The 288,358-nt window shown below is 33.2% G+C and overlaps 6 protein-coding genes across 6 annotated transcripts; all 6 read left to right on the top strand.

Annotated features, from left to right (window-relative positions):
• Positions 1–87,880: 87,880 nt before the first annotated feature.
• LOC149373978 (uncharacterized) lies at positions 87,881–89,624 on the top strand. The gene is made up of 3 exons (XM_089595109.1): positions 87,881–88,081; positions 88,530–88,583; positions 89,406–89,624. Exons 1-3 carry the CDS (start codon positions 87,881–87,883, stop codon positions 89,622–89,624), a joined length of 474 nt encoding a protein of 157 aa, XP_089451235.1.
• A 28,498-nt stretch (positions 89,625–118,122) lies between these two features.
• LOC149373977 (IQ motif and ubiquitin-like domain-containing protein) lies at positions 118,123–121,774 on the top strand. The gene is made up of 5 exons (XM_089595512.1): positions 118,123–118,307; positions 119,089–119,420; positions 120,026–120,396; positions 121,165–121,358; positions 121,432–121,774. Exons 1-5 carry the CDS (start codon positions 118,123–118,125, stop codon positions 121,772–121,774), a joined length of 1,425 nt encoding a protein of 474 aa, XP_089451638.1.
• A 7,903-nt stretch (positions 121,775–129,677) lies between these two features.
• LOC149373976 (IQ motif and ubiquitin-like domain-containing protein) lies at positions 129,678–161,688 on the top strand. Its single transcript, XM_089595511.1, has 8 exons — positions 129,678–129,878; positions 130,607–130,660; positions 131,483–131,687; positions 158,068–158,221; positions 159,003–159,334; positions 159,940–160,310; positions 161,079–161,272; positions 161,346–161,688. The coding sequence occupies exons 1-8, from the start codon at positions 129,678–129,680 to the stop codon at positions 161,686–161,688; spliced, it is 1,854 nt and encodes a 617-aa protein (XP_089451637.1).
• Positions 161,689–169,591: 7,903 nt separating this feature from the next.
• Positions 169,592–202,241, top strand: LOC111642810 (IQ motif and ubiquitin-like domain-containing protein). Its single transcript, XM_089595510.1, has 8 exons — positions 169,592–169,792; positions 170,521–170,574; positions 171,397–171,601; positions 198,621–198,774; positions 199,556–199,887; positions 200,493–200,863; positions 201,632–201,825; positions 201,899–202,241. Exons 1-8 carry the CDS (start codon positions 169,592–169,594, stop codon positions 202,239–202,241), a joined length of 1,854 nt encoding a protein of 617 aa, XP_089451636.1.
• Positions 202,242–210,147: 7,906 nt separating this feature from the next.
• On the top strand, positions 210,148–242,797 carry LOC106642829 (IQ motif and ubiquitin-like domain-containing protein). Its single transcript, XM_089595508.1, has 8 exons — positions 210,148–210,348; positions 211,077–211,130; positions 211,953–212,157; positions 239,177–239,330; positions 240,112–240,443; positions 241,049–241,419; positions 242,188–242,381; positions 242,455–242,797. The coding sequence occupies exons 1-8, from the start codon at positions 210,148–210,150 to the stop codon at positions 242,795–242,797; spliced, it is 1,854 nt and encodes a 617-aa protein (XP_089451634.1).
• A 7,906-nt stretch (positions 242,798–250,703) lies between these two features.
• LOC111642809 (IQ motif and ubiquitin-like domain-containing protein) lies at positions 250,704–283,356 on the top strand. Its single transcript, XM_089595507.1, has 8 exons — positions 250,704–250,904; positions 251,633–251,686; positions 252,509–252,713; positions 279,736–279,889; positions 280,671–281,002; positions 281,608–281,978; positions 282,747–282,940; positions 283,014–283,356. Exons 1-8 carry the CDS (start codon positions 250,704–250,706, stop codon positions 283,354–283,356), a joined length of 1,854 nt encoding a protein of 617 aa, XP_089451633.1.
• The last annotated feature ends 5,002 nt before the right edge of the window (positions 283,357–288,358 follow it).

Genomic DNA, 288,358 nt, shown 5'->3' with positions numbered 1-288,358 from the left:
ATACCGTCCTTTTGGCCGTATCTGCGTTATTTACGGAGATATGGCGATTTTAAAATTTCGATGATTTCTGACTTGAATATTTCGCAATTAAGAGCAAGCCACTAATTTCTTTAGATCCTAGAAGGTACAACAAGCTTGTTCAAGTTAAATTGCAGCGTCCAGAGCAATCATTCAACTTTGCAAATAGTCAGAGTCCCGCTTTTTAAAAAATTAATTTTTTTAATTTTGAGTGATTCCAAAATACCGTCCTTTTGGCCGTATCTGCGTTATTTACGGAGATATGGCAATTTTTAAATTTCGATGATTTCTGACGTGAATATTTCGCAATTAAAAGCAAGCCACTAATTTTTTTAGATCCTAGAAGGTACAACAAGCTTGTTCAAGTTAAATTGCAGCGTCCAGAGCAATCATTCAACTTTGCAAATAGTCAGAGTCCCGCTTTTTAAAAAATTAATTTTTTTAATTTTGAGTGATTCCAAAATACCGTCCTTTTGGCCGTATCTGCGTTATTTACGGAGATATGGCAATTTTTAAATTTCGATGATTTCTGACGTGAATTTTTCGCAATTAAAATTAAGCCACTAATTTTTTTAGGTCCTAGAAGGTACAACAAGCTTGTACGAAAGATTTTACAGCGTCCAGAGCAATCATTCAACTTTGCAAATAGTCAGAGTCCCGCTTTTTTAAAAATAAATTTTTTCAAATTTGAGTGATTCCAAAATACCGTCCTTTTGGCCGTATCTGCGTTATTTACGGAGATATGGCGATTTTAAGATTTAAATGATTTCTGACTTAAATATTTTGCATTTAAAAGCAAGCCACTAATTTTATCAGCTCCTACAAGGTACAACAAGCTTGTACGAAAGATTTTACAGCGTCCAGAGCAATTATTTAATTGTATGAACAGATAAAGACCCGCTTCTTAAAAATCAATTATTTTAATTTTGAGTGATTCCAAAATATCGTCCTTTTGGCTGTATCTAAGTTATTTACGGAGATATGGCAATTTTTAAATTTCAATGATTTCTGACTTAAATATTTTGCATTTAAAAGCAAGCCACTAATTTTATCAGCTCCTACAAGGTACAACAAGCTTGTACGAAAGATTTTACAGCGTCCAGAGCAATTATTTAATTGTATGAACAGATAAAGACCCGCTTCTTAAAAATCAATTATTTCAATTTTGAGTGATTCCAAAATATCGTCCTTTTGGCCGTATCTGCGTTATTTACGGAGATATGGCGATTTTAAGATTTCTGACTTAAATATTTTGCATTTAAAAGCAAGCCACTAATTTTATCAGCTCCTACAAGGTACAACAAGCTTGTACGAAAGATTTTACAGCGTCCAGAGCAATTATTTAATTGTATGAACAGATAAAGACCCGCTTCTTAAAAATCAATTATTTCAATTTTGAGTGATTCCAAAATATCGTCCTTTTGGCCGTATCTGCGTTATTTACGGAGATATGGCGATTTTAAGATTTCTGACTTAAATATTTTGCATTTAAAAGCAAGCCACTAATTTTATCAGCTCCTACAAGGTACAACAAGCTTGTACGAAAGATTTTACAGCGTCCAGAGCGATTATTTAATTGTATGAACAGATGAAGACCCGCTTCTTAAAAATTAATTATTTCAATTTTGAGTGATTCCAAAATACTGTCCTTTTGGCCGTATCTGCGTTATTTACGGAGATATGGCAATTTTTAAATTTTAATGATTTCTGACGTGAATATTTTGCAATTAAAAGCAAGCCACTAATTTTTTTAGGTCCTAGAAGGTACAACAAGCTTGTACGAAAGATTTTACAGCGTCCAGAGCAATCATTCAACTTTGCAAATAGTCAGAGTCCCGCTTTTTTAAAAATAAATTTTTTCAAATTTGAGTGATTCCAAAATACCGTCCTTTTTGCCGTATCTGCGTTATTCACGGAGATAAGGCGATTTTAAGATTTCAATGATTTCTGACTTAAATATTTCTCAATTAAGAGCAAGCCACTAATTTTTTTAAGGTCCTAGAAGGTACAACAAGCTTGTACAAGTTAAATTGCAGTGTCCAGCGCAATCATTTAATTTGGCAAATAGCCAGAGTCCCGCTTTTTTAAAAATAAATTTTTTTAATTTTGAGTGATTTCAAAATACCGTCCTTTTGGCCGTATCTGCGTTATTTACGGAGATATGGCAAATTTAAGATTTCAATGATTTCTGACTTAAATATTTTGCATTTAAAAGCAAGCCACTAATTTTATCAGCTCCTACAAGGTACAACAAGCTTGTACGAAAGATTTTACAGCGTCCAGAGCAATTATTTAATTGTATGAACAGATAAAGACCCGCTTCTTAAAAATCAATTATTTCAATTTTGAGTGATTCCAAAATATCGTCCTTTTGGCCGTATCTGCGTTATTTACGGAGATATGGCGATTTTAAAATTTCGATGATTTCTGACGTGAATATTTCGCAATTAAGAGCAAGCCACTAATTTTTTTAGGTCCTAGAAGGTACAACAAGCTTGTACAAGTTAAATTGCAGTGTCCAGAGCAATCATTTAATTTTGCAAATAGCCAGAGTCCCGCTTTTTTAAATATAAATTTTTTCAAATTTAAGTGATTTCAAAATACCGTCCTTTTGGCCGTATCTGCGTTATTTACGGAGATATGGCGATTTTAAGATTTCAGACTTAAATATTTGCAATTAAAAGCAAGCCACTAATTTTATCAGCTCCTACAAGGTACAACAAGCTTGTACGAAAGATTTTACAGCGTCCAGAGCGATTATTTAATTGTATGAACAGATAAGACCCGCTTCTTAAAAATTAATTATTTCAATTTTGAGTGATTCCAAAATACTGTCCTTTTGGCCGTATCTGCGTTATTTACGGAGATATGGCAATTTTTAAATTTTAATGATTTCTGACGTGAATATTTCGCAATTAAAAGCAAGCCACTAATTTTTTTAGATCCTAGAAGGTACAACAAGCTTGTTCAAGTTAAATTGCAGCGTCCAGAGCAATCATTCAACTTTGCAAATAGTCAGAGTCCCGCTTTTTAAAAAATTAATTTTTTTAATTTTGAGTGATTTCAAAATACCGTCCTTTTGGCCGTATCTGCGTTATTTACGGAGATATGGCAATTTTAAAATTTCGATGATTTCTGACTTGAATATTTCGCAATTAAGAGCAAGCCACTAATTTCTTTAGATCCTAGAAGGTACAACAAGCTTGTTCAAGTTAAATTGCAGCGTCCAGAGCAATCATTCAACTTTGCAAATAGTCAGAGTCCCGCTTTTTAAAAAATTAATTTTTTTAATTTTGAGTGATTCCAAAATACCGTCCTTTTGGCCGTATCTGCGTTATTTACGGAGATATGGCAATTTTTAAATTTCGATGATTTCTGACGTGAATTTTTCGCAATTAAAATTAAGCCACTAATTTTTTTAGGTCCTAGAAGGTACAACAAGCTTGTACGAAAGATTTTACAGCGTCCAGAGCAATCATTCAACTTTGCAAATAGTCAGAGTCCCGCTTTTTTAAAAATAAATTTTTTCAAATTTGAGTGATTCCAAAATACCGTCCTTTTGGCCGTATCTGCGTTATTTACGGAGATATGGCGATTTTAAGATTTAAATGATTTCTGACTTAAATATTTTGCATTTAAAAGCAAGCCACTAATTTTATCAGCTCCTACAAGGTACAACAAGCTTGTACGAAAGATTTTACAGCGTCCAGAGCAATTATTTAATTGTATGAACAGATAAAGACCCGCTTCTTAAAAATCAATTATTTTAATTTTGAGTGATTCCAAAATATCGTCCTTTTGGCTGTATCTAAGTTATTTACGGAGATATGGCAATTTTTAAATTTCAATGATTTCTGACTTAAATATTTTGCATTTAAAAGCAAGCCACTAATTTTATCAGCTCCTACAAGGTACAACAAGCTTGTACGAAAGATTTTACAGCGTCCAGAGCAATTATTTAATTGTATGAACAGATAAAGACCCGCTTCTTAAAAATCAATTATTTCAATTTTGAGTGATTCCAAAATATCGTCCTTTTGGCCGTATCTGCGTTATTTACGGAGATATGGCGATTTTAAGATTTCAGACTTAAATATTTTGCAATTAAAAGCAAGCCACTAATTTTATCAGCTCCTACAAGGTACAACAAGCTTGTACGAAAGATTTTACAGCGTCCAGAGCGATTATTTAATTGTATGAACAGATGAAGACCCGCTTCTTAAAAATTAATTATTTCAATTTTGAGTGATTCCAAAATACTGTCCTTTTGGCCGTATCTGCGTTATTTACGGAGATATGGCAATTCTTAAATTTTAATGATTTCTGACGTGAATATTTTGCAATTAAAAGCAAGCCACTAATTTTTTTAGGTCCTAGAAGGTACAACAAGCTTGTACGAAAGATTTTACAGCGTCCAGAGCAATCATTCAACTTTGCAAATAGTCAGAGTCCCGCTTTTTTAAAAATAAATTTTTTCAAATTTGAGTGATTCCAAAATACCGTCCTTTTTGCCGTATCTGCGTTATTCACGGAGATAAGGCGATTTTAAGATTTCAATGATTTCTGACTTAAATATTTCTCAATTAAGAGCAAGCCACTAATTTTTTTAAGGTCCTAGAAGGTACAACAAGCTTGTACAAGTTAAATTGCAGTGTCCAGCGCAATCATTTAATTTGGCAAATAGCCAGAGTCCCGCTTTTTTAAAAATAAATTTTTTTAATTTTGAGTGATTTCAAAATACCGTCCTTTTGGCCGTATCTGCGTTATTTACGGAGATATGGCAAATTTAAGATTTCAATGATTTCTGACTTAAATATTTTGCATTTAAAAGCAAGCCACTAATTTTATCAGCTCCTACAAGGTACAACAAGCTTGTACGAAAGATTTTACAGCGTCCAGAGCAATTATTTAATTGTATGAACAGATAAAGACCCGCTTCTTAAAAATCAATTATTTCAATTTTGAGTGATTCCAAAATATCGTCCTTTTGGCCGTATCTGCGTTATTTACGGAGATATGGCGATTTTAAAATTTCGATGATTTCTGACGTGAATATTTCGCAATTAAGAGCAAGCCACTAATTTTTTTAGGTCCTAGAAGGTACAACAAGCTTGTACAAGTTAAATTGCAGTGTCCAGAGCAATCATTTAATTTTGCAAATAGCCAGAGTCCCGCTTTTTTAAAAATAAATTTTTTTTAAATTTGAGTGATTCCAAAATACCGTCCTTTTGGCCGTATCTGCGTTATTTACGGAGACATGGCGATTTTAAGATTTCAGACTTAAATATTTTGCAATTTAAAGCAAGCCACTATTTTTATCAGCTCCTACAAGGTACAACAAGCTCGTACGGAAGATTTTACAGCGTCCAGAGCAATTATTTAATTGTATAAACAGATAAAGACCCTCTTCTTAAAAATCAATTATTTCAATTTTAAGTGATTCCAAAATACCGTCCTTTTGGCCGTATCTGCGTTATTTACGGAGATATGGCAATTTTTAAATTTCGATGATTTCTGACGTGAATTTTTCGCAATTAAAATTAAGCCACTAATTTTTTTAGGTCCTAGAAGGTACAACAAGCTTGTACGAAAGATTTTACAGCGTCCAGAGCAATTATTTAATTGTATAAACAGTTAAGACCCGCTTATTAAAAATCAATTATTTCAATTTTGAGTGATTCCAAAATACCGTCCTTTTGGCCGTATCTGCGTTATTTACGGAGATATGGCGATTTTAAGATTTCAATGATTTCTGACTTAAATATTTTGCATTTAAAAGCAAGCCACTAATTTTATCAGCTCCTACAAGGTACAACAAGCTTGTACGAAAGATTTTACAGCGTCCAGAGCAATTATTTAATTGTATGAACAGATAAAGACCCGCTTCTTAAAAATCAATTATTTCAATTTTGAGTGATTCCAAAATATCGTCCTTTTGGCCGTATCTGCGTTATTTACGGAGATATGGCGATTTTAAAATTTCGATGATTTCTGACGTGAATTTTTCGCAATTAAAATTAAGCCACTAATTTTTTTAGGTCCTAGAAGAAACAACAAGCTTGTACGAAAGATTTTACAGCGTCCAGAGCAATCATTCAACTTTGCAAATAGTCAGAGTCCCGCTTTTTTAAAAATTAATTTTTTTAATTTTGAGTGATTTCAAAATACCGTCCTTTTGGCCGTATCTGCGTTATTTACGGAGATATGGCGATTTTAAAATTTCGATGATTTCTGACTTGAATATTTCGCAATTAAGAGCAAGCCACTAATTTCTTTAGATCCTAGAAGGTACAACAAGCTTGTTCAAGTTAAATTGCAAAGTCCAGAGCAATCATTTAATTTTGCAAATAGCCAGAGTCCCGCTTTTTAAAAAATAAATTTTTTCAAATTTAAGTGATTTCAAAATACCGTCCTTTTGGCCGTATCTGCGTTATTTACGGAGATATGGCGATTTTAAGATTTCAGACTCAAATATTGTGCAATTAAAAGCAAGCCACTAATTTTATCAGCTCCTACAAGGTACAACAAGCTCGTACGGAAGATTTTACAGCGTCCAGAGCAATTATTTAATTGTATGAACAGATAAAGACCCGCTTCTTAAAAATCTATTATTTCAATTTTGAGTGATTCTAAAATATCGTCCTTTTGGCCGTATCTGCGTTATTTACGGAGATATGGCAATTTTTAAATTTCGATGATTTCTGACGTGAATTTTTCGCAATTAAAATTAAGCCACTAATTTTTTTAGGTCCTAGAAGGTACAACAAGCTTGTACGAAAGATTTTACAGCGTCCAGAGCAATTATTTAATTGTATAAACAGATAAAGACCCGCTTCTTAAAAATCAATTATTTCAATTTTGAGTGATTCCAAAATACCGTCCTTTTGGCCGTATCTGCGTTATTTACGGAGATATGGCGATTTTAAAATTTCGATGATTTCTGACGTGAATGTTTCGCAATTAAGAGCAAGCCACTAATTTTTTTAGGTCCTAGAAGGTACAACAAGCTTGTAAAAGTTAAATTCCAGTGTCCAGAGCAATCATTCAACTTTGCAAATAGTCAGAGGCCCGCTTTTTTAAAAATTAATTTTTTTAATTTTGAGTGATTTCAAAATACCGTCCTTTTGGCCGTATTTGCGTTATTTACGGAGATATGGCGATTTTAAAATTTCGATGATTTCTGACTTGAATATTTCGCAATTAAGAGCAAGCCACTAATTTCTTTAGATCCTAGAAGGTACAACAAGCTTGTTCAAGTTAAATTGCAGTGTCCAGAGCAATCATTAAATTTTGCAAATAGCCAGAGTCCCGCTTTTTAAAAAATAAATTTTTTCAAATTTAAGTGATTTCAAAATACCGTCCTTTTGGCCGTATCTGCGTTATTTACGGAGATATGGCAATTTTTAAATTTTAATGATTTCTGACGTGAATATTTCGCAATTAAAAGCAAGCCACTAATTTTTTTAGGTCCTAGAAGGTACAACAAGCTTGTACAAGTTAAATTCCAGTGTCCAGAGCAATCATTCAACTTTGCAAATAGTCAGAGTCCCGCTTTATTAAAAATAAATTTTTTCAAATTTGAGTGATTCCAAAATACCGTCCTTTTTGCCGTATCTGCGTTATTCACGGAGATATGGCGATTTTAAGATTTCAATGATTTCTGACTTAAATATTTCTCAATTAAGAGCAAGCCACTAATTTTTTTAAGGTCCTAGAAGGTACAACAAGCTTGTACAAGTTAAATTGCAGTGTCCAGCGCAATCATTTAATTTGGCAAATAGCCATAGTCCCGCTTTTTTAAAAATAAATTTTTTTAATTTTGAGTGATTTCAAAATACCGTCCTTTTGGCCGTATCTGCGTTATTTACGGAGATATGGCAAATTTAAAATTTCAATGATTTCTGACTTAAATATTTTGCATTTAAAAGCAAGCCACTAATTTTATCAGCTCCTACAAGGTACAACAAGCTTGTACGAAAGATTTTACAGCGTCCAGAGCAATTATTTAATTGTATGAACAGATAAAGACCCGCTTCTTAAAAATCAATTATTTTAATTTTGAGTGATTCCAAAATATCGTCCTTTTGGCCGTATCTGCGTTATTTACGGAGATATGGCGATTTTAAAATTTCGATGATTTCTGACGTGAATATTTCGCAATTAAGAGCAAGCCACTAATTTTTTTAGGTCCTAGAAGGTACAACAAGCTTGTACAAAATAAATTGCAGTGTCCAGAGCAATCATTTAATTTTGCAAATAGCCAGAGTCCCGCTTTTTTAAAAATAAATTTTTTTTAAATTTGAGTGATTCCAAAATACCGTCCTTTTTGCTGTATCTGCGTTATTTACGGAGATATGGCGATTTTAAGATTTCAATGATATGTGACTTAAATATTTTGCATTTAAAAGCAAGCCACTAATTTTATCAGCTCCTACAAGGTACAACAAGCTTGTACGAAAGATTTTACAGCGCCCAGAGCAATTATTCAATTGTATGAACAGATAAAGACCTGCTTCTTAAAAATCAATTATTTCAATTTTGAGTGATTCCAAAATATCGTCCTTTTGGCCGTATCTGCGTTATTTACGGAGATATGGCGATTTTAAAATTTCGATAATTTCTGAAGTGAATATTTCGCAATTAAGAGCAAGCCACTAATTTTTTTAGGTCCTAGAAGGTACAACAAGCTTGTACAAGTTAAATTGCAGTGTCCAGAGCAATCATTCAACTTTGCAAATAGTCAGAGTCCCGCTTTTTTAAAAATTAATTTTTTTAATTTTGAGTGATTTCAAAATACCGTCCATTTGGCCGTATCTGCGTTATTTACGGAGATATGGCGATTTTTAAATTTCGATGATTTCTGACTTGAATATTTCGCAATTAAGAGCAAGCCACTAATTTTTTTAGGTCCTAGAAGGTACAACAAGCTTGTACAAAATAAATTGCAGTGTCCAGAGCAATCATTTAATTTTGCAAATAGTCAGAGTCCCGCTTTTTTAAAAATAAATTTTTTCAAATTTAAGTGATTTTAAAATACCATCCTTTTGGCCGTATCTGCGTTATTTACGGAGATATGGCGATTTTAAGATTTCAGACTTAAATATTTTGCAATTAAAAGCAAGCCACTAATTTTATCAGCTCCTACAAGGTACAACAAGCTTGTACGAAAGATTTTACAGCGTCCAGAGCGATTATTTAATTGTATGAACAGATAAAGACCCGCTTCTTAAAAATTAATTATTTCAATTTTGAGTGATTCCAAAATACTGTCCTTTTGGCCGTATCTGCGTTATTTACGGAGATATGGCAATTTTTAAATTTAAATGATTTCTGACGTGAATATTTCGCAATTAAAAGCAAGCCACTAATTTTTTTAGGTCCTAGAAGGTACAACAAGCTTGTACGAAAGATTTTACAGCGTCCAGAGCAATCATTCAACTTTGAAAATAGTCAGAGTCCCGCTTTTTTAAAAATAAATTTTTTCAAATTTGAGTGATTCCAAAATACCGTCCTTTTGGCAGTATCTGCGTTATTTACGGAGATATGGCGATTTTAAGATTTCAATGATTTCTGACTTAAATATTTTGCTTTTAAAAGCAAGCCACTAATTTTATCAGCTCCTACAAGGTACAACAAGCTTGTACGAAAGATTTTACAGCGCCCAGAGCAATTATTTAATTGTATGAACAGATAAAGACCCGCTTCTTAAAAATTAACTATTTCCATTTTGAGTGATTCCAAAATACTGTCCTTTTGGCCGTATCTGCGTTATTTACGGAGATATGGCAATTTTTAAATTTTAATGATTTCTGACGTGAATATTTCGCAATTAAAAGCAAGCCACTAATTTTTTTAGGTCCTAGAAGGTACAACAAGCTTGTACGAAAGATTTTACAGCGTCCAGAGCAATTATTTACTTGTATGAACAGATAAAGACCCGCTTCTTAAAAATCAATTATTTTAATTTTGAGTGATTCCAAAATATCGTCCTTTTGGCCGTATCTAAGTTATTTACGGAGATATGGCGATTTTAAAATTTCGATGATTTCTGACGTGAATATTTCGCAATTAAGAGCAAGCCACTAATTTTTTTAGGTCCTAGAAGGTACAACAAGCTTGTACAAGTTAAATTCCAGTGTCCAGAGCAATCATTCAACTTTGCAAATAGTCAGAGTCCCGCTTTTTTAAAAATAAATTTTTTCAAATTTGAGTGATTCCAAAATACTGTCCTTTTTGCCGTATCTGCGTTATTTACGGAGATATGGCGATTTTAAAATTTCGATGATTTCTGACGTGAATATTTCGCAATTAAGAGCAAGCCACTAATTTTTTTAGGTCCTAGAAGGTACAACAAGCTTGTACAAAATAAATTGCAGTGTCCAGAGCAATCATTTAATTTTGCAAATAGCCAGAGTCCCGCTTTTTTAAAAATAAATTTTTTTTAAATTTGAGTGATTCCAAAATACCGTCCTTTTTGCTGTATCTGCGTTATTTACGGAGATATGGCGATTTTAAGATTTCAATGATATGTGACTTAAATATTTTGCATTTAAAAGCAAGCCACTAATTTTATCAGCTCCTACAAGGTACAACAAGCTTGTACGAAAGATTTTACAGCGCCCAGAGCAATTATTCAATTGTATGAACAGATAAAGACCTGCTTCTTAAAAATCAATTATTTCAATTTTGAGTGATTCCAAAATATCGTCCTTTTGGCCGTATCTGCGTTATTTACGGAGATATGGCGATTTTAAAATTTCAATGATTTCTGACGTGAATATTTCGCAATTAAGAGCAAGCCACTAATTTTTTTAGGTCCTAGAAGGTACAACAAGCTTGTACAAGTTAAATTGCAGTGTCCAGAGCAATCATTTAATTTTGCAAATAGCCAGAGTCCCGCTTTTTTAAAAATAAATTTTTTTTAAATTTGAGTGATTCCAAAATACCGTCCTTTTGGCCGTATCTGCGTTATTTACGGAGACATGGCGATTTTAAGATTTCAGACTTAAATATTTTGCAATTTAAAGCAAGCCACTATTTTTATCAGCTCCTACAAGGTACAACAAGCTCGTACGGAAGATTTTACAGCGTCCAGAGCAATTATTTAATTGTATGAACAGATAAAGACCCGCTTCTTAAAAATCAATTATTTCAATTTTGAGTGATTCCAAAATATCGTCCTTTTGGCCGTATCTGCGTTATTTACGGAGATATGGCAATTTTAAAATTTCGATGATTTCTGACAAGAATTTTTCGCAATTAAAATTAAGCCACTAATTTTTTTAGGTCCTAGAAGGTACAACAAGCTTGTTCAAGTTAAATTGCAGTGTCCAGAGCAATCATTTAATTTTGCAAATAGCCAAAGTCCCGCTTTTTTAAAAATAATTTTTTTTTAAATTTGAGTGATTCCAAAATACCGTCCTTTTTGCCGTATCTGCGTTATTTACGGAGATATGGCGATTTTAAGATTTCAATGATATCTGACTTAAATATTTTGCATTTAAAAGCAAGCCACTAATTTTATCAGCTCCTACAAGGTACAACAAGCTTGTACGAAAGATTTTACAGCGTCCAGAGCAATCATTCAACTTTGCAAATAGTCAGAGTCCCGCTTTTTTAAAAATTAATTTTTTTAATTTTGAGTGATTTCAAAATACCGTCCATTTGGCCGTATCTGCGTTATTTACGAAGATATGGCGATTTTAAAATTTCGATGATTTCTGACTTAAATATTTCGCAATTAAGAGCAAGCCACTAATTTTATTAGATCCTAGAAGGTACAACAAGCTTGTTCAAGTTAAATTGCAGTGTCCAGAGCAATCATTTAATTTTGCAAATAGCCAGAGTCCCGCTTTTTTAAAAATAAATTTTTTCAAATTTGAGTGATTCCAAAATACCGTCCTTTTGGCCGTATCTGCGTTATTTACGGAGATATGGCGATTTTAAGATTTCAATGATTTCTGACTTAAATATTTTGCTTTTAAAAGCAAGCCACTAATTTTATCAGCTCCTACAAGGTACAACAAGCTTGTACGAAAGATTTTACAGCGTCCAGAGCAATTATTTAATTGTATGAACAGATAAAGACCCGCTTCTTAAAAATTAATTATTTCCATTTTGAGTGATTCCAAAATACTGTTCTTTTGGCCGTATCTGCGTTATTTACGGAGATATGGCAATTTTTAAATTTTAATGATTTTTGACGTGAATATTTCGCAATTAAAAGCAAGCCACTAATTTTTTTAGGTCCTAGAAGGTACAACAAGCTTGTTCGAAAGATTTTACAGCGTCCAGAGCAATTATTTACTTGTATGAACAGATAAAGACCCGCTTCTTAAAAATCAATTATTTTAATTTTGAGTGATTCCAAAATATCGTCCTTTTGGCCGTATCTAAGTTATTTACGGAGATATGGCGATTTTAAAATTTCGATGATTTCTGACGTGAATATTTCGCAATTAAGAGCAAGTCACTAATTTTTTTAGGTCCTAGAAGTTAAACAAGCTTGTACAAGTTAAATTGCAGTGTCCAGAGCAATCATTTAATTTTGCAAATAGCCAGAGTCCCGCTTTTTTAAAAATAAATTTTTTCAAATTTAAGTGATTTTAAAATACCGTCCTTTTGGCCGTATCTGCGTTATTTACGGAGATATGGCGATTTTAAGATTTCAGACTTAAATATTTTGCAATTAAAAGCAAGCCACTAATTTTATCAGCTCCTACAAGGTACAACAAGCTTGTACGAAAGATTTTACAGCGTCCAGAGCGATTATTTAATTGTATGAACAGATAAAGACCCGCTTCTTAAAAATTAATTATTTCAATTTTGAGTGATTCCAAAATACTGTCCTTTTGGCCGTATCTGCGTTATTTACGGAGATATGGCAATTTTTAAATTTTAATGATTTCTGACGTGAATATTTCGCAATTAAAAGCAAGCCACTAATTTTTTTAGGTCCTAGAAGGTACAACAAGCTTGTACAAGTTAAATTCCAGTGTCCAGAGCAATCATTCAACTTTGCAAATAGTCAGAGTCCCGCTTTTTTAAAAATAAATTTTTTCAAATTTGAGTAATTCCAAAATACCGTCCTTTTTGCCGTATCTGCGTTATTCACGGAGATATGGCGATTTTAAGATTTCAATGATTTCTGACTTAAATATTTCTCAATTAAGAGCAAGCCACTAATTTTTTTAAGGTCCTAGAAGGTACAACAAGCTTGTACAAGTTAAATTGCAGTGTCTAGCGCAATCATTTAATTTGGCAAATAGCCAGAGTCCCGCTTTTTTAAAAATAAATTTTTTTAATTTTGAGTGATTTCAAAATACCGTCCTTTTGGCCGTATCTGCGTTATTTACGGAGATATGGCAAATTTAAAATTTCAATGATTTCTGACTTAAATATTTTGCATTTAAAAGCAAGCCACTAATTTTATCAGCTCCTACAAGGTACAACAAGCTTGTACGAAAGATTTTACAGCGTCCAGAGCAATTATTTAATTGTATTAACAGATAAAGACCCGCTTCTTAAAAATCAATTATTTCAATTTTGAGTGATTCCAAAATATCGTCCTTTTGGCCGTATCTGCGTTATTTACGGAGATATGGCGATTTTAAAATTTCGATGATTTCTGACGTGAATATTTCGCAATTAAGAGCAAGCCACTAATTTTTTTAGGTCCTAGAAGGTACAACAAGCTTGTACAAAATAAATTGCAGTGTCCAGAGCAATCATTTAATTTTGCAAATAGCCAGAGTCCCGCTTTTTTAAAAATAAATTTTTTTTAAATTTGAGTGATTCCAAAATACCGTCCTTTTTGCTGTATCTGCGTTATTTACGGAGATATGGCGATTTTAAGATTTCAATGATATGTGACTTAAATATTTTGCATTTAAAAGCAAGCCACTAATTTTATCAGCTCCTACAAGGTACAACAAGCTTGTACGAAAGATTTTACAGCGCCCAGAGCAATTATTCAATTGTATGAACAGATAAAGACCTGCTTCTTAAAAATCAATTATTTCAATTTTGAGTGATTCCAAAATATCGTCCTTTTGACCGTATCTGCGTTATTTACGGAGATATGGCGATTTTAAAATTTCGATGATTTCTGACGTGAATATTTCGCAATTAAGAGCAAGCCACTAATTTTTTTAGGTCCTAGAAGGTACAACAAGCTTGTACAAGTTAAATTGCAGTGTCCAGAGCAATCATTTAATTTTGCAAATAGCCAGAGTCCCGCTTTTTTAAAAATAAATTTTTTTTAAATTTGAGTGATTCCAAAATACCGTCCTTTTGGCCGTATCTGCGTTATTTACGGAGACATGGCGATTTTAAGATTTCAGACTCAAATATTTTGCAATTTAAAGCAAGCCACTATTTTTATCAGCTCCTACAAGGTACAACAAGCTCGTACGGAAGATTTTACAGCGTCCAGAGCAATTATTTAATTGTATGAACAGATAAAGACCCGCTTCTTAAAAATCAATTATTTCAATTTTGAGTGATTCCAAAATATCGTCCTTTTGGCCGTATCTGCGTTATTTACGGAGATATGGCAATTTTTAAATTTCGATGATTTCTGACGTGAATTTTTCGCAATTAAAATTAAGCCACTAATTTTTTTAGGTCCTAGAAGGTACAACAAGCTTGTTCAAGTTAAATTGCAGTGTCCAGAGCAATCATTTAATTTTGCAAATAGCCAAAGTCCCGCTTTTTTAAAAATAATTTTTTTTTAAATTTGAGTGATTCCAAAATACCGTCCTTTTTGCCGTATCTGCGTTATTTACGGAGATATGGCGATTTTAAGATTTCAATGATATCTGACTTAAATATTTTGCATTTAAAAGCAAGCCACTAATTTTATCAGCTCCTACAAGGTACAACAAGCTTGTACGAAAGATTTTACAGCGTCCAGAGCAATCATTCAACTTTGCAAATAGTCAGAGTCCCGCTTTTTTAAAAATTAATTTTTTTAAATTTGAGTGATTCCAAAATACCGTCCTTTTGGCCGTATCTGCGTTATTTACGGAGACATGGCGATTTTAAGATTTCAGACTCAAATATTTTGCAATTTAAAGCAAGCCACTATTTTTATCAGCTCCTACAAGGTACAACAAGCTCGTACGGAAGATTTTACAGCGTCCAGAGCAATTATTTAATTGTATGAACAGATAAAGACCCGCTTCTTAAAAATCAATTATTTCAATTTTGAGTGATTCCAAAATATCGTCCTTTTGGCCGTATCTGCGTTATTTACGGAGATATGGCAATTTTTAAATTTCGATGATTTCTGACGTGAATTTTTCGCAATTAAAATTAAGCCACTAATTTTTTTAGATCCTAGAAGGTACAACAAGCTTGTTCAAGTTAAATTGCAGTGTCCAGAGCAATCATTTAATTTTGCAAATAGCCAGAGTCCCGCTTTTTTAAAAATAAATTTTTTCAAATTTAAGTGATTTTAAAATACCGTCCTTTTGGCCGTATCTGCGTTATTTACGGAGATATGGCGATTTTAAGATTTCAGACTTAAATATTTTGCAATTAAGAGCAAGCCACTAATTTTTTTAGATCCTAGAAGGTACAACAAGCTTGTTCAAGTTAAATTGCAGTGTCCAGAGCAATCATTTAATTTTGCAAATAGCCAGAGTCCCGCTTTTTTAAAAATAAATTTTTTCAAATTTAAGTGATTTTAAAATACCGTCCTTTTTGCCGTATCTGCGTTATTTACGGAGATATGCCGATTTTAAGATTTCAATGATATGTGACTTAAATATTTTGCATTTAAAAGCAAGCCACTAATTTTTTTTAGCTCCTACAAGGTACAACAAGCTTGTACGAAAGATTTTACAGCGCCCAGAGCAATTATTCAATTGTATGAACAGATAAAGACCCGCTTCTTAAAAATCAATTATTTCAATTTTTAGTGATTCTAAAATACCGTCCTTTTGGCCGTATCTGCGTTATTTACGGACATATAGCAATTATAAGATTTTAATGATTTCTGACTTAAATATTTCGCAATAAAGAGCAAGCCACTAATTTTTTTAGATCCTAGAAGGTACAACAAGCTTGTACAAGTTAAATTGCAGTGTCCAGCGCAATCATTTAATTTGGCACATAGCCAGAGTCCCGCTTTTTTAAAAATAAATTTTTTTAATTTTGAGTGATTTCAAAATACCGTCCTTTTGGCCGTATCTGCGTTATTTACGGAGATATGGCAAATTTAAGATTTCAATGATTTCTGACTTAAATATTTTGCATTTTAAAGCAAGCCACTAATTTTATCAGCTCCTACAAGGTACAACAAGCTTGTACGAAAGATTTTACAGCGTCCAGAGCAATTATTTAATTGTATGAACAGATAAAGACCCGCTTCTTAAAAATCAATTATTTCAATTTTGAGTGATTCCAAAATATCGTCCTTTTGGCCGTATCTGCGTTATATACGGAGATATGGCGATTTTAAAATTTCGATGATTTCTGACGTGAATGTTTCGCAATTAAGAGCAAGCCACTAATTTTTTTAGGTCCTAGAAGGTACAACAAGCTTGTACAAGTTAAATTGCAGTGTCCAGAGCAATCATTTAATTTTGCAAATAGCCAGAGTCCCGCTTTTTTAAAAATAAATTTTTTTTAAATTTGAGTGATTCCAAAATACCGTCCTTCTTGCCGTATCTGCGTTATTTACGGAGATATGGCGATTTTAAGATTTCAATGATATGTGACTTAAATATTTTGCATTTAAAAGCAAGCCACTAATTTTTTTTAGCTCCTACAAGGTACAACAAGCTTGTACGAAAGATTTTACAGCGCCCAGAGCAATTATTCAATTGTATGAACAGATAAAGACCCGCTTTTTAAAAATTAATTATTTCAATTTTGAGTGATTCCAAAATACTGTCCTTTTGGCCGTATCTGCGTTATTTACGGAGATATGGCAATTTTTAAATTTTAATGATTTCTGACGTGAATATTTCGCAATTAAAAGCAAGCCACTAATTTTTTTAGGTCCTAGAAGGTACAACAAGCTTGTACGAAAGATTTTACAGCGTCCAGAGCAATTATTTACTTGTATGAACAGATAAAGACCCTTTTCTTAAAAATCAATTATTTTAATTTTGAGTGATTCCAAAATATCGTCCTTTTGGCCGTATCTAAGTTATTTACGGAGATATGGCAATTTTAAAATTTCGATGATTTCTGACGTGAATATTTCGCAATTAACAGCAAGCCACTAATTTTTTTAGGTCCTAGAAGTTAAACAAGCTTGTACAAGTTAAATTGCAGTGTCCAGAGCAATCATTTAATTTTGCAAATAGCCAGAGTCCCGCTTTTTTAAAAATAAATTTTTTCAAATTTAAGTGATTTTAAAATACCGTCCTTTCGGCCGTATCTGCGTTATTTACGGAGATATGGCGATTTTAAGATTTCAGACTTAAATATTTTGCAATTAAAAGCAAGCCACTAATTTTATCAGCTCCTACAAGGTACAACAAGCTTGTACGAAAGATTTTACAGCGTCCAGAGCGATTATTTAATTGTATGAACAGATAAAGACCCGCTTCTTAAAAATTAATTATTTCAATTTTGAGTGATTCCAAAATACTGTCCTTTTGGCCGTATCTGCGTTATTTACGGAGATATGGCGATTTTAAGATTTCAATGATTTCTGACTTAAATATTTTGCATTTAAAAGCAAGCCACTAATTTTATCAGCTCCTACAAGGTACAACAAGCTTGTACGAAAGATTTTACAGCGTCCAGAGCAATTATTTAATTGTATGAACAGATAAAGACCCGCTTCTTAAAAATTAATTATTTCCATTTTTAGTGATTCCAAAATACTGTCCTTTTGGCCGTATCTGCGTTATTTACGGAGATATGGCAATTTTTAAATTTTAATGATTTCTGACGTGAATATTTCGCAATTAAAAGCAAGCCACTAATTTTTTTAGGTCCTAGAAGGTACAACAAGCTTGTACGAAAGATTTTACAGCGTCCAGAGCAATTATTTAATTGTATGAACAGATAAAGACCCGCTTCTTAAAAATCAATTATTTTAATTTTGAGTGATTCCAAATTATCGTCCTTTTGGCCGTATCTAAGTTATTTACGGAGATATGGCGATTTTAAAATTTCGATGATTTCTGACGTGAATATTTCGCAATTAAGAGCAAGCCACTAATTTTTTTAGGTCCTAGAAGTTAAACAAGCTTGTACAAGTTAAATTGCAGTGTCCAGAGCAATCATTTAATTTTGCAAATAGCCATAGTCCCGCTTTTTTAAAAATAAATTTTTTTAATTTTGAGTGATTTCAAAATACCGTCCTTTTGGCCGTATCTGCGTTATTTACGGAGATATGGCAATTTTTAAATTTCGATGATTTCTGACGTGAATTTTTCGCAATTAAAATTAAGCCACTAATTTTTTTAGGTCCTAGAAGGTACAACAAGCTTGTACGAAAGATTTTACAGCGTCCAGAGCAATTATTTAATTGTATAAACAGATAAAGACCCGCTTCTTAAAAATCAATTATTTCAATTTTGAGTGATTCCAAAATACCGTCCTTTTGGCCGTATCTGCGTTATTTACGGAGATATGGCGATTTTAAAATTTCGATGATTTCTGACGTGAATGTTTCGCAATTAAGAGCAAGCCACTAATTTTTTTAGGTCCTAGAAGGTACAACAAGCTTGTAAAAGTTAAATTCCAGTGTCCAGAGCAATCATTCAACTTTGCAAATAGTCAGAGTCCCGCTTTTTTAAAAATTAATTTTTTTAATTTTGAGTGATTTCAAAATACCGTCCTTTTGGCCGTATTTGCGTTATTTACGGAGATATGGCGATTTTAAAATTTCGATGATTTCTGACTTGAATATTTCGCAATTAAGAGCAAGCCACTAATTTCTTTAGATCCTAGAAGGTACAACAAGCTTGTTCAAGTTAAATTGCAGTGTCCAGAGCAATCATTAAATTTTGCAAATAGCCAGAGTCCCGCTTTTTAAAAAATAAATTTTTTCAAATTTAAGTGATTTCAAAATACCGTCCTTTTGGCCGTATCTGCGTTATTTACGGAGATATGGCAATTTTTAAATTTTAATGATTTCTGACGTGAATATTTCGCAATTAAAAGCAAGCCACTAATTTTTTTAGGTCCTAGAAGGTACAACAAGCTTGTACAAGTTAAATTCCAGTGTCCAGAGCAATCATTCAACTTTGCAAATAGTCAGAGTCCCGCTTTATTAAAAATAAATTTTTTCAAATTTGAGTGATTCCAAAATACCGTCCTTTTTGCCGTATCTGCGTTATTCACGGAGATATGGCGATTTTAAGATTTCAATGATTTCTGACTTAAATATTTCTCAATTAAGAGCAAGCCACTAATTTTTTTAAGGTCCTAGAAGGTACAACAAGCTTGTACAAGTTAAATTGCAGTGTCCAGCGCAATCATTTAATTTGGCAAATAGCCATAGTCCCGCTTTTTTAAAAATAAATTTTTTTAATTTTGAGTGATTTCAAAATACCGTCCTTTTGGCCGTATCTGCGTTATTTACGGAGATATGGCAAATTTAAAATTTCAATGATTTCTGACTTAAATATTTTGCATTTAAAAGCAAGCCACTAATTTTATCAGCTCCTACAAGGTACAACAAGCTTGTACGAAAGATTTTACAGCGTCCAGAGCAATTATTTAATTGTATGAACAGATAAAGACCCGCTTCTTAAAAATCAATTATTTTAATTTTGAGTGATTCCAAAATATCGTCCTTTTGGCCGTATCTGCGTTATTTACGGAGATATGGCGATTTTAAAATTTCGATGATTTCTGACGTGAATATTTCGCAATTAAGAGCAAGCCACTAATTTTTTTAGGTCCTAGAAGGTACAACAAGCTTGTACAAAATAAATTGCAGTGTCCAGAGCAATCATTTAATTTTGCAAATAGCCAGAGTCCCGCTTTTTTAAAAATAAATTTTTTTTAAATTTGAGTGATTCCAAAATACCGTCCTTTTTGCTGTATCTGCGTTATTTACGGAGATATGGCGATTTTAAGATTTCAATGATATGTGACTTAAATATTTTGCATTTAAAAGCAAGCCACTAATTTTATCAGCTCCTACAAGGTACAACAAGCTTGTACGAAAGATTTTACAGCGCCCAGAGCAATTATTCAATTGTATGAACAGATAAAGACCTGCTTCTTAAAAATCAATTATTTCAATTTTGAGTGATTCCAAAATATCGTCCTTTTGGCCGTATCTGCGTTATTTACGGAGATATGGCGATTTTAAAATTTCGATAATTTCTGAAGTGAATATTTCGCAATTAAGAGCAAGCCACTAATTTTTTTAGGTCCTAGAAGGTACAACAAGCTTGTACAAGTTAAATTGCAGTGTCCAGAGCAATCATTCAACTTTGCAAATAGTCAGAGTCCCGCTTTTTTAAAAATTAATTTTTTTAATTTTGAGTGATTTCAAAATACCGTCCATTTGGCCGTATCTGCGTTATTTACGGAGATATGGCGATTTTTAAATTTCGATGATTTCTGACTTGAATATTTCGCAATTAAGAGCAAGCCACTAATTTTTTTAGGTCCTAGAAGGTACAACAAGCTTGTACAAAATAAATTGCAGTGTCCAGAGCAATCATTTAATTTTGCAAATAGTCAGAGTCCCGCTTTTTTAAAAATAAATTTTTTCAAATTTAAGTGATTTTAAAATACCATCCTTTTGGCCGTATCTGCGTTATTTACGGAGATATGGCGATTTTAAGATTTCAGACTTAAATATTTTGCAATTAAAAGCAAGCCACTAATTTTATCAGCTCCTACAAGGTACAACAAGCTTGTACGAAAGATTTTACAGCGTCCAGAGCGATTATTTAATTGTATGAACAGATAAAGACCCGCTTCTTAAAAATTAATTATTTCAATTTTGAGTGATTCCAAAATACTGTCCTTTTGGCCGTATCTGCGTTATTTACGGAGATATGGCAATTTTTAAATTTTAATGATTTCTGACGTGAATATTTCGCAATTAAAAGCAAGCCACTAATTTTTTTAGGTCCTAGAAGGTACAACAAGCTTGTACGAAAGATTTTACAGCGTCCAGAGCAATCATTCAACTTTGAAAATAGTCAGAGTCCCGCTTTTTTAAAAATAAATTTTTTCAAATTTGAGTGATTCCAAAATACCGTCCTTTTGGCAGTATCTGCGTTATTTACGGAGATATGGCGATTTTAAGATTTCAATGATTTCTGACTTAAATATTTTGCTTTTAAAAGCAAGCCACTAATTTTATCAGCTCCTACAAGGTACAACAAGCTTGTACGAAAGATTTTACAGCGCCCAGAGCAATTATTTAATTGTATGAACAGATAAAGACCCGCTTCTTAAAAATTAATTATTTCCATTTTGAGTGATTCCAAAATACTGTCCTTTTGGCCGTATCTGCGTTATTTACGGAGATATGGCAATTTTTAAATTTTAATGATTTCTGACGTGAATATTTCGCAATTAAAAGCAAGCCACTAATTTTTTTAGGTCCTAGAAGGTACAACAAGCTTGTACGAAAGATTTTACAGCGTCCAGAGCAATTATTTACTTGTATGAACAGATAAAGACCCGCTTCTTAAAAATCAATTATTTTAATTTTGAGTGATTCCAAAATATCGTCCTTTTGGCCGTATCTAAGTTATTTACGGAGATATGGCGATTTTAAAATTTCGATGATTTCTGACGTGAATATTTCGCAATTAAGAGCAAGCCACTAATTTTTTTAGGTCCTAGAAGGTACAACAAGCTTGTACAAGTTAAATTCCAGTGTCCAGAGCAATCATTCAACTTTGCAAATAGTCAGAGTCCCGCTTTTTTAAAAATAAATTTTTTCAAATTTGAGTGATTCCAAAATACTGTCCTTTTTGCCGTATCTGCGTTATTTACGGAGATATGGCGATTTTAAAATTTCGATGATTTCTGACGTGAATATTTCGCAATTAAGAGCAAGCCACTAATTTTTTTAGGTCCTAGAAGGTACAACAAGCTTGTACAAAATAAATTGCAGTGTCCAGAGCAATCATTTAATTTTGCAAATAGCCAGAGTCCCGCTTTTTTAAAAATAAATTTTTTTTAAATTTGAGTGATTCCAAAATACCGTCCTTTTTGCTGTATCTGCGTTATTTACGGAGATATGGCGATTTTAAGATTTCAATGATATGTGACTTAAATATTTTGCATTTAAAAGCAAGCCACTAATTTTATCAGCTCCTACAAGGTACAACAAGCTTGTACGAAAGATTTTACAGCGCCCAGAGCAATTATTCAATTGTATGAACAGATAAAGACCTGCTTCTTAAAAATCAATTATTTCAATTTTGAGTGATTCCAAAATATCGTCCTTTTGGCCGTATCTGCGTTATTTACGGAGATATGGCGATTTTAAAATTTCAATGATTTCTGACGTGAATATTTCGCAATTAAGAGCAAGCCACTAATTTTTTTAGGTCCTAGAAGGTACAACAAGCTTGTACAAGTTAAATTGCAGTGTCCAGAGCAATCATTTAATTTTGCAAATAGCCAGAGTCCCGCTTTTTTAAAAATAAATTTTTTTTAAATTTGAGTGATTCCAAAATACCGTCCTTTTGGCCGTATCTGCGTTATTTACGGAGACATGGCGATTTTAAGATTTCAGACTTAAATATTTTGCAATTTAAAGCAAGCCACTATTTTTATCAGCTCCTACAAGGTACAACAAGCTCGTACGGAAGATTTTACAGCGTCCAGAGCAATTATTTAATTGTATGAACAGATAAAGACCCGCTTCTTAAAAATCAATTATTTCAATTTTGAGTGATTCCAAAATATCGTCCTTTTGGCCGTATCTGCGTTATTTACGGAGATATGGCAATTTTTAAATTTCGATGATTTCTGACAAGAATTTTTCGCAATTAAAATTAAGCCACTAAATTTTTTAGGTCCTAGAAGGTACAACAAGCTTGTTCAAGTTAAATTGCAGTGTCCAGAGCAATCATTTAATTTTGCAAATAGCCAAAGTCCCGCTTTTTTAAAAATAATTTTTTTTTAAATTTGAGTGATTCCAAAATACCGTCCTTTTTGCCGTATCTGCGTTATTTACGGAGATATGGCGATTTTAAGATTTCAATGATATCTGACTTAAATATTTTGCATTTAAAAGCAAGCCACTAATTTTATCAGCTCCTACAAGGTACAACAAGCTTGTACGAAAGATTTTACAGCGTCCAGAGCAATCATTCAACTTTGCAAATAGTCAGAGTCCCGCTTTTTTAAAAATTAATTTTTTTAATTTTGAGTGATTTCAAAATACCGTCCATTTGGCCGTATCTGCGTTATTTACGAAGATATGGCGATTTTAAAATTTCGATGATTTCTGACTTAAATATTTCGCAATTAAGAGCAAGCCACTAATTTTATTAGATCCTAGAAGGTACAACAAGCTTGTTCAAGTTAAATTGCAGTGTCCAGAGCAATCATTTAATTTTGCAAATAGCCAGAGTCCCGCTTTTTTAAAAATAAATTTTTTCAAATTTGAGTGATTCCAAAATACCGTCCTTTTGGCCGTATCTGCGTTATTTACGGAGATATGGCGATTTTAAGATTTCAATGATTTCTGACTTAAATATTTTGCTTTTAAAAGCAAGCCACTAATTTTATCAGCTCCTACAAGGTACAACAAGCTTGTACGAAAGATTTTACAGCGTCCAGAGCAATTATTTAATTGTATGAACAGATAAAGACCCGCTTCTTAAAAATTAATTATTTCCATTTTGAGTGATTCCAAAATACTGTTCTTTTGGCCGTATCTGCGTTATTTACGGAGATATGGCAATTTTTAAATTTTAATGATTTTTGACGTGAATATTTCGCAATTAAAAGCAAGCCACTAATTTTTTTAGGTCCTAGAAGGTACAACAAGCTTGTTCGAAAGATTTTACAGCGTCCAGAGCAATTATTTACTTGTATGAACAGATAAAGACCCGCTTCTTAAAAATCAATTATTTTAATTTTGAGTGATTCCAAAATATCGTCCTTTTGGCCGTATCTAAGTTATTTACGGAGATATGGCGATTTTAAAATTTCGATGATTTCTGACGTGAATATTTCGCAATTAAGAGCAAGTCACTAATTTTTTTAGGTCCTAGAAGTTAAACAAGCTTGTACAAGTTAAATTGCAGTGTCCAGAGCAATCATTTAATTTTGCAAATAGCCAGAGTCCCGCTTTTTTAAAAATAAATTTTTTCAAATTTAAGTGATTTTAAAATACCGTCCTTTTGGCCGTATCTGCGTTATTTACGGAGATATGGCGATTTTAAGATTTCAGACTTAAATATTTTGCAATTAAAAGCAAGCCACTAATTTTATCAGCTCCTACAAGGTACAACAAGCTTGTACGAAAGATTTTACAGCGTCCAGAGCGATTATTTAATTGTATGAACAGATAAAGACCCGCTTCTTAAAAATTAATTATTTCAATTTTGAGTGATTCCAAAATACTGTCCTTTTGGCCGTATCTGCGTTATTTACGGAGATATGGCAATTTTTAAATTTTAATGATTTCTGACGTGAATATTTCGCAATTAAAAGCAAGCCACTAATTTTTTTAGGTCCTAGAAGGTACAACAAGCTTGTACAAGTTAAATTCCAGTGTCCAGAGCAATCATTCAACTTTGCAAATAGTCAGAGTCCCGCTTTTTTAAAAATAAATTTTTTCAAATTTGAGTAATTCCAAAATACCGTCCTTTTTGCCGTATCTGCGTTATTCACGGAGATATGGCGATTTTAAGATTTCAATGATTTCTGACTTAAATATTTCTCAATTAAGAGCAAGCCACTAATTTTTTTAAGGTCCTAGAAGGTACAACAAGCTTGTACAAGTTAAATTGCAGTGTCCAGCGCAATCATTTAATTTGGCAAATAGCCAGAGTCCCGCTTTTTTAAAAATAAATTTTTTTAATTTTGAGTGATTTCAAAATACCGTCCTTTTGGCCGTATCTGCGTTATTTACGGAGATATGGCAAATTTAAAATTTCAATGATTTCTGACTTAAATATTTTGCATTTAAAAGCAAGCCACTAATTTTATCAGCTCCTACAAGGTACAACAAGCTTGTACGAAAGATTTTACAGCGTCCAGAGCAATTATTTAATTGTATTAACAGATAAAGACCCGCTTCTTAAAAATCAATTATTTCAATTTTGAGTGATTCCAAAATATCGTCCTTTTGGCCGTATCTGCGTTATTTACGGAGATATGGCGATTTTAAAATTTCGATGATTTCTGACGTGAATATTTCGCAATTAAGAGCAAGCCACTAATTTTTTTAGGTCCTAGAAGGTACAACAAGCTTGTACAAAATAAATTGCAGTGTCCAGAGCAATCATTTAATTTTGCAAATAGCCAGAGTCCCGCTTTTTTAAAAATAAATTTTTTTTAAATTTGAGTGATTCCAAAATACCGTCCTTTTTGCTGTATCTGCGTTATTTACGGAGATATGGCGATTTTAAGATTTCAATGATATGTGACTTAAATATTTTGCATTTAAAAGCAAGCCACTAATTTTATCAGCTCCTACAAGGTACAACAAGCTTGTACGAAAGATTTTACAGCGCCCAGAGCAATTATTCAATTGTATGAACAGATAAAGACCTGCTTCTTAAAAATCAATTATTTCAATTTTGAGTGATTCCAAAATATCGTCCTTTTGACCGTATCTGCGTTATTTACGGAGATATGGCGATTTTAAAATTTCGATGATTTCTGACGTGAATATTTCGCAATTAAGAGCAAGCCACTAATTTTTTTAGGTCCTAGAAGGTACAACAAGCTTGTACAAGTTAAATTGCAGTGTCCAGAGCAATCATTTAATTTTGCAAATAGCCAGAGTCCCGCTTTTTTAAAAATAAATTTTTTTTAAATTTGAGTGATTCCAAAATACCGTCCTTTTGGCCGTATCTGCGTTATTTACGGAGACATGGCGATTTTAAGATTTCAGACTCAAATATTTTGCAATTTAAAGCAAGCCACTATTTTTATCAGCTCCTACAAGGTACAACAAGCTCGTACGGAAGATTTTACAGCGTCCAGAGCAATTATTTAATTGTATGAACAGATAAAGACCCGCTTCTTAAAAATCAATTATTTCAATTTTGAGTGATTCCAAAATATCGTCCTTTTGGCCGTATCTGCGTTATTTACGGAGATATGGCAATTTTTAAATTTCGATGATTTCTGACGTGAATTTTTCGCAATTAAAATTAAGCCACTAATTTTTTTAGGTCCTAGAAGGTACAACAAGCTTGTTCAAGTTAAATTGCAGTGTCCAGAGCAATCATTTAATTTTGCAAATAGCCAAAGTCCCGCTTTTTTAAAAATAATTTTTTTTTAAATTTGAGTGATTCCAAAATACCGTCCTTTTTGCCGTATCTGCGTTATTTACGGAGATATGGCGATTTTAAGATTTCAATGATATCTGACTTAAATATTTTGCATTTAAAAGCAAGCCACTAATTTTATCAGCTCCTACAAGGTACAACAAGCTTGTACGAAAGATTTTACAGCGTCCAGAGCAATCATTCAACTTTGCAAATAGTCAGAGTCCCGCTTTTTTAAAAATTAATTTTTTTAAATTTGAGTGATTCCAAAATACCGTCCTTTTGGCCGTATCTGCGTTATTTACGGAGACATGGCGATTTTAAGATTTCAGACTCAAATATTTTGCAATTTAAAGCAAGCCACTATTTTTATCAGCTCCTACAAGGTACAACAAGCTCGTACGGAAGATTTTACAGCGTCCAGAGCAATTATTTAATTAAATGAACAGATAAAGACCCGCTTCTTAAAAATCAATTATTTCAATTTTGAGTGATTCCAAAATATCGTCCTTTTGGCCGTATCTGCGTTATTTACGGAGATATGGCAATTTTTAAATTTCGATGATTTCTGACGTGAATTTTTCGCAATTAAAATTAAGCCACTAATTTTTTTAGATCCTAGAAGGTACAACAAGCTTGTTCAAGTTAAATTGCAGTGTCCAGACCAATCATTTAATTTTGCAAATAGCCAGAGTCCCGCTTTTTTAAAAATAAATTTTTTCAAATTTAAGTGATTTTAAAATACCGTCCTTTTGGCCGTATCTGCGTTATTTACGGAGATATGGCGATTTTAAGATTTCAGACTTAAATATTTTGCAATTAAGAGCAAGCCACTAATTTTTTTAGATCCTAGAAGGTACAACAAGCTTGTTCAAGTTAAATTGCAGTGTCCAGAGCAATCATTTAATTTTGCAAATAGCCAGAGTCCCGCTTTTTTAAAAATAAATTTTTTCAAATTTAAGTGATTTTAAAATACCGTCCTTTTTGCCGTATCTGCGTTATTTACGGAGATATGCCGATTTTAAGATTTCAATGATATGTGACTTAAATATTTTGCATTTAAAAGCAAGCCACTAATTTTTTTTAGCTCCTACAAGGTACAACAAGCTTGTACGAAAGATTTTACAGCGCCCAGAGCAATTATTCAATTGTATGAACAGATAAAGACCCGCTTCTTAAAAATCAATTATTTCAATTTTTAGTGATTCTAAAATACCGTCCTTTTGGCCGTATCTGCGTTATTTACGGACATATAGCAATTATAAGATTTTAATGATTTCTGACTTAAATATTTCGCAATAAAGAGCAAGCCACTAATTTTTTTAGATCCTAGAAGGTACAACAAGCTTGTACAAGTTAAATTGCAGTGTCCAGCGCAATCATTTAATTTGGCAAATAGCCAGAGTCCCGCTTTTTTAAAAATAAATTTTTTTAATTTTGAGTGATTTCAAAATACCGTCCTTTTGGCCGTATCTGCGTTATTTACGGAGATATGGCAAATTTAAGATTTCAATGATTTCTGACTTAAATATTTTGCATTTTAAAGCAAGCCACTAATTTTATCAGCTCCTACAAGGTACAACAAGCTTGTACGAAAGATTTTACAGCGTCCAGAGCAATTATTTAATTGTATGAACAGATAAAGACCCGCTTCTTAAAAATCAATTATTTCAATTTTGAGTGATTCCAAAATATCGTCCTTTTGGCCGTATCTGCGTTATTTACGGAGATATGGCGATTTTAAAATTTCGATGATTTCTGACGTGAATGTTTCGCAATTAAGAGCAAGCCACTAATTTTTTTAGGTCCTAGAAGGTACAACAAGCTTGTACAAGTTAAATTGCAGTGTCCAGAGCAATCATTTAATTTTGCAAATAGCCAGAGTCCCGCTTTTTTAAAAATAAATTTTTTTTAAATTTGAGTGATTCCAAAATACCGTCCTTCTTGCCGTATCTGCGTTATTTACGGAGATATGGCGATTTTAAGATTTCAATGATATGTGACTTAAATATTTTGCATTTAAAAGCAAGCCACTAATTTTTTTTAGCTCCTACAAGGTACAACAAGCTTGTACGAAAGATTTTACAGCGCCCAGAGCAATTATTCAATTGTATGAACAGATAAAGACCCGCTTTTTAAAAATTAATTATTTCAATTTTGAGTGATTCCAAAATACTGTCCTTTCGGCCGTATCTGCGTTATTTACGGAGATATGGCAATTTTTAAATTTTAATGATTTCTGACGTGAATATTTCGCAATTAAAAGCAAGCCACTAATTTTTTTAGGTCCTAGAAGGTACAACAAGCTTGTACGAAAGATTTTACAGCGTCCAGAGCAATTATTTACTTGTATGAACAGATAAAGACCCTTTTCTTAAAAATCAATTATTTTAATTTTGAGTGATTCCAAAATATCGTCCTTTTGGCCGTATCTAAGTTATTTACGGAGATATGGCAATTTTAAAATTTCGATGATTTCTGACGTGAATATTTCGCAATTAACAGCAAGCCACTAATTTTTTTAGGTCCTAGAAGTTAAACAAGCTTGTACAAGTTAAATTGCAGTGTCCAGAGCAATCATTTAATTTTGCAAATAGCCAGAGTCCCGCTTTTTTAAAAATAAATTTTTTCAAATTTAAGTGATTTTAAAATACCGTCCTTTCGGCCGTATCTGCGTTATTTACGGAGATATGGCGATTTTAAGATTTCAGACTTAAATATTTTGCAATTAAAAGCAAGCCACTAATTTTATCAGCTCCTACAAGGTACAACAAGCTTGTACGAAAGATTTTACAGCGTCCAGAGCGATTATTTAATTGTATGAACAGATAAAGACCCGCTTCTTAAAAATTAATTATTTCAATTTTGAGTGATTCCAAAATACTGTCCTTTTGGCCGTATCTGCGTTATTTACGGAGATATGGCGATTTTAAGATTTCAATGATTTCTGACTTAAATATTTTGCATTTAAAAGCAAGCCACTAATTTTATCAGCTCCTACAAGGTACAACAAGCTTGTACGAAAGATTTTACAGCGTCCAGAGCAATTATTTAATTGTATGAACAGATAAAGACCCGCTTCTTAAAAATTAATTATTTCCATTTTTAGTGATTCCAAAATACTGTCCTTTTGGCCGTATCTGCGTTATTTACGGAGATATGGCAATTTTTAAATTTTAATGATTTCTGACGTGAATATTTCGCAATTAAAAGCAAGCCACTAATTTTTTTAGGTCCTAGAAGGTACAACAAGCTTGTACGAAAGATTTTACAGCGTCCAGAGCAATTATTTAATTGTATGAACAGATAAAGACCCGCTTCTTAAAAATCAATTATTTTAATTTTGAGTGATTCCAAAATATCGTCCTTTTGGCCGTATCTAAGTTATTTACGGAGATATGGCGATTTTAAAATTTCGATGATTTCTGACGTGAATATTTCGCAATTAAGAGCAAGCCACTAATTTTTTTAGGTCCTAGAAGTTAAACAAGCTTGTACAAGTTAAATTGCAGTGTCCAGAGCAATCATTTAATTTTGCAAATAGCCAGAGTCCCGCTTTTTTAAAAATAAATTTTTTTTAAATTTGAGTGATTCCAAAATACCGTCCTTTTTGCCGTATCTGCGTTATTTACGGAGATATGCCGATTTTAAGATTTCAATGATATGTGACTTAAATATTTTGCATTTAAAAGCAAGCCACTAATTTTTTTTAGCTCCTACAAGGTAAAACAAGCTTGTACGAAAGATTTTACAGCGCCCAGAGCAATTATTCAATTGTATGAATAGATAAAGACCCGCTTCTTAAAAATTAATTATTTCCTATTTGAGTGATTCCAAAATACTGTCCTTTTGGCCGTATCTGCGTTATTTACGGAGATATGGCAATTTTTAAATTTTAATGATTTCTGACGTGAATATTTCGCAATTAAAAGCAAGCCACTAATTTTTTTAGGTCCTAGAAGGTACAACAAGCTTGTACGAAAGATTTTACAGCGTCCAGAGCAATTATTTAATTGTATGAACAGATAAAGACCCGCTTCTTAAAAATCAATTATTTTAATTTTGAGTGATTCCAAAATATCGTCCTTTTGGCCGTATCTAAGTTATTTACGGAGATATGGCGATTTTAAAATTTCGATGATTTCTGACGTGAATATTTCGCAATTAAGAGCAAGCCACTAATTTTTTTAGGTCCTAGAAGTTAAACAAGCTTGTACAAGTTAAATTGCAGTGTCCAGAGCAATCATTTAATTTTGCAAATAGCCAGAGTCCCGCTTTTTTAAAAATAAATTTTTTTAAATTTAAGTGATTTTAAAATACCGTCCTTTTTGCCGTATCTGCGTTATTTACGGAGATATGCCGATTTTAGGATTTCAATGATATGTGACTTAAATATTTTGCATTTAAAAGCAAGCCACTAATTTTTTTTAGCTCCTACAAGGTACAACAAGCTTGTACGAAAGATTTTACAGCGCCCAGAGCAATTATTCAATTGTATGAACAGATAAAGACCCGCTTCTTAAAAATCAATTATTTCAATTTTGAGTGATTCTAAAATACCGTCCTTTTGGCCGTATCTGCGTTATTTACGGACATATAGCAATTATAAGATTTTAATGATTTCTGACTTAAATATTTCGCAATAAAGAGCAAGCCACTAATTTTTTTAGGTCCTAGAAGGTACAACAAGCTTGTACAAGTTAAATTGCAGTGTCCAGAGCAATCATTTAATTTTGCAAATAGCCAGAGTCCCGCTTTTTCAAAAATAAATTTTTTTTAAATTTGAGTGATTCCAAATCACCGTCCTTTTTGCCGTATCTGCGTTATTCACGGAGATATGACGATTTTAAGATTTCAATGATTTCTGACTTAAATATTTCTCAATTAAGAGCAAGCCACTAATTTTTTTAAGGTCCTAGAAGGTACAACAAGCTTGTACAAGTTAAATTGCAGTGTCCAGCGCAATCATTTAATTTGGCAAATAGCCAGAGTCCCGCTTTTTCAAAAATAAATTTTTTTAATTTTGAGTGATTTCAAAATACCGTCCTTTTGGCCGTATCTGCGTTATTTACGGAGATATGGCAAATTTAAGATTTCAATGATTTCTGACTTAAATATTTTGCATTTTAAAGCAAGCCACTAATTTTATCAGCTCCTACAAGGTACAACAAGCTTGTACGAAAGATTTTACAGCGTCCAGAGCAATTATTAAATTGTATGAACAGATAAAGACCCGCTTCTTAAAAATCAATTATTTCAATTTTGAGTGATTCCAAAATATCGTCCTTTTGGCCGTATCTGCGTTATTTACGGAGATATGGCGATTTTAAAATTTCGATGATTTCTGACGTGAATGTTTCGCAATTAAGAGCAAGCCACTAATTTTTTTAGGTCCTAGAAGGTACAACAAGCTTGTACAAGTTAAATTGCAGTGTCCAGAGCAATCATTTAATTTTGCAAATAGCCAGAGTCCCGCTTTTTTAAAAATAAATTTTTTTTAAATTTGAGTGATTCCAAAATACCGTCCTTTTTGCCGTATCTGCGTTATTTACGGAGATATGGCGATTTTAAGATTTCAATGATATGTGACTTAAATATTTTGCATTTAAAAGCAAGCCACTAATTTTTTTTAGCTCCTACAAGGTACAACAAGCTTGTACGAAAGATTTTACAGCGCCCAGAGCAATTATTCAATTGTATGAACAGATAAAGACCCGCTTCTTAAAAATTAATTATTTCAATTTTGAGTGATTCCAAAATACTGTCCTTTTGGCCGTTTCTGCGTTATTTACGGAGATATGGCAATTTTTAAATTTTAATGATTTCTGACGTGAATATTTCGCAATTAAAAGCAAGCCACTAATTTTTTTAGGTCCTAGAAGGTACAACAAGCTTGTACGAAAGATTTTACAGCGTCCAGAGCAATTATTTACTTGTATGAACAGATAAAGACCCTTTTCTCAAAAATCAATTATTTTAATTTTGAGTGATTCTAAAATATCGTCCTTTTGGCCGTATCTATGTTATTTACGGAGATATGGCGATTTTAAAATTTCGATGATTTCTGACGTGAATATTTCGCAATTAACAGCAAGCCACTAATTTTTTTAGGTCCTAGAAGTTAAACAAGCTTGTACAAGTTAAATTGCAGTGTCCAGAGCAATCATTTAATTTTGCAAATAGCCAGAGTCCCGCTTTTTTAAAAATAAATGTTTTCAAATTTAAGTGATTTTAAAATACCGTCCTTTCGGCCGTATCTGCGTTATTTACGGAGATATGGCGATTTTAAGATTTCAGACTTAAATATTTTGCAATTAAAAGCAAGCCACTAATTTTATCAGCTCCTACAAGGTACAACAAGCTTGTACGAAAGATTTTACAGCGTCCAGAGCGATTATTTAATTGTATGAACAGATAAAGACCCGCTTCTTAAAAATTAATTATTTCAATTTTGAGTGATTCCAAAATACTGTCCTTTTGGCCGTATCTGCGTTATTTACGGAGATATGGCAATTTTTAAATTTTAATGATTTCTGACGTGAATATTTCGCAATTAAAAGCAAGCCACTAATTTTTTTAGGTCCTAAAAGGTACAACAAGCTTGTACGAAAGATTTTACAGCGTCCAGAGCAATCATTCAACTTTGCAAATAGTCAGAGTCCCGCTTTTTTAAAAATAAATTTTTTCAAATTTGAGTGATTCCAAAATACCGTCCTTTTGGCCGTATCTGCGTTATTTACGGAGATATGGCGATTTTAAGATTTCAATGATTTCTGACTTAAATATTTTGCATTTAAAAGCAAGCCACTAATTTTATCAGCTCCTACAAGGTACAACAAGCTTGTACGAAAGATTTTACAGCGTCCAGAGCAATTATTTAATTGTATGAACAGATAAAGACCCGCTTCTAAAAAATTAATTATTTCCATTTTTAGTGATTCCAAAATACTGTCCTTTTGGCCGTATCTGCGTTATTTACGGAGATATGGCAATTTTTAAATTTTTTATGATTTCTGACGTGAATATTTCGCAATTAAAAGCAAGCCACTAATTTTTTTAGGTCCTAGAAGGTACAACAAGCTTGTACGAAAGATTTTACAGCGTCCAGAGCAATTATTTAATTGTATGAACAGATAAAGACCCGCTTCTTAAAAATCAATTATTTTAATTTTAAGTGATTCCAAAATATCGTCCTTTTGGCCGTATCTAAGTTATTTACGGAGATATGGCGATTTTAAAATTTCGATGATTTCTGACGTGAATATTTCGCAATTAAGAGCAAGCCACTAATTTTTTTAGGTCCTAGAAGTTAAACAAGCTTGTACAAGTTAAATTGCAGTGTCCAGAGCAATCATTTAATTTTGCAAATAGCCAGAGTCCCGCTTTTTTAAAAATAAATTTTTTTTAAATTTGAGTGATTCCAAAATACCGTCCTTTTTGCCGTATCTGCGTTATTTACGGAGATATGCCGATTTTAAGATTTCAATGATATGTGACTTAAATATTTTGCATTTAAAAGCAAGCCACTAATTTTTTTTAGCTCCTACAAGGTACAACAAGCTTGTACGAAAGATTTTACAGCGCCCAGAGCAATTATTCAATTGTATGAACAGATAAAGACCCGCTTCTTAAAAATCAATTATTTCAATTTTTAATGATTCTAAAATACCGTCCTTTTGGCCGTATCTGCGTTATTTACGGACATATAGCAATTATAAGATTTTAATGATTTCTGACTTAAATATTTCGCAATAAAGAGCAAGCCACTAATTTTTTTAGGTCCTAGAAGGTACAACAAGCTTGTACAAGTTAAATTGCAGTGTCCAGAGCAATCATTTAATTTTGCAAATAGCCAGAGTCCCGCTTTTTTAAAAATAAATTTTTTTTAAATTTGAGTGATTCCAAAATACCGTCCTTTTTGCCGTATCTGCGTTATTCACGGAGATATGACGATTTTAAGATTTCAATGATTTCTGACTTAAATATTTCTCAATTAAGAGCAAGCCACTAATTTTTTTAAGGTCCTAGAAGGTACAACAAGCTTGTACAAGTTAAATTGCAGTGTCCAGCGCAATCATTTAATTTGGCAAATAGCCAGAAACCCGCTTTTTTAAAAATAAATTTTTTTAATTTTGAGTGATTTCAAAATACCGTCCTTTTGGCCGTATCTGCGTTATTTACGGAGATATGGCAAATTTAAGATTTCAATAATTTCTGACTTAAATATTTTGCATTTAAAAGCAAGCCACTAATTTTATCAGCTCCTACAAGGTACAACAAGCTTGTACGAAAGATTTTACAGCGTCCAGAGCAATTATTTAATTGTATGAACAGATAAAGACCCGCTTCTTAAAAATCAATTATTTCAATTTTGAGTGATTCCAAAATATCGTCCTTTTGGCCGTATCTGCGTTATTTACGGAGATATGGCGATTTTAAAATTTCGATGATTTCTGACGTGAATATTTCGCAATTAAGAGCAAGCCACTAATTTTTTTAGGTCCTAGAAGTTAAACAAGCTTGTACAAGTTAAATTGCAGTGTCCAGAGCAAACATTTAATTTTGCAAATAGCCAGAGTCCCGCTTTTTTGAAAATAAATTTTTTTTAAATTTGAGTGATTCCAAAATACCGTCCTTTTTGCCGTATCTGCGTTATTTACGGAGATATGCCGATTTTAAGATTTCAATGATATGTGACTTAAATATTTTGCATTTAAAAGCAAGCCACTAATTTTTTTTAGCTCCTACAAGGTACAACAAGCTTGTACGAAAGATTTTACAGCGCCCAGAGCAATTATTCAATTGTATGAACAGATAAAGACCCGCTTCTTAAAAATCAATTATTTCAATTTTGAGTGATTCCAAAATACCGTCCTTTTGGCCGTATCTGCGTTATTTACGGAGATATGGCGATTTTAAGATTTCAATGATTTCTGACTTAAATATTTTGCATTTAAAAGCAAGCCACTAATTTTATCAGCTCCTACAAGGTACAACAAGCTTGTACGAAAGATTTTACAGCGTCCAGAGCAATTATTTAATTGTATAAACAGATAAAGACCCGCTTCTTAAAAATCAATTATTTTAATTTTGAGTGATTCCAAAATATCGTCCTTTTGGCCGTATCTAAGTTATTTACGGAGATATGGCAATTTTTAAATTTCGATGACTTCTGACGTGAATATTTCGCAATTAAAAGCAAGCCACTAATTTTTTTAGGTCCTAGAAGGTACAACAAGCTTGTACGAAAGATTTTACAGCGTCCAGAGAAATTATTTAATTGTATAAACAGATAAAGACCCGCTTCTTAAAAATCAATTATTTCAAGTTTGAGTGATTCCAAAATACCGTCCTTTTGGCCGTATCTGCGTTATTTACGGAGATATAGCAAATTTAAGATTTCAATGATTTCTGACTTAAATATTTTGCATTTAAAAGCAAGCCACTAATTTTATCAGCTTCTACAAGGTACAACAAGCTTGTACGAAAGATTTTACAGCGTCCAGAGCAATTATTTAATTGTATGAACAGATAAAGACCCGCTTCTTAAAAATCAATTATTTCAATTTTGAGTGATTCCAAAATATCGTCCTTTTGGCCGTATCTGCGTTATTTACGGAGATATGGCGATTTTAAAATTTCGATGATTTCTGACGTGAATTTTTCGCAATTAAAATTAAGCCACTAATTTTTTTAGGTCCTAGAAGAAACAACAAGCTTGTACGAAAGATTTTACAGCGTCCAGAGCAATCATTCAACTTTGCAAATAGTCAGAGTCCCGCTTTTTTAAAAATTAATTTTTTTAATTTTGAGTGATTTCAAAATACGGTCCTTTTGGCCGTATCTGCGTTATTTACGGAGATATGGCGATTTTAAAATTTCGATGATTTCTGACTTGAATATTTCGCAATTAAGAGCAAGCCACTAATTTCTTTAGATCCTAGAAGGTACAACAAGCTTGTTCAAGTTAAATTGCAGTGTCCAGAGCAATCATTTAATTTTGCAAATAGCCAGAGTCCCGCTTTTTTAAAAATAAATTTTTTCAAATTTAAGTGATTTCAAAATACCGTCCTTTTGGCCGTATCTGCGTTATTTACGGAGATATTGCGATTTTAAGATTTCAGACTTAAATATTTTGCAATTAAAAGCAAGCCACTAATTTTATCAGCTCCTACAAGGTACAACAAGCTTGTACGAAAGATTTTACAGCGTCCAGAGCGATTATTTAATTGTATGAACAGATGAAGACCCGCTTCTTAAAAATTAATTATTTCCATTTTGAGTGATTCCAAAATACTGTCCTTTTGGCCGTATCTGCGTTATTTACGGAGATATGGCAATTTTTAAATTTAAATGATTTCTGACGTGAATATTTCGCAATTAAAAGCAAGCCACTAATTTTTTTAGGTCCTAGAAGGTACAACAAGCTTGTACGAAAGATTTTACAGCGTCCTGAGCAATTATTTAATTGTATGAACAGATAAAGACCCGCTTCTTAAAAATCAATTATTTTAATTTTGAGTGATTCCAAAATATCGTCCTTTTGGCCGTATCTAAGTTATTTACGGAGATATGGCGATTTTAAAATTTCAATGATTTCTGACGTGAATATTTCGCAATTAAGAGCAAGCCACTAATTTTTTTAGGGTCCTAGAAGGTACAACAAGCTTGTACAAGTTAAATTGCAGTGTCCAGAGCAATCATTTAATTTTGCAAATAGCCAGAGTCCCGCTTTTTTAAAAATAAATTTTTTTTAAATTTGAGTGATTCCAAAATACCGTCCTTTTTGCCGTATCTGCGTTATTCACGGAGATATGACGATTTTAAGATTTCAATAATTTCTGACTTAAATATTTTGCATTTAAAAGCAAGCCACTAATTTTATCAGCTCCTACAAGGTACAACAAGCTTGTACGAAAGATTTTACAGCGTCCAGAGCAATTATTTAATTGTATGAACAGATAAAGACCCGCTTCTTAAAAATTAATTATTTCCATTTTGAGTGATTCCAAAATACTGTCCTTTTGGCCGTATCTGCGTTATTTACGGAGATATGGCAATTTTTAAATTTTAATGATTTCTGACGTGAATATTTCGCAATTAAAAGCAAGCCACTAATTTTTTTAGGTCCTAGAAGGTACAACAAGCTTGTACGAAAGATTTTACAGCGTCCAGAGCAATTATTTAATTGTATGAACAGATAAAGACCCGCTTCTTAAAAATCAATTATTTTAATTTTGAGTGATTCCAAAATATCGTCCTTTTGGCCGTATCTAAGTTATTTACGGAGATATGGCGATTTTAAAATTTCGATGATTTCTGACGTGAATATTTCGCAATTAAGAGCAAGCCACTAATTTTTTTAGGTCCTAGAAGTTAAACAAGCTTGTACAAGTTAAATTGCAGTGTCCAGAGCAATCATTTAATTTTGCAAATAGCCAGAGTCCCGCTTTTTTAAAAATAAATTTTTTTTAAATTTGAGTGATTCCAAAATACCGTCCTTTTTGCCGTATCTGCGTTATTTACGGAGATATGCCGATTTTAAGATTTCAATGATATGTGACTTAAATATTTTGCATTTAAAAGCAAGCCACTAATTTTTTTTAGCTCCTACAAGGTACAACAAGCTTGTACGAAAGATTTTACAGCGCCCAGAGCAATTATTCAATTGTATGAACAGATAAAGACCCGCTCCTTAAAAATCAATTATTTCAATTTTGAGTGATTCTAAAATACCGTCCTTTTGGCCGTATCTGCGTTATTCACGGACATATAGCAATTATAAGATTTTAATGATTTCTGACTTAAATATTTCGCAATAAAGAGCAAGCCACTAATTTTTTTAGGTCCTAGAAGGTACAACAAGCTTGTACAAGTTAAATTGCAGTGTCCAGAGCAATCATTTAATTTTGCAAATAGCCAGAGTCCCGCTTTTTCAAAAATAAATTTTTTTTAAATTTGAGTGATTCCAAAATACCGTCCTTTTTGCCGTATCTGCGTTATTCACGGAGATATGACGATTTTAAGATTTCAATGATTTCTGACTTAAATATTTCTCAATTAAGAGCAAGCCACTAGTTTTTTTAAGGTCCTAGAAGGTACAACAAGCTTGTACAAGTTAAATTGCAGTGTCCAGCGCAATCATTTAATTTGGCAAATAGCCAGAGTCCCGCTTTTTTAAAAATAAATTTTTTTAATTTTGAGTGATTTCAAAATACCGTCCTTTTGGCCGTATCTGCGTTATTTACGGAGATATGGCAAATTTAAGATTTCAATGATTTCTGACTTAAATATTTTGCATTTAAAAGCAAGCCACTAATTTTATCAGCTCCTACAAGGTACAACAAGCTTGTACGAAAGATTTTACAGCGTCCAGAGCAATTATTTAATTGTATGAACAGATAAAGACCCGCTTCTTGAAAATCAATTATTTCAATTTTGAGTGATTCCAAAATATCGTCCTTTTGGCCGTATCTGCGTTATTTACGGAGATATGGCGATTTTAAAATTTCGATGATTTCTGACGTGAATGTTTCGCAATTAAGAGCAAGCCACTAATTTTTTCAGGTCCTAGAAGGTACAACAAGCTTGTACAAGTTAAATTGCAGTGTCCAGAGCAATCATTTAATTTTGCAAATAGCCAGAGTCCCGCTTTTTTAAAAATAAATTTTTTTTAAATTTGAGTGATTCCAAAATACCGTCCTTTTTGCCGTATCTGCGTTATTTACGGAGATATGGCGATTTTAAGATTTCAATGATATGTGACTTAAATATTTTGCATTTAAAAGCAAGCCACTAATTTTTTTTAGCTCCTACAAGGTACAACAAGCTTGTACGGAAGATTTTACAGCGCCCAGAGCAATTATTCAATTGTATGAACAGATAAAGACCCGCTTCTTAAAAATTAATTATTTCAATTTTGAGTGATTCCAAAATACTGTCCTTTTGGCCGTATCTGCGTTATTTACGGAGATATGGCAATTTTTAAATTTTAATGATTTCTGACGTGAATATTTCGCAATTAAAAGCAAGCCACTAATTTTTTTAGGTCCTATAAGGTACAACAAGCTTGTACGAAAGATTTTACAGCGTCCAGAGCAATTATTTACTTGTATGAACAGATAAAGACCCTTTTCTTAAAAATCAATTATTTTAATTTTGAGTGATTCCAAAATATCGTCCTTTTGGCCGTATCTAAGTTATTTACGGAGATATGGCGATTTTAAAATTTCGATGATTTCTGACGTGAATATTTCGCAATTAACAGCAAGCCACTAATTTTTTTAGGTCCTAGAAGTTAAACAAGCTTGTACAAGTTAAATTGCAGTGTCCAAAGCAATCATTTAATTTTGCAAATAGCCAGAGTCCCGCTTTTTTAAAAATAAATTTTTTCAAATTTAAGTGATTTTAAAATACCGTCCTTTCGGCCGTATCTGCGTTATTTACGGAGATATGGCGATTTTAAGATTTCAGACTTAAATATTTTGCAATTAAAAGCAAGCCACTAATTTTATCAGCTCCTACAAGGTACAACAAGCTTGTTCGAAAGATTTTACAGCGTCCAGAGCGATTATTTAATTGTATGAACAGATAAAGACCCGCTTCTTAAAAATTAATTATTTCAATTTTGAGTGATTCCAAAATACTGTCCTTTTGGCCGTATCTTGCGTTATTTACGGAGATATGGCAATTTTTAAATTTTAATGATTTCTGACGTGAATATTTCGCAATTAAAAGCAAGCCACTAATTTTTTTAGGTCCTAAAAGGTACAACAAGCTTGTACGAAAGATTTTACAGCGTCCAGAGCAATCATTCAACTTTGCAAATAGTCAGAGTCCCGCTTTTTTAAAAATAAATTTTTTCAAATTTGAGTGATTCCAAAATACCGTCCTTTTGGCCGTATCTGCGTTATTTACGGAGATATGGCGATTTTAAGATTTCAATGATTTCTGACTTAAATATTTTGCATTTAAAAGCAAGCCACTAATTTTATCAGCTCCTACAAGGTACAACAAGCTTGTACGAAAGATTTTACAGCGTCCAGAGCAATTATTTAATTGTATGAACAGATAAGACCCGCTTCTTAAAAATTAATTATTTCAAATTTGAGTGATTCCAAAATACCGTCCTTTTGGCCGTATCTGCGTTATTTACGGAGATATGGCGATTTTAAGATTTCAATGATTTCTGACTTAAATATTTTGCAATTAAAAGCAAGCCACTAATTTTTTTAGGTCCTAAAAGGTACAACAAGCTTGTACGAAAGATTTTACAGCGTCCAGAGCAATCATTCAACTTTGCAAATAGTCAGAGTCCCGCTTCTTAAAAATTAATTATTTCCATTTTGAGTGATTCCAAAATACTGTCCTTTTGGCCGTATCTGCGTTATTTACGGAGATATGGCAATTTTTAAATTTTAATGATTTCTGACGTGAATATTTCGCAATTAAAAGCAAGCTACTAATTTTTTTAGGTCCTAGAAGGTACAACAAGCTTGTACGAAAGATTTTACAGCGTCCAGAGCAATTATTTAATTGTATGAACAGATAAAGACCCGCTTCTTAAAAATCAATTATTTTAATTTTGAGTGATTCCAAAATATCGTCCTTTTGGCCGTATCTAAGTTATTTACGGAGATATGGCGATTTTAAAATTTCGATGATTTCTGACGTGAATATTTCGCAATTAAGAGCAAGCCACTAATTTTTTTAGGTCCTAGAAGTTAAACAAGCTTGTACAAGTTAAATTGCAGTGTCCAGAGCAATCATTTAATTTTGCAAATAGCCAGAGTCCCGCTTTTTTAAAAATAAATTTTTTTTAAATTTGAGTGATTCCAAAATACCGTCCTTTTTGCCGTATCTGCGTTATTTACGGAGATATGGCGATTTTAAGATTTCAATGATTTCTGACTTAAATATTTTGCATTTAAAAGCAAGCCACTAATTTTATCAGCTCCTACAAGGTACAACAAGCTTGTACGAAAGATTTTACAGCGTCCAGAGCAATTATTTAATTGTATGAACAGATAAAGACCCGCTTCTTAAAAATCAATTATTTTAATTTTGAGTGATTCCAAAATATCGTCCTTTTGGCCGTATCTGCGTTATTTACGGACATATAGCAATTATAAGATTTTAATGATTTCTGACTTAAATATTTCGCAATAAAGAGCAAGCCACTAATTTTTTTAGGTCCTAGAAGGTACAACAAGCTTGTACGAAAGATTTTACAGCGCCCAGAGCAATTATTTAATTGTATAAACAGATAAAGACCCGCTTCTTAAAAATCAATTATTTCAATTTTGAGTGATTCCAAAATACCGTCCTTCTGGCCGTATCTGCGTTATTTACGGAGATATGGCGATTTTAAGATTTCAATGATTTCTGACTTAAATATTTTGCATTTAAATGCAAGCCACTAATTTTATCAGCTCCTACAAGGTACAACAAGCTTGTACGAAAGATTTTACAGCGTCCAGAGCAATTATTTAATTGTATGAACAGATAAAGACCCGCTTCTTAAAAATCAATTATTTTAATTTTGAGTGATTCCAAAATATCGTCCTCTTGGCCGTATCTGCGTTATTTACGGAGATATGGCGATTTTAAAATTTCGATGATTTCTGACGTGAATTTTTCGCAATTAAAATTAAGCCACTAATTTTTTTAGGTCCTAGAAGAAACAACAAGCTTGTACGAAAGATTTTACAGCGTCCAGAGCAATCATTTAATTTTGCAAATAGCCAGAGTCCCGCTTTTTTAAAAATAAATTTTTTTTAAATTTGAGTGATTCCAAAATACCGTCCTTTTTGCCGTATCTGCGTTATTTACGGAGATATGGCGATTTTAAGATTTCAATGATATGTGACTTAAATATTTTGCATTTAAAAGCAAGCCACTAATTTTTTTTAGCTCCTACAAGGTACAACATGCTTGTACGAAAGATTTTACAGCGCCCAGAGCAATTATTCAATTGTATGAACAGATAAAGACGCGCTTCTTAAAAATCAATTATTTCAATTTTGAGTGATTCTAAAATACCGTCCTTTTGGCCGTATCTGCGTTATTTACGGACATATAGCAATTATAAGATTTTAATGATTTCTGACTTAAATATTTCGCAATAAAGAGCAAGCCACTAATTTTTTTAGGTCCTAGAAGGTACAACAAGCTTGTACAAGTTAAATTGCAGTGTCCAGAGCAATCATTTAATTTTGCAAATAGCCAGAGTCCCGCTTTTTTAAAAATAAATTTTTTTTAAATTTGAGTGATTCCAAAATACCGTCCTTTTTGCCGTATCTGCGTTATTCACGGAGATATGACGATTTTAAGATTTCAATGATTTCTGACTTAAATATTTCTCAATTAAGAGCAAGCCACTAATTTTTTTAAGGTCCTAGAAGGTACAACAAGCTTGTACAAGTTAAATTGCAGTGTCCAGCGCAATCATTTAATTTGGCAAATAGCCAGAGTCCCGCTTTTTTAAAAATAAATTTTTTTAATTTTGAGTGATTTCAAAATACCGTCCTTTTGGCCGTATCTGCGTTATTTACGGAGATATGGCAAATTTAAGATTTCAATGATTTCTGACTTAAATATTTTGCATTTAAAAGCAAGCCACTAATTTTATCAGCTCCTACAAGGTACAACAAGCTTGTACGAAAGATTTTACAGCGTCCAGAGCAATTATTTAATTGTATGAACAGATAAAGACCCGCTTCTTAAAAATCAATTATTTCAATTTTGAGTGATTCCAAAATATCGTCCTTTTGGCCGTATCTGCGTTATTTACGGAGATATGGCGATTTTAAAATTTCGATGATTTCTGACGTGAATGTTTCGCAATTAAGAGCAAGCCACTAATTTTTTTAGGTCCTAGAAGGTACAACAAGCTTGTACAAGTTATATTGCAGTGTCCAGAGCAATCATTTAATTTTGCAAATAGCCAGAGTCCCGCTTTTTTAAAAATAAATTTTTTTTAAATTTGAGTGATTCCAAAATACCGTCCTTTTTGCCGTATCTGCGTTATTTACGGAGATATGGCGATTTTAAGATTTCAATGATATGTGACTTAAATATTTTGCATTTAAAAGCAAGCCACTAATTTTTTTTAGCTCCTACAAGGTACAACAAGCTTGTACGAAAGATTTTACAGCGCCCAGAGCAATTATTCAATTGTATGAACAGATAAAGACCCGCTTCTTAAAAATCAATTATTTCAATTTTGAGTGATTCTAAAATACCGTCCTTTTGGCCGTATCTGCGTTATTTACGGACATATAGCAATTATAAGTTTTAATGATTTCTGACTTAAATATTTCGCAATAAAGAGCAAGCCACTAATTTTTTTAGGTCCTAGAAGGTACAACAAGCTTGTACAAGTTAAATTGCAGTGTCCAGAGCAATCATTTAATTTTGCAAATAGCCAGAGTCCCGCTTTTTTAAAAATAAATTTTTTTTAAATTTGAGTGATTCCAAAATACCGTCCTTTTTGCCGTATCTGCGTTATTCACGGAGATATGGCGATTTTAAGATTTCAATGATTTTTGACTTAAATATTTCTCAATTAAGAGCAAGCCACTAATTTTTTTAAGGTCCTAGAAGGTACAACAAGCTTGTACAAGTTAAATTGCAGTGTCCAGCGCAATCATTTAATTTGGCAAATAGCCAGAGTCCCGCTTTTTTAAAAATAAATTTTTTTAATTTTGAGTGATTTCAAAATACCGTCCTTTTGGCTGTATCTGCGTTATTTACGGAGATATGGCAAATTTAAGATTTCAATGATTTCTGACTTAAATATTTTGCATTTAAAAGCAAGCCACTAATTCTATCAGCTCCTACAAGGTACAACAAGCTTGTACGAAAGATTTTACAGCGTCCAGAGCAATTATTTAATTGTATGAACAGATAAAGACCCGCTTCTTAAAAATCAATTATTTCAATTTTGAGTGATTCCAAAATATCGTCCTTTTGGCCGTATCTAAGTTATTTACGGAGATATGGCGATTTTAAAATTTCGATGATTTCTGACGTGAATATTTCGCAATTAAGAGCAAGCCACTAATTTTTTTAGGTCCTAGAAGGTACAACAAGCTTGTACAAGTTAAATTGCAGTGTCCAGAGCAATCATTTAATTTTGCAAATAGCCAGAGTCCCGCTTTTTTAAAAATAGATTTTTTTTAAATTTGAGTGATTCCAAAATACCGTCCTTTTTGCCGTATCTGCGTTATTTACGAAGATATGCCGATTTTAAGATTTCAATGATATGTGACTTAAATATTTTGCATTTAAAAGCAAGCCACTAATTTTTTTTAGCTCCTACAAGGTACAACAAGCTTGTACGAAAGATTTTACAGCGCCCAGAGCAATTATTCAATTGTATGAACAGATAAAGACCCGCTTCTTAAAAATCAATTATTTCAATTTTGAGTGATTCTAAAATACCGTCCTTTTGGCCGTATCTGCGTTATTTACGGACATATAGCAATTATAAGATTTTAATGATTTCTGACTTAAATATTTCGCAATAAAGAGCAAGCCACTAATTTTTTTAGGTCCTAGAAGGTACAACAAGCTTGTACAAGTTAAATTGCAGTGTTCAGAGCAATCATTTAATTTTGCAAATAGCCAGAGTCCCGCTTTTTTAAAAATAAATTCTTTTTAAATTTGAGTGATTCCAAAATACCGTCCTCTTTGCCGTATCTGCGTTATTCACGGAGATATGACGATTTTAAGATTTCAATGATTTCTGACTTAAATATTTCTCAATTAAGAGCAAGCCACTAATTTTTTTAAGGTCCTAGAAGGTACAACAAGCTTGTACAAGTTAAATTGCAGTGTCCAGCGCAATCATTTAATTTGGCACATAGCCAGAGTCCCGCTTTTTTAAAAATAAATTTTTTTAATTTTGAGTGATTTCAAAATACCGTCCTTTTGGCCGTATCTGCGTTATTTACGGAGATATGGCAAATTTAAGATTTCAATGATTTTTGACTTAAATATTTTGCATTTAAAAGCAAGCCACTAATTTTATCAGCTCCTACAAGGTACAACAAGCTTGTACGAAAGATTTTACAGCGTCCAGAGCAATTATTTAATTGTATGAACAGATAAAGACCCGCTTCTTAAAAATCAATTATTTCAATTTTGAGTGATTCCAAAATATCGTCCTTTTGGCCGTATCTGCGTTATTTACGGAGATACGGCGATTTTAAAATTTCGATGATTTCTGACTTAAATATTTCTCAATTAAGAGCAAGCCACTAATTTTTTTAAGGTCCTAGAAGGTACAACAAGCTTGTACAAGTTAAATTGCAGTGTCCAGCGCAATCATTTAATTTGGCACATAGCCAGAGTCCCGCTTTTTTAAAAATAAATTTTTTTTAAATTTGAGTGATTCCAAAATACCGTCCTTTTTGCCGTATCTGCGTTATTTACGGAGATATGGCGATTTTAAGATTTCAATGATATGTGACTTAAATATTTTGCATTTAAAAGCAAGCCACTAATTTTTTTTAGCTCCTACAAGGTACAACAAGCTTGTACGAAAGATTTTACAGCGCCCAGAGCAATTATTCAATTGTATGAACAGATAAAGACCCGCTTCTTAAAAATCAATTATTTCAATTTTGAGTGATTCTAAAATACCGTCCTTTTGGCCGTATCTGCGTTATTTACGGACATATAGCAATTATAAGATTTTAATGATTTCTGACTTAAATATTTCGCAATAAAGAGCAAGCCACTAATTTTTTTAGGTCCTAGAAGGTACAACAAGCTTGTACAAGTTAAATTGCAGTGTCCAGAGCAATCATTTAATTTTGCAAATAGCCAGAGTCCCGCTTTTTTAAAAATAAATTTTTTTTAAATTTGAGTGATTCCAAAATACCGTCCTTTTTGCCGTATCTGCGTTATTCACGGAGATATGGCGATTTTAAGATTTCAATGATTTCTGACTTAAATATTTCTCAATTAAGAGCAAGCCACTAATTTTTTTAGGTCCTAGAAGGTACAACAAGCTTGTACAAGTTAAATTGCAGTGTCCAGAGCAATCATTCAATTTTGCAAATAGCCAGAGTCCCGCTTTTTAAAAAATAAATTTTTTTTAAATTTGAGTGATTCCAAAATACCGTCCTTTTTGCCGTATCTGCGTTATTCACGGAGATATGGCGATTTTAAGATTTTAATGATTTCTGACTTAAATATTTCGCAATAAAGAGCAAGCCACTAATTTTTTTAGGTCCTAGAAGGTACAACAAGCTTGTACAAGTTAAATTGCAGTGTCCAGAGCAATCATTTAATTTTGCAAATAGCCAGAGTCCCGCTTTTTTAAAAATAAATTTTTTTTAAATTTGAGTGATTCCAAAATACCTTCCTTTTTGCCGTATCTGCGTTATTCACGGAGATATGACGATTTTAAGATTTCAATGATTTCTGACTTAAATATTTCTCAATTAAGAGCAAGCCACTAATTTTTTTAAGGTCCTAGAAGGTACAACAAGCTTGTACAAGTTAAATTGCAGTGTCCAGCGCAATCATTTAATTTTGCAAATAGCCAGAGTCCCGCTTTTTTAAAAATAAATTTTTTTTAAATTTGAGTGATTCCAAAATACCGTCCTTTTGGCCGTATCTGCGTTATTTACGGAGACATGGCGATTTTAAGATTTCAGACTTAAATATTTCGCAATTTAAAGCAAGCCACTATTTTTATCAGCTCCTACAAGGTACAACAAGCTCGTACGGAAGATTTTACAGCGTCCAGAGCAATTATTTAATTGTATGAACAGATAAAGACCCGCTTCTTAAAAATCAATTATTTCAATTTTGAGTGATTTCAAAATATCGTCCTTTTGGCCGTATCTGCGTTATTTACGGAGATATAGCAATTTTTAAATTTCGATGATTTCTGACGTGAATTTTCCGCAATTAAAATTAAGCCACTAATTTTTTTAGGTCCTAGAAGGTACAACAAGCTTGTTCAAGTTAAATTGCAGTGTCCAGAGCAATCATTTAATTTTGCAAATAGCCAGAGTCCCGCTTTTTTAGAAATAAATTTTTTTTAAATTTGAGTGATTTCAAAATACCGTCCTTTTTGCCGTATCTGCGTTATTTACGGAGATATGGCGATTTTAAGATTTCAATGATATGTGACTTAAATATTTTGCATTTAAAAGCAAGCCACTAATTTTTTTTAGCTCCTACAAGGTACAACAAGCTTGTACGAAAGATTTTACAGCGCCCAGAGCAATTATTCAATTGTATGAACAGATAAAGACCCGCTTCTTAAAAATCAATTATTTCAATTTTGAGTGATTCTAAAATACCGTCCTTTTGGCCGTATCTGCGTTATTTACGGACATATAGCAATTATAAGATTTTAATGATTTCTGACTTAAATATTTCGCAATAAAGAGCAAGCCACTAATTTTTTTAGGTCCTAGAAGGTACAACAAGCTTGTACAAGTTAAATTGCAGTGTCCAGAGCAATCATTTAATTTTGCAAATAGCCAGAGTCCCGCTTTTTTAAAAATAAATTTTTTTTAAATTTGAGTGATTCCAAAATACCGTCCTTTTTGCCGTATCTGCGTTATTCACGGAGATATGGCGATTTTAAGATTTCAATGATTTCTGACTTAAATATTTCTCAATTAAGAGCAAGCCACTAATTTTTTTAGGTCCTAGAAGGTACAACAAGCTTGTACAAGTTAAATTGCAGTGTCCAGAGCAATCATTCAATTTTGCAAATAGCCAGAGTCCCGCTTTTTAAAAAATAAATTTTTTTTAAATTTGAGTGATTCCAAAATACCGTCCTTTTTGCCGTATCTGCGTTATTCACGGAGATATGGCGATTTTAAGATTTTAATGATTTCTGACTTAAATATTTCGCAATAAAGAGCAAGCCACTAATTTTTTTAGGTCCTAGAAGGTACAACAAGCTTGTACAAGTTAAATTGCAGTGTCCAGAGCAATCATTTAATTTTGCAAATAGCCAGAGTCCCGCTTTTTTAAAAATAAATTTTTTTTAAATTTGAGTGATTCCAAAATACCTTCCTTTTTGCCGTATCTGCGTTATTCACGGAGATATGACGATTTTAAGATTTCAATGATTTCTGACTTAAATATTTCTCAATTAAGAGCAAGCCACTAATTTTTTTAAGGTCCTAGAAGGTACAACAAGCTTGTTAAAGTTAAATTGCAGTGTCCAGCGCAATCATTTAATTTTGCAAATAGCCAGAGTCCCGCTTTTTTAAAAATAAATTTTTTTTAAATTTGAGTGATTCCAAAATACCGTCCTTTTGGCCGTATCTGCGTTATTTACGGAGACATGGCGATTTTAAGATTTCAGACTTAAATATTTTGCAATTTAAAGCAAGCCACTATTTTTATCAGCTCCTACAAGGTACAACAAGCTCGTACGGAAGATTTTACAGCGTCCAGAGCAATTATTTAATTGTATGAACAGATAAAGACCCGCTTCTTAAAAATCAATTATTTCAATTTTGAGTGATTCCAAAATATCGTCCTTTTGGCCGTATCTGCGTTATTTACGGAGATATAGCAATTTTTAAATTTCGATGATTTCTGACGTGAATTTTCCGCAATTAAAATTAAGCCACTAATTTTTTTAGGTCCTAGAAGGTACAACAAGCTTGTTCAAGTTAAATTGCAGTGTCCAGAGCAATCATTTAATTTTGCAAATAGCCAGAGTCCCGCTTTTTTAAAAATAAATTTTTTTTAAATTTGAGTGATTTCAAAATACCGTCCTTTTTGCCGTATCTGCGTTATTTACGGAGATATGGCGATTTTAAGATTTCAATGATATGTGACTTAAATATTTTGCATTTAAAAGCAAGCCACTAATTTTTTTTAGCTCCTACAAGGTACAACAAGCTTGTACGAAAGATTTTACAGCGCCCAGAGCAATTATTCAATTGTATGAACAGATAAAGACCCGCTTCTTAAAAATCAATTATTTCAATTTTGAGTGATTCTAAAATACCGTCCTTTTGGCCGTATCTGCGTTATTTACGGACATATAGCAATTATAAGATTTTAATGATTTCTGACTTAAATATTTCGCAATTAAGAACAAGCCACTAATTTTTTTAGGTCCTAGAAGGTACAACAAGCTTGTACAAGTTAAATTGCAGTATCCAGAGCAATCACTCAATTTTGAAAATAGCCAAATTCCCGCTTTTTTAAAAATAAATTTTTTCAAATTTGAGTGATTCCAAAATACCGTCCTTTTGGCCATATCTGCGTTATTTACGGAGATATGGTGATTTTAAGATTTCAATGATTTCTGACTTAAATATTTTGCATTTAAAAGCAAGCCACTAATTTTATCAGCTCCTACAAGGTATAACAAGCTTGTACGAAAGATTTTACAGCGTCCAGAGCAATCATTTAATTGTATGAACAGATAGAGACCCGCTTCTTGAAAATCAATTATTTCAATTTCGAGTGATTCCAAAATATCGTCTTTTTGGCCGTATCTGCGTTATTTACGAAGATATGGCGATTTTAAGATTTCAATGATTTCTGACTTAAATATTTTGCAATTGAAAGCAAGCCACTAGATTTATCAGCTCCTACAAGGTACAACAAGCTTGTACGAAAGATTTTACAGCGTCCAGAGCAATCATTCAACTTTGCAAATAGCCAAAGTCCCGCTTTTTCAAAAATTAATTTTTTCAATTTTGAGTGATTCTAAAATACCGTCCTTTTGGCCGTATCTGCGTTATTTACGGAGATATGGCGATTATAAGATTTCAATGATTTCTGACTTAAATATTTCGCAATTAAGAGCAAGCCACTAATTTTTTTAGGTCCTAGAAGGAACAACAAGCTTGTACAAGTTAAATTGCAGTGTCCAGCGCAATCATTTAATTTGGCAAATAGCCAGAGTCCCGCTTTTTTAAAAATAAATTTTTTCAAATTTGAGTGATTCCAAAATACCGTCCTTTTGGCCGTATCTGCGTTATTTACGGAGATTTGGCGATTTTAAGATTTCAGACTTAAATATTTTGCAATTTAAAGCAAGCCACTAATTTTATCAGCTCCTACAATATACAACAAGCTTGTACGAAAGATTTTACAGCGCCCAGAGCAATTATTCAATTGTATGAACAGATAAAGACCCGCTTCTTAAAAATCAATTATTTCAATTTTGAGTGATTCCAAAATATCGTCCTTTTGGCCGTATCTGCGTTATTTACGGAGATATGGCAATTTTTAAATTTCGATGATTTCTGACGTGAATTTTTCGCAATTAAAATTAAGCCACTAATTTTTTTAGGTCCTAAAAGGTACAACAAGCTTGTACGAAAGATTTTACAGCGTCCAGAGCAATCATTCAACTTTGCAAATAGTCAGAGTCCCGCTTTTTTAAAAATAAATTTTTTCAAATTTGAGTGATTCCAAAATACCGTCCTTTTTGCCGTATCTGCGTTATTCACGGAGATATGGCAATTTTAAGATTTTAATGATTCTGACTTAAAAATTTCTCAATTAAGAGCAACCCACTAATTTTTTTAAGGTCCTAGAAGGTACAACAAGCTTGTACGAAAAATTTTACAGCGTCTAGAGCAATCATTCAACATTGCAAATAGCCAAAGTCCCGCTTTTTTAAAAATAAATTTTTTCAAATTTGAGTGATTCCAAAATACAGTCCTTTTGGCCGTATCTGCGTTATTTACGGAGATATGGCAATTTTTAAATTTCGATGATTTCTGACTTTAACATTTCGCAATTAAGAGCAAGCCAGTAATTTTTTTAGGTCCTAGAAGGTACAACAAGCTTGTACAAGTTAAATTGCAGTGTCCAGAGCAATCATTCAATTTTGCAACGAGCCAAAGTCCCGCTTTTCTAAAAATAAATTTCTTCAAATTTGAGTGATTCCAAAATATTGTCCTTTTGGCCGTATCTGCGTTATTTACAGAGATATGGCACTTTTAAGATTTCAGACTTAAATATTTTGCATTTAAAAACAAGCCACTAATTTTATCAGCTCCTACAAGGTACAACAAGCTTGTACGAAAGATTTTAAAGTGCCCAGAGCAATTATTTAATTGATGAACAGATAAAGACCCGCTTCTTAAAAATCAATTATTTCAATTTTGAGTGATTCCAAAATACCGTCCTTTTGGCCGTATTTGCGTTATTTACGGAGATATGGCGATTTTAAGATTTCAGACTTAAATATTTTGCAATTTAAAGCAAGCCACTATGTTTATCAGCTCCTACAAGGTACAACAAGCTTGTACAAAAGATTTTACAGCGTCCAGAGCAATTATTTAATTGTATGAACAGATAAAGACCCGCTTCTTAAAAATCAATTATTTCAATTTTGAGTGATTCAAAAATATCGATCTTCTGGCCGTATTTGCGTTATTTACGGAGATATGGCAATTTTTAAATTTCGATGATTTCTGACGTGAATATTTCGCAATTAAGAGCAAGCCACTAATTTTTTTAGATCCTAGAAGGTACAACAAGCTTGTTCAAGTTAAATTGCAGCGTCCAGAGCAATCATTTAACTTTGCAAATAGTCAGAGTCCCACTTTTTTAAAAATAAATTTTTTCAAATTTGAGTGATTCCAAAATACCGTCCTTTTTGCCGTATCTGCGTTATTCACGGAGATATGGCAATTTTAAGATTTTAATGATTCTGACTTAAAAATTTCTCAATTAAGAGCAACCCACTAATTTTTTTAAGGTCCTAGAAGGTACAACAAGCTTGTACGAAAAATTTTACAGCGTCTAGATCGATCATTCAACATTGCAAATAGCCAAAGTCCCGCTCTTCTAAAAATAAATTTCTTCAAATTTGAGTGATTCCAAAATATTGTCCTTTTGGCCGTATCTGCGTTATTTACAGAGATATGGCACTTTTAAGATTTCAGACTTAAATATTTTGCAATTAAAAGCAAGCCGCTAATTTTGTTAGTTTCTACGTGGTACAATAAGCTTGTACGAAAGATTTTACAGCGTCCAGAGCAATTATTTAATTGTATAAACAGATAAAAAACCCGCTTTTTTAAAAATGGAATTTTTCAATTTTGAGTGATTCCAAAATACCGTCCTTTTGGCCATATCTGCGTTATTTACGGAGATATGGCGATTTTAAGATTTCAATGATATCTGACTTAAATATTTTGCATTTAAAAACAAGCCACTAATTTAATCAGCTCCTACAAGGTACAACAAGCTTGTACGAAAGATTTTAAAGTGCCCAGAGCAATTATTTAATTGTATGAACAGATAAAGACCCGCTTCTTAAAAATCAATTATTTCAATTTTGAGTGATTCCAAAATACCGTCCTTTTGGCCGTATCTGCGTTATTTACGGAGATATGGCGATTTTAAGATTTCAGACTCAAATATTTTGCAATTTAAAGCAAGCCACTATGTTTATCAGCTCCTACAAGGTACAACAAGCTTGTACGGAAGATTTTACGTCGTCCAGAGCAATTATTTAATTGTATGAACAGATAAAGACCCGCTTTTTAAAAATCAATTATTTCAATTTTGAGTGATTCCAAAATATCGATCTTTTGGCCGTATTTGCGTTATTTACGGAGATATGGCAATTTTTAAATTTCGATGATAGCTGACTTAAATATTTTGCATTTAAAAGCAAGCCACTAATTTTATCAGCTCCTACAATATACAACAAGCTTGTACGAAAGATTTTCCAGCGCCCAGAGCAATTATACAATTGTATGAACAGATAAAGACCCGCTCCTAAAAAATCAATTATTTCAATTTTGAGTGATTCTAAAATATCGTCCTTTTGGCCGTATCTGCGTTATTTACGGAGATATGGCAATTTTTAAATTTCGATGATTTCTGACGTGAATTTTTCGCAATTAAAATTAAGCCACTAATTTTTTTAGGTCCTAAAAGGTACAACAAGCTTGTACGAAAGATTTTACAGCGTCCAGAGCAATCATTCAACTTTGCAAATAGTCAGAGTCCCGCTTTTTTAAAAATAAATTTTTTCAAATTTGAGTGATTCCAAAATACCGTCCTTTTTGCCGTATCTGCGTTATTCACGGAGATATGGCGATTTTAAGATTTTAATGATTCTGACTTAAAAATTTCTCAATTAAGAGCATCCCACTAATTTTTTTAAGGTCCTAGAAGGTACAACAAGCTTGTACGAAAAATTTTACAGCGTCTAGAGCAATCATTCAACATTGCAAATAGCCAAAGTCCCGCTTTTTTAGAAATAAATTTTTTTTTAATTTGAGTGATTCCAAAGTACAGTCCTTTTTGCCGTATCTGCGTTATTTACGGAGATATGGCGATTTTAAGATTTCAATGATATCTGACTTAAATATTTTGCATTTAAAAGCAAGCCACTAATTTTATCAGCTCCTACAAGGTACAACAAGCTTGTACGAAAGATTTTACAGTGCCCAGAGCAATTATTCAATTGTATGAACAGATAAAGACCCGCTTCTTAAAAATCAATTATTTCAATTTTGAGTGATTCCAAAATACCGTCCTTTTGGCCGTATCTGCGTTATTTACGGAGATATGGCGATTTTAAGATTTCAGACTTAAATATTTTGCAATTTAAAGCAAGCCACTATGTTTATCAGCTCCTACAAGGTACAACAAGCTTGTACGGAAGATTTTACGTCGTCCAGAGCCATTATTTAATTGTATGAACAGATAAAGACCCGCTTTTTAAAAATCAATTATTTCAATTTTGAGTGATTCCAAAATATCGATCTTCTGGCCGTATTTGCGTTATTTACGGAGATATGGCAATTTTTAAATTTCGATGATATCTGACTTAAATATTTTGCATTTAAAAGCAAGCCACTAATTTTATCAGCTCCTACAATATACAACAAGCTTGTACAAAAGATTTTCCAGCGCCCAGAGCAATTATACAATTGTATGAACAGATAAAGACCCGCTCTTTAAAAATCAATTATTTCAATTTTGAGTGATTCTAAAATATCGTCCTTTTGGCCGTATCTGCGTTATTTACGGAGATATGGCAATTTTTAAATTTCGATGATTTCTGACGTGAATTTTTCGCAATTAAAATTAAGCCACTAATTTTTTTAGGTCCTAAAAGGTACAACAAGCTTGTACGAAAGATTTTACAGCGTCCAGAGCAATCATTCAACTTTGCAAATAGTCAGAGTCCCGCTTTTTTAAAAATAAATTTTTTCAAATTTGAGTGATTCCAAAATACCGTCCTTTTTGCCGTATCTGCGTTATTCACGGAGATATGGCGATTTTAAGATTTTAATGATTCTGACTTAAAAATTTCTCAATTAAGAGCATCCCACTAATTTTTTTAAGGTCCTAGAAGGTACAACAAGCTTGTACGAAAAATTTTACAGCGTCTAGAGCAATCATTCAACATTGCAAATAGCCAAAGTCCCGCTTTTTTAGAAATAAATTTTTTTTTAATTTGAGTGATTCCAAAGTACAGTCCTTTTTGCCGTATCTGCGTTATTTACGGAGATATGGCGATTTTAAGATTTCAATGATATCTGACTTAAATATTTTGCATTTAAAAGCAAGCCACTAATTTTATCAGCTCCTACAAGGTACAACAAGCTTGTACGAAAGATTTTACAGCGCCCAGAGCAATTATTCAATTGTATGAACAGATAAAGACCCGCTTCTTAAAAATCAATTATTTCAATTTTGAGTGATTCCAAAATACCGTCCTTTTGGCCGTATCTGCGTTATTTACGGAGATATGGCGATTTTAAGATTTCAATGATATCTGACTTAAATATTTTGCATTTAAAAGCAAGCCACTAATTTTATCAGCTCCTACAATATACAACAAGCTTGTACGAAAGATTTTACAGCGCCCAAAAAAATTATTTAATTGTATGAACAGATAAAGACCCGCTTCTTAAAAATCAATTATTTTAATTTTGAGTGATTCCAAAATATCGTCCTTTTGGCCGTATCTGCGTTATTTACGGAGATATGGCAATTTTTAAATTTCGATGATTTCTGACGTGAATTTTTCGCAATTAAAATTAAGCCACTAATTTTTTTAGGTCTTAAAAGGTACAACAAGCTTGTACGAAAGATTTTACAGCGTCCAGAGCAATCATTTAATTGTATGAACAGATAGAGACCCGCTTCTTGAAAATCAATTATTTCAATTTCGAGTGATTCCAAAATATCGTCTTTTTGGCCGTATCTGCGTTATTTACGAAGATATGGCGATTTTAAGATTTCAATGATTTCTGACTTAAATATTTTGCAATTAAAAGCAAGCCACTAGATTTATCAGCTCCTACAAGGTACAACAAGCTTGTACGAAAGATTTTACAGCGTCTAGAGCAATCATTCAATTTTGAAAATAGCCAAAGTCCCGCTTTTTTAAAAATAAATTTTTTTTAAATTTGAGTGATTCCAAAATACCGTCCTTTTTGCCGTATCTGCGTTATTTACGGAGATATGGCGATTTTAAGATTTCAATGATATCTGACTTAAATATTTTGCATTTAAAAGCAAGCCACTAATTTTATCAGCTCCTACAAGGTACAACAAGCTTGTACGAAAGATTTTACAGCGCCCAGAGCAATTATTCAATTGTATGAACAGATAGAGACCCGCTTCTTGAAAATCAATTATTTCAATTTCGAGTGATTCCAAAATATCGTCTTTTTGGCCGTATCTGCGTTATTTACGAAGATATGGCGATTTTAAGATTTCAATGATTTCTGACCTAAATATTTTGCAATTAAAAGCAAGCCACTAGATTTATCAGCTCCTACAAGGTACAACAAGCTTGTACGAAAGATTTTACAGCGTCTAGAGCAATCATTCAATTGTATGAACAGATAGAGACCCGCTTCTTGAAAATCAATTATTTCAATTTTGAGTGATTCCAAAATACCGTCCTTTTGGCCGTATCTGCGTTATTTACGGAGATATGGCGATTATAAGATTTTAATGATTTCTGACTTAAATATTTCGCAATAAAGAACAAGCCACTAATTTTTCTAGGTCCTAGAAGGTACAACAAGCTTGTACAAGTGATATTGAAGTGTCTAGAGCAATCATTTTATTTTGCAAATAGCCAAAGTCCCGCTTTCTTAAAAATTAATTTTTTCAATTTTGAGTGATCCAAAATATCGTCCTTTTGGCCGTATCTGCGTTATTTACGGAGATATGGCAATTTTAAAATTTCGATGATTTCTGACTTGAATAATTCGCAATTGAGAGCAAGCCACTAATTTTTTAGGTCCTAGAAGGTACAACAAGCTTGTACGAAAGATTTTACAGAGTCCAGAGCAATCATTCAACTTTGCAAATAGCCAAAGTCCCGCCATTTTGAAAATTAATTTTTTTAATTTTGAGTGATTTTAAAATACCGTCCTTTTGGCCGTATCTGCGTTATTTACGGAGATATGGCGATTTTAAAATTTCGATGATTTCTGACTTGAATAATTCGCAATTAAGAGCAAGCCACTAATTTTATCAGCTCCTACAAGGTACAACAAGCTTGAACGAAAAATTTTACAGCGTCCAGAGCAATCATTTAATTGTATGAACAGATAAAGACCCGCTTTTTAAAAATTAAATATTTCAATTTCGAGTTATTCCAAAATACCGTCCTTTTGGCTGTATCTGCGTTATTAACAGAGATATAGCGATTCTAAAATTTCGATTATTTCTGACTCGAATATTTAAGAATTAAAAGCAAGCCACTGATTTTTTTAGGTCCTAGAAGGTACAACAAGATTGTACAAGTAATATTGCAGTGACCAGAGCAATCATTTAAATTTGAAAATAGCTAACGTTCTGCTTTTTCACAAAATTAATTTTTTCAACTTTGAGTGATTCCAAAATATCGTCCTTTTGGCCGTATCTGCGTTATTTACGGAGATATGGCGATTTTAAAATTTCGATGATTTCTGACTTGAATAATTCGCAATTAAGAGCAAGCCACTAATTTTATCAGCTCCTACAAGGTACAACAAGCTTGAACGAAAAAATTTTACAGCGTCCAGAGCAATCATTTAATTGTATGAACAGATAAAGACCCGCTTTTTAAAAATTAAATATTTCAATTTCGAGTTATTCCAAAATACCGTCCTTTTGACCGTATCTGCGTTATTTACGGAGATATGGTGATTTTAAAATTTCGATGATTTCTGACGTGAATATTTCGCAATTAAAAGCAAGCCACTAATTTTTTTAGGTCCTAGAAGGTACAACAAGCTCGTACGAAAGATTTTACAGCGTCCAGAGCAATTATTTAATTGTATGAACAGATAAAGACCCGCTTTTTAAAAATCAATTATTTCAATTCTAAAGGATTCCAAAATACCGTCCTTTTGGCCGTATGTGCGTTATTTACGGAGAAATGGCGATTTTAAGGATTCAATGATTTTTGACTTAAAAATTTCACAATTAAAAGCAAGCCACTAATTTTTTCAGGTCCTAGAAGGTACAACAAGATTGTACAAGTGATATTGCAGTATCCAGAGCCATAATTTAAATTTGCAAATAGCCAACGTCCTGCTTTTTTAAAAATTAATTTTTTCAACTTTTAGTGATTCCAAAATACTGTCCTTTAAGCCGTATCTGCGTTATTTACGAAGATATGGCGATTTTTAAAAATTTCAATGATTTCTGACTTAAATATTTCGCAAATGATAGCAAGCCACTAATTTTTTTAGGTCCTAGAAGGTACAACAAGCTTGTACAAGTTAAATTGCAGTGTCCAGAGCAATCATTCAATTTTGAAAATAGCCAAAGTCCCGCTTTTTTAAAAATAAATTTTTTCAAATTTAAGTGATTCCAAAATACCGTCCTTTTGGCCGTATCTGCGTTATTTACGGAGATATGGCGATTTTAAGATTCCAGACTTAAATATTTTGAAATTAAAAGCAAGCCACTGATTTTATCAGCTCCTACAAGGTACAACAAGCTTGTACGAAAGATTTTACAGCGTCCAGAGAAATTATTTAATTGTATGAACAGATAAAGACCCGCTTCTTAAAAATCAATTATTTCAATTTTGAGTGATTCCAAAATATCGTCCTTTTGGCCGTATCTGCGTTATTTACGGAGATATGGCAGTTTTTAAATTTTGATGATGTCTGACGTGAATATTTCGCAATTAGAAGCAAGCCACTAATTTTTTTAGGTCCTACAAGGTACAAAAAGCTTGAACGAAAGATTTTACAGCGTCCAGAGCAATTATTAAACTTTGCAAATAGCTAAAGTCCCGCTTTCTTGAAAATTAATTTTTTCAATTTTGAGTGATTCCAAAATACTGTCCCTCTGGCCGTATCTGCGTTATTTACGAAGATATGGCGATTATAAGATTTTAATGATTTATGACTTAAATATTTCGCAATTAAAAGCAAGCCACTAATTTTTTTAGGTCCTAGAAGGTACAACAAGCTTGTACAAGTTAAATTGCAGTGTCCAGAGCAATCATTCATTTTTTCAAATAGCCAAAGTCCCGCTTTTTTAAAAATAAATTTTTCAAATTTAAGTGATTCCAAAATACCGTCCTTTTGGCCGTATCTGAGTTATTCACGGAGATATGGCGATTTTAAGATTTCAATGATTTCTGACTTAAATATTTCGCAATTAAGAGCAAGCCACTAATTTTTTTAGGTCCTAGAGTGTACAACAAGCTTGTACAAGTTGAATTGCAGTGTCCAGAGCAATCATTTAATTTTGCAAATAGCCAAAGTCCCGCTTTTTTGAAACCAAATATTTTCAAATTTGAGTGATTACAAAATACCGTCCTTTTGGCCGTATCTGCGTTATTTACGGAGATATGGCAATTTTTAAATTTCGATGATTTCTGACGTGAAGATTTCACCATTAAAAGCAAGCCACTAATTTTTTTAGGTCCTAGAAGGTACAACAAGCTTGTACGAAAGATTTTACAGCGTCCAGAGAAATTATTCAACTTTGCAAATAGCCAAAGTCCCGCTTTTTTAAAAATAAATTTTTTTAATTTTGAGTGATTTTAAAATACCGTCCTTTTGCCCGTATCTGCGTTATTTACGGAGATATGGCGATTTTAAGATTTCGATGATTTCTGACTTGAATATTTCGCATTTAAGAGCAAGCCACTAATTTTTTTAGGTCCTAGAAGGTACAACAAGCTTGTACAAGTTAAATTGCAGTGTCAAGAGCAATCATTTAATTTTGCAAATATCCAAAGTCCCGCTTTTTTAAAAATAAATTTTTTTAATTTTGAGTGATTTTAAAATACCGTCCTTTTGGCCGTATCTCTGTTATTTACGGAAATATGGCGATTTTAAAATTTCGATGATTTCTGACGTGAATATTTTGCAATTAAAAGCAAGCCACTAATTTTTTTAGGTCCTAGAAGGTACAACAAGCTTGTTTGAAAGATTTTACAGTGTCCAGAGCAATCATTCAACTTTGCAAATAGCCAAAGTCCCGCTTTTTTAAAAATTAATTTTTTCAATTTTGAGTGATTCCAAAATACCGTCCTTTTGGCCGTATCTGCGTTATTTACGGAGATATGGCGATTTTAAGATTTCGATGATTTCTGACTTGAATATTTCGCATTTAAGAGCAAGCCACTAATTTTTTTAGGTCCTAGAAGGTACAAGAAGCTTGTACAAGTTAAAATGCAGTGTCCAGAGCAATCATTTAATTTTGCAAATAGCCAAAGTCCCGCTTTTTTGAAACCAAATATTTTCAAATTTGAGTGATTACAAAATACCGTCCTTTTGGCCGTATCTGCGTTATTTACGGAGATATGGCAATTTTTAAATTTCGATGATTTCTGACGTGAAGATTTCACCATTAAAAGCAAGCCACTAATTTTTTTAGGTCCTAGAAGGTACAACAAGCTTGTACGAAAGATTTTACAGCGTCCAGAGAAATTATTCAACTTTGCAAATAGCCAAAGTCCCGCTTTTTTAAAAATAAATTTTTTTAATTTTGAGTGATTTTAAAATACCGTCCTTTTGCCCGTATCTGCGTTATTTACGGAGATATGGCGATTTTCAAATTTCGATGATTTCTGACGTGAATATTTTGCAATTAAAAGCAAGCCACTAATTTTTTTAGGTCCTAGAAGGTACAACAATCTTGTACGAAAGTTATTACAGCGTCCAGAGCAATCATCCAACTTTGCAAATAGCCAAAGTCCCGCTTTTTTAAAAATAAATTTTTTCAAATTTGAGTGATTCCAAAATACCGTCCTTTTGGCCGTATCTGCGTTGTTTACGGAGATATGGCGATTTTAAGATTTCGATGATTTCTGACTTGAATATTTCGCATTTAAGAGCAAGCCACTAATTTTTTTAGGTCCTAGAAGGTACAACAAGCTTGTACAAGTTAAATTGCAGTGTCAAGAGCAATCATTTAATTTTGCAAATATCCAAAGTCCCGCTTTTTTAAAAATAAATTTTTTTAATTTTGAGTGATTTTAAAATACCGTCCTTTTGGCCGTATCTCTGTTATTTACGGAAATATGGCGATTTTAAAATTTCGATGATTTCTGACGTGAATATTTTGCAATTAAAAGCAAGCCACTAATTTTTTTAGGTCCTAGAAGGTACAACAATCTTGTACGAAAGTTATTACAGCGTCCAGAGCAATCATCCAACTTTGCAAATAGCCAAAGTCCCGCTTTTTCAAAAATTAATTTTTTCAATTTAAAGTGATTCCAAAATACTGTCCTTTTGGCCGTATCTGCGTTATTTACGGAGATATGGCGATTATAAGATTTCAATGATTTCTGACTTAAATATTTCGCAATTAAGAGCAAGCCACTAATTTTTTTAGGTCCTAGAGTGTACAACAAGCTTGTACAAGTTGAATTGCAGTGTCCAGAGCAATCATTTAATTTTGCAAATAGCCAAAGTCCCGCTTCTTTGAAAATAAATATTTTCAAATTTGAGTGATTCCAAAATACCGTCCTTTTGGCCGTATCTGCGTTATTTACGGAGATATGGCAATTTTTAAATTTCGATGATTTCTGACGTGAATATTTCACCATTAAAAGCAAGCCACTAATTTTTTTAGGATCTAGAAGGTACAAGAAGCTTGTACGAAAGATTTTACAGCGTCCAGAGCAATCATTTAACTTTGCAAATAGCCAGAGTCCCGCTTTTTTACAAATTAATTTTTTTAATTTTGAGTGATTCCAAAATACTGTCCTTTTGGCCGTATCTGCGTTATTTACGGAGATATGGCGATTATAAGATTTCAAAGATTTATGACTTAAATATTTCGCAATTAAGAGCAAGCCACTTATTTTTTTAGGTCCTAGAAGGTACAACAAGCTTGTACAAGTTAAATTGCAGTGTCCAGAGCAATCATTCAATTTTTCAAATAGCCAAAGTCCCGCTTTTTTAAAAATAAATTTTTCAAATTTAAGTGATTCCAAAATACCGTCCTTTTGGCCGTATCTGAGTTATTCACGAAGATATGGCGATTTTAAAGTTTCAATGATTTCTGCCTTAAATATTTCGCAATTAAGAGCAAGCCACTAATTTTTTTAGGTCCTAGAGTGTACAACAAGCTTGTACAAGTTGAATTGCAGTGTCCAGAGCAATCATTTAATTTTGCAAATAGCCAAAGTCCCGCTTTTTTGAAACCAAATATTTTCAAATTTGAGTGATTACAAAATACCGTCCTTTTGGCCGTATCTGCGTTATTTACGGAGATATGGCAATTTTTAAATTTCGATGATTTCTGACGTGAAGATTTCACCATTAAAAGCAAGCCACTAATTTTTTTAGGTCCTAGAAGGTACAACAAGCTTGTACGAAAGATTTTACAGCGTCCAGAGAAATTATTCAACTTTGCAAATAGCCAAAGTCCCGCTTTTTTAAAAATAAATTTTTTTAATTTTGAGTGATTTTAAAATACCGTCCTTTTGCCCGTATCTGCGTTATTTACGGAGATATGGCGATTTTAAAATTTCGATGATTTCTGACGTGAATATTTCGCAATTAAAAGCAAGCCACTAATTTTTTTAGGTTCTAAAAGGTACAACAAGCTTGTACAAGTTAAATTGCAGTGTCCAGAGCAATCATTCAATTTTGCAAGTAGCCAAAGTCCCGCTTTTTTAAAAATCAATTATTTCAATTTTGAGTGATTCCAAAATATCGTCCTTTTGGCCGTATCTGCGTTATTTACGAAGATATGGCGATTTTAATATTTCGATGATTTCTGACGTGAATATTTCGCAATTAAAAGCAAGCCAATAATTTTTTTAGGTCCTAGAAGGTACAACAAGCTTGTACAAGTTAAATTGCAGTGTCCAGAGCAATCATTTAATTTTGCAAGTAGCCAGAGTCCCGTTTTTTTAAAAATGAATTTTTGAATTTTGAGTGATTTCAAAATACCGTCCATTTGGCCGTATCTGCGTTATTTACGGAGATATGGCAATTTTAAAATTTCGATGATTTCTGACTTGAATATTTCGCAATTAAGAGCAAGCCACTAATTTTTTTAGGTCCTAGAAGGTACAACAAGCTTGTACAAGTTAAACTGCAGTGTCCAAAGCAATCATTTAATTTTGCAAATAGCCAAAGTCCTGCTTTTTTAAAAATAAATTTTTTCAAATTTAAGTGATTCCAAAATACCGTCCTTTTGGCCGTATCTGCGTTATTTACGGAGATATGGCGATTTTAAGATTTCAATGATTTCTGACTTAAATATTTTGCAATTAAAAGCAAGCCACTAATTTTATCAGCTCCTACAAGGTACAACAAGCTTGTACGAAAGATTTTACAGCGTCCAGAGCAATCATTTAACTTTGCAAATAGCCAGAGTCCCGCTTTTTTACAAATTAATTTTTTTAATTTTGAGTGATTCCAAAATACTGTCCTTTTGGCCGTATCTGCGTTATTTACGGAGATATGGCGATTATAAGATTTCAATGATTTATGACTTAAATATTTCGCAATTAAGAGCAAGCCACTTATTTTTTTAGGTCCTAGAAGGTACAACAAGCTTGTACAAGTTAAATTGCAGTGTCCAGAGCAATCATTCAATTTTTCAAATAGCCAAAGTCCCGCTTTTTTAAAAATAAATTTTTCAAATTTAAGTGATTCCAAAATACCGTCCTTTTGGCCGTATCTGAGTTATTCACGGAGATATGGCGATTTTAAGATTTCAATGATTTCTGACTTAGATATTTCGCAATTAAGAGCAAGCCACTAATTTTTTTAGGTCCTAGAGTGTACAACAAGCTTGTACAAGTTGAATTGCAGTGTCCAGAGCAATCATTTAATTTTGCAAATAGCCAAAGTCCCGCTTTTTTGAAACCAAATATTTTCAAATTTGAGTGATTACAAAATACCGTCCTTTTGGCCGTATCTGCGTTATTTACGGAGATATGGCAATTTTTAAATTTCGATGATTTCTGACGTGAAGATTTCACCATTAAAAGCAAGCCACTAATTTTTTTAGGTCCTAGAAGGTACAACAAGCTTGTACGAAAGATTTTACAGCGTCCAGAGAAATTATTCAACTTTGCAAATAGCCAAAGTCCCGCTTTTTTAAAAATAAATTTTTTTAATTTTGAGTGATTTTAAAATACCGTCCTTTTGCCCGTATCTGCGTTATTTACGGAGATATGGCGATTTTAAAATTTCGATGATTTCTGACGTGAATATTTTGCAATTAAAAGCAAGCCACTAATTTTTTTAGGTCCTAGAAGGTACAACAATCTTGTACGAAAGTTATTACAGCGTCCAGAGCAATCATCCAACTTTGCAAATAGCCAAAGTCCCGCTTTTTTAAAAATAAATTTTTTCAAATTTGAGTGATTCCAAAATACCGTCCTTTTGGCCGTATCTGCGTTATTTACGGAGATATGGCGATTTTAAGATTTCGATGATTTCTGACTTGAATATTTCGCATTTAAGAGCAAGCCACTAATTTTTTTAGGTCCTAGAAGGTACAACAAGCTTGTACAAGTTAAATTGCAGTGTCAAGAGCAATCATTTAATTTTGCAAATATCCAAAGTCCCGCTTTTTTAAAAATAAATTTTTTTAATTTTGAGTGATTTTAAAATACCGTCCTTTTGGCCGTATCTCTGTTATTTACGGAAATATGGCGATTTTAAAATTTCGATGATTTCTGACGTGAATATTTTGCAATTAAAAGCAAGCCACTAATTTTTTTAGGTCCTAGAAGGTACAACAATCTTGTACGAAAGTTATTACAGCGTCCAGAGCAATCATCCAACTTTGCAAATAGCTAAAGTCCCGCTTTTTCAAAAATTAATTTTTTCAATTTTAAGTGATTCCAAAATACTGTCCTTTTGGCCGTATCTGCGTTATTTACGGAGATATGGCGATTATAAGATTTCAATGATTTCTGACTTAAATATTTCGCAATTAAGAGCAAGCCACTAATTTTTTTAGGTCCTAGAGTGTACAACAAGCTTGTACAAGTTAAATTGCAGTGTCCAGAGCAATCATTCAATTTTTCAAATAGCCAGAGTCCCGCTTTTTTACAAATTAATTTTTTTAATTTTGAGTGATTCCAAAATACTGTCCTTTTGGCCGTATCTGCGTTATTTACGGAGATATGGCGATTATAAGATTTCAAAGATTTATGACTTAAATATTTTGCAATTAAGAGCAAGCCACTTATTTTTTTAGGTCCTAGAAGGTACAACAAGCTTGTACAAGTTAAATTGCAGTGTCCAGAGCAATCATTCAATTTTTCAAATAGCCAAAGTCCCGCTTTTTTAAAAATAAATTTTTCAAATTTAAGTGATTCCAAAATACCGTCCTTTTGGCCGTATCTGAGTTATTCACGAAGATATGGCGAGTTTAAAGTTTCAATGATTTCTGACTTAAATATTTCGCAATTAAGAGCAAGCCACTAATTTTTTTAGGTCCTAGAGTGTACAACAAGCTTGTACAAGTTGAATTGCAGTGTCCAGAGCAATCATTTAATTTTGCAAATAGCCAAAGTCCCGCTTTTTTGAAACCAAATATTTTCAAATTTGAGTGATTACAAAATACCGTCCTTTTGGCCGTATCTGCGTTATTTACGGAGATATGGCAATTTTTAAATTTCGATGATTTCTGACGTGAAGATTTCACCATTAAAAGCAAGCCACTAATTTTTTTAGGTCCTAGAAGGTACAACAAGCTTGTACGAAAGATTTTACAGCGTCCAGAGAAATTATTCAACTTTGCAAATAGCCAAAGTCCCGCTTTTTTAAAAATAAATTTTTTTAATTTTGAGTGATTTTAAAATACCGTCCTTCTGCCCGTATCTGCGTTATTTACGGAGATATGGCGATTTTAAAATTTCGATGATTTCTGACGTGAATATTTCGCAATTAAAAGCAAGCCACTAATTTTTTTAGGTTCTAAAAGGTACAACAAGCTTGTACAAGTTAAATTGCAGTGTCCAGAGCAATCATTCAATTTTGCAAATAGCCAAAGTCCCGCTTTTTTGAAAATAAATTTTTTCAAATTTGAGTGATTCCAAAATACCGTCCTTTTGACCGTATCTGCGTTATTTACGGAGATATGGTGATTTTAAAATTTCGATGATTTCTGACGTGAATTTTTCGCAATTAAAAGCAAGCCACTAATTTTTTTAGGTCCTAGAAGGTACAACAAGCTTGTACGAAAGATTTTACAGCGTCCAGAGCAATCATTTAACTTTGCAAATAGCCAGAGTCCCGCTTTTTTACAAATTAATTTTTTTAATTTTGAGTGATTCCAAAATACTGTCCTTTTGGCCGTATCTGCGTTATTTACGGAGATATGGCGATTATAAGATTTCAATGATTTATGACTTAAATATTTCGCAATTAAGAGCAAGCCACTTATTTTTTTAGGTCCTAGAAGGTACAACAAGCTTGTACAAGTTAAATTGCAGTGTCCAGAGCAATCATTCAATTTTTCAAATAGCCAAAGTCCCGCTTTTTTAAAAATAAATTTTTCAAATTTAAGTGATTCCAAAATACTGTCCTTTTGGCCGTATCTGAGTTATTCACGGAGATATGGCGATTTTAAGATTTCAATGATTTCTGACTTAGATATTTCGCAATTAAGAGCAAGCCACTAATTTTTTTAGGTCCTAGAGTGTACAACAAGCTTGTACAAGTTGAATTGCAGTGTCCAGAGCAATCATTTAATTTTGCAAATAGCCAAAGTCCCGCTTTTTTGAAACCAAATATTTTCAAATTTGAGTGATTACAAAATACCGTCCTTTTGGCCGTATCTGCGTTATTTACGGAGATATGGCAATTTTTAAATTTCGATGATTTCTGACGTGAAGATTTCACCATTAAAAGCTAGCCACTAATTTTTTTAGGTCCTAGAAGGTACAACAAGCTTGTACGAAAGATTTTACAGCGTCCAGAGAAATTATTCAACTTTGCAAATAGCCTAAGTCCCGCTTTTTTAAAAATAAATTTTTTTAATTTTGAGTGATTTTAAAATACCGTCCTTTTGCCCGTATCTGCGTTATTTACGGAGATATGGCGATTTTAAAATTTCGATGATTTCTGACGTGAATATTTCGCAATTAAAAGCAAGCCACTAATTTTTTTAGGTTCTTAAATGTACAACAAGCTTGTACAAGTTAAATTGCAGTGTCAAGAGCAATCATTTAATTTTGCAAATATCCAAAGTCCCGCTTTTTTAAAAATAAATTTTTTTAATTTTGAGTGATTTTAAAATACCGTCCTCTTGGCCGTATCTCTGTTATTTACGGAAATATGGCGATTTTAAAATTTCGATGATTTCTGACGTGAATATTTTGCAATTAAAAGCAAGCCACTAATTTTTTTAGGTCCTAGAAGGTACAACAATCTTGTACGAAAGTTATTACAGCGTCCAGAGCAATCTTCCAACTTTGCAAATAGCCAAAGTCCCGCTTTTTCAAAAATTAATTTTTTCAATTTTAAGTGATTCCAAAATACTGTACTTTTGGCCGTATCTGCGTTATTTACGGAGATATGGCGATTATAAGATTTCAATGATTTCTGACTTAAATATTTCGAAATTAAGAGCAAGCCACTAATTTTTTTAGGTCCTAGAGTGTACAACAAGCTTGTACAAGTTGAATTGCAGTGTCCAGAGCAATCATTTAATTTTGCAAATAGCCAAAGTCCCGCTTCTTTGAAAATAAATATTTTCAAATTTGAGTGATTCCAAAATACCGTCCTTTTGGCCGTATCTGCGTTATTTACGGAGATATGGCAATTTTTAAATTTCGATGATTTCTGACGTGAATATTTCACCATTAAAAGCAAGCCACTAATTTTTTTAGGTTCTAGAAGGTACAACAAGCTTGTACGAAAGATTTTACAGCGTCCAGAGCAATTATTCAACTTTGCAAATAGCCAAAGTCCCGCTATTTTAAAAATAAATTTTTTTAATTTTGAGTGATTTCAAAATACCGTCCTTTTGACCGTATCTGCGTTATTTACGGAGATATGGTGATTTTAAAATTTCGATGATTTCTGACGTGAATATTTCGCAATTAAAAGCAAGCCACTAATTTTTTTAGGTCCTAGAAGGTACAACAAGCTTGTACGAAAGATTTTACAGCGTCCAAAGCAATCATTTAACTTTGCAAATAGCCAGAGTCCCGCTTTTTTACAAATTAATTTTTTTAATTTTGAGTGATTCCAAAATACTGTCCTTTTGGCCGTATCTGCGTTATTTACGGAGATATGGCGATTATAAGATTTCAATGATTTATGACTTAAATATTTCGCAATTAAGAGCAAGCCACTTATTTTTTTAGGTCCTAGAAGGTACAACAAGCTTGTACAAGTTAAATTGCAGTGTCCAGAGCAATCATTCAATTTTTCAAATAGCCAAAGTCCCGCTTTTTTAAAAATAAATTTTTCAAATTTAAGTGATTCCAAAATACCGTCCTTTTGGCCGTATCTGAGTTATTCACGGAGATATGGCGATTTTAAGATTTCAATGATTTCTGACTTAAATATTTCGCAATTAAGAGCAAGCCACTAATTTTTTTAGGTCCTAGAGTGTACAACAAGCTTGTACAAGTTGAATTGCAGTGTCCAGAGCAATCATTTAATTTTGCAAATAGCCAAAGTCCCGCTTTTTTGAAACCAAATATTTTCAAATTTGAGTGATTACAAAATACCGTCCTTTTGGCCGTATCTGCGTTATTTACGGAGATATGGCAATTTTTAAATTTCGATGATTTCTGACGTGAAGATTTCACCATTAAAAGCAAGCCACTAATTTTTTTAGGTCCTAGAAGGTACAACAAGCTTGTACGAAAGATTTTACAGCGTCCAGAGAAATTATTCAACTTTGCAAATAGCCAAAGTCCCGCTTTTTTAAAAATAAATTTTTTTAATTTTGAGTGATTTTAAAATACCGTCCTTTTGCCCGTATCTGCGTTATTTACGGAGATATGGCGATTTTAAAATTTCGATGATTTCTGACGTGAATATTTCGCAATTAAAAGCAAGCCACTAATTTTTTTAGGTTCTAAAAGGTACAACAAGCTTGTACAAGTTAAATTGCAGTGTCCAGAGCAATCATTCAATTTTGCAAATAGCCAAAGTCCCGCTTTTTTAAAAATAAATTTTTTCAAATTTGAGTGATTCCAAAATACCGTCCTTTTGGCCGTATCTGCGTTATTTACGGAGATATGGCGATTTTAAGATTTCGATGATTTCTGACTTGAATATTTCGCATTTAAGAGCAAGCCACTAATTTTTTTAGGTCCTAGAAGGTACAACAAGCTTGTACAAGTTAAATTGCAGTGTCAAGAGCAATCATTTAATTTTGCAAATATCCAAAGTCCCGCTTTTTTAAAAATAAATTTTTTTAATTTTGAGTGATTTTAAAATACCGTCCTTTTGGCCGTATCTCTGTTATTTACGGAAATATGGCGATTTTAAAATTTCGATGATTTCTGACGTGAATATTTTGCAATTAAAAGCAAGCCACTAATTTTTTTAGGTCCTAGAAGGTACAACAAGCTTGTTTGAAAGATTTTACAGTGTCCAGAGCAATTATTCAACTTTGCAAATAGCCAAAGTCCCGCTTTTTTAAAAATTAATTTTTTCAATTTTGAGTGATTCCAAAATACCGTCCTTTTGGCCGTATCTGCGTTATTTACGGAGATATGGCGATTATAAGATTTCAATGATTTATGACTTAAATCTTCCGCAATTAAAAGCAAGCCACTAATTTTTTTAGGTCCTGAAAGGTACAACAAGCTTGTACGAAAGATTTTACAGCATCCAGAGCAATCATTTAATTGTATGAACAGCCAAAGTTCCGCTTTTTTAAAAATTAATTTTTTTAATTTTGAGTGATTCCAAAATATCGTCCTTTTGGCCGTATCTGCGTTATTTACGAAGATATGGCGATTTTAATATTTCGATGATTTCTGACGTGAATATTTCGCAATTAAAAGCAAGCCAATAATTTTTTTAGGTCCTAGAAGGTACAACAAGCTTGTACGAAAGATTTTACAGCGTCCAGAGCAATCATTCAACTTTGCAAATAGCCAAAGTCCCGCTTTTTTAAAAATAAATTTTTTCAAATTTGAGTGATTCCAAAATACCGTCCTTTTGGCCGTATCTGCGTTATTTACGGAGATATGGCGATTTTAAGATTTCGATGATTTCTGACTTGAATATTTCGCATTTAAGAGCAAGCCACTAATTTTTTTAGGTCCTAGAAGGTACAACAAGCTTGTACAAGTTAAATTGCAGTGTCAAGAGCAATCATTTAATTTTGCAAATATCCAAAGTCCCGCTTTTTTAAAAATAAATTTTTTTAATTTTGAGTGATTTTAAAATACCGTCCTTTCGGCCGTATCTCTGTTATTTACGGAAATATGGCGATTTTAAAATTTCGATGATTTCTGACGTGAATATTTTGCAATTAAAAGCAAGCCACTAATTTTTTTAGGTCCTAGAAGGTACAACAAGCTTGTTTGAAAGATTTTACAGTGTCCAGAGCAATCATTCAACTTTGCAAATAGCCAAAGTCCCGCTTTTTTAAAAATTAATTTTTTCAATTTTGAGTGATTCCAAAATACCGTCCTTTTGGCCGTATCTGCGTTATTTACGGAGATATGGCGATTATAAGATTTCAATGATTTATGACTTAAATATTTCGCAATTAAGAGCAAGCCACTAATTTTTTTAGGTCCTAGAAGGTACAACAAGCTTTTACAGGTGATATTGCAGTGTCCAGAGCAATCATTTAATTTTGCAAATAGCCAAAGTTCCACTTTTTAAAAAATTAATTTTTTTAATTTTGAGTGATTCCAAAATACTGTCCTTTTAGCCGTATCTGCGTTATTTACGGAAATATTGCGATTTTTAAATTTCGATGATTTCTGACTTGAATCTTTCGCAATTAAAAGCAAGCCACTAATTTTTTTAGGTCCTGAAAGGTACAACAAGCTTGTACGAAAGATTTTACAGCATCCAGAGCAATCATTTAATTGTATAAACAGCCAAAGTTCCGCTTTTTTAAAAATTAATTTTTTTAATTTTGAGTGATTTCAAAATACTGTCCTTTTAGCCGTATCTGCATTATTTACGGAAATATGGCGATTTTAAAATTTCGATGATTTCTGACTTGAATCTTTCGCAATTAAAAGCAAGCCACTAGGTTTTTTAGGTTCCAGAAGGTACAACAAGCTTGTACAAGTGATATTGCAGTATCCAGAGCAATCATTTAATTTTGCGAATAGCCAAAGTCCCGCTTTTTCAAAAATTAAATTTTTTAATTTTAAGTGATTTCAAAATACCGTCCTTTTGGCCGTATGTGCGTTATTTACGAAGATATGGCGATTTTAAGGATTCAATGATTTCTGACTTAAAAATTTCGCAAATAAAAGCAAGCCACTAATTTTTTTTGGTCCTAGAAGGTACAACAAACTTTACGAAAGATTTTACAGCATCCAGAGCAATAATTTAATTGTTTAAACAGATAAAGACTCGCTTTTTAAAAATTAATTATTTCAATTTTGAGTGATTCCAAAATACCGTCCTTTTGGCCGTATGTGCGTTATTTACGGAGATATGGCGATTTTAAGGATTCAATGATTTCTGACTTAAAAATTTCGCAATTAAAAGCAAGCCACTAATTTTTTCAGGTCCTAGAAGGTACAACAAGATTGTACAAGTGATATTGCAGTATCCAGAGCCATAATTTAAATTTGCAAATAGCCAACGTCCTGCTTTTTTAAAAATTAATTTTTTCAACTTTTAGTGATTCCAAAATACTGTCCTTTAAGCCGTATCTGCGTTATTTACGAAGATATGGCGATTTTAAAATTTCAATGATTTCTGACTTAAATATTTCGCAAATGATAGCAAGCCACTAATTTTTTTAGAGCCTAGAAGGTACAACAAGCTTGTACGAAAGATTTTACAGCGTCCAGAGCAATCATTCAACTTTGCAAATAGCCAGAGTCCCGCTTTTTTAAAAATGAATTTTTTTAATTTTGAGTGATTTCAAAATACCGTCCATTTGGCCGTATCTGCGTTATTTACGAAGATATGGCGATTTTAAAATTTCGATGATTTCTGACTTGAATATTTCGCAATTAGAAGCAAGCCACTAATTTTTTTAGGTCCTAGAAGGTACAACAAGCTTGTACGAAAGATTTTACAGCGTCCAGAGCAATCATTTAACTTTGCAAATAGTTAAAGTCCCGCTTTTTAAAAAATTAATTTTTTCAATTTTGAGTTATTCCAAAATACTGTTCTTTTGGCCGTATCTGCGTTATTTACGGAGATATGGCGATTTTAATATTTCGATGATTTCTGACGTGAATATTTCGCAATTAAAAGCAAGCCAATAATTTTTTTAGGTCCTAGAAGGTACAACAAGCTTGTACAAGTTAAATTGCAGTGTCCAGAGCAATCATTTAATTTTGCAAGTAGCCAAAGTCCCGCTTTTTTAAAAATCAATTATTTTAATTTTGAGTGATTCCAAAATATCGTCCTTTTGGCCGTATCTGCGTTATTTACGAAGATATGGCGATTTTAATATTTCGATGATTTCTGACGTGAATATTTCGCAATTAAAAGCAAGCCAATAATTTTTTTAGGTCCTAGAAGGTACAACAAGCTTGTACAAGTTAAATTGCAGTGTCCAGAGCAATCATTTAATTTTGCAAGTAGCCAGAGTCCCGCTTTTTTAAAAATGAATTTTTTTAATTTTGAGTGATTTCAAAATACCGTCCATTTGGCCGTATCTGCGTTATTTACGGAGATATGGCAATTTTAAAATTTCGATGATTTCTGACTTGAATATTTCGCAATTAAGAGCAAGCCACTAATTTTTTTAGGTCCTAGAAGGTACAACAAGCTTGTACAAGTTAAACTGCAGTGTCCAAAGCAATCATTTTATTTTGCAAATAGCCAAAGTCCTGCTTTTTTAAAAATAAATTTTTTCAAATTTGAGTGATTCCAAAATACCGTCCTTTTGGCCGTATCTGCGTTATTTACGGAGATATGGCGATTTTAAGATTTCAATGATTTCTGACTTAAATATTTTGCAATTAAAAGCAAGCCACTAATTTTATCAGCTCCTACAAGGTACAACAAGCTTGTACGAAAGATTTTACAGCGTCCAGAGCAATTATTCAACTTTGCAAATAGCCAAAGTCCCGCTTTTTTAAAAATAAATTTTTTTAATTTTGAGTGATTTTAAAATACCGTCCTTTTGCCCGTATCTGCGTTATTTACGGAGATATGGCGATTTTAAAATTTCGATGATTTCTGACGTGAATATTTCGCAATTAAAAGCAAGCCACTAATTTTTTTAGGTTCTCAAATGTACAACAAGCTTGTACAAGTTAAATTGCAGTGTCAAGAGCAATCATTTAATTTTGCAAATATCCAAAGTCCCGCTTTTTTAAAAATAAATTTTTTTAATTTTGAGTGATTTTAAAATACCGTCCTCTTGGCCGTATCTCTGTTATTTACGGAAATATGGCGATTTTAAAATTTCGATGATTTCTGACGTGAATATTTTGCAATTAAAAGCAAGCCACTAATTTTTTTAGGTCCTAGAAGGTACAACAATCTTGTACGAAAGTTATTACAGCGTCCAGAGCAATCATCCAACTTTGCAAATAGCCAAAGTCCCGCTTTTTCAAAAATTAATTTTTTCAATTTTAAGTGATTCCAAAATACTGTACTTTTGGCCGTATCTGCGTTATTTACGGAGATATGGCGATTATAAGATTTCAATGATTTCTGACTTAAATATTTCGAAATTAAGAGCAAGCCACTAATTTTTTTAGGTCCTAGAGTGTACAACAAGCTTGTACAAGTTGAATTGCAGTGTCCAGAGCAATCATTTAATTTTGCAAATAGCCAAAGTCCCGCTTCTTTGAAAATAAATATTTTCAAATTTGAGTGATTCCAAAATACCGTCCTTTTGGCCGTATCTGCGTTATTTACGGAGATATGGCAATTTTTAAATTTCGATGATTTCTGACGTGAATATTTCACCATTAAAAGCAAGCCACTAATTTTTTTAGGTTCTAGAAGGTACAACAAGCTTGTACGAAAGATTTTACAGCGTCCAGAGCAATTATTCAACTTTGCAAATAGCCAAAGTCCCGCTATTTTAAAAATAAATTTTTTTAATTTTGAGTGATTTCAAAATACCGTCCTTTTGACCGTATCTGCGTTATTTACGGAGATATGGTGATTTTAAAATTTCGATGATTTCTGACGTGAATATTTCGCAATTAAAAGCAAGCCACTAATTTTTTTAGGTCCTAGAAGGTACAACAAGCTTGTACGAAAGATTTTACAGCGTCCAAAGCAATCATTTAACTTTGCAAATAGCCAGAGTCCCGCTTTTTTACAAATTAATTTTTTTAATTTTGAGTGATTCCAAAATACTGTCCTTTTGGCCGTATCTGCGTTATTTACGGAGATATGGCGATTATAAGATTTCAATGATTTATGACTTAAATATTTCGCAATTAAGAGCAAGCCACTTATTTTTTTAGGTCCTAGAAGGTACAACAAGCTTGTACAAGTTAAATTGCAGTGTCCAGAGCAATCATTCAATTTTTCAAATAGCCAAAGTCCCGCTTTTTTAAAAATAAATTTTTCAAATTTAAGTGATTCCAAAATACCGTCCTTTTGGCCGTATCTGAGTTATTCACGGAGATATGGCGATTTTAAGATTTCAATGATTTCTGACTTAAATATTTCGCAATTAAGAGCAAGCCACTAATTTTTTTAGGTCCTAGAGTGTACAACAAGCTTGTACAAGTTGAATTGCAGTGTCCAGAGCAATCATTTAATTTTGCAAATAGCCAAAGTCCCGCTTTTTTGAAACCAAATATTTTCAAATTTGAGTGATTACAAAATACCGTCCTTTTGGCCGTATCTGCGTTATTTACGGAGATATGGCAATTTTTAAATTTCGATGATTTCTGACGTGAAGATTTCACCATTAAAAGCAAGCCACTAATTTTTTTAGGTCCTAGAAGGTACAACAAGCTTGTACGAAAGATTTTACAGCGTCCAGAGAAATTATTCAACTTTGCAAATAGCCAAAGTCCCGCTTTTTTAAAAATAAATTTTTTTAATTTTGAGTGATTTTAAAATACCGTCCTTTTGCCCGTATCTGCGTTATTTACGGAGATATGGCGATTTTAAAATTTCGATGATTTCTGACGTGAATATTTCGCAATTAAAAGCAAGCCACTAATTTTTTTAGGTTCTAAAAGGTACAACAAGCTTGTACAAGTTAAATTGCAGTGTCCAGAGCAATCATTCAATTTTGCAAATAGCCAAAGTCCCGCTTTTTTAAAAATAAATTTTTTCAAATTTGAGTGATTCCAAAATACCGTCCTTTTGGCCGTATCTGCGTTATTTACGGAGATATGGCGATTTTAAGATTTCGATGATTTCTGACTTGAATATTTCGCATTTAAGAGCAAGCCACTAATTTTTTTAGGTCCTAGAAGGTACAACAAGCTTGTACAAGTTAAATTGCAGTGTCAAGAGCAATCATTTAATTTTGCAAATATCCAAAGTCCCGCTTTTTTAAAAATAAATTTTTTTAATTTTGAGTGATTTTAAAATACCGTCCTTTTGGCCGTATCTCTGTTATTTACGGAAATATGGCGATTTTAAAATTTCGATGATTTCTGACGTGAATATTTTGCAATTAAAAGCAAGCCACTAATTTTTTTAGGTCCTAGAAGGTACAACAAGCTTGTTTGAAAGATTTTACAGTGTCCAGAGCAATTATTCAACTTTGCAAATAGCCAAAGTCCCGCTTTTTTAAAAATTAATTTTTTCAATTTTGAGTGATTCCAAAATACCGTCCTTTTGGCCGTATCTGCGTTATTTACGGAGATATGGCGATTATAAGATTTCAATGATTTATGACTTAAATCTTCCGCAATTAAAAGCAAGCCACTAATTTTTTTAGGTCCTGAAAGGTACAACAAGCTTGTACGAAAGATTTTACAGCATCCAGAGCAATCATTTAATTGTATGAACAGCCAAAGTTCCGCTTTTTTAAAAATTAATTTTTTTAATTTTGAGTGATTCCAAAATATCGTCCTTTTGGCCGTATCTGCGTTATTTACGAAGATATGGCGATTTTAATATTTCGATGATTTCTGACGTGAATATTTCGCAATTAAAAGCAAGCCAATAATTTTTTTAGGTCCTAGAAGGTACAACAAGCTTGTACGAAAGATTTTACAGCGTCCAGAGCAATCATTCAACTTTGCAAATAGCCAAAGTCCCGCTTTTTTAAAAATAAATTTTTTCAAATTTGAGTGATTCCAAAATACCGTCCTTTTGGCCGTATCTGCGTTATTTACGGAGATATGGCGATTTTAAGATTTCGATGATTTCTGACTTGAATATTTCGCATTTAAGAGCAAGCCACTAATTTTTTTAGGTCCTAGAAGGTACAACAAGCTTGTACAAGTTAAATTGCAGTGTCAAGAGCAATCATTTAATTTTGCAAATATCCAAAGTCCCGCTTTTTTAAAAATAAATTTTTTTAATTTTGAGTGATTTTAAAATACCGTCCTTTCGGCCGTATCTCTGTTATTTACGGAAATATGGCGATTTTAAAATTTCGATGATTTCTGACGTGAATATTTTGCAATTAAAAGCAAGCCACTAATTTTTTTAGGTCCTAGAAGGTACAACAAGCTTGTTTGAAAGATTTTACAGTGTCCAGAGCAATCATTCAACTTTGCAAATAGCCAAAGTCCCGCTTTTTTAAAAATTAATTTTTTCAATTTTGAGTGATTCCAAAATACCGTCCTTTTGGCCGTATCTGCGTTATTTACGGAGATATGGCGATTATAAGATTTCAATGATTTATGACTTAAATATTTCGCAATTAAGAGCAAGCCACTAATTTTTTTAGGTCCTAGAAGGTACAACAAGCTTTTACAGGTGATATTGCAGTGTCCAGAGCAATCATTTAATTTTGCAAATAGCCAAAGTTCCACTTTTTAAAAAATTAATTTTTTTAATTTTGAGTGATTCCAAAATACTGTCCTTTTAGCCGTATCTGCGTTATTTACGGAAATATTGCGATTTTTAAATTTCGATGATTTCTGACTTGAATCTTTCGCAATTAAAAGCAAGCCACTAATTTTTTTAGGTCCTGAAAGGTACAACAAGCTTGTACGAAAGATTTTACAGCATCCAGAGCAATCATTTAATTGTATGAACAGCCAAAGTTCCGCTTTTTTAAAAATTAATTTTTTTAATTTTGAGTGATTTCAAAATACTGTCCTTTTAGCCGTATCTGCATTATTTACGGAAATATGGCGATTTTAAAATTTCGATGATTTCTGACTTGAATCTTTCGCAATTAAAAGCAAGCCACTAGGTTTTTTAGGTTCCAGAAGGTACAACAAGCTTGTACAAGTGATATTGCAGTATCCAGAGCAATCATTTAATTTTGCGAATAGCCAAAGTCCCGCTTTTTCAAAAATTAAATTTTTTAATTTTAAGTGATTTCAAAATACCGTCCTTTTGGCCGTATGTGCGTTATTTACGAAGATATGGCGATTTTAAGGATTCAATGATTTCTGACTTAAAAATTTCGCAAATAAAAGCAAGCCACTAATTTTTTTTGGTCCTAGAAGGTACAACAAACTTTACGAAAGATTTTACAGCATCCAGAGCAATAATTTAATTGTTTAAACAGATAAAGACCCGCTTTTTAAAAATTAATTATTTCAATTTTGAGTGATTCCAAAATACCGTCCTTTTGGCCGTATGTGCGTTATTTACGGAGATATGGCGATTTTAAGGATTCAATGATTTCTGACTTAAAAATTTCGCAATTAAAAGCAAGCCACTAATTTTTTCAGGTCCTAGAAGGTACAACAAGATTGTACAAGTGATATTGCAGTATCCAGAGCCATAATTTAAATTTGCAAATAGCCAACGTCCTGCTTTTTTAAAAATTAATTTTTTCAACTTTTAGTGATTCCAAAATACTGTCCTTTAAGCCGTATCTGCGTTATTTACGAAGATATGGCGATTTTAAAATTTCAATGATTTCTGACTTAAATATTTCGCAAATGATAGCAAGCCACTAATTTTTTTAGAGCCTAGAAGGTACAACAAGCTTGTACGAAAGATTTTACAGCGTCCAGAGCAATCATTCAACTTTGCAAATAGCCAGAGTCCCGCTTTTTTAAAAATGAATTTTTTTAATTTTGAGTGATTTCAAAATACCGTCCATTTGGCCGTATCTGCGTTATTTACGAAGATATGGCGATTTTAAAATTTCGATGATTTCTGACTTGAATATTTCGCAATTAGAAGCAAGCCACTAATTTTTTTAGGTCCTAGAAGGTACAACAAGCTTGTACGAAAGATTTTACAGCGTCCAGAGCAATCATTTAACTTTGCAAATAGTTAAAGTCCCGCTTTTTAAAAAATTAATTTTTTCAATTTTGAGTTATTCCAAAATACTGTTCTTTTGGCCGTATCTGCGTTATTTACGGAGATATGGCGATTTTAATATTTCGATGATTTCTGACGTGAATATTTCGCAATTAAAAGCAAGCCAATAATTTTTTTAGGTCCTAGAAGGTACAACAAGCTTGTACAAGTTAAATTGCAGTGTCCAGAGCAATCATTTAATTTTGCAAGTAGCCAAAGTCCCGCTTTTTTAAAAATCAATTATTTCAATTTTGAGTGATTCCAAAATATCGTCCTTTTGGCCGTATCTGCGTTATTTACGAAGATATGGCGATTTTAATATTTCGATGATTTCTGACGTGAATATTTCGCAATTAAAAGCAAGCCAATAATTTTTTTAGGTCCTAGAAGGTACAACAAGCTTGTACAAGTTAAATTGCAGTGTCCAGAGCAATCATTTAATTTTGCAAGTAGCCAGAGTCCCGCTTTTTTAAAAATGAATTTTTTTAATTTTGAGTGATTTCAAAATACCGTCCATTTGGCCGTATCTGCGTTATTTACGGAGATATGGCAATTTTAAAATTTCGATGATTTCTGACTTGAATATTTCGCAATTAAGAGCAAGCCACTAATTTTTTTAGGTCCTAGAAGGTACAACAAGCTTGTACAAGTTAAACTGCAGTGTCCAAAGCAATCATTTTATTTTGCAAATAGCCAAAGTCCTGCTTTTTTAAAAATAAATTTTTTCAAATTTGAGTGATTCCAAAATACCGTCCTTTTGGCCGTATCTGCGTTATTTACGGAGATATGGCGATTTTAAGATTTCAATGATTTCTGACTTAAATATTTTGCAATTAAAAGCAAGCCACTAATTTTATCAGCTCCTACAAGGTACAACAAGCTTGTACGAAAGATTTTACAGCGTCCAGAGCAATTATTTAAGTGTATGAACAGATAAAGACCCGCTTTTTAAAAATCAATTATTTCAATTTTGAAAGATTCCAAAATATCGTCCTTCTGGCCGTATCTGCGTTATTTACGGAGATATGGCATTTTTCAAATTTCGATGATTTCTGACGTGAATATTTCGCAATTAAAAGCAAGCCACTAATTTTTTTAGGTCCTAGAAGGTACAACAATCTTGTACGAAAGTTATTACAGCGTCCAGAGCAATCATCCAACTTTGCAAATAGCCAAAGTCCCGCTTTTTCAAAAATTAATTTTTTCAATTTTAAGTGATTCCAAAATACTGTCCTTTTGGCCGTATCTGCGTTATTTACGGAGATATGGCGATTATAAGATTTCAATGATTTTTGACTTAAATATTTCGCAATTAAGAGCAAGCCACTAATTTTTTTAGGTCCTAGAGTGTACAACAAGCTTGTACAAGTTGAATTGCAGTGTCCAGAGCAATCATTTAATTTTGCAAATAGCCAAAGTCCCGCTTCTTTGAAAATAAATATTTTCAAATTTGAGTGATTCCAAAATACCGTCCTTTTGGCCGTATCTGCGTTATTTACGGAGATATGGCAATTTTTAAATTTCGATGATTTCTGACGTGAATATTTCACCATTAAAAGCAAGCCACTAATTTTTTTAGGTTCTAGAAGGTACAACAAGCTTGTACGAAAGATTTTACAGCGTCCAGAGCAATTATTCAACTTTGCAAATAGCCAAAGTCCCGCTTTTTTAAAAATAAATTTTTTTAATTTTGAGTGATTTCAAAATACCGTCCTTCTGACCGTATCTGCGTTATTTACGGAGATATGGTGATTTTAAAATTTCGATGATTTCTGACGTGAATATTTCGCAATTAAAAGCAAGCCACTAATTTTTTTAGGTCCTAGAAGGTACAACAAGCTTGTACGAAAGATTTTACAGCGTCCAGAGCAATCATTTAACTTTGCAAATAGCCAGAGTCCCGCTTTTTTACAAATTAATTTTTTTAATTTTGAGTGATTCCAAAATACTGTCCTTTTGGCCGTATCTGCGTTATTTACGGAGATATGGCGATTATAAGATTTCAATGATTTATGACTTAAATATTTCGCAATTAAGAGCAAGCCACTTATTTTTTTAGGTCCTAGAAGGTACAACAAGCTTGTACAAGTGATATTGCAGTATCTAGAGCAATCATTCAATTTTATTTACTTTTTAAAGCTTGTTGTACCTTTAAAGACCTGAAAAAATTAGTAGCTTGCTATTATTTGCAAAGTATTCAATTTAGCATTAATTAAAATCTTAAAATTGCCATATCTTCGTAAAAGACGCAAATACGTTTAAAAGGACGTTATTTTAGGATTACTCAAAATTAATAAAATTAATTTCAAAAAAGCGGGACTTTGGCTATTCATAGAATTAAGTTATTGCTTTGGACACTGTGTTATCACTTGTTTAAGCTTGTTGTACCTTTAAAGACCTGATAAAATTAGTAGCTTGCTATTATTTGCAAAATATTCAATTTAGCAATAATCAAAATCTGAAAATCGCCATATCTCTGTAAATATTGCAGATAGAGCCAAAAGGACGGTATTTTAGACTCACTCAAAATTGAAAAAATTTAATTTTAAAAAAGCGGGACTTTGGCTGTTTATACAATTAAATGATTGCTCTGGACACTGTGATATCACTCTTACAAGCTTGTTGTACCTTCGAAGACCTGATAAAATTAGTGGCTGGTTTTTATTTGCGAAATATTCGAGTCAGAAATTATTGAAATTTTAAAATCGCCATATCTTCGTAAATAACGCAGATAGAGGCAAAAGGACGGTATTTCGGAATCACTCAAGATTTGAAATATTTAATCGTTATAACAGCTCGTCTTTGGCCATTCATACAATTAAATGATTGCTCTGGACACTGTGATATCACTCGTACAAGCTTGTTGTACCTTTGAGGACCTGAAAAAATAATTGGCTTGCTATTATTTGCAAAATATCAAATTTAGCGATAATCGAAATCTTAAAATTGCCATATCTGTGTAAATAACGCAGATACGGCCCAAAGGACGTTATTTTGGGATTACTTAAAATTGAAAAAGTTAATTTCTAAAAAAGCAGGACTTTGGCTATTTATACAATTAAATTGGTGCTCTGGACACTGTGATATAACTCGTACAAGCTTATTATACCTTCGAGGACCTGAAAAAATTTGTGGCTTGCTTTTATTTGCGAAATATTCAATTCAGAAATTGTTAAATTTCTAAAATTGCCATATATACGTAAATTACGCAGATACGCCCTAAAGGACGGTATTTTGGAATCACTTAAAATTGAAAAAATTTAATTTTTAAAAAAGCTTGACTTTGGCTCTTTATACAATTAAATAATTGCTCTGAACACTGTGATCTCACTCGTACAAGCTTTTTGTACATTCGAGGACCTGAAAAAATTTGTGGCTTTATTTTATTTGCGAAACATTCAAGTCAGAAATTATGGAAATTTTAAAATCGCCATATTTCCGTAATAATCACTTTGTAATTTTATTCTAATAAATTTTTTTTTTTCTAATTAATACATTTAAATCTTTAATTTACACTGAGTTTTTATCATGCTCCAAAATGTTAATATATTAATTTAAAAGTTTTTATGAATTAATTTTTAAGTAACAATATAATTTTTTGGACCTTTATTTTCTACTAGCTCTATATGTACTCGGTATATAAGTAATATCAAGTGTATTCTATTTTTTTTTTTTTTTTTAATAGGAATGCCTTTCGAAACATATGAGTATTATACCAAATTAACTTTCTTATTGATATTTAGAATCTTCAATTTTGAGATTTTTTTTTGTTTTATTATTGTTTAATAATCCTTTTTTTTAAGGGGGCAGAAGATGACCAAAGCGTTATTATTAACGACTTTGATAGGTTTTTTTCTCTAGATTTTATTTTTTTTTACTGATATAACAACATTTAATATATATATAATATAGCCCAACCATCAGGTCGAAAAGAAGTTTCTCACTTGACGTAGAAACAAGCCAAATTATGGCAGCGATAATTAGTTTCTGTAAGGTCACCCTTTTTATTTATTCATCGATATTATTTATTTGGTAATAGTATAATTGTTTACGAAATGTTTTCTTTTAATTTCTAAATATATTTTTTATTTTCAACCCAGCATATTATTTTTAAAAAATTATTTTTTAATTCTTTTTCGATCGTATTTAGGAGAAAACAGTTCAAGTATTTGGAGCGCAGGTGGGTACTATCTTCATTAAACAAAAGATGTGTTTATAACGTGTGGTCAGAGAAAAAAATCCGTACTGTTACTATTTTGAATAGGTAAAATATCATTGACAGTAACTGAAAAAAATGAAGACCAATAAAATATTGCTTTTTATGTTTTGGGGTGGTGTGTTAAAACCTGAAAATCGGTATCGATAAGGGGCCGACGTCTTCTTTGCAAGACGGAGAACAATTGAAGTTGCGTTAAAAAAAATTTTTTTCCTTATGGTTGAGCTTATTGGCTCTGATGCGTAGTTGTGAGAGCCTTTTAAAGGGTTTGGAGAATTTGTTTACATAATAAAACCCGTGACGCAAAAAAAAGACGTTTGATTTTAACTAATGAAAAAAAAAGCTGTACGTCATTCACATACTGTTAAAAATATTGATCTGCTTGTACAAACAAAAAACAAAGAATGCTACGTAAAAAAAACATCTGAGAGCAAAATTTACAGTGATTCCTTGAAAAAAAGTGATGTCCACCTCGACCTTCTTAAGAGATCGTCGCGAAGCCGAGTGCCGTGCCTTGAACGACCCGAGCACCCCTTTGGGACTAAGCCATCTAATGCATCGTTCAACAAATGCTTTGGTAATTATGGAAATACCAGTACGAAATTGTATTCATCGGCAAGTAGTGGCTGAACCTCCTTAATCTGAAATTTTTAGCTATGAAAATTAGGTTTAATTTTTAGCTATAATACGGTACATAATAATGGGCAATGATTCCCTGAAAAGTAGCTATAAATTACTGGTATTTTTATAGCTTAAAAAAAGAAAGAGAAAAATTTCGAAAAAACAAATTGTGTTCAGGTACATGAGCAATAAATATACCCATCTATCTAATGACAATAGAGTTTTGCTTCCGTTTGGATACCTTTTTTTTTGCTAATACTACTGTATCTTTATAATGTCACTAATTACGTATGTTTTTGAAAGATAACTTTTAGTGTAAAAATGACACAATGTAAGCAAGTAAATAATTTGAAACACTTGTTTTATAACTAAATAACGTTTTCATGGTATTTTAGGAACATTGTAAAATAAAATATAATCAGACGTTATGTATAAGTTTATTGTATAGTAAAAAAAAACACAGATTGCTTCTTTTAAGACTATATTAACAAATCAAAAATAAATAATTCTATAGTACATTTTCAGGGTATATGGCTACAACTCGTCACATTCGATATTATGAAAACACCGTACATCAAACTTTAAGATCTGCGTGAACCTGCAAATACACAGCGGACAAAAAAATTTTCATAACTATTTATTATTATATGTTAATGTTATTGTCATGTTGCAACTTTTTACTTTTCAGAAGGACAGAAATATCAAATGCAGTCAAGACATATTACAGCAAATAGTTTTCCTACTTCAAGTTACGCAACTTATTTCGGCTGAATCTAGACACACTCAATTTTAAGTTGGCAATGATAAAAAAAAAAAAAATAAATAAATTGAAAAAAAAAAAAAAAATATTCAGGCTGCGTGCGACTGCGGGACAACTCGAGTATGCCTCTGGACATGGGCCCTTTCGCGAGGCTTCTACGCACAATTCGTACAGATAAGCCCGAAGGCTTGGCCGATGCAGTTTCGGTGCCAGATCTGCGACACTTGATGCTTACCATCTGGCACGGGCACTCGGTGCTGAGCGAAAGCTCGCAGCTGGGAGATTTGCGTTTCCCGCGTTACGAGCTCGACCAGCCCTGGAGTTCTTGAAACTGTGTGCTGCTCACAGAGGACGAAGCTGAGGCCCACTGTTGCGTTGGGGGTGGCGGGGGGGTACTACTCGGACCATCTTAAACGGAAGATAGGCTCAGCTTTTTGGGTCACGAGGATGGACTTTAAGTAAAAGTCTTTTTTATTCTTTCTTTTTGTTATGATTTTGAAATTAAGGTACGATTTAATACATATTAACATAGAGCAGGCAATGATCACTAAAAGAACAACAATAATAATAATAATACCAGTAACAATAACATTTTTTTGCAAGTTGAAGATATTAAGTTAACGTAACATAAAAATCCCATTGACATTTTTTTGCTTACTCAGATTTTTATTATTAATATTAATATTATATTTGATATAAACTTAATAGTACTTCTTAAAAAAACTTATGAATTGAAACTTATGAAAACCGACAAAATAGTCGTATTTTATGGCAAATGTGATATTATTTATTTTCTTTTTAAATCTCTATCTCCTTTTTACTTATATGGATGTATATTTCATAAAATTAAATTGTTTTTTTCTAACGAACAGAGGCTTCATTGTATTTGAAGGACGCGTTGATTTAAAGAAAAAGAATGATGGACCGTGACGAGCAGAGAAGACGTCTCTACTACAGCAGAATCGGCCAAAACAACGTCAAATACAATAAATTCGTGAAATATCAGCCAGTCAATTTACTTTTTTTTATAGTGTGTCCGTTTATTTATTACCGAGAACAGTGCCAATAGAATTGACTGGAAAGCCATGCACATGGACTTTTGAATCTTGGGATAATATTCTTGAATATTTATCATAAATCAATTCAGATTCTCAAGGGGAATTAAGTAACAATACAATAATTTACAATATTTACTATGATGGATTCGTAAAGAAAAATTAAGTTTATTCAGTAGTTCTTCAGTTCTCATACCGGAAATACACGCAATTGAAGTAACCATTAGTGATTCCTCTGCCAGATTAAAAGCTGATTAAATAACTCTAAGTACATTCGAGAATCAATAAAGTAAAATAGCTAATTTATAAAATTGAACATTAAATTTAGGGAAAAAGAGTAGTGACAAGCAGATGTACTTTGAGATTTAAGACCTAGAAAAACGTCTTTTAAACTTGAGAATATCACAAAATAAAGATGCCGACCACAGAGAAATATTATTAAAGGGTACTCAACAAATAATATCGAGAGTAGATTAATCTGCAGTAGAAGTCAAAATAATATCACTAGTCTTAACTGACGAGAGACTGGCGTACGTGCACAAGAAAAAAAACATGCAAATAGAGGTTAAAACATCGAGCACGCTATTCGTAAACGGGAGTACAGCAAAGGAAATAAAACACAGAAGCTATAAACGTCAATTACACACGCTTGATAGGAAGATCTCTGAGTTTTCTAACGCCGTCGAGCAATTGGTCAGTTTAAAAGAGATTATTGTAACGTATTGTGACTCATCAGCAGCAACGCACAAGATTGGGGATTCCATCTAGTCAAAGCGAGTGCGGCAAACGAAGCTATGATCACGGAAACAATAAAAATTAATCCAAGTGCAGAAATGCACTGGGGTTGGGAACCGCATTCTAGAAGATACTGTAGGAAAAACGAACGTAGGTGCAGGTTTACCGAGCAAAAACGAAAATAAGAGGAAGGAAGAGAGTGACCGAGAGGTTCACCAATTATTTATTGTGAAAAAAATATATTGAAAAAAATGTAATGAAAAATAAATAAGTAAAAGCAATTCAACAATATATTTATACATACGGCTTCACCTCCCTGGTATATATATTTATTCAACCCTCTAGAAATGGAATATGACTTAATTTTTTGGATTTTAATTACTTTACCATTATTATTCTGGTGTTGTCACAATTATTATACATCATAAAAACTGTATTAGGATAATATTTTCCAGATCTTTATTATTCTTTATTATATAAAACCTTATAATTATATTATCCTGTAACTTTAAAGTTAATGTCTTAAAATAGTAAGTCATTCTGTTGTGACGGTGAGATACTGTCGAGCCATCATCGGTAGGCTAGGACCGATAGGGAAAAAAGGAAAATGGAAAACGGAGAGGACAGTTAGGAAAAGAGGGGAAAGGAAGAAAAAGGCGAAAAAGGATGAGATTAGCTTGGGCCAGCAAACGCGCGTGAAGCAAGTTTTTCCGTGATGCCGTCTCCTGTTGTTCTTTTCGTTTTTTTTGGTGTGTAAAGTTGTGGTTTTAAGTCGACGCCACGGAAAGTGTTGGTGCCGTGATTTGGCTCTGGAACCTGACGGCAAGGTCAGACCAAGTCCAGGTCTGACGACCTTGATCTCCACACGCAGCCAGTAGGGACGCCTACTAGCCTCTGCGAGCTTACGCACACTGCGTCTAGCTCGGCCTATCTCAGGCAGCTACGAGGAGCGATCTCCCCGCCCCGCGTAGTTACCTGCCAACAGGCAGTCTGTTGTAAAGGGCAGCGGCCCTAGATTAGCCCGCGTAGGTCTGTCCAGTTCGCGTTTTCGCGCCGCGAGCACGTCGAGCAAGCGCGCTCGACGTTCGAGAATCACACACACACCCGCGAGTAATATTTTGTATTTTATTTTATATTACTTAGTTGAATATACTTCTTATTTTAAATTTACTCGTGAGTGCTTCCTTCCAGTGTGTGCCCAATTTCCCTTTTGTGTCGTGTTAAAGACGTCGCGAGAGGCGACGACGTTCAAGGTCACCGCTATATTTGGCCCCTGCGGTGTCTCGGAGAGCGAGACCCGCGTATAAAGATTAGTGGAGGTGTTGCCGGGGGTACCCGGGCAACACAGGCCCGGTCGAGGTTGCCAGTTCTGCCTCGGTACTCCACATCGGCTGCACCCCGTAACACTGTACATCTTAAAAAAAAGCAAAAATTACTGTGACAAAAAAATTAAATGAAAAACAAGATTAAAAAATGTCAGACTTCCTTAACACTTATGAAATTAACGCAAAATTTAGACAAAAAATGGTGTTAAAATAATCTTCAGTCATAAAAAAAGGAAAATTGTGGGAAAATATGATATAGCAATAACAGATCCTCAGGTTTATTAACAATTTCTAAAAGTTATTATTAAAAAAAAATTAGTGGGTAAAACATTAATCAATGATAAAAAAAGTTCGTAAAAATAGTGAGTCTGCAACATTTAAAGATACTGCAATTGTCCTACAGGTTTAATCAATCATATCACTGAAATTGATGTAAGTTTTAATCAAACCAGCACACTTATAATTCCTTTTCGATAACGGCAATTTTTTGCGTCGTTATTAATTTCAGAAATCATTTATGGCGATGATATACGGAAAAAAGCGTGCTCTCTTCTACACAGTTATCAAGTTTTTAAATCTAAAGACAAATCAAACTTCTTGTTTTATTAACTTATTTCAAAAAATATCATATATACATCGATTAGTGTTAACTAGTTCTTCCTTGTTTGTGGGCTCTATACCGTTGCACGTATCTTGCTAAATACGGCAGTGATGTCACGCACGCAACACGTAGTAACACTAGAATCGACTTTGGTTTTTGTCAGTGACTCTTCAGACTTTTTCAAACAAGCATTTGCGCTGTTATATTCTAGTAGTTTTATAAAAATGAATTATTGGGAAGATCCGATTACTGGTGTAGATAGACCGGTATCGGAAAATACTACAGATACATCTTATACGGATATGATAACTATACGCAATTCCTATTTGAAGAGCATGGGTCATCAGATCACGTCTCCTAGCAACATATCAAGAAAACTGGATGTTGAACTCAGCGTGGATTTGTCATCAAAGTACAATGCTAAAGTAAGGCCATGAGCTAGATACTCAAATATAAATTTATTATACCCTCCTCCAAAAGACAACATTTCGTCTCTGTTTTCAGGAACGAAAGCGCAACATTCTTTTCCGGTGAAACTTGCGTTCTCTGCTCATACGAAAGTTTTTTGTTACTATTGCATATTTATTACCTGTGCCCACGGCTCGGAATAAAATTTATACGCAGATTTAGCCAAAATACTTTCATAAAAGGCATATAATGCAAATTTTACTTGAAAAGTTGCTACGCTCTCTATCTTAAAAATTTTATTGAAGGGAAGTAAAAAATTTAGTACGCTTCGCGGAATAAAAGTGCGGTATCAAATTCGGGGTGTTCACACGACCCGATGGAACTATACCGTACTATTGTCCCTTGGGGCGTATAACTATTATTTTTTTTATTCCTTGAATACTTAATAAAGTGGTATATTTGTAGGCCGTGAAAAAAATTGATTGCACGGAATTTATCATGGATTCAGTTAACGTTGTCGTAAGTATGAAGTTTTTTGTTTATATCTTTTTCTCGTTTTTGTTTTTTTTTTAAATTTTCAATTATATAAAATCCTGCAATGAAGATCGAAAACTTTTCGATATGGCAATATTTCTCTTAATTGAGTAAGTATTTCCGTAAATGAGAGAGTATAAAAAATTGGCCGCTAACGATCAGGCTTATGAGCAGCTTGCCTCGCACGATTTTAAGGTATTGTAATATTTACTAAGGTGGCTTTCTCGAACACAATTGCCTATCTTCCCCTAATCCTCCTCCCAGTAACCGAAGGCCACCCATCATCCCTTCCCTCATCTTTTTTCAAAGTGTTGAGTGCCTATCTTAAGTAGAGGACCATTGTGTAGTGATATGCAAAAAATACATATGTGCGTGTGAATCTGCGTTTTTCTTTTCACTGCTTTTTTCATCTATGCGGTCCCGCGAATGGCGTCTTTAGCTACACTCCGATACTCTAGAAAAGGTGATCACAAGCCTACCCTTTAACTGCCAATTTTTTGATTTCTTCCAATTGACCAACTGATGAAACGTTACACATCACAACATTGGGAATTTGCAATAAATATTCTGCTAAGATTGTAAAAGACTGGAGCCGTAATATTTACAATTTGAAGAACATACACTCATAGTACATTACGCAGTTTGCGAGTGAGTTGAAAATGCTTCAGGCTTCATATAAATAAATAGTTAATATGAAATCTAGGGCACTTTTTAATCTCCAAACGTAGTGCGTATACGATTTTACGTTTCCTGATGCTTGGAAGTAAAAACTTCCAAGTGTTAATAAAAAAATATGTTGAATTTTAGGTCACTGATGAATCCATTTCAGTAACGGGCATTAGAAAAAATGAACAAGACGACGACTCTGTAAATGCTTTCCCACATCTCATTATAAAATATAATATCCCAGATGAGTGCGATGTGGATAGCATTGAGGCAAGACTTTGCTCTGACGAAGTTCTATGTATCCGGATTCCTGTAAAAATTGAGTCAGTTGTCGATGTACCAGATTGTAACAAAAATTAAAAATATCGAATGATTCATTGTTACAGGCAATAAAAGAAAATGTAGCAAGAAAAAAAATAAATAATGACGTTTTATTATATAATCTATATTATTTACAAATAATTAGCTATAACAGTTTTATTTATCTTATAGTTTGAATCATATCAACTTCAAGTTAAAAACACAATTCAATCTTTTTATAATATAAAATAATTGATCCACTTTTTACAGTCGTCCATTTACTGTCCAATAATGTTAAGATCAATTTTGTTGTCCAACACTCATTTCAGATACTTATAACTTGAGAGTCTACTGTAAAAATACCTGTTATGTAGTAGGCTTTGTAGAAAAATGTCCTATAAAATTTTCCCTTGTTTTGCTGTTAAACATTTTTTTGAAAGAAGAGAAGCTATAGGAGAAGAAGAGCGAAGACGGGACAGTAAAGGGAGAGTAGCTAGAGAAATTTTATACTTAACGTCGTAATTCCTAGTGAAAGAAAAAAAAAATTTTGTTTTAAGCACTTATATAAGTAAGTATTATAATGATCTGACCAACAAACAAAATTTTAATACACTTTGTTAGCGTTCATCAGCAGTATAAATTTTTAGTTCTCAGATTACATCTGTTATCATGTCATTGATTTTTATTCGCAATTGTCTGATAAGTTTCATTATATTTTATGTATTAATAAAAAACATCTTAATAAAAGTTTATGGTTACAGTTCCGTATTTTTTTAGAATAAATTTTGAGAATGTTATCGTAATGATTCACTTTTTTTACGAAATTATTTATAAAAACTTTTTCATTCTTACAAAACAAGGAGTAGAATTTTAGGAGGTCCAACTTTATTTTCTCCCTTTTTTGACCAAACATAGGTTTACACAGACGGCTCATTATGGATCATTTGCGAACAGTGAATTAGGAAACACTGTTAATTTCTTTCACAATCGCTTAAAAAAGTTCGTGCGAGAATTCTCTTATTAAAATCATATAATCTGAAAATTAATTTTTGTGGTTTGCTGTATCGATTTAACCGTCTTATGGGGTATACGGCCACAAAGGACGTGGCTGCATTTCCCTGTACTAAGAGTAAACTGAAAATGGCTTTTCATCATTGTACAAACGGTTGGTTTTTTTTGGTTTCCTTATTTTCTTGATTTTCTTACATGGTTTTCTCACTAAATACAATATTAACAGCTTGTGATACTTTTCAAATAAAAATATGATGAAGCTGAGGACAAATCCACTTAGTAAAAATACAAACAGTGGAGCGAGCTCAGTAATATTAAATGATGTAAATGAAACTTCTTTTTGAACAAGATTTATTCTGCGACGAAGAGCCTTTATCTTTCGAGACATTATTTCATTCTCCCTGTTCTTTTGCAGGCTGAAAAAAAAATTAAAATTCTTACAAAATAATTTTTTACTCACAAATACTTACAAATGACTCAAAAATTCATGGATTGGATCTTCTTTTTTTAAAGCAAGGCCTCTTTTTCTAGAACTACCTAGTGGAACAGCATAGACTTTGCAACGTGAATTTAAAGTAACAGAGCTTGATATTATATCAGCAGAATAATAAGCCACCTTCTCGTTGCATATCTAAAATTTTAAAAAAACTTTAAATGATTCATACACTGAAAAATAATCTGTTTTAATTTATTATATCTTTGTAGCTTTCAAAAACTTTCGGGAATCGCTCTGATGTGTATTAGCCTGTAACTAGTGTACCAGCTTGTAATTAGTACGTTGAAATATTTAACAATGTCTTTGTATTACTATTTTTTAAGTAAAATTCTTTGGATATTTATAATAATTTTTTTCAAATAGATCTTGGGGACAAAAATCATTCTTTGTAATAGAATGTAAGAAGTCTATTCTTAGAAAAATACTTTTACCGCTATTTTAATAAAAATTACAAAATGTTATAAAAAGAGTATTATAAACAATTTTTGAATACTTTTTTGAAAGATAATGCATCGCCAAATACTAAAAAAAATTAATTAACACTCAAATTCAATATTTCAAATTACCTGATCCATGACTTTATCCATGTTTGAAGGCATACTATCCATATCCTTTAACAATAAGCTCAATTTTTCATTGACATCGTCCTTGGAGCTCTAATGATGTCATAAAATAAGTTTCTTAATATAATGTTCAGAATTTAAATTTATTTCAAGTTTAATTACCGAAAAAATTTTTAAATTTTGGGAGCCTTTCAAAACGATCAATTTGTATGTGCCATTCTCCAGAAATTCCTGAACATTTCTAAATGGTACGTGTGGTATTTCAACCGTCACGAAACTTGTGAAACAGCCTGAGTACATGGAAATAATTATTGATGCTGTCAGATACAGCGATATTTTTGCTATTTTCGATGACAAGGAACTGAATTGCACATCTGTAAATTTTAAAAGAATGTTAGTATAGTCAAGCAATCTTATAATATTTGATCTTCAATTTCTAGGACTCCTGGACTATATTTAACAGTTTGTAATGGCTTAACAAGTACGTAGTCTGAAATTTTGCAACGTTAAGTAATTATTTATAATTTCTAATTTTTGAAGTTCAAGTTCCCAGAAATGATGTAAAATCTAAATGCATGTATAAACAGAAGTATCCTGTACATACAACGTACAGATAAGTTATTTCACTTAGTTGGTGTGAGAATGACCTCTCCTAGCTCTTTAAAAAATGGTTGCACAATGATTTTATACGAAAATTTTTAATTTTTTCTAACTCTCTTATCGCCCCTTTTTTTCAAAAGCGTTCCTCTCCAAGCTGTAGGTCTTCGGTGGGGAGGTTAGTGTTTTTTGGCTTACAATTTATTAGTGTAGTTAAATCAATCAAATAAAAAAGGCTAAATAGTAGTTCTTGTATCATCGGTATACAGTAAAAAAATTTGAGCAAAAAGTCAAGGTTTATGTATGTTTGTGCCCAAGAAGCAAACGTTATTTTTTTTTTTTTTAATGAGGGCACAGAGAGTTTGCACGTATGTTGTGAAAATAGTAATTTTAAATTTGGTGGTGTATGTCTTCATGGCAAGCACCAGGCTCTGGTCAGATGCACACCAAATGCGATCTTTATTTTTCACTCAGGCGTAGTAAAAGTCCTAGGGTTAGAAAAAACATCTAAAAGAGAAAAAATAGCTTTCGCTACACAATCGAGATCAAACCGGGATATCCCTACGGTCCCTCGCAAGCCCCTGGCCCTTTGAATATTTGAACATAAAATATACTAAAATTTGTATTTTAATTTTATAGTTTTTAAAAAATTAACAATTTACTTTTTGAGAGGGAAGGGGGTGAAGATTATTACTATATTTTTCGAGAATAATGTGTTTTTGTAATAAGTATTTTTAACATAAAAACTTTTTTTTTCGTTTGATAAACATACTGACTCTCAAATACAATGTCGCCTGAAAGTATAAAAAACTATGATTATTTGTGATATTTAATCAGAAGAACTAAATATAAAGAGCCCAAACTATTCTGGTAAGTATAATTTGATTGATTCTTGATAAAGAAGAAAATTGACAAAACTTATAGGTTTATTTATTTGTGTAACCTTGTAATCTAAATTGCATGCACCAGCATACAAAGGTCCCACCTTTTAAATAAGATTTTTTCACTTTACACCCACGCTACAAGAATTTCTTTTTTTTTCTCAAAATAGGCTGGAATGAGCCCTCGGGACCCAGTTATAACGTGGATTTTTCCTTCCCCAAGGTGACTTACCGTTGGAGAGAAAATACCGTTATTATTCTCTCTCGTGCGTCTCTGCTCGGAAACACTCTCCTTCTTCGCCCCTTTACTGGACCTGTCTCAAAAGGGGATTCGCGTCTGGGCAAATGAACACAAGGCAATGTTGACTTTATCTTTATAGATTTATTCAAAATAACCACAACCGCTATCTACAATCACTTCTCGTACCTCCTTTCGGTCCCGATGCTATAGCGCAGGCCCTCGATCGCCACCACACGCCAGAGGTGCGCTCGGAGAGCCACGCTAGTCCGCTCACACGCACACACAATCACGCGCCTTTACACCCACTTCCCCTCTTACACTACTCTCGATATGGAATCAGGTCCCCTCGGCGTGGTAGCCTGTCCGTACCTACACACCCCCACACTCACCCTCGGCGTAACCTATAGGTCCCGGGCGTGGATTGCCGTCGCAACCGGAGACGGTCACAAACACGCCTTACAACTCACAGCGTCCCGACGCCGGCTCTCGATCCGTCCCGCCCGTACACCACGACTACGCGACTACTCACTCGCTCTCGGTCTCACGCGCCCTTTTCTTCCTCTCTCTCTCTCTCTCTCTCTCTCTCTCTCGTCTATCGCTATAGCCGACGATCTCACCCGCGTCCCCGCGTAACCCACACACTGTACCTTGGCGAATCCCGTGCTTCCTTACAGTAAGACCAGTCCACCATGAGCGTCGAGGGTCGCAGTCCAGGAAGTCGACGCTGTGTGATACCTGGGCCTCTCTTGCTTGCTGTCCGGTACACCTCTCACCTCGGGCTCGGCTCGGGTCGTCACGGGAGGACGCTTCGTCTCAAGATGGCCGCCGTTCAGGGTCGGATGGGTCGGGATCAGGCTTATTTTTCCGGGTCCTTCTTCCCTCTCACTCTCTCACTCGCTCTCTTTCTCTCACACACTTAATACTCGCTGTACACGCAGCTCTCTTGCTCCACGTACTCTCTCCTACCTTCGCGCTCGGTGGTCTCACACCCACTGAACTCATCAGTCGCGTTCGTCCCCAACTCGTCGCTCGGTAGGTCAACTGACTATCCTTTGACCTACCTACCCAGTCCCTACCTTATCCACCGATCTCTCTCATTCGTGTCGCCGCCGCGGCACTCACAAAAATCTCCATACGCACTCTTCATACTACCTTGACCCATTGGCCCTTCGCGCCTTGTCCTTTCTTCTCCTTATGGAAAATTCGCTACAACAGAGCACACGGAAAAGGCTGTATACATCAGCATGGTTATCTAGCTTCAGAGCAGGGGCGTCAACTGTGGCGTGGCAAACAAAATTGCGAAGCAAATTTTTGCCACGTCACACAGTACTCTTTTGCCCTAGGGTGCAATGGAATGAGTGGGCACAATATGTGTCCACGGGCACTACGTAAGACTTTGCTCCTTCGGAAAGAATAATGGCATAAAGAGCTTGGGCACAAGCATACGAAGACCGCACGCTTTGAACAAGATGAATCTGTCTTTTAAGCCCTTAGTACAGAAACTATTATTATCTATCCTTTCACTGTTTTTTCGTCACTTGAGAGAAGCTACCCCCTGATTGTCACCAGAAACATGAAAAGGATAAAAAGTGATTTAAAAAATACCTATCTTACTAATATATAAAGCAAGAACGCTAAAACCGTTGTAATCGCTAACCGCGAAAACTATACTGAACCGTTTTTGTTGAAATTTTGCACACTGATTCATGATACTTCCTAGATGGTTTGAGTATAGTTTTTATCGTAAAAAATTTACTAACAATAGCAATAAATGAGCTCAAAGTTTTGCAAAAATACGCCAGCTTCTCACTTTAGTTCAGTAAAATCCGCTAGGTGGCATCGACATAAAATCGAGGCTACCTGCAACAGAATTAAATAAGTGTGGTTATAATAGGCCGAAGCGTCTCGAAAGAGATGTAGTTGAGCTTCGAAAGTTCAACGAGCTGTATAGAGAATGCTGATGACAGTCTTGCAGCTGGGTATCCCGGTTACGGACGACACTCTTATCCAAAGAGGAAGGGACCTAGGTGTCTATTCACCATGAATCTCGACGAGTGCGATCAAAAAAAAAGAGTTACTCCAACCGATGCCGTCTCTGCCACAATAGCAGGAGACATATCTAGCCAGAGCACAATCTGCACCAACTCTTCAGAGTTGTGTGGCAGTCCCACCATCCCGCCTGGTACAGTGAGAGAATTTTTGGCTACAAATGCGTAAGCCAGGGAAAACAGCTCTGAGGGGCACGGGCAGCCAAAACCGCTACCTTCTTAGTCTTCGCGTCCCCAACGCGCCTACCCACATGTTCCCGTCTAACTATGAGCGGTTGGTTATTCAGAGAACGACCCGAGACGAGATATTATTTGGTCAGCGGCGTACCTCCTTTCATCACAGTCTCCGTAAATCGAGACTCTCAGGGTAAGAATCAAGCAACCCGTAGCCAGCTCTTCATCATCAGAAATAATAATAAAGAATGGCCTGGAAGTTTCACCACTGGCGCTTTTTAGGGCCATTATAAGTATTGGCGTTCCCTACTTAACCATCAATTTCATCCGTTCTTTTTAGGATCCACCTAAGTGTAAACTACCTTGCCAACGAATACATTTTTATTACCATTTCCGGAAGCGATTCGTCGACTAAAAGACTGTATTAACTAAAGACGGGCACTATTAAACCAAGTCAGCTATTCACTGGCGGACGTCACCTGCGGAGTTGTTCTTCGCAAGGCTGGAAAACCCGGTGACCGACGACCCTATATTACCATCTCAACTCTAAGCATTTAACCAGAAATCACTGATCCTCTCCGAGGTCTGCGCTGGGCAAACCTATAACAGCTATGAAGGAAAAAAAAACTTGAGCCAACGGGACAGCCTCCACTGGACAAGTATCACTAACCAATCTCCCCATCTAAGATCACCAAAACAACTGAATCTGCAAAATAAAAAAGGTGCACAAGTATCACTAACCAATCTCCCCATCTGAGATCACCAAAAAACTGAATCTGCAATGCCTCGCACGATTTTACGGTATAATAATATTTTCCAAAGTGGCTTTTTCGAACACAATTGCCTATTTTCCCTCTATTCCCCTCCCTGTACCCGAAGGCCAGCCATCATCCCTTCCCTCGTCCCTTTTTAAAGTGTTGAGTGCCTATCTTAAGTAGAAGACCGTTGGGTAGTAATATGCAAAAAAAAGTTGTACATATGTGCGTGTGAATCTGTGTTTTTCTTTCCACTGCTTCTCTCATCTATGCAGTCCCACAAATGGCGTTTTTAGCTACACTCCAATACTCTAGGCAAGGTGATCACAAGCCTACCCTTCGACTGCCAATTTTTTGATTCCTTCTAATTGACCAACTGATGAAACGTTACACATCACAACATTTAGAATTTGTACTAAATATTCTGTTAAGATTGTATTATACTGGATCCGTAATATTTCAAATTTTATCAACATACAGTCATAGTACATTACGCACTTTGTGAGTGAGATTAAAAATGCTTAAGGCTTCATATAAATAAATAGTAAATATGAAATCTAGGGCCTTTTCTAATCTCTGAACGTGGTGCGTAAACAATTCTACGTCTCCTGATGCTTGGGAGTGAAAATTTCCAAGTGTTAATAAAAAAATATGTTGAATTTTAGGTCACTGATGAATCCATTTTAGTAACTGGTATTAAAAAAAGTAAACAAGACAACGACTCTGTTAATGCTTTCCCACAACTTATTATAAAATATAACATCCGAGGTGAGTATGTTGTGGATAGCATTGAGGCAAGACTTTGCTCTGACAAAGTTCTGTGTATCCGGATTCCTGTAAAAAACAAGTGATTTCTCGACTGTAACCAAAATTAAAAATATCGAATGATTCACGAATATAGGCAATAAAAGAAAATGTAGAAAGAGAAGAAACACAAAAATTATGTCATTTCATTCCTTAAAAAACTGTATTCTTTAATTATTAACTAAAATAATTATAGATCATACAGTTTCAACAATATCCATACAAAGTAAAATTTTTTTTCCAATACTCAATACAGATACTTATAGTTTGAGAGTCTACAGCAAAATTGCCTGTAATGTAGTAAAGTTCGTAGAAAAATGTCTTATTAAATTTGCCCTTGATTCTGTTGTTAAACATTTTTTCACTGGCTTTAAATTCCTTGACATGGCCAAAATATTATTGCTAATAAAAAATCAATAAAGATCTATACGTAAAACTCTACATATTAATTTTTTTCGACTGTTTCTATTTACTTTTGCTATAAATTTCATAACCAAGTAAAACAACTGGAGTACTCACGAAAAATATTATTAATTACAGTTTAAATATTCAGACTAGAATTTTATTCAGAGAATATTTTAGTTTCTTTTCATTCATCTCTCTTTGCTTCTTATCGCGTGTAGTTGACAATAACAGAAGCGTACATTGCCATAATTTTCCATCGATAAAACTTCTCTAAATTACATCTGTAAAACTATAAGAATCTAAAAACCGAAGTATATAGTTTCTTCTCTTATTTATGTATTGTCACGTCAAATCGTCAACACCCAGAGGGATTAAAGCCTTACAGGGAAACAGAAGCATCAAGTTAAAGTGAGCACGATGAATGATAATGAAGAGCTCGTCGTTGGCTCAGTTGGTTGGTGTCCTAGCCATTGAAACAAAACAGCTCAGGGGGTCAATACCAGTGCTGTGCTGCATGTGAACAGGGTACAAAGATGTGATTCAGCTCTACGCGTTGCTTTACTCTAATCGGGTATCATTTTACCGTGCCACGCTGATTCCTACTCCATGTGTCCGCAGCTTTAGGATTTTTTTAATTATAAAAATATAATAATTTTGTTTAGAGGAATCCACGATTCTCGTTTACATAGGACTTGAAAGCTAGATTTTGATGGACTTGGAATTTTTAACAGCACTTTACAATAAACGGCGAGGAATAATAGATAACATATTTTGCATACGCAAGTGGTTAATTTCTAATTGGCGATAAGTGCAATGAGTGCTCGATTCTCTCGCATCGTTTATCTGCCGCATTTGTGACCTGGTGACTGTTTTTTGCTAGTCCATTCGCAAAGCATATTCTTTAATAACTGGAGATAAAGCAGGTCCAAGATGATATACGACGGACAATTCGACACGACGTTGTACTACTTCAGGCTCTAAACGCCCTTATAGCTCTTAACAGTATCGGGCCGCAATCACGTTAGTTCGACACTTCCACCTTGGTCGAACAATACTTATAAGATTAAAAAAAAAATATCTTACAGTCATTACTAAAAACTGTGCCTAGTAGGCTTTACGATTTTGTGTTAATGTGTATATATTCTAATACATACTGTCATCATTGGCATATCGAGAACAACCGCGCCTGATTTAATTGAGATATCAATCAGTAGCACATAAAAGGAGACTTTATTCCAACATGGCTTTCGAACAATCTGAACTGTTGGATTACAGTTGGAATACACACACGAAAGATATCAAAGGTGTAAGCAGAGTGAGTAAAGGCCGAGTCTTGAATTGCTGAGCATGTGTTACGAAGCCCCCGAGCCAAACCGTAGCCTACACCTCTGTGCTGCCGTGGCCGCTTAATAATTACAAGTATATGGTTAACGTTGATTTAAATTGAACTTATTGATAATATGATGATTCAATTTCTGTAGAAGTTGGAAATTCTAATTTTTAAAAAACTTTAAACTATAATTTTAAAATACCTTACAAAAAATACCTTGTTAATGTATCATCACGAACAAATTAGGCCAAATCTGAAATATTATATTATGAAGTAATGTTCAAAATTAAGTTTAGAAAAGTCATGGCATAGTTAAAATATGAAAGAAGAAATAAGAAGTTTTACTTGCAACATAAAGTAACGAAAAATATAGTAATGTCTATGTAATGTACAACTAAGAGTTTTTTGATTTAGTGTTTTATAATGAGCAAACATCTTGTACGGCGTCTACGCAATTCTTTTGAAGGAGTAAAAAATTTAATTTTGTCATATGTACTTGTTAAAACTGTACACTTTTTTAGTTATTTTTTTATCGACCTCAAATTGAAAATATTGTTTTAGTATTTTTTCAAGAAGAATGAGCACACATAGCCTTTCTTTAACATGTTCGAGGGTAAATAAGCAAATTTAAATCGAAAAAGTATAGAGGACAAATAAATATAAAACAAATAAATAAACCCACATGATATTTATTTCAATTCTTTTAAATATATACACTGATACACTGAAAATATCAAAAACTTGAATAAAACATTCAATTTATCATTCACTTTTAAAAAGTTGTTTAATACTAAAGTATTAAACAACTTTTAAACTAGTATTAAACAATGCTAACAACACATATCGTAATGTATTAAGTGAGAAAAACTTATGATTATTATTTTTTTTCAATTATTGAAAGTTAATACCTCTCGTTTGGTTTTAACATTACATTAAATACTACGGTTTAGTTTCGTTGTGAGTATAATGTCCCTGTTCTACAGTGGCCAAGAAATGAGACATTTGACCAACTAAAATAATTAAGAAAAACTTTTTCCCTGTGTTTGCAAAAAATTATTTTTTCTGGATATAGCTTAAAATAGTGTTATAACTATCAATTTATACACATTAAGACTTGAAGTTTTACTTTTTTTCAATGTTTATGGAGTATTTTCGAAATTGGCCTACTACGATGGCCAATCATTGTAATATTTACCTTATAGACTACAATAGTCAATACAAAAAAGCTTATTTTTATAGCACAGAATATTAAATACAATTTTCTGTTTAAACATTTGACCACAAATGTACTGTAAAAAGGTTGAACGCTATAACGATTATTTTCGCATCTAGAGGCGTATGTCATCAGAATCAGCATTAGGCTCGTGGAACTTCTTGTGCTTGCCTTGGTTGGATGCACACCATTGTAATTTCCTTGTTTTAGTATCGATACGTACAATAGCAATAGCTATGCGTCCGTGCACCTTTTCTGGCCTGGGCCTTATAATTTAGGGAATAGAGAAGAGAAGCCAAATGAGAGGAAGAACGAAGCAAGGGACAGTAAAGGGAGGTAAGCTAAACAAATTAAAAATGTGGTTTAATGCTTAACCTCGTAATTTCTAGTACAAGACAAAAAAAATTTTACTTTAAACACTAATATTACTATGTAATATGATGATTTGACCAACAACCAAAATTTTAGTACACTTTGTTACCGTTCACTAGCAGTATAAATTTTTAGTTCTCAGATTACATTTGTTATCATATCATTGATATTTTATTTGCAACTGTCTCATTAGTTTAATTATATTTAATGCACTAATGAAAGGCATCCTATTGAAAGTTAAAGAGTACAGTCCCGAATTTTCAAAATAAATTTTAACAATTTTATCGTAATGTTTCTTTTTTTTTTTTTTTTTAATTTTTTAAAAAACTCTGCTGTTTATAAAAAAAAGTATTAAAATTTAGGAAACTCAACGTCATGTTTTCCCAGACATTTAGAAATTAAATCAGAAACATTTTTGATTAAATATAGGTCCAATCAGAGGGCTTATTCTGGTTTAATTGTTAATAGTAAATTGAGAAACACGGTCGATTTCTTTCACAATCGCTTAAAAAACAAGATTTTTTACACTTGCAAACATGGTCCGAAAACTACTATTCCCTACTGCCTGGTATGACGTTATTCCACTAGAAATTACACAGTAAGTTATTTGCGTAATCTCACGAAAAAACTCATGTGTAAAGCCATGTGGTATTCCATGCAGGTAATTGGTTGGTAAATTTCATGTATAATGCTTGATGGCGTTTCACATGGCATTACACATGGCATTACACATGGCATTACACATGGCATGCCACGTGTAATTACGTTAATGAAATAAAAAAAATATTACTACATACATTAATAAATACCAAATGTAAATTTTACTTATTTAAATACACGATAATGCACCCCCAGTTTTATCAGTTAATGAACAAAGTAAGGTCTGTATTGAATGGCCATAAAGAAATCGTATGTAAAATTATAATAGTAATGAAGCTTGTGTGTGGATTTCCGGCTATGAACAGGTTATGCAAACGATATTTTGGCTGAAAATAAACCCGCAAATCAAATTATATTCTTTAAAATCAGCTTTTCAGTTTGGGGACCAATTATACGTTAATAATTTTTGTGACAGAGTAATCTCACGCGAGTAGCCACGATGCCTATGAAGTAAGTTTTGCTAAAATTACTAAAAAATGTCTACGTTTCACATACTTTGAATCTTTAATGTTTTACTTGTTGAAATAGTGAAATAAGTATTTTATCATCATATAATTACGCACAAAGGGCTTGCATATAACTTGTCTGTATGATACATTTGAGATAAAGCATTGGAAATTTAAGGATTTAGGTATTACAATAAATTATTAACGTTAAACAAACACATTTTTTAAATTTATTTTCGTAAAATAATAAATGTTTGTGGCATTTTCATTCTAAGAATATAATAATAAAAAAATAGTGGCCTTTTGCCAGTACATTTTTTGATTTGATGCTGGTAGACACATAAGAACAAAGGCATGTTTTGGGCAATCTATGCTATCTAAATAGTTATTTTTATAAATTATGGCATTTTTGAATAACTTCTCACTATTCATATACCTCTTTATATAACTTATTTCTTACTTCTTTAATCTTATGATCTATGCTCCGATTCATCTTCGCAAAATGTTTTGCTTGTGTTTCATTAGACATAAATCTGTTTTTCAAGTATACTTTGTACATTTCTATAATGTACAAGTTTTTTTGTTCAGTGAATATAATTGTTAATATTAAAAAAAAAGCAATAAGTATTTACTTACTCTTGAGATCCTTATATTTCTTAGGTGTTAAAGTTTTTCTTGGGCTTCTGTTCTTCAACCGAATTATTATTTTCTCTTTAGATATGCAGCGATTGGCTATTGCTTCAGTACTCCAGTATATGACAAAAATTTCTCGCAAAAAACATTCGGGCTCTCTTTTACATAAAAAATCGTAAAAATCTTTGTCCACATATTTATTTGCTCCTACGTACTCATAAATCTGTTTTTCAAGTATACTTTGTACATTTCTATAATGTACAAATTTTTTTGTTCAGTGAATATAATTGTTAATATTAAAAAAAAAAGCAATAAGTATTTACTTACTCTTGAGATCCTTATATTTCTTAGGTGTTAAAGTTTTTCTTGGGCTTCTGTTCTTCAACCGAATTATTATCTTCTCTTTAGATATGCAGCGATTGGCTATTGCTTCAGTACTCCAGTATATGACAAAAATTTCTCGCAAGAAACATTCGGGCTCTCTTTTACATAAAAAATCGTAAAAATCTTTGTCCACATATTTATTTGCTCCTACGTACACCTATGAAAAATTTGCAGTGTGCTATCAACAATAAAACGGCATAGAATTTTATTTACAAAATAAGTGTAGAAAAATGAACACCTCACCTCATAGTTCTCAATGCTTTTAATTTCTACTTCGTGATTTCCATCTACAACTCTTGTATTCGGTTTCGGTTTTAAATTAAAAACGTTCTCATTATCCTCATCAGAGTCATGACTTGAATGTTCTGGAAGGTTATATCGTTTCTTGAAAAACCTGTAAGTTCTTCGAGGTGCCCTTCCTAGTATTTCCCCATTTGAGATGTATAAATTATATGACAATGCAATTAATTGTAACTGTACCATATACAGTTGAAATGTATAAGAATTTTCAGTCGCACAATGTGTTCCATACATACGATCAGATAATAGCTATGCTCAACTATCAGATGGGACAATTATCAGAATAGTTTATTTCGTAGTGGATATGGATACAAAGAAAGAATTAATACTTTGCTATATAATAAACGCATCTAGTAGGATAACATGCTCAACTCAATCAATATTGGCTCCATTGGTGCTGAATTAGTTATGTTTGAGACTGACAGCTTAAGTTTTGTTTGTGTAGAGATTGAAGATAAAAAGTACATTGCCTAGATGCCCAACATCTACCACTACTAAATTATGTCTAACAGCATCGAATCAAAAAATGTACTATAAAAAGGCCACTATTTTTTTATTATTACATTCTTAGAATGAAAATGACACAAACATTTATTATTTCACGAAAATAAATTGAAAAAATGTGTTTGTTTAAGGTTAATAATTTATTGTAATACCTAAATCCTTAAATTTCCAATGCTTTATCTCAAATGTATCATACAGACAAGTTATATGCAAGCCCTTTGTGCGTAATTATATGATGATAAAATACTTATTTCACTATTTCAACAAGTAAAACATTAAAGATTCAAAGTATGTGAAACGTAGACATTTTTTAGTAATTTTAGCAAAACTTACTTCATAGGCATCGTGGCTACTCGCGTGAGATTACTCTGTCACAAAAATTATTAACGTATAATTGGTCCCCAAACTGAAAAGCTGATTTTAAAGAATATAATTTGATTTGCGGGTTTATTTTCAGCCAAAATATCGTTTGCATAACCTGTTCATAGCCGGAAATCCACACACAAGCTTCATTACTATTATAATTATACATACGATTTCTTTATGGCCATTCAATACAGACCTTACTTTGTTCATTAACTGATAAAACTGGGGGTGTATTATCGTGTATTTAAATAAGTAAAATTTACATTTGGTATTTATTAATGTATGTAGTAATATTTTTTTTATTTCATTAACGTAATTACACGTGGCATGCCATGTGTAATGCCATGTGTAATGCCATGTGTAATGCCATGTGAAACGCCATCAAGCATTATACATGAAATTTACCAACCAATTGATTGCATGGAATACCACATGGCTTTACACATGAGTTTTTTCGTGAGATTACACAAATCACTTACAGTGTAATTTCTAGTGGAATAACGTAATACCAGGCAGTAGGGTTGTCTACGTGTGATAACTTTTTTTATTAATTTTTGTTTGCTTATGTTTAACTAATAGTTTTTAAATTGTTTTGTGCGATAATTCTCGTATTAAAAACATGATCTCAAAATTCATTTTTGTGATTTGCTGTATCGGTACTACCGTCTTATGGGGTATAAGGCCACAAAGGACGTGGCTGCGTGTCCCTGTACTGAGAGTAAACTGAAAATGGTTTCCCATCATTGTACAATCGGTTGGTTTTTTTTGGTTTCCTAATTTTCTTGATTTTCTTACATTGTTTTCTCACTAAATACAATATTAACAGCTTGTGATACTTTTCAAATAAAAATATGATTAAGCTAAGGACAAATCCACTTGCTAAAAATATAAATAGCGGGGCAAGCTCAGTAATACCAAATGATGTGAATGAAACTTCTTTTACAACGAGATTTCTGGAATGAAGAGCTTTTTTTTCTCGAGAAATTATTCCATTCTCTCTGTTTTTCTGCAAACTGAAAAAAACGTTGTTAAAATTCTTCGAAAATAATTTTTTACTCGCAAATACTTACTAATGATTTAAAAATCTAATAATTGGGTCTTCTTTTCTCACAGCAATACCTTTTTTCCTAGAATTACCTAGTGTAATAGCATGGACTTTGCAACGTGACTGTAAAATTAATGAATTTGGTACTACGTCAGCTGAGTAATAAGCAACCTTCTCATTGCATATCTAAAATTAAAAAAACTTTAAATCACTCATGCACAAAAAAATAATCTTTTTCAATTTATTATTTCTCTGTAGCTTTCAAAAACTTTTGGGAATCGCTCTGATGTTAAATGTATCAGCTTGTAACTAGCACATTGTAATATTTGATAATGTCCTTATAATGCTATTTTTCGAGTGAAATGTTTCAGATATTTTTGATAATTTTTTTCAAATTGATCTTGGTGAAAAAAATCATTTTCCATAATAGATTGTAAAAAATCTTTTCTTTAAGAATTACTTTTACCACTATTTTAAGAAAAATTATAAAATGTTGAAAAAAAAGTGTCGAAAACGATTTTTGAGCACGATTGTGAAAAATGATGCATCATTAAATATTATAAGAAATTAATAAAAACAAAAATTGAGTGTTTAAAATTACCTGATCCAAGATTTCGTCTATGTTTGTAGGCAAACTTTCCACATCCTTCAACAATAAGCTCAATTTTTCGTTTGTATCGTTCTTGGAGCTCTAATAAATTGTCATAAAATAAGTTTTTCAATATAATGTTAATTATTTACATTAGGTTTCAACTTTCTAAGATTACCGAAAAAATTTTTAAATCGGGAGAGCCTTTTAAAACGATCAGTTTATATGTACCATCCTCCAGAAATTCCTGAACATTTTTAAATGGCACGTATGGTATTACAACCGTCACAAAACTTGTGAAACAGCCTGAATACATCGATATAATTATGAATGCTGTCAGATACAGCGATATTTTTGCTATTTTCGATGACAAGGAACTGAATTGCACATCTGTAAATTTTGAAAAGTGTTAGTGCAGTCAAGCAATCTTATAATATTTGATCTTTAGTTTGCTAGGATTGCTAGATTATATTCAACAGTTTATGATGACTTCACAAGTACAAGTCTTAAATTTTTTAATCTTAAATAATTATTCGCAATTTTTTATTTTTTTCATTTGACTCTCTAAAAATTATGTAAAATTTAAATGTATGCATAAACAGAACCATCCCGTAAATACAACGTGCAGATAATTTTCGTTTCGCTTAGCAGGTGCGAGAATGCCCTCTCCTAGCTCTTCAAAAGATGGTTGCACAATGGTTTTATTCGAAAATTTTTAATTATTTGTAACTCTTGTTGCACACATTTTTTTTTTTCATAAGAGCGTTTCTCTTCAGGCTCCGTGCATTCTGGAAATCTTTGCGAGGGACAGTTTCTCCCACTCAACGCTGCCATCTGACATAGGCGCATAGCGAATAGGTATTCAGTGGGGAAAGTAATATTTTGAGCCTCACATGTTATAAGCGTAGTTTAACCAAATTAATAAAAAAAAAGAAAATAGTCGTTTTGGTACGATGGCTGTACAATAAAAAAAACTTCCAAAAGTTGAAGTTTTTGTATATTTGGGTCCAAAACACGAATATCGTTTCCTTTACGAAGGCGCAAAGAGTTTGCGTGTATGGTAAGAAAATAGTAATTTTAAATTTGGTGGTGCATGTTTTCACGGCAAGCACTAGGCTCTGGTCAGATGCACGCCAGATGCGATTTTCATTTTTCCTACTCAGGCGTAGTAAAAGTCCGAAAGTTAGAAAAACGTCTAAAAGAGAAAAAATAGCTTTTGCTACACAATCAGAATTTAACCAGGGTTTCCCTACGGTCCCTCGTAAGCCCCAGGTCTTTTGGATATTTGAACAAAAAATGTACTGGAATTTGTACTTCAATTTTATAATTTTCAAAAAATTAACAATTTAATTTGCGAGAGGGGAGGGAGTGAAGATTATTACTTTATTTTTCAAGATTGATGGGTTTTTTAAATAAGTATTTCTAACTTGAAAACTTTTTTTTGCGTTTGATAAACATACTGACTTTTAAATAACACGTAGCCTGAAAGTATAATAAGAATGATTATTTGTCATATTAAATCAGAAAAACTAATTATAAAGAGCCCAAACTATTCAGGTAAATATAATTTGATTGGTTCTTGATGAAGAATGAAATTAACAAAACTTGTAGGTTTATTTATTTTTGTAACCTTGTATTCTCAATTTAAAAAAATTTGTTTTTTCACTATTGGCTGGAATAAGCCCCCAGGACTTAGTACTTTCTCGCCCTAGGGTGCAACGTGATAAGTAAGCACATTGTGTGTCCACGAGCACAACGTACGACTTTGTTCCCTCGGAAAGAATAATAGCATTTAGAGAAGCTATACGTGAAGTACGACTGTACCATTTAATTCCCTTCATAAACTTTGATTTAACTTTTGATTACACTTTTTCGAAATCGTCGTGCCCTCTGATTCTGTCACCATTCCTTGTTTTTATGTAACTGAACCTACATATGATTGAATCAATAAAAAGAGATCCCAAATTTATCCTTCATTAAAACAAAATTTTTTTTGAAGTCTCTCTCGATATGGAGCTTATTTTGCTTACAACAGCACGAACTATGTGGAAAAAAATCGTGAACGCAAGTTTTTTCATAACTCCATTACTATTTATCTATTCTAATTTTAATCATTTTGTTTTATATTTAACATAATGCTTATAGTAGTGACGGAAAAAGATGTATCAGCCACATAAACAACTAATTTATTATAAGTAATTCAAATCGTATTTTACAGACTGTTTTATACCTTTGCCCTAACTTATTCAAGTATATTAAAGTATTAAAAGCAATAAAATAGAAGGTAATATATGGAACATCGTATAATATAGTATAAACAATCAAACAAAAGTTGAAATATATGAAAAAATTCACAAATAATATCCTTTTTTATTCCTTTATTTTTATTTCCTTATTTTATTGATTTATTCGCAATGTCATGTACTATGTGACACAAGATTTTAACACAGAATTCAGTGAAGGTGACAACCTTTTTTCACGATGTACATATTTAAACTTTATCTACATAGATGACATATTTAGATATGATAATAGCATATAAATAACGAAAAAAGGATTTACCACCACTTAAACCTGTGTTCAAACTTTTTTTCTTATATACACGACATCGTCAATAAAATAAGGTCTGCTTCAAAGGTGTATCACAAATTTTTTTTTTTTTTTTTTTTTTTTTTTTTTCAATAGGGGAAAATTGGGAAAGACAAAGAGCATCATTGGATGCAGAATATCACAAAAGTAAAAAGAATAAAAATGTAAATATTAATATCAGTTACTAGAAAAATTAAAAAAGGTCCGCGTACACTCACCCTTGAATGGGTTGATAGTAAACATTAAGTCAACTACCTCGCATTAGTAAGTTTTTCCGCATGAGTATATTAAATTTTATAGAAGTATTGTTAAAATTTTTTATTGTTTATTTTAAACAGTTAGGAATTTATTAATAATCCATCAAATTGGTGTTACCTCGTTGAAAATCCATAGTGAAAAAGTGATGATGAAAACAAAAATTTGATTGATTTTTACACATATTTATTTATTTCGAAGGAATACGTTACAGATATTTTGGTACACTATATCTTCCTCAGATGAATAGCTTACAGCCACTGTGTGTATGTGTTGTAGTAGCTATGCGCTATTTGTCTGATAAGGGGACAGTGTACCGAAATAACCGTAACGTATTGCTTTAGAATAAATAAATACATGTAAATTCAATTATAACTAACTTTGTCCTCGTTATAACCTTTTTTTCAAATGAAATAATACTTTTGTTTAAAAAACGTCAGAGAAAAAATTAACACGATAAGGACCGCTCGAAATGACCCAATTTTTGCTAAAGTTAATTGTACCTAATGATTTTCATAAAAAACGTGCACGATATGGTATCAATAAGGCTGTGTCAATTTTTTTGTTTTAGTTTTGTCAGAAATCCCGTATCATTTTACCTGTATATTCCTGGTGGACGAACACTCGCCATACGTTTAAAAAGCCATCCGACAGTTTATAGATAAATCCTCTTCTATCATTATATAATACTAAAATTAAACTAAATAATATTGACGAAATAACTATAAGTATTACCAAGAAGTACCAGATACACTTGCTGAAAACCTTTTCAACAAAAATTAAATTAAACGTTACAAAGAAATAAAGTCGTGATTACTTCATACTATAAATTTTTATACCTCAAAATATGCTGTCCATGGAATTTCCTTGGAATCAGGTAATTTATAATACAAAAAATCTTGAAGATCTGTGATTTCAATCGTTACCTTAGCTTTATCTTCATTTTCATTTATAAAATATACTCCAGGCACAATAATACTTTCATTCAATAATTTTGTGGAATTAATTGACGTATTTTTAACACTTGAATTCGATTTTTTTTTCTTGTAGGTCAAGTTTTTATACTCAAATGCTAATCCAGAGTCCGATGCAAAATCTTCAACTACTTTAGAATAAAAAGTAGAAGGCTGAAAAATTTGCCAAAAATTAATTAATTTTTTTATATGCAATAATTGTTGTTTCAAAACAAACCGACGTTCTACTTAATAAATTCGTTACCTCCCCAAAAATTTTAGCCGATGCTCCGGTCAAATTCTTCCGTCTCTCAGTTAAAACTCGATTGTCTTTGACAATTAGTTGTTTCTCCTTGCTCCATTCGAATAATTTGTTAACTTGTAATTCATTCCCAGAGACGAGGGTAAACCATTCATTAATGTCTTGATTATCTCCACATTTTATTAAAATCTCGCTTAATGCGTTTAGGTGGAAATAATTTTTTTTAGGACATCGACATATGTTGAAAATTTGTCCAGTGGTAGCTGACTCAAATAGTAATAGCCAAATATGTGGCGATAGGTTATGATCCTTGGAGAAAAGTGAAAATTTTTTGAAATCATTGTCGCTGTTTAAAAATACAACGAAGAGTGTTTTTGAGTAATTTTTTATTTTGGGGTATTTCACGGGAAGATCCGCTATGGTCACTGCGACCGAGTAAACCTGTTTTTTCGAAAATGCCTTCACCATGTTAACTACTGAATGAATTTCTGTAATATTGGGAAAAAAATTAATAATTTCAGGTATTTATCTCTTTAATTAACACTTTATTTTTGCTCACCTTCGTTGCTTCTATATACGATGCCTATGCTAGTCGTTTTATAAAAATTTTGTACCCCCAAAATTAATGGGATGTCACCTTCCATGTTATCGCTTGCATGACATGGCACCAATGGCATAGTGGTTAAAATAATAATAATACCCGTAAGCATCATCATTTTCATCTAAAAATAGATTAAGAGAATATAAGCGTTTGCGCACAGAATTAAATAAATCTTTGAAACGAGGTACTTTATACGACTTAGCAAAAACGATACTATTTACCGAGAGCATAACTTTTAATGCATAGTAAAGCAAATATTGAATTGAAAGAAAATATAAAATTTGTTCAACTATACTATTTTTATTGCATGGTCCCAAGTTAATTAGGCATGAAAATTGTAAAATACGCATTTGTATATTCTTGCTTTCAATGTATGTTAGGCTAGTATTTAATTATTTCAGACAAACATTTTTTTTTAATCATGGATAAATTATACAATTTACTCAGCTTTTTACAAAATAGTGGATGATGTAGTTAGAGTTCTGTAGAATCTTTTGATTAAACAAAAGTTTTGTAATGCGTGTTAAGAACAGTTTTTGCTAACATCAAGTACTACTGTTATTTATAGGAAAAAAATTGCTCTACAACCATTTACGTCTTTATATAACCTTAAAGATAGCTTTAAGATACAAATTGTGCTGTATTACACTAGTTTTAAAGTTTATTTATAGTAAAAAACAACAACATGATTTCGCTAATGACGAGATCATTATATTTCTGCAACAGAGAGAACTTGAGCATGTACTTACGTAATAGTTTGACTTTGGTAATGCTAACAATGACTTTCAAGAATTCCTTAGATTGAGCCAGGCACGATTGGAACAGACTCTCTTTCGATGCTGGAAGTTTTGTTGTCTCGAGCTTCGCAAGACACTTCTCGCCAATGACTATGGAGTTGAAAGTTAGGCTCCTCCGTCAAACTGAAATGGAAATATCGTACCAGGTGATATACACACATACGTACACACACACACACGACAATACAATTTTACACTTGATTTAAAGTTGAATTTAAAAACTTTTTTTAGCCTTTTTACTATATTTTTGCCTTAGTATGATGTAAGAGTTTGAATTGTAGCAAGAGTGTTGCTGCCCTGTTGGCTGCGTCTATTTCGACGAAGTCAACTTATTTGTTACTTGAAATTTAGGAGGGATTGCGGCACAAAAAAAACTACTCAATTTACAAATGATTAATTAAAATCCACCTAAAAAAAGACAATTTTGCTAAATTTATCGAAACGGAGGATGGAAATCAACTAGGTGAAATAAATTTAAAATGCACTGATTATGAGCCACGAACAAAGATATATTTCGTGGCTCAAGGGAAAAACTCCGAAAAGAAAAACCCAAGAGAAGAAAAATCAATGAAAATACAAACGAGTGAGGTTGAACAATAAATTTTAAAATAAAATTCCTGCAATGAAGAGTGTGTACTTGTGTATTGTGTGTAGAAAACGTATACGTGCGCGTCTGCACGTGTCTCGAAAAAACTCATGAATTGACAAACGTCGCACGGTCCGTGAAGCGGATTTTCGCCGTGCTTTACTCGCAGCACGCCGAGCTTCTCGAAGATGATGAAGATGACGATGATGATAAAAAAAGGAAAGCGTAAGAGAAATAAACCCCAAAAAGGTGACTCCCAGATACTCGTGTGCGTGATGATGATGAGAAAAGATGTAAAAACCAGTAGGACGAATATAAAACCCAACTATGCCAGATACTCGAGATCGCAGTTGACAACTGTAGACCACTCTGTATAGACAGATAGTTCGGAACTGACCCAGCGCGCTCACTCAAAGTAGTCGCAAGACCCTCCTTCCCTTTTTAATTCTCCCACCCGCTGCAGTCGTCAGGACCCATCAATCCCTTACACCTTATGTGAAAAGCCAGGAAAAGAGAGAGAGAGAACGATGTAAGCAATCAAGAGAGGGGGAGAGACCTATGACCCGAGGACACTTCATGGGAGCAAAGAAGATGGACATGTAGGTGCAGGATAGAGAAGGAGAGAAATGTTTAGCTAATGAGAGTATAGAGAGAGACTTAATGAGTTAGCGCGAGAGCGATTAATTGTACCGACTGAAACAAAAGGAGAAAAAGGAAGAAGGTAAGAAAAATATTGACTGGCGGTTGCATATGTGGATATGCGATGAATTTTGTGTGAACTCGGTGTGCTGCCACCTTCAGCGTGCTGCGAGGTTGATCCTCCACCGCTCACAAGGCGGTCTACGAATTTTAGTCGTTTCGACTAAACATGCTCCCCCCGTTGCGAGAGAAGGTTAGCAAATTAAAAACATCGTATATGTAGCGAATTCAAAAAAGTGCTTACTGTGCGAATCGTACAATGGTGTGAGAGTGTAGTGGTGTGAAAGCGTGTTTACAATTCGAGCGATGTTTACACAAATTGGTTTAATATAAGATAGACAACATGATCGAAAAACAGACTTATTTACAGAGACAATGACATTTTTTTAAATGCTTGACTTCATTTTATTAAGAATATCAAAAAAGTCTGTGTATTGACAGTTAGATGCACCCAAAATTAGAGCAAAGCAAAATTGTTACGTATATCATCGAAATTTTAATCTGATACAGGCATTTTAAGATAAACAATTCATAATATACTAGAAAAGATAAATTTTGCATTTTCTTCGAAAGTCAATTTTCGTAAGTTTGATTAATTACTTTCATCGTCAGTTGTATCATTCTTCACATTTTAACTTTATCGTAAATCTATGATGAAAAATTAAAGAAACAAAAAAGTGGATTGAAATTAAATACTCAGGATGCAAAAAATAAGATAACGGGCTTGCCGAAATCTGCTTAGCTTTTGGTAATTTTTTTATCGAATGTAATCTCTTGCTAAAAAAAAAATTGGTTAAGCGTGTAAACTTACATCAAGAAAAATTAAGCAAATTTAGCGCCAATTTGCAAAGATTAAGCACCAGTGTTATTAAAAGAAAATAAATTTTTTAAGGATGACTTAATATGCATTAAGTACGTTAATGTGTAAAAAATTGCATGTATCGTACATAACAAAATTCAAGCTTTTCTATGCTAATACTGCATTTTTATAGTTTGAATTGGCGCCAAATAAACTTTTTTTTGACATATGCTTATGGTGAAGAAAGAGAAAATTTTATGTTTGTTTCCGCCAAGGCACACTTTAAATTATAATAATAATAATAATAATAATAATAATAATAATAATAATAATAATAATAATAATGATAATGATAATAATGATATAAATTATAATAATAAAAAAGAAAATCGCAATAGTAATAATGATAAATAATGTGAGTAGTAATTATAATGGTATTAATAATAGAAATAATAAGCAAAAACAATAACATGAAAATTAAACATTTACTCTTTTATATAATCTCAAAGATATTATAGCTTTTAATGAATTGAGAAGTATTCCGCTGCTTTTGTTTTAAAACGATATATCAGTTAATAGAAAACAATATAATTTCGCTAATGACGAGATGAATATAGTTCTGTAGAGAGAAGACTTCAACATGCACTTACTTGATAACTTGACACTCGTGACGCAAATAATGATTCCCCGGAACTCCTTGGACCAAGTTGGGCACGGCTGGAATAGACTCTCTTTCGATGCTGGGAGTTTTGATATTTTGAGCTTTGCAAGACACTTCTCGCCAATGACTATGAAGTTAAAAGCTAGGCTTCTTCGTTAAACTGAATCGGAAATATTGTATGCGGTAATCACTTTATGTTGAAGTGTTGTCTAGCTGGCGCACTGACAGACAGTGTCGTTTTAGGGTTGTGCCTTGAAGGGTATGGTATTCTATTTCCCACTACCAAAATTTACTGGACATCAAGTGGGAGTAATGTCACGCCCATCAACATACTTTATCCCTTCCACACTTCCCCTCTTTTTTTTGTATTTTTGGGAACAAACAAATAAGAAGCCAATCCATGTAGGACGGGTTACAATGAAACTAATGAATGACAAATTTTTTAATCCCCTTAATACAGATTCGGTATTCTTAACGATGAACTTTTTAATAACTTTGTTATTTTATAAAACATTTAATTATTAAAATATGTTTATAAAAGTTTATTTGGTACATTTAAAAAAGTTTGATGTTGCTAATTTTTAAAAACTTTAGTTGGTTTTTAGCGTGCCAAATTTATTAAATGACCGAAATTTCTAGGACCAATTTGCGTACGAATCATGATTTCTCCATTTTTTATGCAATTTAGAAATTTGATGTTCAATTACTGCTGCAAGTACGAATATGTTTTTTAGTTTTCTTTTATGAAATATTATTGGGTAGTTGAGAGAATAAGCGTATTTTACTTGGTTTCCGGTAAAAATTGCAAAAAGTGAGAGATACTTTTCTTCAGATTGTGAAGAAGCAGTTCAGTGCACAGTCGCTAATCTTCATATGGCAAGGAGAAAATTGATTAGTACAATAAAATCAGAAAATAAGAAATATAATTAAATACCTTTTAAGTATTAATGACTTTCTATTTTCATTTTTATAAATTAATTTTATAAATTAATAATTTAAAAGAATAAACCACGCTGAGTTTACTTTAAGCTTGAAAATTGTAATATGGTTAGTTTGTATTGTCTTAATTGTAAGAAATTCAGTATTATCTCCTTATAGAAAAAACTTCGGATGAAAACATTAATACTTATAAATATTGAAAGGAAACTAAAAATAATAACTTCGTCTTGAGTAGATTGAGCCAAGTGAGTAGTTTTTTTTTCTTTTTTTTTTTTTAATTTTTATTTCCTAAAGTTAAAACATCGAGGAAACGTATTTTCTGTGCTAATTTTTATCTGCGTGCTATAAGTGTATATACAAGCAAGATTATTTGAAGACAGGGATTAAATCAAATGTTGCATTAGTATTTGAGGCATTATTTTCTATTTCAGCTATTCCTCCATGAATCGCTTAACTGATCTAAATAAAAATAGAAAAAGAATGAAAGTAAAAATAAGGCTTTATTCCGAACACATACGTATACAAAACTCTCTCAACGCACCCCATACTCCAGCGGTTAAGGACATATAATTATAGGCTTTTATAAAAGTTTCTCCGAGCTTTTCCTTACCAAGGCCATAATTTCCGATGGCTCATCTTTACTTTCTGGCATAAAATGAACTAGTGACTGTGTAGAATTGAGCCAAGGAAGAATACTTAATTTCCTAGTATAGCGCGTGTCCGTACTGATGCGTTCAATGTGCATGACAACAAAATTTTACTACCTTCTACTACGCAGCCATGCTTATAATATATTTACAATTATTCGTGTGTGTCCTGCGCGTGTTTTTTCTTTTCGTTTATTTTTCCTCTAATCTGTTTCTCTTCCAGCACTGATTCACTGGTAAATATTTTATGTCATCGATCCAGTGCCCGTTTTTGGATGTTGGTAGAAAAAAACAAGCTAGTTGTTTCTTGGTGTGTATGTATTTTTATATTTAACGTCAATGTAGTAATGTTTCAATGGGCACGTTGTTGTTTTTTTGGTAAGGAAAAAGTAAAAAAAATCAATATTTGTTATCGACTAGAAACTGGAAAAAATAAACAATAAAACACACCTAAACATTTTGTTCAGCACATGTTGAATAAAGTTGGATGAAATATTCTCGTTTTGATTTTGACGCTTGAAAAAATATTTATGCATTCATCTCTATCGTAGTTTTATTTTTCAGTGAACTGTATCTCAAAAAGTAAGTAAAAATTTCGGATGCAACCAATGAGTGTTTTTTTTTCCTATGGTTCCAGATTTCTTATTTTTATTTCGAATATGAAAAAAATTAGGTGATCCAGATGTGGATTTTTAGGGATCAATTTAGAAATTTCAACCATAGCATCCTATCAATTTTAGAGTACACAAATTTTTGACCTTTTGCATATGGTTAAAACAAAAATAAAGAAAATCGTATTTTTTTTATTTTTTATACCTTTACTTCTTTCTTTGGTCTCTGCTTACAACGGGAAATATTCCATCGAGTAAACCAACGTGTGCGTCAGTGATTTTCAATGTCAATGACATAGTTTTCAGTAAATAATATATTGAGCCACCCCTAACATCATGACTACCACCACCAAACTAGGCCGATGGAACATGAAATTTATTGCTCCAACCAATTACAATGCAAAGTAATGCCACGTACCTACTCGCAGCAAATAAGAGCTACTGTTGCTCCTACCCTTAAACTACGACAGCCAATCTACTCAAACTCGACAGCTTTTTTCTCCTACACTACCTGCGCCAACGAAGGTAGGGTCGACCAAGCGCCTCTTTTCCCCTGCCACCACAAGATTTGGATATTTTTGGCCTCTTCTGCTACTTATTCATGAGTGTACAAACACTGTATTGATCTTTGGCGTTTAGTACGTAAAATAGTTTACAATAAAGAGATTTTGTTGCAGATGGTTTATGGAATCGAAAATTTAGAAGACGTGCAGACATTTTTACCCGTAATGGAATCTCCTATTTTGTGTGCAGTATTAGGTATGACTTTAAATAGGAAAGGAAAATTCTTATTTGAAATGGTCAATAATTTTATCTTGTAAACTTTTACAAACTTCAACTTCTAGATGATACGAATACTCAAATGTTAGTCCGAAGTTCCGAATTTTTAAAAACTAAAGTCATTTGGGATTTTAAGATTCTACGTAATGACCACGGATGACCATAGCGTTTCTAATGAGAATGATGTCAATCGATAAATTTTTACTATTTAGTTAGTAAAAAAAATTGAATTGCTTGACCTTAACTTGTGATTACATCGTGTTACCACATAAATAGTGCTCTCCGCAAGTTATTGTTGCAAAACAGATGAAATGTTCAATAATCTTATTCTGCAAATTTTTATAAACTTTAACCTCTAGATGATACACATGTTTCGAAAAGAGCTAGAAGTTCCAAATTTTTATTAAAACTAAAGTCGTTTATGATTTCAAGATATCACCACCAGATTCAAAGTACCAAATAGGAAATACTACTAAACACTGGTATAACTAAGTAATTTATTCTCTTTTTAGGAAAACTCATAGGTGCAATCAATTTCATGCAGCGTTAAAATTTTTTGAAGAAAAAAAAAAAAAAAAAAAAAAAAAAAAAAATGGAACGAAGGACAAAAGTATTATAATTTTGGATTAAATGTAAAGTTAATTTTAAATAATCTCAAGTTCGTTAAAGTAAGTTTATATTACAAAACAATCGCATCGACAGTATATTACTTTTGCTTAAATTTTTAAACCTTCATTTCTTCGACGCTCGAGATGTGCCCGATATCTGTGAAATGTAATATAGTGTATATTCTATTTTTGCTTTTTTGAAAATAGGAATGCCCTTCAAAAGTTTTTAATATCATACGATTTTATGTACCGTGAGAATTTTCAATTTTAAGATTTTATTTCATTTTATCATTTTTTAAGGGGTCAGAGATACCCAAATTGTTATTGTTAACGACTTTGATGTAATACTTGTTTTTTTATTTAATCTATTTTTACTGATGTGGAAACATTTTATTGAACCAAATTAAATTTGCACTATGTAGAGTTCTCGGTTGAATTTAAAAACAGACATGATGATTAAAAAAAAAAAAAAATTGACTGACCATTATGGCCGAAAGAATAAGTATCTCAATGGACATCAAAATTATCCAAACTATGGCAGCGAAAATTTATTTGTGAAAGGTCAGCTGGCAAACTTACTCTTTCTTTAAAAAAATGGTTAAATCATTTTGGTTGAAGTAACAAATGATCCCCTTTTTATTTGATCGATATTACACCAGTATGTAGGTACTAAGACATCGGATCTCACGTTGTAGTCTATAATGGATTCTGTTTGGTTCGTTTCGTCGATATCAAAGTTAAAGGGAGATGCGCAACTATTTCATTGCTCCATATACGTACGCGTGTACTTCAATTTTTTTCGTAATACACCTATCCATTGATGGATGTCTGCATCCTCACGACTCGTTCCACAGCATCCATCTCTTTTCTGCCCTGCAGAAATTAATAACACGATGGGTCCCTAGACATAAAATAAGTGCACTCACGGAAGAGAGGAGGAGTAGGAAAAAAGGGATGAATAATAATAATAAAAATATTTACAAAGTTTATCAAGGTCGTCGGCAGCGTATCGAGGACAAGAATGGTGACGGCTCGAATTGTTTACCTGAAAAACTCGACGCGGATGATGTGAACGAGGATCTTACGGCCAACAATCGATCGTCCCTTTCTACCCTCGAGTCATTGGAGGATTATTATCGGTGGTCTCGATATTTTTTTAATCCGTCCCTCTCGAGGATGTGTTTCGATTTTTGTTGTTTCAGTTAAGTCTTTCACGATGAGTTTTACAATTTTTTAAAATATATTACACATTTTTACGGTAGTTTTTAAAGATTTTTAATGCTTTTTTTTATATCTTTTGAAATTAATTTAAAGTGGTGATCGTAACTCTTTTTTAATCGTAAAACTAATAATTTCAAGATTGCTCAGTTATAATTTTGATATCTTTAATTTTTCTTCCAATGATTATTTTTTATTGCAATGTATTTTTCAATTTGTCAAAACAATGAGCACTTATAATTAAAAAATGTTACGACAACATACATGTCTTATTTTAAAAATATTTTTAAGGTTCCTTTGTTTATTTTTATACGAACGTGACTACTTCAACAAAAATGCACGTGTATACGAGTGTAAAGAGCACACTTAAAAAAAAAAAAGTTTAAAGTCAGAACTTTTAACAATCGTCTTCATACAAGTTATGTTTATATTAATAAAAACGAAGATCCTTATAGTGTTTCTTTTACGCCTTGAAAATACATAAGTCAATAAAAATCATGCAACGACAAAGGCTTGGAGACATTAAAAAAAAAAACAATTTTTTCGAACCATCTTGAATGGTCGAGAAAAGATGTCTTAAAGGGATCTTGGAAGGATGAAAATAAATCGTCCTAACGAGACAGATGTTATGATTTTTCATTTGTCCAATCAATAGTCCAAATAGTTTGAGCAAAAGTAATTGAATTTCTCGATGCACTGCAGCACCAAACACGCCATTCCGTCGACCCAAGAAATCAGCAGCCAACTCCACTTGATGAATAATCCAGCGGCAACCAATAATGGGGTCAACAAGCTCTTGGATCTCGCGGTTTTGCGGAGCTTAGTGGAGCACTGGAGCGTCACCGAGGAAGCGAGAATCCGCGAGTCCTACAACGAAGCTGAGTCGAGGATTGCGGCACGAGCGAGGAAGCTGGAGCAGGAGGTCGAGGCTTTTCGGGCGATAAAAAACTCGAGAAGCAGCATCGCTAGGAGAAGAGCCGAGCGTGCAAGGGCCAACTTTCTCCACGTGCTCGCGAGGCCTGTTCTGCTCAGAGGTGATTATTGATTGCATTGGACCTTAGACAACAAAGTATAGTACACCTTTTATCATGTTTGGAATTGATTTGCTCCGTGAACTGACAGGATAGAGTCTCTTTAAACACAGGTAACAGTGAAAAAAGAGTACTACTTCTGAGACAATAGCATCAAAATCGAGATACAATCTTTTGATAAATAAATGAGATACCAAACCAACTTTTCACCCATCTTTGACATTTGCAAACATGTATTTTCGTATTACGTATCTACGTGGAATATCTCAAGACGAAATATTTTTCCACCATATCTTTTATTCCCCTTTTATTATCTATACCGGCTTTAAACTCTCGCACGGTAGCCCTGAAGTGTGAAATTAAATAACTTCTACGTTGGACGCATACAATAGACATATACGCTGACGCACGTTGACAAAGAAAAAAACTGTACAAATGCAACACATTAAAGGTGTTGATCTGCTCTCAACTCAATATTTATCAACACTATTGAGTTTCAATAAATAAAGCTTGTTAATTCTCAGAATGACGTTTCCGTGTATTTATAGCGTAGCGACAAATTTAACAAAAAAGTCCCTTTTTACGAGCACTAAAGTACAATCCCGTAGGTAACAACGCAGGAAAGCAGCCAGTAAGCATCGACACATTGAGCGTCCAGCGAGCCCGCGAATTCAAGGACGTGTACGATGCCCTGCGGACTCCGGACGACTACGACGACAACAACAAGCAACAGTGCGACCCGAGCAACCGCGTTGAGCTCCCGTACTTGGTCAAAAGAATCGCGTCCCAGCATACATGTGCAGCATCGACGAGCCTCGAGAACTCGATAGACCAGGAACTGTATCTGCTGGAGCAGGCTGCCTCGCCGTCCTCGAGACTCGAGCCGCGGCGTCTATTGAGACACCTGAGGAGCCGCGTGAGGCTCGCCTTTCTCAACCTAGCTAGAAACACCTTAGCTCACCACGACAATCGAGCCAAGGTAAGGGAACTCCCGAAAATTTACCTAGTGTGCAGTATACACGGTAATTTGTCTGGAATCAGAAAACCGTGAGCAATCCGATTTTTAGTAGTATGAGTCCAAGTTTGGTCAGACAGGAAATATTTTTAAATCAGTTGTCCTGTTTATCCGATTTTAAGTAGTGCGAGTCTAAGTAAGATCAGCCAGGGGAATATTTTCAAATCAGTATTCCTATTAATCTGATTCTAAGTAGTACGAGTCTAAGTTTGGCCAGACAGAAGAATATTTTAAAATCAGTTTTCCCATCGATTCGATTTTAAGTAGTACGAGCCCAAGTTCAGTCAAACATGATAAAAATTTTTAATCAGTATTTCTATCAAACCTATTTCAAGTAGTACGAATCCAAGTTTGGTCAGACATGAGGAAATTTTTTAATCAGTATTCCTATAAATTCAATTTTAAGTAGTACTAGTCCCAGTTTGGTAAGATAAAAGAATATTTTTCAATCAGTTTTCCTGTTAGTCCGATTTTTAGTAGTGCGAGTCCAAGTAAGATTAGGCAGGAAAATAATTTCAAATCAGTTTTCACATCAAACCGATTTTAAGTAGTACGAGTCCAAGTTTTGCCAGACATCAGGATATTTTTTAATCAGTATTCCTATAAATTCAGTTTCAAGTAGTGCGAGTACAAGTTTGGTCAGATATAGACAGATTTTTTTTAAATATAGATACACGTTTCTTAGAAATGTATCATTAATACAGGGGAAAACAATTTTTAATGAATTCGCAGGAATCAACGCGGACGCGACTGTGCCCGTCATGCGGGCATCTCAGGGGACTCGAGGCTTTTGAGACCGATCACCGCGAGCGGGTCTCGAGAACGTGTGTCGACTGCACGATTCTCAGGCCAAGGCGCCGACCTGGCCACTACCCAGATATCCACGAGAGGTTGCTCAGGGAGCTGCGAAGGCACGAAGCTGTTAGGTAGCCCCACCCTTTAGATCATCCCAAATTATTTATTTTTTCCTTACTTTAATTCCCTTTTCGTTTACCGCAGACGAGACGGTGCCAGCAGCCTTGCGTTTGTCGTGGGTCCAAAGGCAGTTGGTTACCTGGTGAATGACATATGGCACGGGCGCTCGATCTTTTCGGGGTGTGACGAGCTCGAGCGACTGCGGCTCGCGAGGCTTGACCCTCGCAAGCCCTGGACGCCCTGGAATAACCTGTTGGCGACGAGACGCGAGACTCGGATGCACGAGGTGCTCGCGAGCGATTCCTCGGGCCCACCGGATGCGTACGACGGAGAGCTGGTTCGCAAACTCAGGAGGATGAATGCACTGGCGAGACTTTACTTCAAGTCAATGGTCAGGTACCACTCAGACCCGGGAATGTCTCTGTGAGGTAGGATTTTTGTACATAAGTGTTACGACCGTAACTGCTATTTTTTCAATAATGCAAATGAAGCATTGTTTCTTTGTTACGACATATTTTCGTATGATCACGCATTTGATGCTGAACCATGATGATACATTAAAAAAATTAACAGTAAAGACTATGATTATGTAGTCAGGTAAATGAAAAATATAAATATTAAAATGAACAATTCAAGACTATTAAACTTCATTTAATTATAAGTCGACGTATGGTATGCAATGTTTCACTAAATTAGTTTTATTTCAGCAGAGCAGTTGCATCGCGGATAATGAAATAACAGTTGGTATTTATTTTAAATCCAACTCTGTTATAAATAGAAAAAATTTTTTTGAAACGAAATAAAACATAATGCATTTTGGCACATGTTTTTAACTTCTGATTATATCGTGCTACTAAGGTAAAAGCACCAGTACGTGAACACTTCCTCAAATTGCACCAGTAGATTGAACAGCTTGAATAAACTATTTTCAATTTAAGTGGATAAAAAAAAAAAAATGTTTCTAACATCCTTTGATCGTTCTTTAGATAAAACGAAATTTAAATTTCAGTAAGTCTTTATACTCAACGAAAAAAAAATTATTTATTCGTGCAACTTGTATGAGGTTGCTTGTGAGACTGTTCAGGTACTGGTACCATTAGGTTTTACCTATGCCCAGTACTTGAACACATAAAAACGATTGAAATCACTGTTAATCAATAATAATAGTATGTCAAGCCAGTCGTTATAGTTTTCATAATTTGTTACCAATGAAACTAAAAAGAAATTTTTTGATTTGGTTATTTGCAATACATAATAAAAATAGAAATCAGTAGAAGGCAGCTAACATAACCTCTCTCCCATTTAATTAACATAGGATGTTCAAGTACTCGGTCAAAAATACGTATTGGTACCAATACCGGAACACACTGTTCATCTACTGGGTCATTGGCAAAAAAACTTTAAAATTAATTTATTAGTTGTACACATGACTTAGAAAAATTTTTTTGTTTTTTTTTTTAAAGGAAAAAATATAAACTTACTGGCGCAATGACTGTTTTGTTGTTATGCAAATCAGAAATTCAATAAAAATGAGAAAAAAAAGACTTTATGGAAAAAGTGTTCACGTACTGGTGCTTTTACCTTACATGAATCGTGTTCTCCGCAAGTTTTTGTTGCAGAGCAGAGATTTCTACGTAGCCTAAAAAAAATTTTTTTTGTTAAAATTTAATACCTTTATAGGAATGTGACTCTAATGCTTGTCGGTAAATGAGAATTCAAATACGTCCAATAGGTATACAAGCGAACGTCGGTACACTTTAATCATTGTATCTATAGGCGCATATGTATAGATGGCGGTACTTTTCATACAAGCACTCTCTATTACCATCCATACATGCTCTTTCTCAATATATAAGGTACTAGCAGCCCCCCGTCTCGGCTTCGCCCGAGACTTGCTAAATAAAACACCGTAGTGTGTTGACATATAATGTGAAACATTTTAAGTTCGAAAATTTACACATATTCTTGATACATCGCAAAACAAAAATCTTCTTATTGAAAACTTATTTTTTCGGAATCCATATAGTTTATTTGGTCAAATAATAAGGTGTAAAAATTAAAAAAAATAATTATGCTGAAAAGTACCGTGCGTTCTTTATGCCATAAAATAATCGGTGGCCATAAGAAGCCGTTGATTTACAGTTTCTCCCGTGTAATTCACGAAAACGGCTATTTTTTAAAGCTGTTAAGATTTTAAACCCCCAAAAAATTTATGTTAAAAAAAAATTTTTTTTCTCATATCTCACAACTTTATTACCAGAGCAACAAAGTCCTGGACCTTGAACCCTACATTTTCATTGCCACAAAAACACAAATACCTTTTCTACTTATTTAAAAATCTGAAGTAGGATCTTTAAAGATTTCAGAGATTGCTGTGAGGGTACAATGAAATGCTGATCTCCCACGTAATGGACTCTTTAGTTGTCGATTTTGACGCTGCTGTTCTAATCTCGATGAATTTTCTGCGTCAGTTTCGTGACGCCTAAGTAAAATTGTATTTATTAGATACACTTGAAGTTTTTCTTCCAATTCACCCTCTTGCGACTTTTGGCATGCTTAAAATTTGTGTGACCCCTAAAGGCTGTTTTCTGTCAACTTTGTTAAGTTCTAATATATTTGTTGGCAAAGTAGTTCAACGTCCGATGGCCCTAAAAAAGACCGGTGAGCTTCTTAAGTTAACTCTTTCTTGACTGCAGTTAACAGCAATTGTGACTGCCTGGATACCTCAGGGTGATCTTCTCTGGCTTGCTGTTGAAGACCCAGACTGATTGGGAGAAAATTTACAAAGTCCGAAGCTTTGGGGCTAGTTGTAGTGCTCTTTCCCAACGTCTCCCGGTATAACGTCGAAGATGTTGGTGTCTAAAGCACCTTTTTTATTTGCAGATTCAGTTGTTTTGGTGATCTTAGATGGGGAGATTGGTTAGTGATACTTGTCCAGTGGAGGCTGTCCCGTTGGCTCAAGTTTTTTTTCCTTCATAGCTGTTATAGGTTTGCCCAACGCAGACCTTGGAGAGGATCAGTGATTCCTGGTTGAATGCTTAGAGTCGAGAGGGTAGTATAGGGTCGTCGGTCACCGGGTTTTCCAGCCTTGCGAAGAACAACTCCGCAGGTGACGTCTGCCAGTGAATAGCTGACTTGGTTTAATAGTGCCCGTCTTTAGTTAATATAGTCTTTTAGTCGACGAATCGCTTCCGGAAATGGTAATAAAAATGTATTTGTTGGCAAGGTAGTTTACACTTAGGTGGATCCTAAAAAGAACCGATGAAATTGATGGTTAAGTAGGGAACGTAAATACTTATAATGGCCCTAAAAAGCGCCAGTGGTGAAACTTCCAGGCTATTCTTTATTATTATTCCTGATGATAAAGAGCTGGCTACGGGTTGCTTGATTCTTACCCTGGGAGTCTCGATGTACGGAGACTGTAATGGAGGGAGGTACGCCGCTGACCAAAGAATATCTCGTCTCGGGTCGTTCCCCGGATAACCAACCGCTCATCGTTAGACGGGAACATGTGGGTAAGCGCGTTGGGGACCCGACTACCAAGAAGGTAGCCGTTGTGGCTCCCCGTGCCCCTCAGAGCTGTTTTCCCTTGCTTACATTTGTAGCCACAAATTTTCTAACTATACCGGGTGGGATGGTGGGACTGCCACACAACTCTGAAGAGTTGGTGCAGAATGTGCTCTGGCTAGATATGTCTCCTGGTATTCTGGCAGACGGCATCGGTTGGATATAATTTTTTTTTTTTGATCGCACTCGTCGAAATTCAGGGTGAAGGGACACTTAGGTCCCTTCCCCTTAGAGAAAAGTGTTGTCCGTAACCGGGATACCCAGCTGCAGGACTATCACCAGCATTCTCTGTACAGCTTATTGAGCTGCCGAAGCTCGACTGTACAAGTATCGACACGCTCCGGCCTATTATAACCACAATTATTTAATTATATTGCAGGTAGCTTCGATTTTATGTCGACGCCACCTAGCGGATTTTACTGAACTAAAGTGAAAAGCTGGCGTATTTTTGCAAAACTTTGAGCTCATTACAACGGTTTTAGCGCTTCTGCTTTATATATTAGTAAGATATAAAATACTGATAATACAAATCTACATAACTTCTTTTTCAAGAAATTTTTCTTTGGAGAAATAATTAAGAACGAGAAAAAATCCTCCCCGGGTGCGGATCGAACACACAACCCCCCCCCCCCCGTTTACTAGACAGTTGCTCCACCAGTTAAGCTACCGAGGAGCTGTGCATTCACTCGCACCGTAAGTTTAGATAAGTTCTCGTTCTCAATTCTTAAGCTGTCTTTCACCTAAGCTCGATATTATAGGAATGCGACTCTAATGCTTGTCGGTAAATTAGAATTCAAATATGTCCAATAGGTATACAAGCGAACGTCGATACACTTTCTCGTTCTTAATTATTTCTCCAAAGAAAAATTTCTTGAAAAAGAAGTTATGTGAATTTGTATTATCAGTATTTTATATACCTTATATATTACAAAAGAGCATGTATGGATGGTTATAGAGAGTGCTTGTATGAAAAGTACCACCATCTATACATATGCGCCTATAGATACAATGATTAAAGTGTATCGACGTTCGCTTGTGTACCTATTGGACGTATTTAAATTTTAATACCTTTATGTTCATAAAGAAGTCTAAATGAGTCTTATATATTCATATTTTTTCTGTGAACTATTATATGATTAAAAGCAAGAAATAAAAGTTATCTCCTCCACCCTTAAATACCTGTCCTGTACATTCAACAAGTTGAATTGGCATTATTTGTGTGGCTGTAGTGTACAAACAAAACAAACTTTCAATCTTGTATAGCAAAGAATCTTATACAATCTGATAATTGGACCACAAGGATAGACTTAAAAAATAATTGAGATGTGTTTTGGAGAATAATTGTATTTTACCCAGTTTTTTGTTAAAAATTTCAAAAATTGAGTAATAATTTGCCGCGGATAGTGTGGGAGCTGTTCAGTGTGCGGTTGTTAGTCTCTACATGGCAAAGAAAAAATTTAGTTGTACAATAAATCCTCAAAATAAGAAATGTTACTTTATACACTGGACGTAAAAATCACTTTGTAGTTTTATTTTAATAAATTATTTATTCTTAATCAATGCATTAAAAGGTTAATTCACGCTAAATACTCATCATACCTAAAAATATTAATATCATATTTGTTATTTTTTAGACCGTTATTTTCTACCGGCTCTATGAGTGCTCGATAATCTATTTTGAGATTTTATTTTGTTTTATTATCGTTTATTAATTTTTTTTTAAGGGGGCAGAAGAAAAAAAAAATCTAATAAAAAGTGAATTAAATATTCAGGCTGCGTGCGACTGCGGGACAACTCGAGTATGCCTCTGGACATGGGCCCTTTCGCGAGGCTTCTACGCACAATTCGTACAGATAAGCCCGAAGGCTTGGCCGATGCAGTTTCGGTGCCAGATCTGCGACACTTGATGCTTACCATCTGGCACGGGCACTCGGTGCTGAGCGAAAGCTCGCAGCTGGGAGATTTGCGTTTCCCGCGTTACGAGCTCGACCAGCCCTGGAGTTCTTGAAACTGTGTGCTGCTCACAGAGGACGAAGCTGAGGCCCACTGTTGCGTTGGGGGTGGCGTGGGGGTACTACTCGGACCATCTTAAACGGAAGATAGGCTCAGCATTTTGGGTCACGAGGATGGACTTTAAGTAAAAGTCTTTTTTATTCTTTCTTTTTGTTATGATTTTGAAATTAAGGTATGATTTAATACATATCAACATAGAGCAGGCAATGATCATTAAAAGAACAACAATAATAATAATAATAATACCAGTAACAATAACATTTCTTTGCAAGTTAAAGATATTAAGTTAACGTAACATAAAAAACCCATTGACATTTTTTTGCTTACTCAGATTTTTATTATTAATATTAATATTATATTTCATATAAACTTAATAGTACTTCTTAAAAAAGTTTATGAATTGAAACTTATGAAAACCGACAAAATAGTCGTATTTTATGGCAAATGTGATATTATTTATTTTCTTTTTAAATCTCTATCTCCTTTTTACTTATAAGGATGTATATTTCATAAAATTACATCGTTTTTTTCTAACGAACAGAGGCCTCATTGTATTTGAAGGACGCATTGATTTAAAGAAAAAGAATAATGGACCGTGACGAGCAGAGAAGACGTCTCTACTACGGCAGAATCGGCCAAAACAACGTCAAATACAATAAATTCGTGAAATATCAGCCAGTCAATTTACTTTTTTTTATAGTGTGTCCGTTTATTTATTACCGAGAACAGTGCCAATAGAATTGACTGGAAAGCCATGCACATGGACTTTTGAATCTTGGGATAATATTCTTGAATATTTATCATAAATCAATTCAGATTCTCAAGGGGCATTAAGTAACAATACAATAATTTACAATATTTACTATGATGGATTCGTAAAGAAAAATTAAGTTTATTCAGTAGTTTTTCAGTTCTGATACCGGAAATACACGCAATTGGAGTAACCATTAGTGATTCCTCTGTCAGATTATAAGCTGATTAAATAACTCTAAGTACATTCGAGAATCAATAAAGTAAAATAGCTAATTTATAAAATTGAACATTAAATTTGGGGAAAAAGAGTAGTGACAAGCAGATGTACTTTGAGATTTAAGACCTAGAAAAACGTCTTTTAAACTTGAGAATATCACAAAATAAAGATGCCGACCACAGAGAAATATTATTAAAGGGTACTCAACAAATAATATCAAGAGTAGATTAATCTGCAGTAGAAGTCAAAATAATATCACTAGTCTTAACTGACGAGAGACTGGCGTACGTGCACAAAAAAAAAAAAAACATGCAAATAGAGGTTAAAACATCGAGCACGCTATTCGTAAACGGGAGTACAGCAAAGGAAATAAAACACAGGACCTATAAACGTCGATTATACACGCTTGATAGGAAGATCTCTGAGTTTTCTAACGCCGTCGAGCAATTGGTCAGTTTAAAAGAGATTATTGTAACGTATTGTGACTCATCAGCAGCAACGCACAAGATTAGGAATTCCATCTAGTCGAAGCGAGTGCGGCAAACGAAGCTATGATCACGGAAACTATAAAAATGAATCCAAGGGCAGAAATAAACTGGAGTTGGGAACCGCATTCTAGAAGATACTGTAGGAAAAACTAACGTAGGTGCAGGTTTACCGAGCAAAAACGAAAATAAGAGGAAGGAAGAGAGTGACCGAGAGGTTCACCAATTATTTATTGTGAAAAAAATATATTGAAAAAAATATAATAAAAAATAAATAAGTAAAAGCAATTCAACAATATATTCATACGTACGGCTTCACCTCCCTGGTATATATATTTATTCAACCTTCTAGTAATAGAATATGACTTAATTTTTTGGATTTTAATTTCCTTTCTATCTATTATTCTAGTGTTGTCACAATTATTATACATTATAAAAACTGTATAAGAATAATATTTTCCAGATCTTTATTTTTCTTTATAATATAAAACCTTATCATTATATAATCCTGTAACTTTCAAGTTAATGTCTTAAAATAGTAAGTCTTTCTGTACATCTTAAAAACAAGCAAAAATTACTGTTACAAAAAAATTAAATGAAAAACAAGATTAAAAAATGTCAGACTTCCTTAACACTTATGAAATTAATGCAAAATTTAGGAAAAAATTGTTGTTAAAATAATCTTCAGACATAAAAAAAGGAAAATTGTAGGAAAATATAATATAGCAATAATAGATCCTGAGGTTCATTAACAATTTCTGAAAGTTATTATTAAAAAAAAAATTGTTGGGTAAAAAACATTAATCAATGATAAAAAAAATTCGTAAAAATAGTAAGTCTGCAACATTTAAAGGTACTACAATTGTCCTACAGGTTCAATCGATCATATCACTAAAATTGATGTAAGTTTTGATCAAATCAGCACAATTATAATTCCTTTTCGATAACGGCAATTTTTTGCGTCGTTATTAATTTCAGAAATCATTTATGGCGATGATATACGAAAAAAAGCGTGCTCTCTTCTACACATTAATAAAGTTTTTAAATCTAAAGACAAATCAAACTTATTGTTTGATTAACTTATCCCAAAAAATATCATATATACATGGAATAGTGTTGACTAGTTCTTCTTTGTTTGTGGGCTCTATACCGATGCACGTATCTTGCTAAATACGGCAGTGATGTCACGCACGCGACACTTAGTAACACTAGAATCTACTTTGGTTTTCGTCAGTGACTCTTCAGACTTTTTCAAACAAGCATTTGCGCTGTTATATTCTAGTAGTTTTATAAAAATGAGTGATTGGGAAGATCCGATTACTGGTGCAACTAGACCGGCATCAGAAAATACTATGTATTCATGTCATCTGGATATGATAACTATACGCAATTCCTATTTGAAGAGCATGGGTCATCAGATCACGTCTCCTAGCAACATATCAAGAAAACTGGATGTTGAACTCAGCGTGGATTTGTCATCAAAGTACAATGCTAAAGTAAGGCCATGAGCTAGATACTCAAATATAAATTTATTAATCAAAATGTATATTAATAAGTAAAAACTTAAAAGTTGGCTTTGTTTCACAATGTTTTACAGACAGCAGTTTCGGCAGTTACGCCATTGTCAGATGCTCGACACACACGATGTGTATGTCGAGCATCTGACAATGGCGTAACTGCCGAAACAGCTGTCTGCGAATAATAAAACATTGTGAAACAAAGCCAACTTTTAAGTTTTTACTTATTAATATACATTTTGATTCGAAATGTTTCACCAACCCCCAAGCGAGAAATCAATTAATAATAAATTTATTGTACCCTCCTCCAAAAGACGACATTTCGTCTCTGTTTTCAGGAACGAAAGCGCAACATTCTTTTCCGGTGAAACTTGCGTTCTATGCTCATACGAAAGTGTTTTGTTACTATTGCATATTCATTACCTGTGCCCACGGCTCGGGATAAAATTTATACGCAGATTTAGCCAAAATACTTTCATAAAAGGCATATGATGCAAATTTTACTTGAAAGGTTGCTACGCTCTCTATCTTAAAAATTTTGTTGAAGGGAGGTAAAAAATTTAGTACGCTACACGGAATAAAAGTGCGGTATCAAATTTGGGGTGTTCGAACGACCCGATGGAACTATACCGTACTATTGTCCCTTGGGGCGTATAACTTTTATTTTTTTTATTCCTTGAATACTTAATAAAGTGGTATATTTGTAGGCCGTGAAAAAAATTGATTGCACGGAATTTATCATGGATTCAGTTAACGTTGTCGTAAGTATGAAGTTCTTTGTTTGTATCTTTTTCTCGTTTTTTTTTTTTTTTAAATTTTCAATTATATAAAATCCTGCAATGATGATCGAAAACTTTTCGATATGGCAATATTTCTCTTAATTGAGTAAGTATTTCCGTAAATAAGAGAGTATAAAAAATTGGCCGCCAACGATCAGGCTTATGAGCAGCTTGCCTCGCACGATTTTAAGGTATAGTAATATTTACTAAGGTGGCTTTCTCGAACACAATTGCCTATCTTCCCCTTATCCTCCTCCCAGTAACCGAAGGCCACCCATCATCCCTTCCCTCGTCCCTTTTTAAAGTGTTGAGTGCCTATCTTAAGTAGAGGACCATTGTGTAGTAATATGCAAAAAATACATATGTGCGTGTGAATCTGCGTTTTTCTTTCCACTGCTTTTTTCATCTATGCGGTCCCGCAAATGGCGTCTTTAGCTACACTCCGATACTCTAGGCAAGGTGATCACAAGCCTACCCTTTGACTGCCAATTTTTTGATTCCTTCTAATTGACCAACTGATGAAACGTTACACATCACAACATTGGGAATTTGCAATAAATATTCTGCTAAGATTGTAAAAGACTGGAGCCGTAATATTTACAATTTTAAGAACATACAGTCATAGTACATTACGCAGTTTGCGAGTGAATTAAAAATGCTTCAGGCTTCATATAAATAAATAGTAAATATAAAATCTAGGGCACTTTTTAATCTCCAAACGTAGTGCGTATACGATTTTACGTTTCCCTATGCTCGGAAGTAAAAACTTCTAAGTGTTAATAAAAAAAGTATGTTGAATTTTAGGTCACTGATGAATCCATTTCAGTATCGGGCATTAGAAAAAATAAACAAGACGACGACTCTGTAAATGCTTTCCCACAACTCATTATAAAATATAACATCCCAGATGAGTGCGATGTGGATAGCATTGAGGCAAGACTTTGCTCTGACGAAGTTCTATGTATCCGGATTCCTGTAAAAATTGAGTCAGTTGTCGATGTACCAGATTGTAACAAAAATTAAAAATATCGAATGATTCATTGTTACAGGCAATAAAAGAAAATGTAGCAAGAAAAAAAATAAATAATGACGTTTTATTATATAATCTATATTATTTACAAATAATTAGCTAAAACGATTTTATTTATCTTATAGTTTTAATCACATCAACTTAAAGTTAAAAACACAATTCAATCTTTTTATAATATAAAATAATTGATCCACTTTTTACAGTCGTCCATTTACTGTCCAATAATGTTAAGATCAATTTTGTTGTCCAACACTCATTTCAGATACTTATAACTTGAGAGTCTACTGTAAAAATACCTGTTATGTAGTAAGCTTTGTAGAAAAAATTTTGTTTTAAGCACTTATATCAGTAAGTATTATAATGATCTGACCAACAAACAAAATTTTAATACACTTTGTTAGCGTTCATCAGCAGTATAAATTTTTAGTTCTCAGATTACATCTGTTATCAAGTCATTGATTTTTACTCGCAATTGTCTGATAAGTTTAATTATATTTTATGTATTAATAAAAGGCATCTCATTAAAAGTTTATGGTTACAGTTCCGTATTTTTTTAGAATAAATTTTAAGAATGTTATCGTAATGTTTCATTTCTTTTCGAAATTATTTATAAAAACTTTTTCATTTTTACAAAAAAAGGAGTAGAATTTTAGGAGGAAAGAGGAGGAGCAAGGCCTCTTTTTCTAGAATTACCTAGTGGAATAGCATAGACTTTGCAACGTGAATTTAAAGTAACAGAGCTTGATATTATATCAGCAGAATAATAAGCCACCTTCTCGTTGCATATCTAAAATTTTAAAAAAACTTTAAATGATTAATACACTGAAAAATAATCTGTTTTAATTTATTATATCTTTGTAGCTTTCAAAAACTTTCGGGAATCGCTCTGATGTGTATTAGCCTGTAACTAGTGTACCAGCTTGTAATTAGTACGTTGCAATATTTAACAATGTCTTTGTATTACTATTTTTTAAGTAAAATTCTTTGGATATTTATAATAATTTTTTTCAAATAGATCTTGGGGACAAAAATCATTCTTTGTAATAGAATGTAAGAAGTCTATTCTTAGAGAAATACTTTTACCGCTATTTTAATAAAAATTACAAAATGTTATGAAAAGAGTATTATAAACAATTTTTGAATACTTTTTCGAAAGATAATGCATCGCCAAATACTAAAAAAAATTAATTAACACTCAAATTCAATATTTCAAATTACCTGATCCATGACTTTATCCATGTTTGAAGGCATACTATCCATATCCTTTAACAATAAGCTCAATTTTTCATTGACATCGTCCTTGGAGCTCTAATGATGTCATAAAATAAGTTTCTTAATATAATGTTCAGAATTTAAATTAAATTCAAGTTTGATTACTGAAAAAATTTTTAAATTTTGAGAGCCTTTCAAAACGATCAATTTGTATGTGCCATCCTCCAGAAATTCCTGAACATTTCTAAATGGTACGTGTGGTATTTCAACCGTCACGAAACTTGTGAAACAGCCTGAGTACATGGAAATAATTATGGATGCTGTCAAATACAGCGATATTTTTGCCATTTTCGATGACAAGGAACTAAATTGCACATCTGTAAATTTTAAAAGAATGTTAGTATAGTCAAGCAATCTTATAATATTTGATCTTCAATTTCTAGGACTCCTGGACTATATTTAACAGTTTGTAATGGCTTAACAAGTACGTAGTCTGAAATTTTGCAACGTTAAGTAATTATTTATAATTTCCAGTTTTTGAAGTTCAAGTTCCCAGAAATGATGTTAAATCTAAATGCATGTATAAACAGAAGTATCCTGTACATACAACGTACAGATAAGTTATTTCACTTAGTTGGTGTGAGAATGACCTCTCCTAGCTCTTTAAAAAATGGTTGCACAATGATTTTATACGATAATTTTTAGTTTTTTCTAACTCTCTTATCGCCCCTTTTTTTCAAAAGCGTTCCACTCCAAGCTGTAGGTCTTCGGTGGGGAGGTTAGTGTTTTTTGGCTTACAATTTATTAGTGTAGTTAAATCAATCAAATAAAAAAGGCTAAATAGTAGTTCTTGTACCATCGGTATACAGTAAAAAAATTTGAGCAAAAAGTCAAGGTTTATGTATGTTTGTGCCCAAGAAGCAAACGTTATTTTTTTTTTTTTAATGAGGGCACAGAGAGTTTGCACGTATGTTGTGAAAATAGTAATTTTAAATTTGGTGGTGTATGTCTTCATGGCAAGCACCAGGCTCTGGTCAGATGCACACCAAATGCGATCTTCATTTTTCACTCAGGCGTAGTAAAAGTCCTAGGGTTAGAAAAAACATCTAAAAGAGAAAAAATAGCTTTCGCTACACAATCGAGATCAAACCGGGATATCCCTACGGTCCCTCGCAAGCCCCTGGCCCTTTGAATATTTGAACATAAAATATACTAAAATTTGTATTTTAATTTTATAGTTTTTAAAAAATTAACAATTTACTTTTTGAGAGGGAAGGGGGTGAAGATTATTACTATATTTTTCGAGAATAATGTGTTTTTGTAATAAGTATTTTTAACATAAAAACTTTTTTTTTCGTTTGATAAACATACTGACTCTCAAATACAATGTCGCCTGAAAGTATAAAAAACTATGATTATTTGTGATATTTAATTAGAAGAACTAAATATAAAGAGCCCAAACTATTCTGGTAAGTATAATTTGATTGATTCTTGATAAAGAAGAAAATTGACAAAACTTATAGGTTTATTTATTTGTGTAACCTTGTAATCTAAATTGCATGCACCAGCATACAAAGGTCCCACCTTTTAAATAAGATTTTTTCACTTTACACCCACGCTACAAGAATTTCTTTTTTTTCTCAAAATAGGCTGGAATGAGCCCTCGGGACCCAGTACTCTTTTGCCCTAGGGTGCAATGGAATGAGTGGGCACAATATGTGTCCACGGGCACTACGTAAGACTTTGCTCCTTCGGAAAGAATAATGGCATAAAGAGCTTGGGCACAAGCATACGAAGACCGCACGCTTTGAACAAGATGAATCTGTCTTTTAAGCCTTTAGTACAGAAACTATTATTATCTATCCTTTCACTGTTTTTTCGTCACTTGAGAGAAGCTACCCCCTGATTGTCGCCAGAAACATGAAAAGGATAAAAAGTGATTTAAAAAATACCTATCTTACTAATATATAAAGCAAGAACGCTAAAACCGTTGTAATCGCTAACCGCGAAAACTATACTGAACCGTTTTTGTTGAAATTTTGCACACTGATTCATGATACTTCCTAGATGGTTTGAGTATAGTTTTTATCGTAAAAAATTTACTAACAATAGCAATAAATGAGCTCAAAGTTTTGCAAAAATACGCCAGCTTCTCACTTTAGTTCAGTAAAATCCGCTAGGTGGCATCGACATAAAATCGAGGCTACCTGCAACAGAATTAAATAAGTGTGGTTATAATAGGCCGAAGCGTCTCGAAAGAGATGTAGTTGAGCTTCGAAAGTTCAACGAGCTGTATAGAGAATGCTGATGACAGTCTTGCAGCTGGGTATCCCGGTTACGGACGACACTCTTATCCAAAGAGGAAGGGACCTAGGTGTCTATTCACCATGAATCTCGACGAGTGCGATCAAAAAAAAAGAGTTACTCCAACCGATGCCGTCTCTGCCACAATAGCAGGAGACATATCTAGCCAGAGCACAATCTGCACCAACTCTTCAGAGTTGTGTGGCAGTCCCACCATCCCGCCTGGTACAGTGAGAGAATTTTTGGCTACAAATGCGTAAGCCAGGGAAAACAGCTCTGAGGGGCACGGGCAGCCAAAACCGCTACCTTCTTAGTCTTCGCGTCCCCAACGCGCCTACCCACATGTTCCCGTCTAACTATGAGCGGTTGGTTATTCAGAGAACGACCCGAGACGAGATATTATTTGGTCAGCGGCGTACCTCCTTTCATCACAGTCTCCGTAAATCGAGACTCTCAGGGTAAGAATCAAGCAACCCGTAGCCAGCTCTTCATCATCAGGAATAATAATAAAGAATGGCCTGGAAGTTTCACCACTGGCGCTTTTTAGGGCCATTATAAGTATTGGCGTTCCCTACTTAACCATCAATTTCATCCGTTCTTTTTAGGATCCACCTAAGTGTAAACTACCTTGCCAACGAATACATTTTTATTACCATTTCCGGAAGCGATTCGTCGACTAAAAGACTGTATTAACTAAAGACGGGCACTATTAAACCAAGTCAGCTATTCACTGGCGGACGTCACCTGCGGAGTTGTTCTTCGCAAGGCTGGAAAACCCGGTGACCGACGACCCTATATTACCATCTCAACTCTAAGCATTTAACCAGAAATCACTGATCCTCTCCGAGGTCTGCGCTGGGCAAACCTATAACAGCTATGAAGGAAAAAAAAACTTGAGCCAACGGGACAGCCTCCACTGGACAAGTATCACTAACCAATCTCCCCATCTAAGATCACCAAAACAACTGAATCTGCAAAATAAAAAAGGTGCACAAGTATCACTAACCAATCTCCCCATCTGAGATCACCAAAAAACTGAATCTGCAATGCCTCGCACGATTTTACGGTATAATAATATTTTCCAAAGTGGCTTTTTCGAACACAATTGCCTATTTTCCCTCTATTCCCCTCCCTGTACCCGAAGGCCAGCCATCATCCCTTCCCTCGTCCCTTTTTAAAGTGTTGAGTGCCTATCTTAAGTAGAAGACCGTTGGGTAGTAATATGCAAAAAAAAGTTGTACATATGTGCGTGTGAATCTGTGTTTTTCTTTCCACTGCTTCTCTCATCTATGCAGTCCCACAAATGGCGTTTTTAGCTACACTCCAATACTCTAGGCAAGGTGATCACAAGCCTACCCTTCGACTGCCAATTTTTTGATTCCTTCTAATTGACCAACTGATGAAACGTTACACATCACAACATTTAGAATTTGTACTAAATATTCTGTTAAGATTGTATTATACTGGATCCGTAATATTTCAAATTTTATCAACATACAGTCATAGTACATTACGCACTTTGTGAGTGAGATTAAAAATGCTTAAGGCTTCATATAAATAAATAGTAAATATGAAATCTAGGGCCTTTTCTAATCTCTGAACGTGGTGCGTAAACAATTCTACGTCTCCTGATGCTTGGGAGTGAAAATTTCCAAGTGTTAATAAAAAAATATGTTGAATTTTAGGTCACTGATGAATCCATTTTAGTAACTGGTATTAAAAAAAGTAAACAAGACAACGACTCTGTTAATGCTTTCCCACAACTTATTATAAAATATAACATCCGAGGTGAGTATGTTGTGGATAGCATTGAGGCAAGACTTTGCTCTGACAAAGTTCTGTGTATCCGGATTCCTGTAAAAAACAAGTGATTTCTCGACTGTAACCAAAATTAAAAATATCGAATGATTCACGAATATAGGCAATAAAAGAAAATGTAGAAAGAGAAGAAACACAAAAATTATGTCATTTCATTCCTTAAAAAACTGTATTCTTTAATTATTAACTAAAATAATTATAGATCATACAGTTTCAACAATATCCATACAAAGTAAAATTTTTTTTCCAATACTCAATACAGATACTTATAGTTTGAGAGTCTACAGCAAAATTGCCTGTAATGTAGTAAAGTTCGTAGAAAAATGTCTTATTAAATTTGCCCTTGATTCTGTTGTTAAACATTTTTTCACTGGCTTTAAATTCCTTGACATGGCCAAAATATTATTGCTAATAAAAAATCAATAAAGATCTATACGTAAAACTCTACATATTAATTTTTTTCGACTGTTTCTATTTACTTTTGCTATAAATTTCATAACCAAGTAAAACAACTGGAGTACTCACGAAAAATATTATTAATTACAGTTTAAATATTCAGACTAGAATTTTATTCAGAGAATATTTTAGTTTCTTTTCATTCATCTCTCTTTGCTTCTTATCGCGTGTAGTTGACAATAACAGAAGCGTACATTGCCATAATTTTCCATCGATAAAACTTCTCTAAATTACATCTGTAAAACTATAAGAATCTAAAAACCGAAGTATATAGTTTCTTCTCTTATTTATGTATTGTCACGTCAAATCGTCAACACCCAGAGGGATTAAAGCCTTACAGGGAAACAGAAGCATCAAGTTAAAGTGAGCACGATGAATGATAATGAAGAGCTCGTCGTTGGCTCAGTTGGTTGGTGTCCTAGCCATTGAAACAAAACAGCTCAGGGGGTCAATACCAGTGCTGTGCTGCATGTGAACAGGGTACAAAGATGTGATTCAGCTCTACGCGTTGCTTTACTCTAATCGGGTATCATTTTACCGTGCCACGCTGATTCCTACTCCATGTGTCCGCAGCTTTAGGATTTTTTTAATTATAAAAATATAATAATTTTGTTTAGAGGAATCCACGATTCTCGTTTACATAGGACTTGAAAGCTAGATTTTGATGGACTTGGAATTTTTAACAGCACTTTACAATAAACGGCGAGGAATAATAGATAACATATTTTGCATACGCAAGTGGTTAATTTCTAATTGGCGATAAGTGCAATGAGTGCTCGATTCTCTCGCATCGTTTATCTGCCGCATTTGTGACCTGGTGACTGTTTTTTGCTAGTCCATTCGCAAAGCATATTCTTTAATAACTGGAGATAAAGCAGGTCCAAGATGATATACGACGGACAATTCGACACGACGTTGTACTACTTCAGGCTCTAAACGCCCTTATAGCTCTTAACAGTATCGGGCCGCAATCACGTTAGTTCGACACTTCCACCTTGGTCGAACAATACTTATAAGATTAAAAAAAAAATATCTTACAGTCATTACTAAAAACTGTGCCTAGTAGGCTTTACGATTTTGTGTTAATGTGTATATATTCTAATACATACTGTCATCATTGGCATATCGAGAACAACCGCGCCTGATTTAATTGAGATATCAATCAGTAGCACATAAAAGGAGACTTTATTCCAACATGGCTTTCGAACAATCTGAACTGTTGGATTACAGTTGGAATACACACACGAAAGATATCAAAGGTGTAAGCAGAGTGAGTAAAGGCCGAGTCTTGAATTGCTGAGCATGTGTTACGAAGCCCCCGAGCCAAACCGTAGCCTACACCTCTGTGCTGCCGTGGCCGCTTAATAATTACAAGTATATGGTTAACGTTGATTTAAATTGAACTTATTGATAATATGATGATTCAATTTCTGTAGAAGTTGGAAATTCTAATTTTTAAAAAACTTTAAACTATAATTTTAAAATACCTTACAAAAAATACCTTGTTAATGTATCATCACGAACAAATTAGGCCAAATCTGAAATATTATATTATGAAGTAATGTTCAAAATTAAGTTTAGAAAAGTCATGGCATAGTTAAAATATGAAAGAAGAAATAAGAAGTTTTACTTGCAACATAAAGTAACGAAAAATATAGTAATGTCTATGTAATGTACAACTAAGAGTTTTTTGATTTAGTGTTTTATAATGAGCAAACATCTTGTACGGCGTCTACGCAATTCTTTTGAAGGAGTAAAAAATTTAATTTTGTCATATGTACTTGTTAAAACTGTACACTTTTTTAGTTATTTTTTTATCGACCTCAAATTGAAAATATTGTTTTAGTATTTTTTCAAGAAGAATGAGCACACATAGCCTTTCTTTAACATGTTCGAGGGTAAATAAGCAAATTTAAATCGAAAAAGTATAGAGGACAAATAAATATAAAACAAATAAATAAACCCACATGATATTTATTTCAATTCTTTTAAATATATACACTGATACACTGAAAATATCAAAAACTTGAATAAAACATTCAATTTATCATTCACTTTTAAAAAGTTGTTTAATACTAAAGTATTAAACAACTTTTAAACTAGTATTAAACAATGCTAACAACACATATCGTAATGTATTAAGTGAGAAAAACTTATGATTATTATTTTTTTTCAATTATTGAAAGTTAATACCTCTCGTTTGGTTTTAACATTACATTAAATACTACGGTTTAGTTTCGTTGTGAGTATAATGTCCCTGTTCTACAGTGGCCAAGAAATGAGACATTTGACCAACTAAAATAATTAAGAAAAACTTTTTCCCTGTGTTTGCAAAAAATTATTTTTTCTGGATATAGCTTAAAATAGTGTTATAACTATCAATTTATACACATTAAGACTTGAAGTTTTACTTTTTTTCAATGTTTATGGAGTACTTTCGAAATTGGCCTACTACGATGGCCAATCATTGTAATATTTACCTTATAGACTACAATAGTCAATACAAAAAAGCTTATTTTTATAGCACAGAATATTAAATACAATTTTCTGTTTAAACATTTGACCACAAATGTACTGTAAAAAGGTTGAACGCTATAACGATTATTTTCGCATCTAGAGGCGTATGTCATCAGAATCAGCATTAGGCTCGTGGAACTTCTTGTGCTTGCCTTGGTTGGATGCACACCATTGTAATTTCCTTGTTTTAGTATCGATACGTACAATAGCAATAGCTATGCGTCCGTGCACCTTTTCTGGCCTGGGCCTTATAATTTAGGGAATAGAGAAGAGAAGCCAAATGAGAGGAAGAACGAAGCAAGGGACAGTAAAGGGAGGTAAGCTAAACAAATTAAAAATGTGGTTTAATGCTTAACCTCGTAATTTCTAGTACAAGACAAAAAAAATTTTACTTTAAACACTAATATTACTATGTAATATGATGATTTGACCAACAACCAAAATTTTAGTACACTTTGTTACCGTTCACTAGCAGTATAAATTTTTAGTTCTCAGATTACATTTGTTATCATATCATTGATATTTTATTTGCAACTGTCTCATTAGTTTAATTATATTTAATGCACTAATGAAAGGCATCCTATTGAAAGTTAAAGAGTACAGTCCCGAATTTTCAAAATAAATTTTAACAATTTTATCGTAATGTTTCTTTTTTTTTTTTTTTTTAATTTTTTAAAAAACTCTGCTGTTTATAAAAAAAAGTATTAAAATTTAGGAAACTCAACGTCATGTTTTCCCAGACATTTAGAAATTAAATCAGAAACATTTTTGATTAAATATAGGTCCAATCAGAGGGCTTATTCTGGTTTAATTGTTAATAGTAAATTGAGAAACACGGTCGATTTCTTTCACAATCGCTTAAAAAACAAGATTTTTTACACTTGCAAACATGGTCCGAAAACTACTATTCCCTACTGCCTGGTATGACGTTATTCCACTAGAAATTACACAGTAAGTTATTTGCGTAATCTCACGAAAAAACTCATGTGTAAAGCCATGTGGTATTCCATGCAGGTAATTGGTTGGTAAATTTCATGTATAATGCTTGATGGCGTTTCACATGGCATTACACATGGCATTACACATGGCATTACACATGGCATGCCACGTGTAATTACGTTAATGAAATAAAAAAAATATTACTACATACATTAATAAATACCAAATGTAAATTTTACTTATTTAAATACACGATAATGCACCCCCAGTTTTATCAGTTAATGAACAAAGTAAGGTCTGTATTGAATGGCCATAAAGAAATCGTATGTAAAATTATAATAGTAATGAAGCTTGTGTGTGGATTTCCGGCTATGAACAGGTTATGCAAACGATATTTTGGCTGAAAATAAACCCGCAAATCAAATTATATTCTTTAAAATCAGCTTTTCAGTTTGGGGACCAATTATACGTTAATAATTTTTGTGACAGAGTAATCTCACGCGAGTAGCCACGATGCCTATGAAGTAAGTTTTGCTAAAATTACTAAAAAATGTCTACGTTTCACATACTTTGAATCTTTAATGTTTTACTTGTTGAAATAGTGAAATAAGTATTTTATCATCATATAATTACGCACAAAGGGCTTGCATATAACTTGTCTGTATGATACATTTGAGATAAAGCATTGGAAATTTAAGGATTTAGGTATTACAATAAATTATTAACGTTAAACAAACACATTTTTTAAATTTATTTTCGTAAAATAATAAATGTTTGTGGCATTTTCATTCTAAGAATATAATAATAAAAAAATAGTGGCCTTTTGCCAGTACATTTTTTGATTTGATGCTGGTAGACACATAAGAACAAAGGCATGTTTTGGGCAATCTATGCTATCTAAATAGTTATTTTTATAAATTATGGCATTTTTGAATAACTTCTCACTATTCATATACCTCTTTATATAACTTATTTCTTACTTCTTTAATCTTATGATCTATGCTCCGATTCATCTTCGCAAAATGTTTTGCTTGTGTTTCATTAGACATAAATCTGTTTTTCAAGTATACTTTGTACATTTCTATAATGTACAAGTTTTTTTGTTCAGTGAATATAATTGTTAATATTAAAAAAAAAGCAATAAGTATTTACTTACTCTTGAGATCCTTATATTTCTTAGGTGTTAAAGTTTTTCTTGGGCTTCTGTTCTTCAACCGAATTATTATTTTCTCTTTAGATATGCAGCGATTGGCTATTGCTTCAGTACTCCAGTATATGACAAAAATTTCTCGCAAAAAACATTCGGGCTCTCTTTTACATAAAAAATCGTAAAAATCTTTGTCCACATATTTATTTGCTCCTACGTACTCATAAATCTGTTTTTCAAGTATACTTTGTACATTTCTATAATGTACAAATTTTTTTGTTCAGTGAATATAATTGTTAATATTAAAAAAAAAAGCAATAAGTATTTACTTACTCTTGAGATCCTTATATTTCTTAGGTGTTAAAGTTTTTCTTGGGCTTCTGTTCTTCAACCGAATTATTATCTTCTCTTTAGATATGCAGCGATTGGCTATTGCTTCAGTACTCCAGTATATGACAAAAATTTCTCGCAAGAAACATTCGGGCTCTCTTTTACATAAAAAATCGTAAAAATCTTTGTCCACATATTTATTTGCTCCTACGTACACCTATGAAAAATTTGCAGTGTGCTATCAACAATAAAACGGCATAGAATTTTATTTACAAAATAAGTGTAGAAAAATGAACACCTCACCTCATAGTTCTCAATGCTTTTAATTTCTACTTCGTGATTTCCATCTACAACTCTTGTATTCGGTTTCGGTTTTAAATTAAAAACGTTCTCATTATCCTCATCAGAGTCATGACTTGAATGTTCTGGAAGGTTATATCGTTTCTTGAAAAACCTGTAAGTTCTTCGAGGTGCCCTTCCTAGTATTTCCCCATTTGAGATGTATAAATTATATGACAATGCAATTAATTGTAACTGTACCATATACAGTTGAAATGTATAAGAATTTTCAGTCGCACAATGTGTTCCATACATACGATCAGATAATAGCTATGCTCAACTATCAGATGGGACAATTATCAGAATAGTTTATTTCGTAGTGGATATGGATACAAAGAAAGAATTAATACTTTGCTATATAATAAACGCATCTAGTAGGATAACATGCTCAACTCAATCAATATTGGCTCCATTGGTGCTGAATTAGTTATGTTTGAGACTGACAGCTTAAGTTTTGTTTGTGTAGAGATTGAAGATAAAAAGTACATTGCCTAGATGCCCAACATCTACCACTACTAAATTATGTCTAACAGCATCGAATCAAAAAATGTACTATAAAAAGGCCACTATTTTTTTATTATTACATTCTTAGAATGAAAATGACACAAACATTTATTATTTCACGAAAATAAATTGAAAAAATGTGTTTGTTTAAGGTTAATAATTTATTGTAATACCTAAATCCTTAAATTTCCAATGCTTTATCTCAAATGTATCATACAGACAAGTTATATGCAAGCCCTTTGTGCGTAATTATATGATGATAAAATACTTATTTCACTATTTCAACAAGTAAAACATTAAAGATTCAAAGTATGTGAAACGTAGACATTTTTTAGTAATTTTAGCAAAACTTACTTCATAGGCATCGTGGCTACTCGCGTGAGATTACTCTGTCACAAAAATTATTAACGTATAATTGGTCCCCAAACTGAAAAGCTGATTTTAAAGAATATAATTTGATTTGCGGGTTTATTTTCAGCCAAAATATCGTTTGCATAACCTGTTCATAGCCGGAAATCCACACACAAGCTTCATTACTATTATAATTATACATACGATTTCTTTATGGCCATTCAATACAGACCTTACTTTGTTCATTAACTGATAAAACTGGGGGTGTATTATCGTGTATTTAAATAAGTAAAATTTACATTTGGTATTTATTAATGTATGTAGTAATATTTTTTTTATTTCATTAACGTAATTACACGTGGCATGCCATGTGTAATGCCATGTGTAATGCCATGTGTAATGCCATGTGAAACGCCATCAAGCATTATACATGAAATTTACCAACCAATTGATTGCATGGAATACCACATGGCTTTACACATGAGTTTTTTCGTGAGATTACACAAATCACTTACAGTGTAATTTCTAGTGGAATAACGTAATACCAGGCAGTAGGGTTGTCTACGTGTGATAACTTTTTTTATTAATTTTTGTTTGCTTATGTTTAACTAATAGTTTTTAAATTGTTTTGTGCGATAATTCTCGTATTAAAAACATGATCTCAAAATTCATTTTTGTGATTTGCTGTATCGGTACTACCGTCTTATGGGGTATAAGGCCACAAAGGACGTGGCTGCGTGTCCCTGTACTGAGAGTAAACTGAAAATGGTTTCCCATCATTGTACAATCGGTTGGTTTTTTTTGGTTTCCTAATTTTCTTGATTTTCTTACATTGTTTTCTCACTAAATACAATATTAACAGCTTGTGATACTTTTCAAATAAAAATATGATTAAGCTAAGGACAAATCCACTTGCTAAAAATATAAATAGCGGGGCAAGCTCAGTAATACCAAATGATGTGAATGAAACTTCTTTTACAACGAGATTTCTGGAATGAAGAGCTTTTTTTTCTCGAGAAATTATTCCATTCTCTCTGTTTTTCTGCAAACTGAAAAAAACGTTGTTAAAATTCTTCGAAAATAATTTTTTACTCGCAAATACTTACTAATGATTTAAAAATCTAATAATTGGGTCTTCTTTTCTCACAGCAATACCTTTTTTCCTAGAATTACCTAGTGTAATAGCATGGACTTTGCAACGTGACTGTAAAATTAATGAATTTGGTACTACGTCAGCTGAGTAATAAGCAACCTTCTCATTGCATATCTAAAATTAAAAAAACTTTAAATCACTCATGCACAAAAAAATAATCTTTTTCAATTTATTATTTCTCTGTAGCTTTCAAAAACTTTTGGGAATCGCTCTGATGTTAAATGTATCAGCTTGTAACTAGCACATTGTAATATTTGATAATGTCCTTATAATGCTATTTTTCGAGTGAAATGTTTCAGATATTTTTGATAATTTTTTTCAAATTGATCTTGGTGAAAAAAATCATTTTCCATAATAGATTGTAAAAAATCTTTTCTTTAAGAATTACTTTTACCACTATTTTAAGAAAAATTATAAAATGTTGAAAAAAAAGTGTCGAAAACGATTTTTGAGCACGATTGTGAAAAATGATGCATCATTAAATATTATAAGAAATTAATAAAAACAAAAATTGAGTGTTTAAAATTACCTGATCCAAGATTTCGTCTATGTTTGTAGGCAAACTTTCCACATCCTTCAACAATAAGCTCAATTTTTCGTTTGTATCGTTCTTGGAGCTCTAATAAATTGTCATAAAATAAGTTTTTCAATATAATGTTAATTATTTACATTAGGTTTCAACTTTCTAAGATTACCGAAAAAATTTTTAAATCGGGAGAGCCTTTTAAAACGATCAGTTTATATGTACCATCCTCCAGAAATTCCTGAACATTTTTAAATGGCACGTATGGTATTACAACCGTCACAAAACTTGTGAAACAGCCTGAATACATCGATATAATTATGAATGCTGTCAGATACAGCGATATTTTTGCTATTTTCGATGACAAGGAACTGAATTGCACATCTGTAAATTTTGAAAAGTGTTAGTGCAGTCAAGCAATCTTATAATATTTGATCTTTAGTTTGCTAGGATTGCTAGATTATATTCAACAGTTTATGATGACTTCACAAGTACAAGTCTTAAATTTTTTAATCTTAAATAATTATTCGCAATTTTTTATTTTTTTCATTTGACTCTCTAAAAATTATGTAAAATTTAAATGTATGCATAAACAGAACCATCCCGTAAATACAACGTGCAGATAATTTTCGTTTCGCTTAGCAGGTGCGAGAATGCCCTCTCCTAGCTCTTCAAAAGATGGTTGCACAATGGTTTTATTCGAAAATTTTTAATTATTTGTAACTCTTGTTGCACACATTTTTTTTTTTCATAAGAGCGTTTCTCTTCAGGCTCCGTGCATTCTGGAAATCTTTGCGAGGGACAGTTTCTCCCACTCAACGCTGCCATCTGACATAGGCGCATAGCGAATAGGTATTCAGTGGGGAAAGTAATATTTTGAGCCTCACATGTTATAAGCGTAGTTTAACCAAATTAATAAAAAAAAAGAAAATAGTCGTTTTGGTACGATGGCTGTACAATAAAAAAAACTTCCAAAAGTTGAAGTTTTTGTATATTTGGGTCCAAAACACGAATATCGTTTCCTTTACGAAGGCGCAAAGAGTTTGCGTGTATGGTAAGAAAATAGTAATTTTAAATTTGGTGGTGCATGTTTTCACGGCAAGCACTAGGCTCTGGTCAGATGCACGCCAGATGCGATTTTCATTTTTCCTACTCAGGCGTAGTAAAAGTCCGAAAGTTAGAAAAACGTCTAAAAGAGAAAAAATAGCTTTTGCTACACAATCAGAATTTAACCAGGGTTTCCCTACGGTCCCTCGTAAGCCCCAGGTCTTTTGGATATTTGAACAAAAAATGTACTGGAATTTGTACTTCAATTTTATAATTTTCAAAAAATTAACAATTTAATTTGCGAGAGGGGAGGGAGTGAAGATTATTACTTTATTTTTCAAGATTGATGGGTTTTTTAAATAAGTATTTCTAACTTGAAAACTTTTTTTTGCGTTTGATAAACATACTGACTTTTAAATAACACGTAGCCTGAAAGTATAATAAGAATGATTATTTGTCATATTAAATCAGAAAAACTAATTATAAAGAGCCCAAACTATTCAGGTAAATATAATTTGATTGGTTCTTGATGAAGAATGAAATTAACAAAACTTGTAGGTTTATTTATTTTTGTAACCTTGTATTCTCAATTTAAAAAAATTTGTTTTTTCACTATTGGCTGGAATAAGCCCCCAGGACTTAGTACTTTCTCGCCCTAGGGTGCAACGTGATAAGTAAGCACATTGTGTGTCCACGAGCACAACGTACGACTTTGTTCCCTCGGAAAGAATAATAGCATTTAGAGAAGCTATACGTGAAGTACGACTGTACCATTTAATTCCCTTCATAAACTTTGATTTAACTTTTGATTACACTTTTTCGAAATCGTCGTGCCCTCTGATTCTGTCACCATTCCTTGTTTTTATGTAACTGAACCTACATATGATTGAATCAATAAAAAGAGATCCCAAATTTATCCTTCATTAAAACAAAATTTTTTTTGAAGTCTCTCTCGATATGGAGCTTATTTTGCTTACAACAGCACGAACTATGTGGAAAAAAATCGTGAACGCAAGTTTTTTCATAACTCCATTACTATTTATCTATTCTAATTTTAATCATTTTGTTTTATATTTAACATAATGCTTATAGTAGTGACGGAAAAAGATGTATCAGCCACATAAACAACTAATTTATTATAAGTAATTCAAATCGTATTTTACAGACTGTTTTATACCTTTGCCCTAACTTATTCAAGTATATTAAAGTATTAAAAGCAATAAAATAGAAGGTAATATATGGAACATCGTATAATATAGTATAAACAATCAAACAAAAGTTGAAATATATGAAAAAATTCACAAATAATATCCTTTTTTATTCCTTTATTTTTATTTCCTTATTTTATTGATTTATTCGCAATGTCATGTACTATGTGACACAAGATTTTAACACAGAATTCAGTGAAGGTGACAACCTTTTTTCACGATGTACATATTTAAACTTTATCTACATAGATGACATATTTAGATATGATAATAGCATATAAATAACGAAAAAAGGATTTACCACCACTTAAACCTGTGTTCAAACTTTTTTTCTTATATACACGACATCGTCAATAAAATAAGGTCTGCTTCAAAGGTGTATCACAAATTTTTTTTTTTTTTTTTTTTTTTTTTTTTTCAATAGGGGAAAATTGGGAAAGACAAAGAGCATCATTGGATGCAGAATATCACAAAAGTAAAAAGAATAAAAATGTAAATATTAATATCAGTTACTAGAAAAATTAAAAAAGGTCCGCGTACACTCACCCTTGAATGGGTTGATAGTAAACATTAAGTCAACTACCTCGCATTAGTAAGTTTTTCCGCATGAGTATATTAAATTTTATAGAAGTATTGTTAAAATTTTTTATTGTTTATTTTAAACAGTTAGGAATTTATTGATAATCCATCAAATTGGTGTTACCTCGTTGAAAATCCATAGTGAAAAAGTGATGATGAAAACAAAAATTTGATTGATTTTTACACATATTTATTTATTTCGAAGGAATACGTTACAGCTATTTTGGTACACTATATCTTCCTCAGATGAATAGCTTACAGCCACTGTGTGTATGTGTTGTAGTAGCTATGCGCTATTTGTCTGATAAGGGGACAGTGTACCGAAATAACCGTAACGTATTGCTTTAGAATAAATAAATACATGTAAATTCAATTATAACTAACTTTGTCCTCGTTATAACCTTTTTTTCAAATGAAATAATACTTTTGTTTAAAAAACGTCAGAGAAAAAATTAACACGATAAGGACCGCTCGAAATGACCCAATTTTTGCTAAAGTTAATTGTACCTAATGATTTTCATAAAAAACGTGCACGATATGGTATCAATAAGGCTGTGTCAATTTTTTTGTTTTAGTTTTGTCAGAAATCCCGTATCATTTTACCTGTATATTCCTGGTGGACGAACACTCGCCATACGTTTAAAAAGCCATCCGACAGTTTATAGATAAATCCTCTTCTATCATTATATAATACTAAAATTAAACTAAATAATATTGACGAAATAACTATAAGTATTACCAAGAAGTACCAGATACACTTGCTGAAAACCTTTTCAACAAAAATTAAATTAAACGTTACAAAGAAATAAAGTCGTGATTACTTCATACTATAAATTTTTATACCTCAAAATATGCTGTCCATGGAATTTCCTTGGAATCAGGTAATTTATAATACAAAAAATCTTGAAGATCTGTGATTTCAATCGTTACCTTAGCTTTATCTTCATTTTCATTTATAAAATATACTCCAGGCACAATAATACTTTCATTCAATAATTTTGTGGAATTAATTGACGTATTTTTAACACTTGAATTCGATTTTTTTTTCTTGTAGGTCAAGTTTTTATACTCAAATGCTAATCCAGAGTCCGATGCAAAATCTTCAACTACTTTAGAATAAAAAGTAGAAGGCTGAAAAATTTGCCAAAAATTAATTAATTTTTTTATATGCAATAATTGTTGTTTCAAAACAAACCGACGTTCTACTTAATAAATTCGTTACCTCCCCAAAAATTTTAGCCGATGCTCCGGTCAAATTCTTCCGTCTCTCAGTTAAAACTCGATTGTCTTTGACAATTAGTTGTTTCTCCTTGCTCCATTCGAATAATTTGTTAACTTGTAATTCATTCCCAGAGACGAGGGTAAACCATTCATTAATGTCTTGATTATCTCCACATTTTATTAAAATCTCGCTTAATGCGTTTAGGTGGAAATAATTTTTTTTAGGACATCGACATATGTTGAAAATTTGTCCAGTGGTAGCTGACTCAAATAGTAATAGCCAAATATGTGGCGATAGGTTATGATCCTTGGAGAAAAGTGAAAATTTTTTGAAATCATTGTCGCTGTTTAAAAATACAACGAAGAGTGTTTTTGAGTAATTTTTTATTTTGGGGTATTTCACGGGAAGATCCGCTATGGTCACTGCGACCGAGTAAACCTGTTTTTTCGAAAATGCCTTCACCATGTTAACTACTGAATGAATTTCTGTAATATTGGGAAAAAAATTAATAATTTCAGGTATTTATCTCTTTAATTAACACTTTATTTTTGCTCACCTTCGTTGCTTCTATATACGATGCCTATGCTAGTCGTTTTATAAAAATTTTGTACCCCCAAAATTAATGGGATGTCACCTTCCATGTTATCGCTTGCATGACATGGCACCAATGGCATAGTGGTTAAAATAATAATAATACCCGTAAGCATCATCATTTTCATCTAAAAATAGATTAAGAGAATATAAGCGTTTGCGCACAGAATTAAATAAATCTTTGAAACGAGGTACTTTATACGACTTAGCAAAAACGATACTATTTACCGAGAGCATAACTTTTAATGCATAGTAAAGCAAATATTGAATTGAAAGAAAATATAAAATTTGTTCAACTATACTATTTTTATTGCATGGTCCCAAGTTAATTAGGCATGAAAATTGTAAAATACGCATTTGTATATTCTTGCTTTCAATGTATGTTAGGCTAGTATTTAATTATTTCAGACAAACATTTTTTTTTAATCATGGATAAATTATACAATTTACTCAGCTTTTTACAAAATAGTGGATGATGTAGTTAGAGTTCTGTAGAATCTTTTGATTAAACAAAAGTTTTGTAATGCGTGTTAAGAACAGTTTTTGCTAACATCAAGTACTACTGTTATTTATAGGAAAAAAATTGCTCTACAACCATTTACGTCTTTATATAACCTTAAAGATAGCTTTAAGATACAAATTGTGCTGTATTACACTAGTTTTAAAGTTTATTTATAGTAAAAAACAACAACATGATTTCGCTAATGACGAGATCATTATATTTCTGCAACAGAGAGAACTTGAGCATGTACTTACGTAATAGTTTGACTTTGGTAATGCTAACAATGACTTTCAAGAATTCCTTAGATTGAGCCAGGCACGATTGGAACAGACTCTCTTTCGATGCTGGAAGTTTTGTTGTCTCGAGCTTCGCAAGACACTTCTCGCCAATGACTATGGAGTTGAAAGTTAGGCTCCTCCGTCAAACTGAAATGGAAATATCGTACCAGGTGATATACACACATACGTACACACACACACACGACAATACAATTTTACACTTGATTTAAAGTTGAATTTAAAAACTTTTTTTAGCCTTTTTACTATATTTTTGCCTTAGTATGATGTAAGAGTTTGAATTGTAGCAAGAGTGTTGCTGCCCTGTTGGCTGCGTCTATTTCGACGAAGTCAACTTATTTGTTACTTGAAATTTAGGAGGGATTGCGGCACAAAAAAAACTACTCAATTTACAAATGATTAATTAAAATCCACCTAAAAAAAGACAATTTTGCTAAATTTATCGAAACGGAGGATGGAAATCAACTAGGTGAAATAAATTTAAAATGCACTGATTATGAGCCACGAACAAAGATATATTTCGTGGCTCAAGGGAAAAACTCCGAAAAGAAAAACCCAAGAGAAGAAAAATCAATGAAAATACAAACGAGTGAGGTTGAACAATAAATTTTAAAATAAAATTCCTGCAATGAAGAGTGTGTACTTGTGTATTGTGTGTAGAAAACGTATACGTGCGCGTCTGCACGTGTCTCGAAAAAACTCATGAATTGACAAACGTCGCACGGTCCGTGAAGCGGATTTTCGCCGTGCTTTACTCGCAGCACGCCGAGCTTCTCGAAGATGATGAAGATGACGATGATGATAAAAAAAGGAAAGCGTAAGAGAAATAAACCCCAAAAAGGTGACTCCCAGATACTCGTGTGCGTGATGATGATGAGAAAAGATGTAAAAACCAGTAGGACGAATATAAAACCCAACTATGCCAGATACTCGAGATCGCAGTTGACAACTGTAGACCACTCTGTATAGACAGATAGTTCGGAACTGACCCAGCGCGCTCACTCAAAGTAGTCGCAAGACCCTCCTTCCCTTTTTAATTCTCCCACCCGCTGCAGTCGTCAGGACCCATCAATCCCTTACACCTTATGTGAAAAGCCAGGAAAAGAGAGAGAGAGAACGATGTAAGCAATCAAGAGAGGGGGAGAGACCTATGACCCGAGGACACTTCATGGGAGCAAAGAAGATGGACATGTAGGTGCAGGATAGAGAAGGAGAGAAATGTTTAGCTAATGAGAGTATAGAGAGAGACTTAATGAGTTAGCGCGAGAGCGATTAATTGTACCGACTGAAACAAAAGGAGAAAAAGGAAGAAGGTAAGAAAAATATTGACTGGCGGTTGCATATGTGGATATGCGATGAATTTTGTGTGAACTCGGTGTGCTGCCACCTTCAGCGTGCTGCGAGGTTGATCCTCCACCGCTCACAAGGCGGTCTACGAATTTTAGTCGTTTCGACTAAACATGCTCCCCCCGTTGCGAGAGAAGGTTAGCAAATTAAAAACATCGTATATGTAGCGAATTCAAAAAAGTGCTTACTGTGCGAATCGTACAATGGTGTGAGAGTGTAGTGGTGTGAAAGCGTGTTTACAATTCGAGCGATGTTTACACAAATTGGTTTAATATAAGATAGACAACATGATCGAAAAACAGACTTATTTACAGAGACAATGACATTTTTTTAAATGCTTGACTTCATTTTATTAAGAATATCAAAAAAGTCTGTGTATTGACAGTTAGATGCACCCAAAATTAGAGCAAAGCAAAATTGTTACGTATATCATCGAAATTTTAATCTGATACAGGCATTTTAAGATAAACAATTCATAATATACTAGAAAAGATAAATTTTGCATTTTCTTCGAAAGTCAATTTTCGTAAGTTTGATTAATTACTTTCATCGTCAGTTGTATCATTCTTCACATTTTAACTTTATCGTAAATCTATGATGAAAAATTAAAGAAACAAAAAAGTGGATTGAAATTAAATACTCAGGATGCAAAAAATAAGATAACGGGCTTGCCGAAATCTGCTTAGCTTTTGGTAATTTTTTTATCGAATGTAATCTCTTGCTAAAAAAAAAATTGGTTAAGCGTGTAAACTTACATCAAGAAAAATTAAGCAAATTTAGCGCCAATTTGCAAAGATTAAGCACCAGTGTTATTAAAAGAAAATAAATTTTTTAAGGATGACTTAATATGCATTAAGTACGTTAATGTGTAAAAAATTGCATGTATCGTACATAACAAAATTCAAGCTTTTCTATGCTAATACTGCATTTTTATAGTTTGAATTGGCGCCAAATAAACTTTTTTTTGACATATGCTTATGGTGAAGAAAGAGAAAATTTTATGTTTGTTTCCGCCAAGGCACACTTTAAATTATAATAATAATAATAATAATAATAATAATAATAATAATAATAATAATAATAATAATGATAATGATAATAATGATATAAATTATAATAATAAAAAAGAAAATCGCAATAGTAATAATGATAAATAATGTGAGTAGTAATTATAATGGTATTAATAATAGAAATAATAAGCAAAAACAATAACATGAAAATTAAACATTTACTCTTTTATATAATCTCAAAGATATTATAGCTTTTAATGAATTGAGAAGTATTCCGCTGCTTTTGTTTTAAAACGATATATCAGTTAATAGAAAACAATATAATTTCGCTAATGACGAGATGAATATAGTTCTGTAGAGAGAAGACTTCAACATGCACTTACTTGATAACTTGACACTCGTGACGCAAATAATGATTCCCCGGAACTCCTTGGACCAAGTTGGGCACGGCTGGAATAGACTCTCTTTCGATGCTGGGAGTTTTGATATTTTGAGCTTTGCAAGACACTTCTCGCCAATGACTATGAAGTTAAAAGCTAGGCTTCTTCGTTAAACTGAATCGGAAATATTGTATGCGGTAATCACTTTATGTTGAAGTGTTGTCTAGCTGGCGCACTGACAGACAGTGTCGTTTTAGGGTTGTGCCTTGAAGGGTATGGTATTCTATTTCCCACTACCAAAATTTACTGGACATCAAGTGGGAGTAATGTCACGCCCATCAACATACTTTATCCCTTCCACACTTCCCCTCTTTTTTTTGTATTTTTGGGAACAAACAAATAAGAAGCCAATCCATGTAGGACGGGTTACAATGAAACTAATGAATGACAAATTTTTTAATCCCCTTAATACAGATTCGGTATTCTTAACGATGAACTTTTTAATAACTTTGTTATTTTATAAAACATTTAATTATTAAAATATGTTTATAAAAGTTTATTTGGTACATTTAAAAAAGTTTGATGTTGCTAATTTTTAAAAACTTTAGTTGGTTTTTAGCGTGCCAAATTTATTAAATGACCGAAATTTCTAGGACCAATTTGCGTACGAATCATGATTTCTCCATTTTTTATGCAATTTAGAAATTTGATGTTCAATTACTGCTGCAAGTACGAATATGTTTTTTAGTTTTCTTTTATGAAATATTATTGGGTAGTTGAGAGAATAAGCGTATTTTACTTGGTTTCCGGTAAAAATTGCAAAAAGTGAGAGATACTTTTCTTCAGATTGTGAAGAAGCAGTTCAGTGCACAGTCGCTAATCTTCATATGGCAAGGAGAAAATTGATTAGTACAATAAAATCAGAAAATAAGAAATATAATTAAATACCTTTTAAGTATTAATGACTTTCTATTTTCATTTTTATAAATTAATTTTATAAATTAATAATTTAAAAGAATAAACCACGCTGAGTTTACTTTAAGCTTGAAAATTGTAATATGGTTAGTTTGTATTGTCTTAATTGTAAGAAATTCAGTATTATCTCCTTATAGAAAAAACTTCGGATGAAAACATTAATACTTATAAATATTGAAAGGAAACTAAAAATAATAACTTCGTCTTGAGTAGATTGAGCCAAGTGAGTAGTTTTTTTTTCTTTTTTTTTTTTTAATTTTTATTTCCTAAAGTTAAAACATCGAGGAAACGTATTTTCTGTGCTAATTTTTATCTGCGTGCTATAAGTGTATATACAAGCAAGATTATTTGAAGACAGGGATTAAATCAAATGTTGCATTAGTATTTGAGGCATTATTTTCTATTTCAGCTATTCCTCCATGAATCGCTTAACTGATCTAAATAAAAATAGAAAAAGAATGAAAGTAAAAATAAGGCTTTATTCCGAACACATACGTATACAAAACTCTCTCAACGCACCCCATACTCCAGCGGTTAAGGACATATAATTATAGGCTTTTATAAAAGTTTCTCCGAGCTTTTCCTTACCAAGGCCATAATTTCCGATGGCTCATCTTTACTTTCTGGCATAAAATGAACTAGTGACTGTGTAGAATTGAGCCAAGGAAGAATACTTAATTTCCTAGTATAGCGCGTGTCCGTACTGATGCGTTCAATGTGCATGACAACAAAATTTTACTACCTTCTACTACGCAGCCATGCTTATAATATATTTACAATTATTCGTGTGTGTCCTGCGCGTGTTTTTTCTTTTCGTTTATTTTTCCTCTAATCTGTTTCTCTTCCAGCACTGATTCACTGGTAAATATTTTATGTCATCGATCCAGTGCCCGTTTTTGGATGTTGGTAGAAAAAAACAAGCTAGTTGTTTCTTGGTGTGTATGTATTTTTATATTTAACGTCAATGTAGTAATGTTTCAATGGGCACGTTGTTGTTTTTTTGGTAAGGAAAAAGTAAAAAAAATCAATATTTGTTATCGACTAGAAACTGGAAAAAATAAACAATAAAACACACCTAAACATTTTGTTCAGCACATGTTGAATAAAGTTGGATGAAATATTCTCGTTTTGATTTTGACGCTTGAAAAAATATTTATGCATTCATCTCTATCGTAGTTTTATTTTTCAGTGAACTGTATCTCAAAAAGTAAGTAAAAATTTCGGATGCAACCAATGAGTGTTTTTTTTTCCTATGGTTCCAGATTTCTTATTTTTATTTCGAATATGAAAAAAATTAGGTGATCCAGATGTGGATTTTTAGGGATCAATTTAGAAATTTCAACCATAGCATCCTATCAATTTTAGAGTACACAAATTTTTGACCTTTTGCATATGGTTAAAACAAAAATAAAGAAAATCGTATTTTTTTTATTTTTTATACCTTTACTTCTTTCTTTGGTCTCTGCTTACAACGGGAAATATTCCATCGAGTAAACCAACGTGTGCGTCAGTGATTTTCAATGTCAATGACATAGTTTTCAGTAAATAATATATTGAGCCACCCCTAACATCATGACTACCACCACCAAACTAGGCCGATGGAACATGAAATTTATTGCTCCAACCAATTACAATGCAAAGTAATGCCACGTACCTACTCGCAGCAAATAAGAGCTACTGTTGCTCCTACCCTTAAACTACGACAGCCAATCTACTCAAACTCGACAGCTTTTTTCTCCTACACTACCTGCGCCAACGAAGGTAGGGTCGACCAAGCGCCTCTTTTCCCCTGCCACCACAAGATTTGGATATTTTTGGCCTCTTCTGCTACTTATTCATGAGTGTACAAACACTGTATTGATCTTTGGCGTATAGTACGTAAAATAGTTTACAATAAAGAGATTTTGTTGCAGATGGTTTATGGAATCGAAAATTTAGAAGACGTGCAGACATTTTTACCCGTAATGGAATCTCCTATTTTGTGTGCAGTATTAGGTATGACTTTAAATAGGAAAGGAAAATTCTTATTTGAAATGGTCAATAATTTTATCTTGTAAACTTTTACAAACTTCAACTTCTAGATGATACGAATACTCAAATGTTAGTCCGAAGTTCCGAATTTTTAAAAACTAAAGTCATTTGGGATTTTAAGATTCTACGTAATGACCACGGATGACCATAGCGTTTCTAATGAGAATGATGTCAATCGATAAATTTTTACTATTTAGTTAGTAAAAAAAATTGAATTGCTTGACCTTAACTTGTGATTACATCGTGTTACCACATAAATAGTGCTCTCCGCAAGTTATTGTTGCAAAACAGATGAAATGTTCAATAATCTTATTCTGCAAATTTTTATAAACTTTAACCTCTAGATGATACACATGTTTCGAAAAGAGCTAGAAGTTCCAAATTTTTATTAAAACTAAAGTCGTTTATGATTTCAAGATATCACCACCAGATTCAAAGTACCAAATAGGAAATACTACTAAACACTGGTATAACTAAGTAATTTATTCTCTTTTTAGGAAAACTCATAGGTGCAATCAATTTCATGCAGCGTTAAAATTTTTTGAAGAAAAAAAAAAAAAAAAAAAAAAAAAAAAAAATGGAACGAAGGACAAAAGTATTATAATTTTGGATTAAATGTAAAGTTAATTTTAAATAATCTCAAGTTCGTTAAAGTAAGTTTATATTACAAAACAATCGCATCGACAGTATATTACTTTTGCTTAAATTTTTAAACCTTCATTTCTTCGACGCTCGAGATGTGCCCGATATCTGTGAAATGTAATATAGTGTATATTCTATTTTTGCTTTTTTGAAAATAGGAATGCCCTTCAAAAGTTTTTAATATCATACGATTTTATGTACCGTGAGAATTTTCAATTTTAAGATTTTATTTCATTTTATCATTTTTTAAGGGGTCAGAGATACCCAAATTGTTATTGTTAACGACTTTGATGTAATACTTGTTTTTTTATTTAATCTATTTTTACTGATGTGGAAACATTTTATTGAACCAAATTAAATTTGCACTATGTAGAGTTCTCGGTTGAATTTAAAAACAGACATGATGATTAAAAAAAAAAAAAAATTGACTGACCATTATGGCCGAAAGAATAAGTATCTCAATGGACATCAAAATTATCCAAACTATGGCAGCGAAAATTTATTTGTGAAAGGTCAGCTGGCAAACTTACTCTTTCTTTAAAAAAATGGTTAAATCATTTTGGTTGAAGTAACAAATGATCCCCTTTTTATTTGATCGATATTACACCAGTATGTAGGTACTAAGACATCGGATCTCACGTTGTAGTCTATAATGGATTCTGTTTGGTTCGTTTCGTCGATATCAAAGTTAAAGGGAGATGCGCAACTATTTCATTGCTCCATATACGTACGCGTGTACTTCAATTTTTTTCGTAATACACCTATCCATTGATGGATGTCTGCATCCTCACGACTCGTTCCACAGCATCCATCTCTTTTCTGCCCTGCAGAAATTAATAACACGATGGGTCCCTAGACATAAAATAAGTGCACTCACGGAAGAGAGGAGGAGTAGGAAAAAAGGGATGAATAATAATAATAAAAATATTTACAAAGTTTATCAAGGTCGTCGGCAGCGTATCGAGGACAAGAATGGTGACGGCTCGAATTGTTTACCTGAAAAACTCGACGCGGATGATGTGAACGAGGATCTTACGGCCAACAATCGATCGTCCCTTTCTACCCTCGAGTCATTGGAGGATTATTATCGGTGGTCTCGATATTTTTTTAATCCGTCCCTCTCGAGGATGTGTTTCGATTTTTGTTGTTTCAGTTAAGTCTTTCACGATGAGTTTTACAATTTTTTAAAATATATTACACATTTTTACGGTAGTTTTTAAAGATTTTTAATGCTTTTTTTTATATCTTTTGAAATTAATTTAAAGTGGTGATCGTAACTCTTTTTTAATCGTAAAACTAATAATTTCAAGATTGCTCAGTTATAATTTTGATATCTTTAATTTTTCTTCCAATGATTATTTTTTATTGCAATGTATTTTTCAATTTGTCAAAACAATGAGCACTTATAATTAAAAAATGTTACGACAACATACATGTCTTATTTTAAAAATATTTTTAAGGTTCCTTTGTTTATTTTTATACGAACGTGACTACTTCAACAAAAATGCACGTGTATACGAGTGTAAAGAGCACACTTAAAAAAAAAAAAGTTTAAAGTCAGAACTTTTAACAATCGTCTTCATACAAGTTATGTTTATATTAATAAAAACGAAGATCCTTATAGTGTTTCTTTTACGCCTTGAAAATACATAAGTCAATAAAAATCATGCAACGACAAAGGCTTGGAGACATTAAAAAAAAAAACAATTTTTTCGAACCATCTTGAATGGTCGAGAAAAGATGTCTTAAAGGGATCTTGGAAGGATGAAAATAAATCGTCCTAACGAGACAGATGTTATGATTTTTCATTTGTCCAATCAATAGTCCAAATAGTTTGAGCAAAAGTAATTGAATTTCTCGATGCACTGCAGCACCAAACACGCCATTCCGTCGACCCAAGAAATCAGCAGCCAACTCCACTTGATGAATAATCCAGCGGCAACCAATAATGGGGTCAACAAGCTCTTGGATCTCGCGGTTTTGCGGAGCTTAGTGGAGCACTGGAGCGTCACCGAGGAAGCGAGAATCCGCGAGTCCTACAACGAAGCTGAGTCGAGGATTGCGGCACGAGCGAGGAAGCTGGAGCAGGAGGTCGAGGCTTTTCGGGCGATAAAAAACTCGAGAAGCAGCATCGCTAGGAGAAGAGCCGAGCGTGCAAGGGCCAACTTTCTCCACGTGCTCGCGAGGCCTGTTCTGCTCAGAGGTGATTATTGATTGCATTGGACCTTAGACAACAAAGTATAGTACACCTTTTATCATGTTTGGAATTGATTTGCTCCGTGAACTGACAGGATAGAGTCTCTTTAAACACAGGTAACAGTGAAAAAAGAGTACTACTTCTGAGACAATAGCATCAAAATCGAGATACAATCTTTTGATAAATAAATGAGATACCAAACCAACTTTTCACCCATCTTTGACAATTGCAAACATGTATTTTCGTATTACGTATCTACGTGGAATATCTCAAGACGAAATATTTTTCCACCATATCTTTTATTCCCCTTTTATTATCTATACCGGCTTTAAACTCTCGCACGGTAGCCCTGAAGTGTGAAATTAAATAACTTCTACGTTGGACGCATACAATAGACATATACGCTGACGCACGTTGACAAAGAAAAAAACTGTACAAATGCAACACATTAAAGGTGTTGATCTGCTCTCAACTCAATATTTATCAACACTATTGAGTTTCAATAAATAAAGCTTGTTAATTCTCAGAATGACGTTTCCGTGTATTTATAGCGTAGCGACAAATTTAACAAAAAAGTCCCTTTTTACGAGCACTAAAGTACAATCCCGTAGGTAACAACGCAGGAAAGCAGCCAGTAAGCATCGACACATTGAGCGTCCAGCGAGCCCGCGAATTCAAGGACGTGTACGATGCCCTGCGGACTCCGGACGACTACGACGACAACAACAAGCAACAGTGCGACCCGAGCAACCGCGTTGAGCTCCCGTACTTGGTCAAAAGAATCGCGTCCCAGCATACATGTGCAGCATCGACGAGCCTCGAGAACTCGATAGACCAGGAACTGTATCTGCTGGAGCAGGCTGCCTCGCCGTCCTCGAGACTCGAGCCGCGGCGTCTATTGAGACACCTGAGGAGCCGCGTGAGGCTCGCCTTTCTCAACCTAGCTAGAAACACCTTAGCTCACCACGACAATCGAGCCAAGGTAAGGGAACTCCCGAAAATTTACCTAGTGTGCAGTATACACGGTAATTTGTCTGGAATCAGAAAACCGTGAGCAATCCGATTTTTAGTAGTATGAGTCCAAGTTTGGTCAGACAGGAAATATTTTTAAATCAGTTGTCCTGTTTATCCGATTTTAAGTAGTGCGAGTCTAAGTAAGATCAGCCAGGGGAATATTTTCAAATCAGTATTCCTATTAATCTGATTCTAAGTAGTACGAGTCTAAGTTTGGCCAGACAGAAGAATATTTTAAAATCAGTTTTCCCATCGATTCGATTTTAAGTAGTACGAGCCCAAGTTCAGTCAAACATGATAAAAATTTTTAATCAGTATTTCTATCAAACCTATTTCAAGTAGTACGAATCCAAGTTTGGTCAGACATGAGGAAATTTTTTAATCAGTATTCCTATAAATTCAATTTTAAGTAGTACTAGTCCCAGTTTGGTAAGATAAAAGAATATTTTTCAATCAGTTTTCCTGTTAGTCCGATTTTTAGTAGTGCGAGTCCAAGTAAGATTAGGCAGGAAAATAATTTCAAATCAGTTTTCACATCAAACCGATTTTAAGTAGTACGAGTCCAAGTTTTGCCAGACATCAGGATATTTTTTAATCAGTATTCCTATAAATTCAGTTTCAAGTAGTGCGAGTACAAGTTTGGTCAGATATAGACAGATTTTTTTTAAATATAGATACACGTTTCTTAGAAATGTATCATTAATACAGGGGAAAACAATTTTTAATGAATTCGCAGGAATCAACGCGGACGCGACTGTGCCCGTCATGCGGGCATCTCAGGGGACTCGAGGCTTTTGAGACCGATCACCGCGAGCGGGTCTCGAGAACGTGTGTCGACTGCACGATTCTCAGGCCAAGGCGCCGACCTGGCCACTACCCAGATATCCACGAGAGGTTGCTCAGGGAGCTGCGAAGGCACGAAGCTGTTAGGTAGCCCCACCCTTTAGATCATCCCAAATTATTTATTTTTTCCTTACTTTAATTCCCGTTTCGTTTACCGCAGACGAGACGGTGCCAGCAGCCTTGCGTTTGTCGTGGGTCCAAAGGCAGTTGGTTACCTGGTGAATGACATATGGCACGGGCGCTCGATCTTTTCGGGGTGTGACGAGCTCGAGCGACTGCGGCTCGCGAGGCTTGACCCTCGCAAGCCCTGGACGCCCTGGAATAACCTGTTGGCGACGAGACGCGAGACTCGGATGCACGAGGTGCTCGCGAGCGATTCCTCGGGCCCACCGGATGCGTACGACGGAGAGCTGGTTCGCAAACTCAGGAGGATGAATGCACTGGCGAGACTTTACTTCAAGTCAATGGTCAGGTACCACTCAGACCCGGGAATGTCTCTGTGAGGTAGGATTTTTGTACATAAGTGTTACGACCGTAACTGCTATTTTTTCAATAATGCAAATGAAGCATTGTTTCTTTGTTACGACATATTTTCGTATGATCACGCATTTGATGCTGAACCATGATGATACATTAAAAAAATTAACAGTAAAGACTATGATTATGTAGTCAGGTAAATGAAAAATATAAATATTAAAATGAACAATTCAAGACTATTAAACTTCATTTAATTATAAGTCGACGTATGGTATGCAATGTTTCACTAAATTAGTTTTATTTCAGCAGAGCAGTTGCATCGCGGATAATGAAATAACAGTTGGTATTTATTTTAAATCCAACTCTGTTATAAATAGAAAAAATTTTTTTGAAACGAAATAAAACATAATGCATTTTGGCACATGTTTTTAACTTCTGATTATATCGTGCTACTAAGGTAAAAGCACCAGTACGTGAACACTTCCTCAAATTGCACCAGTAGATTGAACAGCTTGAATAAACTATTTTCAATTTAAGTGGATAAAAAAAAAAAAATGTTTCTAACATCCTTTGATCGTTCTTTAGATAAAACGAAATTTAAATTTCAGTAAGTCTTTATACTCAACGAAAAAAAAATTATTTATTCGTGCAACTTGTATGAGGTTGCTTGTGAGACTGTTCAGGTACTGGTACCATTAGGTTTTACCTATGCCCAGTACTTGAACACATAAAAACGATTGAAATCACTGTTAATCAATAATAATAGTATGTCAAGCCAGTCGTTATAGTTTTCATAATTTGTTACCAATGAAACTAAAAAGAAATTTTTTGATTTGGTTATTTGCAATACATAATAAAAATAGAAATCAGTAGAAGGCAGCTAACATAACCTCTCTCCCATTTAATTAACATAGGATGTTCAAGTACTCGGTCAAAAATACGTATTGGTACCAATACCGGAACACACTGTTCATCTACTGGGTCATTGGCAAAAAAACTTTAAAATTAATTTATTAGTTGTACACATGACTTAGAAAAATTTTTTTGTTTTTTTTTTTAAAGGAAAAAATATAAACTTACTGGCGCAATGACTGTTTTGTTGTTATGCAAATCAGAAATTCAATAAAAATGAGAAAAAAAAGACTTTATGGAAAAAGTGTTCACGTACTGGTGCTTTTACCTTACATGAATCGTGTTCTCCGCAAGTTTTTGTTGCAGAGCAGAGATTTCTACGTAGCCTAAAAAAAATTTTTTTTGTTAAAATTTAATACCTTTATAGGAATGTGACTCTAATGCTTGTCGGTAAATGAGAATTCAAATACGTCCAATAGGTATACAAGCGAACGTCGGTACACTTTAATCATTGTATCTATAGGCGCATATGTATAGATGGCGGTACTTTTCATACAAGCACTCTCTATTACCATCCATACATGCTCTTTCTCAATATATAAGGTACTAGCAGCCCCCCGTCTCGGCTTCGCCCGAGACTTGCTAAATAAAACACCGTAGTGTGTTGACATATAATGTGAAACATTTTAAGTTCGAAAATTTACACATATTCTTGATACATCGCAAAACAAAAATCTTCTTATTGAAAACTTATTTTTTCGGAATCCATATAGTTTATTTGGTCAAATAATAAGGTGTAAAAATTAAAAAAAATAATTATGCTGAAAAGTACCGTGCGTTCTTTATGCCATAAAATAATCGGTGGCCATAAGAAGCCGTTGATTTACAGTTTCTCCCGTGTAATTCACGAAAACGGCTATTTTTTAAAGCTGTTAAGATTTTAAACCCCCAAAAAATTTATGTTAAAAAAAAATTTTTTTTCTCATATCTCACAACTTTATTACCAGAGCAACAAAGTCCTGGACCTTGAACCCTACATTTTCATTGCCACAAAAACACAAATACCTTTTCTACTTATTTAAAAATCTGAAGTAGGATCTTTAAAGATTTCAGAGATTGCTGTGAGGGTACAATGAAATGCTGATCTCCCACGTAATGGACTCTTTAGTTGTCGATTTTGACGCTGCTGTTCTAATCTCGATGAATTTTCTGCGTCAGTTTCGTGACGCCTAAGTAAAATTGTATTTATTAGATACACTTGAAGTTTTTCTTCCAATTCACCCTCTTGCGACTTTTGGCATGCTTAAAATTTGTGTGACCCCTAAAGGCTGTTTTCTGTCAACTTTGTTAAGTTCTAATATATTTGTTGGCAAAGTAGTTCAACGTCCGATGGCCCTAAAAAAGACCGGTGAGCTTCTTAAGTTAACTCTTTCTTGACTGCAGTTAACAGCAATTGTGACTGCCTGGATACCTCAGGGTGATCTTCTCTGGCTTGCTGTTGAAGACCCAGACTGATTGGGAGAAAATTTACAAAGTCCGAAGCTTTGGGGCTAGTTGTAGTGCTCTTTCCCAACGTCTCCCGGTATAACGTCGAAGATGTTGGTGTCTAAAGCACCTTTTTTATTTGCAGATTCAGTTGTTTTGGTGATCTTAGATGGGGAGATTGGTTAGTGATACTTGTCCAGTGGAGGCTGTCCCGTTGGCTCAAGTTTTTTTTCCTTCATAGCTGTTATAGGTTTGCCCAACGCAGACCTTGGAGAGGATCAGTGATTCCTGGTTGAATGCTTAGAGTCGAGAGGGTAGTATAGGGTCGTCGGTCACCGGGTTTTCCAGCCTTGCGAAGAACAACTCCGCAGGTGACGTCTGCCAGTGAATAGCTGACTTGGTTTAATAGTGCCCGTCTTTAGTTAATATAGTCTTTTAGTCGACGAATCGCTTCCGGAAATGGTAATAAAAATGTATTTGTTGGCAAGGTAGTTTACACTTAGGTGGATCCTAAAAAGAACCGATGAAATTGATGGTTAAGTAGGGAACGTAAATACTTATAATGGCCCTAAAAAGCGCCAGTGGTGAAACTTCCAGGCTATTCTTTATTATTATTCCTGATGATAAAGAGCTGGCTACGGGTTGCTTGATTCTTACCCTGGGAGTCTCGATGTACGGAGACTGTAATGGAGGGAGGTACGCCGCTGACCAAAGAATATCTCGTCTCGGGTCGTTCCCCGGATAACCAACCGCTCATCGTTAGACGGGAACATGTGGGTAAGCGCGTTGGGGACCCGACTACCAAGAAGGTAGCCGTTGTGGCTCCCCGTGCCCCTCAGAGCTGTTTTCCCTTGCTTACATTTGTAGCCACAAATTTTCTAACTATACCGGGTGGGATGGTGGGACTGCCACACAACTCTGAAGAGTTGGTGCAGAATGTGCTCTGGCTAGATATGTCTCCTGGTATTCTGGCAGACGGCATCGGTTGGATATAATTTTTTTTTTTTGATCGCACTCGTCGAAATTCAGGGTGAAGGGACACTTAGGTCCCTTCCCCTTAGAGAAAAGTGTTGTCCGTAACCGGGATACCCAGCTGCAGGACTATCACCAGCATTCTCTGTACAGCTTATTGAGCTGCCGAAGCTCGACTGTACAAGTATCGACACGCTCCGGCCTATTATAACCACAATTATTTAATTATATTGCAGGTAGCTTCGATTTTATGTCGACGCCACTTAGCGGATTTTACTGAACTAAAGTGAAAAGCTGGCGTATTTTTGCAAAACTTTGAGCTCATTACAACGGTTTTAGCGCTTCTGCTTTATATATTAGTAAGATATAAAATACTGATAATACAAATCTACATAACTTCTTTTTCAAGAAATTTTTCTTTGGAGAAATAATTAAGAACGAGAAAAAATCCTCCCCGGGTGCGGATCGAACACACAACCCCCCCCCCCCCGTTTACTAGACAGTTGCTCCACCAGTTAAGCTACCGAGGAGCTGTGCATTCACTCGCACCGTAAGTTTAGATAAGTTCTCGTTCTCAATTCTTAAGCTGTCTTTCACCTAAGCTCGATATTATAGGAATGCGACTCTAATGCTTGTCGGTAAATTAGAATTCAAATATGTCCAATAGGTATACAAGCGAACGTCGATACACTTTCTCGTTCTTAATTATTTCTCCAAAGAAAAATTTCTTGAAAAAGAAGTTATGTGAATTTGTATTATCAGTATTTTATATACCTTATATATTACAAAAGAGCATGTATGGATGGTTATAGAGAGTGCTTGTATGAAAAGTACCACCATCTATACATATGCGCCTATAGATACAATGATTAAAGTGTATCGACGTTCGCTTGTGTACCTATTGGACGTATTTAAATTTTAATACCTTTATGTTCATAAAGAAGTCTAAATGAGTCTTATATATTCATATTTTTTCTGTGAACTATTATATGATTAAAAGCAAGAAATAAAAGTTATCTCCTCCACCCTTAAATACCTGTCCTGTACATTCAACAAGTTGAATTGGCATTATTTGTGTGGCTGTAGTGTACAAACAAAACAAACTTTCAATCTTGTATAGCAAAGAATCTTATACAATCTGATAATTGGACCACAAGGATAGACTTAAAAAATAATTGAGATGTGTTTTGGAGAATAATTGTATTTTACCCAGTTTTTTGTTAAAAATTTCAAAAATTGAGTAATAATTTGCCGCGGATAGTGTGGGAGCTGTTCAGTGTGCGGTTGTTAGTCTCTACATGGCAAAGAAAAAATTTAGTTGTACAATAAATCCTCAAAATAAGAAATGTTACTTTATACACTGGACGTAAAAATCACTTTGTAGTTTTATTTTAATAAATTATTTATTCTTAATCAATGCATTAAAAGGTTAATTCACGCTAAATACTCATCATACCTAAAAATATTAATATCATATTTGTTATTTTTTAGACCGTTATTTTCTACCGGCTCTATGAGTGCTCGATAATCTATTTTGAGATTTTATTTTGTTTTATTATCGTTTATTAATTTTTTTTTAAGGGGGCAGAAGAAAAAAAAAATCTAATAAAAAGTGAATTAAATATTCAGGCTGCGTGCGACTGCGGGACAACTCGAGTATGCCTCTGGACATGGGCCCTTTCGCGAGGCTTCTACGCACAATTCGTACAGATAAGCCCGAAGGCTTGGCCGATGCAGTTTCGGTGCCAGATCTGCGACACTTGATGCTTACCATCTGGCACGGGCACTCGGTGCTGAGCGAAAGCTCGCAGCTGGGAGATTTGCGTTTCCCGCGTTACGAGCTCGACCAGCCCTGGAGTTCTTGAAACTGTGTGCTGCTCACAGAGGACGAAGCTGAGGCCCACTGTTGCGTTGGGGGTGGCGTGGGGGTACTACTCGGACCATCTTAAACGGAAGATAGGCTCAGCATTTTGGGTCACGAGGATGGACTTTAAGTAAAAGTCTTTTTTATTCTTTCTTTTTGTTATGATTTTGAAATTAAGGTATGATTTAATACATATCAACATAGAGCAGGCAATGATCATTAAAAGAACAACAATAATAATAATAATAATACCAGTAACAATAACATTTCTTTGCAAGTTAAAGATATTAAGTTAACGTAACATAAAAAACCCATTGACATTTTTTTGCTTACTCAGATTTTTATTATTAATATTAATATTATATTTCATATAAACTTAATAGTACTTCTTAAAAAAGTTTATGAATTGAAACTTATGAAAACCGACAAATTAGTCGTATTTTATGGCAAATGTGATATTATTTATTTTCTTTTTAAATCTCTATCTCCTTTTTACTTATAAGGATGTATATTTCATAAAATTACATCGTTTTTTTCTAACGAACAGAGGCCTCATTGTATTTGAAGGACGCATTGATTTAAAGAAAAAGAATAATGGACCGTGACGAGCAGAGAAGACGTCTCTACTACGGCAGAATCGGCCAAAACAACGTCAAATACAATAAATTCGTGAAATATCAGCCAGTCAATTTACTTTTTTTTATAGTGTGTCCGTTTATTTATTACCGAGAACAGTGCCAATAGAATTGACTGGAAAGCCATGCACATGGACTTTTGAATCTTGGGATAATATTCTTGAATATTTATCATAAATCAATTCAGATTCTCAAGGGGCATTAAGTAACAATACAATAATTTACAATATTTACTATGATGGATTCGTAAAGAAAAATTAAGTTTATTCAGTAGTTTTTCAGTTCTGATACCGGAAATACACGCAATTGGAGTAACCATTAGTGATTCCTCTGTCAGATTATAAGCTGATTAAATAACTCTAAGTACATTCGAGAATCAATAAAGTAAAATAGCTAATTTATAAAATTGAACATTAAATTTGGGGAAAAAGAGTAGTGACAAGCAGATGTACTTTGAGATTTAAGACCTAGAAAAACGTCTTTTAAACTTGAGAATATCACAAAATAAAGATGCCGACCACAGAGAAATATTATTAAAGGGTACTCAACAAATAATATCAAGAGTAGATTAATCTGCAGTAGAAGTCAAAATAATATCACTAGTCTTAACTGACGAGAGACTGGCGTACGTGCACAAAAAAAAAAAAAACATGCAAATAGAGGTTAAAACATCGAGCACGCTATTCGTAAACGGGAGTACAGCAAAGGAAATAAAACACAGGACCTATAAACGTCGATTATACACGCTTGATAGGAAGATCTCTGAGTTTTCTAACGCCGTCGAGCAATTGGTCAGTTTAAAAGAGATTATTGTAACGTATTGTGACTCATCAGCAGCAACGCACAAGATTAGGAATTCCATCTAGTCGAAGCGAGTGCGGCAAACGAAGCTATGATCACGGAAACTATAAAAATGAATCCAAGGGCAGAAATAAACTGGAGTTGGGAACCGCATTCTAGAAGATACTGTAGGAAAAACTAACGTAGGTGCAGGTTTACCGAGCAAAAACGAAAATAAGAGGAAGGAAGAGAGTGACCGAGAGGTTCACCAATTATTTATTGTGAAAAAAATATATTGAAAAAAATATAATAAAAAATAAATAAGTAAAAGCAATTCAACAATATATTCATACGTACGGCTTCACCTCCCTGGTATATATATTTATTCAACCTTCTAGTAATAGAATATGACTTAATTTTTTGGATTTTAATTTCCTTTCTATCTATTATTCTAGTGTTGTCACAATTATTATACATTATAAAAACTGTATAAGAATAATATTTTCCAGATCTTTATTTTTCTTTATAATATAAAACCTTATCATTATATAATCCTGTAACTTTCAAGTTAATGTCTTAAAATAGTAAGTCTTTCTGTACATCTTAAAAACAAGCAAAAATTACTGTTACAAAAAAATTAAATGAAAAACAAGATTAAAAAATGTCAGACTTCCTTAACACTTATGAAATTAATGCAAAATTTAGGAAAAAATTGTTGTTAAAATAATCTTCAGACATAAAAAAAGGAAAATTGTAGGAAAATATAATATAGCAATAATAGATCCTGAGGTTCATTAACAATTTCTGAAAGTTATTATTAAAAAAAAAATTGTTGGGTAAAAAACATTAATCAATGATAAAAAAAATTCGTAAAAATAGTAAGTCTGCAACATTTAAAGGTACTACAATTGTCCTACAGGTTCAATCGATCATATCACTAAAATTGATGTAAGTTTTGATCAAATCAGCACAATTATAATTCCTTTTCGATAACGGCAATTTTTTGCGTCGTTATTAATTTCAGAAATCATTTATGGCGATGATATACGAAAAAAAGCGTGCTCTCTTCTACACATTAATAAAGTTTTTAAATCTAAAGACAAATCAAACTTATTGTTTGATTAACTTATCCCAAAAAATATCATATATACATGGAATAGTGTTGACTAGTTCTTCTTTGTTTGTGGGCTCTATACCGATGCACGTATCTTGCTAAATACGGCAGTGATGTCACGCACGCGACACTTAGTAACACTAGAATCTACTTTGGTTTTCGTCAGTGACTCTTCAGACTTTTTCAAACAAGCATTTGCGCTGTTATATTCTAGTAGTTTTATAAAAATGAGTGATTGGGAAGATCCGATTACTGGTGCAACTAGACCGGCATCAGAAAATACTATGTATTCATGTCATCTGGATATGATAACTATACGCAATTCCTATTTGAAGAGCATGGGTCATCAGATCACGTCTCCTAGCAACATATCAAGAAAACTGGATGTTGAACTCAGCGTGGATTTGTCATCAAAGTACAATGCTAAAGTAAGGCCATGAGCTAGATACTCAAATATAAATTTATTAATCAAAATGTATATTAATAAGTAAAAACTTAAAAGTTGGCTTTGTTTCACAATGTTTTACAGACAGCAGTTTCGGCAGTTACGCCATTGTCAGATGCTCGACACACACGATGTGTATGTCGAGCATCTGACAATGGCGTAACTGCCGAAACAGCTGTCTGCGAATAATAAAACATTGTGAAACAAAGCCAACTTTTAAGTTTTTACTTATTAATATACATTTTGATTCGAAATGTTTCACCAACCCCCAAGCGAGAAATCAATTAATAATAAATTTATTGTACCCTCCTCCAAAAGACGACATTTCGTCTCTGTTTTCAGGAACGAAAGCGCAACATTCTTTTCCGGTGAAACTTGCGTTCTATGCTCATACGAAAGTGTTTTGTTACTATTGCATATTCATTACCTGTGCCCACGGCTCGGGATAAAATTTATACGCAGATTTAGCCAAAATACTTTCATAAAAGGCATATGATGCAAATTTTACTTGAAAGGTTGCTACGCTCTCTATCTTAAAAATTTTGTTGAAGGGAGGTAAAAAATTTAGTACGCTACACGGAATAAAAGTGCGGTATCAAATTTGGGGTGTTCGAACGACCCGATGGAACTATACCGTACTATTGTCCCTTGGGGCGTATAACTTTTATTTTTTTTATTCCTTGAATACTTAATAAAGTGGTATATTTGTAGGCCGTGAAAAAAATTGATTGCACGGAATTTATCATGGATTCAGTTAACGTTGTCGTAAGTATGAAGTTCTTTGTTTGTATCTTTTTCTCGTTTTTTTTTTTTTTTAAATTTTCAATTATATAAAATCCTGCAATGATGATCGAAAACTTTTCGATATGGCAATATTTCTCTTAATTGAGTAAGTATTTCCGTAAATAAGAGAGTATAAAAAATTGGCCGCCAACGATCAGGCTTATGAGCAGCTTGCCTCGCACGATTTTAAGGTATAGTAATATTTACTAAGGTGGCTTTCTCGAACACAATTGCCTATCTTCCCCTTATCCTCCTCCCAGTAACCGAAGGCCACCCATCATCCCTTCCCTCGTCCCTTTTTAAAGTGTTGAGTGCCTATCTTAAGTAGAGGACCATTGTGTAGTAATATGCAAAAAATACATATGTGCGTGTGAATCTGCGTTTTTCTTTCCACTGCTTTTTTCATCTATGCGGTCCCGCAAATGGCGTCTTTAGCTACACTCCGATACTCTAGGCAAGGTGATCACAAGCCTACCCTTTGACTGCCAATTTTTTGATTCCTTCTAATTGACCAACTGATGAAACGTTACACATCACAACATTGGGAATTTGCAATAAATATTCTGCTAAGATTGTAAAAGACTGGAGCCGTAATATTTACAATTTTAAGAACATACAGTCATAGTACATTACGCAGTTTGCGAGTGAATTAAAAATGCTTCAGGCTTCATATAAATAAATAGTAAATATAAAATCTAGGGCACTTTTTAATCTCCAAACGTAGTGCGTATACGATTTTACGTTTCCCTATGCTCGGAAGTAAAAACTTCTAAGTGTTAATAAAAAAAGTATGTTGAATTTTAGGTCACTGATGAATCCATTTCAGTATCGGGCATTAGAAAAAATAAACAAGACGACGACTCTGTAAATGCTTTCCCACAACTCATTATAAAATATAACATCCCAGATGAGTGCGATGTGGATAGCATTGAGGCAAGACTTTGCTCTGACGAAGTTCTATGTATCCGGATTCCTGTAAAAATTGAGTCAGTTGTCGATGTACCAGATTGTAACAAAAATTAAAAATATCGAATGATTCATTGTTACAGGCAATAAAAGAAAATGTAGCAAGAAAAAAAATAAATAATGACGTTTTATTATATAATCTATATTATTTACAAATAATTAGCTAAAACGATTTTATTTATCTTATAGTTTTAATCACATCAACTTAAAGTTAAAAACACAATTCAATCTTTTTATAATATAAAATAATTGATCCACTTTTTACAGTCGTCCATTTACTGTCCAATAATGTTAAGATCAATTTTGTTGTCCAACACTCATTTCAGATACTTATAACTTGAGAGTCTACTGTAAAAATACCTGTTATGTAGTAAGCTTTGTAGAAAAAATTTTGTTTTAAGCACTTATATCAGTAAGTATTATAATGATCTGACCAACAAACAAAATTTTAATACACTTTGTTAGCGTTCATCAGCAGTACAAATTTTTAGTTCTCAGATTACATCTGTTATCAAGTCATTGATTTTTACTCGCAATTGTCTGATAAGTTTAATTATATTTTATGTATTAATAAAAGGCATCTCATTAAAAGTTTATGGTTACAGTTCCGTATTTTTTTAGAATAAATTTTAAGAATGTTATCGTAATGTTTCATTTCTTTTCGAAATTATTTATAAAAACTTTTTCATTTTTACAAAAAAAGGAGTAGAATTTTAGGAGGTCCAACTTTATTTTCTCCCTTTTTTGACTAAACATAGGTTTACACAAACGGCTCATTATGGATCAATTGCGAACAGTGAATTAGGAAACACTGTTAATTTCTTTCACAAACGCTTAAAAAAGTTTGTGCGAGAATTCTCTTATTAAAATCATTTAATCTGAAAATTAATTTTTGTAGTTTGCTGTATCGATTTAACCGTCTTATGGGGTATAAGGCCACAAAGGACGTGGCTGCGTTTCCCTGTACTGAGAGTAAACTAAAAATGGCTTTCCATCATTGTACAAACGGTTGGTTTTTTTTGGTTTCCTTATTTTCTTGATTTTCTTACATGGTTTTCTCACTAAATACAATATTAACAGCTTGTGATACTTTTCAAATAAAAATATGATTAAGCTAAGGACAAATCCACTTAGTAAAAATACAAACAGTGGAGCGAGCTTAGTAATGCAAAATGATGTAAATGAAACTTCTTTTTAAACAAGATTTATTCTGCGACGAAGAGCCTTTATCTTTCGAGACATTATTCCATTCTCCCTGTTCTTTTGCAGGCTGAAAAAAAAATTGTTAAAATTCTTGAAAAATAATTTTTTACTCACAAATACTTACTAATGACTCAAAAATTTATGGATTGGATCTTCTTTTTTTAAAGCAAGGCCTCTTTTTCTAGAATTACCTAGTGGAATAGCATAGACTTTGCAACGTGAATTTAAAGTAACAGAGCTTGATATTATATCAGCAGAATAATAAGCCACCTTCTCGTTGCATATCTAAAATTTTAAAAAAACTTTAAATGATTAATACACTGAAAAATAATCTGTTTTAATTTATTATATCTTTGTAGCTTTCAAAAACTTTCGGGAATCGCTCTGATGTGTATTAGCCTGTAACTAGTGTACCAGCTTGTAATTAGTACGTTGCAATATTTAACAATGTCTTTGTATTACTATTTTTTAAGTAAAATTCTTTGGATATTTATAATAATTTTTTTCAAATAGATCTTGGGGACAAAAATCATTCTTTGTAATAGAATGTAAGAAGTCTATTCTTAGAGAAATACTTTTACCGCTATTTTAATAAAAATTACAAAATGTTATAAAAAGAGTATTATAAACAATTTTTGAATACTTTTTCGAAAGATAATGCATCGCCAAATACTAAAAAAAATTAATTAACACTCAAATTCAATATTTCAAATTACCTGATCCATGACTTTATCCATGTTTGAAGGCATACTATCCATATCCTTTAACAATAAGCTCAATTTTTCATTGACATCGTCCTTGGAGCTCTAATGATGTCATAAAATAAGTTTCTTAATATAATGTTCAGAATTTAAATTAAATTCAAGTTTGATTACTGAAAAAATTTTTAAATTTTGAGAGCCTTTCAAAACGATCAATTTGTATGTGCCATCCTCCAGAAATTCCTGAACATTTCTAAATGGTACGTGTGGTATTTCAACCGTCACGAAACTTGTGAAACAGCCTGAGTACATGGAAATAATTATGGATGCTGTCAAATACAGCGATATTTTTGCCATTTTCGATGACAAGGAACTAAATTGCACATCTGTAAATTTTAAAAGAATGTTAGTATAGTCAAGCAATCTTATAATATTTGATCTTCAATTTCTAGGACTCCTGGACTATATTTAACAGTTTGTAATGGCTTAACAAGTACGTAGTCTGAAATTTTGCAACGTTAAGTAATTATTTATAATTTCCAGTTTTTGAAGTTCAAGTTCCCAGAAATGATGTTAAATCTAAATGCATGTATAAACAGAAGTATCCTGTACATACAACGTACAGATAAGTTATTTCACTTAGTTGGTGTGAGAATGACCTCTCCTAGCTCTTTAAAAAATGGTTGCACAATGATTTTATACGATAATTTTTAGTTTTTTCTAACTCTCTTATCGCCCCTTTTTTTCAAAAGCGTTCCACTCCAAGCTGTAGGTCTTCGGTGGGGAGGTTAGTGTTTTTTGGCTTACAATTTATTAGTGTAGTTAAATCAATCAAATAAAAAAGGCTAAATAGTAGTTCTTGTACCATCGGTATACAGTAAAAAAATTTGAGCAAAAAGTCAAGGTTTATGTATGTTTGTGCCCAAGAAGCAAACGTTATTTTTTTTTTTTTAATGAGGGCACAGAGAGTTTGCACGTATGTTGTGAAAATAGTAATTTTAAATTTGGTGGTGTATGTCTTCATGGCAAGCACCAGGCTCTGGTCAGATGCACACCAAATGCGATCTTCATTTTTCACTCAGGCGTAGTAAAAGTCCTAGGGTTAGAAAAAACATCTAAAAGAGAAAAAATAGCTTTCGCTACACAATCGAGATCAAACCGGGATATCCCTACGGTCCCTCGCAAGCCCCTGGCCCTTTGAATATTTGAACATAAAATATACTAAAATTTGTATTTTAATTTTATAGTTTTTAAAAAATTAACAATTTACTTTTTGAGAGGGAAGGGGGTGAAGATTATTACTATATTTTTCGAGAATAATGTGTTTTTGTAATAAGTATTTTTAACATAAAAACTTTTTTTTTCGTTTGATAAACATACTGACTCTCAAATACAATGTCGCCTGAAAGTATAAAAAACTATGATTATTTGTGATATTTAATCAGAAGAACTAAATATAAAGAGCCCAAACTATTCTGGTAAGTATAATTTGATTGATTCTTGATAAAGAAGAAAATTGACAAAACTTATAGGTTTATTTATTTGTGTAACCTTGTAATCTAAATTGCATGCACCAGCATACAAAGGTCCCACCTTTTAAATAAGATTTTTTCACTTTACACCCACGCTACAAGAATTTCTTTTTTTTCTCAAAATAGGCTGGAATGAGCCCTCGGGACCCAGTACTCTTTTGCCCTAGGGTGCAATGGAATGAGTGGGCACAATATGTGTCCACGGGCACTACGTAAGACTTTGCTCCTTCGGAAAGAATAATGGCATAAAGAGCTTGGGCACAAGCATACGAAGACCGCACGCTTTGAACAAGATGAATCTGTCTTTTAAGCCCTTAGTACAGAAACTATTATTATCTATCCTTTCACTGTTTTTTCGTCACTTGAGAGAAGCTACCCCCTGATTGTCGCCAGAAACATGAAAAGGATAAAAAGTGATTTAAAAAATACCTATCTTACTAATATATAAAGCAAGAACGCTAAAACCGTTGTAATCGCTAACCGCGAAAACTATACTGAACCGTTTTTGTTGAAATTTTGCACACTGATTCATGATACTTCCTAGATGGTTTGAGTATAGTTTTTATCGTAAAAAATTTACTAACAATAGCAATAAATGAGCTCAAAGTTTTGCAAAAATACGCCAGCTTCTCACTTTAGTTCAGTAAAATCCGCTAGGTGGCATCGACATAAAATCGAGGCTACCTGCAACAGAATTAAATAAGTGTGGTTATAATAGGCCGAAGCGTCTCGAAAGAGATGTAGTTGAGCTTCGAAAGTTCAACGAGCTGTATAGAGAATGCTGATGACAGTCTTGCAGCTGGGTATCCCGGTTACGGACGACACTCTTATCCAAAGAGGAAGGGACCTAGGTGTCTATTCACCATGAATCTCGACGAGTGCGATCAAAAAAAAAGAGTTACTCCAACCGATGCCGTCTCTGCCACAATAGCAGGAGACATATCTAGCCAGAGCACAATCTGCACCAACTCTTCAGAGTTGTGTGGCAGTCCCACCATCCCGCCTGGTACAGTGAGAGAATTTTTGGCTACAAATGCGTAAGCCAGGGAAAACAGCTCTGAGGGGCACGGGCAGCCAAAACCGCTACCTTCTTAGTCTTCGCGTCCCCAACGCGCCTACCCACATGTTCCCGTCTAACTATGAGCGGTTGGTTATTCAGAGAACGACCCGAGACGAGATATTATTTGGTCAGCGGCGTACCTCCTTTCATCACAGTCTCCGTAAATCGAGACTCTCAGGGTAAGAATCAAGCAACCCGTAGCCAGCTCTTCATCATCAGAAATAATAATAAAGAATGGCCTGGAAGTTTCACCACTGGCGCTTTTTAGGGCCATTATAAGTATTGGCGTTCCCTACTTAACCATCAATTTCATCCGTTCTTTTTAGGATCCACCTAAGTGTAAACTACCTTGCCAACGAATACATTTTTATTACCATTTCCGGAAGCGATTCGTCGACTAAAAGACTGTATTAACTAAAGACGGGCACTATTAAACCAAGTCAGCTATTCACTGGCGGACGTCACCTGCGGAGTTGTTCTTCGCAAGGCTGGAAAACCCGGTGACCGACGACCCTATATTACCATCTCAACTCTAAGCATTTAACCAGAAATCACTGATCCTCTCCGAGGTCTGCGCTGGGCAAACCTATAACAGCTATGAAGGAAAAAAAAACTTGAGCCAACGGGACAGCCTCCACTGGACAAGTATCACTAACCAATCTCCCCATCTAAGATCACCAAAACAACTGAATCTGCAAAATAAAAAAGGTGCACAAGTATCACTAACCAATCTCCCCATCTGAGATCACCAAAAAACTGAATCTGCAATGCCTCGCACGATTTTACGGTATAATAATATTTTCCAAAGTGGCTTTTTCGAACACAATTGCCTATTTTCCCTCTATTCCCCTCCCTGTACCCGAAGGCCAGCCATCATCCCTTCCCTCGTCCCTTTTTAAAGTGTTGAGTGCCTATCTTAAGTAGAAGACCGTTGGGTAGTAATATGCAAAAAAAAGTTGTACATATGTGCGTGTGAATCTGTGTTTTTCTTTCCACTGCTTCTCTCATCTATGCAGTCCCACAAATGGCGTTTTTAGCTACACTCCAATACTCTAGGCAAGGTGATCACAAGCCTACCCTTCGACTGCCAATTTTTTGATTCCTTCTAATTGACCAACTGATGAAACGTTACACATCACAACATTTAGAATTTGTACTAAATATTCTGTTAAGATTGTATTATACTGGATCCGTAATATTTCAAATTTTATCAACATACAGTCATAGTACATTACGCACTTTGTGAGTGAGATTAAAAATGCTTAAGGCTTCATATAAATAAATAGTAAATATGAAATCTAGGGCCTTTTCTAATCTCTGAACGTGGTGCGTAAACAATTCTACGTCTCCTGATGCTTGGGAGTGAAAATTTCCAAGTGTTAATAAAAAAATATGTTGAATTTTAGGTCACTGATGAATCCATTTTAGTAACTGGTATTAAAAAAAGTAAACAAGACAACGACTCTGTTAATGCTTTCCCACAACTTATTATAAAATATAACATCCGAGGTGAGTATGTTGTGGATAGCATTGAGGCAAGACTTTGCTCTGACAAAGTTCTGTGTATCCGGATTCCTGTAAAAAACAAGTGATTTCTCGACTGTAACCAAAATTAAAAATATCGAATGATTCACGAATATAGGCAATAAAAGAAAATGTAGAAAGAGAAGAAACACAAAAATTATGTCATTTCATTCCTTAAAAAACTGTATTCTTTAATTATTAACTAAAATAATTATAGATCATACAGTTTCAACAATATCCATACAAAGTAAAATTTTTTTTCCAATACTCAATACAGATACTTATAGTTTGAGAGTCTACAGCAAAATTGCCTGTAATGTAGTAAAGTTCGTAGAAAAATGTCTTATTAAATTTGCCCTTGATTCTGTTGTTAAACATTTTTTCACTGGCTTTAAATTCCTTGACATGGCCAAAATATTATTGCTAATAAAAAATCAATAAAGATCTATACGTAAAACTCTACATATTAATTTTTTTCGACTGTTTCTATTTACTTTTGCTATAAATTTCATAACCAAGTAAAACAACTGGAGTACTCACGAAAAATATTATTAATTACAGTTTAAATATTCAGACTAGAATTTTATTCAGAGAATATTTTAGTTTCTTTTCATTCATCTCTCTTTGCTTCTTATCGCGTGTAGTTGACAATAACAGAAGCGTACATTGCCATAATTTTCCATCGATAAAACTTCTCTAAATTACATCTGTAAAACTATAAGAATCTAAAAACCGAAGTATATAGTTTCTTCTCTTATTTATGTATTGTCACGTCAAATCGTCAACACCCAGAGGGATTAAAGCCTTACAGGGAAACAGAAGCATCAAGTTAAAGTGAGCACGATGAATGATAATGAAGAGCTCGTCGTTGGCTCAGTTGGTTAGTGTCCTAGCCATTGAAACAAAACAGCTCAGGGGGTCAATACCAGTGCTGTGCTGCATGTGAACAGGGTACAAAGATGTGATTCAGCTCTACGCGTTGCTTTACTCTAATCGGGTATCATTTTACCGTGCCACGCTGATTCCTACTCCATGTGTCCGCAGCTTTAGGATTTTTTTAATTATAAAAATATAATAATTTTGTTTAGAGGAATCCACGATTCTCGTTTACATAGGACTTGAAAGCTAGATTTTGATGGACTTGGAATTTTTAACAGCACTTTACAATAAACGGCGAGGAATAATAGATAACATATTTTGCATACGCAAGTGGTTAATTTCTAATTGGCGATAAGTGCAATGAGTGCTCGATTCTCTCGCATCGTTTATCTGCCGCATTTGTGACCTGGTGACTGTTTTTTGCTAGTCCATTCGCAAAGCATATTCTTTAATAACTGGAGATAAAGCAGGTCCAAGATGATATACGACGGACAATTCGACACGACGTTGTACTACTTCAGGCTCTAAACGCCCTTATAGCTCTTAACAGTATCGGGCCGCAATCACGTTAGTTCGACACTTCCACCTTGGTCGAACAATACTTATAAGATTAAAAAAAAAATATCTTACAGTCATTACTAAAAACTGTGCCTAGTAGGCTTTACGATTTTGTGTTAATGTGTATATATTCTAATACATACTGTCATCATTGGCATATCGAGAACAACCGCGCCTGATTTAATTGAGATATCAATCAGTAGCACATAAAAGGAGACTTTATTCCAACATGGCTTTCGAACAATCTGAACTGTTGGATTACAGTTGGAATACACACACGAAAGATATCAAAGGTGTAAGCAGAGTGAGTAAAGGCCGAGTCTTGAATTGCTGAGCATGTGTTACGAAGCCCCCGAGCCAAACCGTAGCCTACACCTCTGTGCTGCCGTGGCCGCTTAATAATTACAAGTATATGGTTAACGTTGATTTAAATTGAACTTATTGATAATATGATGATTCAATTTCTGTAGAAGTTGGAAATTCTAATTTTTAAAAAACTTTAAACTATAATTTTAAAATACCTTACAAAAAATACCTTGTTAATGTATCATCACGAACAAATTAGGCCAAATCTGAAATATTATATTATGAAGTAATGTTCAAAATTAAGTTTAGAAAAGTCATGGCATAGTTAAAATATGAAAGAAGAAATAAGAAGTTTTACTTGCAACATAAAGTAACGAAAAATATAGTAATGTCTATGTAATGTACAACTAAGAGTTTTTTGATTTAGTGTTTTATAATGAGCAAACATCTTGTACGGCGTCTACGCAATTCTTTTGAAGGAGTAAAAAATTTAATTTTGTCATATGTACTTGTTAAAACTGTACACTTTTTTAGTTATTTTTTTATCGACCTCAAATTGAAAATATTGTTTTAGTATTTTTTCAAGAAGAATGAGCACACATAGCCTTTCTTTAACATGTTCGAGGGTAAATAAGCAAATTTAAATCGAAAAAGTATAGAGGACAAATAAATATAAAACAAATAAATAAACCCACATGATATTTATTTCAATTCTTTTAAATATATACACTGATACACTGAAAATATCAAAAACTTGAATAAAACATTCAATTTATCATTCACTTTTAAAAAGTTGTTTAATACTAAAGTATTAAACAACTTTTAAACTAGTATTAAACAATGCTAACAACACATATCGTAATGTATTAAGTGAGAAAAACTTATGATTATTATTTTTTTTCAATTATTGAAAGTTAATACCTCTCGTTTGGTTTTAACATTACATTAAATACTACGGTTTAGTTTCGTTGTGAGTATAATGTCCCTGTTCTACAGTGGCCAAGAAATGAGACATTTGACCAACTAAAATAATTAAGAAAAACTTTTTCCCTGTGTTTGCAAAAAATTATTTTTTCTGGATATAGCTTAAAATAGTGTTATAACTATCAATTTATACACATTAAGACTTGAAGTTTTACTTTTTTTCAATGTTTATGGAGTATTTTCGAAATTGGCCTACTACGATGGCCAATCATTGTAATATTTACCTTATAGACTACAATAGTCAATACAAAAAAGCTTATTTTTATAGCACAGAATATTAAATACAATTTTCTGTTTAAACATTTGACCACAAATGTACTGTAAAAAGGTTGAACGCTATAACGATTATTTTCGCATCTAGAGGCGTATGTCATCAGAATCAGCATTAGGCTCGTGGAACTTCTTGTGCTTGCCTTGGTTGGATGCACACCATTGTAATTTCCTTGTTTTAGTATCGATACGTACAATAGCAATAGCTATGCGTCCGTGCACCTTTTCTGGCCTGGGCCTTATAATTTAGGGAATAGAGAAGAGAAGCCAAATGAGAGGAAGAACGAAGCAAGGGACAGTAAAGGGAGGTAAGCTAAACAAATTAAAAATGTGGTTTAATGCTTAACCTCGTAATTTCTAGTACAAGACAAAAAAAATTTTACTTTAAACACTAATATTACTAAGTAATATGATGATTTGACCAACAACCAAAATTTTAGTACACTTTGTTACCGTTCACTAGCAGTATAAATTTTTAGTTCTCAGATTACATTTGTTATCATATCATTGATATTTTATTTGCAACTGTCTCATTAGTTTAATTATATTTAATGCACTAATGAAAGGCATCCTATTGAAAGTTAAAGAGTACAGTCCCGAATTTTCAAAATAAATTTTAACAATTTTATCGTAATGTTTCTTTTTTTTTTTTTTTTTAATTTTTTAAAAAACTCTGCTGTTTATAAAAAAAAGTATTAAAATTTAGGAAACTCAACGTCATGTTTTCCCAGACATTTAGAAATTAAATCAGAAACATTTTTGATTAAATATAGGTCCAATCAGAGGGCTTATTCTGGTTTAATTGTTAATAGTAAATTGAGAAACACGGTCGATTTCTTTCACAATCGCTTAAAAAACAAGATTTTTTACACTTGCAAACATGGTCCGAAAACTACTATTCCCTACTGCCTGGTATGACGTTATTCCACTAGAAATTACACAGTAAGTTATTTGCGTAATCTCACGAAAAAACTCATGTGTAAAGCCATGTGGTATTCCATGCAGGTAATTGGTTGGTAAATTTCATGTATAATGCTTGATGGCGTTTCACATGGCATTACACATGGCATTACACATGGCATTACACATGGCATGCCACGTGTAATTACGTTAATGAAATAAAAAAAATATTACTACATACATTAATAAATACCAAATGTAAATTTTACTTATTTAAATACACGATAATGCACCCCCAGTTTTATCAGTTAATGAACAAAGTAAGGTCTGTATTGAATGGCCATAAAGAAATCGTATGTAAAATTATAATAGTAATGAAGCTTGTGTGTGGATTTCCGGCTATGAACAGGTTATGCAAACGATATTTTGGCTGAAAATAAACCCGCAAATCAAATTATATTCTTTAAAATCAGCTTTTCAGTTTGGGGACCAATTATACGTTAATAATTTTTGTGACAGAGTAATCTCACGCGAGTAGCCACGATGCCTATGAAGTAAGTTTTGCTAAAATTACTAAAAAATGTCTACGTTTCACATACTTTGAATCTTTAATGTTTTACTTGTTGAAATAGTGAAATAAGTATTTTATCATCATATAATTACGCACAAAGGGCTTGCATATAACTTGTCTGTATGATACATTTGAGATAAAGCATTGGAAATTTAAGGATTTAGGTATTACAATAAATTATTAACGTTAAACAAACACATTTTTTAAATTTATTTTCGTAAAATAATAAATGTTTGTGGCATTTTCATTCTAAGAATATAATAATAAAAAAATAGTGGCCTTTTGCCAGTACATTTTTTGATTTGATGCTGGTAGACACATAAGAACAAAGGCATGTTTTGGGCAATCTATGCTATCTAAATAGTTATTTTTATAAATTATGGCATTTTTGAATAACTTCTCACTATTCATATACCTCTTTATATAACTTATTTCTTACTTCTTTAATCTTATGATCTATGCTCCGATTCATCTTCGCAAAATGTTTTGCTTGTGTTTCTTTAGACATAAATCTGTTTTTCAAGTATACTTTGTACATTTCTATAATGTACAAGTTTTTTTGTTCAGTGAATATAATTGTTAATATTAAAAAAAAAGCAATAAGTATTTACTTACTCTTGAGATCCTTATATTTCTTAGGTGTTAAAGTTTTTCTTGGGCTTCTGTTCTTCAACCGAATTATTATTTTCTCTTTAGATATGCAGCGATTGGCTATTGCTTCAGTACTCCAGTATATGACAAAAATTTCTCGCAAAAAACATTCGGGCTCTCTTTTACATAAAAAATCGTAAAAATCTTTGTCCACATATTTATTTGCTCCTACGTACTCATAAATCTGTTTTTTAAGTATACTTTGTACATTTCTATAATGTACAAATTTTTTTGTTCAGTGAATATAATTGTTAATATTAAAAAAAAAAGCAATAAGTATTTACTTACTCTTGAGATCCTTATATTTCTTAGGTGTTAAAGTTTTTCTTGGGCTTCTGTTCTTCAACCGAATTATTATCTTCTCTTTAGATATGCAGCGATTGGCTATTGCTTCAGTACTCCAGTATATGACAAAAATTTCTCGCAAAAAACATTCGGGCTCTCTTTTACATAAAAAATCGTAAAAATCTTTGTCCACATATTTATTTGCTCCTACGTACACCTATGAAAAATTTGCAGTGTGCTATCAACAATAAAACGGCATAGAATTTTATTTACAAAATAAGTGTAGAAAAATGAACACCTCACCTCATAGTTCTCAATGCTTTTAATTTCTACTTCGTGATTTCCATCTACAACTCTTGTATTCGGTTTCGGTTTTAAATTAAAAACGTTCTCATTATCCTCATCAGAGTCATGACTTGAATGTTCTGGAGGGTTATCTCGTTTCTTGAAAAACCTGTAAGTTCTTCGAGGTGCCCTTCCTAGTATTTCCCCATTTGAGATGTATAAATTATATGACAATGCAATTAATTGTAACTGTACCATATACAGTTAAAATGTATAAGAATTTTCAGTCGCACAATGTGTTCCATACATACGATCAGATAATAGCTATGCTCAACTATCAGATGGGACAATTATCAGAATAGTTTATTTCGTAGTGGATATGGATACAAAGAAAGAATTAATACTTTGCTATATAATAAACGCATCTAGTAGGATAACATGCTCAACTCAATCAATATTGGCTCCATTGGTGCTGAATTAGTTATGTTTGAGACTGACAGCTTAAGTTTTGTTTGTGTAGAGATTGAAGATAAAAAGTACATTGCCTAGATGCCCAACATCTACCACTACTAAATTATGTCTAACAGCATCGAATCAAAAAATGTACTATAAAAAGGCCACTATTTTTTTATTATTACATTCTTAGAATGAAAATGACACAAACATTTATTATTTCACGAAAATAAATTGAAAAAATGTGTTTGTTTAAGGTTAATAATTTATTGTAATACCTAAATCCTTAAATTTCCAATGCTTTATCTCAAATGTATCATACAGACAAGTTATATGCAAGCCCTTTGTGCGTAATTATATGATGATAAAATACTTATTTCACTATTTCAACAAGTAAAACATTAAAGATTCAAAGTATGTGAAACGTAGACATTTTTTAGTAATTTTAGCAAAACTTACTTCATAGGCATCGTGGCTACTCGCGTGAGATTACTCTGTCACAAAAATTATTAACGTATAATTGGTCCCCAAACTGAAAAGCTGATTTTAAAGAATATAATTTGATTTGCGGGTTTATTTTCAGCCAAAATATCGTTTGCATAACCTGTTCATAGCCGGAAATCCACACACAAGCTTCATTACTATTATAATTATACATACGATTTCTTTATGGCCATTCAATACAGACCTTACTTTGTTCATTAACTGATAAAACTGGGGGTGTATTATCGTGTATTTAAATAAGTAAAATTTACATTTGGTATTTATTAATGTATGTAGTAATATTTTTTTTATTTCATTAACGTAATTACACGTGGCATGCCATGTGTAATGCCATGTGTAATGCCATGTGTAATGCCATGTGAAACGCCATCAAGCATTATACATGAAATTTACCAACCAATTGATTGCATGGAATACCACATGGCTTTACACATGAGTTTTTTCGTGAGATTACACAAATCACTTACAGTGTAATTTCTAGTGGAATAACGTAATACCAGGCAGTAGGGTTGTCTACGTGTGATAACTTTTTTTATTAATTTTTGTTTGCTTATGTTTAACTAATAGTTTTTAAATTGTTTTGTGCGATAATTCTCGTATTAAAAACATGATCTCAAAATTCATTTTTGTGATTTGCTGTATCGGTACTACCGTCTTATGGGGTATAAGGCCACAAAGGACGTGGCTGCGTGTCCCTGTACTGAGAGTAAACTGAAAATGGTTTCCCATCATTGTACAATCGGTTGGTTTTTTTTGGTTTCCTAATTTTCTTGATTTTCTTACATTGTTTTCTCACTAAATACAATATTAACAGCTTGTGATACTTTTCAAATAAAAATATGATTAAGCTAAGGACAAATCCACTTGCTAAAAATATAAATAGCGGGGCAAGCTCAGTAATACCAAATGATGTGAATGAAACTTCTTTTACAACGAGATTTCTGGAATGAAGAGCTTTTTTTTCTCGAGAAATTATTCCATTCTCTCTGTTTTTCTGCAAACTGAAAAAAACGTTGTTAAAATTCTTCGAAAATAATTTTTTACTCGCAAATACTTACTAATGATTTAAAAATCTAATAATTGGGTCTTCTTTTCTCACAGCAATACCTTTTTTCCTAGAATTACCTAGTGTAATAGCATGGACTTTGCAACGTGACTGTAAAATTAATGAATTTGGTACTACGTCAGCTGAGTAATAAGCAACCTTCTCATTGCATATCTAAAATTAAAAAAACTTTAAATCACTCATGCACAAAAAAATAATCTTTTTCAATTTATTATTTCTCTGTAGCTTTCAAAAACTTTTGGGAATCGCTCTGATGTTAAATGTATCAGCTTGTAACTAGCACATTGTAATATTTGATAATGTCCTTATAATGCTATTTTTCGAGTGAAATGTTTCAGATATTTTTGATAATTTTTTTCAAATTGATCTTGGTGAAAAAAATCATTTTCCATAATAGATTGTAAAAAATCTTTTCTTTAAGAATTACTTTTACCACTATTTTAAGAAAAATTATAAAATGTTGAAAAAAAAGTGTCGAAAACGATTTTTGAGCACGATTGTGAAAAATGATGCATCATTAAATATTATAAGAAATTAATAAAAACAAAAATTGAGTGTTTAAAATTACCTGATCCAAGATTTCGTCTATGTTTGTAGGCAAACTTTCCACATCCTTCAACAATAAGCTCAATTTTTCGTTTGTATCGTTCTTGGAGCTCTAATAAATTGTCATAAAATAAGTTTTTCAATATAATGTTAATTATTTACATTAGGTTTCAACTTTCTAAGATTACCGAAAAAATTTTTAAATCGGGAGAGCCTTTTAAAACGATCAGTTTATATGTACCATCCTCCAGAAATTCCTGAACATTTTTAAATGGCACGTATGGTATTACAACCGTCACAAAACTTGTGAAACAGCCTGAATACATCGATATAATTATGAATGCTGTCAGATACAGCGATATTTTTGCTATTTTCGATGACAAGGAACTGAATTGCACATCTGTAAATTTTGAAAAGTGTTAGTGCAGTCAAGCAATCTTATAATATTTGATCTTTAGTTTGCTAGGATTGCTAGATTATATTCAACAGTTTATGATGACTTCACAAGTACAAGTCTTAAATTTTTTAATCTTAAATAATTATTCGCAATTTTTTATTTTTTTCATTTGACTCTCTAAAAATTATGTAAAATTTAAATGTATGCATAAACAGAACCATCCCGTAAATACAACGTGCAGATAATTTTCGTTTCGCTTAGCAGGTGCGAGAATGCCCTCTCCTAGCTCTTCAAAAGATGGTTGCACAATGGTTTTATTCGAAAATTTTTAATTATTTGTAACTCTTGTTGCACACATTTTTTTTTTTCATAAGAGCGTTTCTCTTCAGGCTCCGTGCATTCTGGAAATCTTTGCGAGGGACAGTTTCTCCCACTCAACGCTGCCATCTGACATAGGCGCATAGCGAATAGGTATTCAGTGGGGAAAGTAATATTTTGAGCCTCACATGTTATAAGCGTAGTTTAACCAAATTAATAAAAAAAAAGAAAATAGTCGTTTTGGTACGATGGCTGTACAATAAAAAAAACTTCCAAAAGTTGAAGTTTTTGTATATTTGGGTCCAAAACACGAATATCGTTTCCTTTACGAAGGCGCAAAGAGTTTGCGTGTATGGTAAGAAAATAGTAATTTTAAATTTGGTGGTGCATGTTTTCACGGCAAGCACTAGGCTCTGGTCAGATGCACGCCAGATGCGATTTTCATTTTTCCTACTCAGGCGTAGTAAAAGTCCGAAAGTTAGAAAAACGTCTAAAAGAGAAAAAATAGCTTTTGCTACACAATCAGAATTTAACCAGGGTTTCCCTACGGTCCCTCGTAAGCCCCAGGTCTTTTGGATATTTGAACAAAAAATGTACTGGAATTTGTACTTCAATTTTATAATTTTCAAAAAATTAACAATTTAATTTGCGAGAGGGGAGGGAGTGAAGATTATTACTTTATTTTTCAAGATTGATGGGTTTTTTAAATAAGTATTTCTAACTTGAAAACTTTTTTTTGCGTTTGATAAACATACTGACTTTTAAATAACACGTAGCCTGAAAGTATAATAAGAATGATTATTTGTCATATTAAATCAGAAAAACTAATTATAAAGAGCCCAAACTATTCAGGTAAATATAATTTGATTGGTTCTTGATGAAGAATGAAATTAACAAAACTTGTAGGTTTATTTATTTTTGTAACCTTGTATTCTCAATTTAAAAAAATTTGTTTTTTCACTATTGGCTGGAATAAGCCCCCAGGACTTAGTACTTTCTCGCCCTAGGGTGCAACGTGATAAGTAAGCACATTGTGTGTCCACGAGCACAACGTACGACTTTGTTCCCTCGGAAAGAATAATAGCATTTAGAGAAGCTATACGTGAAGTACGACTGTACCATTTAATTCCCTTCATAAACTTTGATTTAACTTTTGATTACACTTTTTCGAAATCGTCGTGCCCTCTGATTCTGTCACCATTCCTTGTTTTTATGTAACTGAACCTACATATGATTGAATCAATAAAAAGAGATCCCAAATTTATCCTTCATTAAAACAAAATTTTTTTTGAAGTCTCTCTCGATATGGAGCTTATTTTGCTTACAACAGCACGAACTATGTGGAAAAAAATCGTGAACGCAAGTTTTTTCATAACTCCATTACTATTTATCTATTCTAATTTTAATCATTTTGTTTTATATTTAACATAATGCTTATAGTAGTGACGGAAAAAGATGTATCAGCCACATAAACAACTAATTTATTATAAGTAATTCAAATCGTATTTTACAGACTGTTTTATACCTTTGCCCTAACTTATTCAAGTATATTAAAGTATTAAAAGCAATAAAATAGAAGGTAATATATGGAACATCGTATAATATAGTATAAACAATCAAACAAAAGTTGAAATATATGAAAAAATTCACAAATAATATCCTTTTTTATTCCTTTATTTTTATTTCCTTATTTTATTGATTTATTCGCAATGTCATGTACTATGTGACACAAGATTTTAACACAGAATTCAGTGAAGGTGACAACCTTTTTTCACGATGTACATATTTAAACTTTATCTACATAGATGACATATTTAGATATGATAATAGCATATAAATAACGAAAAAAGGATTTACCACCACTTAAACCTGTGTTCAAACTTTTTTTCTTATATACACGACATCGTCAATAAAATAAGGTCTGCTTCAAAGGTGTATCACAAATTTTTTTTTTTTTTTTTTTTTTTTTTTTTCAATAGGGGAAAATTGGGAAAGACAAAGAGCATCATTGGATGCAGAATATCACAAAAGTAAAAAGAATAAAAATGTAAATATTAATATCAGTTACTAGAAAAATTAAAAAAGGTCCGCGTACACTCACCCTTGAATGGGTTGATAGTAAACATTAAGTCAACTACCTCGCATTAGTAAGTTTTTCCGCATGAGTATATTAAATTTTATAGAAGTATTGTTAAAATTTTTTATTGTTTATTTTAAACAGTTAGGAATTTATTGATAATCCATCAAATTGGTGTTACCTCGTTGAAAATCCATAGTGAAAAAGTGATGATGAAAACAAAAATTTGATTGATTTTTACACATATTTATTTATTTCGAAGGAATACGTTACAGCTATTTTGGTACACTATATCTTCCTCAGATGAATAGCTTACAGCCACTGTGTGTATGTGTTGTAGTAGCTATGCGCTATTTGTCTGATAAGGGGACAGTGTACCGAAATAACCGTAACGTATTGCTTTAGAATAAATAAATACATGTAAATTCAATTATAACTAACTTTGTCCTCGTTATAACCTTTTTTTCAAATGAAATAATACTTTTGTTTAAAAAACGTCAGAGAAAAAATTAACACGATAAGGACCGCTCGAAATGACCCAATTTTTGCTAAAGTTAATTGTACCTAATGATTTTCATAAAAAACGTGCACGATATGGTATCAATAAGGCTGTGTCAATTTTTTTGTTTTAGTTTTGTCAGAAATCCCGTATCATTTTACCTGTATATTCCTGGTGGACGAACACTCGCCATACGTTTAAAAAGCCATCCGACAGTTTATAGATAAATCCTCTTCTATCATTATATAATACTAAAATTAAACTAAATAATATTGACGAAATAACTATAAGTATTACCAAGAAGTACCAGATACACTTGCTGAAAACCTTTTCAACAAAAATTAAATTAAACGTTACAAAGAAATAAAGTCGTGATTACTTCATACTATAAATTTTTATACCTCAAAATATGCTGTCCATGGAATTTCCTTGGAATCAGGTAATTTATAATACAAAAAATCTTGAAGATCTGTGATTTCAATCGTTACCTTAGCTTTATCTTCATTTTCATTTATAAAATATACTCCAGGCACAATAATACTTTCATTCAATAATTTTGTGGAATTAATTGACGTATTTTTAACACTTGAATTCGATTTTTTTTTCTTGTAGGTCAAGTTTTTATACTCAAATGCTAATCCAGAGTCCGATGCAAAATCTTCAACTACTTTAGAATAAAAAGTAGAAGGCTGAAAAATTTGCCAAAAATTAATTAATTTTTTTATATGCAATAATTGTTGTTTCAAAACAAACCGACGTTCTACTTAATAAATTCGTTACCTCCCCAAAAATTTTAGCCGATGCTCCGGTCAAATTCTTCCGTCTCTCAGTTAAAACTCGATTGTCTTTGACAATTAGTTGTTTCTCCTTGCTCCATTCGAATAATTTGTTAACTTGTAATTCATTCCCAGAGACGAGGGTAAACCATTCATTAATGTCTTGATTATCTCCACATTTTATTAAAATCTCGCTTAATGCGTTTAGGTGGAAATAATTTTTTTTAGGACATCGACATATGTTGAAAATTTGTCCAGTGGTAGCTGACTCAAATAGTAATAGCCAAATATGTGGCGATAGGTTATGATCCTTGGAGAAAAGTGAAAATTTTTTGAAATCATTGTCGCTGTTTAAAAATACAACGAAGAGTGTTTTTGAGTAATTTTTTATTTTGGGGTATTTCACGGGAAGATCCGCTATGGTCACTGCGACCGAGTAAACCTGTTTTTTCGAAAATGCCTTCACCATGTTAACTACTGAATGAATTTCTGTAATATTGGGAAAAAAATTAATAATTTCAGGTATTTATCTCTTTAATTAACACTTTATTTTTGCTCACCTTCGTTGCTTCTATATACGATGCCTATGCTAGTCGTTTTATAAAAATTTTGTACCCCCAAAATTAATGGGATGTCACCTTCCATGTTATCGCTTGCATGACATGGCACCAATGGCATAGTGGTTAAAATAATAATAATACCCGTAAGCATCATCATTTTCATCTAAAAATAGATTAAGAGAATATAAGCGTTTGCGCACAGAATTAAATAAATCTTTGAAACGAGGTACTTTATACGACTTAGCAAAAACGATACTATTTACCGAGAGCATAACTTTTAATGCATAGTAAAGCAAATATTGAATTGAATGAAAATATAAAATTTGTTCAACTATACTATTTTTATTGCATGGTCCCAAGTTAATTAGGCATGAAAATTGTAAAATACGCATTTGTATATTCTTGCTTTCAATGTATGTTAGGCTAGTATTTAATTATTTCAGACAAACATTTTTTTTTAATCATGGATAAATTATACAATTTACTCAGCTTTTTACAAAATAGTGGATGATGTAGTTAGAGTTCTGTAGAATCTTTTGATTAAACAAAAGTTTTGTAATGCGTGTTAAGAACAGTTTTTGCTAACATCAAGTACTACTGTTATTTATAGGAAAAAAATTGCTCTACAACCATTTACGTCTTTATATAACCTTAAAGATAGCTTTAAGATACAAATTGTGCTGTATTACACTAGTTTTAAAGTTTATTTATAGTAAAAAACAACAACATGATTTCGCTAATGACGAGATCATTATATTTCTGCAACAGAGAGAACTTGAGCATGTACTTACGTAATAGTTTGACTTTGGTAATGCTAACAATGACTTTCAAGAATTCCTTAGATTGAGCCAGGCACGATTGGAACAGACTCTCTTTCGATGCTGGAAGTTTTGTTGTCTCGAGCTTCGCAAGACACTTCTCGCCAATGACTATGGAGTTGAAAGTTAGGCTCCTCCGTCAAACTGAAATGGAAATATCGTACCAGGTGATATACACACATACGTACACACACACACACGACAATACAATTTTACACTTGATTTAAAGTTGAATTTAAAAACTTTTTTTAGCCTTTTTACTATATTTTTGCCTTAGTATGATGTAAGAGTTTGAATTGTAGCAAGAGTGTTGCTGCCCTGTTGGCTGCGTCTATTTCGACGAAGTCAACTTATTTGTTACTTGAAATTTAGGAGGGATTGCGGCACAAAAAAAACTACTCAATTTACAAATGATTAATTAAAATCCACCTAAAAAAAGACAATTTTGCTAAATTTATCGAAACGGAGGATGGAAATCAACTAGGTGAAATAAATTTAAAATGCACTGATTATGAGCCACGAACAAAGATATATTTCGTGGCTCAAGGGAAAAACTCCGAAAAGAAAAACCCAAGAGAAGAAAAATCAATGAAAATACAAACGAGTGAGGTTGAACAATAAATTTTAAAATAAAATTCCTGCAATGAAGAGTGTGTACTTGTGTATTGTGTGTAGAAAACGTATACGTGCGCGTCTGCACGTGTCTCGAAAAAACTCATGAATTGACAAACGTCGCACGGTCCGTGAAGCGGATTTTCGCCGTGCTTTACTCGCAGCACGCCGAGCTTCTCGAAGATGATGAAGATGACGATGATGATAAAAAAAGGAAAGCGTAAGAGAAATAAACCCCAAAAAGGTGACTCCCAGATACTCGTGTGCGTGATGATGATGAGAAAAGATGTAAAAACCAGTAGGACGAATATAAAACCCAACTATGCCAGATACTCGAGATCGCAGTTGACAACTGTAGACCACTCTGTATAGACAGATAGTTCGGAACTGACCCAGCGCGCTCACTCAAAGTAGTCGCAAGACCCTCCTTCCCTTTTTAATTCTCCCACCCGCTGCAGTCGTCAGGACCCATCAATCCCTTACACCTTATGTGAAAAGCCAGGAAAAGAGAGAGAGAGAACGATGTAAGCAATCAAGAGAGGGGGAGAGACCTATGACCCGAGGACACTTCATGGGAGCAAAGAAGATGGACATGTAGGTGCAGGATAGAGAAGGAGAGAAATGTTTAGCTAATGAGAGTATAGAGAGAGACTTAATGAGTTAGCGCGAGAGCGATTAATTGTACCGACTGAAACAAAAGGAGAAAAAGGAAGAAGGTAAGAAAAATATTGACTGGCGGTTGCATATGTGGATATGCGATGAATTTTGTGTGAACTCGGTGTGCTGCCACCTTCAGCGTGCTGCGAGGTTGATCCTCCACCGCTCACAAGGCGGTCTACGAATTTTAGTCGTTTCGACTAAACATGCTCCCCCCGTTGCGAGAGAAGGTTAGCAAATTAAAAACATCGTATATGTAGCGAATTCAAAAAAGTGCTTACTGTGCGAATCGTACAATGGTGTGAGAGTGTAGTGGTGTGAAAGCGTGTTTACAATTCGAGCGATGTTTACACAAATTGGTTTAATATAAGATAGACAACATGATCGAAAAACAGACTTATTTACAGAGACAATGACATTTTTTTAAATGCTTGACTTCATTTTATTAAGAATATCAAAAAAGTCTGTGTATTGACAGTTAGATGCACCCAAAATTAGAGCAAAGCAAAATTGTTACGTATATCATCGAAATTTTAATCTGATACAGGCATTTTAAGATAAACAATTCATAATATACTAGAAAAGATAAATTTTGCATTTTCTTCGAAAGTCAATTTTCGTAAGTTTGATTAATTACTTTCATCGTCAGTTGTATCATTCTTCACATTTTAACTTTATCGTAAATCTATGATGAAAAATTAAAGAAACAAAAAAGTGGATTGAAATTAAATACTCAGGATGCAAAAAATAAGATAACGGGCTTGCCGAAATCTGCTTAGCTTTTGGTAATTTTTTTATCGAATGTAATCTCTTGCTAAAAAAAAAATTGGTTAAGCGTGTAAACTTACATCAAGAAAAATTAAGCAAATTTAGCGCCAATTTGCAAAGATTAAGCACCAGTGTTATTAAAAGAAAATAAATTTTTTAAGGATGACTTAATATGCATTAAGTACGTTAATGTGTAAAAAATTGCATGTATCGTACATAACAAAATTCAAGCTTTTCTATGCTAATACTGCATTTTTATAGTTTGAATTGGCGCCAAATAAACTTTTTTTTGACATATGCTTATGGTGAAGAAAGAGAAAATTTTATGTTTGTTTCCGCCAAGGCACACTTTAAATTATAATAATAATAATAATAATAATAATAATAATAATAATAATAATAATAATAATAATGATAATGATAATAATGATATAAATTATAATAATAAAAAAGAAAATCGCAATAGTAATAATGATAAATAATGTGAGTAGTAATTATAATGGTATTAATAATAGAAATAATAAGCAAAAACAATAACATGAAAATTAAACATTTACTCTTTTATATAATCTCAAAGATATTATAGCTTTTAATGAATTGAGAAGTATTCCGCTGCTTTTGTTTTAAAACGATATATCAGTTAATAGAAAACAATATAATTTCGCTAATGACGAGATGAATATAGTTCTGTAGAGAGAAGACTTCAACATGCACTTACTTGATAACTTGACACTCGTGACGCAAATAATGATTCCCCGGAACTCCTTGGACCAAGTTGGGCACGGCTGGAATAGACTCTCTTTCGATGCTGGGAGTTTTGATATTTTGAGCTTTGCAAGACACTTCTCGCCAATGACTATGAAGTTAAAAGCTAGGCTTCTTCGTTAAACTGAATCGGAAATATTGTATGCGGTAATCACTTTATGTTGAAGTGTTGTCTAGCTGGCGCACTGACAGACAGTGTCGTTTTAGGGTTGTGCCTTGAAGGGTATGGTATTCTATTTCCCACTACCAAAATTTACTGGACATCAAGTGGGAGTAATGTCACGCCCATCAACATACTTTATCCCTTCCACACTTCCCCTCTTTTTTTTGTATTTTTGGGAACAAACAAATAAGAAGCCAATCCATGTAGGACGGGTTACAATGAAACTAATGAATGACAAATTTTTTAATCCCCTTAATACAGATTCGGTATTCTTAACGATGAACTTTTTAATAACTTTGTTATTTTATAAAACATTTAATTATTAAAATATGTTTATAAAAGTTTATTTGGTACATTTAAAAAAGTTTGATGTTGCTAATTTTTAAAAACTTTAGTTGGTTTTTAGCGTGCCAAATTTATTAAATGACCGAAATTTCTAGGACCAATTTGCGTACGAATCATGATTTCTCCATTTTTTATGCAATTTAGAAATTTGATGTTCAATTACTGCTGCAAGTACGAATATGTTTTTTAGTTTTCTTTTATGAAATATTATTGGGTAGTTGAGAGAATAAGCGTATTTTACTTGGTTTCCGGTAAAAATTGCAAAAAGTGAGAGATACTTTTCTTCAGATTGTGAAGAAGCAGTTCAGTGCACAGTCGCTAATCTTCATATGGCAAGGAGAAAATTGATTAGTACAATAAAATCAGAAAATAAGAAATATAATTAAATACCTTTTAAGTATTAATGACTTTCTATTTTCATTTTTATAAATTAATTTTATAAATTAATAATTTAAAAGAATAAACCACGCTGAGTTTACTTTAAGCTTGAAAATTGTAATATGGTTAGTTTGTATTGTCTTAATTGTAAGAAATTCAGTATTATCTCCTTATAGAAAAAACTTCGGATGAAAACATTAATACTTATAAATATTGAAAGGAAACTAAAAATAATAACTTCGTCTTGAGTAGATTGAGCCAAGTGAGTAGTTTTTTTTTCTTTTTTTTTTTTTAATTTTTATTTCCTAAAGTTAAAACATCGAGGAAACGTATTTTCTGTGCTAATTTTTATCTGCGTGCTATAAGTGTATATACAAGCAAGATTATTTGAAGACAGGGATTAAATCAAATGTTGCATTAGTATTTGAGGCATTATTTTCTATTTCAGCTATTCCTCCATGAATCGCTTAACTGATCTAAATAAAAATAGAAAAAGAATGAAAGTAAAAATAAGGCTTTATTCCGAACACATACGTATACAAAACTCTCTCAACGCACCCCATACTCCAGCGGTTAAGGACATATAATTATAGGCTTTTATAAAAGTTTCTCCGAGCTTTTCCTTACCAAGGCCATAATTTCCGATGGCTCATCTTTACTTTCTGGCATAAAATGAACTAGTGACTGTGTAGAATTGAGCCAAGGAAGAATACTTAATTTCCTAGTATAGCGCGTGTCCGTACTGATGCGTTCAATGTGCATGACAACAAAATTTTACTACCTTCTACTACGCAGCCATGCTTATAATATATTTACAATTATTCGTGTGTGTCCTGCGCGTGTTTTTTCTTTTCGTTTATTTTTCCTCTAATCTGTTTCTCTTCCAGCACTGATTCACTGGTAAATATTTTATGTCATCGATCCAGTGCCCGTTTTTGGATGTTGGTAGAAAAAAACAAGCTAGTTGTTTCTTGGTGTGTATGTATTTTTATATTTAACGTCAATGTAGTAATGTTTCAATGGGCACGTTGTTGTTTTTTTGGTAAGGAAAAAGTAAAAAAAATCAATATTTGTTATCGACTAGAAACTGGAAAAAATAAACAATAAAACACACCTAAACATTTTGTTCAGCACATGTTGAATAAAGTTGGATGAAATATTCTCGTTTTGATTTTGACGCTTGAAAAAATATTTATGCATTCATCTCTATCGTAGTTTTATTTTTCAGTGAACTGTATCTCAAAAAGTAAGTAAAAATTTCGGATGCAACCAATGAGTGTTTTTTTTTCCTATGGTTCCAGATTTCTTATTTTTATTTCGAATATGAAAAAAATTAGGTGATCCAGATGTGGATTTTTAGGGATCAATTTAGAAATTTCAACCATAGCATCCTATCAATTTTAGAGTACACAAATTTTTGACCTTTTGCATATGGTTAAAACAAAAATAAAGAAAATCGTATTTTTTTTATTTTTTATACCTTTACTTCTTTCTTTGGTCTCTGCTTACAACGGGAAATATTCCATCGAGTAAACCAACGTGTGCGTCAGTGATTTTCAATGTCAATGACATAGTTTTCAGTAAATAATATATTGAGCCACCCCTAACATCATGACTACCACCACCAAACTAGGCCGATGGAACATGAAATTTATTGCTCCAACCAATTACAATGCAAAGTAATGCCACGTACCTACTCGCAGCAAATAAGAGCTACTGTTGCTCCTACCCTTAAACTACGACAGCCAATCTACTCAAACTCGACAGCTTTTTTCTCCTACACTACCTGCGCCAACGAAGGTAGGGTCGACCAAGCGCCTCTTTTCCCCTGCCACCACAAGATTTGGATATTTTTGGCCTCTTCTGCTACTTATTCATGAGTGTACAAACACTGTATTGATCTTTGGCGTATAGTACGTAAAATAGTTTACAATAAAGAGATTTTGTTGCAGATGGTTTATGGAATCGAAAATTTAGAAGACGTGCAGACATTTTTACCCGTAATGGAATCTCCTATTTTGTGTGCAGTATTAGGTATGACTTTAAATAGGAAAGGAAAATTCTTATTTGAAATGGTCAATAATTTTATCTTGTAAACTTTTACAAACTTCAACTTCTAGATGATACGAATACTCAAATGTTAGTCCGAAGTTCCGAATTTTTAAAAACTAAAGTCATTTGGGATTTTAAGATTCTACGTAATGACCACGGATGACCATAGCGTTTCTAATGAGAATGATGTCAATCGATAAATTTTTACTATTTAGTTAGTAAAAAAAATTGAATTGCTTGACCTTAACTTGTGATTACATCGTGTTACCACATAAATAGTGCTCTCCGCAAGTTATTGTTGCAAAACAGATGAAATGTTCAATAATCTTATTCTGCAAATTTTTATAAACTTTAACCTCTAGATGATACACATGTTTCGAAAAGAGCTAGAAGTTCCAAATTTTTATTAAAACTAAAGTCGTTTATGATTTCAAGATATCACCACCAGATTCAAAGTACCAAATAGGAAATACTACTAAACACTGGTATAACTAAGTAATTTATTCTCTTTTTAGGAAAACTCATAGGTGCAATCAATTTCATGCAGCGTTAAAATTTTTTGAAGAAAAAAAAAAAAAAAAAAAAAAAAAAAAAAAAAATGGAACGAAGGACAAAAGTATTATAATTTTGGATTAAATGTAAAGTTAATTTTAAATAATCTCAAGTTCGTTAAAGTAAGTTTATATTACAAAACAATCGCATCGACAGTATATTACTTTTGCTTAAATTTTTAAACCTTCATTTCTTCGACGCTCGAGATGTGCCCGATATCTGTGAAATGTAATATAGTGTATATTCTATTTTTGCTTTTTTGAAAATAGGAATGCCCTTCAAAAGTTTTTAATATCATACGATTTTATGTACCGTGAGAATTTTCAATTTTAAGATTTTATTTCATTTTATCATTTTTTAAGGGGTCAGAGATACCCAAATTGTTATTGTTAACGACTTTGATGTAATACTTGTTTTTTTATTTAATCTATTTTTACTGATGTGGAAACATTTTATTGAACCAAATCAAATTTGCACTATGTAGAGTTCTCGGTTGAATTTAAAAACAGACATGATGATTAAAAAAAAAAAAAAATTGACTGACCATTATGGCCGAAAGAATAAGTATCTCAATGGACATCAAAATTATCCAAACTATGGCAGCGAAAATTTATTTGTGAAAGGTCAGCTGGCAAACTTACTCTTTCTTTAAAAAAATGGTTAAATCATTTTGGTTGAAGTAACAAATGATCCCCTTTTTATTTGATCGATATTACACCAGTATGTAGGTACTAAGACATCGGATCTCACGTTGTAGTCTATAATGGATTCTGTTTGGTTCGTTTCGTCGATATCAAAGTTAAAGGGAGATGCGCAACTATTTCATTGCTCCATATACGTACGCGTGTACTTCAATTTTTTTCGTAATACACCTATCCATTGATGGATGTCTGCATCCTCACGACTCGTTCCACAGCATCCATCTCTTTTCTGCCCTGCAGAAATTAATAACACGATGGGTCCCTAGACATAAAATAAGTGCACTCACGGAAGAGAGGAGGAGTAGGAAAAAAGGGATGAATAATAATAATAAAAATATTTACAAAGTTTATCAAGGTCGTCGGCAGCGTATCGAGGACAAGAATGGTGACGGCTCGAATTGTTTACCTGAAAAACTCGACGCGGATGATGTGAACGAGGATCTTACGGCCAACAATCGATCGTCCCTTTCTACCCTCGAGTCATTGGAGGATTATTATCGGTGGTCTCGATATTTTTTTAATCCGTCCCTCTCGAGGATGTGTTTCGATTTTTGTTGTTTCAGTTAAGTCTTTCACGATGAGTTTTACAATTTTTTAAAATATATTACACATTTTTACGGTAGTTTTTAAAGATTTTTAATGCTTTTTTTTATATCTTTTGAAATTAATTTAAAGTGGTGATCGTAACTCTTTTTTAATCGTAAAACTAATAATTTCAAGATTGCTCAGTTATAATTTTGATATCTTTAATTTTTCTTCCAATGATTATTTTTTATTGCAATGTATTTTTCAATTTGTCAAAACAATGAGCACTTATAATTAAAAAATGTTACGACAACATACATGTCTTATTTTAAAAATATTTTTAAGGTTCCTTTGTTTATTTTTATACGAACGTGACTACTTCAACAAAAATGCACGTGTATACGAGTGTAAAGAGCACACTTAAAAAAAAAAAAGTTTAAAGTCAGAACTTTTAACAATCGTCTTCATACAAGTTATGTTTATATTAATAAAAACGAAGATCCTTATAGTGTTTCTTTTACGCCTTGAAAATACATAAGTCAATAAAAATCATGCAACGACAAAGGCTTGGAGACATTAAAAAAAAAAACAATTTTTTCGAACCATCTTGAATGGTCGAGAAAAGATGTCTTAAAGGGATCTTGGAAGGATGAAAATAAATCGTCCTAACGAGACAGATGTTATGATTTTTCATTTGTCCAATCAATAGTCCAAATAGTTTGAGCAAAAGTAATTGAATTTCTCGATGCACTGCAGCACCAAACACGCCATTCCGTCGACCCAAGAAATCAGCAGCCAACTCCACTTGATGAATAATCCAGCGGCAACCAATAATGGGGTCAACAAGCTCTTGGATCTCGCGGTTTTGCGGAGCTTAGTGGAGCACTGGAGCGTCACCGAGGAAGCGAGAATCCGCGAGTCCTACAACGAAGCTGAGTCGAGGATTGCGGCACGAGCGAGGAAGCTGGAGCAGGAGGTCGAGGCTTTTCGGGCGATAAAAAACTCGAGAAGCAGCATCGCTAGGAGAAGAGCCGAGCGTGCAAGGGCCAACTTTCTCCACGTGCTCGCGAGGCCTGTTCTGCTCAGAGGTGATTATTGATTGCATTGGACCTTAGACAACAAAGTATAGTACACCTTTTATCATGTTTGGAATTGATTTGCTCCGTGAACTGACAGGATAGAGTCTCTTTAAACACAGGTAACAGTGAAAAAAGAGTACTACTTCTGAGACAATAGCATCAAAATCGAGATACAATCTTTTGATAAATAAATGAGATACCAAACCAACTTTTCACCCATCTTTGACATTTGCAAACATGTATTTTCGTATTACGTATCTACGTGGAATATCTCAAGACGAAATATTTTTCCACCATATCTTTTATTCCCCTTTTATTATCTATACCGGCTTTAAACTCTCGCACGGTAGCCCTGAAGTGTGAAATTAAATAACTTCTACGTTGGACGCATACAATAGACATATACGCTGACGCACGTTGACAAAGAAAAAAACTGTACAAATGCAACACATTAAAGGTGTTGATCTGCTCTCAACTCAATATTTATCAACACTATTGAGTTTCAATAAATAAAGCTTGTTAATTCTCAGAATGACGTTTCCGTGTATTTATAGCGTAGCGACAAATTTAACAAAAAAGTCCCTTTTTACGAGCACTAAAGTACAATCCCGTAGGTAACAACGCAGGAAAGCAGCCAGTAAGCATCGACACATTGAGCGTCCAGCGAGCCCGCGAATTCAAGGACGTGTACGATGCCCTGCGGACTCCGGACGACTACGACGACAACAACAAGCAACAGTGCGACCCGAGCAACCGCGTTGAGCTCCCGTACTTGGTCAAAAGAATCGCGTCCCAGCATACATGTGCAGCATCGACGAGCCTCGAGAACTCGATAGACCAGGAACTGTATCTGCTGGAGCAGGCTGCCTCGCCGTCCTCGAGACTCGAGCCGCGGCGTCTATTGAGACACCTGAGGAGCCGCGTGAGGCTCGCCTTTCTCAACCTAGCTAGAAACACCTTAGCTCACCACGACAATCGAGCCAAGGTAAGGGAACTCCCGAAAATTTACCTAGTGTGCAGTATACACGGTAATTTGTCTGGAATCAGAAAACCGTGAGCAATCCGATTTTTAGTAGTATGAGTCCAAGTTTGGTCAGACAGGAAATATTTTTAAATCAGTTGTCCTGTTTATCCGATTTTAAGTAGTGCGAGTCCAAGTAAGATCAGCCAGGGGAATATTTTCAAATCAGTATTCCTATTAATCTGATTCTAAGTAGTACGAGTCTAAGTTTGGCCAGACAGAAGAATATTTTAAAATCAGTTTTCCCATCGATTCGATTTTAAGTAGTACGAGCCCAAGTTCAGTCAAACATGATAAAAATTTTTAATCAGTATTTCTATCAAACCTATTTCAAGTAGTACGAATCCAAGTTTGGTCAGACATGAGGAAATTTTTTAATCAGTATTCCTATAAATTCAATTTTAAGTAGTACTAGTCCCAGTTTGGTAAGATAAAAGAATATTTTTCAATCAGTTTTCCTGTTAGTCCGATTTTTAGTAGTGCGAGTCCAAGTAAGATTAGGCAGGAAAATAATTTCAAATCAGTTTTCACATCAAACCGATTTTAAGTAGTACGAGTCCAAGTTTTGCCAGACATCAGGATATTTTTTAATCAGTATTCCTATAAATTCAGTTTCAAGTAGTGCGAGTACAAGTTTGGTCAGATATAGACAGATTTTTTTTAAATATAGATACACGTTTCTTAGAAATGTATCATTAATACAGGGGAAAACAATTTTTAATGAATTCGCAGGAATCAACGCGGACGCGACTGTGCCCGTCATGCGGGCATCTCAGGGGACTCGAGGCTTTTGAGACCGATCACCGCGAGCGGGTCTCGAGAACGTGTGTCGACTGCACGATTCTCAGGCCAAGGCGCCGACCTGGCCACTACCCAGATATCCACGAGAGGTTGCTCAGGGAGCTGCGAAGGCACGAAGCTGTTAGGTAGCCCCACCCTTTAGATCATCCCAAATTATTTATTTTTTCCTTACTTTAATTCCCTTTTCGTTTACCGCAGACGAGACGGTGCCAGCAGCCTTGCGTTTGTCGTGGGTCCAAAGGCAGTTGGTTACCTGGTGAATGACATATGGCACGGGCGCTCGATCTTTTCGGGGTGTGACGAGCTCGAGCGACTGCGGCTCGCGAGGCTTGACCCTCGCAAGCCCTGGACGCCCTGGAATAACCTGTTGGCGACGAGACGCGAGACTCGGATGCACGAGGTGCTCGCGAGCGATTCCTCGGGCCCACCGGATGCGTACGACGGAGAGCTGGTTCGCAAACTCAGGAGGATGAATGCACTGGCGAGACTTTACTTCAAGTCAATGGTCAGGTACCACTCAGACCCGGGAATGTCTCTGTGAGGTAGGATTTTTGTACATAAGTGTTACGACCGTAACTGCTTTTTTTTTTAATAATGCAAATGAAGCATTGTTTCTTTGTTACGACATATTTTCGTATGATCACGCATTTGATGCTGAACCATGATGATACATTAAAAAAATTAACAGTAAAGACTATGATTATGTAGTCAGGTAAATGAAAAATATAAATATTAAAATGAACAATTCAAGACTATTAAACTTCATTTAATTATAAGTCGACGTATGGTATGCAATGTTTCACTAAATTAGTTTTATTTCAGCAGAGCAGTTGCATCGCGGATAATGAAATAACAGTTGGTATTTATTTTAAATCCAACTCTGTTATAAATAGAAAAAATTTTTTTGAAACGAAATAAAACATAATGCATTTTGGCACATGTTTTTAACTTCTGATTATATCGTGCTACTAAGGTAAAAGCACCAGTACGTGAACACTTCCTCAAATTGCACCAGTAGATTGAACAGCTTGAATAAACTATTTTCAATTTAAGTGGATAAAAAAAAAAAAAATGTTTCTAACATCCTTTGATCGTTCTTTAGATAAAACGAAATTTAAATTTCAGTAAGTCTTTATACTCAACGAAAAAAAAATTATTTATTCGTGCAACTTGTATGAGGTTGCTTGTGAGACTGTTCAGGTACTGGTACCATTAGGTTTTACCTATGCCCAGTACTTGAACACATAAAAACGATTGAAATCACTGTTAATCAATAATAATAGTATGTCAAGCCAGTCGTTATAGTTTTCATAATTTGTTACCAATGAAACTAAAAAGAAATTTTTTGATTTGGTTATTTGCAATACATAATAAAAATAGAAATCAGTAGAAGGCAGCTAACATAACCTCTCTCCCATTTAATTAACATAGGATGTTCAAGTACTCGGTCAAAAATACGTATTGGTACCAATACCGGAACACACTGTTCATCTACTGGGTCATTGGTAAAAAAACTTTAAAATTAATTTATTAGTTGTACACATGACCTAGAAAAATTTTTTTGTTTTTTTTTTTAAAGGAAAAAATATAAACTTACTGGCGCAATGACTGTTTTGTTGTTATGCAAATCAGAAATTCAATAAAAATGAGAAAAAAAAGACTTTATGGAAAAAGTGTTCACGTACTGGTGCTTTTACCTTACATGAATCGTGTTCTCCGCAAGTTTTTGTTGCAGAGCAGAGATTTCTACGTAGCCTAAAAAAAATTTTTTTTGTTAAAATTTAATACCTTTATAGGAATGTGACTCTAATGCTTGTCGGTAAATTAGAATTCAAATACGTCCAATAGGTATACAAGCGAACGTCGGTACACTTTAATCATTGTATCTATAGGCGCATATGTATAGATGGCGGTACTTTTCATACAAGCACTCTCTATTACCATCCATACATGCTCTTTCTCAATATATAAGGTACTAGCAGCCCCCCGTCTCGGCTTCGCCCGAGACTTGCTAAATAAAACACCGTAGTGTGTTGACATATAATGTGAAACATTTTAAGTTCGAAAATTTACACATATTCTTGATACATCGCAAAACAAAAATCTTCTTATTGAAAACTTATTTTTTCGGAATCCATATAGTTTATTTGGTCAAATAATAAGGTGTAAAAATTAAAAAAAATAATTATGCTGAAAAGTACCGTGCGTTCTTTATGCCATAAAATAATCGGTGGCCATAAGAAGCCGTTGATTTACAGTTTCTCCCGTGTAATTCACGAAAACGGCTATTTTTTAAAGCTGTTAAGATTTTAAACCCCCAAAAAATTTATGTTAAAAAAAAATTTTTTTTCTCATATCTCACAACTTTATTACCAGAGCAACAAAGTCCTGGACCTTGAACCCTACATTTTCATTGCCACAAAAACACAAATACCTTTTCTACTTATTTAAAAATCTGAAGTAGGATCTTTAAAGATTTCAGAGATTGCTGTGAGGGTACAATGAAATGCTGATCTCCCACGTAATGGACTCTTTAGTTGTCGATTTTGACGCTGCTGTTCCAATCTCGATGAATTTTCTGCGTCAGTTTCGTGACGCCTAAGTAAAATTGTATTTATTAGATACACTTGAAGTTTTTCTTCCAATTCACCCTCTTGCGACTTTTGGCATGCTTAAAATTTGTGTGACCCCTAAAGGCTGTTTTCTGTCAACTTTGTTAAGTTCTAATATATTTGTTGGCAAAGTAGTTCAACGTCCGATGGCCCTAAAAAAGACCGGTGAGCTTCTTAAGTTAACTCTTTCTTGACTGCAGTTAACAGCAATTGTGACTGCCTGGATACCTCAGGGTGATCTTCTCTGGCTTGCTGTTGAAGACCCAGACTGATTGGGAGAAAATTTACAAAGTCCGAAGCTTTGGGGCTAGTTGTAGTGCTCTTTCCCAACGTCTCCCGGTATAACGTCGAAGATGTTGGTGTCTAAAGCACCTTTTTTATTTGCAGATTCAGTTGTTTTGGTGATCTTAGATGGGGAGATTGGTTAGTGATACTTGTCCAGTGGAGGCTGTCCCGTTGGCTCAAGTTTTTTTTCCTTCATAGCTGTTATAGGTTTGCCCAACGCAGACCTTGGAGAGGATCAGTGATTCCTGGTTGAATGCTTAGAGTCGAGAGGGTAGTATAGGGTCGTCGGTCACCGGGTTTTCCAGCCTTGCGAAGAACAACTCCGCAGGTGACGTCTGCCAGTGAATAGCTGACTTGGTTTAATAGTGCCCGTCTTTAGTTAATATAGTCTTTTAGTCGACGAATCGCTTCCGGAAATGGTAATAAAAATGTATTTGTTGGCAAGGTAGTTTACACTTAGGTGGATCCTAAAAAGAACCGATGAAATTGATGGTTAAGTAGGGAACGTAAATACTTATAATGGCCCTAAAAAGCGCCAGTGGTGAAACTTCCAGGCTATTCTTTATTATTATTCCTGATGATAAAGAGCTGGCTACGGGTTGCTTGATTCTTACCCTGGGAGTCTCGATGTACGGAGACTGTAATGGAGGGAGGTACGCCGCTGACCAAAGAATATCTCGTCTCGGGTCGTTCCCCGGATAACCAACCGCTCATCGTTAGACGGGAACATGTGGGTAAGCGCGTTGGGGACCCGACTACCAAGAAGGTAGCCGTTGTGGCTCCCCGTGCCCCTCAGAGCTGTTTTCCCTTGCTTACATTTGTAGCCACAAATTTTCTAACTATACCGGGTGGGATGGTGGGACTGCCACACAACTCTGAAGAGTTGGTGCAGAATGTGCTCTGGCTAGATATGTCTCCTGGTATTCTGGCAGACGGCATCGGTTGGATATAATTTTTTTTTTTTGATCGCACTCGTCGAAATTCAGGGTGAAGGGACACTTAGGTCCCTTCCCCTTAGAGAAAAGTGTTGTCCGTAACCGGGATACCCAGCTGCAGGACTATCACCAGCATTCTCTGTACAGCTTATTGAGCTGCCGAAGCTCGACTGTACAAGTATCGACACGCTCCGGCCTATTATAACCACAATTATTTAATTATATTGCAGGTAGCTTCGATTTTATGTCGACGCCACCTAGCGGATTTTACTGAACTAAAGTGAAAAGCTGGCGTATTTTTGCAAAACTTTGAGCTCATTACAACGGTTTTAGCGCTTCTGCTTTATATATTAGTAAGATATAAAATACTGATAATACAAATCTACATAACTTCTTTTTCAAGAAATTTTTCTTTGGAGAAATAATTAAGAACGAGAAAAAATCCTCCCCGGGTGCGGATCGAACACACAACCCCCCCCCCCCCGTTTACTAGACAGTTGCTCCACCAGTTAAGCTACCGAGGAGCTGTGCATTCACTCGCACCGTAAGTTTAGATAAGTTCTCGTTCTCAATTCTTAAGCTGTCTTTCACCTAAGCTCGATATTATAGGAATGCGACTCTAATGCTTGTCGGTAAATTAGAATTCAAATATGTCCAATAGGTATACAAGCGAACGTCGATACACTTTCTCGTTCTTAATTATTTCTCCAAAGAAAAATTTCTTGAAAAAGAAGTTATGTGAATTTGTATTATCAGTATTTTATATACCTTATATATTACAAAAGAGCATGTATGGATGGTTATAGAGAGTGCTTGTATGAAAAGTACCACCATCTATACATATGCGCCTATAGATACAATGATTAAAGTGTATCGACGTTCGCTTGTGTACCTATTGGACGTATTTAAATTTTAATACCTTTATGTTCATAAAGAAGTCTAAATGAGTCTTATATATTCATATTTTTTCTGTGAACTATTATATGATTAAAAGCAAGAAATAAAAGTTATCTCCTCCACCCTTAAATACCTGTCCTGTACATTCAACAAGTTGAATTGGCATTATTTGTGTGGCTGTAGTGTACAAACAAAACAAACTTTCAATCTTGTATAGCAAAGAATCTTATACAATCTGATAATTGGACCACAAGGATAGACTTAAAAAATAATTGAGATGTGTTTTGGAGAATAATTGTATTTTACCCAGTTTTTTGTTAAAAATTTCAAAAATTGAGTAATAATTTGCCGCGGATAGTGTGGGAGCTGTTCAGTGTGCGGTTGTTAGTCTCTACATGGCAAAGAAAAAATTTAGTTGTACAATAAATCCTCAAAATAAGAAATGTTACTTTATACACTGGACGTAAAAATCACTTTGTAGTTTTATTTTAATAAATTATTTATTCTTAATCAATGCATTAAAAGGTTAATTCACGCTAAATACTCATCATACCTAAAAATATTAATATCATATTTGTTATTTTTTAGACCGTTATTTTCTACCGGCTCTATGAGTGCTCGATAATCTATTTTGAGATTTTATTTTGTTTTATTATCGTTTATTAATTTTTTTTTAAGGGGGCAGAAGAAAAAAAAAATCTAATAAAAAGTGAATTAAATATTCAGGCTGCGTGCGACTGCGGGACAACTCGAGTATGCCTCTGGACATGGGCCCTTTCGCGAGGCTTCTACGCACAATTCGTACAGATAAGCCCGAAGGCTTGGCCGATGCAGTTTCGGTGCCAGATCTGCGACACTTGATGCTTACCATCTGGCACGGGCACTCGGTGCTGAGCGAAAGCTCGCAGCTGGGAGATTTGCGTTTCCCGCGTTACGAGCTCGACCAGCCCTGGAGTTCTTGAAACTGTGTGCTGCTCACAGAGGACGAAGCTGAGGCCCACTGTTGCGTTGGGGGTGGCGTGGGGGTACTACTCGGACCATCTTAAACGGAAGATAGGCTCAGCATTTTGGGTCACGAGGATGGACTTTAAGTAAAAGTCTTTTTTATTCTTTCTTTTTGTTATGATTTTGAAATTAAGGTATGATTTAATACATATCAACATAGAGCAGGCAATGATCATTAAAAGAACAACAATAATAATAATAATAATACCAGTAACAATAACATTTCTTTGCAAGTTAAAGATATTAAGTTAACGTAACATAAAAAACCCATTGAAATTTTTTTGCTTACTCAGATTTTTATTATTAATATTAATATTATATTTCATATAAACTTAATAGTACTTCTTAAAAAAGTTTATGAATTGAAACTTATGAAAACCGACAAAATAGTCGTATTTTATGGCAAATGTGATATTATTTATTTTCTTTTTAAATCTCTATCTCCTTTTTACTTATAAGGATGTATATTTCATAAAATTACATCGTTTTTTTCTAACGAACAGAGGCCTCATTGTATTTGAAGGACGCATTGATTTAAAGAAAAAGAATAATGGACCGTGACGAGCAGAGAAGACGTCTCTACTACGGCAGAATCGGCCAAAACAACGTCAAATACAATAAATTCGTGAAATATCAGCCAGTCAATTTACTTTTTTTTATAGTGTGTCCGTTTATTTATTACCGAGAACAGTGCCAATAGAATTGACTGGAAAGCCATGCACATGGACTTTTGAATCTTGGGATAATATTCTTGAATATTTATCATAAATCAATTCAGATTCTCAAGGGGCATTAAGTAACAATACAATAATTTACAATATTTACTATGATGGATTCGTAAAGAAAAATTAAGTTTATTCAGTAGTTTTTCAGTTCTGATACCGGAAATACACGCAATTGGAGTAACCATTAGTGATTCCTCTGCCAGATTATAAGCTGATTAAATAACTCTAAGTACATTCGAGAATCAATAAAGTAAAATAGCTAATTTATAAAATTGAACATTAAATTTGGGGAAAAAGAGTAGTGACAAGCAGATGTACTTTGAGATTTAAGACCTAGAAAAACGTCTTTTAAACTTGAGAATATCACAAAATAAAGATGCCGACCACAGAGAAATATTATTAAAGGGTACTCAACAAATAATATCAAGAGTAGATTAATCTGCAGTAGAAGTCAAAATAATATCACTAGTCTTAACTGACGAGAGACTGGCGTACGTGCACAAAAAAAAAAAAAAACATGCAAATAGAGGTTAAAACATCGAGCACGCTATTCGTAAACGGGAGTACAGCAAAGGAAATAAAACACAGGACCTATAAACGTCGATTATACACGCTTGATAGGAAGATCTCTGAGTTTTCTAACGCCGTCGAGCAATTGGTCAGTTTAAAAGAGATTATTGTAACGTATTGTGACTCATCAGCAGCAACGCACAAGATTAGGAATTCCATCTAGTCGAAGCGAGTGCGGCAAACGAAGCTATGATCACGGAAACTATAAAAATGAATCCAAGGGCAGAAATAAACTGGAGTTGGGAACCGCATTCTAGAAGATACTGTAGGAAAAACTAACGTAGGTGCAGGTTTACCGAGCAAAAACGAAAATAAGAGGAAGGAAGAGAGTGACCGAGAGGTTCACCAATTATTTATTGTGAAAAAAATATATTGAAAAAAATATAATAAAAAATAAATAAGTAAAAGCAATTCAACAATATATTCATACGTACGGCTTCACCTCCCTGGTATATATATTTATTCAACCTTCTAGTAATAGAATATGACTTAATTTTTTGGATTTTAATTTCCTTTCTATCTATTATTCTAGTGTTGTCACAATTATTATACATTATAAAAACTGTATAAGAATAATATTTTCCAGATCTTTATTTTTCTTTATAATATAAAACCTTATCATTATATAATCCTGTAACTTTCAAGTTAATGTCTTAAAATAGTAAGTCTTTCTGTACATCTTAAAAACAAGCAAAAATTACTGTTACAAAAAAATTAAATGAAAAACAAGATTAAAAAATGTCAGACTTCCTTAACACTTATGAAATTAATGCAAAATTTAGGAAAAAATTGTTGTTAAAATAATCTTCAGACATAAAAAAAGGAAAATTGTAGGAAAATATAATATAGCAATAATAGATCCTGAGGTTCATTAACAATTTCTGAAAGTTATTATTAAAAAAAAAATTGTTGGGTAAAAAACATTAATCAATGATAAAAAAAATTCGTAAAAATAGTAAGTCTGCAACATTTAAAGGTACTACAATTGTCCTACAGGTTCAATCGATCATATCACTAAAATTGATGTAAGTTTTGATCAAATCAGCACAATTATAATTCCTTTTCGATAACGGCAATTTTTTGCGTCGTTATTAATTTCAGAAATCATTTATGGCGATGATATACGAAAAAAAGCGTGCTCTCTTCTACACATTAATAAAGTTTTTAAATCTAAAGACAAATCAAACTTATTGTTTGATTAACTTATCCCAAAAAATATCATATATACATGGAATAGTGTTGACTAGTTCTTCTTTGTTTGTGGGCTCTATACCGATGCACGTATCTTGCTAAATACGGCAGTGATGTCACGCACGCGACACTTAGTAACACTAGAATCTACTTTGGTTTTCGTCAGTGACTCTTCAGACTTTTTCAAACAAGCATTTGCGCTGTTATATTCTAGTAGTTTTATAAAAATGAGTGATTGGGAAGATCCGATTACTGGTGCAACTAGACCGGCATCAGAAAATACTATGTATTCATGTCATCTGGATATGATAACTATACGCAATTCCTATTTGAAGAGCATGGGTCATCAGATCACGTCTCCTAGCAACATATCAAGAAAACTGGATGTTGAACTCAGCGTGGATTTGTCATCAAAGTACAATGCTAAAGTAAGGCCATGAGCTAGATACTCAAATATAAATTTATTAATCAAAATGTATATTAATAAGTAAAAACTTAAAAGTTGGCTTTGTTTCACAATGTTTTACAGACAGCAGTTTCGGCAGTTACGCCATTGTCAGATGCTCGACACACACGATGTGTATGTCGAGCATCTGACAATGGCGTAACTGCCGAAACAGCTGTCTGCGAATAATAAAACATTGTGAAACAAAGCCAACTTTTAAGTTTTTACTTATTAATATACATTTTGATTCGAAATGTTTCACCAACCCCCAAGCGAGAAATCAATTAATAATAAATTTATTGTACCCTCCTCCAAAAGACGACATTTCGTCTCTGTTTTCAGGAACGAAAGCGCAACATTCTTTTCCGGTGAAACTTGCGTTCTATGCTCATACGAAAGTGTTTTGTTACTATTGCATATTCATTACCTGTGCCCACGGCTCGGGATAAAATTTATACGCAGATTTAGCCAAAATACTTTCATAAAAGGCATATGATGCAAATTTTACTTGAAAGGTTGCTACGCTCTCTATCTTAAAAATTTTGTTGAAGGGAGGTAAAAAATTTAGTACGCTACACGGAATAAAAGTGCGGTATCAAATTTGGGGTGTTCGAACGACCCGATGGAACTATACCGTACTATTGTCCCTTGGGGCGTATAACTTTTATTTTTTTTATTCCTTGAATACTTAATAAAGTGGTATATTTGTAGGCCGTGAAAAAAATTGATTGCACGGAATTTATCATGGATTCAGTTAACGTTGTCGTAAGTATGAAGTTCTTTGTTTGTATCTTTTTCTCGTTTTTTTTTTTTTTTAAATTTTCAATTATATAAAATCCTGCAATGATGATCGAAAACTTTTCGATATGGCAATATTTCTCTTAATTGAGTAAGTATTTCCGTAAATAAGAGAGTATAAAAAATTGGCCGCCAACGATCAGGCTTATGAGCAGCTTGCCTCGCACGATTTTAAGGTATAGTAATATTTACTAAGGTGGCTTTCTCGAACACAATTGCCTATCTTCCCCTTATCCTCCTCCCAGTAACCGAAGGCCACCCATCATCCCTTCCCTCGTCCCTTTTTAAAGTGTTGAGTGCCTATCTTAAGTAGAGGACCATTGTGTAGTAATATGCAAAAAATACATATGTGCGTGTGAATCTGCGTTTTTCTTTCCACTGCTTTTTTCATCTATGCGGTCCCGCAAATGGCGTCTTTAGCTACACTCCGATACTCTAGGCAAGGTGATCACAAGCCTACCCTTTGACTGCCAATTTTTTGATTCCTTCTAATTGACCAACTGATGAAACGTTACACATCACAACATTGGGAATTTGCAATAAATATTCTGCTAAGATTGTAAAAGACTGGAGCCGTAATATTTACAATTTTAAGAACATACAGTCATAGTACATTACGCAGTTTGCGAGTGAATTAAAAATGCTTCAGGCTTCATATAAATAAATAGTAAATATAAAATCTAGGGCACTTTTTAATCTCCAAACGTAGTGCGTATACGATTTTACGTTTCCCTATGCTCGGAAGTAAAAACTTCTAAGTGTTAATAAAAAAAGTATGTTGAATTTTAGGTCACTGATGAATCCATTTCAGTATCGGGCATTAGAAAAAATAAACAAGACGACGACTCTGTAAATGCTTTCCCACAACTCATTATAAAATATAACATCCCAGATGAGTGCGATGTGGATAGCATTGAGGCAAGACTTTGCTCTGACGAAGTTCTATGTATCCGGATTCCTGTAAAAATTGAGTCAGTTGTCGATGTACCAGATTGTAACAAAAATTAAAAATATCGAATGATTCATTGTTACAGGCAATAAAAGAAAATGTAGCAAGAAAAAAAATAAATAATGACGTTTTATTATATAATCTATATTATTTACAAATAATTAGCTAAAACGATTTTATTTATCTTATAGTTTTAATCACATCAACTTAAAGTTAAAAACACAATTCAATCTTTTTATAATATAAAATAATTGATCCACTTTTTACAGTCGTCCATTTACTGTCCAATAATGTTAAGATCAATTTTGTTGTCCAACACTCATTTCAGATACTTATAACTTGAGAGTCTACTGTAAAAATACCTGTTATGTAGTAAGCTTTGTAGAAAAAATTTTGTTTTAAGCACTTATATCAGTAAGTATTATAATGATCTGACCAACAAACAAAATTTTAATACACTTTGTTAGCGTTCATCAGCAGTATAAATTTTTAGTTCTCAGATTACATCTGTTATCAAGTCATTGATTTTTACTCGCAATTGTCTGATAAGTTTAATTATATTTTATGTATTAATAAAAGGCATCTCATTAAAAGTTTATGGTTACAGTTCCGTATTTTTTTAGAATAAATTTTAAGAATGTTATCGTAATGTTTCATTTCTTTTCGAAATTATTTATAAAAACTTTTTCATTTTTACAAAAAAAGGAGTAGAATTTTAGGAGGTCCAACTTTATTTTCTCCCTTTTTTGACTAAACATAGGTTTACACAAACGGCTCATTATGGATCAATTGCGAACAGTGAATTAGGAAACACTGTTAATTTCTTTCACAAACGCTTAAAAAAGTTTGTGCGAGAATTCTCTTATTAAAATCATTTAATCTGAAAATTAATTTTTGTAGTTTGCTGTATCGATTTAACCGTCTTATGGGGTATAAGGCCACAAAGGACGTGGCTGCGTTTCCCTGTACTGAGAGTAAACTAAAAATGGCTTTCCATCATTGTACAAACGGTTGGTTTTTTTTGGTTTCCTTATTTTCTTGATTTTCTTACATGGTTTTCTCACTAAATACAATATTAACAGCTTGTGATACTTTTCAAATAAAAATATGATTAAGCTAAGGACAAATCCACTTAGTAAAAATACAAACAGTGGAGCGAGCTTAGTAATGCAAAATGATGTAAATGAAACTTCTTTTTAAACAAGATTTATTCTGCGACGAAGAGCCTTTATCTTTCGAGACATTATTCCATTCTCCCTGTTCTTTTGCAGGCTGAAAAAAAAATTGTTAAAATTCTTGAAAAATAATTTTTTACTCACAAATACTTACTAATGACTCAAAAATTTATGGATTGGATCTTCTTTTTTTAAAGCAAGGCCTCTTTTTCTAGAATTACCTAGTGGAATAGCATAGACTTTGCAACGTGAATTTAAAGTAACAGAGCTTGATATTATATCAGCAGAATAATAAGCCACCTTCTCGTTGCATATCTAAAATTTTAAAAAAACTTTAAATGATTAATACACTGAAAAATAATCTGTTTTAATTTATTATATCTTTGTAGCTTTCAAAAACTTTCGGGAATCGCTCTGATGTGTATTAGCCTGTAACTAGTGTACCAGCTTGTAATTAGTACGTTGCAATATTTAACAATGTCTTTGTATTACTATTTTTTAAGTAAAATTCTTTGGATATTTATAATAATTTTTTTCAAATAGATCTTGGGGACAAAAATCATTCTTTGTAATAGAATGTAAGAAGTCTATTCTTAGAGAAATACTTTTACCGCTATTTTAATAAAAATTACAAAATGTTAAAAAAAGAGTATTATAAACAATTTTTGAATACTTTTTCGAAAGATAATGCATCGCCAAATACTAAAAAAAATTAATTAACACTCAAATTCAATATTTCAAATTACCTGATCCATGACTTTATCCATGTTTGAAGGCATACTATCCATATCCTTTAACAATAAGCTCAATTTTTCATTGACATCGTCCTTGGAGCTCTAATGATGTCATAAAATAAGTTTCTTAATATAATGTTCAGAATTTAAATTAAATTCAAGTTTGATTACTGAAAAAATTTTTAAATTTTGAGAGCCTTTCAAAACGATCAATTTGTATGTGCCATCCTCCAGAAATTCCTGAACATTTCTAAATGGTACGTGTGGTATTTCAACCGTCACGAAACTTGTGAAACAGCCTGAGTACATGGAAATAATTATGGATGCTGTCAAATACAGCGATATTTTTGCCATTTTCGATGACAAGGAACTAAATTGCACATCTGTAAATTTTAAAAGAATGTTAGTATAGTCAAGCAATCTTATAATATTTGATCTTCAATTTCTAGGACTCCTGGACTATATTTAACAGTTTGTAATGGCTTAACAAGTACGTAGTCTGAAATTTTGCAACGTTAAGTAATTATTTATAATTTCCAGTTTTTGAAGTTCAAGTTCCCAGAAATGATGTTAAATCTAAATGCATGTATAAACAGAAGTATCCTGTACATACAACGTACAGATAAGTTATTTCACTTAGTTGGTGTGAGAATGACCTCTCCTAGCTCTTTAAAAAATGGTTGCACAATGATTTTATACGATAATTTTTAGTTTTTTCTAACTCTCTTATCGCCCCTTTTTTTCAAAAGCGTTCCACTCCAAGCTGTAGGTCTTCGGTGGGGAGGTTAGTGTTTTTTGGCTTACAATTTATTAGTGTAGTTAAATCAATCAAATAAAAAAGGCTAAATAGTAGTTCTTGTACCATCGGTATACAGTAAAAAAATTTGAGCAAAAAGTCAAGGTTTATGTATGTTTGTGCCCAAGAAGCAAACGTTATTTTTTTTTTTTTAATGAGGGCACAGAGAGTTTGCACGTATGTTGTGAAAATAGTAATTTTAAATTTGGTGGTGTATGTCTTCATGGCAAGCACCAGGCTCTGGTCAGATGCACACCAAATGCGATCTTCATTTTTCACTCAGGCGTAGTAAAAGTCCTAGGGTTAGAAAAAACATCTAAAAGAGAAAAAATAGCTTTCGCTACACAATCGAGATCAAACCGGGATATCCCTACGGTCCCTCGCAAGCCCCTGGCCCTTTGAATATTTGAACATAAAATATACTAAAATTTGTATTTTAATTTTATAGTTTTTAAAAAATTAACAATTTACTTTTTGAGAGGGAAGGGGGTGAAGATTATTACTATATTTTTCGAGAATAATGTGTTTTTGTAATAAGTATTTTTAACATAAAAACTTTTTTTTTCGTTTGATAAACATACTGACTCTCAAATACAATGTCGCCTGAAAGTATAAAAAACTATGATTATTTGTGATATTTAATCAGAAGAACTAAATATAAAGAGCCCAAACTATTCTGGTAAGTATAATTTGATTGATTCTTGATAAAGAAGAAAATTGACAAAACTTATAGGTTTATTTATTTGTGTAACCTTGTAATCTAAATTGCATGCACCAGCATACAAAGGTCCCACCTTTTAAATAAGATTTTTTAACTTTACACCCACGCTACAAGAATTTCTTTTTTTTCTCAAAATAGGCTGGAATGAGCCCTCGGGACCCAGTACTCTTTTGCCCTAGGGTGCAATGGAATGAGTGGGCACAATATGTGTCCACGGGCACTACGTAAGACTTTGCTCCTTCGGAAAGAATAATGGCATAAAGAGCTTGGGCACAAGCATACGAAGACCGCACGCTTTGAACAAGATGAATCTGTCTTTTAAGCCCTTAGTACAGAAACTATTATTATCTATCCTTTCACTGTTTTTTCGTCACTTGAGAGAAGCTACCCCCTGATTGTCGCCAGAAACATGAAAAGGATAAAAAGTGATTTAAAAAATACCTATCTTACTAATATATAAAGCAAGAACGCTAAAACCGTTGTAATCGCTAACCGCGAAAACTATACTGAACCGTTTTTGTTGAAATTTTGCACACTGATTCATGATACTTCCTAGATGGTTTGAGTATAGTTTTTATCGTAAAAAATTTACTAACAATAGCAATAAATGAGCTCAAAGTTTTGCAAAAATACGCCAGCTTCTCACTTTAGTTCAGTAAAATCCGCTAGGTGGCATCGACATAAAATCGAGGCTACCTGCAACAGAATTAAATAAGTGTGGTTATAATAGGCCGAAGCGTCTCGAAAGAGATGTAGTTGAGCTTCGAAAGTTCAACGAGCTGTATAGAGAATGCTGATGACAGTCTTGCAGCTGGGTATCCCGGTTACGGACGACACTCTTATCCAAAGAGGAAGGGACCTAGGTGTCTATTCACCATGAATCTCGACGAGTGCGATCAAAAAAAAAGAGTTACTCCAACCGATGCCGTCTCTGCCACAATAGCAGGAGACATATCTAGCCAGAGCACAATCTGCACCAACTCTTCAGAGTTGTGTGGCAGTCCCACCATCCCGCCTGGTACAGTGAGAGAATTTTTGGCTACAAATGCGTAAGCCAGGGAAAACAGCTCTGAGGGGCACGGGCAGCCAAAACCGCTACCTTCTTAGTCTTCGCGTCCCCAACGCGCCTACCCACATGTTCCCGTCTAACTATGAGCGGTTGGTTATTCAGAGAACGACCCGAGACGAGATATTATTTGGTCAGCGGCGTACCTCCTTTCATCACAGTCTCCGTAAATCGAGACTCTCAGGGTAAGAATCAAGCAACCCGTAGCCAGCTCTTCATCATCAGAAATAATAATAAAGAATGGCCTGGAAGTTTCACCACTGGCGCTTTTTAGGGCCATTATAAGTATTGGCGTTCCCTACTTAACCATCAATTTCATCCGTTCTTTTTAGGATCCACCTAAGTGTAAACTACCTTGCCAACGAATACATTTTTATTACCATTTCCGGAAGCGATTCGTCGACTAAAAGACTGTATTAACTAAAGACGGGCACTATTAAACCAAGTCAGCTATTCACTGGCGGACGTCACCTGCGGAGTTGTTCTTCGCAAGGCTGGAAAACCCGGTGACCGACGACCCTATATTACCATCTCAACTCTAAGCATTTAACCAGAAATCACTGATCCTCTCCGAGGTCTGCGCTGGGCAAACCTATAACAGCTATGAAGGAAAAAAAAACTTGAGCCAACGGGACAGCCTCCACTGGACAAGTATCACTAACCAATCTCCCCATCTAAGATCACCAAAACAACTGAATCTGCAAAATAAAAAAGGTGCACAAGTATCACTAACCAATCTCCCCATCTGAGATCACCAAAAAACTGAATCTGCAATGCCTCGCACGATTTTACGGTATAATAATATTTTCCAAAGTGGCTTTTTCGAACACAATTGCCTATTTTCCCTCTATTCCCCTCCCTGTACCCGAAGGCCAGCCATCATCCCTTCCCTCGTCCCTTTTTAAAGTGTTGAGTGCCTATCTTAAGTAGAAGACCGTTGGGTAGTAATATGCAAAAAAAAGTTGTACATATGTGCGTGTGAATCTGTGTTTTTCTTTCCACTGCTTCTCTCATCTATGCAGTCCCACAAATGGCGTTTTTAGCTACACTCCAATACTCTAGGCAAGGTGATCACAAGCCTACCCTTCGACTGCCAATTTTTTGATTCCTTCTAATTGACCAACTGATGAAACGTTACACATCACAACATTTAGAATTTGTACTAAATATTCTGTTAAGATTGTATTATACTGGATCCGTAATATTTCAAATTTTATCAACATACAGTCATAGTACATTACGCACTTTGTGAGTGAGATTAAAAATGCTTAAGGCTTCATATAAATAAATAGTAAATATGAAATCTAGGGCCTTTTCTAATCTCTGAACGTGGTGCGTAAACAATTCTACGTCTCCTGATGCTTGGGAGTGAAAATTTCCAAGTGTTAATAAAAAAATATGTTGAATTTTAGGTCACTGATGAATCCATTTTAGTAACTGGTATTAAAAAAAGTAAACAAGACAACGACTCTGTTAATGCTTTCCCACAACTTATTATAAAATATAACATCCGAGGTGAGTATGTTGTGGATAGCATTGAGGCAAGACTTTGCTCTGACAAAGTTCTGTGTATCCGGATTCCTGTAAAAAACAAGTGATTTCTCGACTGTAACCAAAATTAAAAATATCGAATGATTCACGAATATAGGCAATAAAAGAAAATGTAGAAAGAGAAGAAACACAAAAATTATGTCATTTCATTCCTTAAAAAACTGTATTCTTTAATTATTAACTAAAATAATTATAGATCATACAGTTTCAACAATATCCATACAAAGTAAAATTTTTTTTCCAATACTCAATACAGATACTTATAGTTTGAGAGTCTACAGCAAAATTGCCTGTAATGTAGTAAAGTTCGTAGAAAAATGTCTTATTAAATTTGCCCTTGATTCTGTTGTTAAACATTTTTTCACTGGCTTTAAATTCCTTGACATGGCCAAAATATTATTGCTAATAAAAAATCAATAAAGATCTATACGTAAAACTCTACATATTAATTTTTTTCGACTGTTTCTATTTACTTTTGCTATAAATTTCATAACCAAGTAAAACAACTGGAGTACTCACGAAAAATATTATTAATTACAGTTTAAATATTCAGACTAGAATTTTATTCAGAGAATATTTTAGTTTCTTTTCATTCATCTCTCTTTGCTTCTTATCGCGTGTAGTTGACAATAACAGAAGCGTACATTGCCATAATTTTCCATCGATAAAACTTCTCTAAATTACATCTGTAAAACTATAAGAATCTAAAAACCGAAGTATATAGTTTCTTCTCTTATTTATGTATTGTCACGTCAAATCGTCAACACCCAGAGGGATTAAAGCCTTACAGGGAAACAGAAGCATCAAGTTAAAGTGAGCACGATGAATGATAATGAAGAGCTCGTCGTTGGCTCAGTTGGTTAGTGTCCTAGCCATTGAAACAAAACAGCTCAGGGGGTCAATACCAGTGCTGTGCTGCATGTGAACAGGGTACAAAGATGTGATTCAGCTCTACGCGTTGCTTTACTCTAATCGGGTATCATTTTACCGTGCCACGCTGATTCCTACTCCATGTGTCCGCAGCTTTAGGATTTTTTTAATTATAAAAATATAATAATTTTGTTTAGAGGAATCCACGATTCTCGTTTACATAGGACTTGAAAGCTAGATTTTGATGGACTTGGAATTTTTAACAGCACTTTACAATAAACGGCGAGGAATAATAGATAACATATTTTGCATACGCAAGTGGTTAATTTCTAATTGGCGATAAGTGCAATGAGTGCTCGATTCTCTCGCATCGTTTATCTGCCGCATTTGTGACCTGGTGACTGTTTTTTGCTAGTCCATTCGCAAAGCATATTCTTTAATAACTGGAGATAAAGCAGGTCCAAGATGATATACGACGGACAATTCGACACGACGTTGTACTACTTCAGGCTCTAAACGCCCTTATAGCTCTTAACAGTATCGGGCCGCAATCACGTTAGTTCGACACTTCCACCTTGGTCGAACAATACTTATAAGATTAAAAAAAAAATATCTTACAGTCATTACTAAAAACTGTGCCTAGTAGGCTTTACGATTTTGTGTTAATGTGTATATATTCTAATACATACTGTCATCATTGGCATATCGAGAACAACCGCGCCTGATTTAATTGAGATATCAATCAGTAGCACATAAAAGGAGACTTTATTCCAACATGGCTTTCGAACAATCTGAACTGTTGGATTACAGTTGGAATACACACACGAAAGATATCAAAGGTGTAAGCAGAGTGAGTAAAGGCCGAGTCTTGAATTGCTGAGCATGTGTTACGAAGCCCCCGAGCCAAACCGTAGCCTACACCTCTGTGCTGCCGTGGCCGCTTAATAATTACAAGTATATGGTTAACGTTGATTTAAATTGAACTTATTGATAATATGATGATTCAATTTCTGTAGAAGTTGGAAATTCTAATTTTTAAAAAACTTTAAACTATAATTTTAAAATACCTTACAAAAAATACCTTGTTAATGTATCATCACGAACAAATTAGGCCAAATCTGAAATATTATATTATGAAGTAATGTTCAAAATTAAGTTTAGAAAAGTCATGGCATAGTTAAAATATGAAAGAAGAAATAAGAAGTTTTACTTGCAACATAAAGTAACGAAAAATATAGTAATGTCTATGTAATGTACAACTAAGAGTTTTTTGATTTAGTGTTTTATAATGAGCAAACATCTTGTACGGCGTCTACGCAATTCTTTTGAAGGAGTAAAAAATTTAATTTTGTCATATGTACTTGTTAAAACTGTACATTTTTTTAGTTATTTTTTTATCGACCTCAAATTGAAAATATTGTTTTAGTATTTTTTCAAGAAGAATGAGCACACATAGCCTTTCTTTAACATGTTCGAGGGTAAATAAGCAAATTTAAATCGAAAAAGTATAGAGGACAAATAAATATAAAACAAATAAATAAACCCACATGATATTTATTTCAATTCTTTTAAATATATACACTGATACACTGAAAATATCAAAAACTTGAATAAAACATTCAATTTATCATTCACTTTTAAAAAGTTGTTTAATACTAAAGTATTAAACAACTTTTAAACTAGTATTAAACAATGCTAACAACACATATCGTAATGTATTAAGTGAGAAAAACTTATGATTATTATTTTTTTTCAATTATTGAAAGTTAATACCTCTCGTTTGGTTTTAACATTACATTAAATACTACGGTTTAGTTTCGTTGTGAGTATAATGTCCCTGTTCTACAGTGGCCAAGAAATGAGACATTTGACCAACTAAAATAATTAAGAAAAACTTTTTCCCTGTGTTTGCAAAAAATTATTTTTTCTGGATATAGCTTAAAATAGTGTTATAACTATCAATTTATACACATTAAGACTTGAAGTTTTACTTTTTTTCAATATTTATGGAGTACTTTCGAAATTGGCCTACTACGATGGCCAATCATTGTAATATTTACCTTATAGACTACAATAGTCAATACAAAAAAGCTTATTTTTATAGCACAGAATATTAAATACAATTTTCTGTTTAAACATTTGACCACAAATGTACTGTAAAAAGGTTGAACGCTATAACGATTATTTTCGCATCTAGAGGCGTATGTCATCAGAATCAGCATTAGGCTCGTGGAACTTCTTGTGCTTGCCTTGGTTGGATGCACACCATTGTAATTTCCTTGTTTTAGTATCGATACGTACAATAGCAATAGCTATGCGTCCGTGCACCTTTTCTGGCCTGGGCCTTATAATTTAGGGAATAGAGAAGAGAAGCCAAATGAGAGGAAGAACGAAGCAAGGGACAGTAAAGGGAGGTAAGCTAAACAAATTAAAAATGTGGTTTAATGCTTAACCTCGTAATTTCTAGTACAAGACAAAAAAAATTTTACTTTAAACACTAATATTACTAAGTAATATGATGATTTGACCAACAACCAAAATTTTAGTACACTTTGTTACCGTTCACTAGCAGTATAAATTTTTAGTTCTCAGATTACATTTGTTATCATATCATTGATATTTTATTTGCAACTGTCTCATTAGTTTAATTATATTTAATGCACTAATGAAAGGCATCCTATTGAAAGTTAAAGAGTACAGTCCCGAATTTTCAAAATAAATTTTAACAATTTTATCGTAATGTTTCTTTTTTTTTTTTTTTTTAATTTTTTAAAAAACTCTGCTGTTTATAAAAAAAAGTATTAAAATTTAGGAAACTCAACGTCATGTTTTCCCAGACATTTAGAAATTAAATCAGAAACATTTTTGATTAAATATAGGTCCAATCAGAGGGCTTATTCTGGTTTAATTGTTAATAGTAAATTGAGAAACACGGTCGATTTCTTTCACAATCGCTTAAAAAACAAGATTTTTTACACTTGCAAACATGGTCCGAAAACTACTATTCCCTACTGCCTGGTATGACGTTATTCCACTAGAAATTACACAGTAAGTTATTTGCGTAATCTCACGAAAAAACTCATGTGTAAAGCCATGTGGTATTCCATGCAGGTAATTGGTTGGTAAATTTCATGTATAATGCTTGATGGCGTTTCACATGGCATTACACATGGCATTACACATGGCATTACACATGGCATGCCACGTGTAATTACGTTAATGAAATAAAAAAAATATTACTACATACATTAATAAATACCAAATGTAAATTTTACTTATTTAAATACACGATAATGCACCCCCAGTTTTATCAGTTAATGAACAAAGTAAGGTCTGTATTGAATGGCCATAAAGAAATCGTATGTAAAATTATAATAGTAATGAAGCTTGTGTGTGGATTTCCGGCTATGAACAGGTTATGCAAACGATATTTTGGCTGAAAATAAACCCGCAAATCAAATTATATTCTTTAAAATCAGCTTTTCAGTTTGGGGACCAATTATACGTTAATAATTTTTGTGACAGAGTAATCTCACGCGAGTAGCCACGATGCCTATGAAGTAAGTTTTGCTAAAATTACTAAAAAATGTCTACGTTTCACATACTTTGAATCTTTAATGTTTTACTTGTTGAAATAGTGAAATAAGTATTTTATCATCATATAATTACGCACAAAGGGCTTGCATATAACTTGTCTGTATGATACATTTGAGATAAAGCATTGGAAATTTAAGGATTTAGGTATTACAATAAATTATTAACGTTAAACAAACACATTTTTTAAATTTATTTTCGTAAAATAATAAATGTTTGTGGCATTTTCATTCTAAGAATATAATAATAAAAAAATAGTGGCCTTTTGCCAGTACATTTTTTGATTTGATGCTGGTAGACACATAAGAACAAAGGCATGTTTTGGGCAATCTATGCTATCTAAATAGTTATTTTTATAAATTATGGCATTTTTGAATAACTTCTCACTATTCATATACCTCTTTATATAACTTATTTCTTACTTCTTTAATCTTATGATCTATGCTCCGATTCATCTTCGCAAAATGTTTTGCTTGTGTTTCATTAGACATAAATCTGTTTTTCAAGTATACTTTGTACATTTCTATAATGTACAAGTTTTTTTGTTCAGTGAATATAATTGTTAATATTAAAAAAAAAGCAATAAGTATTTACTTACTCTTGAGATCCTTATATTTCTTAGGTGTTAAAGTTTTTCTTGGGCTTCTGTTCTTCAACCGAATTATTATTTTCTCTTTAGATATGCAGCGATTGGCTATTGCTTCAGTACTCCAGTATATGACAAAAATTTCTCGCAAAAAACATTCGGGCTCTCTTTTACATAAAAAATCGTAAAAATCTTTGTCCACATATTTATTTGCTCCTACGTACTCATAAATCTGTTTTTCAAGTATACTTTGTACATTTCTATAATGTACAAATTTTTTTGTTCAGTGAATATAATTGTTAATATTAAAAAAAAAAGCAATAAGTATTTACTTACTCTTGAGATCCTTATATTTCTTAGGTGTTAAAGTTTTTCTTGGGCTTCTGTTCTTCAACCGAATTATTATCTTCTCTTTAGATATGCAGCGATTGGCTATTGCTTCAGTACTCCAGTATATGACAAAAATTTCTCGCAAGAAACATTCGGGCTCTCTTTTACATAAAAAATCGTAAAAATCTTTGTCCACATATTTATTTGCTCCTACGTACACCTATGAAAAATTTGCAGTGTGCTATCAACAATAAAACGGCATAGAATTTTATTTACAAAATAAGTGTAGAAAAATGAACACCTCACCTCATAGTTCTCAATGCTTTTAATTTCTACTTCGTGATTTCCATCTACAACTCTTGTATTCGGTTTCGGTTTTAAATTAAAAACGTTCTCATTATCCTCATCAGAGTCATGACTTGAATGTTCTGGAGGGTTATCTCGTTTCTTGAAAAACCTGTAAGTTCTTCGAGGTGCCCTTCCTAGTATTTCCCCATTTGAGATGTATAAATTATATGACAATGCAATTAATTGTAACTGTACCATATACAGTTAAAATGTATAAGAATTTTCAGTCGCACAATGTGTTCCATACATACGATCAGATAATAGCTATGCTCAACTATCAGATGGGACAATTATCAGAATAGTTTATTTCGTAGTGGATATGGATACAAAGAAAGAATTAATACTTTGCTATATAATAAACGCATCTAGTAGGATAACATGCTCAACTCAATCAATATTGGCTCCATTGGTGCTGAATTAGTTATGTTTGAGACTGACAGCTTAAGTTTTGTTCGTGTAGAGATTGAAGATAAAAAGTACATTGCCTAGATGCCCAACATCTACCACTACTAAATTATGTCTAACAGCATCGAATCAAAAAATGTACTATAAAAAGGCCACTATTTTTTTATTATTACATTCTTAGAATGAAAATGACACAAACATTTATTATTTCACGAAAATAAATTGAAAAAATGTGTTTGTTTAAGGTTAATAATTTATTGTAATACCTAAATCCTTAAATTTCCAATGCTTTATCTCAAATGTATCATACAGACAAGTTATATGCAAGCCCTTTGTGCGTAATTATATGATGATAAAATACTTATTTCACTATTTCAACAAGTAAAACATTAAAGATTCAAAGTATGTGAAACGTAGACATTTTTTAGTAATTTTAGCAAAACTTACTTCATAGGCATCGTGGCTACTCGCGTGAGATTACTCTGTCACAAAAATTATTAACGTATAATTGGTCCCCAAACTGAAAAGCTGATTTTAAAGAATATAATTTGATTTGCGGGTTTATTTTCAGCCAAAATATCGTTTGCATAACCTGTTCATAGCCGGAAATCCACACACAAGCTTCATTACTATTATAATTATACATACGATTTCTTTATGGCCATTCAATACAGACCTTACTTTGTTCATTAACTGATAAAACTGGGGGTGTATTATCGTGTATTTAAATAAGTAAAATTTACATTTGGTATTTATTAATGTATGTAGTAATATTTTTTTTATTTCATTAACGTAATTACACGTGGCATGCCATGTGTAATGCCATGTGTAATGCCATGTGTAATGCCATGTGAAACGCCATCAAGCATTATACATGAAATTTACCAACCAATTGATTGCATGGAATACCACATGGCTTTACACATGAGTTTTTTCGTGAGATTACACAAATCACTTACAGTGTAATTTCTAGTGGAATAACGTAATACCAGGCAGTAGGGTTGTCTACGTGTGATAACTTTTTTTATTAATTTTTGTTTGCTTATGTTTAACTAATAGTTTTTAAATTGTTTTGTGCGATAATTCTCGTATTAAAAACATGATCTCAAAATTCATTTTTGTGATTTGCTGTATCGGTACTACCGTCTTATGGGGTATAAGGCCACAAAGGACGTGGCTGCGTGTCCCTGTACTGAGAGTAAACTGAAAATGGTTTCCCATCATTGTACAATCGGTTGGTTTTTTTTGGTTTCCTAATTTTCTTGATTTTCTTACATTGTTTTCTCACTAAATACAATATTAACAGCTTGTGATACTTTTCAAATAAAAATATGATTAAGCTAAGGACAAATCCACTTGCTAAAAATATAAATAGCGGGGCAAGCTCAGTAATACCAAATGATGTGAATGAAACTTCTTTTACAACGAGATTTCTGGAATGAAGAGCTTTTTTTTCTCGAGAAATTATTCCATTCTCTCTGTTTTTCTGCAAACTGAAAAAAACGTTGTTAAAATTCTTCGAAAATAATTTTTTACTCGCAAATACTTACTAATGATTTAAAAATCTAATAATTGGGTCTTCTTTTCTCACAGCAATACCTTTTTTCCTAGAATTACCTAGTGTAATAGCATGGACTTTGCAACGTGACTGTAAAATTAATGAATTTGGTACTACGTCAGCTGAGTAATAAGCAACCTTCTCATTGCATATCTAAAATTAAAAAAACTTTAAATCACTCATGCACAAAAAAATAATCTTTTTCAATTTATTATTTCTCTGTAGCTTTCAAAAACTTTTGGGAATCGCTCTGATGTTAAATGTATCAGCTTGTAACTAGCACATTGTAATATTTGATAATGTCCTTATAATGCTATTTTTCGAGTGAAATGTTTCAGATATTTTTGATAATTTTTTTCAAATTGATCTTGGTGAAAAAAATCATTTTCCATAATAGATTGTAAAAAATCTTTTCTTTAAGAATTACTTTTACCACTATTTTAAGAAAAATTATAAAATGTTGAAAAAAAAGTGTCGAAAACGATTTTTGAGCACGATTGTGAAAAATGATGCATCATTAAATATTATAAGAAATTAATAAAAACAAAAATTGAGTGTTTAAAATTACCTGATCCAAGATTTCGTCTATGTTTGTAGGCAAACTTTCCACATCCTTCAACAATAAGCTCAATTTTTCGTTTGTATCGTTCTTGGAGCTCTAATAAATTGTCATAAAATAAGTTTTTCAATATAATGTTAATTATTTACATTAGGTTTCAACTTTCTAAGATTACCGAAAAAATTTTTAAATCGGGAGAGCCTTTTAAAACGATCAGTTTATATGTACCATCCTCCAGAAATTCCTGAACATTTTTAAATGGCACGTATGGTATTACAACCGTCACAAAACTTGTGAAACAGCCTGAATACATCGATATAATTATGAATGCTGTCAGATACAGCGATATTTTTGCTATTTTCGATGACAAGGAACTGAATTGCACATCTGTAAATTTTGAAAAGTGTTAGTGCAGTCAAGCAATCTTATAATATTTGATCTTTAGTTTGCTAGGATTGCTAGATTATATTCAACAGTTTATGATGACTTCACAAGTACAAGTCTTAAATTTTTTAATCTTAAATAATTATTCGCAATTTTTTATTTTTTTCATTTGACTCTCTAAAAATTATGTAAAATTTAAATGTATGCATAAACAGAACCATCCCGTAAATACAACGTGCAGATAATTTTCGTTTCGCTTAGCAGGTGCGAGAATGCCCTCTCCTAGCTCTTCAAAAGATGGTTGCACAATGGTTTTATTCGAAAATTTTTAATTATTTGTAACTCTTGTTGCACACATTTTTTTTTTTCATAAGAGCGTTTCTCTTCAGGCTCCGTGCATTCTGGAAATCTTTGCGAGGGACAGTTTCTCCCACTCAACGCTGCCATCTGACATAGGCGCATAGCGAATAGGTATTCAGTGGGGAAAGTAATATTTTGAGCCTCACATGTTATAAGCGTAGTTTAACCAAATTAATAAAAAAAAAGAAAATAGTCGTTTTGGTACGATGGCTGTACAATAAAAAAAACTTCCAAAAGTTGAAGTTTTTGTATATTTGGGTCCAAAACACGAATATCGTTTCCTTTACGAAGGCGCAAAGAGTTTGCGTGTATGGTAAGAAAATAGTAATTTTAAATTTGGTGGTGCATGTTTTCACGGCAAGCACTAGGCTCTGGTCAGATGCACGCCAGATGCGATTTTCATTTTTCCTACTCAGGCGTAGTAAAAGTCCGAAAGTTAGAAAAACGTCTAAAAGAGAAAAAATAGCTTTTGCTACACAATCAGAATTTAACCAGGGTTTCCCTACGGTCCCTCGTAAGCCCCAGGTCTTTTGGATATTTGAACAAAAAATGTACTGGAATTTGTACTTCAATTTTATAATTTTCAAAAAATTAACAATTTAATTTGCGAGAGGGGAGGGAGTGAAGATTATTACTTTATTTTTCAAGATTGATGGGTTTTTTAAATAAGTATTTCTAACTTGAAAACTTTTTTTTGCGTTTGATAAACATACTGACTTTTAAATAACACGTAGCCTGAAAGTATAATAAGAATGATTATTTGTCATATTAAATCAGAAAAACTAATTATAAAGAGCCCAAACTATTCAGGTAAATATAATTTGATTGGTTCTTGATGAAGAATGAAATTAACAAAACTTGTAGGTTTATTTATTTTTGTAACCTTGTATTCTCAATTTAAAAAAATTTGTTTTTTCACTATTGGCTGGAATAAGCCCCCAGGACTTAGTACTTTCTCGCCCTAGGGTGCAACGTGATAAGTAAGCACATTGTGTGTCCACGAGCACAACGTACGACTTTGTTCCCTCGGAAAGAATAATAGCATTTAGAGAAGCTATACGTGAAGTACGACTGTACCATTTAATTCCCTTCATAAACTTTGATTTAACTTTTGATTACACTTTTTCGAAATCGTCGTGCCCTCTGATTCTGTCACCATTCCTTGTTTTTATGTAACTGAACCTACATATGATTGAATCAATAAAAAGAGATCCCAAATTTATCCTTCATTAAAACAAAATTTTTTTTGAAGTCTCTCTCGATATGGAGCTTATTTTGCTTACAACAGCACGAACTATGTGGAAAAAAATCGTGAACGCAAGTTTTTTCATAACTCCATTACTATTTATCTATTCTAATTTTAATCATTTTGTTTTATATTTAACATAATGCTTATAGTAGTGACGGAAAAAGATGTATCAGCCACATAAACAACTAATTTATTATAAGTAATTCAAATCGTATTTTACAGACTGTTTTATACCTTTGCCCTAACTTATTCAAGTATATTAAAGTATTAAAAGCAATAAAATAGAAGGTAATATATGGAACATCGTATAATATAGTATAAACAATCAAACAAAAGTTGAAATATATGAAAAAATTCACAAATAATATCCTTTTTTATTCCTTTATTTTTATTTCCTTATTTTATTGATTTATTCGCAATGTCATGTACTATGTGACACAAGATTTTAACACAGAATTCAGTGAAGGTGACAACCTTTTTTCACGATGTACATATTTAAACTTTATCTACATAGATGACATATTTAGATATGATAATAGCATATAAATAACGAAAAAAGGATTTACCACCACTTAAACCTGTGTTCAAACTTTTTTTCTTATATACACGACATCGTCAATAAAATAAGGTCTGCTTCAAAGGTGTATCACAAATTTTTTTTTTTTTTTTTTTTTTTTTTTTTCAATAGGGGAAAATTGGGAAAGACAAAGAGCATCATTGGATGCAGAATATCACAAAAGTAAAAAGAATAAAAATGTAAATATTAATATCAGTTACTAGAAAAATTAAAAAAGGTCCGCGTACACTCACCCTTGAATGGGTTGATAGTAAACATTAAGTCAACTACCTCGCATTAGTAAGTTTTTCCGCATGAGTATATTAAATTTTATAGAAGTATTGTTAAAATTTTTTATTGTTTATTTTAAACAGTTAGGAATTTATTGATAATCCATCAAATTGGTGTTACCTCGTTGAAAATCCATAGTGAAAAAGTGATGATGAAAACAAAAATTTGATTGATTTTTACACATATTTATTTATTTCGAAGGAATACGTTACAGCTATTTTGGTACACTATATCTTCCTCAGATGAATAGCTTACAGCCACTGTGTGTATGTGTTGTAGTAGCTATGCGCTATTTGTCTGATAAGGGGACAGTGTACCGAAATAACCGTAACGTATTGCTTTAGAATAAATAAATACATGTAAATTCAATTATAACTAACTTTGTCCTCGTTATAACCTTTTTTTCAAATGAAATAATACTTTTGTTTAAAAAACGTCAGAGAAAAAATTAACACGATAAGGACCGCTCGAAATGACCCAATTTTTGCTAAAGTTAATTGTACCTAATGATTTTCATAAAAAACGTGCACGATATGGTATCAATAAGGCTGTGTCAATTTTTTTGTTTTAGTTTTGTCAGAAATCCCGTATCATTTTACCTGTATATTCCTGGTGGACGAACACTCGCCATACGTTTAAAAAGCCATCCGACAGTTTATAGATAAATCCTCTTCTATCATTATATAATACTAAAATTAAACTAAATAATATTGACGAAATAACTATAAGTATTACCAAGAAGTACCAGATACACTTGCTGAAAACCTTTTCAACAAAAATTAAATTAAACGTTACAAAGAAATAAAGTCGTGATTACTTCATACTATAAATTTTTATACCTCAAAATATGCTGTCCATGGAATTTCCTTGGAATCAGGTAATTTATAATACAAAAAATCTTGAAGATCTGTGATTTCAATCGTTACCTTAGCTTTATCTTCATTTTCATTTATAAAATATACTCCAGGCACAATAATACTTTCATTCAATAATTTTGTGGAATTAATTGACGTATTTTTAACACTTGAATTCGATTTTTTTTTCTTGTAGGTCAAGTTTTTATACTCAAATGCTAATCCAGAGTCCGATGCAAAATCTTCAACTACTTTAGAATAAAAAGTAGAAGGCTGAAAAATTTGCCAAAAATTAATTAATTTTTTTATATGCAATAATTGTTGTTTCAAAACAAACCGACGTTCTACTTAATAAATTCGTTACCTCCCCAAAAATTTTAGCCGATGCTCCGGTCAAATTCTTCCGTCTCTCAGTTAAAACTCGATTGTCTTTGACAATTAGTTGTTTCTCCTTGCTCCATTCGAATAATTTGTTAACTTGTAATTCATTCCCAGAGACGAGGGTAAACCATTCATTAATGTCTTGATTATCTCCACATTTTATTAAAATCTCGCTTAATGCGTTTAGGTGGAAATAATTTTTTTTAGGACATCGACATATGTTGAAAATTTGTCCAGTGGTAGCTGACTCAAATAGTAATAGCCAAATATGTGGCGATAGGTTATGATCCTTGGAGAAAAGTGAAAATTTTTTGAAATCATTGTCGCTGTTTAAAAATACAACGAAGAGTGTTTTTGAGTAATTTTTTATTTTGGGGTATTTCACGGGAAGATCCGCTATGGTCACTGCGACCGAGTAAACCTGTTTTTTCGAAAATGCCTTCACCATGTTAACTACTGAATGAATTTCTGTAATATTGGGAAAAAAATTAATAATTTCAGGTATTTATCTCTTTAATTAACACTTTATTTTTGCTCACCTTCGTTGCTTCTATATACGATGCCTATGCTAGTCGTTTTATAAAAATTTTGTACCCCCAAAATTAATGGGATGTCACCTTCCATGTTATCGCTTGCATGACATGGCACCAATGGCATAGTGGTTAAAATAATAATAATACCCGTAAGCATCATCATTTTCATCTAAAAATAGATTAAGAGAATATAAGCGTTTGCGCACAGAATTAAATAAATCTTTGAAACGAGGTACTTTATACGACTTAGCAAAAACGATACTATTTACCGAGAGCATAACTTTTAATGCATAGTAAAGCAAATATTGAATTGAATGAAAATATAAAATTTGTTCAACTATACTATTTTTATTGCATGGTCCCAAGTTAATTAGGCATGAAAATTGTAAAATACGCATTTGTATATTCTTGCTTTCAATGTATGTTAGGCTAGTATTTAATTATTTCAGACAAACATTTTTTTTTAATCATGGATAAATTATACAATTTACTCAGCTTTTTACAAAATAGTGGATGATGTAGTTAGAGTTCTGTAGAATCTTTTGATTAAACAAAAGTTTTGTAATGCGTGTTAAGAACAGTTTTTGCTAACATCAAGTACTACTGTTATTTATAGGAAAAAAATTGCTCTACAACCATTTACGTCTTTATATAACCTTAAAGATAGCTTTAAGATACAAATTGTGCTGTATTACACTAGTTTTAAAGTTTATTTATAGTAAAAAACAACAACATGATTTCGCTAATGACGAGATCATTATATTTCTGCAACAGAGAGAACTTGAGCATGTACTTACGTAATAGTTTGACTTTGGTAATGCTAACAATGACTTTCAAGAATTCCTTAGATTGAGCCAGGCACGATTGGAACAGACTCTCTTTCGATGCTGGAAGTTTTGTTGTCTCGAGCTTCGCAAGACACTTCTCGCCAATGACTATGGAGTTGAAAGTTAGGCTCCTCCGTCAAACTGAAATGGAAATATCGTACCAGGTGATATACACACATACGTACACACACACACACGACAATACAATTTTACACTTGATTTAAAGTTGAATTTAAAAACTTTTTTTAGCCTTTTTACTATATTTTTGCCTTAGTATGATGTAAGAGTTTGAATTGTAGCAAGAGTGTTGCTGCCCTGTTGGCTGCGTCTATTTCGACGAAGTCAACTTATTTGTTACTTGAAATTTAGGAGGGATTGCGGCACAAAAAAAACTACTCAATTTACAAATGATTAATTAAAATCCACCTAAAAAAAGACAATTTTGCTAAATTTATCGAAACGGAGGATGGAAATCAACTAGGTGAAATAAATTTAAAATGCACTGATTATGAGCCACGAACAAAGATATATTTCGTGGCTCAAGGGAAAAACTCCGAAAAGAAAAACCCAAGAGAAGAAAAATCAATGAAAATACAAACGAGTGAGGTTGAACAATAAATTTTAAAATAAAATTCCTGCAATGAAGAGTGTGTACTTGTGTATTGTGTGTAGAAAACGTATACGTGCGCGTCTGCACGTGTCTCGAAAAAACTCATGAATTGACAAACGTCGCACGGTCCGTGAAGCGGATTTTCGCCGTGCTTTACTCGCAGCACGCCGAGCTTCTCGAAGATGATGAAGATGACGATGATGATAAAAAAAGGAAAGCGTAAGAGAAATAAACCCCAAAAAGGTGACTCCCAGATACTCGTGTGCGTGATGATGATGAGAAAAGATGTAAAAACCAGTAGGACGAATATAAAACCCAACTATGCCAGATACTCGAGATCGCAGTTGACAACTGTAGACCACTCTGTATAGACAGATAGTTCGGAACTGACCCAGCGCGCTCACTCAAAGTAGTCGCAAGACCCTCCTTCCCTTTTTAATTCTCCCACCCGCTGCAGTCGTCAGGACCCATCAATCCCTTACACCTTATGTGAAAAGCCAGGAAAAGAGAGAGAGAGAACGATGTAAGCAATCAAGAGAGGGGGAGAGACCTATGACCCGAGGACACTTCATGGGAGCAAAGAAGATGGACATGTAGGTGCAGGATAGAGAAGGAGAGAAATGTTTAGCTAATGAGAGTATAGAGAGAGACTTAATGAGTTAGCGCGAGAGCGATTAATTGTACCGACTGAAACAAAAGGAGAAAAAGGAAGAAGGTAAGAAAAATATTGACTGGCGGTTGCATATGTGGATATGCGATGAATTTTGTGTGAACTCGGTGTGCTGCCACCTTCAGCGTGCTGCGAGGTTGATCCTCCACCGCTCACAAGGCGGTCTACGAATTTTAGTCGTTTCGACTAAACATGCTCCCCCCGTTGCGAGAGAAGGTTAGCAAATTAAAAACATCGTATATGTAGCGAATTCAAAAAAGTGCTTACTGTGCGAATCGTACAATGGTGTGAGAGTGTAGTGGTGTGAAAGCGTGTTTACAATTCGAGCGATGTTTACACAAATTGGTTTAATATAAGATAGACAACATGATCGAAAAACAGACTTATTTACAGAGACAATGACATTTTTTTAAATGCTTGACTTCATTTTATTAAGAATATCAAAAAAGTCTGTGTATTGACAGTTAGATGCACCCAAAATTAGAGCAAAGCAAAATTGTTACGTATATCATCGAAATTTTAATCTGATACAGGCATTTTAAGATAAACAATTCATAATATACTAGAAAAGATAAATTTTGCATTTTCTTCGAAAGTCAATTTTCGTAAGTTTGATTAATTACTTTCATCGTCAGTTGTATCATTCTTCACATTTTAACTTTATCGTAAATCTATGATGAAAAATTAAAGAAACAAAAAAGTGGATTGAAATTAAATACTCAGGATGCAAAAAATAAGATAACGGGCTTGCCGAAATCTGCTTAGCTTTTGGTAATTTTTTTATCGAATGTAATCTCTTGCTAAAAAAAAAATTGGTTAAGCGTGTAAACTTACATCAAGAAAAATTAAGCAAATTTAGCGCCAATTTGCAAAGATTAAGCACCAGTGTTATTAAAAGAAAATAAATTTTTTAAGGATGACTTAATATGCATTAAGTACGTTAATGTGTAAAAAATTGCATGTATCGTACATAACAAAATTCAAGCTTTTCTATGCTAATACTGCATTTTTATAGTTTGAATTGGCGCCAAATAAACTTTTTTTTGACATATGCTTATGGTGAAGAAAGAGAAAATTTTATGTTTGTTTCCGCCAAGGCACACTTTAAATTATAATAATAATAATAATAATAATAATAATAATAATAATAATAATAATAATAATAATGATAATGATAATAATGATATAAATTATAATAATAAAAAAGAAAATCGCAATAGTAATAATGATAAATAATGTGAGTAGTAATTATAATGGTATTAATAATAGAAATAATAAGCAAAAACAATAACATGAAAATTAAACATTTACTCTTTTATATAATCTCAAAGATATTATAGCTTTTAATGAATTGAGAAGTATTCCGCTGCTTTTGTTTTAAAACGATATATCAGTTAATAGAAAACAATATAATTTCGCTAATGACGAGATGAATATAGTTCTGTAGAGAGAAGACTTCAACATGCACTTACTTGATAACTTGACACTCGTGACGCAAATAATGATTCCCCGGAACTCCTTGGACCAAGTTGGGCACGGCTGGAATAGACTCTCTTTCGATGCTGGGAGTTTTGATATTTTGAGCTTTGCAAGACACTTCTCGCCAATGACTATGAAGTTAAAAGCTAGGCTTCTTCGTTAAACTGAATCGGAAATATTGTATGCGGTAATCACTTTATGTTGAAGTGTTGTCTAGCTGGCGCACTGACAGACAGTGTCGTTTTAGGGTTGTGCCTTGAAGGGTATGGTATTCTATTTCCCACTACCAAAATTTACTGGACATCAAGTGGGAGTAATGTCACGCCCATCAACATACTTTATCCCTTCCACACTTCCCCTCTTTTTTTTGTATTTTTGGGAACAAACAAATAAGAAGCCAATCCATGTAGGACGGGTTACAATGAAACTAATGAATGACAAATTTTTTAATCCCCTTAATACAGATTCGGTATTCTTAACGATGAACTTTTTAATAACTTTGTTATTTTATAAAACATTTAATTATTAAAATATGTTTATAAAAGTTTATTTGGTACATTTAAAAAAGTTTGATGTTGCTAATTTTTAAAAACTTTAGTTGGTTTTTAGCGTGCCAAATTTATTAAATGACCGAAATTTCTAGGACCAATTTGCGTACGAATCATGATTTCTCCATTTTTTATGCAATTTAGAAATTTGATGTTCAATTACTGCTGCAAGTACGAATATGTTTTTTAGTTTTCTTTTATGAAATATTATTGGGTAGTTGAGAGAATAAGCGTATTTTACTTGGTTTCCGGTAAAAATTGCAAAAAGTGAGAGATACTTTTCTTCAGATTGTGAAGAAGCAGTTCAGTGCACAGTCGCTAATCTTCATATGGCAAGGAGAAAATTGATTAGTACAATAAAATCAGAAAATAAGAAATATAATTAAATACCTTTTAAGTATTAATGACTTTCTATTTTCATTTTTATAAATTAATTTTATAAATTAATAATTTAAAAGAATAAACCACGCTGAGTTTACTTTAAGCTTGAAAATTGTAATATGGTTAGTTTGTATTGTCTTAATTGTAAGAAATTCAGTATTATCTCCTTATAGAAAAAACTTCGGATGAAAACATTAATACTTATAAATATTGAAAGGAAACTAAAAATAATAACTTCGTCTTGAGTAGATTGAGCCAAGTGAGTAGTTTTTTTTTCTTTTTTTTTTTTTAATTTTTATTTCCTAAAGTTAAAACATCGAGGAAACGTATTTTCTGTGCTAATTTTTATCTGCGTGCTATAAGTGTATATACAAGCAAGATTATTTGAAGACAGGGATTAAATCAAATGTTGCATTAGTATTTGAGGCATTATTTTCTATTTCAGCTATTCCTCCATGAATCGCTTAACTGATCTAAATAAAAATAGAAAAAGAATGAAAGTAAAAATAAGGCTTTATTCCGAACACATACGTATACAAAACTCTCTCAACGCACCCCATACTCCAGCGGTTAAGGACATATAATTATAGGCTTTTATAAAAGTTTCTCCGAGCTTTTCCTTACCAAGGCCATAATTTCCGATGGCTCATCTTTACTTTCTGGCATAAAATGAACTAGTGACTGTGTAGAATTGAGCCAAGGAAGAATACTTAATTTCCTAGTATAGCGCGTGTCCGTACTGATGCGTTCAATGTGCATGACAACAAAATTTTACTACCTTCTACTACGCAGCCATGCTTATAATATATTTACAATTATTCGTGTGTGTCCTGCGCGTGTTTTTTCTTTTCGTTTATTTTTCCTCTAATCTGTTTCTCTTCCAGCACTGATTCACTGGTAAATATTTTATGTCATCGATCCAGTGCCCGTTTTTGGATGTTGGTAGAAAAAAACAAGCTAGTTGTTTCTTGGTGTGTATGTATTTTTATATTTAACGTCAATGTAGTAATGTTTCAATGGGCACGTTGTTGTTTTTTTGGTAAGGAAAAAGTAAAAAAAATCAATATTTGTTATCGACTAGAAACTGGAAAAAATAAACAATAAAACACACCTAAACATTTTGTTCAGCACATGTTGAATAAAGTTGGATGAAATATTCTCGTTTTGATTTTGACGCTTGAAAAAATATTTATGCATTCATCTCTATCGTAGTTTTATTTTTCAGTGAACTGTATCTCAAAAAGTAAGTAAAAATTTCGGATGCAACCAATGAGTGTTTTTTTTTCCTATGGTTCCAGATTTCTTATTTTTATTTCGAATATGAAAAAAATTAGGTGATCCAGATGTGGATTTTTAGGGATCAATTTAGAAATTTCAACCATAGCATCCTATCAATTTTAGAGTACACAAATTTTTGACCTTTTGCATATGGTTAAAACAAAAATAAAGAAAATCGTATTTTTTTTATTTTTTATACCTTTACTTCTTTCTTTGGTCTCTGCTTACAACGGGAAATATTCCATCGAGTAAACCAACGTGTGCGTCAGTGATTTTCAATGTCAATGACATAGTTTTCAGTAAATAATATATTGAGCCACCCCTAACATCATGACTACCACCACCAAACTAGGCCGATGGAACATGAAATTTATTGCTCCAACCAATTACAATGCAAAGTAATGCCACGTACCTACTCGCAGCAAATAAGAGCTACTGTTGCTCCTACCCTTAAACTACGACAGCCAATCTACTCAAACTCGACAGCTTTTTTCTCCTACACTACCTGCGCCAACGAAGGTAGGGTCGACCAAGCGCCTCTTTTCCCCTGCCACCACAAGATTTGGATATTTTTGGCCTCTTCTGCTACTTATTCATGAGTGTACAAACACTGTATTGATCTTTGGCGTATAGTACGTAAAATAGTTTACAATAAAGAGATTTTGTTGCAGATGGTTTATGGAATCGAAAATTTAGAAGACGTGCAGACATTTTTACCCGTAATGGAATCTCCTATTTTGTGTGCAGTATTAGGTATGACTTTAAATAGGAAAGGAAAATTCTTATTTGAAATGGTCAATAATTTTATCTTGTAAACTTTTACAAACTTCAACTTCTAGATGATACGAATACTCAAATGTTAGTCCGAAGTTCCGAATTTTTAAAAACTAAAGTCATTTGGGATTTTAAGATTCTACGTAATGACCACGGATGACCATAGCGTTTCTAATGAGAATGATGTCAATCGATAAATTTTTACTATTTAGTTAGTAAAAAAAATTGAATTGCTTGACCTTAACTTGTGATTACATCGTGTTACCACATAAATAGTGCTCTCCGCAAGTTATTGTTGCAAAACAGATGAAATGTTCAATAATCTTATTCTGCAAATTTTTATAAACTTTAACCTCTAGATGATACACATGTTTCGAAAAGAGCTAGAAGTTCCAAATTTTTATTAAAACTAAAGTCGTTTATGATTTCAAGATATCACCACCAGATTCAAAGTACCAAATAGGAAATACTACTAAACACTGGTATAACTAAGTAATTTATTCTCTTTTTAGGAAAACTCATAGGTGCAATCAATTTCATGCAGCGTTAAAATTTTTTGAAGAAAAAAAAAAAAAAAAAAAAAAAAAAAAAAAAAATGGAACGAAGGACAAAAGTATTATAATTTTGGATTAAATGTAAAGTTAATTTTAAATAATCTCAAGTTCGTTAAAGTAAGTTTATATTACAAAACAATCGCATCGACAGTATATTACTTTTGCTTAAATTTTTAAACCTTCATTTCTTCGACGCTCGAGATGTGCCCGATATCTGTGAAATGTAATATAGTGTATATTCTATTTTTGCTTTTTTGAAAATAGGAATGCCCTTCAAAAGTTTTTAATATCATACGATTTTATGTACCGTGAGAATTTTCAATTTTAAGATTTTATTTCATTTTATCATTTTTTAAGGGGTCAGAGATACCCAAATTGTTATTGTTAACGACTTTGATGTAATACTTGTTTTTTTATTTAATCTATTTTTACTGATGTGGAAACATTTTATTGAACCAAATCAAATTTGCACTATGTAGAGTTCTCGGTTGAATTTAAAAACAGACATGATGATTAAAAAAAAAAAAAAATTGACTGACCATTATGGCCGAAAGAATAAGTATCTCAATGGACATCAAAATTATCCAAACTATGGCAGCGAAAATTTATTTGTGAAAGGTCAGCTGGCAAACTTACTCTTTCTTTAAAAAAATGGTTAAATCATTTTGGTTGAAGTAACAAATGATCCCCTTTTTATTTGATCGATATTACACCAGTATGTAGGTACTAAGACATCGGATCTCACGTTGTAGTCTATAATGGATTCTGTTTGGTTCGTTTCGTCGATATCAAAGTTAAAGGGAGATGCGCAACTATTTCATTGCTCCATATACGTACGCGTGTACTTCAATTTTTTTCGTAATACACCTATCCATTGATGGATGTCTGCATCCTCACGACTCGTTCCACAGCATCCATCTCTTTTCTGCCCTGCAGAAATTAATAACACGATGGGTCCCTAGACATAAAATAAGTGCACTCACGGAAGAGAGGAGGAGTAGGAAAAAAGGGATGAATAATAATAATAAAAATATTTACAAAGTTTATCAAGGTCGTCGGCAGCGTATCGAGGACAAGAATGGTGACGGCTCGAATTGTTTACCTGAAAAACTCGACGCGGATGATGTGAACGAGGATCTTACGGCCAACAATCGATCGTCCCTTTCTACCCTCGAGTCATTGGAGGATTATTATCGGTGGTCTCGATATTTTTTTAATCCGTCCCTCTCGAGGATGTGTTTCGATTTTTGTTGTTTCAGTTAAGTCTTTCACGATGAGTTTTACAATTTTTTAAAATATATTACACATTTTTACGGTAGTTTTTAAAGATTTTTAATGCTTTTTTTTATATCTTTTGAAATTAATTTAAAGTGGTGATCGTAACTCTTTTTTAATCGTAAAACTAATAATTTCAAGATTGCTCAGTTATAATTTTGATATCTTTAATTTTTCTTCCAATGATTATTTTTTATTGCAATGTATTTTTCAATTTGTCAAAACAATGAGCACTTATAATTAAAAAATGTTACGACAACATACATGTCTTATTTTAAAAATATTTTTAAGGTTCCTTTGTTTATTTTTATACGAACGTGACTACTTCAACAAAAATGCACGTGTATACGAGTGTAAAGAGCACACTTAAAAAAAAAAAAGTTTAAAGTCAGAACTTTTAACAATCGTCTTCATACAAGTTATGTTTATATTAATAAAAACGAAGATCCTTATAGTGTTTCTTTTACGCCTTGAAAATACATAAGTCAATAAAAATCATGCAACGACAAAGGCTTGGAGACATTAAAAAAAAAAACAATTTTTTCGAACCATCTTGAATGGTCGAGAAAAGATGTCTTAAAGGGATCTTGGAAGGATGAAAATAAATCGTCCTAACGAGACAGATGTTATGATTTTTCATTTGTCCAATCAATAGTCCAAATAGTTTGAGCAAAAGTAATTGAATTTCTCGATGCACTGCAGCACCAAACACGCCATTCCGTCGACCCAAGAAATCAGCAGCCAACTCCACTTGATGAATAATCCAGCGGCAACCAATAATGGGGTCAACAAGCTCTTGGATCTCGCGGTTTTGCGGAGCTTAGTGGAGCACTGGAGCGTCACCGAGGAAGCGAGAATCCGCGAGTCCTACAACGAAGCTGAGTCGAGGATTGCGGCACGAGCGAGGAAGCTGGAGCAGGAGGTCGAGGCTTTTCGGGCGATAAAAAACTCGAGAAGCAGCATCGCTAGGAGAAGAGCCGAGCGTGCAAGGGCCAACTTTCTCCACGTGCTCGCGAGGCCTGTTCTGCTCAGAGGTGATTATTGATTGCATTGGACCTTAGACAACAAAGTATAGTACACCTTTTATCATGTTTGGAATTGATTTGCTCCGTGAACTGACAGGATAGAGTCTCTTTAAACACAGGTAACAGTGAAAAAAGAGTACTACTTCTGAGACAATAGCATCAAAATCGAGATACAATCTTTTGATAAATAAATGAGATACCAAACCAACTTTTCACCCATCTTTGACATTTGCAAACATGTATTTTCGTATTACGTATCTACGTGGAATATCTCAAGACGAAATATTTTTCCACCATATCTTTTATTCCCCTTTTATTATCTATACCGGCTTTAAACTCTCGCACGGTAGCCCTGAAGTGTGAAATTAAATAACTTCTACGTTGGACGCATACAATAGACATATACGCTGACGCACGTTGACAAAGAAAAAAACTGTACAAATGCAACACATTAAAGGTGTTGATCTGCTCTCAACTCAATATTTATCAACACTATTGAGTTTCAATAAATAAAGCTTGTTAATTCTCAGAATGACGTTTCCGTGTATTTATAGCGTAGCGACAAATTTAACAAAAAAGTCCCTTTTTACGAGCACTAAAGTACAATCCCGTAGGTAACAACGCAGGAAAGCAGCCAGTAAGCATCGACACATTGAGCGTCCAGCGAGCCCGCGAATTCAAGGACGTGTACGATGCCCTGCGGACTCCGGACGACTACGACGACAACAACAAGCAACAGTGCGACCCGAGCAACCGCGTTGAGCTCCCGTACTTGGTCAAAAGAATCGCGTCCCAGCATACATGTGCAGCATCGACGAGCCTCGAGAACTCGATAGACCAGGAACTGTATCTGCTGGAGCAGGCTGCCTCGCCGTCCTCGAGACTCGAGCCGCGGCGTCTATTGAGACACCTGAGGAGCCGCGTGAGGCTCGCCTTTCTCAACCTAGCTAGAAACACCTTAGCTCACCACGACAATCGAGCCAAGGTAAGGGAACTCCCGAAAATTTACCTAGTGTGCAGTATACACGGTAATTTGTCTGGAATCAGAAAACCGTGAGCAATCCGATTTTTAGTAGTATGAGTCCAAGTTTGGTCAGACAGGAAATATTTTTAAATCAGTTGTCCTGTTTATCCGATTTTAAGTAGTGCGAGTCCAAGTAAGATCAGCCAGGGGAATATTTTCAAATCAGTATTCCTATTAATCTGATTCTAAGTAGTACGAGTCTAAGTTTGGCCAGACAGAAGAATATTTTAAAATCAGTTTTCCCATCGATTCGATTTTAAGTAGTACGAGCCCAAGTTCAGTCAAACATGATAAAAATTTTTAATCAGTATTTCTATCAAACCTATTTCAAGTAGTACGAATCCAAGTTTGGTCAGACATGAGGAAATTTTTTAATCAGTATTCCTATAAATTCAATTTTAAGTAGTACTAGTCCCAGTTTGGTAAGATAAAAGAATATTTTTCAATCAGTTTTCCTGTTAGTCCGATTTTTAGTAGTGCGAGTCCAAGTAAGATTAGGCAGGAAAATAATTTCAAATCAGTTTTCACATCAAACCGATTTTAAGTAGTACGAGTCCAAGTTTTGCCAGACATCAGGATATTTTTTAATCAGTATTCCTATAAATTCAGTTTCAAGTAGTGCGAGTACAAGTTTGGTCAGATATAGACAGATTTTTTTTAAATATAGATACACGTTTCTTAGAAATGTATCATTAATACAGGGGAAAACAATTTTTAATGAATTCGCAGGAATCAACGCGGACGCGACTGTGCCCGTCATGCGGGCATCTCAGGGGACTCGAGGCTTTTGAGACCGATCACCGCGAGCGGGTCTCGAGAACGTGTGTCGACTGCACGATTCTCAGGCCAAGGCGCCGACCTGGCCACTACCCAGATATCCACGAGAGGTTGCTCAGGGAGCTGCGAAGGCACGAAGCTGTTAGGTAGCCCCACCCTTTAGATCATCCCAAATTATTTATTTTTTCCTTACTTTAATTCCCTTTTCGTTTACCGCAGACGAGACGGTGCCAGCAGCCTTGCGTTTGTCGTGGGTCCAAAGGCAGTTGGTTACCTGGTGAATGACATATGGCACGGGCGCTCGATCTTTTCGGGGTGTGACGAGCTCGAGCGACTGCGGCTCGCGAGGCTTGACCCTCGCAAGCCCTGGACGCCCTGGAATAACCTGTTGGCGACGAGACGCGAGACTCGGATGCACGAGGTGCTCGCGAGCGATTCCTCGGGCCCACCGGATGCGTACGACGGAGAGCTGGTTCGCAAACTCAGGAGGATGAATGCACTGGCGAGACTTTACTTCAAGTCAATGGTCAGGTACCACTCAGACCCGGGAATGTCTCTGTGAGGTAGGATTTTTGTACATAAGTGTTACGACCGTAACTGCTTTTTTTTTTAATAATGCAAATGAAGCATTGTTTCTTTGTTACGACATATTTTCGTATGATCACGCATTTGATGCTGAACCATGATGATACATTAAAAAAATTAACAGTAAAGACTATGATTATGTAGTCAGGTAAATGAAAAATATAAATATTAAAATGAACAATTCAAGACTATTAAACTTCATTTAATTATAAGTCGACGTATGGTATGCAATGTTTCACTAAATTAGTTTTATTTCAGCAGAGCAGTTGCATCGCGGATAATGAAATAACAGTTGGTATTTATTTTAAATCCAACTCTGTTATAAATAGAAAAAATTTTTTTGAAACGAAATAAAACATAATGCATTTTGGCACATGTTTTTAACTTCTGATTATATCGTGCTACTAAGGTAAAAGCACCAGTACGTGAACACTTCCTCAAATTGCACCAGTAGATTGAACAGCTTGAATAAACTATTTTCAATTTAAGTGGATAAAAAAAAAAAAAATGTTTCTAACATCCTTTGATCGTTCTTTAGATAAAACGAAATTTAAATTTCAGTAAGTCTTTATACTCAACGAAAAAAAAATTATTTATTCGTGCAACTTGTATGAGGTTGCTTGTGAGACTGTTCAGGTACTGGTACCATTAGGTTTTACCTATGCCCAGTACTTGAACACATAAAAACGATTGAAATCACTGTTAATCAATAATAATAGTATGTCAAGCCAGTCGTTATAGTTTTCATAATTTGTTACCAATGAAACTAAAAAGAAATTTTTTGATTTGGTTATTTGCAATACATAATAAAAATAGAAATCAGTAGAAGGCAGCTAACATAACCTCTCTCCCATTTAATTAACATAGGATGTTCAAGTACTCGGTCAAAAATACGTATTGGTACCAATACCGGAACACACTGTTCATCTACTGGGTCATTGGTAAAAAAACTTTAAAATTAATTTATTAGTTGTACACATGACCTAGAAAAATTTTTTTGTTTTTTTTTTTAAAGGAAAAAATATAAACTTACTGGCGCAATGACTGTTTTGTTGTTATGCAAATCAGAAATTCAATAAAAATGAGAAAAAAAAGACTTTATGGAAAAAGTGTTCACGTACTGGTGCTTTTACCTTACATGAATCGTGTTCTCCGCAAGTTTTTGTTGCAGAGCAGAGATTTCTACGTAGCCTAAAAAAAATTTTTTTTGTTAAAATTTAATACCTTTATAGGAATGTGACTCTAATGCTTGTCGGTAAATTAGAATTCAAATACGTCCAATAGGTATACAAGCGAACGTCGGTACACTTTAATCATTGTATCTATAGGCGCATATGTATAGATGGCGGTACTTTTCATACAAGCACTCTCTATTACCATCCATACATGCTCTTTCTCAATATATAAGGTACTAGCAGCCCCCCGTCTCGGCTTCGCCCGAGACTTGCTAAATAAAACACCGTAGTGTGTTGACATATAATGTGAAACATTTTAAGTTCGAAAATTTACACATATTCTTGATACATCGCAAAACAAAAATCTTCTTATTGAAAACTTATTTTTTCGGAATCCATATAGTTTATTTGGTCAAATAATAAGGTGTAAAAATTAAAAAAAATAATTATGCTGAAAAGTACCGTGCGTTCTTTATGCCATAAAATAATCGGTGGCCATAAGAAGCCGTTGATTTACAGTTTCTCCCGTGTAATTCACGAAAACGGCTATTTTTTAAAGCTGTTAAGATTTTAAACCCCCAAAAAATTTATGTTAAAAAAAAATTTTTTTTCTCATATCTCACAACTTTATTACCAGAGCAACAAAGTCCTGGACCTTGAACCCTACATTTTCATTGCCACAAAAACACAAATACCTTTTCTACTTATTTAAAAATCTGAAGTAGGATCTTTAAAGATTTCAGAGATTGCTGTGAGGGTACAATGAAATGCTGATCTCCCACGTAATGGACTCTTTAGTTGTCGATTTTGACGCTGCTGTTCCAATCTCGATGAATTTTCTGCGTCAGTTTCGTGACGCCTAAGTAAAATTGTATTTATTAGATACACTTGAAGTTTTTCTTCCAATTCACCCTCTTGCGACTTTTGGCATGCTTAAAATTTGTGTGACCCCTAAAGGCTGTTTTCTGTCAACTTTGTTAAGTTCTAATATATTTGTTGGCAAAGTAGTTCAACGTCCGATGGCCCTAAAAAAGACCGGTGAGCTTCTTAAGTTAACTCTTTCTTGACTGCAGTTAACAGCAATTGTGACTGCCTGGATACCTCAGGGTGATCTTCTCTGGCTTGCTGTTGAAGACCCAGACTGATTGGGAGAAAATTTACAAAGTCCGAAGCTTTGGGGCTAGTTGTAGTGCTCTTTCCCAACGTCTCCCGGTATAACGTCGAAGATGTTGGTGTCTAAAGCACCTTTTTTATTTGCAGATTCAGTTGTTTTGGTGATCTTAGATGGGGAGATTGGTTAGTGATACTTGTCCAGTGGAGGCTGTCCCGTTGGCTCAAGTTTTTTTTCCTTCATAGCTGTTATAGGTTTGCCCAACGCAGACCTTGGAGAGGATCAGTGATTCCTGGTTGAATGCTTAGAGTCGAGAGGGTAGTATAGGGTCGTCGGTCACCGGGTTTTCCAGCCTTGCGAAGAACAACTCCGCAGGTGACGTCTGCCAGTGAATAGCTGACTTGGTTTAATAGTGCCCGTCTTTAGTTAATATAGTCTTTTAGTCGACGAATCGCTTCCGGAAATGGTAATAAAAATGTATTTGTTGGCAAGGTAGTTTACACTTAGGTGGATCCTAAAAAGAACCGATGAAATTGATGGTTAAGTAGGGAACGTAAATACTTATAATGGCCCTAAAAAGCGCCAGTGGTGAAACTTCCAGGCTATTCTTTATTATTATTCCTGATGATAAAGAGCTGGCTACGGGTTGCTTGATTCTTACCCTGGGAGTCTCGATGTACGGAGACTGTAATGGAGGGAGGTACGCCGCTGACCAAAGAATATCTCGTCTCGGGTCGTTCCCCGGATAACCAACCGCTCATCGTTAGACGGGAACATGTGGGTAAGCGCGTTGGGGACCCGACTACCAAGAAGGTAGCCGTTGTGGCTCCCCGTGCCCCTCAGAGCTGTTTTCCCTTGCTTACATTTGTAGCCACAAATTTTCTAACTATACCGGGTGGGATGGTGGGACTGCCACACAACTCTGAAGAGTTGGTGCAGAATGTGCTCTGGCTAGATATGTCTCCTGGTATTCTGGCAGACGGCATCGGTTGGATATAATTTTTTTTTTTTGATCGCACTCGTCGAAATTCAGGGTGAAGGGACACTTAGGTCCCTTCCCCTTAGAGAAAAGTGTTGTCCGTAACCGGGATACCCAGCTGCAGGACTATCACCAGCATTCTCTGTACAGCTTATTGAGCTGCCGAAGCTCGACTGTACAAGTATCGACACGCTCCGGCCTATTATAACCACAATTATTTAATTATATTGCAGGTAGCTTCGATTTTATGTCGACGCCACCTAGCGGATTTTACTGAACTAAAGTGAAAAGCTGGCGTATTTTTGCAAAACTTTGAGCTCATTACAACGGTTTTAGCGCTTCTGCTTTATATATTAGTAAGATATAAAATACTGATAATACAAATCTACATAACTTCTTTTTCAAGAAATTTTTCTTTGGAGAAATAATTAAGAACGAGAAAAAATCCTCCCCGGGTGCGGATCGAACACACAACCCCCCCCCCCCCGTTTACTAGACAGTTGCTCCACCAGTTAAGCTACCGAGGAGCTGTGCATTCACTCGCACCGTAAGTTTAGATAAGTTCTCGTTCTCAATTCTTAAGCTGTCTTTCACCTAAGCTCGATATTATAGGAATGCGACTCTAATGCTTGTCGGTAAATTAGAATTCAAATATGTCCAATAGGTATACAAGCGAACGTCGATACACTTTCTCGTTCTTAATTATTTCTCCAAAGAAAAATTTCTTGAAAAAGAAGTTATGTGAATTTGTATTATCAGTATTTTATATACCTTATATATTACAAAAGAGCATGTATGGATGGTTATAGAGAGTGCTTGTATGAAAAGTACCACCATCTATACATATGCGCCTATAGATACAATGATTAAAGTGTATCGACGTTCGCTTGTGTACCTATTGGACGTATTTAAATTTTAATACCTTTATGTTCATAAAGAAGTCTAAATGAGTCTTATATATTCATATTTTTTCTGTGAACTATTATATGATTAAAAGCAAGAAATAAAAGTTATCTCCTCCACCCTTAAATACCTGTCCTGTACATTCAACAAGTTGAATTGGCATTATTTGTGTGGCTGTAGTGTACAAACAAAACAAACTTTCAATCTTGTATAGCAAAGAATCTTATACAATCTGATAATTGGACCACAAGGATAGACTTAAAAAATAATTGAGATGTGTTTTGGAGAATAATTGTATTTTACCCAGTTTTTTGTTAAAAATTTCAAAAATTGAGTAATAATTTGCCGCGGATAGTGTGGGAGCTGTTCAGTGTGCGGTTGTTAGTCTCTACATGGCAAAGAAAAAATTTAGTTGTACAATAAATCCTCAAAATAAGAAATGTTACTTTATACACTGGACGTAAAAATCACTTTGTAGTTTTATTTTAATAAATTATTTATTCTTAATCAATGCATTAAAAGGTTAATTCACGCTAAATACTCATCATACCTAAAAATATTAATATCATATTTGTTATTTTTTAGACCGTTATTTTCTACCGGCTCTATGAGTGCTCGATAATCTATTTTGAGATTTTATTTTGTTTTATTATCGTTTATTAATTTTTTTTTAAGGGGGCAGAAGAAAAAAAAAATCTAATAAAAAGTGAATTAAATATTCAGGCTGCGTGCGACTGCGGGACAACTCGAGTATGCCTCTGGACATGGGCCCTTTCGCGAGGCTTCTACGCACAATTCGTACAGATAAGCCCGAAGGCTTGGCCGATGCAGTTTCGGTGCCAGATCTGCGACACTTGATGCTTACCATCTGGCACGGGCACTCGGTGCTGAGCGAAAGCTCGCAGCTGGGAGATTTGCGTTTCCCGCGTTACGAGCTCGACCAGCCCTGGAGTTCTTGAAACTGTGTGCTGCTCACAGAGGACGAAGCTGAGGCCCACTGTTGCGTTGGGGGTGGCGTGGGGGTACTACTCGGACCATCTTAAACGGAAGATAGGCTCAGCATTTTGGGTCACGAGGATGGACTTTAAGTAAAAGTCTTTTTTATTCTTTCTTTTTGTTATGATTTTGAAATTAAGGTATGATTTAATACATATCAACATAGAGCAGGCAATGATCATTAAAAGAACAACAATAATAATAATAATAATACCAGTAACAATAACATTTCTTTGCAAGTTAAAGATATTAAGTTAACGTAACATAAAAAACCCATTGAAATTTTTTTGCTTACTCAGATTTTTATTATTAATATTAATATTATATTTCATATAAACTTAATAGTACTTCTTAAAAAAGTTTATGAATTGAAACTTATGAAAACCGACAAAATAGTCGTATTTTATGGCAAATGTGATATTATTTATTTTCTTTTTAAATCTCTATCTCCTTTTTACTTATAAGGATGTATATTTCATAAAATTACATCGTTTTTTTCTAACGAACAGAGGCCTCATTGTATTTGAAGGACGCATTGATTTAAAGAAAAAGAATAATGGACCGTGACGAGCAGAGAAGACGTCTCTACTACGGCAGAATCGGCCAAAACAACGTCAAATACAATAAATTCGTGAAATATCAGCCAGTCAATTTACTTTTTTTTATAGTGTGTCCGTTTATTTATTACCGAGAACAGTGCCAATAGAATTGACTGGAAAGCCATGCACATGGACTTTTGAATCTTGGGATAATATTCTTGAATATTTATCATAAATCAATTCAGATTCTCAAGGGGCATTAAGTAACAATACAATAATTTACAATATTTACTATGATGGATTCGTAAAGAAAAATTAAGTTTATTCAGTAGTTTTTCAGTTCTGATACCGGAAATACACGCAATTGGAGTAACCATTAGTGATTCCTCTGCCAGATTATAAGCTGATTAAATAACTCTAAGTACATTCGAGAATCAATAAAGTAAAATAGCTAATTTATAAAATTGAACATTAAATTTGGGGAAAAAGAGTAGTGACAAGCAGATGTACTTTGAGATTTAAGACCTAGAAAAACGTCTTTTAAACTTGAGAATATCACAAAATAAAGATGCCGACCACAGAGAAATATTATTAAAGGGTACTCAACAAATAATATCAAGAGTAGATTAATCTGCAGTAGAAGTCAAAATAATATCACTAGTCTTAACTGACGAGAGACTGGCGTACGTGCACAAAAAAAAAAAAAAACATGCAAATAGAGGTTAAAACATCGAGCACGCTATTCGTAAACGGGAGTACAGCAAAGGAAATAAAACACAGGACCTATAAACGTCGATTATACACGCTTGATAGGAAGATCTCTGAGTTTTCTAACGCCGTCGAGCAATTGGTCAGTTTAAAAGAGATTATTGTAACGTATTGTGACTCATCAGCAGCAACGCACAAGATTAGGAATTCCATCTAGTCGAAGCGAGTGCGGCAAACGAAGCTATGATCACGGAAACTATAAAAATGAATCCAAGGGCAGAAATAAACTGGAGTTGGGAACCGCATTCTAGAAGATACTGTAGGAAAAACTAACGTAGGTGCAGGTTTACCGAGCAAAAACGAAAATAAGAGGAAGGAAGAGAGTGACCGAGAGGTTCACCAATTATTTATTGTGAAAAAAATATATTGAAAAAAATATAATAAAAAATAAATAAGTAAAAGCAATTCAACAATATATTCATACGTACGGCTTCACCTCCCTGGTATATATATTTATTCAACCTTCTAGTAATAGAATATGACTTAATTTTTTGGATTTTAATTTCCTTTCTATCTATTATTCTAGTGTTGTCACAATTATTATACATTATAAAAACTGTATAAGAATAATATTTTCCAGATCTTTATTTTTCTTTATAATATAAAACCTTATCATTATATAATCCTGTAACTTTCAAGTTAATGTCTTAAAATAGTAAGTCTTTCTGTACATCTTAAAAACAAGCAAAAATTACTGTTACAAAAAAATTAAATGAAAAACAAGATTAAAAAATGTCAGACTTCCTTAACACTTATGAAATTAATGCAAAATTTAGGAAAAAATTGTTGTTAAAATAATCTTCAGACATAAAAAAAGGAAAATTGTAGGAAAATATAATATAGCAATAATAGATCCTGAGGTTCATTAACAATTTCTGAAAGTTATTATTAAAAAAAAAATTGTTGGGTAAAAAACATTAATCAATGATAAAAAAAATTCGTAAAAATAGTAAGTCTGCAACATTTAAAGGTACTACAATTGTCCTACAGGTTCAATCGATCATATCACTAAAATTGATGTAAGTTTTGATCAAATCAGCACAATTATAATTCCTTTTCGATAACGGCAATTTTTTGCGTCGTTATTAATTTCAGAAATCATTTATGGCGATGATATACGAAAAAAAGCGTGCTCTCTTCTACACATTAATAAAGTTTTTAAATCTAAAGACAAATCAAACTTATTGTTTGATTAACTTATCCCAAAAAATATCATATATACATGGAATAGTGTTGACTAGTTCTTCTTTGTTTGTGGGCTCTATACCGATGCACGTATCTTGCTAAATACGGCAGTGATGTCACGCACGCGACACTTAGTAACACTAGAATCTACTTTGGTTTTCGTCAGTGACTCTTCAGACTTTTTCAAACAAGCATTTGCGCTGTTATATTCTAGTAGTTTTATAAAAATGAGTGATTGGGAAGATCCGATTACTGGTGCAACTAGACCGGCATCAGAAAATACTATGTATTCATGTCATCTGGATATGATAACTATACGCAATTCCTATTTGAAGAGCATGGGTCATCAGATCACGTCTCCTAGCAACATATCAAGAAAACTGGATGTTGAACTCAGCGTGGATTTGTCATCAAAGTACAATGCTAAAGTAAGGCCATGAGCTAGATACTCAAATATAAATTTATTAATCAAAATGTATATTAATAAGTAAAAACTTAAAAGTTGGCTTTGTTTCACAATGTTTTACAGACAGCAGTTTCGGCAGTTACGCCATTGTCAGATGCTCGACACACACGATGTGTATGTCGAGCATCTGACAATGGCGTAACTGCCGAAACAGCTGTCTGCGAATAATAAAACATTGTGAAACAAAGCCAACTTTTAAGTTTTTACTTATTAATATACATTTTGATTCGAAATGTTTCACCAACCCCCAAGCGAGAAATCAATTAATAATAAATTTATTGTACCCTCCTCCAAAAGACGACATTTCGTCTCTGTTTTCAGGAACGAAAGCGCAACATTCTTTTCCGGTGAAACTTGCGTTCTATGCTCATACGAAAGTGTTTTGTTACTATTGCATATTCATTACCTGTGCCCACGGCTCGGGATAAAATTTATACGCAGATTTAGCCAAAATACTTTCATAAAAGGCATATGATGCAAATTTTACTTGAAAGGTTGCTACGCTCTCTATCTTAAAAATTTTGTTGAAGGGAGGTAAAAAATTTAGTACGCTACACGGAATAAAAGTGCGGTATCAAATTTGGGGTGTTCGAACGACCCGATGGAACTATACCGTACTATTGTCCCTTGGGGCGTATAACTTTTATTTTTTTTATTCCTTGAATACTTAATAAAGTGGTATATTTGTAGGCCGTGAAAAAAATTGATTGCACGGAATTTATCATGGATTCAGTTAACGTTGTCGTAAGTATGAAGTTCTTTGTTTGTATCTTTTTCTCGTTTTTTTTTTTTTTTAAATTTTCAATTATATAAAATCCTGCAATGATGATCGAAAACTTTTCGATATGGCAATATTTCTCTTAATTGAGTAAGTATTTCCGTAAATAAGAGAGTATAAAAAATTGGCCGCCAACGATCAGGCTTATGAGCAGCTTGCCTCGCACGATTTTAAGGTATAGTAATATTTACTAAGGTGGCTTTCTCGAACACAATTGCCTATCTTCCCCTTATCCTCCTCCCAGTAACCGAAGGCCACCCATCATCCCTTCCCTCGTCCCTTTTTAAAGTGTTGAGTGCCTATCTTAAGTAGAGGACCATTGTGTAGTAATATGCAAAAAATACATATGTGCGTGTGAATCTGCGTTTTTCTTTCCACTGCTTTTTTCATCTATGCGGTCCCGCAAATGGCGTCTTTAGCTACACTCCGATACTCTAGGCAAGGTGATCACAAGCCTACCCTTTGACTGCCAATTTTTTGATTCCTTCTAATTGACCAACTGATGAAACGTTACACATCACAACATTGGGAATTTGCAATAAATATTCTGCTAAGATTGTAAAAGACTGGAGCCGTAATATTTACAATTTTAAGAACATACAGTCATAGTACATTACGCAGTTTGCGAGTGAATTAAAAATGCTTCAGGCTTCATATAAATAAATAGTAAATATAAAATCTAGGGCACTTTTTAATCTCCAAACGTAGTGCGTATACGATTTTACGTTTCCCTATGCTCGGAAGTAAAAACTTCTAAGTGTTAATAAAAAAAGTATGTTGAATTTTAGGTCACTGATGAATCCATTTCAGTATCGGGCATTAGAAAAAATAAACAAGACGACGACTCTGTAAATGCTTTCCCACAACTCATTATAAAATATAACATCCCAGATGAGTGCGATGTGGATAGCATTGAGGCAAGACTTTGCTCTGACGAAGTTCTATGTATCCGGATTCCTGTAAAAATTGAGTCAGTTGTCGATGTACCAGATTGTAACAAAAATTAAAAATATCGAATGATTCATTGTTACAGGCAATAAAAGAAAATGTAGCAAGAAAAAAAATAAATAATGACGTTTTATTATATAATCTATATTATTTACAAATAATTAGCTAAAACGATTTTATTTATCTTATAGTTTTAATCACATCAACTTAAAGTTAAAAACACAATTCAATCTTTTTATAATATAAAATAATTGATCCACTTTTTACAGTCGTCCATTTACTGTCCAATAATGTTAAGATCAATTTTGTTGTCCAACACTCATTTCAGATACTTATAACTTGAGAGTCTACTGTAAAAATACCTGTTATGTAGTAAGCTTTGTAGAAAAAATTTTGTTTTAAGCACTTATATCAGTAAGTATTATAATGATCTGACCAACAAACAAAATTTTAATACACTTTGTTAGCGTTCATCAGCAGTATAAATTTTTAGTTCTCAGATTACATCTGTTATCAAGTCATTGATTTTTACTCGCAATTGTCTGATAAGTTTAATTATATTTTATGTATTAATAAAAGGCATCTCATTAAAAGTTTATGGTTACAGTTCCGTATTTTTTTAGAATAAATTTTAAGAATGTTATCGTAATGTTTCATTTCTTTTCGAAATTATTTATAAAAACTTTTTCATTTTTACAAAAAAAGGAGTAGAATTTTAGGAGGTCCAACTTTATTTTCTCCCTTTTTTGACTAAACATAGGTTTACACAAACGGCTCATTATGGATCAATTGCGAACAGTGAATTAGGAAACACTGTTAATTTCTTTCACAAACGCTTAAAAAAGTTTGTGCGAGAATTCTCTTATTAAAATCATTTAATCTGAAAATTAATTTTTGTAGTTTGCTGTATCGATTTAACCGTCTTATGGGGTATAAGGCCACAAAGGACGTGGCTGCGTTTCCCTGTACTGAGAGTAAACTAAAAATGGCTTTCCATCATTGTACAAACGGTTGGTTTTTTTTGGTTTCCTTATTTTCTTGATTTTCTTACATGGTTTTCTCACTAAATACAATATTAACAGCTTGTGATACTTTTCAAATAAAAATATGATTAAGCTAAGGACAAATCCACTTAGTAAAAATACAAACAGTGGAGCGAGCTTAGTAATGCAAAATGATGTAAATGAAACTTCTTTTTAAACAAGATTTATTCTGCGACGAAGAGCCTTTATCTTTCGAGACATTATTCCATTCTCCCTGTTCTTTTGCAGGCTGAAAAAAAAATTGTTAAAATTCTTGAAAAATAATTTTTTACTCACAAATACTTACTAATGACTCAAAAATTTATGGATTGGATCTTCTTTTTTTAAAGCAAGGCCTCTTTTTCTAGAATTACCTAGTGGAATAGCATAGACTTTGCAACGTGAATTTAAAGTAACAGAGCTTGATATTATATCAGCAGAATAATAAGCCACCTTCTCGTTGCATATCTAAAATTTTAAAAAAACTTTAAATGATTAATACACTGAAAAATAATCTGTTTTAATTTATTATATCTTTGTAGCTTTCAAAAACTTTCGGGAATCGCTCTGATGTGTATTAGCCTGTAACTAGTGTACCAGCTTGTAATTAGTACGTTGCAATATTTAACAATGTCTTTGTATTACTATTTTTTAAGTAAAATTCTTTGGATATTTATAATAATTTTTTTCAAATAGATCTTGGGGACAAAAATCATTCTTTGTAATAGAATGTAAGAAGTCTATTCTTAGAGAAATACTTTTACCGCTATTTTAATAAAAATTACAAAATGTTAAAAAAAGAGTATTATAAACAATTTTTGAATACTTTTTCGAAAGATAATGCATCGCCAAATACTAAAAAAAATTAATTAACACTCAAATTCAATATTTCAAATTACCTGATCCATGACTTTATCCATGTTTGAAGGCATACTATCCATATCCTTTAACAATAAGCTCAATTTTTCATTGACATCGTCCTTGGAGCTCTAATGATGTCATAAAATAAGTTTCTTAATATAATGTTCAGAATTTAAATTAAATTCAAGTTTGATTACTGAAAAAATTTTTAAATTTTGAGAGCCTTTCAAAACGATCAATTTGTATGTGCCATCCTCCAGAAATTCCTGAACATTTCTAAATGGTACGTGTGGTATTTCAACCGTCACGAAACTTGTGAAACAGCCTGAGTACATGGAAATAATTATGGATGCTGTCAAATACAGCGATATTTTTGCCATTTTCGATGACAAGGAACTAAATTGCACATCTGTAAATTTTAAAAGAATGTTAGTATAGTCAAGCAATCTTATAATATTTGATCTTCAATTTCTAGGACTCCTGGACTATATTTAACAGTTTGTAATGGCTTAACAAGTACGTAGTCTGAAATTTTGCAACGTTAAGTAATTATTTATAATTTCCAGTTTTTGAAGTTCAAGTTCCCAGAAATGATGTTAAATCTAAATGCATGTATAAACAGAAGTATCCTGTACATACAACGTACAGATAAGTTATTTCACTTAGTTGGTGTGAGAATGACCTCTCCTAGCTCTTTAAAAAATGGTTGCACAATGATTTTATACGATAATTTTTAGTTTTTTCTAACTCTCTTATCGCCCCTTTTTTTCAAAAGCGTTCCACTCCAAGCTGTAGGTCTTCGGTGGGGAGGTTAGTGTTTTTTGGCTTACAATTTATTAGTGTAGTTAAATCAATCAAATAAAAAAGGCTAAATAGTAGTTCTTGTACCATCGGTATACAGTAAAAAAATTTGAGCAAAAAGTCAAGGTTTATGTATGTTTGTGCCCAAGAAGCAAACGTTATTTTTTTTTTTTTAATGAGGGCACAGAGAGTTTGCACGTATGTTGTGAAAATAGTAATTTTAAATTTGGTGGTGTATGTCTTCATGGCAAGCACCAGGCTCTGGTCAGATGCACACCAAATGCGATCTTCATTTTTCACTCAGGCGTAGTAAAAGTCCTAGGGTTAGAAAAAACATCTAAAAGAGAAAAAATAGCTTTCGCTACACAATCGAGATCAAACCGGGATATCCCTACGGTCCCTCGCAAGCCCCTGGCCCTTTGAATATTTGAACATAAAATATACTAAAATTTGTATTTTAATTTTATAGTTTTTAAAAAATTAACAATTTACTTTTTGAGAGGGAAGGGGGTGAAGATTATTACTATATTTTTCGAGAATAATGTGTTTTTGTAATAAGTATTTTTAACATAAAAACTTTTTTTTTCGTTTGATAAACATACTGACTCTCAAATACAATGTCGCCTGAAAGTATAAAAAACTATGATTATTTGTGATATTTAATCAGAAGAACTAAATATAAAGAGCCCAAACTATTCTGGTAAGTATAATTTGATTGATTCTTGATAAAGAAGAAAATTGACAAAACTTATAGGTTTATTTATTTGTGTAACCTTGTAATCTAAATTGCATGCACCAGCATACAAAGGTCCCACCTTTTAAATAAGATTTTTTAACTTTACACCCACGCTACAAGAATTTCTTTTTTTTCTCAAAATAGGCTGGAATGAGCCCTCGGGACCCAGTACTCTTTTGCCCTAGGGTGCAATGGAATGAGTGGGCACAATATGTGTCCACGGGCACTACGTAAGACTTTGCTCCTTCGGAAAGAATAATGGCATAAAGAGCTTGGGCACAAGCATACGAAGACCGCACGCTTTGAACAAGATGAATCTGTCTTTTAAGCCCTTAGTACAGAAACTATTATTATCTATCCTTTCACTGTTTTTTCGTCACTTGAGAGAAGCTACCCCCTGATTGTCGCCAGAAACATGAAAAGGATAAAAAGTGATTTAAAAAATACCTATCTTACTAATATATAAAGCAAGAACGCTAAAACCGTTGTAATCGCTAACCGCGAAAACTATACTGAACCGTTTTTGTTGAAATTTTGCACACTGATTCATGATACTTCCTAGATGGTTTGAGTATAGTTTTTATCGTAAAAAATTTACTAACAATAGCAATAAATGAGCTCAAAGTTTTGCAAAAATACGCCAGCTTCTCACTTTAGTTCAGTAAAATCCGCTAGGTGGCATCGACATAAAATCGAGGCTACCTGCAACAGAATTAAATAAGTGTGGTTATAATAGGCCGAAGCGTCTCGAAAGAGATGTAGTTGAGCTTCGAAAGTTCAACGAGCTGTATAGAGAATGCTGATGACAGTCTTGCAGCTGGGTATCCCGGTTACGGACGACACTCTTATCCAAAGAGGAAGGGACCTAGGTGTCTATTCACCATGAATCTCGACGAGTGCGATCAAAAAAAAAGAGTTACTCCAACCGATGCCGTCTCTGCCACAATAGCAGGAGACATATCTAGCCAGAGCACAATCTGCACCAACTCTTCAGAGTTGTGTGGCAGTCCCACCATCCCGCCTGGTACAGTGAGAGAATTTTTGGCTACAAATGCGTAAGCCAGGGAAAACAGCTCTGAGGGGCACGGGCAGCCAAAACCGCTACCTTCTTAGTCTTCGCGTCCCCAACGCGCCTACCCACATGTTCCCGTCTAACTATGAGCGGTTGGTTATTCAGAGAACGACCCGAGACGAGATATTATTTGGTCAGCGGCGTACCTCCTTTCATCACAGTCTCCGTAAATCGAGACTCTCAGGGTAAGAATCAAGCAACCCGTAGCCAGCTCTTCATCATCAGAAATAATAATAAAGAATGGCCTGGAAGTTTCACCACTGGCGCTTTTTAGGGCCATTATAAGTATTGGCGTTCCCTACTTAACCATCAATTTCATCCGTTCTTTTTAGGATCCACCTAAGTGTAAACTACCTTGCCAACGAATACATTTTTATTACCATTTCCGGAAGCGATTCGTCGACTAAAAGACTGTATTAACTAAAGACGGGCACTATTAAACCAAGTCAGCTATTCACTGGCGGACGTCACCTGCGGAGTTGTTCTTCGCAAGGCTGGAAAACCCGGTGACCGACGACCCTATATTACCATCTCAACTCTAAGCATTTAACCAGAAATCACTGATCCTCTCCGAGGTCTGCGCTGGGCAAACCTATAACAGCTATGAAGGAAAAAAAAACTTGAGCCAACGGGACAGCCTCCACTGGACAAGTATCACTAACCAATCTCCCCATCTAAGATCACCAAAACAACTGAATCTGCAAAATAAAAAAGGTGCACAAGTATCACTAACCAATCTCCCCATCTGAGATCACCAAAAAACTGAATCTGCAATGCCTCGCACGATTTTACGGTATAATAATATTTTCCAAAGTGGCTTTTTCGAACACAATTGCCTATTTTCCCTCTATTCCCCTCCCTGTACCCGAAGGCCAGCCATCATCCCTTCCCTCGTCCCTTTTTAAAGTGTTGAGTGCCTATCTTAAGTAGAAGACCGTTGGGTAGTAATATGCAAAAAAAAGTTGTACATATGTGCGTGTGAATCTGTGTTTTTCTTTCCACTGCTTCTCTCATCTATGCAGTCCCACAAATGGCGTTTTTAGCTACACTCCAATACTCTAGGCAAGGTGATCACAAGCCTACCCTTCGACTGCCAATTTTTTGATTCCTTCTAATTGACCAACTGATGAAACGTTACACATCACAACATTTAGAATTTGTACTAAATATTCTGTTAAGATTGTATTATACTGGATCCGTAATATTTCAAATTTTATCAACATACAGTCATAGTACATTACGCACTTTGTGAGTGAGATTAAAAATGCTTAAGGCTTCATATAAATAAATAGTAAATATGAAATCTAGGGCCTTTTCTAATCTCTGAACGTGGTGCGTAAACAATTCTACGTCTCCTGATGCTTGGGAGTGAAAATTTCCAAGTGTTAATAAAAAAATATGTTGAATTTTAGGTCACTGATGAATCCATTTTAGTAACTGGTATTAAAAAAAGTAAACAAGACAACGACTCTGTTAATGCTTTCCCACAACTTATTATAAAATATAACATCCGAGGTGAGTATGTTGTGGATAGCATTGAGGCAAGACTTTGCTCTGACAAAGTTCTGTGTATCCGGATTCCTGTAAAAAACAAGTGATTTCTCGACTGTAACCAAAATTAAAAATATCGAATGATTCACGAATATAGGCAATAAAAGAAAATGTAGAAAGAGAAGAAACACAAAAATTATGTCATTTCATTCCTTAAAAAACTGTATTCTTTAATTATTAACTAAAATAATTATAGATCATACAGTTTCAACAATATCCATACAAAGTAAAATTTTTTTTCCAATACTCAATACAGATACTTATAGTTTGAGAGTCTACAGCAAAATTGCCTGTAATGTAGTAAAGTTCGTAGAAAAATGTCTTATTAAATTTGCCCTTGATTCTGTTGTTAAACATTTTTTCACTGGCTTTAAATTCCTTGACATGGCCAAAATATTATTGCTAATAAAAAATCAATAAAGATCTATACGTAAAACTCTACATATTAATTTTTTTCGACTGTTTCTATTTACTTTTGCTATAAATTTCATAACCAAGTAAAACAACTGGAGTACTCACGAAAAATATTATTAATTACAGTTTAAATATTCAGACTAGAATTTTATTCAGAGAATATTTTAGTTTCTTTTCATTCATCTCTCTTTGCTTCTTATCGCGTGTAGTTGACAATAACAGAAGCGTACATTGCCATAATTTTCCATCGATAAAACTTCTCTAAATTACATCTGTAAAACTATAAGAATCTAAAAACCGAAGTATATAGTTTCTTCTCTTATTTATGTATTGTCACGTCAAATCGTCAACACCCAGAGGGATTAAAGCCTTACAGGGAAACAGAAGCATCAAGTTAAAGTGAGCACGATGAATGATAATGAAGAGCTCGTCGTTGGCTCAGTTGGTTAGTGTCCTAGCCATTGAAACAAAACAGCTCAGGGGGTCAATACCAGTGCTGTGCTGCATGTGAACAGGGTACAAAGATGTGATTCAGCTCTACGCGTTGCTTTACTCTAATCGGGTATCATTTTACCGTGCCACGCTGATTCCTACTCCATGTGTCCGCAGCTTTAGGATTTTTTTAATTATAAAAATATAATAATTTTGTTTAGAGGAATCCACGATTCTCGTTTACATAGGACTTGAAAGCTAGATTTTGATGGACTTGGAATTTTTAACAGCACTTTACAATAAACGGCGAGGAATAATAGATAACATATTTTGCATACGCAAGTGGTTAATTTCTAATTGGCGATAAGTGCAATGAGTGCTCGATTCTCTCGCATCGTTTATCTGCCGCATTTGTGACCTGGTGACTGTTTTTTGCTAGTCCATTCGCAAAGCATATTCTTTAATAACTGGAGATAAAGCAGGTCCAAGATGATATACGACGGACAATTCGACACGACGTTGTACTACTTCAGGCTCTAAACGCCCTTATAGCTCTTAACAGTATCGGGCCGCAATCACGTTAGTTCGACACTTCCACCTTGGTCGAACAATACTTATAAGATTAAAAAAAAAATATCTTACAGTCATTACTAAAAACTGTGCCTAGTAGGCTTTACGATTTTGTGTTAATGTGTATATATTCTAATACATACTGTCATCATTGGCATATCGAGAACAACCGCGCCTGATTTAATTGAGATATCAATCAGTAGCACATAAAAGGAGACTTTATTCCAACATGGCTTTCGAACAATCTGAACTGTTGGATTACAGTTGGAATACACACACGAAAGATATCAAAGGTGTAAGCAGAGTGAGTAAAGGCCGAGTCTTGAATTGCTGAGCATGTGTTACGAAGCCCCCGAGCCAAACCGTAGCCTACACCTCTGTGCTGCCGTGGCCGCTTAATAATTACAAGTATATGGTTAACGTTGATTTAAATTGAACTTATTGATAATATGATGATTCAATTTCTGTAGAAGTTGGAAATTCTAATTTTTAAAAAACTTTAAACTATAATTTTAAAATACCTTACAAAAAATACCTTGTTAATGTATCATCACGAACAAATTAGGCCAAATCTGAAATATTATATTATGAAGTAATGTTCAAAATTAAGTTTAGAAAAGTCATGGCATAGTTAAAATATGAAAGAAGAAATAAGAAGTTTTACTTGCAACATAAAGTAACGAAAAATATAGTAATGTCTATGTAATGTACAACTAAGAGTTTTTTGATTTAGTGTTTTATAATGAGCAAACATCTTGTACGGCGTCTACGCAATTCTTTTGAAGGAGTAAAAAATTTAATTTTGTCATATGTACTTGTTAAAACTGTACATTTTTTTAGTTATTTTTTTATCGACCTCAAATTGAAAATATTGTTTTAGTATTTTTTCAAGAAGAATGAGCACACATAGCCTTTCTTTAACATGTTCGAGGGTAAATAAGCAAATTTAAATCGAAAAAGTATAGAGGACAAATAAATATAAAACAAATAAATAAACCCACATGATATTTATTTCAATTCTTTTAAATATATACACTGATACACTGAAAATATCAAAAACTTGAATAAAACATTCAATTTATCATTCACTTTTAAAAAGTTGTTTAATACTAAAGTATTAAACAACTTTTAAACTAGTATTAAACAATGCTAACAACACATATCGTAATGTATTAAGTGAGAAAAACTTATGATTATTATTTTTTTTCAATTATTGAAAGTTAATACCTCTCGTTTGGTTTTAACATTACATTAAATACTACGGTTTAGTTTCGTTGTGAGTATAATGTCCCTGTTCTACAGTGGCCAAGAAATGAGACATTTGACCAACTAAAATAATTAAGAAAAACTTTTTCCCTGTGTTTGCAAAAAATTATTTTTTCTGGATATAGCTTAAAATAGTGTTATAACTATCAATTTATACACATTAAGACTTGAAGTTTTACTTTTTTTCAATATTTATGGAGTACTTTCGAAATTGGCCTACTACGATGGCCAATCATTGTAATATTTACCTTATAGACTACAATAGTCAATACAAAAAAGCTTATTTTTATAGCACAGAATATTAAATACAATTTTCTGTTTAAACATTTGACCACAAATGTACTGTAAAAAGGTTGAACGCTATAACGATTATTTTCGCATCTAGAGGCGTATGTCATCAGAATCAGCATTAGGCTCGTGGAACTTCTTGTGCTTGCCTTGGTTGGATGCACACCATTGTAATTTCCTTGTTTTAGTATCGATACGTACAATAGCAATAGCTATGCGTCCGTGCACCTTTTCTGGCCTGGGCCTTATAATTTAGGGAATAGAGAAGAGAAGCCAAATGAGAGGAAGAACGAAGCAAGGGACAGTAAAGGGAGGTAAGCTAAACAAATTAAAAATGTGGTTTAATGCTTAACCTCGTAATTTCTAGTACAAGACAAAAAAAATTTTACTTTAAACACTAATATTACTAAGTAATATGATGATTTGACCAACAACCAAAATTTTAGTACACTTTGTTACCGTTCACTAGCAGTATAAATTTTTAGTTCTCAGATTACATTTGTTATCATATCATTGATATTTTATTTGCAACTGTCTCATTAGTTTAATTATATTTAATGCACTAATGAAAGGCATCCTATTGAAAGTTAAAGAGTACAGTCCCGAATTTTCAAAATAAATTTTAACAATTTTATCGTAATGTTTCTTTTTTTTTTTTTTTTTAATTTTTTAAAAAACTCTGCTGTTTATAAAAAAAAGTATTAAAATTTAGGAAACTCAACGTCATGTTTTCCCAGACATTTAGAAATTAAATCAGAAACATTTTTGATTAAATATAGGTCCAATCAGAGGGCTTATTCTGGTTTAATTGTTAATAGTAAATTGAGAAACACGGTCGATTTCTTTCACAATCGCTTAAAAAACAAGATTTTTTACACTTGCAAACATGGTCCGAAAACTACTATTCCCTACTGCCTGGTATGACGTTATTCCACTAGAAATTACACAGTAAGTTATTTGCGTAATCTCACGAAAAAACTCATGTGTAAAGCCATGTGGTATTCCATGCAGGTAATTGGTTGGTAAATTTCATGTATAATGCTTGATGGCGTTTCACATGGCATTACACATGGCATTACACATGGCATTACACATGGCATGCCACGTGTAATTACGTTAATGAAATAAAAAAAATATTACTACATACATTAATAAATACCAAATGTAAATTTTACTTATTTAAATACACGATAATGCACCCCCAGTTTTATCAGTTAATGAACAAAGTAAGGTCTGTATTGAATGGCCATAAAGAAATCGTATGTAAAATTATAATAGTAATGAAGCTTGTGTGTGGATTTCCGGCTATGAACAGGTTATGCAAACGATATTTTGGCTGAAAATAAACCCGCAAATCAAATTATATTCTTTAAAATCAGCTTTTCAGTTTGGGGACCAATTATACGTTAATAATTTTTGTGACAGAGTAATCTCACGCGAGTAGCCACGATGCCTATGAAGTAAGTTTTGCTAAAATTACTAAAAAATGTCTACGTTTCACATACTTTGAATCTTTAATGTTTTACTTGTTGAAATAGTGAAATAAGTATTTTATCATCATATAATTACGCACAAAGGGCTTGCATATAACTTGTCTGTATGATACATTTGAGATAAAGCATTGGAAATTTAAGGATTTAGGTATTACAATAAATTATTAACGTTAAACAAACACATTTTTTAAATTTATTTTCGTAAAATAATAAATGTTTGTGGCATTTTCATTCTAAGAATATAATAATAAAAAAATAGTGGCCTTTTGCCAGTACATTTTTTGATTTGATGCTGGTAGACACATAAGAACAAAGGCATGTTTTGGGCAATCTATGCTATCTAAATAGTTATTTTTATAAATTATGGCATTTTTGAATAACTTCTCACTATTCATATACCTCTTTATATAACTTATTTCTTACTTCTTTAATCTTATGATCTATGCTCCGATTCATCTTCGCAAAATGTTTTGCTTGTGTTTCATTAGACATAAATCTGTTTTTCAAGTATACTTTGTACATTTCTATAATGTACAAGTTTTTTTGTTCAGTGAATATAATTGTTAATATTAAAAAAAAAGCAATAAGTATTTACTTACTCTTGAGATCCTTATATTTCTTAGGTGTTAAAGTTTTTCTTGGGCTTCTGTTCTTCAACCGAATTATTATTTTCTCTTTAGATATGCAGCGATTGGCTATTGCTTCAGTACTCCAGTATATGACAAAAATTTCTCGCAAAAAACATTCGGGCTCTCTTTTACATAAAAAATCGTAAAAATCTTTGTCCACATATTTATTTGCTCCTACGTACTCATAAATCTGTTTTTCAAGTATACTTTGTACATTTCTATAATGTACAAATTTTTTTGTTCAGTGAATATAATTGTTAATATTAAAAAAAAAAGCAATAAGTATTTACTTACTCTTGAGATCCTTATATTTCTTAGGTGTTAAAGTTTTTCTTGGGCTTCTGTTCTTCAACCGAATTATTATCTTCTCTTTAGATATGCAGCGATTGGCTATTGCTTCAGTACTCCAGTATATGACAAAAATTTCTCGCAAGAAACATTCGGGCTCTCTTTTACATAAAAAATCGTAAAAATCTTTGTCCACATATTTATTTGCTCCTACGTACACCTATGAAAAATTTGCAGTGTGCTATCAACAATAAAACGGCATAGAATTTTATTTACAAAATAAGTGTAGAAAAATGAACACCTCACCTCATAGTTCTCAATGCTTTTAATTTCTACTTCGTGATTTCCATCTACAACTCTTGTATTCGGTTTCGGTTTTAAATTAAAAACGTTCTCATTATCCTCATCAGAGTCATGACTTGAATGTTCTGGAGGGTTATCTCGTTTCTTGAAAAACCTGTAAGTTCTTCGAGGTGCCCTTCCTAGTATTTCCCCATTTGAGATGTATAAATTATATGACAATGCAATTAATTGTAACTGTACCATATACAGTTAAAATGTATAAGAATTTTCAGTCGCACAATGTGTTCCATACATACGATCAGATAATAGCTATGCTCAACTATCAGATGGGACAATTATCAGAATAGTTTATTTCGTAGTGGATATGGATACAAAGAAAGAATTAATACTTTGCTATATAATAAACGCATCTAGTAGGATAACATGCTCAACTCAATCAATATTGGCTCCATTGGTGCTGAATTAGTTATGTTTGAGACTGACAGCTTAAGTTTTGTTCGTGTAGAGATTGAAGATAAAAAGTACATTGCCTAGATGCCCAACATCTACCACTACTAAATTATGTCTAACAGCATCGAATCAAAAAATGTACTATAAAAAGGCCACTATTTTTTTATTATTACATTCTTAGAATGAAAATGACACAAACATTTATTATTTCACGAAAATAAATTGAAAAAATGTGTTTGTTTAAGGTTAATAATTTATTGTAATACCTAAATCCTTAAATTTCCAATGCTTTATCTCAAATGTATCATACAGACAAGTTATATGCAAGCCCTTTGTGCGTAATTATATGATGATAAAATACTTATTTCACTATTTCAACAAGTAAAACATTAAAGATTCAAAGTATGTGAAACGTAGACATTTTTTAGTAATTTTAGCAAAACTTACTTCATAGGCATCGTGGCTACTCGCGTGAGATTACTCTGTCACAAAAATTATTAACGTATAATTGGTCCCCAAACTGAAAAGCTGATTTTAAAGAATATAATTTGATTTGCGGGTTTATTTTCAGCCAAAATATCGTTTGCATAACCTGTTCATAGCCGGAAATCCACACACAAGCTTCATTACTATTATAATTATACATACGATTTCTTTATGGCCATTCAATACAGACCTTACTTTGTTCATTAACTGATAAAACTGGGGGTGTATTATCGTGTATTTAAATAAGTAAAATTTACATTTGGTATTTATTAATGTATGTAGTAATATTTTTTTTATTTCATTAACGTAATTACACGTGGCATGCCATGTGTAATGCCATGTGTAATGCCATGTGTAATGCCATGTGAAACGCCATCAAGCATTATACATGAAATTTACCAACCAATTGATTGCATGGAATACCACATGGCTTTACACATGAGTTTTTTCGTGAGATTACACAAATCACTTACAGTGTAATTTCTAGTGGAATAACGTAATACCAGGCAGTAGGGTTGTCTACGTGTGATAACTTTTTTTATTAATTTTTGTTTGCTTATGTTTAACTAATAGTTTTTAAATTGTTTTGTGCGATAATTCTCGTATTAAAAACATGATCTCAAAATTCATTTTTGTGATTTGCTGTATCGGTACTACCGTCTTATGGGGTATAAGGCCACAAAGGACGTGGCTGCGTGTCCCTGTACTGAGAGTAAACTGAAAATGGTTTCCCATCATTGTACAATCGGTTGGTTTTTTTTGGTTTCCTAATTTTCTTGATTTTCTTACATTGTTTTCTCACTAAATACAATATTAACAGCTTGTGATACTTTTCAAATAAAAATATGATTAAGCTAAGGACAAATCCACTTGCTAAAAATATAAATAGCGGGGCAAGCTCAGTAATACCAAATGATGTGAATGAAACTTCTTTTACAACGAGATTTCTGGAATGAAGAGCTTTTTTTTCTCGAGAAATTATTCCATTCTCTCTGTTTTTCTGCAAACTGAAAAAAACGTTGTTAAAATTCTTCGAAAATAATTTTTTACTCGCAAATACTTACTAATGATTTAAAAATCTAATAATTGGGTCTTCTTTTCTCACAGCAATACCTTTTTTCCTAGAATTACCTAGTGTAATAGCATGGACTTTGCAACGTGACTGTAAAATTAATGAATTTGGTACTACGTCAGCTGAGTAATAAGCAACCTTCTCATTGCATATCTAAAATTAAAAAAACTTTAAATCACTCATGCACAAAAAAATAATCTTTTTCAATTTATTATTTCTCTGTAGCTTTCAAAAACTTTTGGGAATCGCTCTGATGTTAAATGTATCAGCTTGTAACTAGCACATTGTAATATTTGATAATGTCCTTATAATGCTATTTTTCGAGTGAAATGTTTCAGATATTTTTGATAATTTTTTTCAAATTGATCTTGGTGAAAAAAATCATTTTCCATAATAGATTGTAAAAAATCTTTTCTTTAAGAATTACTTTTACCACTATTTTAAGAAAAATTATAAAATGTTGAAAAAAAAGTGTCGAAAACGATTTTTGAGCACGATTGTGAAAAATGATGCATCATTAAATATTATAAGAAATTAATAAAAACAAAAATTGAGTGTTTAAAATTACCTGATCCAAGATTTCGTCTATGTTTGTAGGCAAACTTTCCACATCCTTCAACAATAAGCTCAATTTTTCGTTTGTATCGTTCTTGGAGCTCTAATAAATTGTCATAAAATAAGTTTTTCAATATAATGTTAATTATTTACATTAGGTTTCAACTTTCTAAGATTACCGAAAAAATTTTTAAATCGGGAGAGCCTTTTAAAACGATCAGTTTATATGTACCATCCTCCAGAAATTCCTGAACATTTTTAAATGGCACGTATGGTATTACAACCGTCACAAAACTTGTGAAACAGCCTGAATACATCGATATAATTATGAATGCTGTCAGATACAGCGATATTTTTGCTATTTTCGATGACAAGGAACTGAATTGCACATCTGTAAATTTTGAAAAGTGTTAGTGCAGTCAAGCAATCTTATAATATTTGATCTTTAGTTTGCTAGGATTGCTAGATTATATTCAACAGTTTATGATGACTTCACAAGTACAAGTCTTAAATTTTTTAATCTTAAATAATTATTCGCAATTTTTTATTTTTTTCATTTGACTCTCTAAAAATTATGTAAAATTTAAATGTATGCATAAACAGAACCATCCCGTAAATACAACGTGCAGATAATTTTCGTTTCGCTTAGCAGGTGCGAGAATGCCCTCTCCTAGCTCTTCAAAAGATGGTTGCACAATGGTTTTATTCGAAAATTTTTAATTATTTGTAACTCTTGTTGCACACATTTTTTTTTTTCATAAGAGCGTTTCTCTTCAGGCTCCGTGCATTCTGGAAATCTTTGCGAGGGACAGTTTCTCCCACTCAACGCTGCCATCTGACATAGGCGCATAGCGAATAGGTATTCAGTGGGGAAAGTAATATTTTGAGCCTCACATGTTATAAGCGTAGTTTAACCAAATTAATAAAAAAAAAGAAAATAGTCGTTTTGGTACGATGGCTGTACAATAAAAAAAACTTCCAAAAGTTGAAGTTTTTGTATATTTGGGTCCAAAACACGAATATCGTTTCCTTTACGAAGGCGCAAAGAGTTTGCGTGTATGGTAAGAAAATAGTAATTTTAAATTTGGTGGTGCATGTTTTCACGGCAAGCACTAGGCTCTGGTCAGATGCACGCCAGATGCGATTTTCATTTTTCCTACTCAGGCGTAGTAAAAGTCCGAAAGTTAGAAAAACGTCTAAAAGAGAAAAAATAGCTTTTGCTACACAATCAGAATTTAACCAGGGTTTCCCTACGGTCCCTCGTAAGCCCCAGGTCTTTTGGATATTTGAACAAAAAATGTACTGGAATTTGTACTTCAATTTTATAATTTTCAAAAAATTAACAATTTAATTTGCGAGAGGGGAGGGAGTGAAGATTATTACTTTATTTTTCAAGATTGATGGGTTTTTTAAATAAGTATTTCTAACTTGAAAACTTTTTTTTGCGTTTGATAAACATACTGACTTTTAAATAACACGTAGCCTGAAAGTATAATAAGAATGATTATTTGTCATATTAAATCAGAAAAACTAATTATAAAGAGCCCAAACTATTCAGGTAAATATAATTTGATTGGTTCTTGATGAAGAATGAAATTAACAAAACTTGTAGGTTTATTTATTTTTGTAACCTTGTATTCTCAATTTAAAAAAATTTGTTTTTTCACTATTGGCTGGAATAAGCCCCCAGGACTTAGTACTTTCTCGCCCTAGGGTGCAACGTGATAAGTAAGCACATTGTGTGTCCACGAGCACAACGTACGACTTTGTTCCCTCGGAAAGAATAATAGCATTTAGAGAAGCTATACGTGAAGTACGACTGTACCATTTAATTCCCTTCATAAACTTTGATTTAACTTTTGATTACACTTTTTCGAAATCGTCGTGCCCTCTGATTCTGTCACCATTCCTTGTTTTTATGTAACTGAACCTACATATGATTGAATCAATAAAAAGAGATCCCAAATTTATCCTTCATTAAAACAAAATTTTTTTTGAAGTCTCTCTCGATATGGAGCTTATTTTGCTTACAACAGCACGAACTATGTGGAAAAAAATCGTGAACGCAAGTTTTTTCATAACTCCATTACTATTTATCTATTCTAATTTTAATCATTTTGTTTTATATTTAACATAATGCTTATAGTAGTGACGGAAAAAGATGTATCAGCCACATAAACAACTAATTTATTATAAGTAATTCAAATCGTATTTTACAGACTGTTTTATACCTTTGCCCTAACTTATTCAAGTATATTAAAGTATTAAAAGCAATAAAATAGAAGGTAATATATGGAACATCGTATAATATAGTATAAACAATCAAACAAAAGTTGAAATATATGAAAAAATTCACAAATAATATCCTTTTTTATTCCTTTATTTTTATTTCCTTATTTTATTGATTTATTCGCAATGTCATGTACTATGTGACACAAGATTTTAACACAGAATTCAGTGAAGGTGACAACCTTTTTTCACGATGTACATATTTAAACTTTATCTACATAGATGACATATTTAGATATGATAATAGCATATAAATAACGAAAAAAGGATTTACCACCACTTAAACCTGTGTTCAAACTTTTTTTCTTATATACACGACATCGTCAATAAAATAAGGTCTGCTTCAAAGGTGTATCACAAATTTTTTTTTTTTTTTTTTTTTTTTTTTTTCAATAGGGGAAAATTGGGAAAGACAAAGAGCATCATTGGATGCAGAATATCACAAAAGTAAAAAGAATAAAAATGTAAATATTAATATCAGTTACTAGAAAAATTAAAAAAGGTCCGCGTACACTCACCCTTGAATGGGTTGATAGTAAACATTAAGTCAACTACCTCGCATTAGTAAGTTTTTCCGCATGAGTATATTAAATTTTATAGAAGTATTGTTAAAATTTTTTATTGTTTATTTTAAACAGTTAGGAATTTATTGATAATCCATCAAATTGGTGTTACCTCGTTGAAAATCCATAGTGAAAAAGTGATGATGAAAACAAAAATTTGATTGATTTTTACACATATTTATTTATTTCGAAGGAATACGTTACAGCTATTTTGGTACACTATATCTTCCTCAGATGAATAGCTTACAGCCACTGTGTGTATGTGTTGTAGTAGCTATGCGCTATTTGTCTGATAAGGGGACAGTGTACCGAAATAACCGTAACGTATTGCTTTAGAATAAATAAATACATGTAAATTCAATTATAACTAACTTTGTCCTCGTTATAACCTTTTTTTCAAATGAAATAATACTTTTGTTTAAAAAACGTCAGAGAAAAAATTAACACGATAAGGACCGCTCGAAATGACCCAATTTTTGCTAAAGTTAATTGTACCTAATGATTTTCATAAAAAACGTGCACGATATGGTATCAATAAGGCTGTGTCAATTTTTTTGTTTTAGTTTTGTCAGAAATCCCGTATCATTTTACCTGTATATTCCTGGTGGACGAACACTCGCCATACGTTTAAAAAGCCATCCGACAGTTTATAGATAAATCCTCTTCTATCATTATATAATACTAAAATTAAACTAAATAATATTGACGAAATAACTATAAGTATTACCAAGAAGTACCAGATACACTTGCTGAAAACCTTTTCAACAAAAATTAAATTAAACGTTACAAAGAAATAAAGTCGTGATTACTTCATACTATAAATTTTTATACCTCAAAATATGCTGTCCATGGAATTTCCTTGGAATCAGGTAATTTATAATACAAAAAATCTTGAAGATCTGTGATTTCAATCGTTACCTTAGCTTTATCTTCATTTTCATTTATAAAATATACTCCAGGCACAATAATACTTTCATTCAATAATTTTGTGGAATTAATTGACGTATTTTTAACACTTGAATTCGATTTTTTTTTCTTGTAGGTCAAGTTTTTATACTCAAATGCTAATCCAGAGTCCGATGCAAAATCTTCAACTACTTTAGAATAAAAAGTAGAAGGCTGAAAAATTTGCCAAAAATTAATTAATTTTTTTATATGCAATAATTGTTGTTTCAAAACAAACCGACGTTCTACTTAATAAATTCGTTACCTCCCCAAAAATTTTAGCCGATGCTCCGGTCAAATTCTTCCGTCTCTCAGTTAAAACTCGATTGTCTTTGACAATTAGTTGTTTCTCCTTGCTCCATTCGAATAATTTGTTAACTTGTAATTCATTCCCAGAGACGAGGGTAAACCATTCATTAATGTCTTGATTATCTCCACATTTTATTAAAATCTCGCTTAATGCGTTTAGGTGGAAATAATTTTTTTTAGGACATCGACATATGTTGAAAATTTGTCCAGTGGTAGCTGACTCAAATAGTAATAGCCAAATATGTGGCGATAGGTTATGATCCTTGGAGAAAAGTGAAAATTTTTTGAAATCATTGTCGCTGTTTAAAAATACAACGAAGAGTGTTTTTGAGTAATTTTTTATTTTGGGGTATTTCACGGGAAGATCCGCTATGGTCACTGCGACCGAGTAAACCTGTTTTTTCGAAAATGCCTTCACCATGTTAACTACTGAATGAATTTCTGTAATATTGGGAAAAAAATTAATAATTTCAGGTATTTATCTCTTTAATTAACACTTTATTTTTGCTCACCTTCGTTGCTTCTATATACGATGCCTATGCTAGTCGTTTTATAAAAATTTTGTACCCCCAAAATTAATGGGATGTCACCTTCCATGTTATCGCTTGCATGACATGGCACCAATGGCATAGTGGTTAAAATAATAATAATACCCGTAAGCATCATCATTTTCATCTAAAAATAGATTAAGAGAATATAAGCGTTTGCGCACAGAATTAAATAAATCTTTGAAACGAGGTACTTTATACGACTTAGCAAAAACGATACTATTTACCGAGAGCATAACTTTTAATGCATAGTAAAGCAAATATTGAATTGAATGAAAATATAAAATTTGTTCAACTATACTATTTTTATTGCATGGTCCCAAGTTAATTAGGCATGAAAATTGTAAAATACGCATTTGTATATTCTTGCTTTCAATGTATGTTAGGCTAGTATTTAATTATTTCAGACAAACATTTTTTTTTAATCATGGATAAATTATACAATTTACTCAGCTTTTTACAAAATAGTGGATGATGTAGTTAGAGTTCTGTAGAATCTTTTGATTAAACAAAAGTTTTGTAATGCGTGTTAAGAACAGTTTTTGCTAACATCAAGTACTACTGTTATTTATAGGAAAAAAATTGCTCTACAACCATTTACGTCTTTATATAACCTTAAAGATAGCTTTAAGATACAAATTGTGCTGTATTACACTAGTTTTAAAGTTTATTTATAGTAAAAAACAACAACATGATTTCGCTAATGACGAGATCATTATATTTCTGCAACAGAGAGAACTTGAGCATGTACTTACGTAATAGTTTGACTTTGGTAATGCTAACAATGACTTTCAAGAATTCCTTAGATTGAGCCAGGCACGATTGGAACAGACTCTCTTTCGATGCTGGAAGTTTTGTTGTCTCGAGCTTCGCAAGACACTTCTCGCCAATGACTATGGAGTTGAAAGTTAGGCTCCTCCGTCAAACTGAAATGGAAATATCGTACCAGGTGATATACACACATACGTACACACACACACACGACAATACAATTTTACACTTGATTTAAAGTTGAATTTAAAAACTTTTTTTAGCCTTTTTACTATATTTTTGCCTTAGTATGATGTAAGAGTTTGAATTGTAGCAAGAGTGTTGCTGCCCTGTTGGCTGCGTCTATTTCGACGAAGTCAACTTATTTGTTACTTGAAATTTAGGAGGGATTGCGGCACAAAAAAAACTACTCAATTTACAAATGATTAATTAAAATCCACCTAAAAAAAGACAATTTTGCTAAATTTATCGAAACGGAGGATGGAAATCAACTAGGTGAAATAAATTTAAAATGCACTGATTATGAGCCACGAACAAAGATATATTTCGTGGCTCAAGGGAAAAACTCCGAAAAGAAAAACCCAAGAGAAGAAAAATCAATGAAAATACAAACGAGTGAGGTTGAACAATAAATTTTAAAATAAAATTCCTGCAATGAAGAGTGTGTACTTGTGTATTGTGTGTAGAAAACGTATACGTGCGCGTCTGCACGTGTCTCGAAAAAACTCATGAATTGACAAACGTCGCACGGTCCGTGAAGCGGATTTTCGCCGTGCTTTACTCGCAGCACGCCGAGCTTCTCGAAGATGATGAAGATGACGATGATGATAAAAAAAGGAAAGCGTAAGAGAAATAAACCCCAAAAAGGTGACTCCCAGATACTCGTGTGCGTGATGATGATGAGAAAAGATGTAAAAACCAGTAGGACGAATATAAAACCCAACTATGCCAGATACTCGAGATCGCAGTTGACAACTGTAGACCACTCTGTATAGACAGATAGTTCGGAACTGACCCAGCGCGCTCACTCAAAGTAGTCGCAAGACCCTCCTTCCCTTTTTAATTCTCCCACCCGCTGCAGTCGTCAGGACCCATCAATCCCTTACACCTTATGTGAAAAGCCAGGAAAAGAGAGAGAGAGAACGATGTAAGCAATCAAGAGAGGGGGAGAGACCTATGACCCGAGGACACTTCATGGGAGCAAAGAAGATGGACATGTAGGTGCAGGATAGAGAAGGAGAGAAATGTTTAGCTAATGAGAGTATAGAGAGAGACTTAATGAGTTAGCGCGAGAGCGATTAATTGTACCGACTGAAACAAAAGGAGAAAAAGGAAGAAGGTAAGAAAAATATTGACTGGCGGTTGCATATGTGGATATGCGATGAATTTTGTGTGAACTCGGTGTGCTGCCACCTTCAGCGTGCTGCGAGGTTGATCCTCCACCGCTCACAAGGCGGTCTACGAATTTTAGTCGTTTCGACTAAACATGCTCCCCCCGTTGCGAGAGAAGGTTAGCAAATTAAAAACATCGTATATGTAGCGAATTCAAAAAAGTGCTTACTGTGCGAATCGTACAATGGTGTGAGAGTGTAGTGGTGTGAAAGCGTGTTTACAATTCGAGCGATGTTTACACAAATTGGTTTAATATAAGATAGACAACATGATCGAAAAACAGACTTATTTACAGAGACAATGACATTTTTTTAAATGCTTGACTTCATTTTATTAAGAATATCAAAAAAGTCTGTGTATTGACAGTTAGATGCACCCAAAATTAGAGCAAAGCAAAATTGTTACGTATATCATCGAAATTTTAATCTGATACAGGCATTTTAAGATAAACAATTCATAATATACTAGAAAAGATAAATTTTGCATTTTCTTCGAAAGTCAATTTTCGTAAGTTTGATTAATTACTTTCATCGTCAGTTGTATCATTCTTCACATTTTAACTTTATCGTAAATCTATGATGAAAAATTAAAGAAACAAAAAAGTGGATTGAAATTAAATACTCAGGATGCAAAAAATAAGATAACGGGCTTGCCGAAATCTGCTTAGCTTTTGGTAATTTTTTTATCGAATGTAATCTCTTGCTAAAAAAAAAATTGGTTAAGCGTGTAAACTTACATCAAGAAAAATTAAGCAAATTTAGCGCCAATTTGCAAAGATTAAGCACCAGTGTTATTAAAAGAAAATAAATTTTTTAAGGATGACTTAATATGCATTAAGTACGTTAATGTGTAAAAAATTGCATGTATCGTACATAACAAAATTCAAGCTTTTCTATGCTAATACTGCATTTTTATAGTTTGAATTGGCGCCAAATAAACTTTTTTTTGACATATGCTTATGGTGAAGAAAGAGAAAATTTTATGTTTGTTTCCGCCAAGGCACACTTTAAATTATAATAATAATAATAATAATAATAATAATAATAATAATAATAATAATAATAATAATGATAATGATAATAATGATATAAATTATAATAATAAAAAAGAAAATCGCAATAGTAATAATGATAAATAATGTGAGTAGTAATTATAATGGTATTAATAATAGAAATAATAAGCAAAAACAATAACATGAAAATTAAACATTTACTCTTTTATATAATCTCAAAGATATTATAGCTTTTAATGAATTGAGAAGTATTCCGCTGCTTTTGTTTTAAAACGATATATCAGTTAATAGAAAACAATATAATTTCGCTAATGACGAGATGAATATAGTTCTGTAGAGAGAAGACTTCAACATGCACTTACTTGATAACTTGACACTCGTGACGCAAATAATGATTCCCCGGAACTCCTTGGACCAAGTTGGGCACGGCTGGAATAGACTCTCTTTCGATGCTGGGAGTTTTGATATTTTGAGCTTTGCAAGACACTTCTCGCCAATGACTATGAAGTTAAAAGCTAGGCTTCTTCGTTAAACTGAATCGGAAATATTGTATGCGGTAATCACTTTATGTTGAAGTGTTGTCTAGCTGGCGCACTGACAGACAGTGTCGTTTTAGGGTTGTGCCTTGAAGGGTATGGTATTCTATTTCCCACTACCAAAATTTACTGGACATCAAGTGGGAGTAATGTCACGCCCATCAACATACTTTATCCCTTCCACACTTCCCCTCTTTTTTTTGTATTTTTGGGAACAAACAAATAAGAAGCCAATCCATGTAGGACGGGTTACAATGAAACTAATGAATGACAAATTTTTTAATCCCCTTAATACAGATTCGGTATTCTTAACGATGAACTTTTTAATAACTTTGTTATTTTATAAAACATTTAATTATTAAAATATGTTTATAAAAGTTTATTTGGTACATTTAAAAAAGTTTGATGTTGCTAATTTTTAAAAACTTTAGTTGGTTTTTAGCGTGCCAAATTTATTAAATGACCGAAATTTCTAGGACCAATTTGCGTACGAATCATGATTTCTCCATTTTTTATGCAATTTAGAAATTTGATGTTCAATTACTGCTGCAAGTACGAATATGTTTTTTAGTTTTCTTTTATGAAATATTATTGGGTAGTTGAGAGAATAAGCGTATTTTACTTGGTTTCCGGTAAAAATTGCAAAAAGTGAGAGATACTTTTCTTCAGATTGTGAAGAAGCAGTTCAGTGCACAGTCGCTAATCTTCATATGGCAAGGAGAAAATTGATTAGTACAATAAAATCAGAAAATAAGAAATATAATTAAATACCTTTTAAGTATTAATGACTTTCTATTTTCATTTTTATAAATTAATTTTATAAATTAATAATTTAAAAGAATAAACCACGCTGAGTTTACTTTAAGCTTGAAAATTGTAATATGGTTAGTTTGTATTGTCTTAATTGTAAGAAATTCAGTATTATCTCCTTATAGAAAAAACTTCGGATGAAAACATTAATACTTATAAATATTGAAAGGAAACTAAAAATAATAACTTCGTCTTGAGTAGATTGAGCCAAGTGAGTAGTTTTTTTTTCTTTTTTTTTTTTTAATTTTTATTTCCTAAAGTTAAAACATCGAGGAAACGTATTTTCTGTGCTAATTTTTATCTGCGTGCTATAAGTGTATATACAAGCAAGATTATTTGAAGACAGGGATTAAATCAAATGTTGCATTAGTATTTGAGGCATTATTTTCTATTTCAGCTATTCCTCCATGAATCGCTTAACTGATCTAAATAAAAATAGAAAAAGAATGAAAGTAAAAATAAGGCTTTATTCCGAACACATACGTATACAAAACTCTCTCAACGCACCCCATACTCCAGCGGTTAAGGACATATAATTATAGGCTTTTATAAAAGTTTCTCCGAGCTTTTCCTTACCAAGGCCATAATTTCCGATGGCTCATCTTTACTTTCTGGCATAAAATGAACTAGTGACTGTGTAGAATTGAGCCAAGGAAGAATACTTAATTTCCTAGTATAGCGCGTGTCCGTACTGATGCGTTCAATGTGCATGACAACAAAATTTTACTACCTTCTACTACGCAGCCATGCTTATAATATATTTACAATTATTCGTGTGTGTCCTGCGCGTGTTTTTTCTTTTCGTTTATTTTTCCTCTAATCTGTTTCTCTTCCAGCACTGATTCACTGGTAAATATTTTATGTCATCGATCCAGTGCCCGTTTTTGGATGTTGGTAGAAAAAAACAAGCTAGTTGTTTCTTGGTGTGTATGTATTTTTATATTTAACGTCAATGTAGTAATGTTTCAATGGGCACGTTGTTGTTTTTTTGGTAAGGAAAAAGTAAAAAAAATCAATATTTGTTATCGACTAGAAACTGGAAAAAATAAACAATAAAACACACCTAAACATTTTGTTCAGCACATGTTGAATAAAGTTGGATGAAATATTCTCGTTTTGATTTTGACGCTTGAAAAAATATTTATGCATTCATCTCTATCGTAGTTTTATTTTTCAGTGAACTGTATCTCAAAAAGTAAGTAAAAATTTCGGATGCAACCAATGAGTGTTTTTTTTTCCTATGGTTCCAGATTTCTTATTTTTATTTCGAATATGAAAAAAATTAGGTGATCCAGATGTGGATTTTTAGGGATCAATTTAGAAATTTCAACCATAGCATCCTATCAATTTTAGAGTACACAAATTTTTGACCTTTTGCATATGGTTAAAACAAAAATAAAGAAAATCGTATTTTTTTTATTTTTTATACCTTTACTTCTTTCTTTGGTCTCTGCTTACAACGGGAAATATTCCATCGAGTAAACCAACGTGTGCGTCAGTGATTTTCAATGTCAATGACATAGTTTTCAGTAAATAATATATTGAGCCACCCCTAACATCATGACTACCACCACCAAACTAGGCCGATGGAACATGAAATTTATTGCTCCAACCAATTACAATGCAAAGTAATGCCACGTACCTACTCGCAGCAAATAAGAGCTACTGTTGCTCCTACCCTTAAACTACGACAGCCAATCTACTCAAACTCGACAGCTTTTTTCTCCTACACTACCTGCGCCAACGAAGGTAGGGTCGACCAAGCGCCTCTTTTCCCCTGCCACCACAAGATTTGGATATTTTTGGCCTCTTCTGCTACTTATTCATGAGTGTACAAACACTGTATTGATCTTTGGCGTATAGTACGTAAAATAGTTTACAATAAAGAGATTTTGTTGCAGATGGTTTATGGAATCGAAAATTTAGAAGACGTGCAGACATTTTTACCCGTAATGGAATCTCCTATTTTGTGTGCAGTATTAGGTATGACTTTAAATAGGAAAGGAAAATTCTTATTTGAAATGGTCAATAATTTTATCTTGTAAACTTTTACAAACTTCAACTTCTAGATGATACGAATACTCAAATGTTAGTCCGAAGTTCCGAATTTTTAAAAACTAAAGTCATTTGGGATTTTAAGATTCTACGTAATGACCACGGATGACCATAGCGTTTCTAATGAGAATGATGTCAATCGATAAATTTTTACTATTTAGTTAGTAAAAAAAATTGAATTGCTTGACCTTAACTTGTGATTACATCGTGTTACCACATAAATAGTGCTCTCCGCAAGTTATTGTTGCAAAACAGATGAAATGTTCAATAATCTTATTCTGCAAATTTTTATAAACTTTAACCTCTAGATGATACACATGTTTCGAAAAGAGCTAGAAGTTCCAAATTTTTATTAAAACTAAAGTCGTTTATGATTTCAAGATATCACCACCAGATTCAAAGTACCAAATAGGAAATACTACTAAACACTGGTATAACTAAGTAATTTATTCTCTTTTTAGGAAAACTCATAGGTGCAATCAATTTCATGCAGCGTTAAAATTTTTTGAAGAAAAAAAAAAAAAAAAAAAAAAAAAAAAAAAAAAAAATGGAACGAAGGACAAAAGTATTATAATTTTGGATTAAATGTAAAGTTAATTTTAAATAATCTCAAGTTCGTTAAAGTAAGTTTATATTACAAAACAATCGCATCGACAGTATATTACTTTTGCTTAAATTTTTAAACCTTCATTTCTTCGACGCTCGAGATGTGCCCGATATCTGTGAAATGTAATATAGTGTATATTCTATTTTTGCTTTTTTGAAAATAGGAATGCCCTTCAAAAGTTTTTAATATCATACGATTTTATGTACCGTGAGAATTTTCAATTTTAAGATTTTATTTCATTTTATCATTTTTTAAGGGGTCAGAGATACCCAAATTGTTATTGTTAACGACTTTGATGTAATACTTGTTTTTTTATTTAATCTATTTTTACTGATGTGGAAACATTTTATTGAACCAAATCAAATTTGCACTATGTAGAGTTCTCGGTTGAATTTAAAAACAGACATGATGATTAAAAAAAAAAAAAAATTGACTGACCATTATGGCCGAAAGAATAAGTATCTCAATGGACATCAAAATTATCCAAACTATGGCAGCGAAAATTTATTTGTGAAAGGTCAGCTGGCAAACTTACTCTTTCTTTAAAAAAATGGTTAAATCATTTTGGTTGAAGTAACAAATGATCCCCTTTTTATTTGATCGATATTACACCAGTATGTAGGTACTAAGACATCGGATCTCACGTTGTAGTCTATAATGGATTCTGTTTGGTTCGTTTCGTCGATATCAAAGTTAAAGGGAGATGCGCAACTATTTCATTGCTCCATATACGTACGCGTGTACTTCAATTTTTTTCGTAATACACCTATCCATTGATGGATGTCTGCATCCTCACGACTCGTTCCACAGCATCCATCTCTTTTCTGCCCTGCAGAAATTAATAACACGATGGGTCCCTAGACATAAAATAAGTGCACTCACGGAAGAGAGGAGGAGTAGGAAAAAAGGGATGAATAATAATAATAAAAATATTTACAAAGTTTATCAAGGTCGTCGGCAGCGTATCGAGGACAAGAATGGTGACGGCTCGAATTGTTTACCTGAAAAACTCGACGCGGATGATGTGAACGAGGATCTTACGGCCAACAATCGATCGTCCCTTTCTACCCTCGAGTCATTGGAGGATTATTATCGGTGGTCTCGATATTTTTTTAATCCGTCCCTCTCGAGGATGTGTTTCGATTTTTGTTGTTTCAGTTAAGTCTTTCACGATGAGTTTTACAATTTTTTAAAATATATTACACATTTTTACGGTAGTTTTTAAAGATTTTTAATGCTTTTTTTTATATCTTTTGAAATTAATTTAAAGTGGTGATCGTAACTCTTTTTTAATCGTAAAACTAATAATTTCAAGATTGCTCAGTTATAATTTTGATATCTTTAATTTTTCTTCCAATGATTATTTTTTATTGCAATGTATTTTTCAATTTGTCAAAACAATGAGCACTTATAATTAAAAAATGTTACGACAACATACATGTCTTATTTTAAAAATATTTTTAAGGTTCCTTTGTTTATTTTTATACGAACGTGACTACTTCAACAAAAATGCACGTGTATACGAGTGTAAAGAGCACACTTAAAAAAAAAAAAGTTTAAAGTCAGAACTTTTAACAATCGTCTTCATACAAGTTATGTTTATATTAATAAAAACGAAGATCCTTATAGTGTTTCTTTTACGCCTTGAAAATACATAAGTCAATAAAAATCATGCAACGACAAAGGCTTGGAGACATTAAAAAAAAAAACAATTTTTTCGAACCATCTTGAATGGTCGAGAAAAGATGTCTTAAAGGGATCTTGGAAGGATGAAAATAAATCGTCCTAACGAGACAGATGTTATGATTTTTCATTTGTCCAATCAATAGTCCAAATAGTTTGAGCAAAAGTAATTGAACTTCTCGATGCACTGCAGCACCAAACACGCCATTCCGTCGACCCAAGAAATCAGCAGCCAACTCCACTTGATGAATAATCCAGCGGCAACCAATAATGGGGTCAACAAGCCCTTGGATCTCGCGGTTTTGCGGAGCTTAGTGGAGCACTGGAGCGTCACCGAGGAAGCGAGAATCCGCGAGTCCTACAACGAAGCTGAGTCGAGGATTGCGGCACGAGCGAGGAAGCTGGAGCAGGAGGTCGAGGCTTTTCGGGCGATAAAAAACTCGAGAAGCAGCATCGCTAGGAGAAGAGCCGAGCGTGCAAGGGCCAACTTTCTCCACGTGCTCGCGAGGCCTGTTCTGCTCAGAGGTGATTATTGATTGCATTGGACCTTAGACAACAAAGTATAGTACACCTTTTATCATGTTTGGAATTGATTTGCTCCGTGAACTGACAGGATAGAGTCTCTTTAAACACAGGTAACAGTGAAAAAAGAGTACTACTTCTGAGACAATAGCATCAAAATCGAGATACAATCTTTTGATAAATAAATGAGATACCAAACCAACTTTTCACCCATCTTTGACATTTGCAAACATGTATTTTCGTATTACGTATCTACGTGGAATATCTCAAGACGAAATATTTTTCCACCATATCTTTTATTCCCCTTTTATTATCTATACCGGCTTTAAACTCTCGCACGGTAGCCCTGAAGTGTGAAATTAAATAACTTCTACGTTGGACGCATACAATAGACATATACGCTGACGCACGTTGACAAAGAAAAAAACTGTACAAATGCAACACATTAAAGGTCTTGATCTGCTCTCAACTCAATATTTATCAACACTATTGAGTTTCAATAAATAAAGCTTGTTAATTCTCAGAATGACGTTTCCGTGTATTTATAGCGTAGCGACAAATTTAACAAAAAAGTCCCTTTTTACGAGCACTAAAGTACAATCCCGTAGGTAACAACGCAGGAAAGCAGCCAGTAAGCATCGACACATTGAGCGTCCAGCGAGCCCGCGAATTCAAGGACGTGTACGATGCCCTGCGGACTCCGGACGACTACGACGACAACAACGAGCAACAGTGCGACCCGAGCAACCGCGTTGAGCTCCCGTACTTGGTCAAAAGAATCGCGTCCCAGCATACATGTGCAGCATCGACGAGCCTCGAGAACTCGATAGACCAGGAACTGTATCTGCTGGAGCAGGCTGCCTCGCCGTCCTCGAGACTCGAGCCGCGGCGTCTATTGAGACACCTGAGGAGCCGCGTGAGGCTCGCCTTTCTCAACCTAGCTAGAAACACCTTAGCTCACCACGACAATCGAGCCAAGGTAAGGGAACTCCCGAAAATTTACCTAGTGTGCAGTATACACGGTAATTTGTCTGGAATCAGAAAACCGTGAGCAATCCGATTTTTAGTAGTATGAGTCCAAGTTTGGTCAGACAGGAAATATTTTTAAATCAGTTGTCCTGTTTATCCGATTTTAAGTAGTGCGAGTCCAAGTAAGATCAGCCAGGGGAATATTTTCAAATCAGTATTCCTATTAATCTGATTCTAAGTAGTACGAGTCTAAGTTTGGCCAGACAGAAGAATATTTTAAAATCAGTTTTCCCATCGATTCGATTTTAAGTAGTACGAGCCCAAGTTCAGTCAAACATGATAAAAATTTTTAATCAGTATTTCTATCAAACCTATTTCAAGTAGTACGAATCCAAGTTTGGTCAGACATGAGGAAATTTTTTAATCAGTATTCCTATAAATTCAATTTTAAGTAGTACTAGTCCCAGTTTGGTAAGATAAAAAAATATTTTTCAATCAGTTTTCCTGTTAGTCCGATTTTTAGTAGTGCGAGTCCAAGTAAGATTAGGCAGGAAAATAATTTCAAATCAGTTTTCACATCAAACCGATTTTAAGTAGTACGAGTCCAAGTTTTGCCAGACATCAGGATATTTTTTAATCAGTATTCCTTTAAATTCAGTTTCAAGTAGTGCGAGTACAAGTTTGGTCAGATATAGACAGATTTTTTTTAAATATAGATACACGTTTCTTAGAAATGTATCATTAATACAGGGGAAAACAATTTTTAATGAATTCGCAGGAATCAACGCGGACGCGACTGTGCCCGTCATGCGGGCATCTCAGGGGACTCGAGGCTTTTGAGACCGATCACCGCGAGCGGGTCTCGAGAACGTGTGTCGACTGCACGATTCTCAGGCCAAGGCGCCGACCTGGCCACTACCCAGATATCCACGAGAGGTTGCTCAGGGAGCTGCGAAGGCACGAAGCTGTTAGGTAGCCCCACCCTTTAGATCATCCCAAATTATTTATTTTTTCCTTACTTTAATTTCCTTTTCGTTTACCGCAGACGAGACGGTGCCAGCAGCCTTGCGTTTGTCGTGGGTCCAAAGGCAGTTGGTTACCTGGTGAATGACATATGGCACGGGCGCTCGATCTTTTCGGGGTGTGACGAGCTCGAGCGACTGCGGCTCGCGAGGCTTGACCCTCGCAAGCCCTGGACGCCCTGGAATAACCTGTTGGCGACGAGACGCGAGACTCGGATGGACGAGGTGCTCGCGAGCGATTCCTCGGGCCCACCGGATGCGTACGACGAAGAGCTGGTTCGCAAACTCAGGAGGATGAATGCACTGGCGAGACTTTACTTCAAGTCAATGGTCAGGTACCACTCGGACCCGGGAATGTCTCTGTGAGGTAGGATTTTTGTACATAAGTGTTACGACCGTAACTGCTATTTTTTCAATAATGCAAATGAAGCATTGTTTCTTTGTTACGACATATTTTCGTATGATCACGCATTTGATGCTGAACCATGATGATACATTAAAAAAATTAACAGTAAAGACTATGATTATGTAGTCAGGTAAATGAAAAATATAAATATTAAAATGAACAATTCAAGACTATTAAACTTCATTCAATTATAAGTCGACGTATGGTATGCAATGTTTCACTAAATTAGTTTTATTTCAGCAGAGCAGTTGCATCGCGGATAATGAAATAACAGTTGGTATTTATTTTAAATCCAACTCTGTTATAAATAGAAAAAATTTTTTTGAAACGAAATAAAACATAATGCATTTTGGCACATGTTTTTAACTTCTGATTATATCGTGCTACTAAGGTAAAAGCACCAGTACGTGAACACTTCCTCAAATTGCACCAGTAGATTGAACAGCTTGAATAAACTATTTTCAATTTAAGTGGATAAAAAAAAAAAATGTTTCTAACATCCTTTGATCGTTCTTTAGATAAAACGAAATTTAAATTTCAGTAAGTCTTTATACTCAACGAGAAAAAAATTATTTATTCGTGCAACTTGTATGAGGTTGCTTGTGAGACTGTTCAGGTACTGGTACCATTAGGTTTTACCTATGCCCAGTACTTGAACACATAAAAACGATTGAAATCACTGTTAATCAATAATAATAGTATGTCAAGCCAGTCGTTATAGTTTTCATAATTTGTTACCAATGAAACTAAAAAGAAATTTTTTGATTTGGTTATTTGCAATACATAATAAAAATAGAAATCAGTAGAAGGCAGCTAACATAACCTCTCTCCCATTTAATTAACATAGGATGTTCAAGTACTCGGTCAAAAATACGTATTGGTACCAATACCGGAACACACTGTTCATCTACTGGGTCATTGGTAAAAAAACTTTAAAATTAATTTATTAATTGTACACATGACCTAGAAAAACTTTTTTGTTTTTTTTTTTAAAGGAAAAAATATAAACTTACTGGCGCAATGACTGTTTTGTTGTTATGCAAATCAGAAATTCAATAAAAATGAGAAAACAAAGACTTTATGGAAAAAGTGTTCACGTACTGGTGCTTTTACCTTACATGAATCGTGTTCTCCGCAAGTTTTTGTTGCAGAGCAGAGATTTCTACGTAGCCTAAAAAAAATTTTTTTGTTAAAATTTAATACCTTTATAGGAATGTGACTCTAATGCTTGTCGGTAAATTAGAATTTAAATACGTCCAATAGGTATACAAGCGAACGTCGGTACACTTTAATCATTGTATCTATAGGCGCATATGTATAGATGGCGGTACTTTTCATACAAGCACTCTCTATTACCATCCATACATGCTCTTTCTCAATATATAAGGTACTAGCAGCCCCCCGTCTCGGCTTCGCCCGAGACTTACTAAATAAAACACCGTAGTGTGTTGACATGTAATGTGAAACATTTTAAGTTCGAAAATTTACACATATTCTTGATACATCGCAAAACAAAAATCTTCTTATTGAAAACTTATTTTTTCGGAATCCATATAGTTTATTTGGTCAAATAATAAGGTGTAAAAATAAAAAAAAATAATTATGCTGAAAAGTACCGTGCGTTCTTTATGCCATAAAATAATCGGTGGCCATAAGAAGCCGTTGATTTACAGTTTCTTCCGTGTAATTCACGAAAACGGCTATTTTTTAAAGCTGTTAAGACTTTAAACCCCCAAAAAATTTATGTTAAAAAAAAATTTTTTTTCTCATATCTCACAACTTTATTACCAGAGCAACAAAGTCCTGGACCTTGAACCCTACATTTTCATTGCCACAAAAACACAAATACCTTTTCTACTTATTTAAAAATCTGAAGTAGGATCTTTAAAGATTTCAGAGATTGCTGTGAGGGTACAATGAAATGCTGATCTCACACGTAATGGACTCTTTAGTTGTCGATTTTGACGCTGCTGTTCCAATCTCGATGAATTTTCTGCGTCAGTTTCGTGACGCCTAAGTAAAATTGTATTTATTAGATACACTTGAAGCTTTTCTTCCAATTCACCCTCTTGCGACTTTTGGCATGCTTAAAATTTGTGTGACCCCTAAAGGCTGTTTTCTGTCAACTTTGTTAAGTTCTAATATATTTGTTGGCAAAGTAGTTCGACGTCCGATGGCCCTAAAAAAGACCGGTGAGCTTCTTAAGTTATTTCTTTCTTGACTGCAGTTGACAGCAATTGTGACTGCCTGGATACCTCAGGGTGATCTTCTCTGGCTTGCTGTTGAAGATCCAGACTGATTGGGAGAAAATTTACAAAGTCCGAAGCTTTGGGGCTAGTTGTAGTGCTCTTTCCCAACGTCTCCCGGTATAACGTCGAAGATGTTGGTGTCTAAAGCACCTTTTTTATTTGCAGATTCAGTTGTTTTGGTGATCTTAGATGGGGAGATTGGTTAGTGATACTTGTCCAGTGGAGGCTGTCCCGTTGGCTCAAGTTTTTTTTCCTTCATAGCTGTTATAGGTTTGCCCAACGCAGACCTTGGAGAGGATCAGTGATTCCTGGTTGAATGCATAGAGTCGAGAGGGTAGTATAGGGTCGTCGGTCACCGGGTTTTCCAGCCTTGCGAAGAACAACTCCGCAGGTGACGTCTGCCAGTGAATAGCTGACTTGGTTTAATAGTGCCCGTCTTTAGTTAATATAGTCTTTTAGTCGACGAATCGCTTCCGGAAATGGTAATAAAAATGTATTTGTTGGCAAGGTAGTTTATACTTAGGTGGATCCTAAAAAGAACCGATGAAATTGATGGTTAAGTAGGGAACGTAAATACTTATAATGGCCCTAAAAAGCGCCAGTGGTGAAACTTCCAGGCTATTCTTTATTATTATTCCTGATGATAAAGAGCTGGCTACGGGTTGCTTGATTCTTACCCTGGGAGTCTCGATGTACGGAGACTGTAATGGAGGGAGGTACGCCGCTGACCAAAGAATATCTCGTCTCGGGTCGTTCCCCGGATAACCAACCGCTCATCGTTAGACGGGAACATGTGGGTAAGCGCGTTGGGGACCCGACTACCAAGAAGGTAGCCGTTGTGGCTCCCCGTGCCCCTCAGAGCTGTTTTCCCTTGCTTACATTTGTAGCCACAAATTTTCTAACTATACCGGGTGGGATGGTGGGACTGCCACACAACTCTGAAGAGTTGGTGCAGAATGTGCTCTGGCTAGATATGTCTCCTGGTATTCTGGCAGACGGCATCGGTTGGATATAATTTTTTTTTTTTGATCGCACTCGTCGAAATTCAGGGTGAAGGGACACTTAGGTCCCTTCCCCTTAGAGAAAAGTGTTGTCCGTAACCGGGATACCCAGCTGCAGGACTATCACCAGCATTCTCTGTACAGCTTATTGAGCTGCCGAAGCTCGACTGTACAAGTATCGACACGCTCCGGCCTATTATAACCACAATTATTTAATTATATTGCAGGTAGCTTCGATTTTATGTCGACGCCACCTAGCGGATTTTACTGAACTAAAGTGAAAAGCTGGCGTATTTTTGCAAAACTTTGAGCTCATTACAACGGTTTTAGCGCTTCTGCTTTATATATTAGTAAGATATAAAATACTGATAATACAAGTCTACATAACTTCTTTTTCAAGAAATTTTTCTTTGGAGAAATAATTAAGAACGAGAAAAAATCCTCCCCGGGTGCGGATCGAACACACAACCCCCCCCCCCCCGTTTACTAGACAGTTGCTCCACCAGTTAAGCTACCGAGGAGCTGTGCATTCACTCGCACCGTATGTTTAGATAAGTTCTCGTTCTCAATTCTTAAGCTGTCTTTCACCTAAGCTCGATATTATAGGAATGCGACTCTAATGCTTGTCGGTAAATTAGAATTCAAATATGTCCAATAGGTATACAAGCGAACGTCGATACACTTTCTCGTTCTTAATTATTTCTCCAAAGAAAAATTTCTTGAAAAAGAAGTTATGTGAATTTGTATTATCAGTATTTTATATACCTTATATATTACAAAAGAGCATGTATGGATGGTTATAGAGAGTGCTTGTATGAAAAGTACCACCATCTATACATATGCGCCTATAGATACAATGATTAAAGTGTATCGACGTTCGCTTGTATACCTATTGGACGTATTTGAATTTTAATACCTTTATGTTCATAAAGAAGTCTAAATGAGTCTTATATATTCATATTTTTTCTGTGAACTATTATATGATTAAAAGCAAGAAATAAAAGTTATCTCCTCCACCCTTAAATACCTGTCCTGTACATTCAACAAGTTGAATTGGCATTATTTGTGTGGCTGTAGTGTACAAACAAAACAAACTTTCAATCTTGTATAGCAAAGAATCTTATACAATCTGATAATTGGACCACAAGGATAGACTTAAAAAATAATTGAGATGTGTTTTGGAGAATAATTGTATTTTACCTAGTTTTTTGTTAAAAATTTCAAAAATTGAGTAATAATTTGCCGCGGATAGTGTGTGAGCAGTTCAGTGTGCGGTTGTTAGTCTCTACATAGCAAAGAAAAAATTTAGTTGTACAATAAATCCTCAAAATAAGAAATGTTACTTTATACACTGGACGTAAAAATCACTTTGTAGTTTTATTTTAATAAATTATTTATTCTTAATCAATGCATTAAAAGGTTAATTCACGCTAAATACTCATCATACCTAAAAATATTAATATCATATTTGTTATTTTTTAGACCGTTATTTTCTACCGGCTCTATGAGTGCTCGATAATCTATTTTGAGATTTTATTTTGTTTTATTATCGTTTATTAATTTTTTTTAAGGGGGCAGAAGAAAAAAAAAATCTAATAAAAAGTGAATTAAATATTCAGGCTGCGTGCGACTGCGGGACAACTCGAGTATGCCTCTGGACATGGGCCCTTTCGCGAGGCTTCTACGCACAATTCGTACAGATAAGCCCGAAG

Source organism: Copidosoma floridanum, unplaced genomic scaffold (assembly GCF_036245765.1).
Source record: "Copidosoma floridanum isolate Cflo_tuat_1 unplaced genomic scaffold, Cflo_Japanese_pri ptg000025l, whole genome shotgun sequence".
NCBI classification, from domain to species: domain Eukaryota; kingdom Metazoa; phylum Arthropoda; class Insecta; order Hymenoptera; family Encyrtidae; genus Copidosoma; species Copidosoma floridanum.
Note: the sequence above shows the minus strand (reverse complement) of the source record. Positions and strands in the feature narration are given on the sequence as shown.

Coding starts and splice junctions, on each gene's coding strand:
- LOC149373978 (XM_089595109.1), top strand. CDS start 87,881: ATGAATTATTGGGAAGATCCGATTACTGGTGTAGATAGACCGGTATCG. Junction 88,082..88,529: donor CATCAAAGTACAATGCTAAA/GTAAGGCCATGA, acceptor GTATATTTGTAG/GCCGTGAAAAAAATTGATTG. Junction 88,584..89,405: donor TGGATTCAGTTAACGTTGTC/GTAAGTATGAAG, acceptor GTTGAATTTTAG/GTCACTGATGAATCCATTTC.
- LOC111642809 (XM_089595507.1), top strand. CDS start 250,704: ATGAGTGATTGGGAAGATCCGATTACTGGTGCAACTAGACCGGCATCA. Junction 252,714..279,735: donor AGTTGTCGATGTACCAGATT/GTAACAAAAATT, acceptor ATATTTACAAAG/TTTATCAAGGTCGTCGGCAG. Junction 281,003..281,607: donor GAGGCCTGTTCTGCTCAGAG/GTGATTATTGAT, acceptor ACAATCCCGTAG/GTAACAACGCAGGAAAGCAG.
- LOC111642810 (XM_089595510.1), top strand. CDS start 169,592: ATGAGTGATTGGGAAGATCCGATTACTGGTGCAACTAGACCGGCATCA. Junction 171,602..198,620: donor AGTTGTCGATGTACCAGATT/GTAACAAAAATT, acceptor ATATTTACAAAG/TTTATCAAGGTCGTCGGCAG. Junction 201,826..201,898: donor CGAAGGCACGAAGCTGTTAG/GTAGCCCCACCC, acceptor CGTTTACCGCAG/ACGAGACGGTGCCAGCAGCC.
- LOC149373976 (XM_089595511.1), top strand. CDS start 129,678: ATGAGTGATTGGGAAGATCCGATTACTGGTGCAACTAGACCGGCATCA. Junction 131,688..158,067: donor AGTTGTCGATGTACCAGATT/GTAACAAAAATT, acceptor ATATTTACAAAG/TTTATCAAGGTCGTCGGCAG. Junction 159,335..159,939: donor GAGGCCTGTTCTGCTCAGAG/GTGATTATTGAT, acceptor ACAATCCCGTAG/GTAACAACGCAGGAAAGCAG.
- LOC106642829 (XM_089595508.1), top strand. CDS start 210,148: ATGAGTGATTGGGAAGATCCGATTACTGGTGCAACTAGACCGGCATCA. Junction 210,349..211,076: donor CATCAAAGTACAATGCTAAA/GTAAGGCCATGA, acceptor GTATATTTGTAG/GCCGTGAAAAAAATTGATTG. Junction 212,158..239,176: donor AGTTGTCGATGTACCAGATT/GTAACAAAAATT, acceptor ATATTTACAAAG/TTTATCAAGGTCGTCGGCAG.
- LOC149373977 (XM_089595512.1), top strand. CDS start 118,123: ATGAATAATAATAATAAAAATATTTACAAAGTTTATCAAGGTCGTCGG. Junction 118,308..119,088: donor TCATTGGAGGATTATTATCG/GTGGTCTCGATA, acceptor GATGCACTGCAG/CACCAAACACGCCATTCCGT. Junction 119,421..120,025: donor GAGGCCTGTTCTGCTCAGAG/GTGATTATTGAT, acceptor ACAATCCCGTAG/GTAACAACGCAGGAAAGCAG.